The following is a 275,296-nucleotide window of genomic DNA, read 5'->3' as shown; positions in this document are numbered from 1 at the left end:
TCATACCAAATAATTCATGTGTGACTTGCTTTATCGAGACATTTGCTTCACTGTGGTGGTCTCCAACAGAACCTGCAGTATCTCGGAGGTTTGCCTATACTCCCACAGGAGAATGTCATGCTAAGTCTAGGGTTCTGGTAACAGCTCAGTTAGTGAGTGACCTCTGCACTATAAGAGAGGGTGATTGGGCCTCAATTTCCAAGCCTTTGAATCTAGAGCCCAGAAGTGTATTCCCCATGGTCGGTCCTGCAATGCTTGTTAACAATACCTCCAAACCCCCACTTAACGTACATTGTCTCTCTGTATAAAACGTGAAATGCAGCACACAAATGATCTCTAATACGAGGTATTGATTTTCAAGTCAAGAGTGTAGGTGTAAACAGTGGTCTCTGACTTGTTCCTAGTTAAGTTATCCAAAATAAGTGCATCTACATTTACGAATCAGATACAATTGGGATTACAGAAGACTTAGGCCAAAATAGAAAAGCATTAGTGATTTTACGTAGGGGATGGTTCTACAAGATTCAGTTCATTCCTCACGTTCAGGAATGACTCTATTTAAATACCAGTGATATTAAAGTCTTAAACTCATCATCTATTTTGTACTCTCTTGGTACTCAAAATCCCAGGCATTGCATTTTCTTTAGAGGGGTCATAACTGCCTGTCTTTTCCAGTTTTTGTTGTGTTTAGTTGAAGCTAGAGACCTGATGTGGATATTGAATTTCTTTTTCAGCCTTATAGTTTCTGTCTTTTTACATTAACAGACTTCAATTTGTAGTGCCCTAGCATGCCCTCAAAGTTCTTCCCATTTACAAGCATCCGAACCATAACATATAGCTAATTTTCACTCCCCTGGACCTCTTAAATTTATTTCACACATTACAAAGAGAAGCATCCTGACAAAGTTATATATTCACTGGCCAGATATAAGGAAAGAAACACAATAGTGGAAGAAAAATTAAGTCTTATGTATTTTTAAAACCAAACCACTAGGAAAATATATCACAGTCTTGAAACAGCAAACAGACAGGCTATATTATCATTTCAAGTAATAAGTTGGTAAAAACACAAGGTCCTTAATAAAACGATAAGGTGCCAGAACTGGGGCAAGAACAACGCATGTCGCAAAAGTAGTATTTGGTAACGGAGGGCTGTCCCTTTTTTTGCTCTAAAGGAGTCACAGCTTGCCCGAGTTGCTTACTTTTTCTCCTTTGACCTTCGTGTTGCCAAGGGATTGTTTCAACAGAGCTCTGTTATCACAGGGGGCAAAGTAAGCAATACTGGGTGTAGGCTTTCATTCTATTTTGTTTTATGAAAACCAGATTTTTCCAAAGCCAGTACTTCATAACTCTCTTAATTAAGCAGCTAACAATTCCTCTTTCACTGTTCATTCTTGAATACTAGCATATGGCACAATCAAAAGCCCCTTTCCCTTCAAGGGTGAGTGTCACTGCAAGATTGTCTTGTCACTCGGCTGACTCTGCTGCTGACAGCCTCAGGGCTCATCATGGCTGCCAGTCACAGGGAAGGTTTGCTTCCCCTGCCATTGTGATAGCGCTTCTTATATTTTTGCAGGGTCTCCAGGCTGAAAGATGTCAGGTGTGAGAATTTTAAGAAATGCGCATCCACGTCCTGACGGCCAGAAATGAATATCCGCAAGGACCCTTTCAGAGTTTTTATCGAAACTACCTCTCCCAACTCTACATCTTAAAGTAGCTTCATGCCCTTGTATATAAAACAAAACCACGCGAAACAAATCCCCAGAAGCCCCCTTTCCCCTTCTAAATTAGTGACCTCATGGATTTTGTTTTATTTCCAGTTTGTGGGAAACGTTGTAGTGATCCTTCTGGTAAACAGGAGGTTGGCAACAAACAGAAACACCTCTCCTCACACTCCACCAGCTCATAAGCAGGTCAGATGAACCTGCCAGCCTGTTGGTATCTGTGGACTAAGAGAATCTGGTACCTTGGAGGGCTGTGGTTTGGTACAAGGGAGACTCCCTGTTGCCAGGATAAGCACTTGCCACGTGAAATTCAGGATCACAGAAACTCTCCTGTGCTATCTCTGACCCCAATTTTAGCACCAGGTTTTTTCACTTTCTAGGTTTCAAACACAAAGGAACCAGTGTCCAGAGGCAAGTGATATAGGCCTTAAACTTGCTGCCATCCTTAATTTCCTCATTCATAAACTCCTTAGAAAACCCAAATCCCCATTTCTCTTCTTAAATAGACTCCTGCCTTCAGCCCCGATGGCCAATAGCAGACATCTACTTCCCAATGGATGAGAGAGACTCCTTCATCTTCTTGGTCATGGTTGGGATGAGGTTCATGTGGTCATCCACACACGTGGTCACGCAACTCTCCAGCTGCCGCTTCACCTGAAGCTCTTTACTCCCTGCATCAATTGAATCTTTGGCTTTGTCGTTGCAATGCATAGTGCACCGGGCCAGGCGGTCCTGCGGCAAGAGGGAAAAGGGTAGAGGAACTGAAAGGCTGGCCTTTATTTACCAAATGCCTGTCACGTGCCAGGCTCTGTGCTACGTATTTTTCTACGTATTACGTGGGTTATCTTGATCAATTAAGTGACGCTATCGTGCAATTAACCAGGATTGTCCTGATTGAAACAGAGGGTGGCACCACGAGGGCCCAGGGAAAGCGTCACTAGAAAGCAGGTGAATAATAGAATAAATTGTACAGAAGCCCCTTCCAGGAGGTGAGAAGGAACTAGAGGCTAATGTTACTCAACTATAGACTTTCAAACACCTTGATTTTATAAGGTCTGTACTTGCTACAGAAAAATACTCAATTCCACGAATATTTATTGAGCATCTACTATGTGCTAGGGACTCTTCTAATGTTGGGGAATACAGCAATGAGTAAATCAGATAAAGTTCTTGCCTTCATTGAACTGATATTCCAGTGAGGGGAGAGAGACAAACAAAATAAATAAGTGGAGATGCTGGGGGAAACAGTTGGATACATGAATCTGGAGATCGGGAGTAAAGCTGGTCTAAAGATATGAATGTAGGTGTTGTCAGCATATAGATGATATTTGCTATGAGACTAGAGAACTAGATTGAAAAGAAAAAAGATCCAAGGACAGCCCTGGGCACTCCAGTGCTCTTCAGAGGTTGGAGAGGGAAAAAAACAGTAAATGAGAACAAGAAAGGAGAGAGGGAGAGAGGTGGAAAACCAGGAGAGTGAGCCATCCTATCCTGGTGGCCAACTGAGTACAGATTTTTAAGGAGGGGGAGAGTAATCCACTGTGTCAATGATGCAGGTAGGTTGAGTAAGATGAAGAATGAGAAATGACCACTCCCATGGAAGGAGTGGCAAGAGTGGTTCTGGCACAGTGGAAAAGTCAGTCTGATTGGAGCAGTGAAAAGTGAATGGAAGGGGTCCCAGCAGCTCGGGCGGCGGGAGCGGCAGCGGCCAGGCAACCCAGCTTCGCGAAGGCTCTCGGCGCGCGCCCGCCCCGCCGCGAGGATGCCTAAGAGGAAGGTCAGCTCCGCCGAGGGGGCGGCGAAGGAGGAGCCCAAGAGGAGATCGGCGAGGTTGTCAGCTAAATCGGCTCCTGCAAAAGTGGAAACGAAGCCAAAAAAGGCGGCAGGAAAGGATAAATCTTCCGACAAAAAAGTGCAAACAAAAGGGAAAAGGGGAGCAAAGGGAAAACAGGCTGAAGTGGCTAACCAAGAGACTAAAGAAGACTTACCTACAGAAAATGGAGAAACTAAAAATGAGGAGAGCCCAGCTTCTGATGAAGCAGGAGAGAAAGAAGCCAAGTCTGATTAATATCACACACCTGGTCCTATCAGGGGTCCCTGTTTCCCTTCTTGTACAATCCAGAGGAATATTTTTATCAACTATTTTGTAAATGCAAGTTTTTTAGTAGCTCTAGAAACATTTTTAAAAAGGAAGGAATCCCACCTCATCCCATTTTTTAAGTGTAAATGCTTTTTTTTCAGAGGTGAAATCATTTGCTGGTTGTTTGTTTTTTGGTACAACCAGAAAATAGTGGGATATTGAATATGGGAGGCTTTGATTGTCTTGGGTGTAGCTTTTCTATCCTATAATACAAAGCATACTAAATGGCAGTTTGGAGTCACTTGTGCATTTAACGTCTTAAACACTTTAAATTGCTTCTCTTCCCACGTTGTTTTTGGTAGAATTGTTTCCTAAAGCAAACCACTCACCCCTTGATCTTGGCTCTCCTGGGCAGAATTTTGTGCACTCTGTAACATCTTTGGTCATGGTAGTCCAGTTCTAGTAACCGTTAATGTGCTGTGAACGATTGACAATTTGAGTATGTAGTGTATGTGATATTAAATTGTGAATTAGTGGGACTTACGATGTAACAGCATATCAATATTTGAAGATATTGGTACTTGATATCCTGTGAAGGAAAATTTGCCCCCACATTTTAAGCTGGAAAGTCACTGGAATAACTGTTCAGAAAAGAATCACAACTACATGACTTTTTAGGTTTTTGGTATGTATGTTGAGAATTGTGTACAAATTGAAATGTCTGTGTACTGATTCTCAAAACAACCAATAAAATCTCAATTATGAAAGAAAAGAAAAGTGAATGGAAGAAGAAAGTTGTACAGTAATTCAAGAATCAAATTTTGAAAGACCCTATCTGTAAAATAAGGTGTCAAACACAAAGAAACCCCCTGAAGTTCCATGATCTTGGAGAAGTTATTCTTTTATAGTGTCAGTAATTTTGAAGAATTTTATACAGAATGTAAAAATGTACCACATTAGATATAATTTTTCCATTTGAACAGAATCCCAGGCTATGAAAACTGGTTCAGAGGTGGGCCCTGCTTCCCCAAGTTCCAGGAAAGTATATCCAGAGGAAGGGAGTAAAAGGAAGTTGTGGATACCCTTTGCTCCAGAGAGGGATACTGTAGGGGGGCTCTTAGTGACCTCAAAGAGGCTTGTGAGTCAGGCATCGGTGAGTCAACAATAATAATTCTTCATATAAATGGCCGCTCTTTAGTGACACAGGAGCTGCCCCCTGGGTGTAGCAAGTAGGAGCATCCTGGGTGGGTATATCCACAAAATGACAGCAGGATCTCGTTCTAATCTGTACGCTTTAAAGACTGGCCCATTCCACTTTCCTGGGGATTCTGCTGTTGTAAGAATGAATTAATATGTTTTCGAAAGCTTTATACTGTACAGTATACATATGTATTTGATATTTATGGGGGAAAAAAACATAAGGCTCTTGGTCATGAACTCCCTTGGTTAACTCCCTTTTACATTGTTTCTATGGGAAATTTTTACAGCACTCAGTCTCCTGGACTTTTTCCAAAATTTGAAACTGTGTAAAGAGTAGTTGGCCATAGGACTGTCACAAATGTTAACACAGAACCAAGACACTAAAGCTAAGAGTTTTGAACAAATGCTTGTCATCTGCAAAAGAGCAACATCAAGGGCTAGAGTCATCTGTTTGGAATTCCTCACCTGGAACTTCTCCAACTCGCTGGTCACCAGGGCCTGGGCTTGAGCCAGAGGTGCATGGCAGCGCTCAATGCACTGGTGCACTTGCTGCATGGACGCCTGGCTGTCCTCACAACAGCCGGCGCTGCACCGGAACATGAGGCCCTGTGGGGGGAGGGCAGAGGAAGGTTAGGTAGTAAAGCCTCCGGGACAGAGATGACCACGGAGTGCAACAGAGGCTAGGAGAAGCATCATACCCGCACCTCTCCTTAGAATAGACATCAGGACCTTAAAACCACGAACAGGAACATTATCCTCGGTGCCTAGCGCAGTGTTTCACAGCCTCCTTGCCGCTAGCTCATTGGCACTTGTTGAATCGAAGGCTGGGTGGACAGGGAAGGTGGTGGAGGGTCAGATGAAGCCAAGCTCTGAAAACCTGGTGCCTAAACCACAGGGTTCAGAGGTCAGCAATCTAGTAACCTACATTCCACCAGGGAGCAACTGGTCCACTGACTCCTGGGGCACCTTTGCCCTTTACAAGGGAAACCCACAATCCGGTTAGGGAAGCTGGACCAGCAGCCACAAAACATTTAGGAGATGAAAGCGGAACAGCACATAAGCCAGCACTGTGTGGTGCCAGGTTCGGTGCAACAGAACCGGGCATGACCTGGCCATTGAGGAGGCCGAGCGCAGTCCCCTTTCCGGTCTTTCACCCTGGCTGTGCTCTTTCCGGGCCTCTGGCTGCTCACCTGCAGAAGGGGCCGCGCAAGTGGGGAAGGTCGGGGAGGCTGACCATCTTACACCAGGGGCTTCTTAACCCTGCCCCGGGGACACCCCCTCCCCCGGCCTGGCCTTGGGGGCAGACGGCATTGCGCATGGCGAGGGAGCACAGATTTCATCCGCTCAGCCGAAGCTCCAGAAGTTCTGTCTGAGGGTGAGCCGAGTTTCCGAGCACGCCGCGACGACCCCAGGGACACCCCGACCCGGGTCTGCGGGGAAGGAGGCAGTGGCGCTGGGGATCGTGCGACGGCTGCGGGAAGGGGCCAGGAATCCCGGACCGCCTTGGCTCCCCCCGGGTGGGCCCCGACCCGCTACCTGCATCTTCCGGATGTTCTCTCTCTCCAGACACTTCACCATAGAGTCCACCGCCTCCTGCACCCGGAGCTGCTGCAGCTCCGCCATGGCGACACGGCGCTGCTCCGTGCCGCGCCGGCGCCCACATGGACTCCCGGGCACGAGCCCGCCCCCTCGCCGCCTCTTCCCGGGTCACCGCGGCGAGCCCTTTCCGGGCCCACGCCGGCGCCTAGCGTCCTAGAGGAGCAACTGCATGTCCGGCGGCTACCTTCTGCCCGCGCTCTCCGGCCCCCACCCGTAGTCCCCGCCCACCTCTCGGCCGTCTTCACCTGGTCCGCCCACCGCCGCCGGCAGTGCAAGCGCCGAGACTGCATTTTTCCCTCTACCTCCCTCCTTCCCTCTTATGTATTTATTTTTTAAAATTGAAGTATTTACAATGTTGTGCCAATCTCTGCTGAAAAAAAGTGAAAAAATATTTAATATAATTAACATAACAGACAAGTGCGCAGATCTTAGATGTAAATACCTTGGTGTGTTTTAACAAACCTTGCCCTTTCCCAGTCAATCCCTGCCCATTCCCTACCTATCTGCCCACTCCAGACCCCAGGCAACCACTGATCCGCTTTCTATCACGACAGATTACACTTTCTCTTTCTAGAATTTATAAATCATTCCTATGTACTTTTTTGGGGGGTTTGGCTTCTTCACCTAACATAACGCTTTTGAGATTGAACCTTATCTTCAGTTCCTTTTTGCTGCTGAATAGTATTCCATTGAATGGACATACAGAAATTTGTTTTTCCATTCCTCTGTTGATGGACATTTGGGTCTTTCCCAGTTATTAGCTATTCTGAATAAAGTGGTGACTATGAACATCCTTGAGCAAGTCTTTTGTAGACGTAGATGTCCATTTCTCTTGGGTAAATATCTAGAAGTGGAACTGTTGGATTGTTGGTAGATGTATGTTTATGCATTTATTTCTAATGAGAAATTATTAACCTCAAAGGAGCAACGCAGGGGCTACAGATATTCAATCGACAATGAAGCATTTATACGCCAGTAACAGTGGGCTGTTTCTGAGCTCCTGGCAGTTCTATCAGGAATGCCCAACTCCACCTCCAACTTTACTGTCCTATGTATTCATTGATTAAACACATGCAGTCGTCCCTCGGTATCCCTGGGTTCCGCATCCGCAGATATGGAGGGCCGACTATGATACTTGAGTGTCGGTGTCAGGACTTTTAGTGGGTCCTGTAACCAACCCCCCGCGGATACCAAGGGACAACTGTAGCTGGTGCGTGCTAGGCACAAGGCACGGTGGTAGGGGCGAGGGTCCACAGGGGAGCCTTGGTGAGGGTGAAGGGGGCAGACAGGTAGTGTTGGAAGAGATGTGCTAATACGGGGTGACGGCGGCTGGCAAGAAGGAAGTGAGCAGTCCAAGTGTCTCAGGAAAGCTTCCTTAGAGGATATGACAAGTGGGTGTTTTTGCCTGGCACACGAGACGGTGAAGAGAATGTCATACCAGGCACGGGAAGCTGCCTGAACAAAACAGAGTGTGAAACAGCGTGAAGCTTTGGGGAAGCCAAGTGGTTTTGCTGACTTGGAACCTGGAGTAGAGAGTGAGGGACACAAGGAAAGGGACCTTGACTTTGGAATTTAGGCATTTGCTGCCACCGGACACTAGATGGCAGCAGAACTCTGGTTTGAGGGCAGTGGGCCGCTTGACTCAGCCCAAAGACTTCAAGCATCAGGCCCTTCTCTAGCCCAGGGGCTGGTAACTTCCTGGAAACCACTGTTCAGCATCTGAAACATCCCTTACACTTCAAGCCAGTCTAGAGGCGGCTACCAGCAGCCTCTGGAATTAGAATGACCCCGGCTATTACTGAATGTGCCAGCCTTTGTTTTAAGTTCTTTATATGGGTTATCTCATTTAATACCCACAACAATCCTATGAAGTGAGAACTTTATTATCCACTTTTCTCCTGCTTAGGGCAGAAAACTGAGATCTAGGGAGGTGAAGCCATTTGCCAAAGGTTGCATATTTAGAAGCTAGAATCGGTGGAGCTAGACTTCCAACCTGCATAAGCTAACTTTCCTACTGTGAAGTAGGAAATCTCTGTTATGACTGACAATGTTTATACTTATGTTTCCATATTCCATGGAGAGTTCTTACTTTCTTTGTTATAGAACAATCTGAAATATCTCACCTTTCCCCCTTGTTTCTAAAATGTCCGATTGAATCTCTCCAACAAGTCCTACTTTTAGGAGCCCAGTTAATCACACTAAAATGAATTTAAAAGTCCTTGAGTAATGCAGCCTTACTAGTTTGTGTATATGAAATGAATGGTTCTTTAGTATATTTATGAAAAATGATTCCTGACTTCATTTGGCTTTGGAAACCTACATGATGGAAGCAGTTTAATCTCATTTTAGGAAGCTCAGATACCTTCTTTGTGTTATTTTCCTGGTGCTTTGGGAGTAGGAAACGAGGTTTCAGGATTCGAGATCTTGTGTGGCCCAGTCTCGGTTGACTCACTGGAAACAAGTCTGAGCCCTTTCAGGGTCCTGGATGGTCAGTTGTATAATCTTGATTCCCTTTCTACCTCCCCTGCATGTGACGCTCTGCTCTCAGACCCTGGTTGTGGCCCAACAGCGTCCGAAATACTCCCAGCCACTCTGCCAGAGAAAAACAATGGCAATCGATAGGCCAAGACTCTTTCTTACATTCAGATATGGGTGGGATAAAGGGGGCCCTGGGACCTTGGGATGATAGGAGGAAGTGAAATTTGCTCATTGCTGTCACCTTGACTGAACTTCACGTTAGCAATGGGTGACAGCCAGAAACCCCTTTGGCCAACCTAGGTTAAAGAGCTCCGGAGACTTCCCTGGTGGCGCAGTGGTTGAGAGTCCGCCTGCTGCTGCAGGGGACACGGGTTCGTGCCCCGGTCCGGAAAGATCCCACATGCCGCGGAGTGGCTGGTCCCGTGAGTCATGGCCGCCGAGCCTGCGTGTCTGGAGCCTGTGCCCCGCAACAGGAAAGGCCACAACAGTGAGAGGCACACGTACTGCAAAAAAAACAAAAAAACAAAAAAAAGAGCTCTGGATGAACCTCTATGCATCAAACTGATAATTCAAAAAACAATTCTTATGTTATCACTTTCTAGTCATGATATTCTATTCCTTGGTAGGTTAACAAGGCTGCTGAGGAAAAGAAAACTCTCACACAAAGAATACCACCTTCTGTAGAATGAGGAATTTAACTTTTGGGAAGTCACAGAAATTTTTATTAAAATACATTTGAAGCTTTGATTGAACAGTTATATATATATATATAAATAAAATTAAACGTAAAATAAAGCAAATGTTTTATGATTATAAATATTCTACCATGTAAATATCTCTTGAATCTATTCACATCTCTCTAGCCTACTGTTATCACCCTGGATAAAGCCACCATCATTATTAATATTATTATTATTTGCCTAGGCTACTACAATTGACCCCGTTTAAATCTTTTGCACATCTTCCGATTGAGTGGCCTTTTACTTCTTGGTTTGTAGAATATATTTATATATTTTTGTAATGGGCTTTTTGTCAGTTATAGGTGTTATAAATATTTTCTCCTATTTGGTGACTTGCCTTTTCACTTTAAAATTGGAAGAAGTCCTTAACTTGAATTTAGTCTTATTTATAATTTTCCCCTTTATAGTTAATTTCTTTTGTGTCATCTTTAAAAATTTTTTCTCAACTCCAAGATCATGAAGGTATTCTTTTTTTTTTTTTTTTTGGTGTGTTAGTTTCTGCTTTATAACAAAGTGAATCAGTTACACATATACATATGTTCCCATATCTCTTCCCTCTTGCGTCTCCCTCCCTCCCACCTTCCCTATCCCACCCCTCCAGGCGGTCACAAAGCACCGAGCTGATCTCCCTGTGCTATGCGGCTGCTTCCCACTAGCTATCTACCTTACGTTTGGTAGTGTATATATGTCCATGCCTCTCTCTCGCTTTGTCACAGCTTACCCTTCCCCCTCCCCATATCCTCAAGTCCATTCTCTAGTAGGTCTGTGTTTTTATTCCTGTCTTCAGGAATACTCTCCTTTGTGGTGCGCAGACTTTTTATTGCGGTGGCTTCTCTTGTTGAGGAGCACGGACTCTCGGCGCACAGGCTTCAGTAGTTGTGGCACGTGGGCTCAGCAGCTGTGGCTCGCGGGCTCTAGAGCGCAGGCTCAGTAGTTGTGGCGCACGGGCTTAGTTGCTCTGCAGCATGTGGGATCTTCCAGGACCAGGGATCGAACTCATGTCCCCTGCATTAGTAGGCGGATTCTTAACCACTGTGCCACCAGGGAAGTCCCTCAAAGATTTGTTTATTGTAAATAGGCTATCTAGATAACCACTGGCCACGTGTGGTTATTTGAATTTAAATTAAAATAAATTTTAAAAATTCAGCTTCTTGGTCACATTAGCCACAGTTCAAGTGTTCACTAGGCAAATGTGACTAGAGTATATAGGCATAGAGTGTTTCTATCATCGCAGAAAGTTCTATTGGACAGCACAGCTTTAGAACAATGAGGTTGTTTTGCTCAAGGTTATGAATGATATTTCATCCTTATAGCAGTCTCAGCATCCAGTGTGAATTTTGGTTTTGCTTTACTTGTACAGAATCAAGGCAACTTTGATTTTACTAGATGAGTAGTTACACATGGTGGTCCTTTCCAACAGCTCTTTTTTCAAACTCAGGATGGTCTTCCATTAAGGGGAGGAGTCAGGAAAAGCTTTAACTTGAGCCCGGACTAAAGCTAGTTAACCTGGTAGCACAAGATAATGCCCTTGTGATGTCTTGTGGGTTAAAATAGGACATAGAATATACTTGAGCAGGTGTTTTTTTGAAGAATAGCTGAGAAAGTATTTAAACACATTTTAAAAATTAGAATTCTCACACAACATGTGGAACACCAGGGCCTCTCTTTGGAGCCCTAGGCTGCTGTGGGGTACAGTTTGAAAACTCTTGATCCAAACCAAAGCTCTCATGAAACTGGGTCCTCAAAAGACAAAGGGGTTTCACATGGTCACACAGTAGGTGACTGTCAGAAAAGAGTAGAAATAGATTTTTCTGACTCAGTCCAGTGTTTTCCATATACTTTTGAAATGACAGGGTCCAAACATGGCTTCCCTTCATTGTCTGGGCCATGCTCTCCTGAGCCTTAGTGGTGGGAAGGATGGGCTCTGGAGCTGGACCCAAGCTGGGAGCTGAGTGGGGCCTCATCTTTCTCATTTGGGATGTTATCTTCAGTAATAATAATAGCATCTTCCATTTATGGAGCACGTACTGTGCGCCAGACATACTGTTATCCTCATTCAACAAAGGAGTGTCAAGTAAAAAACAAATCCAGACTTAGTAAGGAGAAACCTTAGTTCAAAATGATTATTGTAATGGGGGAGGGGGACTACTTTAAAGATGTGCAAATCTCTCCAGAGTTAGGTAAAAAGAGTTTTCCTTCTACAGAGCAGGAAACAAAGCTAGAGAGAACCAGGTATGAGAAAGTGGGATGAAGGGATGGTGAGATTAGATAGTAGATCAGAGATTGTTTTACCCTGAGGCTAGCTTAATTTCTGGGAGGGATCCTTTAAGGGGGCTGTATGCTGGTTCAAGCTGAGGGTGGATGAAAGTTCAGGGAGCTGGAGACCTCAGAAAAGCTTAACAAAAAGTTTGGTTAACAAGCGTCTTATTCTGACTGATCGGTAGGGACAAACAGTTCAGCTAACGGTTTATAAAGCAAAGAATGGGAATTTGGGGGCTGTGTGTGTCCTGTCATAAGTAAACAAGACATCTGCAACTCTTACAAAAGCCTCATAGGGAAGGGTGGTTCCTTGCAGTGTGCTGTTTTGGAACACAAAGGGTGTGAGGATATCTTTTTTTTTTTTTTTTTTTTTTGCTGTACGCAGGCCTCTCACTATTGTGGCCTCTCCCGTTGTGGAGCACAGGCTCCAGACGCACAGGCTCAGCTGCCATGGCTCACGGGCCCAGCTGCTCCGCGGCATGTGGGATCTTCCCGGACCCGGGCACGAACCCGTGTCCCCTGCAACGGCAGGCAGACTCCCAACCACTGAGCCACCAGGGAAGCCCCTGAGGATATCTTAATCTTCACTGTTTTCTGGGATCACTGGGCTCAGGTTAAAATCCACATTGTCCAGGAAGCAGGTTTAAAAGTCAAGTAAATTGTCTAAGGTCACACAGCTAAAACAGTGGAAAGGAGACTCTAATAAGATCTGATAGACTCCGAAACCTACACATTTTATTCTACTCCTATTGGCCTCTCTAGTCTAAAATTTAAAAGTGGGCTTATTAGTTGTCCCATCTGCCAGGGGTGGTGGGGGAGTGGCGTGACAGCTGCGTTAAGTGTGGACCCACTGCTACTACATCTTTTACAAAATGTGGGGGCTTCCCTGGCGGCGCAGGGGTTAAGAATCCGCCTGCCAGTGCAGGGGACACGGGTTTGAGCCCTGGTCCGGGAAGATTCCACATGCCGTGGAGCAGCTAAGCCCATGCGCCGCAACAACTGAGCCCACGGGCCTAGAGCCTGTGCTCTGCAACAAGAGAAGCCACTGCAATGAGAAGCCCACGCACCACAACGAAGAGTAGCCCCTGCTTGCCGCAACTAGAGAAAGCCCGTGCACAGCAACAAAGACCCAATGCAGCCAAAAATAAATAAATAAATAAATTTATTAAAAAAAACTGTGTACTCAGAAAACTGTAAGACACTAATGAAAGAAATTGAAGACCGCACAAACAGATGGAAAGATATACGGTTTTCTTGGGTTGGAAGAATCAATATTGTTAAAATGACCATAGTACCCAAGGCAATCTACAGATTCGATGCAATTCCTATCAAATCACCAATGGCATTTTTCATAGAACTGGAACAAAAATTTAAAATTTGTATGGAAACATAAAAGACCTGGAGTAGCAAAAACAATCTTGAGAAAGAAGAATGAAGCTGGAGGAATCACGCTCCCTGACTTCAGACTACACGGTAAGTCCCCTACATACGAAACTTCCAGCTGCGAACTTTCAAAGATGCGAACATGCATCTGGTCCAGCAAGGAACCAGAACCTGTGCCATCAACGTCAGGCATGAGTGAAATTGCACCTTGCCCTCCATCTCCTCTTGCTGACGATCCCTCAGCTCTACCATCTCCCACCCCGTCTCCCTCCGCCAGTCAGTAACTCTTCTTCCCTGTTCTCTTGATGCCAGTCCCTGTACTGTACTACTGTATTTTTCAAGGTGCTGTACTGTGAGATTAAAAGTGTTTTCTTGGGGCTTCCCTGGTGGCGCAGTGGTTGAGAGTCCGCTTGCCGATGCAGGGGACACGGGTTCGTGCCCCGGTCCGGGAGGATCCCACATGCCGCGGAGCGGCTGGGCCCGTGAGCCATGGCCGCTGAGCCTGCGCATCCGGAGCTTGTGCTCCGCAACGGGAGAGGCCACAACAGTGAGAGGCCCGCATACTGAAAAAAAAAAAAAAGATTTCTTTATTTTTGTGTTTGTTTTTTTATGTATTATTTGTGTGAAAAGTATTATAAACCTATCATAGATAGTACAGTACTAAATAGACAATTGTGTTAGTTGGGTACCTAGGCTAACTTTGTTGGACTTATGAACAAATTGGAACAGAACTTGTTCATATGTAAGGGACACTGTATTACAAAGCCACAGTAATGAAAACAGTATGATACTGGCACAAAAACAGAAATATAGATCAATAGAACTGGATAGAAAGCCCAAAGATAAACCCACACACCTATGGTCAATTAATCTATGACAAAGGAAGCAAGAATATACAATGGAGAAAAGAGAGTCTCTTTAACAAGTGGCACCGGGAAAACTGGACATAAGCAGAACACTCTTTGACATAAATTGCAGCAATAGTTTTTTGGATCCATCTCCTAGAGTAATGGAAACAAAAGCAAAAATAAATAAAAGGGACCTAATTAAACTTAAAAGCTTTTGCACAGTAAAGGAAACCATAAACGAAACAGAAAGACAACCTACAGAATGGGAGAAAATATTTGCAAATGATGTGACTGACAAGGGCTTAATTTCCAAAATATATAAACAGTTTATACAGCTCAATATCAAAAAAACAAACAACCTAATCAAAAAATGGGCAGAAGATCTAAATAAACTTTTCTCCAAAAAAGACATACAGATGGCCAACAGGCACAGGGAAAGATGCTCAACATCACTAATTATTAGAGAAATGCAAATCAAAGCTACAATGGGGTACCACCACACACTGGTCTGAATGGCCGTCATCCAAAAGTCTCTAAATAATAAATTCTGGAGAGAGTGTGGAGAAAAGAGAACCCTCCTACCCTGTTAGGAATGTAAATTGGTGCAGCCACTATGGAGAACAGTATGAAGGGTCCTTAAAAAACTAAAAATAGTGTTACCATATGATCCAGCAATCCCACTCCTGTGCATATACCCAGAAAAGACAAAAACTCTAATTCAAAAAGATACATGCACCCCAATGTTCATTGCAGCACTGTTTACAATAGCCAAGACATGGAAGCAACCTAAATGTCCATTGACAGATGAATGGATAAAGATGTGGTACATATATGCAATGGAATATTACTCAGCCACAAAAAAGAATGAAATAATGCTATTTGCAGCAACATGGATGGACCTAGAGATTATCATACTAAGTGAAGTAAGTCAGACAAAGATCATATGATATCACTTACATGTGGAATCTAAAGAAATGATACAAATGAACTTATTTAGAAAACATTTCTAAACGTTTTCACAGACATAGAAAAGCAAACTTATGGTTATCAAAAGGGAAATGGGGAGGGATAAATTGGGTATATGGGATTAACATATACACACTACTATATGTAAAATAGATAAACAACAAGGACCTACTGTATAGCACAGGGAACTAAATTCAATACCTTATAATAACTTGTAATGGAAAAGAATCTGAAAAAGAATATACATATGTATACATATATATGTGTGTGTATATATATATACATATACATATGTACATATGTAAAACTGAAGCATTTTGCTGTACACCTGAAACTTTGTAAACCGACTATACCTCAATTAAAAAAAATATAATCACAAAAAAGGTTTATGAAACACCATTTTAATATTCATTGCAACGTTAGAATTTAAATTCTTTTATTAAAGTCTTTATTTCTTTCCCTTTCCCTCTAAAATTTTATTTCCAAAACCTTTTTTTTTTTTTTTTTTTGCGGTACGTGGGCCTCTCACTTTTGTGGCCTCTCCCGTTGCGGAGCACAGGCTCCGGATGCGCAGGCCCAGCGGCCATGGCTCACAGGCCCAGCCGCTCCACGGCATGTGGGATCCTCCCGGACCAGGGCACAAACCTGTGTCCCCTGCATCAGCAGGCGGACTCTCAACCACTGCGCCACCAGGGAAGCCCTTCCAAAACATTTTTAAACAGAATCCAGAGCATCTACAGTACAGCATCTATACTATTCCGTCATAATCCACACTATTCAAGAATTACCAGACATGCAAAAAAAAACCAAAACAAAATAAAACCCACCCCAGAAAAATATGGTCCATATACTAAAAAATGTTAGATTTAGCAAAGACTGTAAAGTAGTTATTATAAATATATTCAAAGGTCAAAGCAAAAACTTTAAAACTTACAGGTAAAGTTGAAAGAATAGTTTGATGAGCACCTACCTATATATCCTTCTCCTAGATTCACTAATTGTTAATATTCCTCTACAATTGCTTTCTCTTTCTCTACACATATTCTGTCTTTCGAAGCATTTGAAGTACATTTCAGAGGATACAATTCTTTCCCCCTTAAATCCTTCAGGATGTACCTCCAAGAACAAGGGCCTTGTCTTACATAACACGATGCCATTATCACACCCAAGACACTTAACGTGACCCAATGGTATCATCTAACATGAGATCACATTCAAATTTCCCTCATTGCCCTCATACTGTACTTTGTGGCTGGGCTGTTGTTGTTTTCCCTTTCTCCAGCCAGAATCCAATTAAGGATCACATATTGCATGTGTCATGTCTCTTTGGTATCCTGTGATCTAAAACAGTCTCTTACCTTTTTTGCTTTTTATGACAATGAGATTTTTGAAGACTTCCAGGTTTGTTGTCTTGTAGAATGTGCAGGATTTGTCTGATTGTGCCTGCCTGATTAGATTCAGGTTAAACATTTTGGGCAAAAATTCTATATAGGTGATGCTGTGTACTTCTGCTATTATACCTTAACACAAACGTCACAAACGTGACTCTATACTCATTTTCTTCTATTTTTATCCTTAACTGCTTTTCTTTCTTCTTTCTTGGAGAAGAGGTTCATCCAGCCCTTCTCCTTTAGGACTGCTCTTTCATCTTCCCTCTGAAGATATATTTTTCAACATGTGGGTCATAACTCACCAGTGTGTAGTGAAATACATTTAGGGGGTTGTAACTAGCACTTTAAAGAACAAAACAGAATAGACTTAGAATGAAAGAGAAAATATCCAAATGCATGGCACGTGGTAAGGGTTAACAGGACTGTTTTATTTATTTACTTAATTTATTTTATTATTTTTTTAACACCTTTATTGGAGTATAATTGCTTTAAAATGGTATGTTAGTTTCTGCTTTATAACAAAGTGAATCAGCTATACATATACATATATCCCCATATCTCCTCCCTCTGTGTCTCCCTCCCTTCCACCCTCCCTATCCCACCCCTCTAGGTGGTCACAAAAGCACTGAGCTGATCTCCCTGTGCTATGCGGCTGCTTCCCACTAGCTATCTATTTTACATTTGGTAGTGTATGTATGTCCATGCCACTCTCTCACTTCGTCCCAGCTTACCCTTCCCCCTCCCCGTGAACAGGACTGTTTATGAACGCTTTTATTTCTGTTATGTACATATATGCATGGGTGTAAAGATAAAAATCATATTATTTACCAGGGTCATGGTCAAAAGAGCTTGGAAACTGCTGCGCTGAGGTGTTGTGTAGGGCACAGATCTAGGTTCTGTTGAAAACACAGGTCTACAGATCCAATCTTGGGCCAAGCATCAATGTCTTCTCCACTTATCTCCGACAATCTATCTTTTGATTAATCCACTGACAGAGCACTCCCCTCTTCTCTTCCTTCCTTCTCCTTTCTAAAAGTTGTGGACAGTACTGCTACCTCTCAGGGGTAGCAGGCCATGGTTTAGTGTCTTTGAGGTATGAGGTAAATAATTATTACTGTTGCTGGGCATCTTGTATTTCCCTCTCTCCCACTCATTACTGCGGTTGTCATAGCAAAAACAACAATAATGATAATTTGTGGAGCCTGCTGTGGGCCAGGCTTTGGAGGCAGAAGTGCTAGGAGCCCCCCTAAGAAGACCTGTTGTGGGGCAGTGTTCGGCATAGCCTGAAGGAGGAGACCTGAGGCCGGTCACACATGTCCTTAACCCAACGAGCTCTGGTTCTCATGACAATGAAGGGAACTTTGGTTGAAAACTTTGGGTCTGTGCCGGTCTTATGCCTTCCGTTCTCTAGGACTCAGTTGCTTGATCTATAAAATGATCAGGATTGGATTAGACCATCTCTATGGTTCTCATCAACTTTACCCCCTGTGATACCCTTTACCAAGCGGCCAAGAGTCTCTTGCTGATTGGGAAACATACCTGGCAGCCAAATTTTGAAGAGTAAGAGTGGAGGAGAGATCCGTTCCGAGGCCTTGTCAGTACCGGGCGGAGACAGGCGGTGCCAACAGTGGGCAGTTAGAGGGCAGAATGATGGCACTAAGCTCCCAAGAAGACCAGGGATAGAAGTTGTGAGAGAGAATTCAGGGAGTTACCAAAGACTGACTTCATCTACTCTAAACACTGAATGCTTTACTACTGTAAACACCATGTAGTGCAAATATTAAAAATATACCTGAGTTCAACAAGAAGAGTGATGCAAGTAGGCTAGATACAGTTTCTCTTGGGGATCTTAGAATGTCGGTGAACCTCACAAAAAAGTCTAGGCATCTCAGGTCAGAGGGCAAGACAAGCACAAGAAGCTCATTCTTCATCTGACCCCGGACCACCGTGAGTCACTGAATCCTGGAGAAATGGAAAGGTTGTGTGGACACATATACACTACCAAACGTAAGGTAGATAGCTACTGGGAAGCAGCCGCAGAGCACAGGGAGATCAGCTCGGTGCTTTGTGACCACCTAGAGGGGTGGGATAAGGAGGGTGGGAGGGAGACACAAGAGGGAGGAGATATGGGGATACATGTATATGTATAGCTGATTCACTTTGTTATAAAGCAGAAACTAACACACCATTGTAAAGCAATTATACTCCAATAAAGATGTTAAAAAAAAAAGAAAGAAAGAAAGGTTGCCTTCAGCTTTTAAAAACAAGATCTGCATGCCTACTTGTGTCATTACATCAACATAACTCAGGGGGTGCAGTAGAGTGACGGGCTGGGAAGGGGGGTTGCCATTCAGGAGGTCAGTGCTGAGGTGGGTGAGAGAGGCTGACGGAAGGAAGGGAGGAGCTGTCATCCTACCAGAGCTCCACTGGGCTTTGGGGCTTCCAGCTGCAGCCTGTGGCTTCTGGCCAGGGACCCAAGGCTGGCAGACAGTACCCTCGGATTCCAGCTAAACTCTTAGCAGACTTGCCCCATCTGAATACCAGAGAGATGGGATACGTTTATTCTCCCGACATGAAGTGATGTTGGTAATAATGAGAAAGATAATCAGCGGGACTTTCTCTCCTCCCTGAAAGAAGCATAGAGAATTGCTTAGCAAGGGGTCAGGTGAGCACATTCTTAACTGGAAGGGCAAGAGATGGGAAGAATGCCCTTGGCTCACCTGTGCTAGCCTGAGAGGACCTCAAGCTACCCAGAGCCGAACTGTGCACCCCTCTCTGGAATGAGGCATGGGGCATGATCAAGACTCTACACAGGGATAAAAAAGCTAAAATGTGTTTGACAGGCAGACTTGAAGGAGATAAGATATTACACCTGGACGACCACACAAGGGTGGGCTGTGTATGTGGGGTGTGCAGTGGGAAAGGGAAAAAGAAGGAACTGGCCAGTAGGTATTCAAAGAGTAACCTGGAATACAGGCAGGTTGTCTGTATATGTGCTTTGAGTGTATTTTAACAACAGATTTCTCATACCTTTTTGTCTCGCATCACTACTCTACTGGAGTAGCCATATCCTGATGGCATCTTGGGCCCCCTGTAACCTGGGGTTGTGGACATCAAGTGGAGTGGTCATCCCTTCTGTGGAAATAAATGAATAACAACTGAATGAGAAAAGCAAAGGCTTAGAAATTGATCAAGTGCTGCTCATTTCGGGCTGATTGTGAGAGAAGTCATTGCTTAGCTTCCACGATTGTCACTAGAGATAGCAATACGGTTTTCCACAAGTCTTACTTCTAGCAGGTTGGTTTCCTGTGTTGTTTATTGGTGATAAGGGGGCTGGTTTCCTGGACAGGTTGCTGCAGGTTGTGGGTCAGAGTCCTATTCTTAGGTCTGACAATTGTCCGTTCATTTTAGATTCTAAATTTTACTTTATTAAAATCTTGGCAATAGTCCATGGATAGGTTCAGTCTCTTAGAACTATTCTGACAGGGCAGAGAAGGAGCTGCAGGGTAGGCCTCTTTCCCCAAGTCAGTTTTTCCCTCTGGAGAAGAGAGTGGTTGAGTTTTCTGGGCCCGTGGCAGCATTCTCTGCTCAGCTTGTGTGATGTGAAGAAGGAGGCTGGGAAGACTGCCTGGAAGGAAGGAGCATAGCAAAATAAAGCCTAATTGGCTTTGTTCCAGCTTTTTAAAGGAGATGGTGCTTTATCCATGCCCTGATGTTCAACAGTGGTAGGAACTTCCTTGTTTTGCTAAACATTAGGTGAAATCAAATGAGACTCCTGAACTTTTGCTTCTGGAAGTGGGGCTCTCGGGCTAATGAAGGGACTATGCCCAGGAGACAGTGGCACAAGTCAACACGGAGCATCTTTCCTCCTATTCAATCCCACCTGTCCTCCAAAGCCCAGACTAAGTCCCACCTCTCCAGAGAGAGGCCTTCCTCGAATACTCCCACTCACAACAAACTCTCCCACTTCTCTGAATTTCTGTAGCCCTTGTCGGAATGATTTCTTCTGGCTTTTCATCCCACTCAGCTTTACATGGTTACCTGACTGTGAACTTGGGGGGCAGAAGTCACATCTTATTTTCAATCTAGATTGGAACCTAGGAAAACCCTGCACATAGTGGGCTTGCTAACTGCGTGGGGGAGTGGTAGTCTTGTGGTAAGAAAATGATGGCTCGGTGACGGCTGGGTGACAGTATGAAGACTTCAGAGCATCATAAACGCACTGCAACCGGAAGTTGCCAGTCTCTGTCGCCTGAACTGAGATGGTCAAATTCACTAGGCAGACATTTAGGAGGAAACACTAAGGTTTCTTGCATTTTCTGAAGAAAGACTCTGCATTGGAGGCTGATGCTGTGGTTTCTTACCACTTCGGCAAAGACACATAAACGTGTGCAATGTCACTGATGGCCATTGAACGTCTGCAAAGTCCTCCTCCCTGCTGGGATCACCTGTCCTTTAGGATTTAAAGAAAATTGTCTTGACCCCTCATCCACATCTGTTGGGAAACTTAAAATCCTTTCCCCGATTTCTCGGAGGATTGTAAGGGGCTTACATTTCTTTCACTTAATCCTAGTTGGATTTCCCTGTTCGGGTGGCATTTTCTCCCCCACGACGTCTCAACTCTCATGTGTGCTACCCGTTTCCGAACCCAGTCGCGCTACACTAGAATCCTCCCTAAATTCCTACACTCCTTCTCAGTAATATGGACACAGTGGAATGTGTGTGGATAGTAGTTTTTGACCAAAAATTTGAGGCCACACCTCCTACACACATCCCATACTTGTGTGGTCATCCAGGTGCAATATCTTATCTCCATATGAAAGACACTGTAAAACAGAGTAAGTGGAGGGAAAATACCTTTGCAAAAGATTTAAGGCATGAAACAAGAGAAGATTATCATCTACACTGTTCTTTAGGGGAAAGTCAAGAAAATGTGTTTTCCAGGAAATGGAAAAAAAAATGAGATAAGAGGATAGTAGACAAATGAAAATGAAGCTGCCTCATGAGTACATAAATAAAAGGAAAGCGAAGAAATGAGGAAAAAAAGTGCTTTGAAACAAAATGAGGGGGATTGTAGACGTTAAGAGTATTTTAGAAGTAGGGACACTGGAGGAAAATCTAGGTTTCAGTTAAGGCAAGAAGATGAAAGAAACATCAGTAGAGACGTTGACAGTATGGGGGGATTTACTTTACACAAAACGAGTTCTGGTGGGCACAGTGGAAAATTTGGGAAAGAGGAATTGAAAGAAACAGAGTCAGGGTGTGGAAACCCTCAGTGATGTGGTGATGAAAATAGATGGCTAGAGAGCTTATATATTCTACAGTTGTGTGGGTGAGGCAAAGTGAGTTTAGCTGGGCACTGAGGGCAGGACACAAGTCAACCAAGGTCCTGGGATCCACATTCACCTTTCACCGGGAGCACTTCCTGGTGTGAGGCCCTTCCAGTGGTGGGCATGAAGCAAAGAGCAGCCGTGGTCAAGAGATGCCCCGAAAACAAAGCAACTCAGAAAGGCTACAAATAAAAAGGCCTCCTGGTGAAGGCAAACAAAAACAAATTCAGGGATTGCAATATTAATACCAGTGAAACTGGATCCAAGATAAAAACATACTAAAGTTCTTTTAGACCTTTGAGGAAATGTTTAATCCCGTGTTTAATAAGCCCAACTCAGCTGAAGTTAACAAAGGAATTTCTCAGTTTATGTCATCAAATCAAAGAAAGAACAGAGACACAGCTGGCTACACCTGAATCTAAGGACTCCCGAGAAGTCCAAGCGCTTTCTGTTTCTTGCTTCTGCGTCTCTCTGTATGTTGGCTCTATTTTATTTGCTGCATGGAGGAGAACGTGGGAGGGCTATGTCCTTCCAGATGTGACCAGAAAAGAAAGGGAGGCAGACCTGCTAGCTCTTATAAGAAAAATCCTGGGAAGGAACTCTGATGGGCTTGGTTTGGGTACCGAGTAAACCCTGGTCCAGTTGCCGTCATGAGGTGACTGAGGCCCTAGGATGGGCTTAGCTTCACACATGTGTCCCCGGTGGTCAAGGCTGCAGGGTCTCTCACCAGAAAAGGGGTGGGGGAGGGGTTGCTGGATAGAGTTTTAAAAAATAACCACTAACATAAATAGACATACAAATTCAACACACTGTTATTAAAAACAAAGCAATAATATACACACCACAGCTAGTCCAATAAAGATAACTAAAATGAGTAATCAAAAAAGGGACCTAACTATAGATATTGTGGAGAACAAGAATTATTAGCTTATTATGCATAGTGCTGTGCTAATGTATTTTAAAACCTTGATGAAATTCCTTTTTAGGCTAATATAAATTATCAATATATGTTCAAGAAGCTTCATGCATAGGTAAGTTCTTTCAAATCTTTGAAGAAAAGAATTCCCATCATATATACATTGTTGGATAGCAGAAAATTTTATTTTATTTTACAAAACTAGCATAATCCTGAGACAAAAATAGAACAAAAGATCCCCCAAACAGGCCAATGAACAAACAAAAAAAACCCCTATAGACTAATGAGTGAACATGAGTGCAAAAATATTAACTTCATAGTTCAAATATAATCAAGTTATGCTCATGTTTGAAACACAGCCATAGCTTCCTAACACGTTTAGTGTGAAGACAGAAACTCCTCAGTACACAAGGTCCTCTCCTCTCTCTGCAGGCTCATCCCGCCCCCACCCCGCCCCTCCCTGGAGTGCTGTGTTCCAGCCCTGCTGGCCTGTTTCGTTCTTCATATGCACCACACGTCTATCACATCACATTTGCACATGCTGTTCCCTCCACTCACATCATTCTTCCCTCCCTTTTAGACTTATTTAATGCCTCTCAGATCTAAGTTAACTCATTGCTTCCTCAAGAAATCTTTCTTACCTCTCTAATCAGTCAAATCCCCCTTACTCCTGCGCTTTTCAAACTGTAGGGTTTGAGATTCTGTTAAAATACAGATTCTGACTGGGGAGGCGTGGAAGGACTGGAGATTCTGTGTTTCTAACAAGCTCCTAGGTAAAGCCCTTGCTGCTGGTCCATGGATCACACATTGAGTTTTGTAAGCCTTTTCTTCCTCGCACCTGCTGTGGTTGTACTTTTACATTCATTATATGATTATCTGATTAATATCTGTGTTCTCTACTAGACCCTAAGTAAGCTTCATGGGGGCAGGGACCCTGTGTGTTTTGCTTACCATGTATCCAGCACACAGCACAGTCCTGTCACATAGCAGGTGTTCAAAAGGTATTTGCTGAATAATGAACCAATGAGAAAAATGATGTCATTATCTAGGGATATATTTATTACAAAGGCATTTGATAAAAATATTTTTTAATAAGATTGCCTAATAAATTAAGGATAGAAAGTTCTCTTTGAGTATGATGAGAATATTTACCTCAAATATTAAATGTATTACAAAGTTATAATAACTTTATACAAAGTTATAGTGCAGTTATTTAAAACTATAAAGTTATAACTTAAGTAATAATAACTTAATAAATATATTATTAAAGACAGGCAGAAAAAATGAACAAAATAAAGAGTTCAGGAATAGATCCAAGTATATATATAAAATTTTAATAAAAGATAAGATGGCTTCAAATCACTGGGGAAAAAGAGGAGTCATTCAATAAACATATTGGAACAATCGACTAGCCATGTGGGGAAAAAAATAACCTAGATCACAAAATAAACTCCAGATTTAAGGGCTTCCCTGGTGGCGCAGTGGATAAGAATCTGCCTGCCAATGTAGGGGACACAGGTTCGATCCCTGGTCCGGGAAGATCCCACATGCCGCAGAGCAAGTAAGCCCGTGTGCCACCACTACTGAGCCTGGGAGCTACAACTACTGAGGCTGCGCGCATAGAGCCTGTTCTCTGCAACAAGAGAAGCCACCGCAATGAGAACTGCGCACTGCAACGAAGAGTAGCCCCCACTCGCCGCAACTAGAGAAAGCCCGCGTGCAGCAACGAAGACCCAAAGCAGCCAAAATAAAACAAAAAACACTCCAGATTTAAATTTTAAAAATAAAACCAAATAGTACTAGAAGAAACACAGGCAAATTATTTTTATAACCTTGAGGTAGAATGTTTCCTCATATGGATATAAGAACAAGAAATAGAAAAAGATGAATACATAAAAAAAGTTTAAACTCTTGTTTCCTATAACCTAGGAAAATATTAGGAACCTATGTGATAGATCAGTGGTCCCCAACCTTTTTGGCACAGAGACAAGTTTCGTGGAAGACAATTTTTCCACGGACGGGGGTGATTGTAGGGGTAGGGGTGGGGAAGGTTCAGGCAGTAATGCGAGTGATGGGGAGCGTCAGATGAAGCTTCCCTTTCTCACCCACCGCTCACCACCTGCTGTGGGGCCGGGTTCCTAACAGGCCGCGGACGGGGGGTTGGGGACCCCTGTGATAGATAATATAAAGTGCTCCTACCAATCAAAGAAAAAGACAAACCACTTAATAGAAAAGTGAACAATTCATCACAAGAAAAAGAAATACGCATGGCTAGTACACATGTTGTTATGATTTGAATTTTGTCTCCCCAAAAAGATACGTTGAAGTCCCAACCCCTAGCACCTTGGAATTCGACCTTACCTGGAAATAGGATCTTTACAGAAGTAATCAAGCTAACACAGGTCATTAGGGTGGGTCCTAATTCAATATGACTGGTATCCTTATATAAAGGAGAAATTTGGACACAGAGACAGACATGCACGGAGGGAAGGTCATGTGAAGAGACACAGGGAGAAGGCACAGAAGGGAGAAGGCCTGGAACAGATCCGCCCCTAGAACCTTCAGAGGGGGCAGCCCCATGGCTACCAACACCTTGACTTTGGGCTTCCAGTCTCCAGAACTGTGAGAGTACATTTCTGTGGTTTTAATCCACCCAGTTTGTCATACTTTGGGACAGTAGCCCTAGGAAACTAATGTACATGTGAAATAATATTAAGCTTCACTAGAAATTTAAGAAATCAAAAAGAAAACAAATCACTATTCTTTATACCACTGTTCGTCTTGTGAGGTAGCAGAATAAAACCAGTTGCAGGTGAAGATGAGAGGAACATTTATACAATGGTGGTGGTTGTAAATGGTACAACTTATCTGTAAGACAAGGAAGGCCATTTGGCAATATATATTAAAAAAATCATAAATACATGAAAATTTCTTGACCCAACAATTCGTCTAAAAGGAAGAACCTAGGGAAATAATCAGACATGTTTGGAAGGATATGTGAATAAGGATGTTTAGTACAGCATTTATAATATTCCATATTTGGAAGCAACTAAATGTGTAACCATAGAAAATTGATTAAATAACTAATGAATGTGCTATATTATGGAGTACCCTGAAGACATAAAGAATGATGCTGTGAGAGTGGTTTTTATTGATGCGGAAAGATGTGTATTTGATTGATTGAGTTACTTGAGAGTCAAGTAACAAAAGATTCTGTGCAAAAGATTTTATATTTATAAGAAACGTATATATGCATAGAGGAAAGTTTGGGGAGTTACATGATAAAATGTTAAGGTTTGTTATGTGTGGGTGATAAGATTATAAATGATTATAATTTTCTTCTGAATGGTTACATGGAATTTCTATGTTTTCTCCAATAAATATATCTCCCTTGGTTATATAAAAATTTTTTCAAGTTGGAACATTCCGTCATAATTAATGAGCGGGGGAGTGAGGATTGATCAACTCATGTAATACTGCAGCTCACTCAACAGCAACACTTTTAAATTATTATTATTTTTTACTATCAGGTGCTTTCCCCACAAAGCCTTAAGGCCATGTCACTGCCCAGATATACTAGGTGGACGAAAAGGCAGCCTGGGAAAGCTCTAGCACATGGCAGGGAGCTGGTGCTGTGGACTGGGTTTCCATCTTCATTTCATCTGTAATCACAGCTCTGCCCAGATTGCCTTAATGACAGCCTCTCCTCACCTGGCTTCCTGAGCGATGCATTCCTTCCCACTTGGTTCACAGAATGCTATTCTGATTCTCGGGGACGTGGCCCATCCTCGCTCAGTGCCTCCTTGCCAAAGATGCCCTAAGTCACTCTATCTTTGGTACCAAAAATCTGATTACTGTAATGAGATTTTGTTTCTTCTCACCTCCTTCAATTCGAAGACAACACTCTCCTACTCACGTCTCCTGCTGTCCTGCCTGTGTAAATCAATCTAAGGGTTAACAGAATTATCTTTCCTCTACCTGTAGCTTTGGGAAAGCAGGTGAGCTTTGTGCAGGTGAATGGAGAACAGAAGACAGATGGCGCATACTGGAGCTTTGACTTCTGTTCTGATGGGACTGGCAGAGTATGCAAACTACTTCCGATAGAAAGGCGTCCTGGAAACTTGTTTACAGTAGTTAATCATGGAGCTCTGTTGTTAACCTCTCCATATATGTGTGTGTGTGTGTGTGTGTGTGTGTGTGTGTGTGTGTGTGTGTGTATGTATACATATTCCCCCCACCGCCGCCACACGCAAACATGTTAAGATCTACAACGTGTCGTACAATTGTTATTTTATTATCAGGGATGCTTTTGGCTGAGTTTTTGCTTCTATTCTTCTGAGCACATCAATGAAGTGGAACAGAAAATATTAAGGACAGATATTGGAGTAGCTTCTCCTCTTAAGGAGAGATTTGTGACCAGAGCTTAATGGGACCTGTCAACGGGACAGGTCCTGCCTTGTATTTTTTGTTGCTTAGAGACCGCTCACATACTGGGGAGAGAAGTGACGCCTGGTATATGCCAGGAACCCTAATAACAACTTTGGTTCCTAAGTGCAATAGTGCCTGCCCTCACTGTGACTTTTAGGACCACAAGACATATTTGATGGAATAACTATGATAATAAAGAAAATTTCCCCAGACTTACAAGTTTTATAACAATTTGAGATATACTAACACATTTGCAGAGTTGTTTTGAAGGTAGAAGTAGGTGAAATTGTGTTTTTCTTTCTACAATTCAGTATTTTGCCATATTTTCTTTAAGAACCATGTACAACTCTTATAAATGGGAACATCATGAGAAAGAAGAGAGCCCTGAACCCAAAACCTCCCTGGGCTGACAGTTGAGGTCCTCAGGTTTGAGCTTCTGCCCCATGTGGAGACCTTTACCACGAGCAGGTTGCCCAGCCCTGGGCCAGGTCACAGCCTAAGAGGTGGCAGGTCACTGACCTCCTCCCTGCTCCCACAGTCCTCCTGAGTTCAGATCTCTGTTTTAAATACTTCACATGTTGAAAATTCCAGCAATGGCTCCAGGTCTTCTGACTCTCCCATGACTCCCAGCAGCCTGCCAGTCCTCGTGGGCCCCAGAATCTCCTCAATATTAGAGACCAGGAGGTACTTAGCCTGTGAATCTTCTCCAAATCTTTTTTCCTCCTGAGATTCTGAAACAAAACCCCTAGCATCTTGGTCAGGTCATTTCCTCTTCTTGGACTCAGTTTAGCAGATTGAAAATGAGGTTAGATCAATGTTTCTAAATTTCTCTTCTGTGAGGTGATTCTAAAAATCCTAAAACCAACCAAACTCTCAAAATAATGCAGACTGTATTTTTTCTTAAATATATTTAAAAACATGTAGTAGAATAGAAACACATATATTGTAATTATTATTGTGTCATAAACTATCTTTAAGAGGTGGTGAGCCAGGCCTAGGCACACGAGGTAGAGGGCGTGCTGCACGGATAGGCAGTGATTACCGATGATGATGGTGGGGTCCAGACCCACCATCTACTTGGTGAACACTGGTCCATGCTAGGCCTCTTGTCTTGTAATTATGGTACAATTTTGTCATAGTTTGTGCTTTTTGTTCTTCCTGCAATAAAAATGATTTAGTTTTTCAAAATATTTTCACTCCAACATATGAATATACTTGGGATCATTTTGTGTACCATTTAACTCCCCTATGAGACCGTTTTGTCTGCTTAGTTGAATGCAAGTGGCCCAACTCACATTCTATCAATGGAAGATGATTAAAAAAAAAGTTATTGTCAAATTTCTTAAGAAAGCACTAGATTGTAGGATCTTTAGATTTCCTTTTACATCAGGGAATCTATACTTATGTGGATATAATTCAGGGAATGAAAGAAGAAAAAACGTTTGGAGGCCCCATCCAGTAGGAACTTAGGGATCGACCAATCAAAGCAAAGTGTGTGTATGTGTGTGTACACCTGGGTGCACAGTGTGTGTGAGGGCAAAACACTCAGATACAAGGAGGCTTGAAGCAAGGAGGCTGAAGGGATAGGGATTGCTCCCAGAGCTTATCAAGAAACACCTTATCTAAGGACTCCTTCCAAGGCCACCCGGATACACGCAGACAGGTAGACAGACAGACAGGCTCACACACACACACAGAAACACACACATACTCAGACACAGAGAGGCGCAGAGACACACACACAAACACTGTTTTGTATTCTTTTACAAGAAGGTTAGTCAGGTGCAGCCACAAGAGGAGACAGAGGAGGGGCTCAGGAAAACAAAGTTTGTTGCACCCATGGGTCCTAGAGACAGGAGGCACGGCACGTCACACAGGACTACGGGGAGAGACACCCTGGTGGCCAGGAAGCAGGAGTGAGGGGAGCCCTCAGTCCACGGAGTTTCTTGGGGTTTCTGTGGAAACAACAAGGCAAGACAGGGTGAGCAGTTTAGGACTGGCCAGTTTGAATAGTTTCACTGGGCTTTAGGGGTGAGTCCTAGTCGCTGGAGCAGGCTGTCACACTCACAGGTCCCAGTTGTCCAGAGGTGAGCGCCAGGGAGCCCTTTGTTGTTTATCAATCTAAATCTGCTCTTACTCAGGGCTGGGGGGACAATTTTGGGGATACCTGACCCTGGGATGATTAAGGCAGAGGAATATTGCTTCCAGGCCAGGTCAAGTAGATGTGACCTGGCTCTGGCTTGCTTAGTTTGTGTCCTGGCTAGATCCTTTGCTATCTCTAAGAAATGGGAGATAGCAGTCTCTGCTCAGCAGGAAAGGTTTTTTAAGATGCAAAAACATAATAATATACAGAAAATTAGGTAATATAATTTATATATACATATAAAACAGACACACGGGCTTCCCTGGTGGCGCAGTGGTTGAGAGTCCTCCTGCCGATGCAGGGGACGCGGGTTCGTGCCTCGGTCCGGGAAGATCCAGCATGCTGTGGGGTGGCTGGGCCCGTGAGCCATGGCCGCTGAGCCTGCGCGTCCGGAGCCTGTGCTCTGCAACAGGGGAGGCCACAGCAGTGAGAGGTCCGCGTACCGAAAAAAAAAAAATCTTGGCTAAGACTAAGCAAGTGTATAGGCAGGGAAAGGAGACAGAGCAAGAGAAACCAGGCTAAAGAGGAGTAATTGGTATATCCTGGCCCAGAGAGGAGTGGGGTCCGAGGTCCAGATGGAGGGCTTAGCCTTGGAAGGTGGCCATTCCTTCTGAGAGAGAGTGCAACTGATGAAACAGGGAAGAGGTCGAGGTTCAGGGAGAAGGGGTGGTCGGCTGAGCTAGTTCAAGTTGCTTCTGTTTCCAGAGTGAGCAGTGAGGAAGGGTAAGTGGCTTGAGAAGAACTCACCAGCCCGCTAGAGAGGAATGAAAAGACTTTAGTTTTAACTCACACATATTTAGGATCTACTCTGTATCAAGTATTTTCATTGAAATTACTTTATTCTTCTAACAATATATGAAATAGAAAGTATCTCCGTTTGCAGGTTCTAACGTTTTCCTTGCTTCATCTAAGCACGAAAAGAGCATGGCTGTGAGGAAAAGAGGGACGTGCTTGTTCCAAGTCCGTCCTGGAGCTCAGAGACCGGACCTTAGTCTTAAGCCTTTTATAGTCTCCTCTTTCCTTGATTTTCCTCCTTTTTTTTTTTCTCCTCACTCCTCACTCTCCAGGTTGCTTTCAGGAACTTCAAAGTCTTCTCTCAGTAGTTTGAAGACCAATTTACTTACGAGAGCATCCTTGATAATAAAATAACTAACGAATGTAGAATACTTTATAGCTATTACTATATATGTACATGTGGGGTGTGTGTGTGTGTGTGTGTGTGTGTGTGTGTGTGTGTGTGTGTGTGTGTGGTGGGGGGAGATTTTGGTGGCCTCTCTTATCTGATCTAGGAACACCAAGCTCAGACGCAGCTCATCTCTTCCTTGCCTTACTCAGGGCAAACAGCTGAAATAGGTTTGTGGGCCAATGAATACAAGCCTGTAGATTTCCCTGTGTGTAAGAAGGACCCAACCAACCCTAGGGCCAAGGGATAGGGGCATGAAATAGAGGACCACTTGGTGATTTCTACTTTGCTTACCCCAATCAACGGGCCTCTGCTTTAAGAAGCAGGGCGCTAAATGCTCAGTGGGACTGCCTGGGCCATAGGGTGGCAGTGGCTGCCTCTCTCTACTGAAGGCCATGCTCTGTTGAATAGTTCTCTTTCATAGCTGTGGGTCTCCCTGGGTTACAGTGACCTTTCCCAGCTTGTCCCCTCCAGGTCTAGAGATAGTAACAGCTCCCCAGATTGCTCGCCTGTGGTACAGTGCAGGATTGTTGCTTTGCCTTAATCCTGTCCTCATTCACTGTAATTGATCTCTTTATCTCACTCTCCTCAATTAGCTGACTGCTGGGCGCACCCTCTCTTTCCAACTCACACTTCCTTTGAGTCCTTTGTGCCCTGGTCCTAGTTTTATAAAAGTCTTGCCCAGCTTGAGGAGTCCCACTGGGCCTTTCAGGGGTTGCTTCCCTGAGGCCCTTCCTGGCCCTGGGGTTGTGAGGGTAGAATAAGGTTTTATAAGCAATCATGCAGCCCCTTCATTCCCCCCAGAGGCCCTAAAATGCTCTGGAATGAAAAGGTGATAAATAGGTTTTGTAGACTGTTTGGAGGGCCCAGGTGCCTTTAGAACAAGAATCAGAATAGGACAATGCCTGGGACCTGTTATTTTGTTACCAAGGCTGTTGCCCCAGAGTCATACCCCAGCCCCTCTCTCAAAAAAAAACCCAGTTACTCTTGGGGACTTCCCTGGTGGTCCGGTGGGTAAGACTCCCCACTCCCAATGCAGGGGCCCTGGCTTCGATCCCTGATCGGGGAACTAGATCCCACATGCATGCCACAACTAAGAGTTCATATGCCGCAACTAAGGAGTCCACATGCCACAACTAAGAAGCCTGCATACTGCCACTGAGAAGCCCACATGCTGCAACGAAGACCTAGCACAGCCAAAAAAAAAAAAAAAAAAAGAAACCAATTACTCTTATCTAAGTTTCAGGAGGGAGCTGCAAAGAGCAAAACAAACCAAGAACTGGTTAGAACAAATTAGACCCAAGGTGGCAGAAGATTTGACTTCAGCTGGACCTTGAGCCTCATTATACGCTCATTGTAATACATTAGCATGCTAAATGACACACCCACCGGTGCCATGACAGTTGACGATTGCCATGACAACAACTGGAAAAGCTCATACAAGGACTGAAAAGGAGAGCTGCATTAGTTCCAGGACCAAACCACACCCCTGTTCTCGGATAACCCATGAATATTCATTCCTCTCAGTCTTTCCAAATCTCTCCCTTTTACCTTGACCCTTCTATATATTTGGTGTCTCCACCCAAATTGGGTTGAGAAGTTGATTTGTGAACTAGGTTCCCAATTCTCCATTCTTTGGCCATTGAATAAAGCTTGTGCTATTCCAGTCATTGGTTTCGTTATTGGCTGCGAATTCGATTGGAAAAAGAACTTCCCTGACTGAGACAAGGGGTCTCAGCCCAGGCTCGGAACCCTGGTTAACCGATTTGGTGACACTTTTACCCACTGCTCACAGCCCCCCTGCTCTCTCCTCCAGAATTCTTATACCACAGGGTATAGGGGCAGTGATCTGGTTGGAAGAGGGTTGAGAAGACTTAGGAAACTTGTCTTGAAACTGCAATTGCAGGGTTTTGCTGGAGATTCAGTGTTTTATGAGGAGGCTTGTGGGGTGTGGTAGTGAGGAGAGGGTGTTGATGAAGGTCTGAGCCTTGCCCACTCACTCCTTAGCGTGGCCACTGGCTCCCCCTTTTGTTAGAAACTGGCCATGCCAGTTCCCAAATAAAAAAATTATAAACGAATGTAATTCAAGTTGTAGGGGAGCCATACTTGCTACCCCAAAATGTCTCTTTGGCGTGCAGACTATTTCGAACTGGAAAACATCAAGGCCCAAAAGATTCAGGAAAAAGCTTTGACCTTCCTCCTAACTGCCTAAAAGAATATAGATAGAGGATGTGTTCCAGCAAAGACGTTATCACCGTAGATAACTACAGAGTGAATTAGGTGTGTAGACGGGGAGGAGCCTAGCAAAGTCCTTTTCTTGGCGGGGATTGGGCGTGCGGTCTCGGTCCGAGTAACGTACGGAGGTAGAGGGAAAGGGCTTCGGTCCCCTCCGCGTCATGTCTTCGGTACCGGCGGCCTCCATTCCGCGGGTTCTATCCTCAAGCGCTGGGACACAGGGGAAAAAAAAAAAAAATTCCACTCTGTGTCCCATTGTCTCTGCATGGCCCAGCAATATTTATTTACCAAACATTTGCTTTTCCATCTCCATGTCAACTGCCTTCCTCCCCTTTGAAGTCCCAAACCACTACCTTCAATATTCTCTTTTGTCTTTAACTGAAGATGGCATTTAAAGTGAGAGTTTCAGCCATTTTGGCTTGTTATTCAGTTTTTCTGGGTTTCTTCCACGTACACGTGTTATTCAACTCTTATGTGATTTTCTTCTGTTAATCTGTCTCATGTCAATTTAATTCTTAGACCAGCCAGAATAACCTAGAAGGGTAGAGAAAAGTGTTTTCCTCCCTGACAAAATCGAACTTTGAGAAGGATTTTCATGGAATTTGACAAAACTAATATTAAAGTGTAAAGGATAAAAGAAAATAAAGTGTAAAGGATCAAGAATTGCTAAGACAATTTTGAAGAAGAATGTGGTGAAGATATTCTTCTTTAAGTTATTAAGACATCATAGGGAATTCCCTGGGAGTCCAGTGTTAAGATTCAGTGCTTTCACTGCCGAGGGGCTGGGCTTGATCCCTGGTTGGAGAGCTAAGATCCCACAAGCTGCGCGGCATGGCCAAAAGAAAAAAAGACATCATAAAATGTAGAACTTAAAACTGAATTTTAAGGGATGAATTTCTGAGGTATCCAATGTATATGGGAGCTTGAATTTAATGGCAGAGGAACTTGAATTTAATGGCAGAAGTGCTACGGAGTATAGGGAATAATTAACTATTCCATAAATGTTCTGGAACCTGTGGCTCTCTATGGAGAATATAAAAATAAATCCCTACCTCACATCACACACAAAATAAATATCACACGGATTAAAGCCCAAATGTGGAAGAAAAGCATAAAACTTTAAAAGGAAGAGTATTTTTGTGGGGCAGAGATAGATTTCTCAAATAAAACAAAAAATTCCCATGAACTATAAAGGAACATTTGACAACATTAAAATTAAAACGCTGCAAATACTAAAACACATCATAACCAAAGGCACAACCTTTGAAAGAATGACATAGCCCGAGGGCATGACATAAACTGATTAGAACCAAATGGGTCCAAGATGGCAGACAAGTCAACTTCCACTAGACCTTGAGCCTCAGTATATGCTCACGTCAGCAAGCTAAATGACACACTCACAGGCGCCATGACAGTTCCAAGCCCAACCATAAGCATCAAAAAGTGGGCGGTGGCCCAGTTCCTGGAAATCCCCGCCCCTTACTAAAATAGCTGGAATACTCCTCCCACTCATTAGCCTAGGAAATTACCCACTCCTATAAAAACTGACAACCCCATACCCTGGTGCTCTTCTCACCTTCTGAGATGGCCCACACTCTGCCTGTGGAGTGTGTTTCTCCCAAGGCCACTCTCGCCTTCTGAGGTGGCCCACACTCTGTGGAGTGTGTTTCTCTCTAAATAAATCCACTTCTTACCTATCACTTTGTCTCTCACTGAATTCTTTCTGTGATGAGACATCAAGAACCTGAGCTTCATTAAGTCCTGAAACCAGGTGTGTGATCTCAGTTGGCAGACTGCTGGTTTTGTCTGGGTTTGAGTCCCAGCTGCATGGGTTTATGTTGGGTTTGAGTCCCGGCACATGGGTTCAAGTCCAATCTGAGGTGCACAGTTTCAAAAAGACAAGCTGTAGACTGAGCAAAGATATCTGCCATATATATAACTGACAAATAATTAGTACCCAGAATACACATCAAGAAATAAAAGACAAATAACCCAGTAAAAGTTGTTGTTTGGATAGGAATGGGTGGTTAGTAGAGAAAGAACCTGAATATTCATAAACGAACGGACAGATGCTCAACTTCACTGGTAGTCAGAGAAATGCCCACTAAAACAGCATTTTATATGCTGAAAAAATATCAAGTCTGGTATCTCAAGGGTTGGTGAGGAGCTGGTAAATGGGAATGCTGGTAGGAAGTAAATTATTTCAACTGTTTTGAAGAATAATTTGTCAATGTCTAGGGGAGTTGAATATATACCTTATGACCCAAGAATTCCGCTCTAGCCCATCCCCTAGAGAAACTCTCACACTAGTGCACAATTCAATGTGAGTAAGAATGGCCACTGTGGTTCCTTTGCTGAGGTGAAAAGTGGAAACAACTTAAATGTCCTTCAGTAGGTCCATGCTATGGTTTTTGTTTTGTTTTTAATCTCTCTCTCTCTGCCTGGAACTGGTGGGGCGAGTGTGGTAGGGGCCCCAGGACTGGGATCAATGTGAGCAAGAAGCACAAGTAGGGCAAATGCCTCTATGAGGAACGTGTACAGAAGCCTCTGAAGCTGGTACTAAAAGGGGAAGGAAACAAGGCCACTGGCAGGTCAGGACACAATTTTTTTTAAACATCTTTATTGGAGTATAATTGCTTTACAATGGTGTATTAGTTTCTGCTTTATAACAAAGTGAATCAGCTATACATATACATATATCCCCATATCTCCTCCCTCTTGCGTCTCCCTCCCACCTTCCCTATCCCACCCCTCTAGGTGGACACAAAGCACCGAGCTGATCTCCCTTTGCTACACGGCTGCTTCCCACTAGCTATCTATTTTACATTTGGTAGTATATATAAGTCCATGCCACTCTCTCACTTCATCCCAGCTTACCCTTCCCCCTCCCCACGTCCTCAAGTCCATTCTCTATAGGACACAATTTAAAAAAAATAACAGCTTTCGAGTTCCCTGGTGGTCCAGTGGTTAAGACTCTGTGCTTCCAATGCAGGGGGCACGGGTTCAATCCCTGGTTGGGGAAGTTCCGCATGCTGTGTGGTGAGGACAAAACAACAAAACAAACAAACAAACACCCCAGCTTTATTGAGATATAATTCACATGCCAAACAATTCACCCAATCTGAAGTATACAATTTGATATTTTTTAGTATGTTTGAATAATTGTACAACCATCACCATCATCAATCACTGTTGACTCTATTTTATTTTTTGGCTTAACACAAAGAAATTAATTCTCTTATGGAGAGGCTAGAAGTCAAAAAACATCATGACAGGGTTGGTTCCCTCTGGAACCCCTGAGGAAGAATCTGTTCCATGCCTCTCTCCTAGCTTCTGCTAGCTGCTGGCAATCCTTAGCATTCCTTGGCTTATGGCTGCAACATGCCAACCCTTGCCTCTATCTTCACATGGTCTCCTTCTCTGTATGTCTTTGTGTGTCTTCTCTTCTTATAAGGACACTAGTCATTGGATTTAGGGTCCTCTCTAATTGAGTATGCAGGTCAAGGCACAATTTAAAACTCTTTGAGGCTGGAAATGATCATTGCAAACAAGAACAGAAAAAGAAAAAAGAGAAAGAAAGTAGAAAAGCAGGTTCTGGGTGAGGAAAGAGAGGTGGGGAGTGGGGAAATGAAAAGAGTAAAGGAGGATAAAAAGAAGCAAGATGAAGACCCATGAAGAATGAAACAAAACACCTCTGGAGTCCGGCTCCCAGAAGTTTGGAATTTCTACCTGTGAGCAGCCTCCTGAAAGAAAGTTCTATAGCTAAGCAAGAAGGACAATAGGGTTTGTCCCTTCCAGGTTTTTTTTTTTCTTTTTTAAGACTATTTTTTTAAGAGTATTTTTAGGTTTACAATAACATTGAGAGGAAGGGAGTCTTCTGAGGAGATTGATTCAAGATGGTGGAGTAGAAGGACGTGTACTCACTCCCTCTTGTGAGAGCACTGGAATCATAACTAACTGCTGAACAATCATGGACAAGAAGACACTGGAACTCACCAAAAAAGATACCCCACATCCTAAGACAAAGGAGAAGCCTCAGTGAGACAGTAGGAGGGGTGCAATCACTATAAAATCAAATCCCATAACTGCTGGGTGGGTGACTCACAAACTGGAGAACAATTATACCACAGAAGGCCACCCACTAGAATGAAGGTTCTGAGCCCCACGTCAGGCTTCCCAACCTGGGAGTCTGGCAACGGGAGGAGGAATTCCTAGAGAATCAGACTTTGAAGCCTAGTGGGAATTGATTGCAGGACTTCAGCAGGACTGGGGGAAACAGAGTCTCAACTCTTGGAGGGCACACACAAAGTAGTGTGCACATCAGGACCCAGGGGAAGGAGCAGTGACCCAAGAGGAGACTGAACCAGAACTATCTGCTAGTGTTGGAGGGTCCCCTGCAGAGGCGGGGGGTGGCTGTGGCTCACCATGAGGACAAGGACACTGGCAGCAGAAGTTCTGGGAAGTACTCCTTGGTGTGAGCCTTCCCGGAGTTGCCACTGGCGCCACCAAAGGGCCTGTAGCCTCCAGTGCTGGGTCACCTCAGGCCAAACAACCAACAGGGAGGGAACTCAGCCCCACCCATCAGCAGACAAGCAGATTAAAGTTTTACTGAGCTCTGCCCACCAGAGCAACACCTAGCTCTACCCACCACTAGTCCTCATCAGGAAGCTTGCACAAGCCTCTGAGATAGCCTTATCCACCAGAGGACAGACAGCAGAAACAAGAAGAACTACAATCCTGCAGCCTGTGGAACAAAAACCACATTCACAGAAAGATAGACAAAATGAAAAGGCAGAGAACTATGTACCAGATGAAGGAACAAGATAAACCCCCAGAAAAACAACTAAATGAAGTGGAGATAGGCAACCTTCCAGAAAAAGAATTCAGAATAATGATAGTGAAGATGATCCAGGACCTTGGAAAAAGAATGGAGGCAAAGATCGAGAAGATGCAAGAAATGTTTAACAAAGACCTAGAAGAATTAAAGAACAAACAAACAGAGATGAACAATACAATAACTGAAATGAAAAGTATACTAGAAGGAATCAACAGCAGAATAACTGAGGCAGAAGAACGGATAAGTGACCTGGAAGACAGAATGGTGGAATTCACTGCTGTGGAACAGAATAAAGAAAAAACAATGACATATATACACTGATATGTATAAAATGGATAACGAATAAGAACCTGCTGTATAAAAAAATAAAATAAAATGAAAAAAAAAAAAGAAAAAAGAATGAAAAGAAATGAAGACAGCTTAAGAGACCTCTGGGGCAATATTAAATGCACAAACATTCATATTATAGGGGTCCCAGAAGGAGAAGAGAGAGAGAAAGGACCCAAGAAAATATTTGAAGAGATTATAGTCGAAAACTTCCCTAACATGAGAAAGGAAATGGCCACCCAAGTCCAGGAAGTGCAGAGAGTCCCAGGCAGGATAAACCCAAGGACAAACATGAGGAGACACATAGTAATCAAATTGACAAAAATTAAAGATGAAGAAAAATTATTAAAAGGAACAAGGTGGGCTTCCCTTGTGGTGCAGTGGTTGAGAGTTTGCCTGCCAATGCAGGGGACGCGGGTTCGTGCCCCAGTCTGGGAGGATCCCACATGCCGTGGAGCAGCTGGGCCCGTGAGCCATGGCCGCTGAACCTGCGCATCCGGAGCCTGTGCTCCGCGGAGGGGGGCGGGGCACAGCGTGAGAGGCCCGCATACCATACACACACACACAAAAAAGCAACAAGGCAAAAATGACAAATAACATACAAGGGAACCCCCATTAAGTTAACAGCTGATTTCTCAGCAGAAACTCTACAAGCCAGAAGGGAGGGGCACGATATATTTAAAGTGATGAAAGGGAAGAACCTACAACCAAGACTACTCTACCCGGCAAGGAACTCATTCAGATTCGACGGAGAAATCAAAAGCTTTACAGACAAGCAAAAGCTAAGAGAATTCAGCACCACCAGACCAACTCTACAACAAATGCTAAAGGAACTTCTCTAAGTGGGAAACACAAGAGTAGAACAGGACCTACAAATAAAATTGAGAGGAAGGTAGAGATTTTGCGTACACCCCCATCCTCACTCATGCATAGCCTCCTTCATTATCCTTATCACTCACCAGGGAATTTCCTGACTGTTCAGTGGTTAGGACTGCCTGCTCTCACTGCTGAGGGCCTGGGTTCAGTCCCTGGTTGGGAAACTAAGATCCCACAAGCTGCATGGTGTGGCAAAAAAAAAAAAAAAGAAAAAAGAAAAAATCACTCATCAAAATGGTACATTTTTTACTAAGGATGAGCCTACTTTGACATATCATAATCATTCAAAGTCCATAGTTTAGGGTTTACTATTGATGTTGTACATTCTATGGGTTCGGACAAATGTATAACGACACATACCCATCATCATAATATCATACGCGGTATTTTCACTGCCCTAAAAATCCTCTGTGCTCTGCGTATTCCTCTCTCCCCCTTCCTCTGCTCTAGCAACCATGGATCTTTTTATTGTTTCCATAATTTTGCCTTTCCTTCCAGAATTTTTGAATCAATGATGAGGCAATCACAGAGAAAGGACCCCAAAGCTTACTTTTCATTTCCTGTGACTCCTGACTACTCTAAAATTATTCAACATTAATGATTTTAGGACCGCAAAAGAGGAGATCTAGAATAATGACCACCAGCCCATAACAGCACTACAGGATAGTTTAGAACTAATGTGTATCAATGCCGTGCTTTACAATAACAGAGACCGTTTGTCGCAAAGCTGCAAAGAGGTTGTTGTGCTCAGGTGTGCAAACTCTAAGCCTGGACCGAACTCAGATTCTGAATCCGTGTATAATCTTCACAGCAGACTCAGGAAAGACCAGAGAGTAAAAAGTGCATCAGATATCTTGCAGAGAGGGGAGGACCATGGCTGCTGGCCAAGGGAGAAAGCAGATCTTGTAGACACTGATGCAGAAGTCTTCAAAATTCCCACTGAGGAAAGTGAAAAGAAAGAGATATGCTTAAAGGTAAGTGTAAAGCAATAGGTCAGAAGGAGAACAAGGGTGGACTGGCCCCATAGTTAAGAGATGTGGAGGAAAGCTGACTGGCAAGTCAACTGAGACGGAAAGACCAGATGGCTAACTACACAGAGACCTCTATTCTGCGGAGCCTGTGGTAGGAGAACCAGGCCATTATCTTGTAAGGCTGAGGCTGACAAGTCAATGGCTTTGGTCTGGAGTGAATATGGATGAGGGGGAAAATCGAATTCCGCGGCATCACTGTTTTGAGACGGTGACTATTGCCCTAGGATCACAATGCAAAAAGATAGGAATTAGTGTTTCCAGTTTGCAGATTGAGAAACTGAAACTAAGGTTAAGGGACTTGCTCCTGGTAAAACTGTCCCAAGTGTTGAAGTTGGGAGGGGCTCCCAGACATGTGTGACTTCAGCCACAGGAGGCCTGAAAAAACAGTCGTGACCTTGGAAGGTATATAGAAATCAGAGGAATCGGGGGGCTGGTGTGAAGGGTTTGTTTCACTAAAAAACGTCTGTCTTCGTTGAATTAGTTAACTCATTCTAGGGAGGAGGCCTCAGTCTAACCCTCCTCTTTATAGAAAGGTCAGCTGGGTGGGTCAGGCAGCTGGGGAATGTGTGCTTTTTCATGAGTTCAGGCTTCCTGATTCATGGGGTGAAATTTAGCTTTCTTATTGCCTCTCTGAGAAGGATGAGCTCATTGGTGGTGACAAGAGCAGCCCTCTGTCCTTCCTTCTTTTCCAAATGCTGGAAGAAGTGGGATGTGAGCTCTCAAATGTCACAGAAGCCTACAAATTGCTGACTCCCAGATGCCAGGCATAGCTGGGGTTGGCTCAAAACGTGGAGACAGGGCAATACCATCATCTGCTAAGAATTCATTGTTCTGCAGCTCGCCTGGGACACAATGGCAAGACTGAAACAGGAGGCATAGATATGGGGCGGGGGGGAGGGCGGGGGGAGTGTAGGCAACCTGGGTGTGTCTTTGCAAATACAGCCTTCGTGGGGGTGGGGAGAGGAGCAGTGCAGGATTAGTCCACCGGCAGACTGCATGTGGGTTTAGGGCACCTAGAAGCAGGGACGCAAAAACCCCTGATGGAACAAAGCAAAACAAAACATATACCCAAACAAAGAAAGGGAGGGGGGATAATTTGTTTGAAAAGATTTTGATATTCACTGCTTAAAAAAGGCATTGAAGTAGTAATGGGAAAATTTAGAACTTTGTTTAGTGTTATGTATTTTGAATCACAAATGGTGTGTGCGCACTATGACGTTTGCAGAGTCTAGGGTACTGTTTAGATTAGGAGGTCTCCTGGGTTGAATGGTGCCAGACTCCCTTGTAGGCAGAAGGGCAGCTGATAGCCTGAGGGACACGCTTTGAGCCCCTGAGTAGACCCCTGACTCTTTCTCAAAGGGCTCTAGAGGGTTAGCTGTTGAGGTGGGATTAGAGATTATGTTAATGTTCTTTGTGTATTCTCCAAATTTTCTTTTGTGTATATGTATATGCATATATATATATAATGTATTTAAAACAATTTTATTAAAATAAAATCACACAATATGTTATTGAGTTCTTCCTGAGCAACATCACGATTTATGATAAGAGTAAACTAAGTCCTTTTTGGTCATCACTGCTTTTTGGGTTTTTTTCCTCTGCATTCACACACATATATAGAAACACACAGATGATAATCAGATTATTTTGTGTGGCTTTTAAAAAACTTAAATGACATTGGACTGTCCATTTCTTTCTTCAACTTGCATTTTTCACTCAACAACACACGTCGATCTTTTTCACTCTTCTAACCGTAGCATGAAAGTCCAAATTTAGTTCAAGGTGTACCTTTCTACCAGTTCTCAAGAGAGATGGCTTAACCAACTAAGAGCTGATATCCAGCAGCCGCTATGAGAAAGAGATTTCCTTGTTGCTAGAGCTCGTTGCTAGGAATGAAGGCGCAGGTGCTGTCAGGCAAGGTGAAATCCGGCACGGCGGGGTATTCACCACTGCCCAGCAGAGTCACCTTGCCCAGGCAGGAGCTAGTGCCTGGAGGTCTTCGGAGAGCTATTTACATCAACAAGGAGTCACTTTGTCCAGACTGTACGTTCTGGGATAGTCTTCACAAACTCTGGGTGTTTATAGTCTAAATGTCCCCTGGCCATAGATGCTTCTTCATACGTTCTTACTGATAAGCCCCCAGCAGCGCCCCTCGGCAGCTGAGCTACTGAGTGCCTAGGGCAACCACAGATGTGGATGATGACCTCCTGACAGAATTTCATTTTCATATCAAAACAATTTTACTTATAAACAACTTTATTTTTGTTAAAAACAAGTGGATTTGAAATCACATCAAACCACCAAACAACAGCTGGTGTAGGAACTGGAATGCTGGCAGGAACAAAGGCCACTCTCTTCCTTTCTGCTTTCTAGGCCCCCCCCCCCCTTTCCTCCCTTTTCATCCTGACCAGGTGCTTCTGCTACATATCTTGTGTGTAGCCTAGGCTGTCCATCTCAACTTATTTAATGTCTTTTCTCCCTAAGTGCCCACCATCTATTTCCTATGATCTCTGGGTTTCTTAGTTTAATTCTTTTTTTTTTTTTTTTTTGGCCACGCTGCAAGGCTTGAAAGATCTTAGCTCCTTGGAACAGGGATGGAACCCCACCCTGGCAGTGAAAGCACAGGAGTCCTAACTACTGGACCTCCAGAGAATTCCCCTAGTTCAATTTCTAAGAAGATAAAAATATGATTGGTTTCTAGCCAACCAATTGACTGGCGATTTGGGGTCATGTGTTCAGACCTGATCCAATGAACTTGTCTGCCTGAGGTGGAGGCTGGCCTGCCCCTCCCAAGGGTCTGCGGGTGTGGCAGTTCCTCCAGGAACTCCAGGGGCAAGTCAGGCAGCGGCATGTGCCTCCTACACAGGTGTGGTCTTCCAAAATCTGGGGAATTTTGCTTTGTTCTAGAGTATGTCAGCATGAGTAAGAATAACATGTTTCCTTTCCCTTCCTCCTACTCCGAGCCCAAAATCTAAGTTCTGGAAATCTAAACTAAGTTATTTTTTGCATAAAAATATTTTATAAGTCCTATATATATATAATAGTGATAACATGAAATGGACAAAATGCTTTGTACTCAAAGGATGGCTAAATAAAATATGTCCATTCTATGACATATTGTGTGTCATTAAAGTGATGTTCATTAAAATTTAAAAAAAAACAAGGGAAATGCATATTATAAAATATAATAATAGTAAGTGAAAAAATAGACTGTTGGTTTGGCCAAAAAGTTCCTTTGGTTTATTTATTTATTTTCTGGGCTGCATTGGGTCTTTTGTTCTGCTCATGGGCTTTCTCTAGTTGCGGCGAGCAGGGGCTACTCTTCGGTGCGGTGCGCGGCTTCTCATTGCCGTGGCTTCTCTTGTTTCGGAGCACAGGCTCTAGGCGCGCAGGCTTCAGTAGTCGTGGCTCGCAGGCTCTAGAGCGCAGGCTCAGTAGTTGTGGTGCACGGGCTTAGTTGCTCTGTGGCATGTGGGATCTTCCCAGACCAGGGCTCGAACCAATGTCCCCTGCATTGGCAGGCGGATTCTTAACCACTGTGCCACCAGGGAAGTCCTCCTGCCTTTTTTTTTTTTTATTATTTTATATTGGACTGTAGTTGGTTTACAATGTTGTGTTAGTTTCAGGTGTACAGCAAAGTGATTCAGTTATACATATACACATATCTATTCTTTTTCAAATTCTTTTCCTATTTAGGTTATTACAGAGTATTGAGCAGAGTTCCCTGTGCTATACAGTAGGTCCTTGTTGGTTATCTATTTTGTGATTCCTGCCTTAATGGAACTCATCTTTTACCAGGGGACTCAGACATCAGCAGATTCAATACATAATGATTGAAGCTCAGTGGTGATAAAAGCCAGGAGGAAGTACGGGGTGCCATGAAAACACTCTGGGACTTGACGAGCCAGGGTGGGTCTGTTAAGGAAGGCTTCAGTGAGAAGCTAAGAGTGATGAGTATGAGTTGGGTAGCTGACATGAGGTGGGTGCAGCAGTCAGGGCTCTGGGCCAGCACTTTAATGTGTGTTCTAATCTCTTGGACATCTTGCTTTGGAGTGGGGTCCAAGATTTCGCATTTCTAACAAGCTTCCACATGATACCAGAGTTGCTGGACTCAGAACCTCATTTTGGGTAGCAAGGTTCTAAGCCAGTGGTTCTCAACCTTGGCTGCATATTGAAATCATCTGGGAGGTTTGAAAAATACTGATGCCTGGTGCCGGCTCCAGAGATTCAGATTTGCTTGGTCTTGGTTGTGGCCTGGGCATTGAGAGTAAACAAAATAAAACAAAACAAAACAAAGAAACAACTCCCTTGGGGGACTCTAATGTGCAGCCAGGGTTGAAAACCCTTGATCTAGGCAGGCTAATAGCATGAGTATTGCTATTACCACCCAGGAATGGCTCACACTGACTTATAAGAGCCTGTTCCTAAATTTTCAGGAATTTTGTGAACTGGTTGTTAAACATAGCCATTATTAAAAATGAATTTATATAAATTTACAATTAAATAAATTATATTTTATAAGGATAATAAGTACAAAAATATTACTTCTTAATTATTTTCCTACATTTTTACAACTATCTATGTTTCTACTTTTGCTCTCTGTATGGTGGAAATACTACGTAAAGGTATACTATTGAAAACCTATCCAACTCGACTTCATGTTGGCAACTTGAAAACTGGCCATGGTGTTAGTATTTATATCACGGAAATTAGCAAGGTCTACAGATCAGGGCTGGCTTTATTTTTTGTTGACTATCTAGACTAAAGTGATGGAGAAAATATTAATAATGAAGATAAAACTTACGTGTGTATCATATCTATGGCTGTTACATTGTGAATAGCACAAAAATAAGGAAATATTCTTCTAGTAGTACAATCAGCAAGTCAACTGTAAATGAAATATCAACCAACACTCACGTCAGAACTATACTCATTTGGCAATTACAACCTTAGGTTGGCTATCCGTGAAAGAGGTTGCCAAAAATCAGTGACAGCCTTCTTTGACTTACTGATTAATTGGTTACATGGAATTTACAATAAAGAGTATTGTATATTTTACTACTCTTTGTAATCGTAAATTGTATTTGTAAATTGTGTACTGCACATCCTTTATATCAGTAAAATTGATATGCAGACAGGCCACCTCATTCAAGCTGGTTGTTAAACGTTTACCAGCACAACATTGAGTTGGTGAAAGATGGGGAAGAGAGCCGGGTCTTGGTGGTACCTTTATGGGTTCCTGGCCGCAGGTAACATGAGGCCTCCAGCACCCAATGAAACAAAGCTGCAGCCTTCCTTTTGGATGCTTGAATTTCCTTAATATCCTCCCACTTCCCATTTAGAACCTTTGAGTTCATCTGGTTCCCGTGGTATCTACCTAGCTGTCTCAAACTCAGTCTCCCCTCTCTGCCCCATGTCTCTGCGCTGCCGAGTCTCTCTGAGAGGCTGCCTGGCAGTGGATTCCTCGGGGGACCCAAAGCTGCACATTTGTTCAGTACCCCCAGCCCCCAGCTTGTCTGGGTGAAAGGATTAAGCATCTGATTTTCCTCAAAAGAGTTTAACTTCCTTGTATGTAATAAACTGTGATTAGTAGTAGCTAATATTTATTATGTTTTTATTATTAATGGTAGCCGATGTTTTTGAGCAGTTACTCTGGGCCAGGTGCTCTGCTAGGAACTTTACATGTGTGATCTCTGATGCTTACCACCACCTGTGAAGTCATTTGACAGAGAGGAAGTTCATGGAAATTAAGTAGCTTAGGGTCCTAAGACTAGTTAAGGTAGTGCCTGGATTTGAACCCAAGGTCTGTGTGACTTCAAAGACAGTTACGTAAAACTACTATTCTATACTGTGCATGGACTCTAGTCTTGTCTATAATGTAAAATAAAAATTATAGTTAACATTGTTTAAAAATTGTATTTATTTATTTTTAGCTGCCTTGGGTCTTCGTTGTTGTGCTCAGGCTTTCTCTAGTTGCGGCGAGCGGGGGCTACTCTTCGTTGCGGTGCATGGGCTTCTCATTGCAGTGGCTTCTCTTGTTGCAGAGCACGGGCTCTAGGCACGCAGGCTTCAGTAGTCGTAGCATGAGGGCTCAGTAGTCGTGGCTCCCGGGCTCTAGAGTGCAGGCTCAGTAGCCGTGGTGCACGGGTTTAGTTGCTCCGCGGCACGTGGGATCTTCCCGGACCAGGGCTTGAACCTGTGTCCCCTGCGTTGGCAGGCAGATTCTTAACCACGGCACCACCAGGGAAACCCAAATTAGCTAACTTTTTTATAGAGCATTACAATCTGACAAATCTTCCCCAAGACAGAAGGCAAATCAGGCTGCTAGAACAGGTCTTAGAAGGTTCACTTAAAATGTAATTAGACTATTTTCTGCGAAATAGTCTCTTTTGACTGAACAGCTTGTTTGATGAAACAGCCAACTTCACTGATCTTTTCCTGTCAGCCTGATTCCCAGGTGCAAACTAACAGTGCTGAGGTCTCCCTCTGAATCTCCCGCTATCAGTTCTGCTCCACCCCTGACCTCACCTTGTCTTATTTCCAAATATTCTGTACTTTAGCCAAGTTACTTTGCACCCAACTTTGCAGGTATGTCCCAGGGCATTGTGAAACCAGAATGCCTAAACTCTTAATCTATTTTAATATAAAAGTTTTTGGGGAGGTGGATGGGGATGAGGATAATGGAAGATCATTGCCCTACTGTACCCTCCCTTCCTTCCTTCCTTCCTTCCTTCCTCCCTCCCTCCCTTCTTCTCTCCTTTCCTTTCATCCATCCATCCATCTTGCCTTCCTGCTTTCATACCTTCCTTCTCCCATACACAAGGAGGTCTTGGAGATTCAAAGATGAATAAGGCCTGGTCCCTGCTCTTGAAAAACTCACAGCTTGGGAGAGAGACAATCTATAATTACATTATAAGTATTTTATCTTCAGGCTCCAGACCAAACCCATCTAGACAGGAAGGAATGACACTGAAAGAAGTTGGGGCTGTGGCCTGACAAAGGCCTGCTTGGATGGGGCAGGCACTGGAGGCCTATCCGCGAGGCTGATGTGTAAATATAGACATGAGGTAAGGTTCCTTGACTGAAGTGGGTGGTGGGCTCCAAGCTGGTTCAGGCAGAAGTTAGCCACTCACAGCAGGGAATCTGGGATGGGTGATCTTGCCACTCCTGGTGATTAATGAAGGGCAGTGGGCGTGTCAAGGGATAGTTTAGTGAGTCTGGTTTCAGGGCCCAAGGAAGGGTCCATGAGACCAAGGCAGGGTCAGTGGAATGGGAATAGCAGGCCAGGCTTGGGGAGTGGGGCTCACTGGGGCAACAAGAAGACTAGGGACGGGCAATTGGGCCTAGCATCTTGGCTCCAGGTGACAGACAGCAAAGGCTTGGGGTGATAAACCACCCCAAGACTGAGTATCTTAAGATAACAGTTTATTATTTCTGATGACTTTGTTGCCAGGCAGTTCTGTTGTGATCTCGCCTGGGCTCGCTAATGCTATGAACAGTCACAGGGCAGCTAGAACAGCAGCTAGAAGGGCCAAGCCGGTCTCATTCCACATCTGACAGTGGGTGCTGGCTGTTGGCTGGGGTGCCTCGGTTCTCCATGTAGCCTCCCATGCAGGAGTAAACTCCACTGACTGGAGGGCACCATTTCATGAGAGCAAAGGTGGAAGCTGTGAGGTCGCTTAAGGCCTAGGCTCTAGAACTTACACAGCATCATGTCCTCCACATTCTGTTGACCAAAGCTTGTCACAAGGACTGCCCAGGTTCAAGGGGATGGAGACATAGACTCTACCTCTTAATGGGAGGAGAGCTAACATCACATTGCAGGGAAGGCTTGGGCCTTTAGTGAAAAGGTTGAACACAGAGATCAAAGCAGGTAATGTGGCAGCCCTGTGGTCGGAAAATGGAGTCTCTGGGCTGGTGACCTCATCTCTGTTTAATCCCTATAGACTTGAACCTGACAGTGGTTTCAGATTGCCTGCTTGAAATCCAAATTCCCTGCTTCCAGCTTTGTGCCTGGTGAGAAGGTGAGACAGAGTAGACCAGATAAAAGGACTGATTTTTCCCCAAGATGGTGGTGCTTCCTGCCTGCCTGTCCCGACGGTGGCAGGCTTAAGCTCACTGCACTCCAGCCTCGAGGCCCTTCCTACACAGAGCTGCTCTCTGGCCAAGAACACAGAAGCAGTGCAAACTTCACAGATGAGACATGTCCCTTTAGCAGTAGGTAGCTGTTGTCCTGGTGGGACTGGAAGGAAAGAGGGGAGACCCTCCTGTGCCCCAGTGCCCACTGGAAAGCCTACCATTGTTAGGGGGTGTCTGAGCTTTCCATCCTTCAGCGGGAATTCGGGTCTGCTGGAGTTAGAGGAAGGGAGAGTAGGATTGGGGACGTGATGGCCACAGACCAGCCTGGAATTTCACAAGTGACCTTGGCCTGCCCTCACACCACACGGTGGGGAAACTGGGCAGAGCTTTCTCCAATCAGGACTGTACTTTTGGCAACTGAGCAGTGACTGGGATGAGGGAAGAGTCTCTACCAGCTGCTGCTGATATAGGTCTGTAAACTCCCACTGTCACCAAGGCAAAGAGAGATGGGTCCCTTCCGCCCCTCCCCGCTCAGAGCTTACTTCTCCCAGGCCGACAGCACTGGCAATGAGCCCATGGCCACTTTTTCAGTTTATTTTGCAGAGGACATTAAATCTATTTTAAACTAGAGATGATAGAGACCAGGACCTGGTCTTTCCCCAGAAAACATGACCCAGTTCTCTCAGTTCTAGCTGCAGAGAAGCTTTAAGTAAACATTACTCCCCTGGCCCGACCCCCTGCTTCCTCGGGGGAATGCCAGATCCCACCCTACAGCCCCTTCAGCCCAAAGAGGGGACAGAGGGAGGCCCCAGGGCCAATCCCGGGTGGCTCTCCTCCGGGGACTAGAAGGGCTACTCCTTTCCGCCTGGGCCAAATGGCACTCCCTGTTTCAAAGAAGAGAGGCTTATTGTGGAGAGGTCTACAGCAGCTTGGCACAAGCCGGTGGAGGAAGTCAATATAAAGTAAGTCACGGAATGCAACTTAACCTTCTCTTGAAATGCAAACTAGGTTTAAGAATCCTAGGGGTGTGTTTCTGGGCACAGCTAGTTTCTTGAGATGGGCTGAACCAGAAGATGCTAGTTTCTTGAGATGGGCTGAACCAGAAGATGCTGGGTGGCTGAGAAGGGCGTGGGTTTGGTGTGGATGGGCCTGCGCATGTGCAGGGGCGCAGGGACGCAGGGAAAACGGATACCTAAGAAGCAAAAAGGTTTTCTAAATCTTTGATGGCCACCCACCGCTCTTTCTTCTGTTCCTGTACTTTTCATCTTCCAAACCTGCCAGTGGAGGCTTACAGGGCTGCCCTGACCTTTTAGGAGCAGAATGATTAGGAATTGAATTCCAAACTTTTCTAAATCAACGTATGGTTTGGTAAGATCTTGCTCCCCAGGCTTTGACTGGGCCAACATAAGATTCAAGTGTTAGCCCCTACTTGAGAAGACTGGTCCTCCTGGCCCTAGTTCAAAGCTCGTCTTGGTTCCTTCTAGCGTATCTGCTCATGTGATCTCCTGCTTTCAACAGCACTCATTTAAATCTGTCCCTTCAAGCAGGGGCAGCTGCAGTGCCCATAGCCTGGATTTCCCTTTGCTGTGGGATGAAGGATGACTGGGTGAAAGAGAGAGGCTGACCATGCCAGTGAGGACTGGGAATTGAGATCAAGGTCTGCTCAGGGTCAGAATGACTTGGCCTCTAGAAGGGACCTTGAGGGAGAAGGGTGGGAAAGGTAGTAGGAGATGGAGAAAAGCAGTCAAAGGAGCACAGGGCTGTCAGCCTCAAATCTCTCTGATGTGAGAATGAGGATATCCACGGGAGAGGAAGGCAGTGTGAGGCCGGGCTGGGGGGAAGTGGAGATGATCGAGGAAAATCTTCACTGAGATGCAAGATGGTGTCAAGCCCACAGCTGGGATGGAGCCCCTGAATCTTTATTGGCAGCAGTCCCAGTGATTATGTGATTCTCCCCAGCAGTGCTTGGGAGCCCAGATCAGGGGTACCACCTCCCAGAGCAGAAGAGTAGGGCAGCTGACTGGACACTGTTTCTGAGAGGTTGCTGACCCTGTGAGAACCTCAGTCCAGAGTTTGCAGGGTCTAAAACATTTTTTTGGCGTAAACAGACCAACTTGTAATACTACCTGGATGTAGCAGTCAGGCTTCTCCAGAGAAACAGAACCAGTACACACACACACGTGCACACACACACACAGATTTATTTTGAGCAATTGGCTCACTCAATTATGAGACTGAGAAGTCCCATGATCTGCCATCTGCAAGTGGGAGACCCAGGGAAGCTGATGGTGTGAAGCCCAGTCCGAGGGCCACAGAAGATGAGATGAGGTACTTAAGCAAGAGGCAGGAAAAAGGGTAAATTCTTCTTTCCTCTGCGTTTTGTTCTTTTGGGTTCTCAATGGACTGGATGGTGCACACCCACTTTCGGGAGTGCGATCTCCTTCACTGAGTTCACCAGTTAATTGCTAATCACATCGAGAAACAATGTTTAATCTGGGTACCCCATGGCCAATTTGACACATAAAATTAACCATCACACTGGAAATGCTGGTAACTTATACAGGTTTATACATTAACAAATCAAAAGGACACTTGCCAAATCGTTCAACAGTGCCCTCCCGTGACTCTTCTTGACAAGGTACTGCAGTTGGCAGTGTGATACAGGGCACTGGCGGGCCTGCTGTGCTCTCCCTCCTAGACTTCACCCTGGCCGTGACCTGGTGATCTGGCTCCTGCCTTTCTTTCCAGCCACACTTCTGGTTATGTGGTCATTCACCTCTTACACTTCAGCCATCTAGAGCTGCCGGGTCCACAATGTTGGTCTTTTTCTCCCATGCAAGTGCTCAAGCTATATCCTTGTCCTGGAAAGTTCTTTTCCTTTTCTCTGAGTGGAAGAACTTTTCGTCTTGATTCAATTTAATTGTCTGCAATTCCAGAAAGGCTTTTGCCAGGTAAAGTCAGGAGTTTCTTCCTCTGCACGCCCCAGCCCCTCCAATACCTCTTAGTCAAGTCATGCCATTCATCATTCTGTTGTGTAATTCTGTGTAATTTCTCACTAGACTATAAGCTCCCTGAGTCAGATGAATTCATTTGATTACCCTGTTTGAGCATTAAACTTCATCTTTATGGGGCATGTCTTTTTGGGTCAGTGACTGACATCTGTTAAGCCCAAGGTTTTGGAATGCTGTTCTGGTTCGTGTAATTCTGGAAAGTTCCGGAATGTGGTTCTGGCAGGTTTCTCAGTTAAAAAAGGGCCCTGGTACTATCTCTGACAGGGACAGGTCATAAGCGTTCACTAAACTACCTAATAAGCATCTTGGTGGAGATTAAGGGCTGGGTAGGTGTTTTTCTAGGCTATACATATAATTTAATTTCAAATCTTTATTTATTTTACACCGATTTGTCTAGAAGTTATTTTCTTAGGAGCAAACACTGAGCCATGCATATTTCCATTGTAAAAAGGAAAAATAAAATACCCAAGAAATGCAAGAGGCCCTTCAGCTTCCTGGCAAGCTGCCAGTCCCGTGTACCCTGGGGGGGCCTTTGGTCACTTATTGTCTTGCAGGTGCTGTTTGTTTCCAAATCCCTGCTCTACCTGTTTCTCCATGTCTTAGGTCTTGTTTTAAGGATAGAACATATTTTATTCTTTCCTCTTCAAAGATTTTTTTTGGACTATAAAAGCAATTCATGTTCACTGTAAAAACGTGCCAAGTGCAGAATGATACAAAGAAGCAGGAACCAAAAAACCCTGCTCATACTCAGCACCTATCGGCAGTCACTATTTTGTCTTATTTCTTTCCATTTGATTTTCTTCATATTTTTGACATAGTTGAATGACACTGCACTTTTCAATATTGTATCTTTTCTTCAGCTGACACTATTTCTTAAGAAGTTTTATTGTCATTTAAGCAGAAAACTCTGTAAACATAATTCTTTTTCTTTATTTTGTTGAGGTATAGTTGATGGATAATATTATATAAATTACAGGTGTACAACATAATGATTTACAATTTTTAAAGGTTATATTCCATTTATATTTATTATAAAATATTGACTATATTTCCTTGTAGTTTGTTAATTTTGTACATAATAGTTTGTACCTCTTAATCCTCTACCCCATCTTGCCCCTCCCCTCTTCCCTCTCTCCACTGGTAACTACCAGTTTGTTCTCCGTATCTGTAAGTCTGCTTCTTTTTTGTTATATTCACTAGTTTGTTTTATTTTTTAGATTCCACATATAAGTGATATCATACAGTATTTTCTTTCTCTGTCTGACTTACTTCACTTAGAAAAATACCCTGAGAGTCCATCTATGTTGTTGCAAATGGCAAAATTTTATTCTTCTTTATGGCTGAGTAATATTCCATTGTGTGTGTGTATATCACATCTTCTTTATCCATTCATCTGTTGATGGACACTTAGGTTGCTTCTATATCTTGGCAATTGTAAATAATGCTGTTATGAATATTGGAGGGCGTGTATCTTTTCAAATTAGTGTTTTTGCTTTTCTTGAATATATACTCAGGAGTGGAATTGCTGGGCCATATAGTAGTTCTATTTTTAGATCTTTGAGAATAAACCTGATTTTTAATGACTGACATTCTATTTTGCAGATAGTTAATGGATAATTTTTCAAAGGCAAACTTAGGACTTTACTACAAATATAAAATTAATATATGTAAAAGATTTTGTTTAAATCACTAATGGGGGCTTCCCTGGTGGCGCAGTGGTTGAGAGTTCGCCTGCCAATGCAGGGGACATGGGTTCGTGCCCCGGTCCGGGAAGATCCCACATGCCGCGGAGCGGCTGGGCCCCGTGAGCCATGGCCACTGAGCCTGCGCGTCCAGAGCCTGTGCTCCGGAAGGGGAGAGACCACAACAGTGAGAGGCCCGTGTACCACAGGAAAAAAAAAAAAGAAACAAAACAAAACAAACAACAATCCAAAACTTTATTATTTTTTTCCTGATTGCAAAAGTAATACTCATTGGAAACAACCTAAAATGTCGATCAACTGATGAATGGATAAGCAAAATAGGGTATATTCATAAAATGAAATATTATTCAGCCGTAAAAAAGGATCAAGTATTGATATATGCTACAACGTGGATGAACCTAGAAAACATGCCAAGTAAAAGAAGCCAGACACAAAAGGTTGCGTATTGTATGATTCCGTTTATATATAATTTAAATCCAGAATAGGCAAAATCACCAAGACAGAAAACAGATGAGTGATTGCCGAGGGCTGGGAACAATGGTGAATGAGAAGTGCCCGCTTAACAAACATGAGGTTTCCTTTAGGGATAATCAAAATGTTTTGGAACTAGATAGTGGTGATGCCCAACACTGTGAATATATTAAATGCCACTAAGTTGTATGATGTGAAATGGTTAAAATCGTAAATTTATGCTATATGTATTTTACCACAATAAAAATTAAAAAATCACCACCTTCAAAGTAATACTTGTTGAAAAATTTAAAAAAATCTGAATTGTAAAAAAGGGAAAATGGAAATAATATTAGCAAATTTTTTTTTCAAATACTGAGTTCCTTAATGATTGGAGCCTGCCACTAACTGTCTACAAATAGGGAACCAATTATCCTGACACTTTACATTGATCATTCTTTTCCATTTCCATTGATTTGGGTTTCAGTTTTGTTTAGTTTTTAGCTTGACAGATGCTCTTCCTTTACCTTAAAAATCTTATGTTTCTTTTATATAAAATTTTTCTAGGCTGTTTTACCTGGCCCATACCTTGAAGAAGCAGATAAATTCTCCCTCTACAGAAAAGAAAAGAAAACAAAACAAATTTAATCTCTGGCAGGGCACCACTCTGCTAGGGCACTCCATCCACATGATACAATATCATTAGTAACTTGCCTTTGTGTGTTCCAGAGAAGCAAGTATCTGGATGGACTGGGTTTTGGTAGTCACATCATGGAGGAAGGGTGTTTGAGTGGTAGTAGGGTTTGGCTTGGAAAAGCAAATAGTGGGAGCCTAGGAGGAATATTCAAAAAATGTGGGACAGGGACTTCCCTGGTGGTCCAGTAGTAAAGAATCTGCCTTCCAATGCAGGGGATTAGGGTTCAATCCCTGGTCGGGGAACTAAGATCCCACATGCCGTGGGACAACTAAGCCCACGCACCACAACTATTGAGCTTGCGTGCCTCAACGGGAGAGCCGCGTGCTGCAAACTCCAGAGACCTTGTGCCCTAGAGCCCACGCACCACAACGAGAGAGAGAAAACCACACACCACAAGTAGAGAGAAGCCCACACACAACAACTAGAGAGAAGCCGACGCGCTGTAACAAAAGTTCCCGCATGCCTCACTGAAGATCCTGTGTGCCACAACTAAGACCCAGTGCAGCCAAAAAATAAGGAAAATAAATAAATAAATATTAAAAAAATACCTTATTAAAAAAAAAAGTAGGACATAGATTTGATGGTGAAAGGAGTAGCCTAAGAACTTGTTTGGGGATCAAGAAAGTTATCAGGTTACTTGCTGCCTTTATTTCTGGATCTGTGAAATGGGTTTTACTTCTCCAACTCCCTCCTGGTGGCATGTGGAAGATTGAGAGAGCATTTGCAATGTGTTCGGAATTCTTTAAAGAGGAGCCAAAAAGGACTACAAGGCAGTTATTCATTAAATACAAAAGCTTTTCATGTCTCACTCTACCCCCAACCTGGAGACCTTGGTGATAAAGAAATAATGTAATAACTGTGTTGCAACATGTTTTTCCTCTGGTCTGTTTCTCATTCCTCTGGAGTAAGAGGCTTGGACATTTAGAGCTCAACTGAAGGCATTGACTGGGAGGGTTTCTCCCAGAGTTGGCCCACTTGGAAACCAGGTAATCTGAGCTGGAGGAAAAAGGCAAACCCCCCCAGCTTGTTAGCAGGCACAACACAAAACTTTTAACTCGGATCAGAGAGTTTGGCTGTTGGCCCTTATGTGTGAGCCGAGAGGCTGGAGGCAGTTGAATTCAGTTGGGAAGGGGATGGCGGGAATGTGCTCACTTTTCCTAGAGTGAAGAGTTTGTTGGGGGTGGGGTGGGGGGAGGGAAGGAAATTGTCGAAAATAGGAAAGGAGGAGCCAGGGAAGGGTGGAGTGAGCTGAGAATGTGCTTGAAAGTTATCAGAAGCTGAGGCCTCTTTCATGGAAACCTGGCTGTTGGGTTGGTTGATGTGTTTTTTCCAAACTCTAAGCTCCCATGATTCAGGACTGTGGCTTTAGTAATTATCCAAGTACTACTTTGCCCTTGTGAGTAAATGGCCAGTTACCTCAAACTGTCAAAAGGGCCCAAATAGAGATCAGTTCACCAAAGTCAGGGAAGGAGCTGACCCAATGTTTAAAAGTTCCAGGCATAGAGCTGGAGAAAGCATGGCTTTGTGTGGGTATGTGAAGTGTGTGGGGAGGAATGGAATCTTTTCTTTTATTAAAAGCAGCTATATAGAGATATAATTCACAGACCATATAATTTACCTATTTACCGGTGTACCTTCACTGGTCTTTATATGCACAGAGCTGTACAACCATCAACACAGTGAATTTTAGAAGATTTTATCACCTCAAAAAGAAACCCATATCCTTTAGCAACCATGTCTTCTCCCCACCCCACCCCAGCCCTAAACAACCACTAACGTACTTTCTGACTCTATAGATCTCCCTATTCTGGACTTTCATATTAATGGAATCTTGTAATACATGGTCTTCATGATGGGCTTCTTTATGGAGCTTAATGTTTTCAAGGTTCATCGGTGTTGTAGCATGTATCAATATTTAATTCTTTTTTATGGTTGAATAATATTCTATTGTAGTATATGCTACTTTTTGTTTATCCATTTATCAGTTTATGGACATTTGGGTTGTTTCTACCTTTTGACTGTTATGAATAATGCTGTCATAAATATCTGTGTATAAGTTTCTATCTGGACATACATTTTTAATTGTCTTGAGTATATATCCAGGAGTGGAATTGATAAGTCATATGGTAATTCTACATTCATCTTTTTGAGGAGCTACCAAATTGTTTTCCACATAGACTGCATCATTTTGTATTCCCATGAGCAATGCACAAGAATTCCAATTTCTCTACATCCCCACCAACACTTGTTATTTTCCATTTTTTTGGATTATAGTCGTCCTGTGTGTATTAAGTGGTATCTCATCGTGATTTTGATTTGCATTTCCTTAATGACAAATTGAGTTAATTTTCTCAGATGGTGTGGGGTAAGAGTCCCTCTTCATTCTTTTGCATGTGGCTATCCAGCATCATTTGTTGAAAAGATTGTTCTTTCCCCATTGAATGGTCTTGGTACCTTTGTTGAAAATCAATTGATCATGAATGACCATATATGTATGAGTTCTTTTCTGAACGCTTAATTTTTATTCCATCAATCTGTATGTCTGTCTTTGTGCCAGTATCACATTGTCTTGGTTACGCCGTTTCATAGTAAATTTTGAAATTGGGAAGTGCGAATCCTTCTTTGTTCTTTTTCAGGATTGTTTTGGCTATTCTTGTCCTTTAAAAATCCATAGGAATTCTACAGTTATCTGGTCAATTTCTTTATAGAAGCCAGTTGGGATTCTGATAGGTTTTTTGTTGAATCTGTAGATCAGTTTGGGGAGTTTTGCCATCTTACCAAAGTTAAGTCTTCCGATCCATAAACATGGGATTTTTTTCCCCATTTATTTAGATTTTCTTTAATTTATTCCAACACCAAAATTTTGTAGTTTTCAGAGTAGAGTATAAGTTTTGCAGTTCTTTTGTTAAATTTATGCTTGTTTTATTCTTTACATGCTTTTGTGAATGGGATTGTTTCCTTTAATTTTCAGAGTATTTATTGCAAGTGTGTAGAAATACAATTGACTTTTGTACATTTTGTATCTTGCAACCTTGCTGAACTTGTTATTAGTTCTAACAGTTTTTAGTGAATTTCTTAGGAATTTCTATACAAGAGATCATGTCATCTGGGAATAGAGATAGTTTACTTCTTCCTGTCTAATCTGGATGCCTTTTATTTCTTTTTCTCACCCAACTGTCATGAGGAATGATGCCTTAAAAGTCTAGAAAGATCAAAATGTACTGGAGCAACTCCTGGAAAAAAGCTCAAAAGTGAACTCACTGTGTGCTCAGATTCATACTGAGTGATCATGCGTGCATCCATTTATCTAAAAGAAATATAATAGTGAAGAAAGAAAGGAAAAAGTATGTAGAGAGAGCATTCACTGTGTGCAAAGTCTAATGAAAACGCCCTTCTCCTTCTCTTGAACATTTCTTTTTCAATGGACACGTATTGAGGGCTTCTTTTTGACATGTTCTTTTCTAGGTGCCAAGGACATGGTGCTGAACAGGAGTGGTCAGTACTGAGCTCAAGGTTTGTAGGGAGATAGACAAGCCAAATCGATAACTATATGCTCATGAAAACAACATGGTCTATGGAAGCGATGTACAGAGAGATATGGGAGCATAGGGGAGGGGAAACTGGGGGAGGAAAAAGGGGAACAAATTCCAGTCCAGGAAGCAGACTGGACTGGGATGTCTTGAAAAGCAGACAGGGAGCCCAAATGTGTTTCAGGCACACGTCAAAGCCCCAACTGGCCCTCTACCACAGACCAATTCCCTAGTGGTTTCTCCTTCCCTATTTGGCTAGTGAGCAAATTAGAGTGTGTAGACCCCTCAGCAGGAGTCCTCAGAGGACCCTGGATAACTGATTCAAAGTCTGGAAACTGAAGCTGGCAGAGCTAAAAGTCTGTCTTAGGTGTTAAAACTTCACTCCAATGTCTTATCTAGTCAACTGTAGACCACAGTATCTCCCATAGGTATTAAAACCTCTGGTTTTAGATGTTTAATGAGACCCCTCTGAAGAGGGCTCCTGTTTAGGGTGTACTGAGCAGGTGATAAACCATTCCAGTTTGCTTGGGACTGAGGGTTTTTCCAGGAGGCAGAAATTTCCATGCTAAAATTGGGATAGTCTCAGACAAACCGGGATGGTTGGTCACCCAACAATCTGACATTTTGATGGTATATTTGGGGCCCATTCAACTGAACGAAGTAAAGTAGACACCTAGGGCTTCCTAAGGCAGCATTTGAACTGAGGTCCCTTGTCCTGAGTCGGGCAGAGCTCCAGAGACCAAAGTCAACATGACAGATAGCCCCAGGGAAGAAGGCTGCTGGGAAGAGAAGGATGACAAAGATGAGTAATTTCTCTCACGAGGCCAAGAGGAAGTCATATTTCTGCTTTCTGGTTGGCCCCAGCTATTCTTTCTCTGTTTCTCCTCTCTTCAGTCTGATAGGTATTAGCTCTGTGACCTTGGGCAGATCACTCAGCTCCTCAGGATTTATCCTCAGGTGTGGCCACCCTTCTGGGACCTACATTTTGAAGCTATGAGACACTTAGGGAAAGAAGTTCTGTGGAAGGTGGGTGAAGGGTGCAGTGGATTCTGGCTTTGATGCCTCATTCTCAAATTCCCAGAGATGATGAGGCACTCTGTTCCTGAGCTGCGCCCTTTACAGTAAGTCCCAGCAGCCTTTAGGAGAGGGCGGGCTGGGACCCACCAGAAAGTCTTGGTCAATGGCTCTGGAGAGGTCAGAGACTGTGTCCTACCTGGCTAGGGAGCCTGGTTTCTGGTGTGAGGAAGAATGAATCATGATTCCCTCCTACCTGATCTACCTGCCTTTGAAGAGTTGTGGAGAGTCACCCTTATTGACTAATGATAATTTTTTTTTTTTTTTTGCGGTATGCAGCCCTCTCACTGTTGTGGCCTCTCCTGCTGCGGAGCACAGGCTCCGGACGCGCAGGCTCAGCGGCCATGGCTCACGGGCCCAGCCGCTCTGCAGCATGTGTGATCTTCCCGGACCGGGGCACAAACCCGTGTCCCCTGCATCGGCAGGCAGACTCTCAACCACTGCGCCACCAGGGAAGCCCTAATGATCATTTTTAAATGACTCTGAGCTCCCTCAAAGGTCTGTCTTTGAGCCCCCTCAAAGGTCTGTCTCTATGCTCCTGAAAGTGCTGATTACAGAATGATGCCTTCTGGTTTCATAACTGGATAAAATCCATGTCAACACGAGAGAGAGAGAGAGAGAGAGAGAGAGAGAGAGAGAGAGAGAGAGAGTCAGGCCTGCATGAGATTTCTATAGTTAATAACCCATGGCATAGAAAACTCCTACCAACTCTTTAGAAGTGACTCCATTTTCCAAAGAAAATCTTTTTCTCCCCAATTTTTCCCCTTCCCCCATTCCAGATGCCCTTACTTGCTGCAGGAAGTCCTTATTTGATCCCTTAAGCATCAAACTTAAGTCTCCTCCTCCTCTGGCTCCCTTGGGCCACCCCATTCCTCCCTTTTCTGCATTTCCGGCCTGGGATACATGGGCCTCTACTCAGTACTTCCTTTCGCACAATCTGAATTGTTTTCTGATAGTTCCACGGATATTAGTCTCCTCTTCCCAGAAGGACTGTCATTTCCACAAGGGCAGGGCTGGGGCTGTGCTGTCTACCTCATCTGTATATCCTGGGAACCTGAGCTGGGTGCAGCAGGAAGTACAGCCCTGGTAGAATGTTCTCCTCACCTGTCTCTGGTCAGTTCCTGTACAGGGCTGGGACTTCCCATCCTCATCTAGGCTGTGGAGGTTACATTTAAACCTCTCCCACATCCTGATCTCTTCTTTGGTTTGTTATCCTGGCAGGTTGGATTGATTCATCCTGCCCTGTTCATTCCTTAAGGCTACAGAGTGTCAAGGGTTGGACCTTTTCCCTAATTAGGATAATAAATCAGAGTTTGGCCAGTGAGTGGCCTTTCCTTGTTGAATTAAAAAGGAGCCGTAAGGTCACACCAAAGATGTTTATCTGCCTTGTTCTCTTTCTGCAGAACAATTAGCATTCTGTTGCTAGGAAAGCTGCCAGTGTCATGGGGATGTCTAATTGCATTTATATATTAGAGTTCCTTTGATTCTCTATTCTGGCGCCAAATTTCATTTTTTTTTTACATCTTTATTGGCGTATAATTGCTTTACAATGGTGTGCTAGTTTCTGCTGTATGACAAAGTGAATCAGTTATACATATACATATGTTCCCATATCTCTTCCCTCTTGCGTCTCCCTCCCTCCCACCCTCCCTATCCCACCCCTCCAGGTGGTCACAAAGCACCGAGCTGATCTCCCTGTGCTATGTGGCTGCTTCCCACCAGCTATCCATTTTACTTTTGGTAGTGTCATTTTGATTATGTGTTTGTGGGGGAACTAACCTTTTTTATTAAACCAATGTGTATATAATTATTATCATTGACATTCCAGCAGAAAAAAACCTCACATTCAAGAAATAGGGAGTTCACTTCCTACCATGAACCTGAGCAGCCTGTGGGGTGGCCTCTGGTAACCCAGCTGCAAGGGGAGGAAGGCCCCATGGGCATCCCTCCTTCCCATGGAGGATGGGGACCAGTGTGGGACTAACTAGTCAGGATTATTCATTCACTCACTTTTTACTGTGCATCTGCTGAGTCCTTACAAATAAAAGCACAACATTTTTTATTTCTGTATTCCGTTTATGGTTTGTTTTCCGCATATGAACTTTGGCTTTTCTAATTTATAAATTCCTATATACTGTGCACCTGGTTAATCAGTCCTCTTTGGGGTTTATGTGTAGGTGGACATTGAGAGGAAAGTTTCACCTTCTACAAAGCAAAACACACCTGAAGTTCCAGGCATGGGGAACCATTTGCTATTCCCTGAACATGTCATGATTTCCATGAAGGCAGTGCTTGGTTCCAGGCTTATAAAAAATCCCAGAGAGGACTTCCCTGCTGGCGCAGTGGTTAAGAATCCGCCTGCCAATGCAGGGGACACAGCTCCGAGCCCTGGTCTGGGAAGATCCCACGTGCTGTGGAGCAACTAAGCCTGTGCCCCACAAATTCTGAGCTCTAGGGCCCACGTGCCGCAACTACTGAAGCCCGCTCGCCTAGAGCCCATGCTCCACAACAAGAGAAGCCACCGCAATGAGAAGCCCGCACACTGCAGCGAAGAGTAGCCCCCGCTCACTGCACCTAAAGAAAGCCCGTGCACAGCAACGAAGACCAAATGAAGCCCCCCCACCAAAAAAAAAAAAAAAAAAAGTCCCGGGGACTGGCTACTGCTGACCCATCAGCGGGAAGCAGGTGGGCATCAGGCTCTGAAGAGACACCTTAACTAATGTGAGGGCATCTTGTGTGATCGGCCTGCCCTACTAACTTTGTTAAGGAAAGCCCTCTAATGGAAAGGCGGTGTGAATATGAAAGGTGTGGGTGGGTTTTGGCATTTTGCTTTGTGTCCAATATTATCTAGTCCCTCTGACAAATGTGGGCCAAGGTACAACAAGTAACCAAAGTTCCATCTTAGTCATAGAGACTTGCACATTTATAGGTAGACAAGTCTCCTTTGCAAACGGTCAGGTGTATCCAGGCAAGGTTAGAGGAGTGTTTTTGATCTTACTTTGAACTTTGTAGTCCCTGTGCCCCACATATGGGGCAAGATTCATAGCATAGCCCCCGCGGCCTGCATTAAAAAAAAAATCACTACACACTTCTCCCTGAGCAATACAGTTTCTGTGCTATCTTTATGGCCAGTTTCTTATAGAATCCGAAGACGAACTATTTTCAAGACTTCAAACGGCATTCCCTACCAATCTGGATGCTGTTTTGATCTTTGCTTTAGTGGCTTTCCAACCATAGGCAACAGATTTGCCTGCAGGAAACGGCTGCAGATGTGGGGAGAATGTGAAGAAAGTGAGAAGCCAGAGGAGGGAGATGTGGCCCCACCCCTGGCATGCCCGCTCCTTGTAGGCTGGCCGGGTTGGCAGCAGCCTGACGAACCACGGGGCACTGTTCGTTTGGGTCCAGGCCAGGGCCACAGCAGAACATTCACCTTATTTGTATTTGCCTCTCACTCTTTAACCCCAAAGTTCTGTTCCACGTGAATGGACTAGAGGCAGGACCCCATTGTTTTTAGAGTCTTCCGTTTATTCTGTATTTGCATGTGGATAGCTGTGGAGATGGGTGAGGAGAATCCGACAAGAGTGTATGGAATGATTCAGAGGAGTAGCTCCTGAAGGGTTGGCGTGTGACTCTTCAGGGAGTCCCTCCGTCCTCCTCTGGTGGCTGGACTGAGGGGCCCCAGCCTCAGTGTAGCTTCTAGGTCAAGGTCCTACCACACTAGTTCAGATCTAGTCTGCAGGAGGAGGAGAATTTGGACAACTGTCCATGAGTATCTTCAGAATAAAATGATAGTGGGCGTTATGGATTTGTGTCCACATTATGGAGTTGTGTCCCCTTCAAATTCACATGTTGAAGTCCTAATCCCCAGTATCTCAGAATGTGACTATATTTGGAGACAGGACCTTTAAAGAGGAGATTAAATTTAGATAAGATCATATGGGTGGGTTCTAATCCAATATGACTGGTGTCCTTATAAGAAGAGATTAGGACAGATGCGCAGAGGAAAGACCACGTGAAGACATAGACGGAAGGCGGCTATCCACAAGCCAAGGAGAGAGGCCTCAGAAGAAACCAACCCTGCTGACACCTCGATATCAGACTTCTAGCCTCCAGAACTGGGAGGAAATACATTTTTATTGTTTAAGCCACCCAGTCGGGGGTATTTGTTATGCGCCCTGGCAAATGAATACACTGGGTCTGGTGCTCCTTATTCTTCTGGCAACTATGAACTGCTCGACCAACTCTAGGTGTTCTGTGGACATTTTTTTCTTTTTTTTTGTTTTGCAGTTCTTAATGAGCACTGAAAGGACATTGTCCCTCTCCCCTATCAAGTTTTACCACAAACTTTGTACCTCACTTTTTTATTCCTTGCAATCTTTTCTTCTTGGTATACTGAGGAAACCTGGACTGGGAGTTAAGAGACTGAAGCACCAGCTCCAGGAACACGGTGATCAAGTGATGTGACCTTGGGGTGGTCATGCCATCTCCTGGGGCCTTGGACTCCTGGCCCATGAAACTGAAGTTGCTCCCAGCTCTGACAGACACTACAGAGAGTCCACCGTTGACCTCATGCTGGCCACCCTGGTGAGTTCTACCTTTTCTCAGGTTGCTTATTTCTCCCATTTGTAAAGTGGCTAGAAAATTAATTCTTGCTAATATCTGCTGGGGAAGCCATCGGAAAAAAATGTCCTCATAGAGTTCGCATGTGGTAGTGAGTGAACATGGAAGCATAGTTCCAATTCTAGGGATTAGACCTGAAATTCGAGAGCTGTAAGTTAAATTCCCAGGGCTACCTCTGACTCACTTTGTTCGATGAGGCAAGTTGATGAACTACCTTTTGTTTCAACATACGCAGTGGTTGAGGTAAAAGCAGATGTTCCTTGAAAATGCGGTGACCACGGAGATGTACAATAGTACAAAATTGGACTAATGGGCTACCAGTCTCGTGAACCTGGCACCTATTCTAGGGACACATTTACCATTTTGGTAGCCTGGCTTGGCTTATGGTTTGGTGTTGAGTCCTGGTGCAAATGAAGTATGGATCTTCCTCCTTTTTCCCCCTCCACGTGCAGGAGCTCAATCCAACCTTGGAACGCTTTGTCAACTTACCTGTTTTTACAGGTACTGGACCCTGTGTGTGTCATTCTGGCACACACCTTGGGCCCATCCTAGGCATTACTCACCTGAAACTGGAGGCCACTAGCCATTTTCCTCATGAGTGCCCAGTGGCTTCATGTTTTCCTGTGCGCCTTCCTTTAATTCTCTTTAGCTCAGACAGCTTCATAAATTAAATACTCCTATGTATTCAGAGCCATGAGGGTACACAGTGGCACATACAAAAGGATTACACGACGCAGTCTGAGACTCCGAGGTGCTTGCAGTTTTCCTGGGAAGATAAGATACTTACATGAAATAATCTGAGAATAGTTAAGATGTAAGAGCTATAGTCTTTCTTGGGCTAAATAGAGGCTCAAATGCTCAAATGGATGATCCAGTCAGTAAGTTCAAAGACTGGTGAGGATGAAGGGAAACTGGAGGTGGCTGCAATGTTCAGGAAAGACTTCAAAGAGATGTGGGACTTGATCTGTTCTTGACACTTTTAAATGGGACAGGTGATACTAGGTTTACATGGGCCTTTCAAGCCCTGGAAGATCAGGAAGAATTCCCTAGACCCTGATAGAAGTGAGACATTGGGTTGAGGGAGACAGCTCTTAGAAGAGGTAAGAATTAGTAGAGAGATGGGGCAGAGATGGAAAGCGGACTTGAAAGAACAGCTTATTTAATTTGGACGTTGTGAGATGGTTTCCAAACAAATGTCCCTCCCCTTTCTCCGTCTCATGCCTTTTTCCGTTTCCAGACCCTGATGTCATGCTTCAGTGCAACCGCAGTTATGTATCTTTTCCTTTCCGCTTGACCTCCCTCAGCTAAAGTACCACTTTCTTGGCACCCAAAATGGAGTGCTCTGCCAGTGGAGCAGATGAGAGATCAATTTTGGACTGTCAGCCCTGATGGAAAGCTTGAGGACTACTGCATGCCTCAGGGAACTGAGGCAGCCACTAGAAAATGGCGTGGGGAGGCTCTTCTGAGGGGGTGGAATTTGGGATGCGTATAAAGCCCTTCTCTAGAAAATGGACCCTGGAAGACCTCGTTCCTTCCTGAATCAGTCGGGACCATGGGACCTCCTAATCTGGAGTCCCAGGCTCATTCCCCTCCAGCGGGACGAGGATGGGGTGGTCTTGGGAGTTTGTGTGACGGGTGACCTGGTGAGGTCTGAGGATCAAATGCCAGAAGCCACAGTACTGTTGTAACTTAAAATATCATCAGGAAGAAATCTGGGTGGGCCTTGGTCCTTCCTGGGTAGAGTAATGGACACATGACCTAATAAGAGTTTCATTAAGATGATTAATGATTATCTCAGGGGACTTAGAAAAGGCACCTTCCCAGAGCTCTGGAACACTCTTGTAAATTATTTCACCTATGCTCATGTCTTCCCAAGACAGGTGAGAGAAGGGAGGGCAGGCCCATAGAGGGAAGAGAACAAGTTGATGAAAAACACAGTTTCCTTTCATTGTGCTGCTTCCACCTGTATTATTCTCGGGTGGTTAAGGGTTGCCGTGGCTGGTCACCACTTTAGTTGTTCTGATCTGATTCTGATAGTACACCAGGAAGAAATGACCTCAGCGACCCCATCAACTCAGAAAGTCAATTTTGCTGTTTACTAACAAATCACTGAATAATTCAGGTCTGACAGGAGAATTTGGGTTAGATGTCTCTCCTGGCAGAGTTTTGACATAGAGAAAAAAAACAGTTCACTTATTTTGTGGCCTTGTGGAGGCAGGATGGCATGGAGGTCAAGAACAGGGGCTTTTGATTCACTTGATTCACGTCTGCGTCCTTTGCTTAACATCTGAATGCCCTAGGCCATACAGCTTCTTCAAGCCGAAGTTTCTTCATCAAGAAAATAAGGATAACAATACAAATCTAATACTTGCTTTAAAAACTTGATGAGGCAATAAATGCATGGCATACGCATGGTGGTCAATCAATAAATGATATGGCCAATAGAAACCGTTATTACTTATAGCTAAGATTTGGATAAAAAATATATTTGGTAGAGTTAATGAGATGGGCCATTTGGCAAAGAAATTCTTTATAATACTTGTTATTAAAAGCAAACAACTAAATATCGAAAACACTGGGTAGAGATATGAGTAGGGTAGATGCCCTTGACCACCCCCTCCCCACGCTGGCCACACCTGGCAATAACCTCTGACCACTGGGCAGCTGACTGAGGCTGGCCACCTGGCTTTCCCCACTCCATGAACAGTAAGAGCACGGTGCCCTTTGTCTTGCTGGTAGCTAATACAGAAGGTCCGAACTAAAGACTATAATACAGGCACTCAAAGAATATTTACTGATTACCTGCCATATGCCAGACACTACTGTAGGAGCTGGGGATCCAGCAGTGAACAATCAATGTCTTTGACCCCATGGAACATACCTGGAAGTACCTACATGCAAACAACTAAATTAACAAGATCATTTCTAGTGGTGATGAGGGCTAAGGGGACATCTCTTCCTCCAGACTCATGTGTTGGAGACTTTGTCATAGCAAAGACTCCTGACAATGTTGAAAGTGGCTTTTAAGGCCACTGGGGCTAATTCCATTGTGCCTACCTATGCACATATGGGACTCCAGGGCAAAACTTCCGACTTCTGAGACACAAAGTCCCCCAGGTCCTCTAAAATACAGAGCACCACTGAGCTGGGAGCGCCTTGGTAAATCCCTTTCCCCGCCTCTGGGGATCATGTTAACAGCACTTATATCCTAAAGGGCCCCTTTGCAATAAAATGTATATGTTTCCACCAAACTCAGTATTTTCCTGTTTCTCCCAGTTGCTCAGGTCTCTGTGCTATTTGAAGTCTTAAAAATGTGTGGAGTCCTTGGGATTACATGTTTCTTAGTCAAATAGAAACATGTTCCCTCTTTTTTTCCTCCAGGCAGAAAAATATCTCTGGAAACATACACCAACCAATGCCAAATGCCTGGGAGTCAGGAAGAGTGATGCCTGCCAAGATTTTAAAGTTGGGTTTTCATCCAAAGTGAAAATTAGGGAGCTGGCTCTCCTGAGATTTGGAGCTGTGACACAGGAAGCTGAGCGGGCCCTGAACTAGATAGAGGTCAGGGGAGCTCAAGTTCTTTGGAAGTTATTAGTCACATGACACTGGGCAAATTTCTGAATATCTCTGGGGCTCCTTATGTGTGAAATAAGACAATTCAAGAGTTGCTATGGGGGCAAAATGAGGTAGTGGCTAGCCTCCAGTGCCTCAGCTGTGAATCAAGCAGCCCAGGAGCAGAGAAGGGGTCAGCTAGAGGGGTGGACAGGTGGGTGCTATTTGGGATGTCAGAATCTTAGAGGCACCTTAGAGTGACCTTCAGAGTGAGCCAGTCTGTGCCAGTATCCATGGGGGGTGACGGAGGTGAGGGCGCTGGGGGGTTCTGAGCAGGGCTCTAGCTCTAGGGCCTAGTTCTAATGTGGGAGGCAAAGCAGGGCGTTAGCCAGCGGGTGAGGGTAAAGGTAGAATGTGCCAGGCTCCCGTGCCAGGGGGCGTGGTTAGTGCATGATAAGCAATGAGTCAGGGCCCAAGCGATATGCGTTGGGGGTCCATTTTAGCCTCCCCAAGGTTATGCTCAGAAACCCAAGGCAGAAGGTGGGTTGTTGGCCTGAGGCCTCCTGTTTGGAACTACAGGGGAGTTTGCAGATTGCAGCTTGTGGCTATGATATTTAAGGCAGTGAGAACAATTTGTCAGCCCACCCTCCTACCTCCTTCACCCACTGCACAGGTGGGCTCCCAAATTGTTCTCACTGCCTTAAATTATTGGGCCACTAATATACTGCCAGGTCTGGTTAAATCAGCTCAGGACCTGGGGCTGTGCTTGCAGGCCCTTAGGAACTGTGGCCAAAGTGGGAACCATGCACATTGATAGGTATGATGTAGAGGACATGACACTAATATGATAATAATAGTTCACATTATTGAGCTCACTCAACGTGCTGAGCACCGTGTTCTGTGCCTTACATGCATCTTCTAATTGAATTGTATTTAATTTTAATCTTCCTAATAATCCTATGGGATATTCCCCATTTTACAGATGGAGAAATGGAGGCAGAGCAAAGTTAAATAACTTGCCCCAGGGTTATGGTGGTGGAGCTGGGATTGCAAACCAACTTTCTCTGACTCCAGAGCCTGTGCTATTCTTATGATTCTACTAACTAATAATAAGAAATAATAACAAAATCACCACAATAATAATAGCAGTGGTGGTTGTAGGGCTCTGCCATGTTTTGTGTAATCCCATCTGGTCCTCACATGACCTGTGACATCGATGTGGTCTCTACTTTACATATGAGAAAAATGGGATCCAAGGAGTGAACTTGCCAAAGGTCACACGGCGGTAAGAGGTACAGCCCAAACTAAAACCCAGGGCAGTCTTACACCGCAGGCTGTCTCCTTAACTCCTGGAGACTGGGCCATGATCTCCTCCTTCCTTGAGAAGCGTGTTCTTGACTTGACAAGCTTGTTTCCAGCAAACTAACAGCACTGGAAGGAAACTAAAGACCTGTGTGTCTAGTCCTGAGACAAGGGTCCTTTTCCTCCCCCTTCTCTCAAGGACCACTGCCTTTGCAACCCTCCTTGCCCCCAACCCAATTAGGGCATTGAAAACCTTTTTGAAAACACACCTGCTCTCTCTCTCTATCTCTCTCTCAGGCTGAAAGTTGGAATTAAAGCAGAAGAGACTTCTGCTGAGAACAAGGAAACCCTTGTCTGTAAGGAGCATAAAATTCTCTGAGTGAGAACTAAGGGAGGGTGTGGAGTGGCTTTCTTGAGGTGTTTGTGAAGAAAGCAGCTAAGGCCAGGGTGACGACAAAGCATCAGTGACTTCAGCCAAGACCTGAGTTCATTTTTCTTCTTAAATATCAAGTTCCCTGATATATTATGGAAAAGGATTGACAAACATCTGACAGGTGTCACCTATCCATTTATTCATTTCTGTGCAAAATCTAGTTTGTGTGTGCATGAGTCAATTTGTTTATTACTCTGTATCTCTTTCAAAGTTTGCCCGCCCAGCCCTCAGGCCACAGTCACAAGGCTGGACAAACTCACCTTCCAAATCCCCATCTAGTCACTAGAACCTTCTCAGGTGGCACCTGTAGATGGGCTGGGTTACACAGAGAAGGACATTCTGTCTTTTTAAAAAAATAATTAATTAATTAATTTTTGGCTGCGTTGGGTCTTCGTGGCTGTGTGCGGGCTTTTTCTAGTCGCGGCGAGCGGGGGCTACTTTCATTGTGGCTCACGGGCTTCAGTAGTTGTGGCGCACGGGCTTCAGTAGTTGTGGTGCATGGGCTTAGATGTTCCGTGGGCATATGGGATCCTCCCAGACCAGGGCTCAAGCTGCTGTCTCCTGCATTGGCAGGTGGATTCTTAACCACTGCGCTACCCATTCTGTCTTTAAAAAGAATGTGGAACAACTTTAGATTGTAACCCAAAGTATAAAATAAATATCTATGAGGCCATCATAACATAAATAATCGATTAAATAAATAAATGGGAGTAAAGAGATAAAAGTCCTGTGCAGAATTCCAAGTAATTTATGTAGATACTCCGCCCTCAGGGACGTAGCTAACAAACATAACGCCTCGTATTAGTTTCCTGTGTCTGTGGTAAAAAAATTACCATAAACTTGGTAACTTAAAACAACAGAAATCTCTTCTCTTCCAGTTGTGGAGGCCAGAAGTCCAAAATCGGGGTCACTGGACCAAAATCAAAGTGTCTGTAGTCTGTGCTTCTTCTGGAGGCTCTAGCGGATAATCCATTCTTTGCATCTTGCAGCTGCTGGTAAACTGCTGGTCGAGTTACTCCAGGCTCTGCTTCTATGGTCACATTGCTTTCTCCACTTCTGTGTCAATCCCCCTCTGCCCCCCTCTTATAAGGACACTTACGATTACAATTAGGATCTATTCAGATAATCCAAGATCATTTCCCCATGTCAATATCTTTAATCACAATTGCAAAATCACTTTTCAATATAAGGTAATAGTCACAAGTTCCGGGGATTAGGATGTGAATATATTGGGTTGGCCAAAAGTTCATTCGGGTTTTTGTACTATCTTACGGAAAAACCCGAACGAACTTTTTGGCCACCCAAATATTTGAGGCCATTATTCAGTCTACTACACTCCCTACTCCTTAAGTGTGAGCCATATATAGGGACTTTCATCCAAAGAGTACAGGATGAAAAGAGGGGAAAAGTATAACTTTACATTGGAGAAAACTGACAAACACTACCTCGGCCAGGTGATCCAGTTCAATATCAACAGTGATAGCTATGTTGATAGTTTGTACCCTTGATAAGATGTGATGAGAATGGCCCTTTATCTCTGTGATCTTCCTTCCCAAATTACATAACCCCAGTCTAATCAAGAGAAAAACATCAGACAAATTCTAATTGAGGCATATTCTATGAAATACCTGGCCTGTATTCTTCAAAACTGTCTAGATCTCCCAAAACCGGGAGAATCTGAGAAACTGTCACAGCTCGGAGCAGCCTAAGGAGACAAGACTTAGAAATGTAATGTGGTATCCTGGAGGGGGTCCTGGAGCAGAAAAATGACATTCAGTAAAAGCTAAGGACATTTAAAGAAAATATGGACTTTAGTTAGTAATAAAATATCAATATTGGTTCTTTAATTGTAACAAATGAACCTTACTAATGTAAGATGTTAATTACAGGGAAAACTGGGCCGGAGGTGTAGGGGAGCTCTGAACTAGCATTGCAATTTTTCTGTAAGGCTACAACTATTCTAAGAAATAAGGTTTGTCTAGGAAAAAAAAGAATGTGGAAGCACAGTAACTGAAAACATGCACAGCCACTGCACAAAAGAGGAAATACACGTATAAGTAATAAGTACATGAACGGAAGCTCAGTATCACCAGCATTGGGGGAAATGCAAAGCCACTCCACCGTGGATTTGCACATCCACTGGATGGGCAAAAATTAGGAAATCTGACAATACCCAGTACTGGAAGACAATTATTTGTCATTCTCTTGTAAAGCTGAATATTTGTGTGTCACACCACAAATTCTGCTCCCAGACATACATCTGAGAGAAACTCTCGTACATGGTCACCGGGAGGTATAAGGCTGTTCACAGCAGCACTAGGTGTAACAGCAAAAAACTGGAAACAACCTGGGCAAACAACCTGAGAAAACGGACAGATAAACTGTGCTGTGTTCACGCAATGGGCTGTCACACAGCAGTGAAAACAGATGGACCTGCATCTATCCCCATGGATACTTACTAGTAAACTACGTCAGGTTAAAAAGCAAGTCCTAGAAGACTTTATATACAATATGATATCTTTTTCTAGAGGTGAAGAGTAAGCAAACTTAGACAATATATTGTTTTGGCCTAAATAGCTATATGATAAAGTATATATATGTAAATAAAGGGATGATAAAACCAATTGAGGCTAGTGCTCACTCCTGGGAGCGGGGTAGGGGAGGAGGGGCATTGGGATGAGAAAGAGCACGTAGGTATATGCAAGTTATTGGTAATGCTTCAGATCTTGGGGTTGGATGGTGTACTCTGGGTGTTCATTGTATAATGTAGTAAATAAAAGAGGGGCATCCATGAACCAATGATAAAGTTATAAATCAATGCTGGACACCACAGATAAACCCCCTCCAAAAAAAATAGAAGATAAATTCTTAAATTTTTTTAATATAATAAAACATAATAAAAGGGGTAAATACAAATTAAATTTTACAAAGTGATAAAAATGAAGCAGGGCGTTACTACTGGTGGAAACACCAGTAAATCAGTAAATGCAGTAGAAAGCCCCTAAACCTACAAATGTATAATATATTCACTTTTCATTGACGACAGACATGGGAAGTCAAATCAGTGGGGATCAGTTGCACTGACGATGCTAGTGTGGCTATGGTTCCCTGCGCTGTGAGAGGGCAAGGTGCCCGTCCCGCCGGATTAGTGTCAGCCGTGAGGGCGGGCTCTGCATGCCAGGGCTGCCACTGTTCCTGCTCTTCAGTGGCACAGATGCCCAGACCATAAACACTCACCCATACACAGAGCTGTCTTCCCAGCGCAAGCTGTCAGTACCAGGCTTGCTGCGGAAGGATGCTAATATCAGCCCGTGTTATTCTCAGCACTTGCCCTCTTCTCGGACGACTAGGCTCTCGTCTTGAGCCCAGGTAATCACTGCACACACCTCTCTCCCTTATGGGGTAGGTGACCATGTTGGTCCTTCTTAGCAGTTGGGACCCTCCAATCAATTAAACTGTTGTAACAGCTTTGAATGTTAAAGGAAAATGGTCAAGGTATTGATATCCCTCTTTCCAGAAAGCTCCTTGAACTTTTGTCAAATTAGCCCCCTTAATCTCTCATAACTTTTAAGTTCCTTTTATTAATGAATGTAGGGGATGGTCAGCCTAATTCTAACTGCTTATAAAACTGAGCCCAGGACTTTGCCAAGCAAAAAATAAAAGTAATCAGATGTACAAATAGATTAAAATCTTCGTCCTTTGTCTCTCCAGAACCATGTGTACCTTCTTGCTTTACAGCTACATAATGGAAAGGGGTCATTCAAGTGATTCTTTCCCAAATGAAAGTCTGCTTACAGATTTCTTGTTATTTCCATTGCTATAAACAGGGAAGATTTTAATATCTTTTAAGTGATCAAACTTCTGGTTAAAAGCAGATACATTAAAGTTTGAAATCACTGGGCACCATCCTACTACAAGGTGAAAGAAGAAAAAAAAAGTCACTATGATAGACTATATTTTCCAAAGACAGCACCACTTTTTTCCACCTTGTAAGTTCCTATTATCACGTGAACTTGAGGGACTTCCCTTGGTGGCGCAGTGGTTAAGAATCCGCCTGCCACTGCAGGGATTGAACATGGGTTCGATCCCTGGTCCGGGAAGATCCCACAAGCCACGGAGCAACTAAGCCCGTGTGCCACAACTACTGAAGCCCACGTGCCTAGAGCCCGAGCTCCACAACAAGAGAAGCCCCCGCTTGCAGCAACTAGAGAAAGCCCACGCGCAGCAATGAAGACCCAACACAGACAAAAATAAATAAATCAATTTACTAATTAAAAAAAATAATGTGAACTTGACACTTCTCCATTGAAAAGTGAGGTCTCTGCTCCATCCCCTTGAGTCTTGGTTGGCCTGTGACTAGGGTGAATGTGAGGCTATGCGATGAGCAAAACTCAGTCACAAAAGCAGACATAGCTTTGGCTGGCTTTCTTCGGGACGCTTACCCTGGGGAGCCAGTCACCATGTTGTAAGGAAACTAAGCCGCCACAAGAAGAGGCCATGGTCGTAAGGTGTTCTGGTCACAGTCCCAGCTAAAGATCCAGCTGGCAACAACAGCCCGACATGTGCGTGAACAAGCCTTCGGATTATGCCAGCCTCCAGCCTTTGAACCATCCCAGCTGACACTGAGTGGAGCAGAGAATTGTCTCTGCTGAACTCTGCCCAAATTGCAGACTTGCAAGCAAAATAAAAGTTTTCCAAAAAAATTTTTTTTATTGAAGTGTTGTGTTATTTTCTGGTGTACAGCAAAGTGATTCAGATATATGTGTATATATATATATTTTATATTCTTTTCCATTATGGCTTATAACAGCATACTGAATATAGCTCCCTGTGCTATAGAGTAGGACTTTGGTGTGTATCTATTTTAAAATAAATATTGTTTCAAGCCACTGAGTTTTAGGGTGGTTAGTTATGCTTCAACAGATCATCAGAACGTGTATCCTTACACAACCATGCTAACATTTTGGACCATTTCCTAGCAGTTTTCCAGGAAATCTTTTCAAGAGGGTGGCTCATATTTTGATAAGCAAGGAGCTAGAGCAGGTGTCCTCCTTACACCAAGTCACTTCTCGCTCCTCCCTAAAATAAACAAAAGTCAATCAGCCAACTAATGAACTACCGAAACGAATCACATGCTTGACAGTTGGTGCCATCTTGCCGCCCCACCTGTTGTCCCTCCTCATAGCTGAGATTCCCTTCCTTTACTGACGACTTCAGCAGCATTTTCCTCTCCATCTCTACCTTTGTCATCATTGGTGACTTTAACACCTACTTGCATGATCCAACCAACACCTTCCTGCAACCCATCTCAGCCTAGATCACACTGTTTACACCCTAGATCACACTGTCGCCGGTAACTTCTGGCGTCTCTAAATTTTGGTTTCGAGGATTCCCTCCTCTGAGAATGCTCTACTCTTCTTCTGGCTCCCTGACTTTGGTACCCACACTGCAGAATTCCCTGATCTCTTTGGGACTGCACATCCATTGACCCTATGCCTCTGTCATTATTCCTCTCTCTCCCTTTGGCCACACTTACTTTCTTGTCTAGTCCAGAATCCATAGTTTATCATAATCACTCCCTCTTTCCCCCGTTACATTTTCTTGGAACAATCACAGCTATAGTTGAACCCAGTTATTCACGTTGTTGCAGCTGAAGGTAGCTGGGAAAAATCACACAACAGGGCTATTTTCTCCCATTTAAATGTCATGATCCCTTATCTTAAATGGGCATTCACCACAGCCCAGATGTTTCCCTAGTAAGTTTGCTTTTCAACTCACCAAAGCTGTTATTTCAGACTATCTTTTCTTAAAGCTACTATATGTCTTCCTCTGCCCCCCTCAGTGATAAACCTTACCTCATAATTCAAAGAGAATTGAAGGATTTGGGCAGACATAGCTACATATTCCCACCATCCGGTCTACAAGCCTCTCCACACCTGTACCCACATTTTCCATCTTCCCTCTTAACAGAGAGGGAAATCTGTCCACTTTTGCCCAGATCCCTCCCCTTCTCAACAACTTCATTCCTGTGGTTAACTCATCTTCCTTCAGGCATCCATCTTCTCTCTCCTGGATCCATTTCCTTACATACAAACATGCTGTAATAGCTCCGATCTTAAAACAAAACAGAATAAATTCATTTTTGACCCTTCCTCCTCCTGCCATCCTGATTCTTTGCTCCCTCTCACTGAAAACCTTGTGGAGAGGTGTCTTCGCCCTGTGCTGTCACTTGGTCACCTTGCATTTGTTCCTCAGCCTGCTCCTCTGTGGATTCTACCTTTACTGCTCCACTGAAGTAGCTCTGCCCAGGTCACTGGTGACTTCCATGCTGCCAATGCAATGGCTACTTCCCTGTCCCTCTCTAACTGGACTGCTTAGCAGCATCCAACAGGTTTATTCTCCCTACTCCTGCTACAAACAGTCGCCCCTTTTAGCTTCCTCAGATCTGCCCTCTTCTGGTTTGCTTTCAGCCTTCCTGGCAACCCCTTCCCAGACCCCTCGGTCTCATCCGCATATTTACCCAGTGTCACCAATAGGCTGATGACTCCCTAATTTATATCTTCAGCTTTGACCTCATCACTGAACTCCGGATTCAAATATACAAACACATACAAGATGTCTTCACCAAGATACCTATAAGCCATTGCAAACGTTAACTTTCCCAAACAGAACTAAGGACTTCTCGCCAGACTGATTCTTCTGCAGTGTTTCCTACCTTGGTAAATAGCATCACCATCCCACGGAGTTGCTCAGATCGAAAATCTAGGCGTCATTCTGGATTCATCCCTTTCCCCTCATCCCTCTATCTCTAAACAACCAGGAAACCCTGTCAGCGTTAACTTCACGGCACGTTTCAGCTATGGCGCCGAGCTCTACCTCTACCGTATCATCCTTGTCTAGCCATCATCTCTTATCTGGACATCTGCAATGGATTTCTAGCAGGACTTTCCAATTTCACTCTTATTTTCCTTCAATCTTTTTTACAATTGTCACAGTGTTTTATAAAAAAGGTAAATCATCACGTCATTCCACTGCCTGAAATCCTTTAATGCTTTCCCATTGACTTAGAAAAAAGATACAAAGTCCAGTAGGGGCTGTAAGGCCTGATACCAACTGGTCCCTGCCTATGAAGCCACTCCCATCCTGTACTAGCGCCCCTACCCGTGCTGCTGCTACTTCCATCTTTTCTTCTCTCAGTTTCTTGAATATTTCATTCCATTGTCATCATGTCAGGGTCTCATCACATTGCTGTCTTCCTGTTTACTTATTTTCACCTTTCTCAAACTGTAATTATCGCATTTATTGCTTTATTTACTTGTTTTTGGTTTATTTCTCTCCTCTGAATATATCCAAGTGGGTAGGGATCTTTACGTTTTGCTCACTTCTGTATTCCCAACGTCCAGGACTATGACCGGAACGTGGAGGGCTCTCAACAAATATTCGTTAAGATTCATTTGAATGAGTGAATAAACGAATGTGCACTGGGGTCTCAAATATAGCTAATAATAATATCAACTCAAATCTATCGATCCCTTTTGTATGCCAGGCTCTGTGCATTCTATCTTGCTGTCACATTTAATCCTCACTACAACTCGATGAGGTGGGAACTGCTATCATATGCATTTGACAGGTGAGGCGATTGACTTAGAGAAGTTACGCGATGTGACCAATCTTTGTAGCTGTTAAGTGGTAGGTCCTGGGTTCAAACTCAGACCCTTCTGACTCCAGAGCTCAAAGGTACTGCCTCTCAGCAGCAACCCTGAGGTTCACACTCTAATCATGGCTGGTAGGGGAAGCACATGGAGCCATTTTCAGAAAATCCACTTCAAAGAGTAGCCAGGGGAACTTCTGGGGGAGCTTAACAACAATAACGGGTATGAAAAAGAACACAAATAAACAAAAACAGACCCTCCTCCCCAACAGCAATTTTTATTTCCCTTTCTGGTGTTCTCTGCTGCTGGTCTGGCTGGGAATGGGAGCAGAGCCGCAGAGAAGGGCAGGAGAGATGGAAGCCTTGGGCAGTTGGTGAGGGCTGTGGGTGGGTGTGGCAGGAACTCTCTGGCCCCATCCATTACATTGATCTCTAAGTTCTAGAGCCTGCATTTCTGAAGTTTTTCTAGGATTTGGCTTCTCTCTGTACTCCATCTACAGCAGTAGTTCAGAAGCTTATCACATCTCATTCTGAACAACTGGCATGCTCCTTGTTCCTGCTGCCTTCCAGAATTCAGCATCACACCCAGCCAGGGCTTTCTTCTGAAGCTCTCCTGAAAAGCTCTGCTGGTTTCCTCTGGTCCTGGTGACCCACCATCCCCAAGCAGCCCCAGCTCCCTTCTCAAGCCTCCACTCCTGCCCCACCCCCCTCTTGGCAGCCCTCTCCCCTGCTACCTCACACCCATCTTATTCTCTTTGCAGCCACCATATCTCTATTAATGCTCTATCCTCCTCACAAAATGCCTTCTTTCAACTGAGAAGGAATTCTCCAAGACCAGCCCAAGCATATCTTCCCCTTTGAGAGACGGTCATTTCCCCGCTCAGAGTCCTGGAGGCCTCCTACGGAGCAGCCCGTCAGCATTGTAGGGCACTGGCTTAATTTGGTTGAATCTTCCCTAGTCTCTGGGCTCCCTTGGGATGCTGACTCATCATCGTATTCTTTCTTTTTAAATTTAACTTTTATTTTATATTGGAGTAGAGTTGATTTACAATGTTGTGTTAGTTTCAGGTGTACAGCTAAATGATTCAGTTATACATGTACGTATATACATTCCTTTTCGGATTCTTTTCCCATACAGGTTATTATAGAATACTGAGTAGAGTTCCCTGTCCTATACAGTAGGCCCTTGTTGAGTATCTGTTTTATATATAGTAGTGTGTTTCTGTTAATCCCAATCTCCTAATTTATCCTCCCTCATCATGTATTCTTAAAGTCTATAGTTTCTGGTAGTGTTGGTGCTTAGTAAGTACATGTTGAGTGAGTGACTGAAGGAAAGAAAGCATGTGGTTTGTTTTCTTCAACTGCATGCCAAGGAGAAGGGACATCTCTGGTGCCGGGGAGGAAAATGCACGTCTACACCGTCCCTGAGTGAGGCAGACATCAGGCTCCTATTTGCAAACTCTCAGGTAAAGGAAAGCAAGCCAGTGTGTGGCAGTCAGGGTGAGACACTGTTTTCTCTGTCAACAGTTGGCATGAGATACAGGAGAGCTCTGGTGATGAGGGTTCCTCCGCCTGGGAAACCTCAGGAACGCACCTGTACACAGGTGAGGTCATTTGACTGTACACCTGTGAAAATGAACGGTAGGGGTTAACCACAGTTGGCTTTTCCACCTCTTCTTGCCCTGCTCCACCCCAGCATGGTGCTCGTGTCCTGTTCCCAAAACACCTGCCTGAGGGTGGGTAATGGTGTTTGCTTAGAGAAAGCTCCAGAAACTAGGCCTGACTTTGGCAAACAAGCCTCTAGCAGGGGTTCTCAAACTTGACTGCACTGGGCAATCACCTGGGAGCTTTTGAAGGACACATATGCCTGGGTCCATCCCCAGAGGTTTTCGTTTAATTGGTCCTGGTGTGGCCCAAGACTGGTATTTTTAAAAAGCTCCTCAGGTGATTCTAATGTGCAACCTGTCTGAGAAACCTGTTCTAAATGGATTAGACAGAATGTTCCTTTCTTGCTCAGATGGGAGGAAGGCCTTTTCTGGAAGTGGACTGAGGTCTGGCTGCTCAGAGGCTCCGGTTTGACCGCCCGATGCCTGGAGGCCTCAGTAGGACTTTTACTGCAAGACAGGGGTCGGCACACTTTAACTGCAAAGGGTCAGATAGTAACTATGTTAGGTTTCACGGGCCATTTGGTCTGTATCGTAGCTACTTTAAGTCTGCTGCTGTAGTGTGAAAGCAGCCACACACAATATGTAAATGAACGAGCACAGCTGTGTTCCAAAAAACTTCATTTATGGACACTGAAATGTGAATTTCATACCTTTTTCTCGTTTAAAATTTTTTCAGCCATTTAAAAATGTAAAAAACATTCTTAACTTGTGTACCAGATACAAAAAGGTGGTCTGTTTCCAAGAGATGAGTGGCAGCCATCCTTCACAGCTTGATAAATGACAAAGGCCTCCCCGCCCCTCCCCCTCCCTGGGCCTTCCTATCTTTCCATTGACAATGGTTGGCAACCAGCTCTCACCACGAGGAGTGTCAGTTAAGATGGGATTGCTACTTTAGTTACTGCCGCACTTAATCTAGAACAAAAGATAAAGTAAGCCTTAGGTTTTTAGCTCTTTGAGTCACAAATTTTCTCCAAGGAGCTGAGCGCTCTGTAGCAAGAACTGTGAACAAACACCATGGCTTATGGCATCCTCGGAAGGAGGAAGGAGGAAGCAGCAAGAGAGAAACTTTAAATACTCTATGAGAGAGTAACTAGGGTTTCGTTGTCTCATTTAGTTAGTCCTACTTCCCTAACCGGATGTAGCGTTTGGAGCAGACGCTGTTGGATGCTGCCCATGTCCTACTTTCTGCTGTTCACCTTCCATGTCCTCAGAGGGGCCCCGTGTCCAGCTCCATAGAGTAAACCATGAATGGTCTAAGTCAAGAAATAGATGCAGAAAAAACAGTTCCTCTTCTCCTTCCGGTCATTATCCCGTGTGCCTGTTGATGCCTGGAACTGTGGGACCATGAGGAGAGTTAGTCTGGCCAGGACACACTGAGGATGGTAGAGCAGAATGGGGGCAGTGACTTGGATCCTTGATGACATTGTTGAGCCATTGGATGAACCGACTCTGGAGCTGCCCTCCTCTGGATCCTTTGCTATGTGCACTAAATTTCCCTATTGTTTAAAGTCATTTTAAATTGGGGTTTCTGTTTCTTACAGCTAAAAACATTAAAACTCATAGAGAGGTCTGGAAAGAAACATCCTTCACAGCATCCAATACTGGGCACGTAATAGGTTCCTAGTTGATTGACTAAGGGAACAATTTAAAATACGTGCATCCAATTAGTATCTAGCAAAGAGGATTTTATAAAGAAGCCCCTATGTAAAAGGGTTGCCTCTTCCAGTGTCTCGGGCAGGGTAGACTTCTCTAGTTTACTTGAAGTCTCATTGACCTGTAACAATAACCAGGAGACTCAAGGCCCCTTTCAGCTGAAGAACATACAGCCCAGGAACTGACTTTTCCCACCCGGGCCGGTAACCAAGGCTTTGATGATGAACCCAGCATCTTCTGCGAATCCCATAACGCTGAGAGAAGGACTAATAAAATCAACAGGGAATGAGTCAATCAGATATTTGCAAAGTCACCTTTGTAACATTGGGCTCTATTTCATAGTTTGAGATGCAAATAATATCCTCCTTTCCTGTTCCAATTACTTTGGCTGCTCAACAAATTACTTCAAAACCTAGTGATGTAAGACAATCATTTATTATGCTCCCACATGCTGTGAGTCAGGGATTCAGACAACACAGCGGGAAAGCCTTACCTCACTGGGGCAGCTTGAAGCCTGGGGCGAGAATTATTTGAAACATCAGTCACTCACAGGTCTGGTGGTTGATGCTGGGTAGATTGAAAGATCTGAGGGTTCAATAACCTCTGTATATCTCTATATGGTCTCTCTATCTGGTCTTTTCAGTAGGGCAGCTTCAGGGTAGCTGGACTAATTACATGTCGGCTCAGGATTCCCCAGGTGCAGGGGGAGAGAGAGCTAGATGGAAATCACATTGACTTTTATGAACCAGCCTCAAAAGTTATGCAGCATCACATCCCCCCCCCCCAACCCCCGCTCTCCATTCTGTCGCTTAAGGAGCACAAAGGTCTGCTCAAGTCCAAGGGGGAGGGAATATAGACTTTACTATTGTTGAAGGAGTGGCAACATTACATTACATTACATTGTAAGAAGAAGATGTGGGGTGGGGTATAACTGGTTCATGCTCCAGCCTAAATGTTTACCATCTCTCGAGGGCCTATAGGGATTCCAGGATGTGAAGGCAAACGGATTTGAAGTGCCCTGTAGCTGAAACCCCTGCCAGCTGGGGCCCAGGGTGTGTAGAATAGTTATAGTGCCTGCCCTTAGGTTGGTCTCTTCCCAAAGGAGCTTGGATGGGTCCTTGATAATTTACTGAGAAAGTTCCTTAGGGTTCCTGCCTCAGAGAAAGAGATGCAGATCTGTGTGGCTCAAGGGAGCTCAGCCTGGAGTCAGGCCTGGAATCAGGAAGCCTTGATGCTTGGTAACTGGAATCTCCTACCTTTGAGTTGTTGCCACAGATTTGAGTGGTTGTTAAGAGACCAAGAAAAATGAATCAACAGGCTGATGCTGTCTGGGCATGGATTTTTTTTTTTTTTTTAATTTATTTATTTATGGCTGTGTTGGGTCTTCGCTTCTGTGCGAGGGCTTTCTCTAGTTGCGGCGAGCGGGGGCCACTCTTCATCGCGGTGCGCGGGCCTCTCACTATCGCGGCCTCTCTTGTTGTGGAACACAGGCTCCAGACACGCAGGCTCAGTAGTTGTGGCTCACGGGCCTAGTTGCTCCGCGGCATGTGGGATCTTCCCAAACCAGGGCTCGAACCCCTGTCCCCTGCATTGGCAGGCAGATTCTCAACCACTGTGCCACCAGGGAAGCCCTGGGCATGGATTTTTACAGTGTATGAAGCACTTCAAGCTACATGTTTTATTGACATAATTTGAAAAAGAATTTGAAGTTCATTTCAGCTCAGTAAGCAAACAAGCAGTTACTAGAAGTATACAGAGATGAGAGGAAGAGACAACTGACAAGTGGAGGATGCTGAGTGCTGGTGGGGATGCTGGGGTGAGGGTGCGGCTGGAACAAGGATGGTAAGGCTGGTGGAGAAGGCGGGGAGCTGTCCCAGCATGCTCTTAGGAGGTGAGTGTGGAAACTGACCCTGCTTCCCCCAGGGAGCGGAGAGCAGAAATGCAAACAGAGTATGCCCAAGTCAAGACTACATGCTGGAGCGAAACAACTGTGTGTCTTTCGAGGAGGAATGTTCTTTCATCAGCATCCCTTAGTTGCAATGAACCCAAACCCTTTTCCTACAACTTAAGCATTGCTGCATGAAACCAGCATCACCAAAAATCAGGGACTGGTAACAAGAAAGTTTTCCATGTTGCTGGGAATTATAATACTGGAAAAAAGAAGCTAGCAGTGTAAATGGAGAGTGAATTCCCAAAGGTAAAAAAGGTAAATAAATTAACTGGATGTGGAAGACCTAATTCGTCTCAAGAGGGAGTGATGCTTGGGCTCAGTTAAACGGGAGAGTAAGCCATGGCTGGACGTTCTGGAAACCAGGCCCAAAGGCACTGTTTACAATGTGTTAAATAGGAAGGTCCCTAAATGAGGGACCTTGAACTGAATACGTTCGGAGAATTTGAAGGAAGGTATCATTTCAAGACTGGCAGAGCTAGTCTCCTGTAAGAGTCAAGGACTAGGCCCCTGGGAATAAAGCCCTGAAACAGGAAGAGCCAGTGAGCCTACGAGGGTTCCAGCCAGAGCAGCCATAGTCTGGGGTCCGAGGTCACCCAGAGACTCTGACCCAGAGGACAGGAGGGTGTGTCTCTGGATTTTGGTACCTCAGGTTGGGGTGCAGTCCCTCGCGCACTTGAGTATCATCAAAATCCTCTTCAGTCAGGATGGCTGATCCCAAGGAACTCAAAAGAACAGGACTGATGCCCCCTCATGACAGCGAGGGTCCCTGGGAGGTAAGTGATCACTGAGAGCTCTGTAGGAGGAAAAAAGATTGCCTGGAACCAGAAAGGCAGCTGAGGAGGGTTAAGTGATTGTCTAGTTAGGGAGAGTTCATCTCCATTATTGTGATCTCAAGCTGGGATGGCTTGAAAAACATGGACCAAGTTATACATACATACTATTCATTGACTTGTGTAAATGCACATATAGTTACTGATATGTGTAATTCTAGGTAATTTCTTTCTGAATTCAGAGAAAAGTCCTGCGTGACAGTGTGCTAACTACACCCTGTGCTGTAGCGGCAGGAGTCCAGAAGGGAGTGAGACGTCTTGTGTGTGCCCTGCCTTTCGTCCTGAACATCCTATTAGAAAGTTTCAGGTTTTTAATCTTTAAGGTCTTGCCTGATGAAACTCAGGGTCAGTGTGAGAAATCCGAAGTTTCCAAGTGTATCCCTGCCATCTTCAACTTTGAAGACCTCCACTATAAAAATTATAAAAATCTTCTCTCTTAAATATTCTAATTTGGTTTATTTCATTTGAGTGTTTGTAATTGCCTTTCTATTTAAATGATCCATATTTGCTTTTTAAATGTGAAAGAGACTTTTGATACCTGAGAAAACTTCTAAGACCCTATTCCCATAGAATACTCCAGAGAAGGCATCAGCAAGGGTAAAGAACCGCCGGTGTGTGGGTTTTCATTTAGCTTGGATCCAGTGGGAAACGCCAACTGTCCCTAGAAAGCAGCCCTGGGTTCTGGGCCAAACTCCAGGTACAGGAGGAGAAGATGCTCTGTCCATTGGAGTTGGCCAGTGCCTGGTTCTGGGCCCTGAAAGATGATTCTGTGAGGTTCTGTCTTGAAGGCTGTGAAAAATAAAGGTCATCTTGACACTGGGGGGAGCTTAGAGAGAGGACACAGGGCTGAGGAATAAGCAAAGGAGGTATCAGTAGGTTTCTCAGTGGTCAAGTGTAGGGAAGCTCTTTTTTTTTTTTTTTTTTTTGCGGTATGCGGGCCTCTCACTGTTGTGGCCTCTCCCGTTGCGGAGCACAGGCTCCGGACGCGCAGGCTCAGCGGCCATGGCTCACGGGCCCAGCCGCTCCGCAGCATGTGGGATCTTCCCGGACCGGGGCACGAACCCGTGTCCCTTGCATCGGCAGGCGGACTCCCAACCACTGCACCACCAGGGAAGCCCGGAAGCCCTTTTTTTAAAAAAAGATTTTTTATAAATTCCCATGAAAAGGTAATACCCAGTTACATCTGTGTATGTATATAAATATTTTACAGAATTCCAACAATATAAAAGAATGGAGTGCTTCATATGTCCCAGCTGTTTTTCTCGGTGCATCACATGTTAACTCTCCACCACGTAAAAGCTGTGTGACCTTGAGCAAGTTACTTCATCTCCTGGTGCCTGTTTCCATACCTGTAAAATGGGAGTAGTAATAGTAGGTCCCTTATAGGGTGGATGCAAGGATTAAAAAGTAATGGCTACCATTTATTGACTTTATTGACTTCTTACCACATGGCAGTTATGATTCTAAGTGCTCCATATGGATAAGCTCATTTAAAAATTTTGTGTGTAAATAAATATTTATTTTATGAACGTAGAATTGTACAGTATGTACTATTTTGTAATCTGCTTGAATTACACTGAATAAAACAACTGCATTCAATAAAACAGTTGAGGTATTTTGGCTGTGTCCTTACATATCCTTATCGCTTATCATTTTAATGACTTCACAGAATACCATAATATTGATACTATAATTTACTCAACCAGTTCTCTTTTGATGGACATATATGTAGTTTCCAGCTTTCATCTATTAAAAACATTTTGATGAACAATGCTATAGTTAAAATTTCTCCCATATTCATGATGATTTCTTCAGAATAACTTTCTAGAAGTGGAATAGCTGAATATGCATTTAAACAATGTCTATGCCTTTCAGGCAAGCTGTGTCCATTTGCGTTTCTACCAGCAGTTTGGGGGAGAACCTGGTGCTCCCCACTCTCCACTCTCACACCATGGGTGGCCTTCTGCCTAAAATCCTCAATTTGATGGTGGAACATGAGTGTCTCCCTGTCATATCGATACACACTTCTTCAGTTTTTGGAGACGTTGCTCTTCACTTGAGTTGATCTTCACTCTGTAGTTATATTTTCATGTGCCTCCTATACCATTTTCTCAGGATAAATTCCTAGAAGTGAAATTGCCGAGTCAAAGGAAATAGCTTTTTTTTTTTTTTTTTTTTTTGCGTACGCGGGCCTCTCACTGCCGTGGCCTCTCCCGTTACGGAGCACAGGCTCCGAATGCGCAGGCTCAGCGGCCATGGCTCACGGGCGCAGCCGCTCCGCGGCATGTGGGATCTTCCCAGAACAGGGCACGAACCCGTGTCCCCTGCATCGGCAGGCGGACTCTCAACCACTGCGCCACCAGGGAAGCCCGGAAATAGCTATTTTTTATGGCTTTTATTATGGTGCCCAATTGCTCACCAACAAGATTGTGCCAAATTACTTTGTCCTGTAGAGTAGGGGGCTACTAATTTCCCCACAGCCTATTTCCTTGAGATGATTTACTCTCACATCTAATTTTTGTATGTACCTGGGTCTGTTTCTGGACGTTTCTACCCTGTTTTGCTGATTTGTTTCTCTACCATCCACGTTGTTTTCAATCTTTTAGTTTTGTAGGCTATTTTAATACCTGATAGGGCCAGGACTAAATGAATCTCATTTTCAAATATTTCATTGTTATTTATCTCTGTTATTTTCCAGCTGAACTTCCAAATCATGACGTCAAGTTTCAAGAACTGGTATCAAAACAAACTTACAAATTATTTTGAAGGAATTGACATCCTTCCAAAAATGCATCTTCCCGTCCTGAGCAGCACTTCCAGTATGCTGTATTTTCTTGATTATAAGACACCACCAAGTAGGAGCCGCATCATTAATTTGATAACAGATTTTTGAAAACCAAAACATTATGTTCCATTCAGAATTTAATGATTCTTCTAAATCGCTCTTATCCAGGGACAGTAATCACAGTGACGGGCTCCCTCCCTCTCCCCACTCCCCAGCTTAAGCAATCAGGAAATTTATTATCTTACATATTTGGAAGTTCTGAGGTCAAACAAGCTTCAGGGCTGGTTGATTCAGCTAGTCAACAACATCATCAAGGTCGCAGCTTGTGTCCAGTTTTCTGCTCTGCCTTTCTGACTGGACTGGCGCCCCCTTCGGGCTGCTGGATGGAGCAGTTCCAGCATTGCATCCAGAAATAGCAATGTCCAGAAAGAAAGGGGCTGTCTCAGTCTTTTTCTTAGGAAGGAGGAATCTTCCTAGAAGCCCCACAGCTTTTTTCCTTTCTCATTGCAAGAACAGGGTCACCAGCCCATGCTGAAACCAATCTCTGTCTAGGGATGGGGCACCATAATTGTTTAAGGCCAAACAGAATGTACCCTCGAGGCGCTGGTGGTGGTTGTTCTTCATGATTGGAGATCTTGGACCTTGAGGACTAAGAAAATAAATGTGAAGGGCAACAAAGAATACCTGCCTGTGAGTTAACTTGCGTAATCGAGTTAAACTCTGTTTTGTTGAGTTAATATTATTGGAAATTAAAAATGTCTTTTGAAAATCAGCTGGGAGCGTTTGACAGATACATGTTCAGCACAGATAATTCTCCACAACAGGCATGACTTGACCCCTCCAATCTCTCCTAGCTTTGAAAATTCTAGAATCGATTCTGAGGGACTCTTTAACTGAGCTGCTCTGTATGTGACAGGAAAAGTTCTGTGTAACACAGCTTTCTGCTTCAGAGCTTCATCATAATGTGATCTTCTTTTCAAAGGGATTTAAATTGGTAATTAGGGATAGCAATTTAAGTTAAAAGAGTGAATGGCACTAAAAATGTAAATATTCAACTGACACAAGAATCAGATGAACAAATACTTCTATGCGTGGATTATTTCCCACGTGGAAGGCTAAGCATTTTAATTTATTTCTGTGCCTGGTGGCTGGTTAAGTTTCTTTTGACATTGATTTTAAGATATATCTTGATTTCCATAATAGTAAAATGTGAAAAATTCTGCTTCTTAGAAAAGAGGCAGTAGAAGAGAATGGTGGTTTATAGACCATAATATGTTGGGTCACAGAACTAAGCTTAAAGTCTGTCTTAATAGTAATTGACTGAAAGTAATAGGATGCAATTTACTAGGGTAAAATGTTAAGCTATTCACTTCATTAAAAAAAATCAGAATGATGTAGGGGATAACTCTTAGCAACAGTGCAGTGGGAAAAGATCTGAGGGATTTTGATAACATCAGGTTCAATATAAGCTATCTAACGTAGTGGATAGTAGTAGGACAATATTTTCAGATATTGATATATTTTCTTCACACTGCGCATTCCCCTTTCCCTTATCTACATTTAGGCAAGCAATTTTCCAGAGAACCTAATCCTTTAGGAGAACTCAGTCTAAGGAATTCAAAGGAAGAAGGAGGATTCAGGGCAGAGTCATGGGAAATTGCTCTCCTCTCCCAAGCTGGAGATTTTTCCGAACTGACGGGGGGCAGAAGACGGAGAGAGTCAATCAGGAAATGTCCGGATCCTAGAGAATGACTGTGTGGGGACTCCAGGCACACGGGCCTTTAGGTAGCCTCAAAAAAAGGATCTCTTGTCTTGTGTGTGGCACGGTCCCAGCAGGCAGTCCCTGGATCCAAAGGACCCTGGGAACAGGGGACAGTGAACCTTTCAGGGGAAACCTGTGGGGACAGATGGCTGATGACCAATGGGACCCTCCACTCCTACCTCAGAGATACCATGGCACTGACTGCATAAAATCCTGAAACTCTGACATAATCCTGGGGAAGAATGCACCAGGGATAACCAAGCTAAATTTTCTGCCATCCTGTTGGGAAGGAGGCAAGGAATCAGTTACAAAGTTATAGTATATGTATAACTGGATCTCTTACCGAATGCCTGAAACTAACACAACATTGTAAATCAACTCTTCTCCAATAAAACTAAAATGTAAATAAATAAAGAAAATAAAGAAAGGGATATTTCTTGCACATTCGAGTTTGGCAACTGAGATACCTACAGTTCCTAATCTTGGGCTGAACTGACAGCAGCAGCTATGATGTAACCCATTGTCCTCTGCACCCGGACACTGTATTTTGTTCCAGGGGCCTGGGTTTTAAGTAAGTGAGACAAGGGAATGCCTCCGTCCTCCAGGGCGTGCTCAAGTTTCCCTCTCCCACCGCAGGCGTTCCCCCTGGGATGTGGATCAAGGGCAAGGAACTTACAGGGCCTTCCTGCTAGGACCTTGGCCTCTCTTTAGATGAAGCTTGTTCTTCTCTTGTGGGATCTGCGTGCAAAGATGCTCCAGCAGCTGCTGCCAGCGTGGGAAGCTGGGAAGCCTGAGGTGGATCAGTTCTACTTTGACCTTAAGAGAGAGCCCTCTGTTTTCCTCTCTTTCTCTCTGGAAGGGACTGAGTTTAAGAGGCAGGTCTTGGGAGTCACCTCCATTTTGTTTTAAAACTGGGCCTTAGGCTCATAGCTGGAGCCTTACAGCTGTACACAGTCCTGTCCAGCTCACAAGGAGACCAGCTGGAGCTTGGGGAAAAGTCTTATTAAATAAGGTGATTTGAGGAAGGCTGACAGAATGGTGCATTCCTGGTAAGTGGGAAGACCACCATTCCCCACCGCCTAACAAGCCCGCTTGCCTACTGCAAAGTCTGTGGGAAACCAGTCCCAGGACAGAGGCTCACCTTCCCTCAGAGCTATCAGGTTCGGTCCCATCAACCTGCCTTCCTATGTATGGCAGTCCCCACAGAAGTCCAAGACTCGCAGGGTATCCTCACCCAGAAACCCTGCTTCCACAAGGCGGCTCTGTATGCTCCCAATCTGATCCACCTCCCACCCGTCTCTGCCCCCAGTCCTCCCTTCTGGAACTCAGTCCGTCACCACAAAAATTGCCTGGGTTTTCAAACTCCGCTTTGACTGATCTTGCTTAACGGAAACCTGGCTGTGTTTCACAGTGTTCTTTTTGTGTCTTTCTCAAGGTACAAAAGGCCGGGTAGTATGGTCTTTGCTCCTCGTGGCACTCCAGGCAGTTTCTCCCTCTTCCTTCCTCAAAACCCCCAGTTTCTGCGAAGCACGTGCCATCAGACTCTACCACAGGCTATCTCTCCTTCTTAAAGTCACCTTCACATCTTCTTCACTAGGATTTTAGCAGCTTGTTCACTGTCTTCCTCTCCAGCACTGCTCCCATCAGCATTCTGGGTGACTTCAACGTCTACATAGATGATTCATCTCACCCCTGGCCTCTCAATTTCTTTCCATGGCCCTACCTGAAACCTCATCACCAGTAACTGGACCATCTCCTAAAATCTAGACGTCAGCATCCTACTCTCTGGTTTCCATGGCCACCTACCTTTCCAGATCTTTCACCTGATTACCCCAGTGTCAACGATTCTTCAATTCCATAGAAACCTCCCATCTGTTGACTTTTATGCTATCAATCTTCCTCTTCATAGTCTCATTTACTTCCTTATCCAAGATAACATTCCAATGTCCATACCCTTGCAAACACAATTCCTTGGTTTTCACTCACTCCCTAGTATTTTCCAGGCAAAACACAACCCTGGATAAACTCATCTCTCTGCCTACTCTATTTCCGAGTAGCAGATATGGCTGAAGAAAAGTCCCACTGCCATACTGAATGTTCTTGCTTTACACGACCAGAAATCTCAAGAGGTCTCTTAGTGCTCACTACCCAGACGTCCTACCACAGTTTTCTTTTCAATTCATTCGTTTGATCTCCAAGAGGACTTTTGCACACCTCACTGTCTCCATAAAGTACGACATCCCTCCCTCCCCCTTTCTTATCCTCAGCTGGCAACCTCATCTCTATTTCTGTGATGAAAAAGAGCAGTAGTTCATCTTCCCATCGTCATATCAACCAGTCTACCTGCACCTGACCCCATATACTCTGCTTTGCTTCTGGTGCAGTAGAGGAATTATCTCCTATCTAAGGCCAGCTTCACTCATGTTCTGGAGCCCATCCCCTCTGGCCTGCTGTGATTGTCCCTTCTCTCTCCGCTGTCATTAAAATGTTACCCTCTCTGCTGGATTATTCTTATCAGAAAATAAACATACCAGAGTATCTCCCAAATGAAACAAAACCTTCCATAGTCTTTAAATCCCCTCTTGCTGTTACCCCCCTCCACCTTTTTTTTGTTTAATTTTTAAAAATTTATTTATTTTATTTTTGGCTGCATTTGGTGTTCATTGCTGCGCGTGGACTTTCCCTAGTTGCGGTGCGTGGGCTTCTCATTGCTGTGGCTTCTCTTGCTGTGGATCATGGGCTCTAGGTACGTGGGCTTCAGTAGTTGTGGCACACGGGCTTAGTTGCTCTGCGGCATGTGGGATCTTCCCGGACCAGGGCTTGAACCCGTGTCTCCTGCATTAGCAGGCGGATTCTTAACCACTGCACCACCAGGGAAGCCCCCATCCTCCTTTTTTTTTTTTTTTTTTTTTTTTGTGGTACGCGGGCTGTGAGAGGTCACTGTTGTGGCCTCTCCCGCTGCAGAGCACAGGCTCCGGATGCACAGGCTCAGCGGCCATGGCTAAGGGCCCAGCCGCTCTGCGGCATGTGGGAATCTTCCCGGACCGGGGCACGAACCCGCATCCCCTGCATCGGCAGGCGGACTCTCAACCACTGCGCCACCACGGAAGCCCCGCCCCATCCTCCTTTTTGACAATGTCTCAAAGCTGTTTATACTGTCTACTTTCTCACCTCCCTTTTTCACCCCAGTCCACTTTAATCCAACTTTTACCCTCATAACTCGACTGAAAAGACTCTTTTCAACATCACTTCCATTCTGCCAAAACCTAATTAATTTTTTAGTCCACCTTTGACTAGCTCCTTGGCATCTTTGGACATAGTTAATCACTCTTTCCTTCTTGAAGCAGTTTTGTGCTACCTTCTCCTGGCTTTCCTCCTTCCTTGCTGGAAGCTTCTTTTCAGCCTCCTTTGCTGGTTCACCATCTTTCAGACCTCTGGATGTTGGAGATCTTGGGATTCAGTTCTTGGCCTATTTATTTACTTCCGGGGTGATTTTACTAGTCTCATGGTGTTAAATACCATCTTTGTGTTGATGACTTACAAATTTATATTTCCAGTCTGACCTTGCTCCTGAACAACAGACTCATATATACAATTATCTACTCAACAGCTAAGGACGTCCCAAGCTTAACAAGTCTAAAACTGTTCCCCCAGCCCATTCCTTCCCTAGTCATCTCCATCTCAGGAAACGACTGTGCTAGTCATTATTCACTATTCTACTATTCACTGGCTCAGGCAAGTTAACCATCCCACATTCCTCTCTTTTCCTCATATCACACAATCCAAACTATTGGCAAATTCTGCTGACCCTAAAATATTCATCCCCAATCTGACCACTTCCCACCGCTTCCACCAATCCCATCTTGGTCCAAGGCAACACGATTCTTGCTTAGACAATTGCAATAGCCTCTCTACATGTCTCTCTTCTTGCATTCTTGCTCCTCTGTGGTCCACGTATTAACTAAGAATTATCTTTTAAAATGTAACTTCTACTTTAAAATATACCACATTCCTGTGCTCAAAATTCTCCAGTGCCTTCTCATCACACTTGAAGTAAAATCCAGACTCCTTACCTCATTTCACCGACCTTACCTAATCCGACCCCCAAGTCTCTCTGATCTTTTCTAATTAATTAATTTTGGGACTGCTTCAGGTCTTAGTTGCGGCACGAGGGATCTTTCGTTGCAGTGCGCAGGCTCTCTAGTTGTGGCTTGTGGGCTCCAGAGTGCATGGGCTCTGTAGTTGCGGCACACGGGCTCTCACGTTGTGGCACGTGGGCTTAGTTGCCCTGCGGCATGTGGGATCTTAGTTCCCCAAGCAGGGATCGAACTGGCGTCCCCTGCATTGCAAAACAGATTCTTAACCGCTGGACCACCAGGAAAGTCCCAAGTCTCTCTGATCTTATCTCCTTCCCCTCTCCACCCTCTGACCCACTGGCCTCATTGTTCTCTTCAAACCCAGGCCTTCCTTCTGTGGGGTCTTTGCATGGGCTGTGTTTTCTATCTGGAATACACTTGCCCCATATTGTCTCATGTCTGTTGCCCTCACTTCATTCAGGTCTTAAGAATTAACTTATCCGTGGAACCTTCCCTGACCTTCCTATCTAAGATAGTCACCCATCTCCATGGCTCACCGTCCCCTGATCCTGCATTATTTTTTCTCATAGCACTTACACTGTATAAACATTATCTTGTATGTTTATGGCTTATTGCCCGTTTCCTCTACTAGAATGTAAGCTCATGAGAGCAAAGACTTTTTCTGTCTTCTCTTAATCATTGTACCTCCAGTGCTAAAACAGTGACTGTATATGGTAGGTACTCAGTAGACATGTTTGAATGAATTCTTAAAGAGCATGATTGTTCCTGGCACGCTGCTCTGCAGAGTTTCTTTAAGAGCTTGTGATGGAGGTGAGTTGCCGTGGATCTTAGCCATATACTATCTAAGAAACACAGCCAGGGCTAGTGAAGGGTCTTGCAGCCGGCCTGACTGAAATACCCGAGGGTGCTTCTCCTGAAGAAAAGATGACTTAGGAAGACCAGACTAGCTGTCTTGAAATGTTAAGAAGTACCACGTGAAAGAGGGATTAGTTTCATTTATTATTGCTCTAAAGCTCTACTCTCCAAATTTTTTTTTTTTTTTTTTTTTTTTTGTGGTACACGGGCCTCTCACTGTTGTGGCCTCTCCCGTTGCGGAGCACAGGCTCCGGACGCGCAGGCTCAGCGGCCATGGCTCATGGGCCCAGCCGCTCCGCGGCACGTGGGATCCTCCTGGACTGGGGCACGAACCCGTGTCCTCTGCATCGGCAGGCAGACTCTCAACCACTGCGCCACCAGGGAAGCCCTACTCTCCAAATTTTAAAAGTTGTTCATGTGTATCAGTAAACTATTTCCAGCATCCTTCCAAAAAATGCACACGTATTTTTGAATTATATGCATTTTAGTAATGGATGATGATAAATTAACCCGTTTTCTCTTTTGGGAAGAACCAATGTCCGCTTTTGCGGGTAGACAACCCATTGGATCTCTGGGAGTGCTTATTGGACCTGAAAGACAATTGGCCCTTATTTCAGTTCCCCATGATGGACCCCTGCAATCTGGGCCCCAAGTCCTGTCTTGGAAGCCCTGCCTCCTCTCTTCTGCATGTGGCCTTACACTACACCTTCATCACCTAGGCTCACCTGAGCACATGTCTTCTCAGGACCTGAAAGCACTTCCCTGAAGCACTGTTACATTAAGGAAGAACTTTCTAATGCTAAGAGCCATCCAGCAGTGAAATTTGCTGCCCTCTCAGGAAGTGTGTATTGTCTTATCACTGGGCTTGCTTCAACTCAGGTGGCATGGCTCCCTGGAAATTTGACATTTACTGGACATTTGGACTTGACCAATGACCGATGCCATTTGCATCAGAATCGGCTGTGCGTGTGTGGGGCGGTGGGTATGGTTGAGGAAGGCTGTTTAAAATGAAGGTCCCTGGGCCTTCTCTAGACCCCCTGCAGCCGCATATCTTGGGGAAGGAGCCAGGATTCAGCAAACTTAAGTTGCAGTCCAGCTGGATGAAACATACTAGAGGCCCCTCCTCACTCTGAGAGATTGGGTTCCAATTTCTAATGCTATTTATTAACTGGGACTTGCTGGAGGTCCCTGGGCATATTAGTAAACCTTTTGGTTTTACAAAAGAAAACCTATTTTGTCATCTTTAGAACAGAAGTTAAGCTACAGTCTCTTCTGGCTCTGGAGTCCCAGGCTGTTCTTTTCTTAATTTTAAAAATTTTATTAAAATTTTAAAATCGAAAACATTGAGATGTAATTGACATAGAACATCGTATTAGTGTACAACATAATGATTTGTTATATGTGTCTATTGTGAGATGACCCTTACCTGCAGTTTTGCTTTCCACAGAAAGATACCTGGTCTCAGTTACCCTTTGTCAACCATAGTCCGAAAGTATTAAATAGAAAATTCCAGAAATAAACAGTTCATAACGTTAAAATTGTGCACTGTTCTGAGTAGTGTGATGAAATCTTGTGCCATCCTGGGACGTGGGTTATCCTTTTGGCCAGCATATCCTGCCTGTTAGTCACCTAGTAGCCGTCTCGGTCACCAGATCAGATTGGCTGTCACAGTATTTCAATGCTTGTGTTAAAGTAACCCTTATTTTATTTAATAATGGCCCCAAAGGGCAAGAGTAGTGATGCTGGCAATCTGGAAATGCCAAAGAGAAGGTGTAAAGTGCTTCATTTAAGTGAAAAGGTGAAAGTTCTCAACTTAATCAGGAAAGAAAAAAAAATCGTCCACTGAGGTTGCTAAGATCTATGGTAAGAATGGATCTTCTATCTGTGAAATTGTGAAGAAGGAAAAACAAATTCATGCTGGTTTTTTTGTTGCACCTCAAACTGCAAATGTTACAGCCATAGTGGGCAAGTGCTTAGTTAAGATGGATAAGGCATTACATTTGTACAAGATATTTTAAGAGAGAGAGAGGGACCACATTCACATAATTTTTATTACAGTATATTGTTATAACTGTTCTATTTTGTTATTAGTTATTATTGTTAATCTCTTACTGTGCCTAATTTGCAAAGTAATCTTTATCACAGGTATGTATGTACAGCAAAAAAACATAAGTACATATTGGGTTCGGTACTATCCGTGGTTTCAGCATCCACTGGGGTTTTGGAGTGTGTCTTCCATGGATAAAAGGGGCCTGCGTAAGTTTAGTTAACATCCAACACCACACATAGTTACAATGTTTTTTCTGTTGTGATGAGAACTTTCAAGACCTAGCTCTTAGCAACTTTCAACTATCCAGTACTGTTAGCCATATTCACCATGCTGTACATTACATCCCCAGGACCAGGCCTCTATTTTCCACCTCGTCTCTCTTTATTTGAAGCTTCTCTTGTAGCTGGGTACAAGTGAGCATGTTAAAAAAAATGTTCGTTGCAGTGAAATGAAAAGTAGCAAGTGCTCAATGATTTTTTGTTGATTGATAGCTTGGTTTAGGGTTAGTCAAAGGAGCCCATTCAAAACAGGAGGAAAGCCACATCGTAAAAGCCAGGAGCTTCCCAACCTTGGCTCACTTCAGACCTTAACATGAAAGCCGTTATTTAAGTTGTGCTTCTGAAGTGGGTTGGTGGGAGGGCAGTGACTTACCATCACAGGACTGCTACAGGCCAGTAAATGCGCTGCCAGCCATGCTTGCTGCGCAAGAGGCTTTCCCTGTGTGGCTTTGTCAAAGGCCATGGGCTGGCAGCTGGACACACAGAGCTGCTCCTGTGTGGGCACAGAGACTCCTTGTCACGCTGCCCATCGGAGGAGCCACAGGGCTGGTTTCCAGCTCCTCTGTAGGGAGGAGGATGCAGTTTGAGAAGGAGGCCTGTGGGGTTTGTCCAGATCCCAGAAGCAGCAGGCAAGACGAGCAGTATTCATGGTCACATCTAGGGATGCAGAAGCCTCAGGCTGGTGACTGTGGCCGCAGTCTCCATCTACATTGTTTCTAAGAGAACACTTAGAAAAGAGAAGAGCTGCATTTCAAAGTCAGGGACATTGTCTGCTGCTGGGAATCTTATAGAGGCGCCTGTCTGCAGGGACCTCTGTGGCTCCTGTCAGCTAAAAGCAGCTGTTCAGCGGGCCAGGCGGCCTGGGCGAGACCTGGGCTCTCTCATCAGCGTCTTCCCTCCGTTTCTGGAGAGTCTGCCTTCAAGACATCTGGGTGAGCTCTTTCTGCTGAGGGCCATCCCCACGATCATGGCCTTGGTGAGGACCCCAACGTGGTGACTCAGTGACTCTCGTCCCTTAACCTCAGGCTCTGGTCTCATGCAAGCCGTGCCCGGGCTCAGGAGTGAGTCTTCAGGAGACCCCTTCACTTGATCCCCTGCCTTGTTTTTCCCTGAGTCCTGCCTATAGAGATAAACCTCCAAAATTCATCAGAGAGCTGAGGATGGGAAGACATCCCAAGTGTCTTTTTCCAAGCATGTTCCCCCAGGGAAGAGAATTTGCATCAACTAGGAACCCACTGTGTGCGAGGCACCCATTACGTGTTTTACCCTAATGTTTTCCAAGGTAGGGTGTGAGACCCTCAAGGATGACCCACTGGGGAGCAGGAAGAACATACTAAGACATCTGTTTATATTTATTTTCTAATCCAAGGAATAAGAAAGAAATTAAGTATACTTGTATTTAATGGAAACTAGCACCTGCATGTCTGGCACGGGAGGTATCTTAAGGGTGGAATGGGGGTTACAGTCACACAGAGGCTGATGTGACACCCCCAGGCTTTCATTTGCTCATTTTTAGCATATTGAAACAAACTGCAATGAACATGAATGGATTTATGGATTTTAAAATGATCCTAACAAAGTGGACAAATGGCTTAAAAATGAGGCCACAGGTTGAAAATAATACTAGAATTTAAACATAAGCAAAGAACCAAAAAATAGTAGGGAAACACTTCTACTTCCAGAATGAACTATATCATGTTACAAAACAAAAACAATGGTAATCCAACGAGATCTGATAAGAAGTCGGTAACAAAGGAAAAAATTGGTAAAGAAGACTATTTGAACTACGAATTTACATCCACAATCTTTAAGGGGACCTTCCCTCTAAGTTTACGGCATGTTTTTCAGGGCCTCTCACTGTTGTGGCCTCCCCCGTTGCCGAGCACAGGCCCCGGACGCGCAGGCTCAGCGGCCACGGCTCACGGGCCCAGCCACTCCGCGGCATGTGGGATCTTCCCTGACCGGGGCACGAACCCGTGTCCCCTACATCAGCAGGCGGACTCTCAACCACTGTGCCACCAGGGAAGCCCTTATGGCATGTTTTGAGGTAATAGCTAAGGGTGATATAAAGCCATCACATTTAGCAATGTATTCAAAACTAAGCACAGAAAACATGAAGGCAGGTATCTACAGTTTTTCAGAAATGTTTAAAGTCAAGAAAAATCAGTCCTATTTGTAAGGAAATTTTATTAAATGTAATAATACAGTTTAAAGTCTCTTGAGGTTTCTTAGGCAATAGCAAAAGACAAAAAGCCATACACTATTGGAGAAATACATCCTGACTTCCTGGCTGAAACACACAGAAAGCAATACGGCAAAAAACTAAGATGCATTCATCTTTCACAAAAAGAATATTGAAAATTGTTGAATGATGTTTAGAAAACACTGCTTAAGGTTTGAAGCAAGAAGTATTAGAACAAAGTACTAGATTTCTCAGCAAGAGATAGAAGTGGAACATTTGGATGGAAGCAGTGTTGTGTCTTACGTGTTTCACCTTATGGTAATACCTAAATTCTATTTCAATGAAGACGTTACATAAAAATTTCGCTTTGTTTTAGAACATAAAAAGCCACAAGAGCTTGTTGTGCACACACTAGTAATGAGAAAAAGCTGGATAAAGATTTTAGAAAGTCATTAATTGTTTTTGCATCCATTAAAGAACTGAGGTCTTAAATAAACCAAGTTAACTAAATTCTAAGGTGGTGAGAAGCTATTCTGAGGAGAGACAGGACAGATGAACTATTTCACCTTTGCCAGAGTATGGAGGAAAGAAGTCGCCACAAGAGCCGACAGGTAAGAAGAAAACAGCTGAAATTTTAATGAATTCTTAAGAGCCAGCTCTGGCTCTAGTATGACAATTTAGAATCCCTGGAAAGCCCCAGACCCAAGGGGAGCCCACACTTCCTTGCCAACTGTTTTGCCCTAGCTTCTACCAAGTTCTCATGGAGAAGACTGGGGGTGGGGCAGGAGACCTGAAAGAGCCCTCCTCTCTGCATTGCAGAGGCATAGGACCCCACTTGTTCCCCAGATTCTTCTTTCATATGATGCAAAAGCCACACGCTTCTGGAGTGAGGAGAGGAAGGAAACTCTGCAGTGCCCCAGTTGTAGGCAAAATCTGCTAGTGCTGGACTAGAGGTAGAAGTCAAAGCCATCTGTTGCCAGGCGAGGGAAAGGAAATCTGCTTGGGGGGTTAGAACATATGTAGAAGCAAAGTATTAGTCAAAAATAGCATGAAGAATGAGCGGTAGAAATGACAGTATACTGTTGCAACGTTCTACTACTATACTTGAAGTGGTATAATAATATTTGATGGTAAACTGTATATTGTAAACCGTAGTACAATCACTAAAAAGCAAAATAAAGAGGTATAATTATTAAGCCAGTAGTAGAGCTAAAATAGAATTATATTAAAGGTTCTCATTAATACAGAAGAAGGCAGGAAAAGAGGAAAATAAACGAAGATGGGACAAATGATCAAATGGCAGATTAAAATCCAATCATATTTATAGTTATATAGTTATATGTCTAAATACTCCAAATAAAAGGCAGAGATAGTCAGATTGGGGAAAAAAAGGCAGGCCTGATTATATTTTCCATAAAAAACCTATTTTGGATACAAAGACATAGATAGGTTAAAAGTAAAAAGATGGAAAGAGATATCTCATGTAAGCAGTGATTTTTAAAAAGGTAGAATGGCTATGTGAATATTAGACAAAGTAGACTTCAGAACAAAGATTATTACCAGTTAAAAAGAGGGATAAAAAAATTAAAATAAATAAAATAAAAAGAGGGATGATACATAGTGATAAAGAGGTCAATTCATTAAGAAAACATAACATCCCTAAACATATATGCACCTAATAAAAGAACTTCAAAATACATAAAGCAAATGATGATGGAATGGAAAGAAGGAAGAGACAAATCCACAATTATAGTTGGAAACATCAAAAAACTTCACCCCCAGCTCACCCAACATTGTGGGTTCAGATCCTGAAACTCTTTCAAGCTATTTCCTCTCTTTCTAAAAATCACTTACAGGGAAGATGCAGATACCTTGGCCTGGTTTCCTCATTTCTGTCCTGAGTCGGTAGGCATGGTCAAGTCTTACTTAGACTTTAAGGCCAAAGTCTGTTATGGATGTCCATAATGGAGAAGAGACAAATCAGAGGTTAGAGGAAATACAGAGCGATGTCTATTCGGACCTCTTCATTTTACTGATGGGGACAGTGAGGCCAGAATCCTGAAATAACTGACCTGAGATCACACCACTGGTTGGCTGTAGAGCCAGGACTAGAACGAGGATACCCGCCCTCAGTTCAGTGCTGTTTCTGGCAGAGGGGGGATCAGAGTGGAGGGAAGAAGAATGAAATGGAGAGGAGGGGAGGAGAGAAGAGCAAGTTTGTAGGGACTTAGTGGTTTGCAGACTTGAATTACACTCTTTGTTATGTTTCCAAACTTCAGGCCCTACAGTGCTGTTGGGGGAAGGAAGTTGGGAACGGCATACACATTGGAAACAGGGACACATTTTAAGACTTTTGAAGGGGCTTTAGAGCCACTTTGAGAAGTGTCAGTGTTCTGGGGAACATTGCATGGGAAAAGTCAGTGATGGCTCAAGAAGTAGCAAGCCAAGGGAAAAGGTTTCCTTTTGGAAATCGAGTGAAGAAGTCTTGTCTTTATAATTTTCCTTATGTCCCCAGTATCAAATAGAGTTTCTGGAACACAGGGGATCAATCCTTCCACAGCCAGCACCCTGACACCCATCTCTACCTGGTTTATTTCAGCATAGGAACGTTGTCTCTGAAGGAACTCTTGTTGGGGCGGAGACACTGCTCAGAGCAGAGTTCCTCTAGTCCAAGTGGGGCACAGCTACACCCAAGGTCCTGCCGGCTGGGTCTCGATGCTCCTCTCCCCTACACATACACAGGAAAATGGTTAGATATGTACTAAAGATGCTGCTCATTGTGGAGTATCTAAAATGTCAGGAGCTAGCGTGAGGACCACCAGCTGGGAAGAGAGCTCTGAACCAAGGCTTATGAATAACAATGTTAGCTTTAGCTGATTCTTTACGGAAGTGCCCATCGCTTTCCCGTACCTGGTCCCTTTCAACCCAGTTACTCTTTGCCGTAATTATGCTTTTCATTTTACAGCTGAGGAAACAGTTTCAAATGCTTAAGTCAGTTTCCCAGGGACATGGGCTGGTAAGTGGCAAAGCTTGGAGTGGGACCCAGTTGACTAGATCCCTACTCACCTTTGGAGGGTGAGAGAGACGTGTCAAGGGAATATTCGGTCTCACGTTGGCCTGGGCTCCCTTAGGCTGCCTGTGTGAAGAATGGGGAGAAGGCCAGGGTGGGTGGTAAGACCAGTTCTGCCTGGAGAGTCAGGGTTTCACAGACGGGGAAAACATTTTAGAAGGCACTAAAACAGCTTCCTAAATTTGGCTGTCCATCAGAAACAACCAGAGAAGTTAAAAAAAAGGCTGATTCCTGGACTCTTCCCCAGACCTATCAATTCAGTATCTCAGTGGGGAAAACTGAGAATATACCTGTATTTGTCCCAACAGCTTCCTTGTGGCCAGATGGAGACCCTTGAAGGGCTGGGAGTTGGGGCCAGTCTCAGGGACCTCCCATCTCATGCAGCTGTGGGCAGCCCCCTGCACCCCTCCTCCCTGGGGAGGGGGGAGGGGCTTCTGAACGGAAGACCAGAGTCCTGCCTGCTACTCTGGTACCTACCTGGGTCCAGAGACCAGGGTCCCATGGACAGGGCAGGAGCCTCCCAGTTACCTGATCTGTGCCGCACAGACTAGTTTACCACCACTTACTGCGGACTGTGCTTACGGAAATGATTTCTTTGTCAAAACACACAACAGTGAGTCTGTTTTGGCCCCAGGCTTCTGTTTCATAACTCCTTCTATTGGAGCAGAAAGAAGCAGCACATTATTTTTCTTCTGCTCCCTGCTTTCTCATGGCTCAAGACAGCAACAAGCACTTTGTGCAAACAGAAAAGCCGGCTTTGTTGTCTGAGGACAGGGAAGTGAGAGAGACAAGAAGAAGGCCTTTCACGGACCATAAAAGAGACACACAACACAAAGCAGGCTTGGGGCGGGTGGGCGGGAGGGCTTGAGAATGGCAGAAAGAAAGCATTTGCACGCATTCACTGGCTCATGCAAGTTTCACAGGTTTCAGTAGTAAAAGTGATCTGGGCAGGTATGTGTCAAGGCTGTCTGGCAGAACGCTTTCTACTAGGAGGACTATTCTGGGATGATTTTATGCAACGTTGATGTTTCTGTAAAACCAAGTGAGTCGATCAAGTCGTTGAGGGCATTTTGACGTTTAAGAAACCTTGATACTAATATATGACAATAAGCAGCGGGCTTTCCATGTGTCACCTGCTCCTCCCTGTGACCTGTGAGGAGACAAGGTGGCCATTGTCATCCTTAGTCACAGAGGAGAAACCAAGGCTCAGAGACTGAGTTCCCTTTCCTCAGCTCACACAGCAGAGCCAAGTTCAGTTCCTGATGTGTGTGTTCATTTTGCTTTACTCTGGTGATGTCGGAAACCATTCAGTAATATAAGTATTTCCCTATGTTATTGGCGTCATGAATCTGAATTTAATAAAAAATTTTATTGAAGTATAGTCGATTCACAATGTTGTGTTTATTTCTGCTGTACAGATGAATCTGAATTTTTACGCGTTTTATTTTCTTCACGTAGAGCACAGAAGTCGATTCAACTGATAAGTTAGCACAGCCTAGTAAGATGTGTACGTGACTTTGAGAAGCGTTCCTCACTAACAAAATTAAATTTTCTCAACAGTCCAGAAATGAATAAACAAGCAGAAATTTCCCCCTAAGCTAGGTCTTTTCTCTTTCCACCTCCAGATAAATGCTCTTTCTAGAACAGTGATTCTCAAATTGTAGTGAGCAGCAGAATGACCTAGAGGGCTTATAAGCCAGATTGAGGGCCTCAGCCCTAGACAGTCTGATTCAGCTGGTTTGGGGTTGGGCCTGAGAACTTGCATGTCTTGTAAATTCCCTAGTGATGCTGAGGCTGCTGTTGTGTGGAACCCATTTTAAAAACCACTGTTTTATAGTGTTCTTTTCTATGTGTACACAAGTGTATATCTCTATAGCTCTGCATATATACACACAGAGATTATTAAAATTGGACCCCTGCTTTACTTATAATTAAAAATTTTGTTTGTTTTCATTTAACAAAATAAGACATCATTCCAACTCTGTAGATTAGAACCTGCATCATTCCTTCTTTAAAAAAATTATCTTATTGAAGTTGATTTACAGTGTTGTGCTAATTTCTGCTGTACAGCGAAGTGATTCAGTTATACATATATATGCACTCTTTTTCATATTCTTTTCCTTTATGGTTTATCACAGGATACTGAAAATAGTTTCCTGTGCTACACAGTAGGACCTATTGTTTATGCATTCTATATATAATAGTTTGCATGTGCTAATCTCAAACTCCCAATCCAACCCAGCATCATTCTTTTTAATGGCTACATAGGAATCCATTGTATGTCTGTACTGTTATTTATTTAACCAGTCTCTATTACTGGATGTTTAGATTGTTTCTATTCTGTTCCTACTATGAACAATACTACTGCTCTTTTCATATATCTTTATACATTAGTGCTAACATTTCTGAAGGATAAATTTAGAGAAGTAGAATTCAGATGGGGGACAGTGATTATGTCTTAAATTACATACTGCCAAGTTATGCCCTACCCTCATAAAGTTTATTCCAAATTATATTCCTAACAGTAGAATTTGAAAAATCCCTCAACACTGAAGGTTAAGAATCATTTTTATCTTTGCTTATCAGATAGGTGAAAAATGCTCTCTTGTTATTTTGATTTGCATGTCTTTTATTAGTGAAGTTGGGCATATGTTATTGACCACTTATATTTCCTCTCTTGTGGTGTGCGTGCTTATGTCCTTTACCTGTTTTCATGGGAAAGAAATTCAGAACGGCAGAAAAATGCATGGCAGTTTCCTCCCTGTATTGGGCGTGGCTTGGGCTCCTGATACCCTGTTGAAGCAATTTGGAGGTGCCACAGAAGAGGAACAGGAAACAAGCCACAGAAATGAGCAAAAATTATTAAAGGAATGAGTTTAGAAAAGCAGAATGAATAAAGATTGTTTAGGCCAGAGAATAGAAAAGGGAAGGGGCAATAGGAAGGACTCACCACTTCTGAATGGTAGGCGTTTTAAGAAGGGTGACTGATATGTACTCCTTCTACCAGGAACCAGCTTCGGTTCCCATAGAGGGCTTTATTCAGTGTGAGGAAGGCCTTTCTGATGATACGTGCTGGTTCTAGTCTATGTTTCTACTCTTAGAGACATTTCAACTCAGCTGGAGATACACTTCAAATCATGGCACATAATCTTCCAAATAGCTCTGTGTTCCTTTCTTTTTTAACTTAGAGGAATTTAAGATACAGTGGTCAGGTCAATCTGACTTCATTTAATTAAAAATATGGGGCTCTTTCCTACCCACCTTCTGCCGCAGTGTTTGGAACTGTCCCTTCCTCCTTCCCAGCAGCATGTGCCTTTAGCACTTACGGCAGCTCATTTACAAGTTATGTCCTCTGCCTGGATGCTGACTGGGGTGCCAGGGTTAATATGGCAGCAACCTAGCTCAGCAGCTGAGAGGTCCCCTCTTTCCACAGGACCTGAGCAAGTGTTTTGCGTTCAGGGAGTTTTCAGTGATGGGTACAATTCAGGTGGCAGCCCTCACCTGTGCTCTCTCTCTGTCACTGCCCCTCTGTGACGATCTTGACTCCAATCTCATTACTGGGCTCTTTTCCCTGTTCTCCAGAAGGTACCCTCTTGAACCAAAAGCATTAGTGAGCACTGCAGTAAGAGGAAGGTACAGTCAAGGACCCGGGACCCCCTGACTTCCCTCTTCTATAAATAGAATTAGAGAGTCCGAACTAGAAAACTGAGGCATCACCAACTCCTCCCAAACCCTCCGCTCCCCCATTCCACTGGTGACTGGATCTTATCAAATTTCTCTAAAATGTGATCTATTTTTGCATCCTTATTATCCCTGGTTTGGTCTAAACCCTTTCTCCCTTTCCTGAATGAATGCTTTGGCCTGCTGGCTCCCTCTAGTCACATCACCCTCCAGACCACTTAATCATATAACTATTCATTCATTCATTCACTCATCTGCCATTCTGTGAGAATTGGCTCGTCTTTGTGCCAAACACATCCAATAAATGCTGTAAGACTGAGTTATCAATTACAAAGAAGACCTCCAGGCAATCAGCCCTCTTGGTTCAAAGGGCTGGGGGGGGCTTTCTTGGGTGGGGTTCCAGAGGCAGATGAACTTGAGGTGAGCCTTGAAGTGTGCATAGGTAGAAAATACCATGAGTTGTCCATCCAGCAGTCATTCCCCATTCTTCCTTGCTGCAGTGGTTCACATTCTCATATGCTCAGGGAAGATGCTTTTGACTCCAGCCATAGATGGGGGATCTTGATTGGTTCAAACAAATCACGGTGGTTCCCCTTTCAGTGATTAGCTTAGGCCAATGGGACCTTAGGGGAAGGCTTCTGGGAGGCTGAGGGGAATGCTTCTGGTAAAGGTTTTCTTCCCTCACGAAAACAAATGTATGGGAAGAAAAGCTCTTCTTCACAGATGTTACCATATACGCATGTGATTCCTGAAATCACAGTCACCTACTTGCAACTGTGAGGAGAGATATTGCCAACATGTTGAGGCTGGCGGAAAGGTGGAAAGCATTTGGGTTCTTTAAGGTCACAAACCTGCGAATTAAGCAACTCTGGAACTACCCACCCGCAAACTCCCATAACAAACTTATTATTTAAGTCTCTTTTAGTTGGGTCTTCAGTTGCTTGCAGCCCAAAGTACTGTGCAGGTGAGATGCAGCCCAATGGGATGACTATTTCCTGGCTTGCTGTCCTGGGGTCACAGTGGCACTGTTCTCTTTCTGACTTTCCCAAGGTCAGGTTTGCATGCTACAGGGTGTATTATTGAATACCAACTCTGCAGCCTGGCCTGATGGAGAAGCGGAGGATCAGGGGCTAGAACATGGGTCAGAGAGCCTGTCTTTTTTTTTTTTTTTTGTACTCAAGCATTGTTATTTATTCAGCAAATATTCTTAAGCACTTACTACGTGTCTGGCACTATTCTAGGTGCTGTAGTGACCAAAGAAAAAGGCACAATTTCTGGGTTCAAGGAGGTGCATCCACTACAGAGGTGACCATGTAGACTGATGTAATACAGGAACATCGTGATATGCTTTCCAAAAGCATAAAGAGATGGCCAGTGAGTGAACTGTGTACAAATTAGTAATTATAAGGCTTTAGTTTCTTTCCTTTTTTGTGTGTGTTTCTCTGTTCTTTTTTTAAATTGAAGTATAGGTGATTTACAACGTTGTGTTAATTTCTGCTGTACAGCAAAGTGATTCAGTTATATATATGTGTATATATATATATATATATATATATATATATGCGTTCTTTTTTAAAAAAAAATATTTATTCAATTATTTGGCTGCACCAGGTCTTAGTTGCGGCACGTGGGATCTTTTATTTGTGGCCTGTGGGATCTAGTTCCCTGATCATGGATTGAACCCAGGCGCCCTGCATTGGGAGCGTGGGTGGAGTCTCAACCCCTGGACCACAGGGAAGTACCTATACATTCTTTTTTCTTTTATTATTTAAAATTTTTACACCACCATCATGTAAAATGACTTTCAAGGCATCTACTAATGAAAAAAAACTTGAAAAAATACACAGAAAAGAATTTAAACACAAACACAAAAAGGTATAAAGTGAAACATAAGCCGCCCTCCCATCTCTCTCCTGTTTCCTTCCCCAGAGGCAACTATTGGTATCAATTTCTTTTACATAATTCCAGAGATATTCTGTACATATACATGCATGTATAGCTGTCCCCTTTGTTATACAAACGGCAGCACAGTGCTCACACTGGTATGCACTTTGCTTTCTTCACATATTTTGAAAATCATTTACCATCAATATGTGTAGATTTTTAAAATGCCTGTATAGTATACCATTATATTTACCTTTATACATTTGGGAATATACTCTATCTATAAATTGTATTCTGTCTTTTCCTCCACCTACCATTATAGCTTAAGTATTTCTCACAATAGTGAAAATGCTTTTCATCCATTTGTGATGTCTGCACACTGTTGCAGTGGTCAAATTGGATGAGAATAGCACTTTCATTCATATTTGATGAGCACATAAATTAATGTAGCATTTCTGGAAAGCAGCTTGGCAATATGTTTCAAAAGCCTTAAAATATCCATATCATTTGTTTGACCCATTAATTCCATTTATTAAGAGTCTGTTCTAATTTCTAATGTAATAAGCAGATATGAGAACAAACATATCATTGTAGTACTATTTGTAATAGTGAAAATCTGAAAGCTGACTATTCAGCAAGAGGAAAGTAATAAAATAAATTATGGTACATTCGTATAATGAAATAGCGTATAACAATTAAGATAATATCCAAAGTTCATTTTAAAAAATGTGGTAAAATGTTCATCATATAATAAATGAAAAAATAAGAATGAAAATTATATGTGTGATCCCGATTTTGTTTGTAAAAAAGTAGAAAAATTTATACCTATTGCCTATATAGGGGGGAAAAAAGAGAAACCCACTGAAATGTAATTTAGATAATGAGATTGAAATTGGTTTTGATTTTCTTTATAATTTTCCAGATTTTCTTGATTTTTTTCTCCAAGGAACGTGTATTACTTTTATAATCAGAAAAATAGAAGAAACATTTTTAACAATCTTTTGGCTCATATTTTATTGCAACAATTACAAATAAGACAATAACTAAGACAATGCTGCCTTCTTCAGATATAAGAGCAAGATTTTTCAATTGTGATCAAAATCTTCCCTTCTTTTGAATCCCCAAAGGAAAATAGGAAGAAGAGGGGAGATTTGGGTTTGCATTTGCAATTCTCAGCTGAGGCTGCAGCAGCAAAGGTTTTACCAGCACGGAAGGGTTCAGGTCAGGGGGAAAGAGCTTGAGAAAATAATTGAAAAATAAGATAATTGCATAGGTACAGGCACTTGCTGTGTGGGGTTGGGTCACAAAGCTGCCTGCCAAAAGGAGAAGCCAGTGTCTTTGCAACTGGGTTTCAACCCTACAAAACTGTCTCCTCCTCCCTGTGATTTTTAATCCCACTGGTGGTCACAGGGAGGCAAGTATGTTTGGCTTAAATTATCACCCTGTGTAACTGAAGTAATTATAATAGCTACCATTTAATGAGGGCCTATGAGATACTGTTTGCTTTGGGAACATTTTTTCTAACATCCTTATTGGAGTATAATTGCTTTACAACGTTGTGTTAGTTTCTGCTATATAACAAAGTGAATCAGCTATACACATACATATATCCCCATATCTCCTCCCTCTGTGTCTCCCTCCCACACTCCCTATCCCACCCCTCTAGGTGGTCAAAAAGCACTGAGCTGATCTCCCTGTGCGATGCGGCTGCTTCCCACTAGCTATCGATTTTACATTTGGTATGTGTATATGTCAATGCTACTCTCTCACTTCCTTCCAGCTTACCCTTCCCTCTCCCCGTGTCCTCAAGTCCATTCTCTATGTCTGCATCTTTATTCCTGTCCTGCCCCTAGGTTCATCAGAACCTCTTTTTTTTTTTAGATTCCATATGTATGTGTTAGCATACGGTATTTGTTTTTCTCTTTTTGACTTAACTTCACTCTGTATGACAGACTCTAGCTCCATCCACCTCACTACAAATAACTCAGTTTCACTTCTTTTTATGGCTGAGTAATATTCCATTGTATATTTGTGCCACATCTTCTTTATCCATTCATCTGTCGATGGACACTTAGGTTGCTTCCATGTCCTGTCTATTGTAAACAGTGTTGCAATGAACATTGTAGTACATGACTCTTTTTGAATTATGGTTTTCTCAGGGTATATGCCCAGTAGTGGGATTGCTGGGTCATATGGTAGTTCTATTTTTAGTTTTTTAAGAAACCTCCATACTGTTCTCCATAGTGGCTGTATGAATTTGGGTCACAAGCCTGCGAATTAAGCAACTCTGGAAACTACCCACCCGCAAACTCCCATAACAAACTTATTATTTAAGTCTCTTTTACTTGGGTCTTCAGTTGCTTGCAGCCCAAAGTATCGTGCAGGTGAGATGCAGCCCAATGGGATGACTTTTATGGTTTTCTTTCTTCTACTTTCTTTAGGCATTTTGTTGGTTCTTTCGTAAATTATTGAATTGAACATCTAGTTATTTTGTTTGTTCTTTGGTTAATTTAATTAAATAATAAAGGTGATTTTACTTCTGAATCAACTGGCTACAGATTATAAATTTTGATATGTAATCTGTTTTTGTTATTTTGTAGTCAGTTTTCAGTTTTATATTTATCTGTCTCCTGGCCAAAATTATTTGAGTTTTTTCTTAATGAAAACATTAAGTTGTTGTTATTGTTGTAGCTGTTTAAATTCATATGATTTATTTATAGCTTTAGTATATTGTCTTTAGAGAGAGTGAATTGTACACTTTCTGGTCAACCTTAAAGTTTGTTGTTTCAAGGTGGATGGCCTGGGCTTCCCTTGTGGCGCAGTGGTTAAGAATCCTCCTGCCAATGCAGGGGACATAGGTTCGATCCCTGGTTGGGGAAGATCCCACATGCTGTGGAGTAACTAAGCCCCTGCGCCACAACTACTGAGTCTGCGCTCTAGAGCCCACGAGCCACAACTACTGAAGCCTGTGCGCCTAGAGCCCGTGCTCCGCAACAAGGGAAGCCACTGCAATGAGAAGCCAGTGCACTGTAACGCATAGTAGCCCCCGCTCGCCGCAACTAGAGAAAGCACGTGCGCAGCAACGAAGACCCAATGCAGCCAAAAATAAATAAATAAATAAATAAGTAAGTAATAAATGAAAGAAAAAAGTGAATGGCTTTGTGAGAAAAAGATTGCTTCCGGTGTTTGATATATGCCCTTTATTCCATGTCAGTATTTCAAATATTCATTCAAGGAAACATCCCAGTCACAGGTTGAATGCTTTTGAGAGTGTTTATGACCGCTCAGAGTTCAACTCAAAGAGCATAGCATTGGAATTGGGTTCTCAATATGCCTTTACTAGAGTTACATCATCTGTACTTTCTTTTCCAGAATGGAAATAACCTAGTGTTCACCTGTATGTATATATTCAGAGAGTAAGGCTTGGATATGGCCATAATTAAACCCTATATGGATCAACCAATCATATTCAATTGAGAGATATTTATGTCCACAGATCCTTAAGTGGGCAGAGGGTCACAGAATGTTTGGAATGTATTTCTGATCCAGTTGAAGATTGCAGTCCATCAAAGTGTAGAGGATGAAGCAGATGAAAACGACAGCCTATACTGTGTGCCAGATACAGTTCTAAGCTTTATAAAGTTTACATATTTAATCTCTGCAGTCACTTCTGAGGGTATCCCCATTTTATGGTGAAGGAAACTGAGGTGCACAGATATTAAATAAATTACCCAAGTTCACACAGCTAATAAGCGACAGATCTGGGATTTGAACTTAGGCAAAATGACTTTCAAGCTGTGCTCATAACATTAAGCTACACTGTAGCAAAGATCAGCAGCAGAAGAGTGGTCAGAAGACTACTTGGCTTTGGGAGATCCACAGAGAGTTTTGGTGTCTTTTCCTGCATCCCTACTTTCTCCCCCACATAATCTAGAGGGAAATAGGAAGGTTTTCAGATTGGGTATGGAAGGAGGACAGGGGAGAATATCTGGGTTAGAGTGGTCATAGAGTCTTTAACTTTTCTTCTTTTGCTTCAAAGATTGGGAAAAAAACCATGGTAGCTCAGTCTGTATACATACTGTATACATTTTTTCTGAGTATAACACACTTGTGTTTACGCTTCAGGGTGTGCCCAAGAAGTTGGTTCTTCTCATCTTCCTCCCAATTTTAAATTAAATAAATGTCCATGGGTATAAATGTTTCTTTCTAGAAAGTGCCTTACCTGTTAGGAGCAGTATATACTCTGTGTTCATTTTTGCCTTATGTATTTTTGAAACAATGCCATTTGGCACACACATGGCACATTTTAAGTTTTTATATCTTCCTGGTAAATGTAACTTTTAGCATTGTGAAATGCCTTGTGGTACACTTTATCTTATGTGAGTATAGCCACACCAGCTTTCTTTTACTTGGCATTTTTATAGTCTATATTTTTCTACTCTTTTATATTCAATTTTTCTGTACCGTTATTTTTAAGATACATTTCTTATAAGCAGTATACAGTTAGGTTTTTTAAAAATTGAAGTATAGTTGATTTACAATGTTGTGTTAGATTCAGGTGTACAGCAAAGTGATTCAGATATATATATATATATTCTTTTTCAGATTCTTTTCCACTATAGGTTATTACAAGGTATTGAATGTAGTTCCTTGTGCTATACAGTAGGTCCTTGTTGTAGGTTTTTTTAAAGATTGAAGTATAGTTGGTTTACAATATGATATTAGTTTCAGGTATACAGAATAGTGACACGATATTTTTACATATTATATTTTTATAGATTATAGCCATTACAAAATAAAATAATAGCTGTATTTCCTGTGCTGCACAAAATATCCTTGTTGCTTATTTATTTTATACATAGTAGTTTTATCTCTTAATCCCCTACTCCTATCTTGCCCCTCCCCACTTGTAACCACTAGTTTGTTCTCTATATTTATGAGTGTGTTTCTGTTTTCTCATATATATTTGTTTTATATTTTAGATTCCACATATAAGTGATAACATGGAGAATTTGTCTTTCTCTGTCTGACTTTCTTCACTAAGCATGATACTCTCTAGGTCCACCCATGTTGTTGCAAATGGCAGAATTTCATTCTGTTTTATGGCTGGGTAGTATTCCATTATATATATATATATCACATCTTCTTTATCCATTCATATGTTGATGGACACATAGGTTGCTTCCATATCTTGGTTATTGTAAATAATGTTGCTATGAACGTTGGGGTGCATGTATCTTTTTGAATTAGTGTTTTTATTTTCTTTGGACATACACCCAGCAGTGGCATTGCTGGATCATATTTAGTTTTTAGTTTTTTGAAAATTCTCCATACTGTTTTCCATAATGACCGCACCAATTTACAACTCCACCAACAATGTACTAGGGTTCCATTTTCTCCACATCCTTGACAACATTTGTTATTTGCAGGTTGTTTTTTTGCGGTACGCGGGCCTCTCACTGTTGCGGCTTATTCCGTTGCAGAGCACAGGCTCTGGACGCGCAGGCTCAGCAGCCATGGCTCATGGGCCCAGCCGCTCCGCCGCATGTGGGATCTTCCCGGACCGGGGCACGAACCCGTGTCCCCTGCATCGGCAGGCGGACTCTCAATCACTGTGCCACCAGGGAAGCCCATTTGTAGGTTTTTTGATGTAACCATTTTGACAAGTGTGAGGTGATATTGTGGCTTTGAATTGCATTTCTCAGATGATTAGTGATGTTGAGCATGTTTTCATTTGCCTGTTAGTCATCTGTATATCTTCTTTAGAAAAATATTCAGAGGGTTTCCCTGGTGGCGCAGTGGTTGAGAGTCTGCCTGCCGATGCAGGGGACACGGGTTCGTGCCCGGATCCGGGAAGATCCCATGTGCCGTGGAGCGGCTGGGCCCGTGAGCCATGGCCGCTGAGCCTGTGCGTCTGGAGCCTGTGCTCTGCAACTGGAGAGGCCACGACAGTGAGAGGCCCGCGTACCGCAAAAAAAAAAAAAAAAAAAAAAAAAAAAAAAGTATTCAGATCCACTGCCCATTTTTTAATCAGGTTGTTTGTTTTTTTAAGTATTGTGCTGTATGAGCTATTTATGTATTTTGGGTATTAACCCCTTATCAGTCATATCATTTGCAAGTATTTTCTCCCATTTAGTAGGTTGTCATTTCATTTTGTCAATGGTTTTCTTTGTTATGCAAAAGCTTTGAAGTTTAATTATGTCCCTTTCATTTATTTTTGCTTTTGTTTCTTTTGCCTTAGGAGGCAGGTTCAAAAAAATATTGCTGCGATTTATGTCAGAGTGTTCCACCTACGTTCTCTTTTAGGGGTTTTATGGTTTCAGATCTTACATTTAGGTCCTTAATCCATTTTGAGTTTATTTTTTTGTGTATGTTGTGAGAAAATGTTCTAATTTCATTCTTTACATGTAGCTGTCCAGTATTCCCAGCACCACGTATTGAAGAGACTGTCTTTTCTGTACAGTATATTCTTGCCTCCTTTGTTGTAGATTAATTGACCATAAGGGCATTGGTTTATTTCTGAACTCTCTATTCTGTTTCATTGATCTATATATGTGTTTTTGTGCTAGTACCATGCTCTCTTGATTACTGTAGCTTTGCAGTATAGTGTGAAGTTTGGGAGGTATAACCCCCAGTCTTTGTTCTTTTTCTCAAGATTGCTTTGGCAATTAGAGGTCTTTTGTGATTCCATATAAATTTTAGGATAATTTGCTCTGGTTCTGTGAAAAATGTCCTGGGCATTTTGATAGGGATTGCATTAAATCTGTAGATTGCTTTGGGTAGTGTGACCATTTTAACAATATTAATTCTTCCACTCCAAGAACATGGGATATCTTTCCATTTCTTTGTACCATCTTCAATTTCCTTTGTCAGTTTTTGTAGTTTTCAGAGTATAGATCTTTCACCTCCTTAGTTAAGTTTATTCTTAGATATTTTATTCTTTTTGATGCTATTTTAAATGGGATTGTTTTCTTGCTTTCTCTTTCTGATAGTTCATTATTAGTGTATAGAAAAGCGACAGATTTCTGTATATTAATCTTGTATCCTGCAACTTTAATGAATTCATTTATAAATTCTAATAGATTTTTTTTTTGGAGATTTTAGAGTTTTTATGTATAGTATCATGTCGTCTGCAATTAGTGGCCTTTTTACTTCATCCCTTCCAATTTGTATGCCTTTTATTTCTTTTTCTTATCTGATTGCTGTGGCTAGAACCTCTAATACTATGTTAAATATAAGTGGCTAGAGTGGGCACCCTTGTCCATGATTTTAAAGGGAAAGCTTTCAGTTTTTCACCATTGAGTATGATGTTAGCTGTGGACTTGTCATAAATGGTATTTATTATGTTGAAATATATTCCCTCTATACCAACTTTAAGGAGAGTGTTTATTGTGAATGGATGTTGAGTTTTGTCAAATGCTTTTTCTGCATCTGTTAGGATAATCATGTGATTTTTATCCTTCCTTTTGTTAAAGGGGTGTATCACAGTGATTGATTTGCAAATATTGAACCATCTTTGCATCCCTGGAATAAATTCCACTTGATCATGGTATATGATCCTTTTTATATATTGCTGAATTTGATTTGCTAATATCTTGTTGAGGATTTTTGCATCTATATTCATCAGACATAATGTCCTGTAATTTTCCTTTTTTGTAGTGTCCTTGTCTGGTTTTGGTATCAGGGTAATGATGGCCTCTTAGAATGAATTTGGGAGTGTTCCATCCTCTTCAGTTTTGTGGAATAGTTTGAGAAGGACAGGTACTAACAATTCTTGGTATGTTTGGTAGAATTCCCCTTTGAAGCAGTATGGTCATGGACTTTTGTTTGCTGGGAGTCTTTTTTAAATTACAAATTTAATTTCATTACTTGTGATCAGCCTGTTTAGACTGTCAATATCTTCCTGATACAGTCTTGGAAGCTGTATTGGGTGGGCCAAAATTTCGTTTGGTTTTTTCCATAAGATGGCTCTAGTAGCACTTAGTTGTCTTTTTTTGTTAGATTGTATGTGACAGCTGTTATATCAGCGTGCATTTAAAAAAAGACATCAAAATTGGTGAATTTTTGTGTAGCCACTTTAATATTGAAGATGGAAGAAAAAAGCAACATTTTTCACATATTATGCTTTATTATTTCAAGAAAGGTAAAAATGCAACTGAAATGCACAAAAAGTTTTGTGCAGTATATGGAGAAGGAGTTGTGATGGATCGAACATGTCAAAAGTGGTTTGCGAAGTTTCATGCTGGAGGCTTCTCTCTGGATGATGCTCCACGGTCAGGTAGATCAGCTGAAGTTGATAGTGATCAAAGCGAAACAATAATTGAGAACAAATCAACGTTCTACCACGTGGGAGATAGCCGACATACTCAAAATATCCAAATCAAGCGTTGAAAATCATTTGCACCGGCTTAGTTATATCCATCGCTTTGATGTTTGGGTTCCACATAAGTGAACGAAACCTTCTTGACCGTATTTCCGCATGCAATTCTCTGCTGAAACGTAATGAAAATATTCTGTTTTTAAAACAAATTATGATGGGCGATGAAAAGTGGATACTGTACCACAATGTGGAACAGAAGAGATCGTGGGGCAAGTGAAATGAACCACCACCAACCACACCAAAGGCCGGTCTTCATCCAAAGGTGATGTTGTGTATATGGTGGCATTGGAAAGGAGTCCTCTATTATGAGCTCCTTCCAGAAAACCAAACGATTAATTCCAACAAGTACTGCTCCCAATTAGACCAACTGGAAGCAGCGTTCGACGAAAAGTGTCCGGAATTAGTCAATAGAAAACGCATAGGCTTCCATCAGGATAACGCAAGACCATGTGTTTGTTTGATGACCAGGCAAAAACTGTTACAGCTTGGCTGGGAAGTTCTGATTCATCTGCTGTATTCACCAGACATTGCACCTTCAGATTTCCATTTATTTCAGTCTTTACAAAATTCTCTTAATGGAAGACTGTAAAAGGCACCTGGAACAGTTCTTTGCTCAAAAAGATAAAAAGTTTTGGGAAGATGGAATTAGGAAGTTGCCTGAAAAATGGCAGAAGGTAGTGGAACAAGAGGGTGAAAACGTTGTTGAATAAAGTTCTTGGTGAAAATGAAAAATCTGTCTTTTATTTTTACTTAGAAAACTGAAGGCACTTTTTGGCCCACCCAGTATATTTAGGTGCTCTTGTATTGGGTGCTGAAAAGAAAAGACCAGCAACCTAGACACTGATATTGATATTTGATAAAATTATGGCTGAAAACTTCCCAAACCTGAAGAAGGAAACAGATATCCAGGTACAGGAGGCACAAAAGGTCCCAAACGAAATGAACCCAAACAGGCTCACATGAAAACATGACATAATTAAAATGATACAAGTTAAAGAGAGAATTCTTAGGGCATGCCACTTCCTTTTGCAGAAAAGGAAAAAGTTTCTGCAGAAAAATCAGCCTTTTGGGGTTCCCTTGTATATAGCTTTTTGTTTTTCTCTTGCTGTCTTAAGAATTCTGTTTCATTAGTTGTTTTTTTCAGGGTTTTTCTCTTGTCCTTTCAACTGAAACAAATTCCTCTGTCTTCTCATTTTGCTTAACTTTCTCTATCTCTACGAAATTAGGTGAAATGGTTACCTATTGTGGTCTTAAAGGGGTGTCCTTGTGTGGGAGCGTCCTTATACAGTCTGCGTGTGCCCAGTGGCTTTGGTGGGAGAGCTGGATCTGACATGAACACCAGTCATCTTTCCTCAGAGTGTGCTGGGAGCTATTACCTTGGTAGGAGGTGGGGCTGGACATGGAAGGGCTAGAGCCAAAACCAGGTGCTGGCGAGGACGTGAAGTAAAGGGAACTCCTGTGCACTGCTGCAGTGAATGTAAATTGGTGCAGCTATTATGGAAAACAGTATGGAGGTTTCTAAAAAAAATTAAAAACAGAACACAATATGGTTCAGCGATCCCACTTCTTGGTATGTAACCAAAGAAAATGGAATCTGGTTCTCAAAGAGATATCTGCACCTCCTTGTGCATTGCAGCGTTAGTCACAATAGTTGAGATACGGAGACAAACTAAGTGTCCACCAGTGAATGAATGGATAAAGGTGTGCCATATATACACAATGGAATGTTGCCCAGCCACGAGAAAGAAAAATATGTATTATATGTTAAAATATGTTATAAATATGTATTGTTAAATATATGTTAAAATATGTTATAAATATGTATTATATGTTAAAAATATGTATTATACACTTGAAAGTTGCTAAGAGATTAGATATTGAGTGTCCTCACTACACACACAAAAATGGTAACTATGTGAGGGAGTGGAAGCGTTAATTTCCCTACTGTGGTAGTTATTTTGCAATAGATACATGCATCAATTCATTGCACTGTACACCTTAAACTTACACAATGTTATATGTCATTTCTTTCTCAATAAATCTGGGGGGAAAAATATTCCTGTTAAATTCACCTAGGCTGTGACGAAGTTCTTGGTAAGATACTGGTCAGAACATGTAATGTGTTTTTGCCTAGAAGCAAAGCTCTCATGATAGGTCTTTGGGACTCTCCCTGGTTTCCTATTTGACCTGTGAGGTGTCCAACCGTAGCATCCAACACCAAGTCCAGATAACGCAGCTCCACAGGACCCAGTGATCCCACATGACGTTGCTCTCCTGCCTCCAGAGACAGACATTGGTCCAATCAAAGCCCCGTATATCTGAGGATTTTGTTCAACAAAAAGTTATTGTATCACCTTGCATCCTTCAGCCATCAAATGCTGGGCTACAAAGATGCATAGGACAGAGGTTTTTGACCTTGAGAAGCTCATGACCTGGGGCACAAGATGATCCTGGGCACAGGGCAACTTGTGGAGGAGTTTGTCAACCGTGTCAGCCAATGAGATGAGTGTCTTAACATAAGGATGTACAAAGTGCTCTGGGTGCGTTGGGAAGGCTCTGCCTGGGGGCTCCAAGAAGGCTCCAGAGAGAAAGTGAGGTGTGAGTCCCTTCTTGAAGGACCAGAAGTTTGCTCAGGCCAAGAAGCAGCAAAAGCCATTCCTAGTAAAGAGAACTGTGAAGGCAGAGAGGCGTGAAAGGGCCTGGCAGAGGTGGAGACAAGTGAACAGCTTGAGAGTGAAGGCTGCCAACGGATGGTGACCTGCAGACAGATTTCGGTGTGGCCACAGAGCGGTTGATGAATTTTAGTCACATTTAGAAACGGAGATATCATGAAAAAGTCCAGATTTTCTGCTTCTCTTGGAAAAATGGAAAATCGGGCCACCTTGCTGGTTATCAATTATGGGCTGGAACTGAGACAGGATCGCCCCCTTCAGAAGAGGTCTGTGCACCCCAGTTTATCCCAATGTCCACCTCCCATGCCAGATGCAATCTACTCGTGGGCATTTACGCTCCCATCCAGCAGTTGCACTAATTCCCATTAACAGCTTCACTCCTGATAGCATTTGAATTTTTAGCCTCCGGTTAAGTATCCCTGGAAATTAAAGGGCAAGGTGGAGGTTGGGGGGGCAAGATTGGCAGACTTAAAACTGGCAACTGTGGGGAGCCATTACCACCCCAGAGCAGAAGGGACAAGGGGAGGGAGTGGCGTAAATGAAGTGTGGTGAGAGCTGGAAGGAGGAGGGGCCCTGAGAGCCTAGTGCTGGGGTGTAATTATTGGAGACACAGCACTGGAGCAGGAAGGGAGGGGGGTTAAAAATACCTCCGTCTCAGAGAAGTAACAAGAATTTATTGTACAGCACAGGGAAATATAGCCATTATCTTGCAGTCATTTTAAACGGAGTATAATGACTTTATAAAATTTCATATAATCTATGAAAATATTGAGTCACTATGCTGTACACCTGTCACTAATATAACATTGTAAATCAAATATAGGTAAATTTAAAAAACAGAAAAGAGGGCTTCCCTGGTGGTGCAGTGGTTGAGAGTCTGCCTGCCGATGCAGGGGACACGGGTTCATGCCCCGGTCCAGGAGGATCCCACGTGCCGCGGAGCGGCTGGGCCCGTGAGCCATGGCCGCTGAGCCTGCGCGTCCGGAGCCTGTGCTCCGCAACGGGAGAGGCCACAACAGTGAGAGGTCCACACACCGAAAAAAAAAAAAAAAAACAGAAAAGAATTGCACCATAAAAACAAACAAACAAACGACCCCGCTCTCCTCCAGGGCCTCCCACTAGCTGAACCAGAAGCCATTGGGCAAGAGAGCCCTACAGAAGCTGTCCATAGTGGGGCACTGGGCAGAGGACGGTGGAGAGTGGATCTGGGAGGGCACTAGTACATCTCGGCACGTGGGGATGGAGGGAGCCAGAGAAGGCCCTCTCGTGAGAGTTACTGGACCTGTGGCCCCTGTATAGGGACCCTCCTGAGTATGGTTAAGCCACAGGGGCTCTAAAGACAGCAGGTGGGAGGGAAGGGGGCTGGGCAGGGCCTGAGATGCCCCTCCATCACCGAGAAGCTCTGGGAGACCACAAGACCCACAGCAGGACAAGGGGAGGATAGAGGCTGAAGTCTGGGCTCAGAAAGACTATTGCGGAAGGGTGCTGTGGTAGGTGGAGGTTTGGAGGGCTGGGGTAGCCCGTGGACTCATGGGCAGGAGATGGTGGTCAGGATACTTAGAGGAAGACTGGCCCCAAGGTCTTCCGGCTCCTGTTCTAGTTCACCAGGCACCCACTGTGTCCCTGGTGGCCACCCAGTCTCTGCTTGATCACTTTGGTGTTAGGGAGAACAGTAGGTGGCTCTGGAACAGGAGGTGGCTCTAATGATGAGAAAGACCCTCTGATGAGCTGAGGTCAACCTCTTTGTCTCTGGCCCTGCAACTTGAGGCCACAGTGAACACCTTCCTCCGTCTAAGGAGAGTTTTCCTCACCCTTCTAGGTCCTTAAGCACTTGTAAAGGTGGTGTCCTGGGACCATGACCCTCTGGATGTGGCCCGTTTTGCCACTGGCTCTCTGGAAATAGTTCTCATACAATCTCCCCTCCTCATGCCTTTTTTCACCTTGGATTGAATGTCACTGGAGGATGGAGGAGTGAGGCCTCCCTTGAGGTGGGCAACATGTCAACGGCATTTAGGACAGCACTAGATTTTTTTTTTTTTTTTTTGTGGTACGCGGGCCTCTCACTCTTGTGGCCTCTCCCATTGCGGAGCACAGGCTCCGGACGCGCAGGCTCAGCGGCCATGGCTCATGGGCCCAGCTGCTCTGCGGCACGTGGGATCCTCCTGGACCGGGGCACGAACCCGTGTCCCCTGCATCGGCAGGCGGACTCTCCACCACTGTGCCACTAGGGAAGCCCCCAGCACTAGGTTTTTTTATTGCAAGAATCAGGCTGAGCAAGTGGGAGTTTATACGTTTTACCTTAACAGCTCCATGAGCTAAACGGGCAGGAGCTAAATAGGCAGGGACTGGAGGTTCAGAAAGAATTAGTACCGCCCTAGGGTGACACAGCCAAAAGCAGGGCTGCAGCCAGCCCAGGTCTTCACCTCCAGGCTTCCTTCCACCACGGGGACCCGGAGCCCCTGTGCTCTGTTTTGGGGGCTTCTTTTACAAAGGCAGGTGGGAGCGCCATGCTGCAGGGGAGGGTGCCGCTGCGTGCTCTGCCCTGGTGGGACAAGGTTTAAATGATGCCAGCTCTTTACAGCACAGTCCTTCTGGGATGTCACATTTCTAGACCCGAGGAATCCTTCCCTGGAACAGGCAGGGCAGACCAGCCCAGGGAGTGGAGCTGTTCCCTTGCCCAGTTCTCAACTCCACTCCCCTGACCCCCCTGAGAGGGGCTCCCCTGCCAGACTTGGACTTGCCCTGGAGGACTTCATGGCAGCAGGGGCTCCTCCCGTCCTAGGGCACCTGTTCAGCTGCACATCAGGGCCTGAAGCTTCCATTGAGGTAAATGCCCCTGGAGAGAGGATTTTTTTCCTCTCCTGTTTACTTTTCACTATCAATATCACATTTTCATTCCCAATTGCAAAATTTGGCTCCTGAAAAGCCATTGCCCAGTTGTGCATACCCTCAAGCATCATGGTACTCCTCGGGGGGCCCTGTTCCCACAGGTGTTATCTCACTTCTTTGCTTTAGATGATCCCACTTGAAAGGAGGTCCAAGCCTCCCTGTTTCCCCAGGGCTAACATCTGCTGGATATTAAGGGATACTTAAGCATGGACTAGGGTGGGACGCCTTGGATGGGTATCTCAGCTCCAGGCATGAAACCTCTCCTGTGCCACGTGCTCCCTGGGGCTTGGCATATTCCAGAGGGCAGTAGGGATTGGATTAGAATCACGGGGAGAGATTTTTAAAAGATGTTCAAGCTCCACCCCTACAGATTCTAGAATTCAATTGATCTGGGGTGAGAGACACTAGCTTAGTGGAAAAGGCATGGCTCGACCCAGGGGTGTGTGACCACGGGCACTTCCTGTTTCTGGAGGTGAAAGGCAGAGGCAGAAAGCTCAGGGCCTGCAGAGCAAGTCCTGTGGATGGCCAGTGTGGAAGAGGGAGTTTCAGGAGACGGGGAAAGAGCGCTGGGGCTAGAATTCCAGGCTGCTGCTGGGCAAGGAGCTCCGAGCTAGAGGGGAGGCAAGGCTAGGTCACACCCCAAGGCCGGGCCAGGCAGGAGTCAGGGCATACAGCAGCCAGGCAAAACAGGGGTCTGAAGTGTGGGCCGACAGCATCCCCAAAGGCTGGGCGCGAACGATCCAGACCATGGATTCAAGCTGGCAGCTGCAAGTCACCTGGATAAATGAGGGAAGGTCTGGCTGATTCCAAGTTCACGGGGGCTTTTTCCTGGATGGGTCCTCTGAGTCCTATAGCACAGTGGTTCTCGAACTTGAGCATGTATCAGAATCATCTGGAAGGTGGAGGGGGCACGGGGCATCTCGAGAGTTTAACAGGTTCGGGGTGGGGCCTGAAAATTTGCGTTCCTAAGAAGTTCCCAGGTGATGCTGATACTGCTGGTCTGGGGACCACACTTGGAGAATCATAGCTGTTAACACATCCTCTCTACCTTAGAATTTCGGGCGTTATTTGTATTTTGGCTGGAATTAGTCTGGAATTATTTTCTGCATGTCAGTCAGTCTCAGCCAGATTTTGATTCCTTTGGGGCAGGGACTGTATGTTTCATCTTTTCTTTCACACTAGTTAGTGTATTGTTGGACACATAGTAAATGAAATACTCATATATTGAGAAGAACTTCAGGGAATTTGGTTTTTCCAAGCAGACAGGGATCAACTAAAGTTAATTTTAGGATTCCCACATTTGCAAAAGAGCATCTAGTTTTTTCTCATCATTCACATTTGCAGAGAAAAATCTTAAATGTGCTTCGGCCATCTCCCAATCTCATGAAAGAAAAGCTCTAGTCTTGATTTAGGAAAAAAAAAGAGTTCATTCCTTCATCCTTCCAAACAAGGTACAGTACAACTGAACAACAATACACATTACTGAAAAACACAACTGCATTTTACATTGCTCACTACTCTTTAAATAAGTACAATTCAGACATTAAGGAAAAGAACTGCTAATCTCATTAACGCATTACAGAAATCAAAATTAACTTACCACACAAAATAAATTAAAACATTAAATATTAACCTTCAGTGCAACATATACAGAAGTCAGAGTAACAAGTTCTAAAAAAAAAAAAAGCATCAGGTTTGTTATAATAAGATAATGAGAAGTTGAACACTTCAGTAAATTACTACACTAGGAAGAGGGGTTGTGTTCAGTACTATGTGTGTGTTTGCCGTGAGATCTTTTAGAAAGCCTGGTAAGATCAGTAGCTCCAGAGAACAGGTCTTATGTTAGAACATTAAGAACAAACATATGTGTTCATCTTGTTTCTGTGATGTCCCCCTTGGTCCTGGGCTTTTGAATCATCCCCTGCCCCTTCCTCAGCAGAGCAGGTTGGCAGGAATCAAAGCCCAGATCCTACTAAGGGGTTGGGGTCTCCTGAGCACTGTTCCTGCCAAACCTGCCTGGAAGAGTAGCCATAGCCAGCGGTTCTTGTGCCCCGAGGCAGCCCAGACCCGGGAAACCTGAAGATGCCAGACACTTTCTCCACCTGCACAGACCAGGCTCCCAAGAAGCTCTGGAAGCACACCTCCTCCCTCGTCAATATGGATGGGGGAACGTCAATCCCGCCGGCTCCTTTCATGGCAGATAGACTCTGGGGACATTCTGCCCCCCTTCTCTGCTGGCACACAATAGCAAACTCATATCTTGCTTGGTTACATGTGTATCCAGATGTGTCTTCCAGATCAGGATTGGCCGCTGTCTCTCCTTTCATTAGCAGACGTTTCCCGCCAGTATGCTTAAAGAAGTCACAGCCTGTAGAGCAGTGGGAAAATCCAGGCCCCACAAAAGATTTGGAAGCACCCCCTCCCTTTTTTTTTAAATGGGGGCTTTACATTTCTCCTGAGCCAGACATTGGAAACGGCTGTGTTCCCCGCCCCCAGGTGTGTGTGGCCGCTTACCATGTCAGATCTTGGGAATGATTCCCTGATGGTAATGAACTTGGCTTTCTAAAAAGCAAGGAAACATGGGGAACCTATGGAGATGGATTAGGAGATGATTTTTAACCCGAAAAGGGGGCGTTTTTACAGCTAACCAATGCCAAAGAAGTACCAATGCCATTAATGGCATAGGAATCCAATGCTTGCTGGCCATCTGATTTCTAAGAGAGAAATCACTAAAGAAGCAAGGTTCTCCTAGCCTGGAGCATGGACAGAGGTCCAACCAGGCCTGCCTTGACCCCACCTCTGCTTCCAACTCCCTTCAGACCTGCTGGTTTACAGAGGACTGTTTTGAGAGGCACTTCTAGGATGGCACACATTTGAGCCCATTCTCTGCATGGTTGTACAGGTACAAGGAATGGGGCACCGGCAGCTGTGACTTGCTGGACTGGGGCATTCACAGACCCTAAATATGAGGTCCCCACAGGGAACAAAGAAGGTTCCCTCCGCTTCCATCCTTATATTCTCACCTCTGCGAAGGCTCTTGGACACCTGAAGACTGGACACTGATCCTTCCACTCAGTAGGTGAACATAGCCCCACGAGACATTCTCAACATCAGTTCATACACTTTAAAGGCAACCAGACCTCAAATAGCCTCTAAAAGACTGAGTCAAGATTGTCCTAAAGTAAAAATGTGATCTCAAGTTAAACACAAGTGATGCTACTCCACTTTCATTAGTCTCTCCGAACCGGGATCAGACTTTCAGTAGAGCCTGATGAGAAAAGTGAGTGCACACTGGGGTCCACAAACTAGTGTCAACTGCATTGGTCTCCTATGGTCAAGCCTCAGCCCACAGATCTGCTGCTGTAGGACCAGCCTAAGGAATGCGAACTTAGGCGTATTTTCTTTTATGACTAAAACCCGGGAGCTGTGGTCAGTTACACTGCTGGCGAACGGACCCCATTTCTGCTACGGGCGCTTTGGGTGCTGCATCATTCAATAAAAGTACCAGAGTTAAGACACGTGTCATATAATTGTCTCAACTGTAAGAAATACAGAGAAAATTCACTGAAGTAGACATACTGGGGTAGAAGAATTCGAGGAGGACAAAATGACCTGGTAGGAATTTCAAGCCAACTTGACATATTTTAAAGGTCCCGTTCACGATGTGAGGCGCTACAGGCACTGAAGGGTTAATAGGTAGAAATCTTCCATTTTTCAAATATTAGGGAATAAGAGTTCCCTCACATATGGAGTCTACATATTATTTCATTGTTTCCCGTTTCCAAATTTTAGTGACAATTCCTAGGGATGAGCTCCCACCGTGCAGTTGGAGGGAACTGGAATTTCCCACAGGCAGACCCACTGGGTTGGAAAGCACCCAGGAGAACAATTTCTCCTTCCCTGAGGGAAAAGTGAGACCCACACGGTGGAGATGGCTTGTTAGAGTTTTTGTTAAAAAAAAAAAAAAAAAAAGGCATCCTGGATGGAAAAGAAAAAAAACGTCACTGGAATATTTCTCCTAATGCTTAAAAATAAATAGGAAAGTTCAATTTCTCCCTTTCAAAATAGAACATCAACTGAGTAGCAACATGGAAAATAAGTGACTGGTCCCCCTTCACGGATGCAGCCCCAAATGCCCGCGGCCCTCTGTTAATGCTCTATTTCTAAACAGATTCTCAGAGGGCCCACTAGACGGTTAGCGTGTTTAATAACAGAGCGGGGTAGTCTGTGTTTCCCCCATGTGGAGGCACACACAGGCATTCTTCCTCTGCCTTGACAAGATGCCAGATCTCCCCTGCTAGATTTGCTAACTTTTCAACAGGACTGTATCCTGGGGCGTTTACTAGTTTTGTGTATTAAACGGCATGACCTCTGAACCCCAATCTTTGCTCCCATCAGCAACTCATCCTCTGCTTCCATCTCCATCTATCCTGGTGGTTTTTCCCAAGCTTTAGCTGTTCCAAAGAGACCGGACATTTCTAATGAGTCTAACTTTCTGGCCAGCAACACATACATCATTAATGCAGACGTCTGAAAGGGTTTTGTGCTTTTTACACTGACTTAAGAGATTAAAAATAACACCATCATCCATCTAATAAATAAGAAGTTATCTCTGAGGGTGGCAACAGCTCGGGAAGGTCTTCAACATCATGTGTCTGTGGAAGATATCGGGCTGGTTGCGGGTTTTGTGGACAGAGGACAGACATGGCTCCTCTTACACTGGTGTCTTCACGTAGCAAAAAGCAGTTATGCCTTTTTCCACCTTCTTCCCCCATAAGCGGTAAGAAAAAAACTGTAACAACTAAAGGCATCTCCAGTGTCAAGCAGGATGGAGACTGTTGTGGGGAGATGGGCCCATTAAAAAAAGCACAGCCTGGCATCCGCGACTCGCAGAACACACCTACACACACCTGGACACAGATGCCAACGCGCACAGCTCATTAGGTAAACAGGAGGTCCACCCCGTGCCGTTCATTTCTGACCAGTCTTTAGACTGTGGTCCACTTATTTCTTCTCCAGGTCACACTGGATAACCCCAAGCAGACAGAGTTGTGGACAGAGTTTTGAATGAAGGCCCACAAAAGACAAAAAGCCCACACAGGCGAGGGCAGGCAGAGTAGGAAAGGTCTGCTGGCCCGTCCCAGGCAGCCCTCACCGTGCGGTCCTCAAGAAGTCCTTTCTTTCTCAGGCTGCCGCAGGCCATTTGGAAGAACTCCTCCTCTGGGCTCTTCAGACCACTGGAAGGAAGGAAAAACAGGTTAAGCTCTGCGGGCCAGACCCCAGCCAGGCTGGGAAAACTGGCTTGGGACAGAAACTTGGGGATGCACCAGTCAAAGTCACTAGGCTCTTTTGGGCGGACAAGTCCACCTTCTGCTGGTTAAACCGCAGGGGCAAAAGCTCCTGAAACTGTGCTTTCAGCGCCAAAGGAAACAAGAGGATGGGGAGGCGCGCTGTCATGAGGGCCTTCGTTCAACTGGAGGTGATTCAACCCCGTCTGCGGCCAGTTCCCTCATCAGGGGTGGCTTAGTGGGCAGCTCATGAGCTGGTCAGGGCTCTGGCAGCAGAATGGCTTCCCCCGAGGCTATTTAAGAATGGAACCCCTGGGCTTCCCTGGTGGCGCAGTGGTTGAGAGTCCGCCTGTCGATGCAGGGGACACGGGTTCGTGCCCCGGTCCGGGAAGATCCCACATGCCGCGGAGCGGCCGGGCCCGTGAGCCACGGCCGCTGAGCCTGCGTGTCCGGAGGCTGTGCTCCGCACCGAGAGAGGCCACAGCAGTGAGAGGCCCGTGTACCGCAAAAAAAAAAGAATGGACCCCCTTGTTGCTCAATGGGTGGGCCCTGATGGTGTCATCTGTGCCTGTTACGGGGAGGCAGTGTGTACCCATTCCCCAGCAGCTCCTGAGTCCAGCCCAGCCTGGACATCTTCCTGCTCTGGTCCCTCCCATGGTTCCTCTGGAGGTGGGAAGGTACCTGTCAACTCAAGGAGAGGGGCGTCAGCCTTGGTGGCCATCTCTGGAAGGTCAGATCCATCCCCAGGTTCAAAGCTAACATTCTCTCAAATGTGGGTAGGGAAGAAGTGACATTAACAAGAAATTTACTCTATCCTAAATGACTCTGCCAAGGTGCAGACCGATGGCACAAAACCTAGTATAAATTTTCTTAAAAAGGCATATGCAGTTTTCCTATTGGTGCTAAAAGACAAAACAAAAATATTTATCTTCATTAGCTCAATGGATGGTCCCCTGAGGTAGTGGAGGAGATGTAAGTGGGGCCTTCAGAGGACGTGGGTCTCATCCTAGCTCCCCTAGGGACTCAGGGAGGCACCCACGCAGGCCTTTAGCAGACTCAGTTTACCCACACCCTCCTCCTTAAGGCTATGGTGAGGATTAATGAATCAGCACCTTCCTAAATCAGAAGGGCTGCTCATGCACAATTACGATGGCGCTTGAAATGAAGACCAAGTGAAGGGCGCTCCAGGGCTTTCAGTTCCCTCCAGGTCAGATCACCAGGAGGCCTCATGAACACCGCAGCGTTCCAGCTTCCCAGGCGCTTTTCTTCCTGTCTTCTCCATGCAACCGTGAGCTTCTGGAATGCTGACTGTGCTATGGCTATACCACTCTGAACGCGCCCGATCTCGTCTGGAATGCTGCCTGTTTACTAGAGAAGGACACCCCCAGGTGGACGAGTATGGGGTGATTGTCTCCTGATCCACTACTTCCTAAAAAGGAACTCTAAGTTTCTGACAGGCTTTGTGGGTCAACCCAGTGGTCCAGAAACTTGTTCATGTGAGACTTTTGAGAGCCTGTCTGGATATATTTGCTATTTGACTCAAGGAGCCCTGAGCAAGGGATGCGCGGATGAGGGTTCCTGAGATGTGAGTTTGGCCTCATATCCAGATGTCCAATCGTTTTCGTGGATGTTGGAGAAAATATTCAAGCAACAATGGTAAACTGAAGGAAGATCACAGGATTCTAAGAGTTTAGAGTCCTTCAAGACCTTCTATAGGCCAAATCTCTCATTTCACAGATGGGAAAGGGGAGATGATTTCTCAAGGGAAAGAGAATGAACATCTGCTGAATGTCTACAGTCTGTGACACACCAGGTACTTTATACCGGTACTTATTCAATTTGCACAACATCTTTTTAACAAGAAAACGAAGGCTCAGAGAGGTTAAGTTACTTGTTAAAGGTCACACGGTCACCAGTAAGGATAAAAGAGCTCCCTTCTGAGTAAAACACACATTAGAATAAACTAAACCTGACTTGGTAGGATGAATATCCTCTTCTTTTTCTCCCTTCTTTCTGCTTCATCCTCCAAGAACTTCTGCCCTGACCTGGAGAAGGTGGTCCTTTTCTCTACCCAATAGTGCCTCCCGAGGGAAAAAGGCCTTTCCTTGCGGCAGCCCTCTTACCTGTTTCTGAGTGGCAGCAAGCAGTCCTTCCCTTCAGGAGGGCACTGGGCTTCTCGTGCCGGCAGATGAGGGCCCGGCACCATTCACAGTGTTTTCGGACCTGGCAGCAGCTGCAAAGGGGCAGAGAACACGGTCTTGGCAGGAGCCTGGCAGGGGTGCCCAGCTGGTGCAGCGTCTGCCCGAGGGGCCTGCTGGGCAGCTCTGGGCTCTAGCCCAGCCTTCCCATGGGGCCTCCGGAGGGAGAGACACAGCAGGGGGCTGAGGGCTTTGCAGGGTGGTGGCCTTTGGGGAAGGAGCTGGCCACCTGTGAGAGGGCCTGCTGGCCACCCCAGAGGACCAGCTCCATTCGGCTGCTCTGCTCTGGGTTGGCAGGGTAACCTGGCAGGCAGGTACCTGGCTCCAGCTGAGAGAGGGGACCGGTCCCCCACCGGCTGCTTGCTCCATAAAGCAGCAGTTGGGTAACTCCAGAAATGCGGGAGCAGCCTCAGAACCGCTGTCAGGACTGGGCCAGAGCCACCACTTCAGGCTAGCCAGGGCTGGGAGGGCTAGGGACGGGGTCATCCATGAGGAATTGCCAGCCGAAAAGCTGGGACTGTGCGTGGGCTGCAATGGACCCACGGAAGGAATGGAAGAATAAATCATGCACCTCGTGGCTTCGAATCTTTTTCTGAGGACTAACATTCTCTAGTCGTGGCAAACTCATCCTCTCAGTGAACCCAAAACCCGGAGTCCTAAAGCATCAGGACCATGAACGCTCCGGCCTCCCTCTGTGGGCAGGAATGAACGGTCTGCAGAGTTAGCACAAAAAAGGAACCAGAGAACCCAAGAGAAGGGCAGAAAAGGAAGCACTAAGACGTTAAGTACCTACAGACACTGATGGTTGTTTCCCTTGGGATAGCATGGAGGACTGTTTCCACTCATTCTAACCCTCAGGTATATGTAATCTATACAACCAGTGTCTGGGGCTGGGAGGGGTCTCGTGGCTGACATGAGCCTGGAAACAGATGAGGAAACAAGCCTGTTGCTGTGCTTCCCTGTTGGAGCCTGGTGACATTTCACGATCCCCACCCCAGCCCCTCTCTCTCGGCATTGCCCCAGGAAGGTTACTAGAGCCCCTGAATCTCTGGGCAGCAGAGCTGAGAAGGGACCCTGGGACATTTCTGCCCAAGCTGCTTCTGCCAGGGGTGGCCAGAGCAGTCTCCCGGGCCCGGGTCCTTCCTGAGCCACAGAGTCCGGGTTGGGACCAGCTCGGCCCATGCGGGAGGGACCTAGGCCTTGACTCCAGATCTATCAGTGACTGCTGTCTTGCTGTCACCTAGCCAGGAGGGCTTGCCCGGTCACTACCCAGACAGGAATGGCCCAGGGAAGTGAGATCAAGGCCTCTAGGTCCCTCTGGCATGGGATGAGCTGGTCCCAACCAACTCTGCCACTCAGGAGGGACCCCGTGCCCTGGCAACCAGCAGTCTGGCGGGGGCTTGGTCTCTCAGGGACTCTGAACTTGATTTCTGGCAAGGACGGGCTTGGAAACGACAGAGGAGAGATGGAATGGCTGCCTCCCTGGGGACTCCTCCCTGGGAATCAGAGAGGCCGCCCAGGTACCCTGGGTTGTTTCTGTCTTTAGAGAACATGGAAAAATGAGCTTTTCACTCCTCCTGGGGGGGCGCACATGGGCACCGAGTCTTGTTCCTACGGCTCTGGGACCCTCCTGGCCACAGAAACAGGACTGTGGGAGTGACGGGCGCCCCCACATAGCCAGCCGGCCATGAGAATCGAGGCTAGTGGTCAATAGGTTGCTCCTGCTTCCCCAGGGGGTCTTCACGAGTAGCAGAACCTGAGCTATGCCCCAGCCTGCAAACATGTTTTCCCAAGACACATGGGAGTAGAACAGCCCAGCTGAGACCTCATCCCTCGCCCTTAACACTGGCTGGATCCAGGAGGAGGATGTGAGTGCGCTGCGGCTACTGTCAACAAGCTGGGGCTCTAGGGGCACCCCGTTCATTCCCAGAACCAGGAGCGTGTGCTTTAGACGCTCCAACAGCAACAGTCAATAAACAAACGGGACGGAGACTCTTATTTATCTGTCCCAAACCCAGGCAACCCCAGAGGGCTCGAGTCTGGCTTCCTGCGGGAACACGCACTGCCTCCTCCAGGCCTGGCTAGAGGGGCCTGTCTACTTACCGTTTCCACCACGAGCTACTCTACGCTGAGCTAACCGCAGCCTTTGGCCGCTATGTCCCTTTCTTGTGCGTGTCCAATTAGGTAGCATACCCTGAGGGCTTGCTCTGTGACTTAGAGGTCTCCAGATACTTCCAGGGAATAAATCTGGCCAGATGCTGGAAATACAGCCCTAGGGCCTCTCCCGTTGCAGAGCAGTCCAATCGGGAGATATGGGCAAGCGAAGGAGGCTAAGAAACACCGGGAAAAGGGCTCAGTTGGTCTAGGGCTCAGGAAGGTTTCCTGGAAGATGTCAGGCAGAGGCTGGGTTCTGGAGGAGGAGGAATAGGGCAGAGAAGTAGAGAAAGAGGGAGGCCTGTCATAACAGTGACAGTGGCTTTAGGATTCGCCAAGTGCCTTCTGTGGAGAGGAAGCGAGGCCGCTACTGCCCACGGGAGGCTGGGAGCCGTGTCTAGTTCCCTCTGGAACCCCTGCACATCCCCATGACAATGGTGAGGGCTCCAAGCCCACGGCAGAGAGAGAGCACCTTTGGCTCTGCTTCCAATGGGGCACCTCCCAGGATGCGTGCCTTTCACACAACGTGGCTGTCACCAAAGTTCCTCTTTGCTTTGCTAACACTCATCAGACATCACAGCAGTAAGCTGTCGTGGTGGCCCTGTTATGGCCCCGGGAGGGCCTGCAGGTGGGGGTCCCGGCCTCGGGGGTAGCAAAGACTCACTGTATCAGCACACACGTGATGATGAGGATGGTCAGGGCCACGATGGAGACCACCACCAAGGCAGTAATGGCCTGCTTCTTCTGGCTGGCGGCCACCACGGCCAGGAGGTCCGCGTGCTCACAGCGTGCACCGACGTACCCAGAGTGGCAGCTGAGGAAGACAGGAACATCAGCGTGCTCTCCAGGCAGAAGTCTCATTCTCCCCACTGCCCAGGAAGGCTGGGCCGGAGGGGAAAAGCCCAAAAGGGCCCCTCCAGCCTTTGCTATTGGAGGCAAAGGCATCAGCAAAATGTCTCCTACTCCCCTGCACAGGCTCCTCTTGTTTGGAGAACAAGGGATAACTCACCAGCTTATCATCTGAGGGGAAGGTGCTGCTGAGGCACTTCGCTATTACGGTAACCGTGCCAGGTCCCGGGGGAGTGAGGAGGGCGGCAAGTGTGTCCAAGACACGGAGCTCATTTTGGCAGTTCATAAAAATCCAGGTTATTTTTAAACTAAGTGTGTGTATTCAGAATTCCTAGTGATGAGAGAAAGACAATATGCTAAACCAGCAGAAGACAAAGACTGTGGTTTGCTTTTTTATCTTCTTCATCAAGTTTAATTAGTTCTGCAGACATCTACCAGGTGGGGCGTGTACTGAACTAGAGGTCAGCACCACTATCTGGTAATAACAGCTGGCCTCTCTCCGCTAGAGGATTAGTAACGGCACAAAACGCTGCATGTTGATGACCATGCATGTAGCCTGTAAAGGGCAATACCAACGCAAGGTGATAGTATTGCTTGTATTGCTACTATTCAGAGACTCTTTGGCATCAATCATTTCAGTAGCAGCCTCCTCCTAAGAGCTGAGGGCTGAAGCTGCTTCTTCCACGTAGCCCTCACCTATGCTAAACTCCCCCCACCCAGATTCTGGCTGGGGCCACAAGGGGTTCGTGCATGCATGGTGATTCCTCAGGACATGTTCTAGGCATAAGGAAGCGATGGTCATTTTCTGATGCAAGCCCTTTTTTTTCCTACCAAGCATATGATTCTTCTCAGTAGAAGATACTTAGCTTACACACAGGTCCCTTTGTCTGGGGTGACTTTTTTATGGTAATGAAAATGTTTGATCACCACTGCCTTCTCAGGTGGGATAGCTTCCTTCCCACAGGGGACTTCCTTGAGGGGCAGTCTTGCACCAAACATCACACTGGATTTAAAGGTTTTTGTCCCTCCCCACCGCCCTTCGGACACGACAATGATAGTTAAATTTTTTTTTTTTTTAAGAGTCTACCTTTTGATGAAATAGCCAGACTGTCACCTTCACTTTTAGATTAAAAGGCTTTGGAAGGGCAAGGAAAATGAAGGGGGATTAAGGATCCTGGTACGCCTGCTCTTGTGCAGGACCAGCCCCAGGGGCGTTGCATTTGTGATTCCCTTAAACCTGGGCTCCCGGGCTGCCAGACCCCACATGCCAGAAGGAGTCACAGGACAAATATAGTGCATTTTCCTGGAGTACAGGTTTTGCTCAATGCTAGCACAAATTGAATCATTTTCAGTTACTGTATGGGTTTAAGGTTATGGCAAACAGGAGATACTGCAAAAATGGCTGCTTAAGGCTACAACCTGGGATACCAGAACATGTAGCTTCTGTCTTTAACGCTGCTTAATGGAAAAGTCTCTCACTGGTGCTCTTTATCCCAAAGCCCAACTGTTATGTACCTCCTTTAAAGGTATTCTTTAGTTTGAATTCTTTTGTCTGAACTTGCTTTTCTGTTAGAGGTTAGTTTACATTTGACACATGTTTTCTCACTTAGTCTTTGCACAGAAAAGTCAAGTCACTTGCCTGTGCCCACCCTGCCAGGGAAGAGAGAGAAATCCATTCCCAGGTCTGCTGACCACAGGGTCTGGGTTCTCGCCCACTCAGCAGGGCTGCTGCCCCTGCACGCTATCTGGGGATTGCGATGAGAATGCCGCAGATTCAGCTCTTGATTAAATCTGGCTTTTGGTTTAGCCTCCAATCTTGAAAGTGTAAAGGAGATTTGAGCTTTTAGGTTCAACAGGGGTGCAAAGGGTTTGCAGTCTTCAGTTAGTAAGGAAGCTGGGGAGGGCCAACCGGGATGGAAAATGCCATCTACAGACCCGAGGAGGAGAGAGAGGCTCCAGAGAGGAAGAAGATGCAGGAGCTCTGGCAAGAAGACCTTGTCTGAAAAAGGACCTGGACCACAGAAGTGTGAATAAGAACACAGACTCTCACAGACTTTGGCTAGGATGGCGAAGACTGGGGGCTAGGAAACAGGGGCAAGTTTGCTTTTGTTTGGTCTTAATAACAAAATCATTTTGAGGGCAAATTCAGAAACAGCTCACCCTGTAGGCTGGGGAGAAAACAAGGCGCTGGCCCCTTCCCCGTAGGGGAAAGCTGACGGTGGACTGAACTTGAGACTGAGAGGCGATATGCAACAGGCACAGGTGATGCACAAATTGAAGCTGTGGGTGTCTATAGCGAATCCTGCAAAGGGTCCCTCCTCCAACCCATCCTGAATATTCACCCTGCACCCAGATGGCTCCCACCTGGGTTGTGGGCTTCCTCCATTTGGTCTCCAACACCCCTTATCTGCAGGACCCTAACCCACCCCCTCTACTTTATCTCCAGTCACCTAGGTTTCAGCCAACCCAAGAAGTCCCCCCACCCCTAATGTCAACTAAACTAGTGCCCAGCACATAGGCACTCAGGACACGTCGGCCTGTGAATGAATGAATGAATGAATGAATGACTACCTTCCCCTTGCCCATCTCAGCTCCTGCCACCTTCTCTGCCTGGAATATTATTCCTCACTTTCTTCCTCAAACTCCATCTCAAAGACCACATTCGCCAAGAAGATATAATTTAAAGACTCACTCATTCATTCGCCCAGTCATCCATCCATCCATTTTCCATAGCTCTTTCTATGGATCTCCCTATAGCCTCTCCTTCTCTGAAGGCCCTTAGGACTATGCCCACCTCTCTGGCTGCCTCTCCCACCAGCCTCACTTTAGGCCAGCCTCCAGGCTCCCGCAGGCAAGACCTAGCTCTACAAAAACTCTGGTGAGCCACAGAGCAGAAGAGGGTTGGGGAGCCTGGGCTTTGGGATGGATAGTTAGATGTCTAACCAGGAGTTGCAGTCAAGCCAGTGAGACTTCTCTGTAGCTGGGTGTCAGTCTGCTTCCTCCCAGGGAAGGGTAGTGTGATGAGGGTTTGCACAGCTATTCGTGAAAGGTCCAGGCTATAGGAAGAGCACCTCAGGAGGCAATTTCACCCAGCTAGAGACGTTCCTACTCTAATCTGCAGGCCCTGGGAGAGGAGGATTCTAACACCTCCTCAACTGCTTGGTTCTGGAAACCCTATGAATTAACAAATCAATGCTGGGAACTCTAAGAAATCCCGTTTAAATAAAATAGTGGGAGCTTAGTGCTAATTACATTATCTTATCAACGAAGGCTACGCTAAACTCCTACATGAACTATCTCTGTTAATCCCAACAATGACTACTGCATGGGAGGTCTGGGCTGCTGTTTACCTTGTTTCACAGATGGGGCGGGCAGATTCTGGAGTTAAAAACCTAAGGATCTCAACTGTGAAGGAGACCTTTCCGGGGTAATGCAAATTAATCCAGAAGATACTACTCTGGGATAGTGATTCAATGGCAAACTCACAAACTGCACAGCAAAAAGGAAGAGAGGTGGCTGATTGCCCCATAAAGAGGTCTTCCTGCTGTGGGTGTAGCAAGTTGCAAAGATGCCCCCAAACAGTGCCGTCTTAACTCACTAGGGAAGATAACCCTCTAGGCTGGGTCACATTTTGCTGACTTTCCATCCTCTTCCTGCCATGTGTGTGCTGGGCCCTTTCCAACCAACCTGGCCTCAGTACTGCCCCGGGCAGAGGTCTTTCCCATTAGGAAAGTCTTCATGCCAAAAAGAATGCCTCTGTCCACTTAGTGTCACAGCAGTAAACATTCAAACCCCAGTCTCATTGAGTTAGGGAGCTCAGCTTGCTTCTGAATGAAAACTTCCCCAGTGAGGCATGGGGAGCACCTGAGTTGCTGCCCAATACATGAGACTCCAGGTCATGGCCCAGGTGAGCTCCAAGAAGAGCAAGTCTTAGCACCAAGCAGCCCAGCTGCAGCTGGGAGGCAGAACAGCCAGTGGTCCAGATACTTGAGCTTCTCCCAGGACCTCCCAGGTCAAAATCTCTCTGAAAATGGGGCCCGGGTGTCTTAAAGAAAAGGCCGAGGGTATTCTGATGAAGCCTGAGTTGAAAGCCACCGTGAAGGTTTACCAGCGAAATCAACTCTGGCTGGCCATTGGAATGGCCTGGGGAGCTTGAAAAAATCCTGAGGTCCAGGCCACAGCCCAGACCAACTAAATCAGAATTCCTGGGAGTAAGGCCTGGGCATCAGCATTTTAGAGCTCCCAGATGATTCCAATGGGCAGCCAAAGTTGAGAACACAATTTAGACTTTCTGGCCTTGGGGTGGAGGGAGGTCCTTTCTTCTCCCCAGTCGACTGTAATACACGGATGCTTCTCAGTTGCTCTTTACTAGCGGGGGAGCAAGAAAAGGTTTGGTGACATACATTTAAAAAAAAGTTTCCCAAGCTTCTACTAATATTAGACTTAATTACGCAATTAAGCATAAGTCACACAATGAGAGGAAAGTCCCCTCATTGTCACACAATTTTAGCATAAGTCACACAATGAGGGGAAAAGTCACCTCACCTGGTCACAAATGAATCACGCTGCTGTCTCTACCTCAGGTAGGCACTGCTTCCCACCTGGCTGTACATTGGAATCACCTTGGAAGCTCTGGAGAATGCCAGAGCCATGGTCATACCCTTGGAGATGCCCATCCAATTGGTCTGGGCACCCAAGTGACTCTAATGTTGAGGCCTGAGAACCACTGAGGTAGAAGGTCATTTAAGGACACAGAATCAAGACCCAACAATTCAAAATCTGCCCCTCCCCCTTCTCCTTCCTCTCTTCCCCCGTCTCTCCCTGGGCATTTCCCCAGGTTGGGAGCTGTACAGTGGGCCCTCTCATTCAGGTGCAGGAGAAATGGGAGATGCAGCACCTCTGTTTAAGAAAGGAATCTGAGGGCTTCCCTGGTGGCACAGTGGTTGAGAGTCCGCCTGCCGATGCAGGGGACACGGGTTCGTGTCCCGGTCCGGGAAGATCCCACATGCCGCGTAGCTGCTGGGCCCGTGAGCCATGGCCGCTGAGCCTGCACGTCCGGAGCCTGTGCTCCGCAACGGGAGAGGCCACAACAGTGAGAGGCCCGCGTACCGCAAAAAAAAAAGAGAAAGGAATCTGAGCAAAATAGGAATTTTTCTGTCACGAAGGGGAATGGCACATGTGTAAGGCTGAACATTTTCTTATAACATTTGACCATTCAATTTTATCTGTCGAGAGTGGATGTCGTCAAACACAAGACTCTGGAATGCTGATTCTGTCTTCATAATTCTGAAAATGAGGCTCTGGAATCACATGTAGGCTGTTTCCCCCAGATAAGAATAAAAAAGAAGTACATAAGAAAGAAAGGAAAGAGTGTAGCACAGGAGGGGCAAGGAGCTTGTCTGAGCTGCAGGGGCCACCGTGGCTGAAGACGAAAGGCAACGGGCTCCAGCCAGGCGAGTCCCTGAGACCTTCTCATTTTTGTTACTGATTCAGTTTGGAGGTTGCTTTGGTGCTTTTCTTAGGAGCAGACTTTGTGGCTTAGGCCTCCTCATTTTAATAAGAATTACATGATCAATGATATGCCTTTCTTTCTCCTCTGCTGAGGGTTTTCAGACCTTCTAGTCCTGTCCAGTTGCTCAGTGTTTCCCCTAAGTCCCTTTTGTACCTGGTTCACAGTGCCTTTTAAAATTTTAAAGAAATAGGATAATGCATGTAGAGCTGTGCTCTTATAAGTGTGTTTGTTTGTTTTTTTTCCTTAAGGAAAATGTTCTCCAACTAGAGAAAGAATGTTTCTAAGCAAATTGGAAAGAACATACATCACAATATAATAGAACAGAAAGACAAAGAAAAATCCACCCTACCACCTTAAATGGCAGTCTGATTGACAAGGAGTTCTTCTGGACTACTTCTATGTAGTTTTTAACATAGTTAAGATTTTTAAAAAATACGATTTTTTATCAATTTCTCAGTTAACATCTCTTCACCATTTTACTATGTCATTAGGAAACTGCAGAAGTTGTTTAAAATGGTTGTAAAGTAAATTATACACGATTTGCTTCACTGAACCCTTACCGTTTAGGCTGTATCCAATTTTGATATCATAAACAATGCCAGGGGATTATCTCTGTGTACACATTTTGTTTGCATTTGAGATTACTTCCTCGGGACAGGATCCCGCAAGTGGGCACAACGTGGTACAGACTTTGGAGCCAAACTGTCATTCGTTTGAATCCCATTCCCCGCGTAATGCCTGTGTGATCTTGAGCCAGTTACTCCACCTCTCTGTGGCACTCATTCTGCGTCCTTAAAACATGATAGTAATAAAACTTACCTCATAGAGTTATGAGCATTAAATGAGTTAACATCTTGTGAAGTGCCTGACACAAAGGAAGGGCTGTACGAGTGCCAAAAATGTAAATAAAAGAACGGGAGCATTTTCCAGGCTCTTGAGAGACACTGTCTTCATAAACAATGGCGTACCCTCTGGCAGGAGGCGAGTGCTCTGATTTGTAGCCACGCCTTTTGGCACAGGCTCCGAGATAAAGTTTTTAACATGGGGGCCAAGAACCAAGGTGACCAAGGGCCAGGGACCATGGTTTTAGAAAAACGTTTATACCAACTTGCCTTTAACATGGAGAAAATCCATCGGGCCGTGGTGGGAGTGGGGACATGAGTCGCAGGACACCTGTACTGGGTTTGCCCATTTTTGGCTTCAAGAACTGGATTTACCAAGTCCTAGAACCTCTCTGCTTGGGGCGCTCGGGAGGAGTGGGCTGGAGGGAGTAGGGGCTTCCTCATTGTACAGCCCTGGGTTCCATGGTCTACCCAACTTTCACTGCTTCTTCAGCAGGACTTGGATCCTTCAGCTGTGGTGATGGCAACAATGTGCTGTTCACGATGGTGATCGTGCTGATGACGGCTGTTCTTATGCTCTGCTAGGAACTGGGCTTCAATATTCTCTAATGTGCTAACAGAACTTTCTGTGATGATTCGACAGATGAATGGATAAAGATGTGGTACATATATACAATGGGATACTACTCAGCCACAAAAAAGAACGAAAGAAGCCATTTGCAGCAACGTGGATGCAACTAGAGATTATCACACCAAGTGAAGTAAGTTAGAAAGAGAAGGCAATATCTTATGATATCACTTATATGTGGAATCTAAAATACGGCACGAACGAACCTATCTATGAAACAGAAACAGACTCACAGACATAGAGAACAGATTTGTCTATTGCCAAGGGGGAGGGGGAGTGGGGGACAGATGGATTGGGAGTTTGGGGTTAGTAGATGCAAACTATCACACAGAGAATAAACAACAAAGTCCTACTGTATAGCACAGGGAACTATAGTCAGTATCTGGGGATAAACCATAATGGGAAAGAATATAAAAAAGAATGTATATATATGTAGAACTGAGTCACCTTGCTGTACAGCAGAAATGAACACAACATTGTAAACCAACTACACTTCAATAAAAAAATACATTTAAGAAGAACCTTCTGTGATGATGGAAAGAGTGTCTGTATGTGTGCTGTCTAATACCGTAGCCGCTAGCTGCCTAGAGGTACTGAGTACTTGAAATGCGGCTGGTGAGACTGAAAAACAAATTTTATTGGAGTATCGTTGATTTACAATGATGTGTTCGTTTCAGGTGTACAGCAAAGTGAATCAGTTACACATATACACATATCCACTCTTTTTTTAGGTTCTTTTCCCATAGAGGCCATTACAGAGTATTGAGTAGAGTTCCCTGTGCTATACAGCAGGTTCTTATTAGTTATCTATCTTATATATCGAGTAGTGCGTATATGTCAATCCCAAGCTACCAATGTATCCCTCTTCCCCGTATCCCCTGGTAACCATAAGTGTGTTTCCTACATCCGTGGCTCTACTTCTGTGAAAAACTACATTTTAATTAATTAAATAAGTTAAATAGCCACACGTGGCTAGTGGCTCCTGTCTTGGACAGCAAAAGCTCTGCTTGCATTATGGTCCCTGGGTCCTCATTACCATCCTGAGAAGTACTAATCTCTCCATTTTATACACAAAGAAACTGAGGCTTAACGGGGCTAAGTCACTCAGATCTGTCTGATGTCCAAATCCATGCCTTTAACTGCTGCGTTATCCTGCCTGGTGCATGACCCTCAGTACCTGCTTCCGCTGGGGGTAGAGAGAGGGCGTGCACTTTCTCCAGACCTGTGGGTGGGTGATGTCTTAACGTCTTAGCCCTACACCCCACCACCTGCTGGTTATTGAGATGACAGTAGATCTACATAAAGTGGCTCACGCACCAACAAGAAAACCACTCCCAATCCTGATGGCGTGATCTTGGTCACACAGGCAGTCTGCTTGCGCACTGAAGGTGGTCACCCCGCTCTGGGTGTTTGACTCTGTTCAGATCCCACTGGGATGTGCTGTGGCCAGAGCCAGGTGGAATGTTTTCCTTGGCTGACAGCAATGTGCTTTCACACTTTGCTGTGGGAAAGTCAGGGTGTTTAGTCACCGAGGGGCATTTTTTGGATAGGTGAGACACTTCGATGAGTTGTCACTGGCTGCCAACACTGGAACCCTGAAAACCTGTCACCCGGGTGGCTTCCTTCAACTGTTTTCCTTTGTTTGAAGGTTTCTGCAGGCAGCAGACCAACGGTTTGCAGAATCTGCCTCAGGGAAAAAAACCGTGTTTGAGCCCTAACCTTGCATTTCTAGGGTTTTACTTACTACCTTTGGAAATTCTTTCCCTATTTGTTTTCTGAAGTGGTTGGCTCCCAGAAGGGATTTATTAAAGGGAGACCAAAGATACAATCTAGGGTTCATCTGAAGCATAAATGTTTCAGGATAATGTTCACTACCTTGGGTGATTTCTGACTAGTTATTTGTTGTAACTTTTTTTCCTTATCTCATATTTTAGTGTGAGATGTCATTTTAGTTCTCTGGAAACCTAAGGACTATTGTTCTTATGGAAAACAAAGCTTAAGAATGACAGTAGTTTAGAAAGAGCTCCCTCTTTTCGGACTATAATCTTGGGCCCCTGTGGGTTTTCCTGTAAGGCCGTGACTGACACGGCCTTAACTTCAAGGTATGTCAGTTTTATTGACAAGGACGAGTGTGTCAGCTCCCTAAAGCTGGGGTAGTTCTAAGAGCGGGGACAGCAGGTTTTGCTTTCTCTGCGTGGACTCACAGTTTTTGGTCTGGTGGGAATGAATGAATTAGAACATTCTTCTACGTACTGTAAATACAAAAAGGTATAAGGCGTGGTCCTGCCCTCACTGAGCTTACAAGCTCATGTGGCGGCAGAAGTGAGCAAAGCAGGCTGGCGTGAGCGGAACAGAGCGGGCAACAGGAATGACTGGGGACCGACTTTGGCTTCAGTGTTGGGGACCAGCAGGAAGAGGTGGAAACTGGGGAACTTGTGGGGGGAGGCAGGCTGTGTTCCAGAGAAGCTGGGCGTCTGCCTGGAGATGTAAAACTGACTTCCAAAATGTGGACAGCTAATTACAACCACCAAAGCACGAGGCAGACTCATCTACCGTGGTATGAAACACGTCTGTGGGCTGAATACCACCCCTGGGCTGCCAAGATCCAGCGGGGAAACTGAGGTAAAGAGGCGGTAAAGGTTCACGTGGCCACGCCTCCCCACAGACGGTCAGCTTTCCCACACTGCAGCAGGGGCTCCGCTGATTCTGTAGACCCTGCCCTCGGCCCACAGGAAGGATTCATTGAGAGTCTGTGCTGAGGGTAACGAGTGTAGGAATGACCCTGACCTTCCTCTGGAGGAAGGTTTACCTGCAGGGGGAAGGTGCCAACACCTTTCCTGGAAATAAGAGCTATTTGAGGGGAACTCTGTGAGGCTGAGACAGAGTGCCCTCAGGGGCAACAGCTGAGAACATGGGTTTCGGGGTTGGAATTGATGGGACTGAACCCCAGCTCCACCATTTATGGGCTCTGGGGCTCCGGGCAAGTCCCTAACTTCTCTGAGCCTCTGTTTTCTCATTCATACAATAAGGGCAAGAATCTCTACTTGAGAGGGAAGCTGGGAGAATGGGAGGACTCCATGAGTCACTGTATGTGGAGTGCTGGGAGCCGGCCCGGCACACAGTCACAGCTTTTACAGAGAGCTTACTACTATTATTAACAGTCATAGTTACAGGGTGAGTGGGGAGAGAGACAGCCGGTCTTCCTGACCACCAGCACGTAATGGTGTGTAAATGTGAGGGACAGTGATCTCCCCGAGCCACGAGCGGGGCTTGGGATCTGGACCGAACAGAACAAGGGAGCCACCACCCCCTGCTCTCAGAAGGCGTCCGCCAGCCGAAGGGGGCTCGGCCACAGGCAAGGTTACCTGCCGACCCAGGCTCAAGGCTGCCAGCTCTCAGAGTTTACAACAGTCCCTGATCTGGGGGAAAAACTGAACTTCTGACACACTTTTGATCAGAACTCCCCTCTCTCTCTCCCATCACACAGCCCGGGGCAGCCTGAGGGTCCCGGCACCGGGCACCGCTGGAGGGGAGAGGGCCTTCCGCCTGCTGCACTGGTAGGCTTCCTGAGATCTAGGCCAAGGAGCCACCCTTCCTTCAGGGCCAGTGTTTTTCCATAATGACCAGCCTACGATCAAAAATAATCCCATCGCCTCCCAGAGGCTCCTATGTGTATTTTAATAAGAATGATCATCATGAGTGACGAAGACTATTGTCATCATCGTGCTTTGTATTTAGGGGTGGGGAGGGCTCTTGGCTCTGCAGACGTGGCCTGGGGGCCTCACCCAGGCCTCCCAGGAGGAAGGTGGCCAGCGTGCCTCTCCAGGCTTCAGAGGCACCCCGAGGGGCCCGCCCGGGCTCACACAGCTGCACGTCAGGAAGAGGAAAGCCCTACCCACCACCACTTACTGTGGCAGGCTTTCCCGGTCCCCAGTCTCTCCTGGGCTACTCATCCGATACCCTTAAGCATCACGGTTAAGAATGCAGTTTTAGGAGCCAGACAGGCTGGGTCTGGATGTGAGCTCTGCTATGCGATCTGGGCACAGCTTCTCTGGGCCCACCTCGCGGGATCATTCTGACGGTTACACGAATTAACACATGGATCATGCTTAGAACGATGTCTGGCATGAAGCAAAGCCCAATAAATGCTGGCTTTTATTAACATCTAGTATTATTTACTGGTATTATTAGTATGGATCATATGAAATTGCTGACTTTTAACCGTTTTTGACCTATAAAAATGGCAACTTCATAGACATGGGTGGTTCTTAATGGGGTAGAGGGCAATTCTTCCTCTGCCCCCAACCCCCCCACCCCCATCCTGGGGGACATCTGGCAATGTCTGGAGACATTTTTGGTTGTCACGACTGTTGGGGGGAGGTGGTGCTACTGGCACCTAGTGGGTAGAGGCCAGGGTTGCTAACACCCTTCAGTGCACAGGCGAGCTCTCACAGCAAGGGGTTACCCAGCCCCAAAAGTCAACAGTGCCAAGGCTGACTATAGGGCCACCTAACCGTACTCCACCACGCACAGATTTACTTCCCTAAAACACCCCTTGCCACGAGTGGCACGGCTCCCACTGCCTAGAGAATAAAGGCTCACTTCCAACAGGCTCTGGCTTCCAATTCATCTCCAATCTTGTCTCCTCCCTACTGTGGCCTCACTGACTGTAATGGCAGGTCACCCAACACTCCAGGCCTGGAGCAACCTCTCTGCTCTCCACACCAGCCAATCCCCGACACCTGCTCCGGGAAGCTTTCCTTATGGGCCTTCCTTGCCCAGTCGGGCTGACCGTGGCAATCACTGGTGGCTCCTAACTAAAGTGACTCCTGGGTCCCATTCCTGGAGATTCTGATTCCGGGGACTGGGGTGGGGCTCAGCTATGTTTTCAGAAGCAGCCCCCGGGGGCCCATGCTCAGCCTGCAGTGGCAAATGCCACGCCCTGGCCTGCATCTTTATTTCCAAATTGCTTTGCTCTGTTACCACTCATGCACACCAACCCTCTGTGTGCACTTCTGGCTTATTTTATTAGCTGGATGAGGGCAGAGACCTCATCTTAAGAGACTCCAGCTGTTCAAAGGGATCCAAACAAGTGCCTTGCCCTCCAGAAATTCTAAGTAGTGAATTCAACTTGAACCAAAATTAGGAGTTTGGGATTAACAGATATGCACTACTATATAAAAAATAAACAACAAGGTCCTACTGTAGAGCATAGGGAACTATATTCACTATCTGGTCATAACCTATAATGTAAAAGGATCTGAAAAAGAATATATTCTTTATATAAAAAAATATATAGGAATAACTGAATCGCTTTGCTGTACACGTGAAACTAGCACAACATTGTAAATCAGCTATACTTCAATTAAAAAAAAAAGAAAAAAAAGTGAATCCAGATATTTTCAGACTTTGTTGAACCCAGGAGTCACCCAAGGTGCTTGTTAAAAATGCAGATCCCCGGGCTCTAAACTCTAGGAGTTCTGCCTCAGTGGCTCTGGGCCAGGGCTCTGGAACCTGGATTTTTCACCAACTGGGTTTGAAGCAGGTGTCCCTCAGCCCGCTGTTCTGATTCTCTAACACGTCGGCTGCAAGGCTCTCAGGGGCCTCGGGCATGGCTTCTGGAGGGAAGTGCTCTTTTAGTGGGTTGCTGGCGCGTGGGCAGCCCCAGCACCCCAGAACCCCAGGGGACACTTACACACATGCTGGCTTGTCCTCCTGCACCAAAAACCTGCAGGTTCCATGGAAGCAGAACTGACTGTGGGAAGCAGGGCAGTCATTAAAATGGGACACCACAGCTGCGGCCACGGGTGGGTCTGCTGGGGAGAGAAAAGACATTCGGCTCAGATCCAAGGCATAGCCAGACATCCCATGGGTCCACCCCACCGGAGAGGGAGTCTGGATGGCTGGGTTTTCTGGTCTCTACCAGTACCTCCTCTTCAGCTCTAACTTTCTAACAGCCAGTACAGGACCAGAGATGCCTGCAGTGTGAGCCTTCCAGTGGGGCTTTACTTATTTACTTAACTTTGTAGAAAACAAAACAATCTTTCCAAAAGACTCAGTGTAATTCAGAGACACCAGAGCAATTTTACTTTTAAAGCCTGTTCCCCAAGAATGACCTAATTTTACTTTTGCAAGGTGATAGTGATGATTTTTTAAAAGAGAGCCTTCATAAAAATCTGTTTTAAAGGTAGGAAACCGAAGAAAGGCACAAAAGAGTACTCGAAAGCCATTAAATTGATGCTGAGGAAGAATAATGATGCAAAAAGATGTTCATGACATATGACTGTAAGTGAACTAGTGCATTTCCAATGTGGTCTGTATAGTATGATTCTATTTAAACAAACAAACAAACAGAAATTTAGATGTGAGGAAGTCTGGGAAGGATTTACATGAACATGGTGGTAGGGCCTTTCTGGGGTGGTAGAATTAGGCGTGATCGTGCCATGAAGATGACTTAATGCATAGAAGTCCACCCAGGAGCGGCACAGGCAGTACTGGGAAAGGCTTGATGCAGAGGGAGAGGCAGCAGAGTTGGGTCCACTCGGAGCCCTGGCACCTGTAACTCTCAAGGGTTTGGGGCATCACCAAACCTCTCAGGCCAGCTGGAAGCACGGTAAGGAACCACACATGACCTAATGGCCAGCCCAAAGGGTATCACTTTGGATTTATTTTATTAGACTCCAATAGCCTTGTTTTGTCCAAATAACCCTTGAGACATAGTAGATAGCAATTTCAAGATGGCATGATACATGTTTCTGTTGCGTCTTTCAGGGGGCCCTCTTATATTTTGTGTTTCAGGCATTCGGGGAGTGGGTCTTTCTCAAGTATTTTTTGGGGAAAAAAATATGTGCTTGGAGTTCTTGCTCTTTGAGTGAATTAAGCCCCAATTTCATACTGTGGGATTTTTGACCACCACGAAATAGTAAACTCATGTTGCTGTCTATTACTTCCAGAAGAATCATAATTTTGGAAACCTCATAATTCCAGTGGAAAAAGCAGAGGCTAAAAATATAGCAGAGTCCGTGATGCAGAAGGCGAGAGGGCACTCAGAGGTTATGAGTGTGGGCTTAGGAGGCAGAGAGACACGGGTCTGGGTCCTGCCTCTGCTGCCTGGATGTGGTGCTGAGCTTCCGCCCCTGTGAGATGGGGAGTCCACTGCCTCAACGTGGCTCTGAGGCTGAGCGAGGCCAAGCGGGTTAAATACTGTGCTCAGCAAATTGTCTGGTACGTATCGCTCAGCCGTTAGCTCTTCTGTTATCATAGCTGACAATCCCACTATGCTAATGAGTCCCCACACGTGACAAGACCACTCTAGTATATAATCTCCCCCTCCCTCCATAAGTTCAGTACAGCATAACTAAAAGTCAAGGTGGGCCCTTCAGCTACTAAGACAGTGACTTTCACATGTGAGGACAAGCTGGGAAGCCCAGAGCCAGGTGCAGATGGCGACGCAGGGCTGTTGGACGGCCCTGCTCTTGACGGCAGCACATCCCTGTCCAGCAGGGGCCTCTGGGACACGGGTTCCGACTGCCTTGGCTGGTAACAGCCACCTGTGAGTCCCAGGCCCAGGTGGCCGATGAGTGACTTGGCCACTTGCTGACAGCGGACACTGGGATGGTAAGTTGAAGCTGGAAGGGTCTGCGGTAGTTCATATAACTGGTGTCTCTGTGCTGACTAAACTCATCAAGGGGCAAATATGGAGAGATGAAGTGGCTGGAGATTAATTTGGATCTAATTTGGATCTAATTCGGATCTAATTTGATTCAGACATTAAAAAAGGCTTTTGATAAGCTCTACAAAAGGCCATTTAGACAACCACCTCCAAGGGGCTAGTGGGAGTCCCCTGTCAGGGCTTAGAGCCGGGCTTCTTAACATGTGGTCTAGGGACCAGCAGCTTCACACCCCCGAGAACCTGTCAGAAGGCCAAGTTCATGGACCCCACCTCACACTATGGAATTAGGGTCCTTGGGGTGGGGCCCAGTAATCCGTGTGACAAACTCTCCAGGTGGTTTTTTTAGAAGTTGGGTTTACTGAGGTAGAATTGATATACAGTACCATTTGCCCTGCAGGGGATTCTGACGTGCACGAATGTTTGAGAGACAGGCTTGTATCAGAGGAAACAAAGGATAGAGACAAAAGGCCTCTCAGAGAAGTAAAATGACAGGGATCCTGAAAGAGATCCTTGTTGGAACTGATCACCTTCCAGCTCTTCAAACTCCTGTGTGATACTAAAGCCCGGAATCTGCTGAGGTTCTCCGTGGTCAAGTGTCAGGTCAATAGAAATACATTAAAAGGAAAACTCAGGATCTGTCTTTGGGAGCTGACAGGGGAGGGGCAGACTCAATGCCGCGATCTCGTTTAACCTGTATTTACGGCTATTTGGCCTCATCTCATAAACGACTTGAGGAGGCTTTATAAAAATAGGTACCATAAAAAGGAGACACAAATGGGAAATACGTGTGTGTGTGTGTGTGTGTGTGTGTGTGTGTGTGTGTGTGTCTGTGTGAGAGAGAGAGAGAGAGAGAAACAGAGAGGAAGGGACGGAGGGAGAATTAGGTGGGGGGAGGAGGCAGAGGAGACACACAGACAGGAAGGGAAAGAGGGAAGGAGGGAGAGACAGAGATGGAGAGAAAGGGCCAGAGAAGGGGAGTGGGGCAGAGAGGAAGAAACAGAGAGGCAGTGAGAAAGGGAAGGACAGAGCAGAGCAAAGGACTATAAGGGCAGGGGTTGAAAAGAGCAAAGAGCTCAGGTATCAGGTTACATATGAAGACACGCGTCAGACAGTCCCGCGCATGTGCTGAAGCGCCATGTCTCCTAGCCACCTAAGCAAGGGTGTTCACAGTCCATTAAGTAGAAATGCACCTATTTTGCATTTGCAGGACAGACTCGGCTTTGCCCAAGTCTAAGGTCAGAGAGCAACTTCTCTTCTGCAGCTGCTTTTGAAAGGGACTTCACGTGTTATGGTGGACGACATCCTCCACGAAGACAACAGAGAGGCATCTGCCAACGTAAACCGTCTGTCGTTCAACAGCTCACTAAGAGCCGAAGAGCCCAGGCAGTGAGGAAACTCCCTGCCCTGGTCACAGTGGTGGCAGCAAATGCCTGCTGGATTTGCTCCCTGCAGTCAGAGACCAGGGTGAGGAGGGGAGTCTGATGCTTAGAGCTTGGGGTCCCACTCCTCCACAATCCCACCTTTCCCACTCAAGCCCAGGTGCTGAGGGGACCAAGGGAGCTTGATGCTAGTCAATGATCATGATTACTAAAAGGCTATTTATTTTAAACACCTTTTTCCTGATTACAAAAGTGATACATCACCGTGGAAACCTTTTGTAAATGCCAACATAGAATTAAAAAAAATCTTAGGGAATAAAATCCATCTTCAATCCACCATTTAGGGAGAACCATGTAACTACACGCTGCCTGTGTCCCTGCACGCACGCACGCACGCACATACGCACTCATGTAAACTTCCTGTTTCTATTCCGTTACACAAGCTTGTCCTCCTAATATAATCCCAAACATCTTAAAAGTGAGCATTTAGTTCAAGACTGCATTGGGAGCCATCGTGATCCGTAACCCCGAGCGGTCCATCGCGCATAGTGAGGGGGGGTCCTGTTTCCAACAGCACATTCAGCGGCTTTGGGGGGATGTGGTTTGCACTGGGGAAGTGGACGGGGAGGAGGGAACCAAATACAGTCCGCAGGTGGGCCACATCGAGAACTTCCAGCATCTTCCCAGAGAATGAGTCTCGAAGCCTCTCTCTGTCTCTCTCCTTTCCTCTCCCTCTCCCTATTCTTCCTTTACCCTCCTCTACTTTCTTCCCCTTCTAATTTTTCTTTCTCTCCTTTCTGAAAACTCAAGGAAATATCAAAGTGAAGGAAGGAGAGGCCTAGACACTTAAAATGGAAAAAACCCACCTCATTTAGAAAAGGAAGGCAGTAAAGGCCAACGGGGAAACTCCAAGGGGGGGCGGGGCGGAAGTCCAGGCAAGGGAGGATAGGGCTGCCCCTTCCCCCGGGCCCAGGACCCTGCCCTCCTCTCCTCCAGGCACCAGGTCTGATTAGCACGCAGGCTGACTGGAAAATCAAATGCTCTGGTTTGAGGAACAGACATACCAAGCCCATCCGCCGCGGGAGTTTCAAAGCCGCTCAGTTCCTGTTGCTCTGAAATTTACGAGAGGCCTCTCGGGCTTGTTAACTAAACGCATGTCTCGCAGACACCCCTGTTCTCCCGAGAAGCTGTGAAAGCTTTGCCCAGAGACCACAGACCCACTCATAGGGCCTGGAGCCCCGGCCCCACTCACAGGAAGAGGGTCTGGAATAGCAATCGAGGGGCACGGAAGCCACAGATTCGATTCACAGCAGGGGTCTCTCCAGTTCAGAAGGGCTGGGAGGCAGCCATCTGGACAGCGCCTTCTGACAGCCCTGCTCCCCTGGGAGCGGCGCCCACACCGCTGAGGTGATCACCCCCTTTAAAAGCGGCCCTAATTGGACTTTCTGCTGGGCTGGTCGCTGGGAGCGGATACCTCACTCTCTTCTCCAGGTGTTAGAAGTTGCAAACACGTTTGCCTGTTGAAAAGCTTACATCATTTATAGCCGTTTCATTACTTCCTCAAATGTCATCGCTAACTTTCTGACAATTTAAGAGTGACACCTGGCTTTTTAGTAGGAACTTTCAGCCACGTTTTTGACCTGGGATGAAGTATTTTCTCTTCAGATGCTATAGTGGGAAAGCCAACTAATGCTTCTGGAATGTCTAAGAGAAAAGGCAGTAGATGAATTTAAGGAAGATGGGAACTGGTCAGCAGCCCCGGTGAGGCTAGGGGAGCATATGGACCTGAGTGCATCTGAGACCCACACGCTGATGCCCCCAGGGCCAGGCTAGAGTCACAAAGTCGTCTGGGCTCAGTTCTGGGATGGAGAAGGCTCGCTTTAGGCTGTCAGTGGGCCCAGTTTACAGGGATGGAATTCTAGGCTTACATGAGGCAATGCATGAACCTGCAAAATTAGCCAGCGTGTGAAGGAAAGGCTAGTACAGAGCCTTCACACCTGGGTGGCGGAAGTGCTAAGCCAGGGCTTAGAGAAATGGATGGTACAGAGCACAGGCAGGGACTGGTAGGCAGGGACCCTGGTCTCTCTGGGCATTTGGGGAGTGAGAAAAAGAACTATTAGAAGTTTTATAAATGATCCCAAGGAGGAAGAGCATTGTCAGGATCAAGCATGGCAACACTGCTGACCTTTACCACAGAGAGGAACATCCCACAAAGGAAGACAATTAATAAGGGCATTTCCTGAGGCTGTGTGAGGGGGGCAGATGAACAAGGGGGCAATTTCAAGCGAGCAGTGGAAGTCAGCAGAGTACAGAAGAGTAAGCCCAGCTACATTCACAGAAGTAGGAAAACACATGTTATTCTTAAGGCCTACTGGCCAATCAAGGGGAATTCGATTTTGCTGTATTTGGGATGTGTGTGGCGGTGGTATGACATAAATACAATCACTCAACTCATTCACTATTAAAACTAAGGACAGTGGATACTTTAAAAATAATAGATATAAAGCAATTTGAAAGCAGTTTGGCTTCACAGTACCATCATTTTTTTTTTTTTTTTTTTTTTTTTTTGCAGTACACGGGCCTCTCACTCTTGTGGCCTCTCCCGTTGCGGAGCACAGGCTCTGGACGCGCAGGCTCAGCGGCCATGGCTCACGGGCCCAGCCGCTCCGCAGCATGTGGGATCTTCCTGGATCGGGGCTGAACCTGTGTCCCCTGCATTGGCAGGCGGACTCCCAACCACTGCGCCACCAGGGAAGCCCCACAGTACCATCATTTAAGAGGGAGCGGTCATTTGTTTCAGTTAAGTGATGAGAGAAAAATAAGTAGCCCTGCAATTCCTCTTGCCATTCCATGGATGGGGGAGTGTAGCACTATTGTTTTTACTACCATCCCCCACCGCAAGATGCTCAATTTCCTGAGAGTAAATCTTATACTTAAAACATATATATTTTTCCTATTACATGATCTCTGACTACAGATTTACTACTTTTTAAGCAATCTTTTCCAACACCGGCTACTTTTGACCCTATTTGATCTTCACATTTTCCCTGGTCTTAAACTGACTTTAGACCCTACCCATACCTTCATCCCCACTTAAGAACACGGATACCATTTTATCTCCTAAAACCTCAAACCACCCTGTGGGGTAAGCATTACTATTCTCTGTTTTTCAGATGAGAACAGGAGACTAAAGATTAGATAAACTTGCCAGTGGACACGTAGCTAGAAAGTACTAGAGTTGGGATTTTATCTCAGGTCTCTCTGATTCTAAGAGAGTAAAGAGCTGTAGAAAATTAGGACACTATTCAAGTCCAAGAAGACAAATGCTGGGAAGGCACATAATCAAAATCTACAAATCAGGTGGCAATGAGGAAGGGGAATTCTCAGCTTGTTAGGTAGTTAGGAAACTAGATTACTTTCTAGTAATCAGAAAGGCACACTTTTAGGAGAAGCAACGGGAAGTATTACTTTATCTGGGGGAGGAGTGGGGAACTATACATATGGGACTTATTATTCCCACAAGGGAGTAGTAGCTGAAAAACAAAGATGCAAAAGAGATTTCTATCTGTCCACAGATGATGCTTAACTGAGGAGTAGCTGGAAGTAGGGTGGGGGGCTGGTCCATAGGATGGTACTAAGTGGTCTCACAAAGCATGCTCTCCCCAGAGCCCCAATCTCTGGGCTACATGGTGCTCATGCCCTAGAAATCGGGAGCTTCTGGCTTAGAGCACAGCTAAAATGGACTCTGAATTGCTTTTACAGCTTTAAACAAGATGCTGGGGGAACCTAAGGGAGCATCTGAGCTAATTTAATTCCCTCTGAGCATTTCTCTCTTTGGGTAAAACCCAAGGGGAATCAGACGTGATGGAACCAAATTCAAAGAAAGGTATCGGTGAAGAAGCAGACACCATAGACAACATACTTCCTATTTTCCTACAAATATACTGTTTTTAATAACACAACACCTGTGTGTGTGTGTGTGCGCGCGCGCTCATGTGTGTGTGTGTGTGTGTGTGTGTGTGTGTGTGTGGTGGGGTGGGCGGAGAGAGAGAGAGAGGAAAACAGACACACATTCAGAGAGAAAGTCACCAGTGGTATTTGACTCCAATGGGGTTCATCCTGCTTGTGCTTATTTCTAAGGCAAAGGCAGAATTTGCATCACTTTTGGTATCCTTTTCTAATCCAAGAGAAGAACAGAATCACATAGCATGAACATAAAAACAATTTGCTAGGTTCATATCCCACCTAAAGTGGGCTTAGAGATTTTAACTGGGCTTAGAGTTTTTAACCCAGTGTGGATTTTCTGCGGTTGGACTACGATGATGCGAACGATGATGATGACGACCATTATTATGAATAGTAGCTCCCATTAATACATTGTCTACTAAGTGCAAACACTATGCCCAGCATTTTATACAGAGAATTCTGTTTAATCCTCACAAAAGTCCTGAGAGGTACTCATTACTACCCCAGACTACAGATGAGGAAAGTAAAGCCGGGGGAGGTTAAGGATGTTCAATGTTGCTAAGTTTGCAAATGGCAGAGCTGAAACCAGAACTCATGGCTGGCAGTCTCTAAAGTTCCTGCTCTTCCTAATATGCCCCACTGTCGCTTCAGGGTGTGTGTGTGGGGGGCCGCGTGGAGAGAAAGAGAGTGGGGAGAGGGAGAAAGAGAGAAAGAATGAGTTGAGGGTTAAATCCTTATGGGCACCTTTAGGCAGTTAAGACAACTCTTTCATTTGAAGAGTAAACAAATCAGGAATTACCATGAAATTCTCAGGGCTGTTTTTAGAATTAAACCAGCTAAAAGTCCCAAGGCAAAATGGTTTTAATTAGCAAAGAGGCTTTAGGAATCGAAAATAAAATCTCAGTGACATCATGTGAAGTATGGGCTAAAACCAGACTCTGGGCGTACTCATCTAAAGATGCTCAGAATACAGATTTCAACTTGGCCTCTTACCTGCGTCCAGCTTTCACCAGTAACACCACCTCCTCCCCCAAAGCGCATGAGGAAGGGAGAGGCATGCCTGAGATGCCCCGAGTAGCCCCCAAACTGCATTTTAAGTCCGTGAAGGATTAAAATGAGATGGAAATAGAAGGGAAATGCACCACACATGGAAGATTACCCGCCCCCCCACAGCTCTTCCTTCTTCTCCTCACCACCCTGCTCTCCAGCCCCCTGGCTGCCCCTTCTCTCTCTACCTTGGCCTTAGTGATTTAAAGCAAAAAACCAATTAAGAAAATTGCCAGTCGTGATTTTGCTTTGAAGACTGCAAGTCAAACCTCCCCTCTCTCTTACAATTTAATAATTTGATTTCAATGAGACAGATCATCTCTTTCTTTCACATCATCAAACCAGAAAGCCCCTTATTCTAATTACATCCTCTTGGGTGTCAACCAGCATTTTGAAAATACTTCATTTCAAATTTCCACTTACAAAGTAAACAAGGATATCTTCGTTTGGCTCTCATCAGCCAGCTTTGAATCAAAATGTGAACGGCTCTGGGAACTGGAGCTGAGTCCTGCTGGACGGGGAATTCTCTTTTGGCTTTGTTGGAAGAACAGCCCCGCTGGAGCCTGGGGCCACCTAGGTTTGCAGTCGCTGTGTGTCTCTGTTCTCCTCTTTGTTAATATCAAAATTGTTAGGTAAAGTGGTTGGCAGGAAACCCTCAATCCACCCTTAGGAAAAAAATGCTTCCTCCTGTTGAGTCTTTGAACCATAATCCCTTCAAACCCTCCACACTGAGTACATGTAAATACTACTAGGACAACTGTTTCTCTAGAACACTCTATGCCCTCAGAACTTTTTGACAGATGCCTTGTTCATTTACAGTCTGCAGATGCGGTCTGGGTAGATGAAGGACACTCCTCATTTTAAAGTGAGGAAATGGAGGCATCCGGAGGTAAATTTTAGGCAAAGCTCAACAGCCTTAAAATCATAGATGTGATTTTTGCAGCTGGGACTTTGTCCCCTGACAAATACGTGGCCTCTTCCTTTTCAACCTGGCAGTTATACTGATGATTTTTGGTTGACCTTAGATAAAAGCCCTTTAATTAAGATTATATTCCAAAAGGAAATCACCGAGACGTTGAGAGGGTGGTGGGATTATGGGCAATCGTTTTCTCTTTCATAATTTTCCCAATTTTATAAAATGAACATTTAGAGTTTGAAAATAAACATTATTTAAAATTAAAACTGTACAACGTTAAAAAGATAAAGTTTAAACCATTTTTATTTTTCATTGTTTTACTCACAGATAAAACTGTAGTTTTATAGAAACTGGCCTTTATGAATCTAGATTTGAATCTGCATAACATAAATCATGTTACTGCCTTGTGTTTTATCATTAAAGGGGCCATGAGGAGGAGGGATACACAAAATAAATGTTTAGAGAAGATAGAGGATGCTAAGATGAAAGATGTTTAGTAAAAGCTGCCCTCAGGCTTGGCCTCTAGGTGCAGAAACCTCACATGCTCCCACTATAAACAACGAACCCCAGAAAGAACATGGCCTGTGTGATCCACTCCACTTCCAACTCCTATACTCATGTCTTTGTTTGTTTGTTTTGTTTTGTTTTTTAATTGAAAGAGGACATTTGGGAAACCATTCTATGAAGGAGGCAGGGAATGAGAAGAAGTAAAAAATCTGGGGCAGAAACTCCCATGAGTTCCTCTAAACCTCTCTTACTTTCCCTCCTGGACACACAGACTACATTTCCCAGACTCCCTTGCAGGTAAGTGTGACCATGTTACCAGGTTATGGCCAATGGATGTGAGCATAAGTTATATGCACCACTTTGGTCCATATAAACCTCTCCAGTGAGATCTCCCTTTTTCTTTCCCTAGCTGCTGGCTAAATGGAGAGAACTCCTCCAAAGGCATGGAGGAGGGAGGAGACACAAGATGGAAGGAGCCTGGGTCCTTGGATAACTGCAAGGAAAGAAGTCTGTAAGGCCAGGAACACCTGCACAGGCTTTGAAATATGCAGGAAATAAACAGCATTCAGGGCTTGTCTGTTACAGCAGGGAGTGTTACTCAAGTGCTAAGTCTGAACAGTGTTTGGGGGTTAGTGAATTTCTGATGAGGGAGAAATCCTCTTAATAAATCATTTCCTTTTCTCCTCTTCTCCCATAGTCCCTTCTGGGAAACTCACCCAAAATACCAACATGTCTTACACTTAGAATCTCAAGTCCATTTGACCCTTACTGGAAGCCTCCAGTTTGAAACCCTTGCTCCTCAGCTTATGGTATGTCCTGTCCACTCTCTGGTCAGGTCAACCCTCACCTACCTCTACAGGGTTGGTAATAATCTTTTGTGGGCCAGGAGTGACTTGTCCTTGCTCAATGTTTATGCGACCAGCATTTGTAACTGAGCAAAGGCTACCTCTTCAAGTGTAAGTCTGAGAACACAACAAAATATAAAGCACTGTGGCCACAACTGAGAGCAGGCAGGGTCCAGCTGTCTTGTTTGAAATGACACAGCTGATGTGAGTTTACTAGATTATCAAAACTCTCTAGACAAAAAATTCACCAAGGCAGGATAGCAACGTGTCTACCACATCTTCAGTCTTCCTGATACAGAAGGTGGTGCCCTATAATTTCTCCAAATTGCCACAACTTGTATCTCACCAGTTACAAAATCTTCAATCATCTGCCTCAGAGTATCTTGATAATATCTCATCAATATCACTGGGGGCTTTCCATCCAGGCTTTAGTTTTTACTGGTGGTGTGTTACATATAAAACAACTTTTTATAACAGCCCCAGAAAGAGTTTTATAATTTGTTATTTAAAACGTAATACATTTTCATTGTAGAAATTTTAGAAAATAGAAAAATCCTAAGAAAATTACTTGCCATTGCTGAGAAATAACCACTGCTTTCACAGAACATTTTATAAATGCTTATGATTTCTAGTTGTTTTCCCTTTTTTGTTGTTGTCCTTTGCATAAGGGACTATGTTTCTTTGACTTCTTTTCCCTTGTAATGATTTAGATATATCTATTTATGGTTATCTTTAAATTAAAAATATTTAACTTATTTTCTCTAATTATCAATATTAAGAATGAAAGGGCTTCCCTGGTGGCGCAGTGGTTGAGAGCCCGCCTGCTGATGCAGGGGACACGGGTTCGTGCCCCGGTCCGGGAAGATCCCACATGCCGCGGAGCAGCTGGGCCCGTGAGCCATGGCCGCTGAGCCTGCGCATCTGGAACCTGTGCTCCGCAATGGGAGAGGCCACAACAGTGAGAGGCCCGTGTACCAAACACACACCAAAAAAAAAAAAAAAAAAAAAAATGAAATTGGATGTTCCATTCGATATGGAATTCAGTGTACTTTTACTTCCTCCTTCCTCTTGTCCCCAGTTACCAGTTACTACAGCCTGATTTCATATCCCTTTTGCATTATTTCTATATGTAACTTTTATTTTACTAATTAATTTTGACACTTGTACTAAATATAACTAAATCAACAACAGTTACTTGGACACACATCATCACTTTTTTCTACACCATATCTTTCCCATTTTTGGGGCTTTTGACCTTGATACAGCTGCTATCTAGCTGTGTAGGATCTTTGGACATTTTTCCAGGAAGGGCATGCGAGGGGTATGTCTACATCATGAACTATTACGTGTCTGAGAATATCTTTCTATGTTCTCGTCCACATTCATGGCTTTGCATGTGAATGACAACTTGGGTCACAATCTGTAGACCCCGTTAGGTCTCCTACCACTGACTTGTGGCTTGTAGTTGATGAGAAGCCCAAGGTTAGCTTTACTGTATTCTTTTGTAAGAAACCTGTTTTTTGTTTTCACCTGGATGCTTATGAGATTTTTTTCTTTGCAATGAAAACTTGTCAAGTCACGTTGGAAGTTAATGCTTTCAATCTTAAGGACACATCTTTTTTCAGCTTCAGAAAGTTCTCTTGAATTACTTCATCGATGACTGCGTCAACCTTAGTCTGCTTTCTTCTTTTGCAATTATTATTATCTGTGTATTGGACCACTTAATTCTGTTTTTCAGATTTTTCTCCTCTGTATTTTTATCTTTGCATCCTTTTGAGCTCTACGAGGTATTTCCCAGGTCATTAAAAAAAAAAATCACTGATTTGACTTACTTTTACATCTAATCTGTTACTCATTGGTCCATTATGAATTCAAAATTAGGCGCCATATTTTTCATGTCCTTGCAGTTGTTTTTTTACTAATAGCTCCCTGATGTGGTTTCACAGATGCAATGTCAGCTTCAGTCTCAAAGACACGAATTAGAGATAATTCTACATCTTCTCCCATTTCTTAGAAGTAGAGACAGTCATTGAAATTCCTCACAAATATTCTTCTCATATGATATTGGGTTGGCCAAAAAGTTCATTCCGGTTTTTCTGTAACATCTTACAGAAAACCCCGAACTAACTTTTTGGCCAACCCAATAGATCTTTCATGTGGCCAGTAATTTCTTGCATCATCATCTTTACAGACGAAGATCTACTTTGTAGAGTATGATGGAGAGTTAAGATAGGCTCCGTCAGAGACCGTGTGGCCCTGTTCAATATTTTTGGCCCAGATAAAGATAGAAAGGGTAAAGTTTAAATATTGGCTTTAAATATCTGAGGAATCTGTTCGGTAGAAGCCGGAGACAGAGCAAGTACAGCAAAGGGTTTTATCTCTGGGACAGAAGCTTTTTCTTTTCTTCCCTTGTTTGCGAGGCACCCATGCCATGCCAGGAGTAAGAGCTGACGGAGTTCATCATTCAGTGTGGCCCTGACTGGTGTCCTTTCTTGAGGTGTCGACAGGATCCTGATGGACCTTCCCTAACCCTACTGCCACATGGCCAGCTCTCACCTACGTACCCTGGCCTTCCAAGGTGTGATTCTGCTGCTGACAATCCCCTCACCTCCTGGAGGGTGGATGCTGTTCTGGGGGGGATGGGTCCCATCTGAACATTCACTGGCAGAAATTCTTCAGAGCCTCTAGTACTGATACAAGTTTAGAAATAGTTTCATGTTCCACTGATCACTCATCTCAATGAGCAACCACGGGCAGATGGGAGAAAGGAGGAGTGAAAGTGGTATGCGCACGTCTCCCTTCATTTTCCTATTGACATTTTCTACATTACGGGTGACCCGTGTAACACTCCCTCACCACCCCCCACCAACGCCCTTAAGTTTCTCCAGGAACTGCATTCTCAGTTCTCCCTATGGAATCCCCAGTGAAGTGTCAGCAAGTACCTTTGCATGCTCAGAGTGGACTGGTTTCCCCCGGTAGATGTCTGAGCCTTACCTAGCCAGTATGCCCCAGAACTGCATACTCAACCCTCTCTCCAAGGTCTGCTGGGATTCCCAAAGAGAAAACTCAGTGCCAGTGTTCCTGTCCCTTCCATGATTTTAAAGGCTTTGTCTCATAAAAAGTTGGGAATTCCTGGTTTTAACTCCACAGGCTAGATGTAAACCAACGACATCAGAACTCTGTTCTTAAAAGGAGAAATGTAAGGGGATTCCAGAAACACCACGGTCATTTTACCTCTTAATAGCTTCTCCAAGCCACACTGGTTCAGAAACAAAGATCTTATATTTTGATGAAACATTTCTTTTCTATCGAAAGTAAAATAAAAAAGAGAAAAAAGCCCTATAGGGTCCCATCTCCCCAGATTCCTCCCTAACCAAGGAATGAAATATTACAGAGATGGAGGTGCTCAAATCTAACTTTCTAGCTAGCCCAGAGACCATCCTTCCATATGGTGTCCCTGAGGGGGGCACCCCACCTGTGCTTGACTTTTCTTTTTTTTTTTGCGGTACGCGGGCCTCTCACTGTTGTGGCCTCTCCCGTCGCGGAGCACAGACTCCGTACGCGCATGCTCAGCGGCCATGGCTCACGGGCCCAGCCGCTCCACGGCATGTGGGATCTTCCCGGACCGGGGCACGAACCCGTGTCCCCTGCATCGGCAGGCGGACTCTCAACCACTGCGCCACCAGGGAAGCCCTTGACTTTTCTTATACACAGGGCTCACTACTCCCTAAGGCAACTCCACACGGCCAGCTCTCTTTGGAGCAGTTTATTGCAAGGAGGTCCCTCCTTAAACCAAGTTGACATATGCCTGCCTGAAACCCCTCTGTTTATTGGTTTGACTGTTGGAAGCCACACAGAATAAGTCTCCCTCTTCTAGACAACAGTCCTTTCATGTATCTGCAGTCGGTTTCCAAATCTCTGAGACTTTGTGGTGATAAACCCAAAGATGGCTCCTCCAAGATGGCTCGTAACGATCCCCAGCTCCTGGTACCCATGGCCTTGTGAATTCGCCTCCCACTGTCTCAGGATTGGCCTGTGTGACTGACGGAATGTAGGTGGTATGAGACTTCAGAGGCTAGGTCACAAAAGGCACTGTAACTTCTGCTTTCTTCTACTCTCATCATTTACCCTGGGGGGGAAGCTAGTTGCCAGGTCATCAGGAGAGGTCCATGTGGCAAGAAACTTGAGGTCTCCAGACAAGAATTATGGGAGTGAGCCCTTATCCAGCCCCCAGTCAAGCCTTCAGATGACAGTGCAGCCTTAGTTGATATCCTGACAGCAACCTCTATAAGAGACCCTGAACCAAAACCTCCCAGCTGAGCTGCTTTGGAATTCCTGACTCTCAGAACCTGTGTGAGACAAATGTTTACTGCTTTAAGCTGCTAAATTTTGGGGTAAGTTGTTACACAGCAAGAGATTACTAATATACACTCCAATTCCTATAAATGTTCTTTAAGTGAGAAAGTCTGTTGACTTTTTGTCTGACATTTTTTTTAGTGCCATTCTTACAATTGTCCACTACAGGGTAACACTGACAACAACGACTATTGCAAAGACATTTACCAAATGCTTTAGGTTTCCATGCATCATCTAAGTTAATTCTTATAAAAGCCCTGTGACATAGCTCTGTGACTCTAACCATTTTACAGATGAGGAATACAGGTTTAGAAAGGGTTAGGGCCTTGCCCAAAGGCACAGAACTAGGAATGGGCAGAGGGGAAATCCAAAAACAGGTGGTGTGACCCCAGAGCCCACACCCGAAAGCTCTGGGCTATGGGAACAGAGGACAGCAGGAATCAATCTCCTATGATCTGATTTCTACAATAATATAACTCAATTCTCCATCAATTTGCTAGCAGTTCTAGAGCTTATATAAGCTTGTGGTCAACTAAAGCCTCTAGCTTTTCTCCACGTATATGATTGTCAGAATTGGCCTCATATCCTTCCTAATTAAAGAGCTATTCTTAACCTAGATACTGTTAAATGTGTCACTGTTCAATTTAACCTGGTTGGTTGGCTTTGATCCATTGTTCTAGCTCAATACTTCTTTTTTTCCCCCTTTTGAGTCTTTATTCTATCATCCAACGCTTCAGCTATCCTTCTGGGCTTTTGTCACCTCTAAAGTTGGTAAATTTGACTTATATGTCTTTTTTCAAGTTGCTCATAAAAATCTCAACAGAAAAGGTGGACAAATCTTGCTGGCCAACCCTTGAGGCCCCCTCCCAGGTCATATGAATACATCAGCGACCACTTTTGGGGGATGTTCTGATTACAAACTTCCTGTCCTTCCCAAAAGTTCACTGGTGAATCTGTGTAGGGTATGCCTGGGGATTCACTCATTTAAGGGGGTCTCTACCATTGTTCCATCTTATTGATCAGCCACCTTTTTTTTTTTTTTTTTTTTTTGCGGTACGCGGGCCTCTCACTGCTGTGGGCTCCCCCGTTGTGGAGCACAGGCTCCGGACGCGCAGGCCCAGTGGTCATGGCTCACGGGCCCAGCCGCTCCGTGGCATGTGGGATCCTCCTGGACCGGGCATGAACCCATGTCCCCTGCATCGGCAGGCGGACTCTCAACCACTGCGCCACCAGGGAAGCCCGATCAGCCACCTTTTTAACTCCCGTTTCTCCATTTTGTACTACTGAATACTTTGATCTGGTCCTGTGCCTTGCTGAAATCAAACTGCGTTACCTTGATAACATTGTCCTAGCTGCATTTTCCTCATCAATCTATAACACTAAAAAGGAAATAAAGTTAGTCTGCTATAACTCATTTTTGATGGATTCATTGAGAGGCCCAAGAATTCATTCTCTATCCCCTGTAATAGTTAGATCTGGAGTTTTTCTGAGAGTATCATCAAGTTTTCCCATCTATAGTCTAAAGAATCTTAAGGTGTTTACTTATTTAAAGTCAGAAACATCTTTGTCTTTTTTCTTTCACTGAGCAATTTTTACATTTCCTACTACTTCTTAAAAATTCCCAACAGGGATGGAAAGATTTTTGCTACAAGAGTCCTCAGTATAGAGAAGTGTAATTCATCTGTACCCCTGAAAATAAATTCATTTATGGCCTTAGGTGGTCTTACTAGGATCCTCATTTGCCTTTCTATTTCTTATTTGCTATGTTTTATCTTCTATAGTTAAAATTTTAGCCAGCAGTAGTCTTTTCTTGGTTCTGCACTAACCTCATTCCAGCTGCCCCAAGGAACGGACATATTTCTTCCTTCTTTACCTGTCTGTTCCCAAGTATAGGGTTAAAAAGTCATTTTCTTGTGTGGCCAATAGCCATGTGGGCAAGCCTCTGTTTCTCATGTCCTTCAGTTTTCCTGACATTCTCGTGAACACCTGCCAGTGCCCAGAGTAACACCTGGCACCCAGAAGGCACCAACGTGCTTGTTCACTTAACAAAGTGTCATTCAGTACTGTTCTTTGCATCTCTTGGGGCATGTCTCTCTTTTGATCTTCTCTGCACCACTTATTAAATGGTACCGCAGAGACCTCCCTCTGCAGATGCACTCGGGTCTTCTTCAAATGTTTACCCTTCGTCTTTATCATGCACCCTCTGACTATAAACTCGGAACCATTATGAGCCTTCCAACCTCCCCAGGCCATATTCCCTTTTAGAATCCTACTCATGGAGTCACATTTGGTTTTCCTCTGAATTTTTGGAGACTCTGCTTTTCTGAAGTTGAACTATGCCTAGTGTTTCCTTCTTTCATGTTAGAAACTTTAAAATGACACAGAGACACACCAGCCTGTTATCCTTTCTGGTCAAGGCTGCATTCAAAGAAGCAGGTGTCCCTGTCTTCTCTACTTTCTGAGTGATATGACAGCCAACAGGTGTGTAAAGAAATTTTCAGCTGTCCAATCTGTGGCACACTGAGACTTCCAGAAAATGTACCAATCTGACATTTGCTGTTAAACCACATTCTATCCTTATGACTACTTTGGAATCAGGATCCATGCAGTGTTAATTACTTGGATAAACCATCTACCCATAGAATTGACCCATGATGATATTACTTTTGGTATTCCCTTTTTTTTTTTTGCGGTACGCGGGCCTCTCACTGTTTTGGCCTCTCCCGTTGCGGAGCACAGGCTCGGGACGCGCAGGCTCAGCGGCCATGGCTCACGGGCCCAGCCACTCCACGGCATGTGGGATCTTCCCGGACCGGGGCACGAACCCGTGTCCCCTGCATCGGCAGGCGGACTCTCAATCACTGTACCACCAGGGAAGCCTGGTATTCCCTTTTTTTTTAACCTTGAATTAAACATCCATGTCTCTGTTGAGCTCATGCTCAACAATTTAGGGCTGCGTGGCAAATATTTCTCCACTTCCAAAGAGCACCCAGATTTTATTTTGCGGAATTACTTTTTCCACCATGGGTTTATACTGGTTTATGGCCACAGTCAGACACCTACCGTCCCTCACAGAATTTGAACCTTGAGAAGACACAGAGATAATGAGGGTGGAGTTCATGCATTACAATGGCAGTGTGTTGAACACAGTTCTGTCCTGAGATGCCTGGCTCCCTGGAGGCACCTTTCCAAGCATGATTCTCTAGCTTTCTTGCAGATTTTGTGGGCTGTCAACAGCCTTCCAACAAGGCTGCTTTTGTTTAAGGTAGCCAGAATTGATTGCTGCAACCCCAAAAGCCTAGCTGATATACTCCAGGACAAGGCATATTCTCCAACCACTTATTCCAATGACGTTCTTCCCACCAAGTCTCCAATGCCCACAGCATCATGGAATCACCCATTCAATTCACTAGACTCATCCAGTTATTTGTTTTTCAGAAACAGTTCCCTAACAAGCCCACATGGCATAAACCGGATTAAAATTTCAAGTTGAATTTATTCGTTGCCCCCAAAGAGAGCTCTGAGATTACAGTTACCAGAAGTTTTAAGTATTGTTGATAGTAATGCTGTATTCTGCATTATTCTTGTTCTTTGCTAAGTTCTCCCTTCCTAAATTGTTATAACTTCATGGCCTCCTTTAAGGTTTTGAGAAATTTAAAAATAAATTCAATATTGTAACTGAGAATTAAAAATCAGCTCAAAGGGGCTTAGTGCTGCTTAATTTTCAAACTACACTTGCCACCCTCTCCGCAGCATCTGGCTTTATATTTTTACTGGAATCTTTATCTTTCTCACCCCCAAATTTCTGTTTAAGGACATACTGATTAGCTGGGGGGCTCTTTTGCCAAACACGTGCTTACTCCCCTGTTTACACGTGCTATAGTCCATCTCTTGATGAAATCTTTATAGGCGATGGTCATATATATATATATATATATATATATATATATACACACACATACACACACACACACACACACACACACACACACACACACACAAGTATATATGAGAAAGACCAGACACCTGCTAATTAGCTACACCAGGATCAACACTGTACCCTTCAACAGGATGTAACAGTTCACAACTGTGTTGCTTCCTCCTGGAATTGAGGACTCTTAGGGTCTTCTACTCTTCAGGTGGTATCACGGTGATGCTATTTGAAAGGCAAAAGCTCACATAACTAGTCTCTTAATTAACCTGTCCTGAATATATTTTTCCTAGCCTTCCAAGTCAGAAGTCATTGCTTTCTACTACCCACTGGAGTGTAGCTGTCCTGCATGTACCCACTTGTGAGATGCTTTTTGTGAATGGGGAAGGTCTATATTTGCCTCTGGGCAACGCAGCAGAAATGTCCTCTGTAGACCTAGACAGTGAAACCACGAACACTCTGATCTATTGCTCCTTATGGGAAGGAGGGCCTGGGGAACAGGGCAGGGTGTTTTACCTCCTTTGATCCTGGTTTGGGCACCTCTAGGGTGCACTCCTCCTAGTGGTACCAGGCCCCGACCACAAGCCACTTATATAGTCTCTCAAAGACAGCTGAGCAAATCCCACCCAGATTCTTACAACTACACCTCCTGCCTTTCTTTTGTCTTCCTTGTTTTAATAACTTTTGAAATTTCCAAAAGCAACATATGTTCAAGGCAGAAAACTTGAGAGAATAGAAAAGCACAAAGAAAGAAAAAAAAAAACTAAGTCACTTGCAAGCCCACCACTTATAGATAACCACTGCTGGCCCATCACTCAGGGATCACCAGTATAAGCACTTTGGAGTATAACCTTTGTCTTTATTCTGGGCCCCCACTCTGTCCCCAACAGGAATAAAATGATGCTATCATGAACACTTCCCCAACTCAGTAACATTATAGTACAAGGTAATCTTCAATGGCTGAAGTTTTCCACTGATACACATTTTCTTTAACCAATCTCCTCTTGTTGGACACTGATAGCTTCCCAATAACTCACTACTGTAAATAATACAGAACTGAAGACTCTTCCACACAGACCTTTGTTCAAGCACATTTATGATTATTTTCCTGGGAGCAGAATTGGTGTGACAAAGGAATGCTCATTTCTAAGACTTCTGAGGCATATTGTCAATCTGCATTCCAGGACATTTGTAACAATTTATGCTCCAGTGAGGAGATGAACGCTCCTAACCTTCCCACCACTGATATTACCTTCCCTTTCCCTCCTTGCCAATTTCATGGAGGCTTATGGAAACCTCTCATATAAATTTGCATTTCCTTGATTACATATGATGTTGCATGTTTTTTTCATATTATTATTAGCATTTGTGTTTCAGCTTTGGTGAATTAGCTGCTTATATCTTTTGTCCATTTTTGTACTGATATGTTCTTTCCTGTTTGTTTGTAAGAGCTCCTTAAAATGATAGGAATGATAACTTGGTATCCTGTTATATACAAATATATATATATATATATATATATATATATATATGTATAGACAATAATCTGTGGTTTGCGTCTTCATTTTGCTTGTGCAGAAATCACCTCAGTGTTATGATTAGAGGCCTTCCCTTCCTTAAGATTATGCAAAGATTTACCTATATTTCCTTCTACTATTTCATCGTCTACATTTAACCCCAAACAATCTATCATTTATTTTACATTTATTTATAGTGTGTACTTTATTGTTTTCTAAACAGCCAACCAATTTTCCCAACACCATTTATTGAATAGCTCATCATTTCCCTATTGATTTGAAATGTTATCTCTATCATAACTATACTTATTTTTTGGTCTTTCTGTTTAGTTCCACTGAGATTCTATTTCTATATCAGTACCAAACCACCTTATTTACTGTAACCCCGTAACATGGTTTCATACCTGGCAGTACAAATTTGTTGTTCTCCTTGCCCCCATGACACATTATTAAAAAAGAAAACTGTTAGATATTCTCACCTGATTATTTTTTCCAGTTGAACTTTAGAATCATTGTCAAGTTCCCTCCCTGATACCCAAATATTTTGGAGACTGACATTAGAAATTAACTTAGAGATAACTGGATAATATGACGTTTTCCTAGTCACAAACATACTATGTTTTTCCATTTATTCAAATCTCCTTTGTGTGTCTTGCAGTCTAGTTCTATGGAACTCTGCACACAACAACCACCGCTGCTGTGTAATGCCCTTGGCTTGGTGTGAACCGTCCCTGATAGGATCTGCAAAGGCCTCCAGCCTCGCTGGCCTGCTGTAGCCCTGTGCGCAGGAAGATGCAAGGGTGCGCCAAGGCTGGAAGGATGGCATCATGAAACACTGAGGTGGCAGCCTGGGTCCTAGTGGTGGCTTGGACACCCACTCTTCATGACTTTGGCCAAGTCACTCCCTTCCCTGGGTCTCAGTTTATTCCTCTGTAAAATCGGTTCCCAAGGTTCCCTTCATGTTAAAATTCTGATTCTATCAAAAGTGAGATGGTGGATGAGAGAGCCCTTTGAGGAGGATGGAGTCTCACAGAAATGAAAAGGTAATGTCTGTTAATAATGGTATGCTTAGATGCTGAAAGAGTAAGGAAGAAAAGGTGATTATTTAAATGCAGCTAGTTTGGTCTGAGGAAGCTTGCTGGAGAAAGTGAGCTTGAACGTGGGATCTTCAGAAGGGCAGAGCAAATATGTGCAATCAGTCCCCTGATGCAGAACACATGTGCAGAGGCGCAGAGGCGAGAGGCAGGCGAGCGGGTGGGGGAGGCACATTCGATCTGCTCGGGTGGGTCTGGGGAGCGAAACCACAGTGGCCAGAATTTGAGCAAGGTTTCATACGTCTGTTTCTTTTAGCTCAGTCTTGGGTGGCCGTTCTACAGAATTCACCCACTCTCTACATAGAGGGGCCTAGTCCAGAAAGTCCAGCCCAGTCCTAAGACTTCCTTGGTCCAAAGATGGTCAAAGAATCCAGGTAAATTAAGTTAGGGGTCTTGGCCTTGAATCAGACCTTTCCAGGCATTGAGAGGGCGTGGGGAACACAGAGCGAGATGATCTTTCCCAGCCTGGGGGACAGGACGGGGCCTGGAGATCGTTTGTGGGGTCCCCAGACGGGGAGGCGTGGGCAGGAGCTGCCCCTCCAGTCCACACCCAGGCCCCAGAGCGAGGCTCAGACAGGCCGTGCCCCAGAGCTCTGCCAGGGCACCTGCGTCCTGTGCTCGGCACCGCCGGCCTCTCTGGACAGGTGAGCTGCTGGAGAGGCGGGCGTTGGAATGCTGCTTCCAGGCACCCTGGCATCGCTCAACCTGGTGTTTCACACACCCATTCCTTAACCTCATTCTCAGCCCATTTCACTCCTTTTCCCACGCAGTGTTTACCGAGGTCTCTCATCCCCACCAGACGAAGCACGAGATCAGCGTTCCCGGGGCACGTTCCCTCAACCAGGCGAGCCGCCAGAGCACAGAGCACAGGTCGCCACCCTATCGACTGCAATACCCAGCCACCCACTCAGGGGTGACAGACCCCAATCTCCACCTCGGGGGTGACTCATGTTCTCAAGGACACACCGTCAAGTGAGGTCTGAGAAGGAGGGGTTTTTCCTTTGGGGTTTGCAAATAATAATTTTAAAAACCTCATAGGAAAAGGAAGATGAATTGTGGTGGCTTTGCTGTCTGTTTACACAGCAGGGGACAGCAGTCAGGGGACACGCGGGAACCTGAGCAGCATATTATCATCACTGTGTCTGCCATGTGGCATCTAGCTGTAAGTTCTCTTCTGTAGTCTAGGACCTCACTGCTCAGTGTGGTTGGTCCACAGACCAGCAGCACCGACACCACCCAGGGGCTTGTCAGAATGCAGAGTGTCAGGCCCCACCCCGGAGCTGCCGAATCAGAATCTGCATTTTAACCCGACCTCCCCGTCCCCCACAGAGGGCTGTGTACACACTGCAGTTTGCTAAGTGCTGCTTTGGTCCAGCACTTCTCAATCTTGGCCACACATTGGAACCACCTTGCAAAAGTACCTAAGCCTGGGTCCAGCCCCAGAGATGACAACTTAATTGTTCTAGGGTGCAGCTGGGACAATGGGATTTTTTTTTAAGATTCCCCAAGTGATTCTAATATGCAGTAAACTTTGGGAACCACTGGTCTAGTATACATAAATATATTAAAAGAAGAAAACTAAGAAATTCCTTCTGGAATTCCTGGACTATAAACAGAACCACAGAAAACTTTGCAAACAGCTAAGCAAAACTCACTGAGAAGAAACTGGACATATAACCACTGATGTGATGGGCCTTTGCTATATGGTGTCAATAAACGATGTCCTTAAGAAAGAGAAAAATAAAAACAAGGTTGAATCACATTCTTTGGTGAGGTTAAAAGGTAACACTTCCTCTCTCCCATCTTCTGACTAATAAAAGAAAACCCTCCTCATACAACAATTTCCAAACCATGGCAAGTGGGAATATTTTTATGCTCCTGTCTTATTAGAACATTTTTACTTTTGCGTTGCAAATTTCGGGTCTGATAACGCACTCTGCACTACGGTCCCATAAGCACAGTGGAAGTTCTTGTGTTCACTGGCAGAATACAGAGTATCCTTTTACTCACATACTCCTTTAATGTAGTTGGACATCAATCTTTCTAGCCTAGAAAGGAGGTTTTATTTCATTGCCAGGGAACAGAACTTCCAAAAAACACAAATGTCTTTCAGCATCATGTTGGGTAAATAATCAAGGGGGTATGAATTGGTCTCTCTCTGACTTCCTGCCTTATTTTGCTTTAAACTCATAGGTGAGCTATGAAAAGACATCTGCCCTCGTGTTCCAGCCACCTAGGCAGGAAGGACATCAGCCCCAAAGCCAAGTCTCGGCTTACAGGGCTTCCTGCACTTTGCACATTTATCTGGCCCTGGAGCCAGCACAACAAGGTGTAGACATATCTGTGGACCACTCAGCGTCTTTCCTTTCAATTCAAGCCATTCATAAAAGTGACTCAGGAAAATATAAAGTGACTCCTGGCTTGGGTTTCCCAAATCACATCAGGTTTGACATACAACATGACCACATTCAGTGGGAACTGACAGTGGAAAAAACGGTCAGTATTCAGTATTTCAAGCCCAGGGGCAGCACAGAGTTCACCCACCTACCCACCCACTTTTTAAATTTTTTTTTGCGGTACGCGGGCCTCTCACTGTTGTGGCCTCTCCCGTTGTGGAGCACAGGCTCCGGACGCGCAGGCTCAGCGGCCATGGCTCACGGGCCCAGCTGCTCCACGGCATGTGGGATCCTCCCGGACCAGGGCACGAACCTGCGTCCCCTGCATCGGCAGGCGGACTCTCAACCACTGCGCCACCAGGGAAGCCCCACCCACCCACTTTTAACTCCTAAAGAAGGCACTGTTAGCTCCCATGCCCCACCAGAAACCCAGCACGTTCTCTGAGAGCCGGGCTGAGGACCAGGACCTGAGCTGCTGGCTGGTGCTTCCCTCAGGCTATTCAGCCCCAGGTGTGCAGTGTCAGCAATGGTGCTGGAATGGGGTCCCCCAGGACAAACCCACGTTGAGGAAGGCGACAATTAGGTGTCAGGAGGTTGGCCAGGACCAGCAGCTTACAGTGTTCAGGGGACCCACAACCTTCCAGACCAGACCAAACTTTCCAGTGTGGCACGGTCTAGAAGTCACTCCACCACGCATGTGCAGAGGAGAACTGCTCCAGTCTAGAGGGCCCCGCCAAAGCCCGCCTGTGCTTCTGGGAGTTTCCTCGGCCTGCGAAATGGCCTTTATGAAAGCTGGTTTTTAAAGACATTCATTCCCTTCATCTTCTCGAGAATTCACAAGAACACAAGTGTATACTGCGAGAAGTCTCCCTCTCACCCTGCCCCAAGACAGCCAGGCCCCCTTCCTGAAGACAGTGGCCTAACAAGGTCTTATGCCCATTACTGTTGGTACCACTTTTCTTCTCAGAAGCGCTCCGCTCTGATGAGTGAAAGGGTTTCTTTGCTCTCCTCTGACCCCCTAAGAAAAGGCTCGTATACATCTTCTGCGCCATGTGGAAGAGACCACGACTCTGTCAGTTTCCTACCCTCATCCCTTGGGAACTCCCAGGGCGCCAGTCCGCACAGCACGGACTACGAGTTCACACAGCCCAGGAAATGAGTTGCACAAGGTACATCTCCAGTGTCTCGGAGGTGAGATCTTCAATTGTACAATTTTTTAAAAGCAAATATTAACTGAGCTCTTTACCTGTACAGGAAAACTTAGTACGGAAGAGAAAAACCACAAGCAAGTCACGCCCTACCTTCAAGGATCTTATATTCGGGTGAGGTTACTACTCACACTCCAGTTTGTGCTGATACAAAGGAGAGACAAACAAAGGTATCAAGAGGGATGAGAGGAAAGGAGGCAAGACTACAGACAAAACCTGGGTCTCAACACAATAAGGGATAGAGAAGGGGAAGAAGGGCAACAGAGCTTGTCTCCTACTGATGGGAGCCTTCCACAGCCACCATGGGCCATGACAGGTACTGGAATGTGGCACTTCCTTCTCCACACCTGGCCAAGATGGGGAGAGGGGAGAGGATTCTAGAGCAGTAATTAATGAGCTCCATCTAGGATCGTGGTCAGTTGAGCACTGAGCTGGCATCTTGTCAGCTGGGCTGTGCATCTGTTGAGGTCAGTCATCATGGACAAGATGAGGGGCTGCAGGTGTCAGCCATCACCCGTATTTCTCACCACCACCAGACAAGAAGGTATTTTTTTCCCATTTAATAGACAACGAAACAGACTCAAGAGGTTAAGTGATTTGCCCAAGGTTGCTCTGCTGGTTGGCAGCACAGCCATGACTGGTTAATCAAGCCTGGGATTTTTTCCCCTTTTTTTTTTTTTTACTGTGCTAGCCTGTTTTGGTCACCTTCATGTTCCTTGATATCCCTTTTGATGACTGAAATGATATCCCATGTTTAACTTCAAAACCCCAGTTCCATTTCACAACGTTTCCACGTGTTGGGATAACAAGTTAGAATGGCACCCCCCGGCATGGTTCTCAATCACCAACTGTGCTTCCAATTGCTCTGAAAAACAAAGATGTCTATCAAGTTATTCCCTGATAAACACAGCTTTACTTTTGGCGTGCATGCTAAATTCTACAGTAGTTCATTCCCAATGGTGAGAAGACGAATTCATTCTCATTTTAAAATGTAGCTTGGATCCCTCATAGGAACAAACTTCAGTTTGAAAACTACGTGTATGTATTTATCTTTAATATAGTCAAACTCAAACAGTAATGGATACTGATTGTGGTTGTTGTGCTTATATGCAGAGGAAAGAATGTACGTGATAAAACCACGAAATGCCCGTGTACCAATTAAACATGCATACACTCTAGTATCAAGTGACAACTCTCACTGCTAATGTTCTGAACAGTTTTCTTCAGCAATGTTTACTGTGCTCCTTCTGTGCTCCTTCTGTGAGCCAGAGAGCAGACCACATGTGAGGAGAGAAGATGAATAAGGCCCACTCTCTCTCCTGGGCAGGTCCTCTGGGTCTGCTGGGCAAGTGACTATGGACACCTGAGCTGCTCCACGGCAGGGCCGTGGTGTGACATTATAGTCTCAAACTTCTCACTCTGCATCTGCAAAACTCTGCAGTGATTTGGAGTAGGGGTCTGAGTAGGCGAGATCTAGAAAATCCTCCTAGAAAGATCTCGGATCACCATGGGAGAGTCTGTCAGGCTTGCATGCCCAATCTCAGGTCACTTTGTAATCCATTTGTTGTAGTTCTAACGGCTTCTGACCTCTGTGTGTGTCTTCACTTGACTCCACAGCACTCACTGTGATATTCCAAGATCCTCCATATGAGGACACACCACACACCCCAAAAAGGATAATGCTAACAATACTGTAGTCAGCTTCCAAAACAAATCAACTAAAATGTATTCACCAGCCTCACACACTTATCAGTGTCACCATAATGATGTATTTAACGACGGTAAACAAATGCTGAGGAAGACCACAGCTTTATAGCAAGAAGTGAACCTTAAGGATGAAGACAATGAGATCTAGAGAGGTGACTTCCCAAAGTCATGAGCAGAATCTAGGTCTCTGAACTTCTCATCCGGGACCAACTAATGTATAACTACGGCTCAAGTATAAGTTTGATTTTTCCTCCTTTTCCAAATGTATTTGTTTTCTATTGCGCTATGCCAAATTACCACAAACCTAGTGACTTTTAAAACAACACAAATTTATCATTTTATTGTTCTGGAGGTCCGAAGTCTGAAATGAGTCTTATGGGGCTAAAATCAAGGTGTCATCAGGGCTGGTTCCTTCTAAAAACTCTAGGGGGGAATCGTTTCCTTGCCTTTCCCAGCCTTAGAATCAGCCAGAACTAGTCTTTGACTAGACGCAGCATCACTTCAATCTCTGCTTCCCGCATCTCCTCTCCTGTTCTGACTTTGGGCCTCATGCCTTCCTCTTATAAGGGCCCTTTTGATTACATTGGGTCTGCCCAGATAATCCAAGACAAGCTCCCCATTTCAAGGCCCTTAATTTAATCAACCTGCAAAGTTCCTTTTTCCATGCAAGGTCACATATGCACAAGTTCTGGGGCTCAGGATGTGGACATCCTTGGGGGACCATTATTTAGCTACTATACCTAACAAAAATAATTCTATTTGTCCAGTAATCTGTTGTCTGCAGAAAAATATTTGCAAGTTTGATGGCCCTTCTAAAATGCAAAAATTGGTAGAGTGGGAGGAAAAGGAAACCTGTACATATACATATTTTTTCTTAATAAATTTTAAAAAATTTATTTATGGCTGCGTTGGGTCTTCGTTGCTGCATGCGGGCTTTCTCTAGTTGCAGAGAGCAGGGGCTACTCTTCATTGCCGTGTGCAGGCTTCTCATTGAGGTGGCTTCTCTTGTTGCAGAGCATGGGTTCTAGGCGCATGGGCTTCAGTAGTTGTGGCACGCGGGCTCAGCAGTTGTGGCTCGTGGGCTCCAGAGGGCAGGCTCAGTAGTTGTGGTGCACACGCTTAGTTGCTCCGCAGCATGTGGGGTCTTCCCAGACAAGGGCTCGAACCCGTGTCCCCTGCATTGGCAGGCGGATTCTTAACCACTGCGCCACCAGGGAAGTCCAAACCTACATTTTTTGCTTGTACAATTATAATCCGAGGGCCAACACAGTTATAAGTTCAATCAAATGACTATGTCCACAGGTACTATACAAACCTAAGCAAGTGTTCAATAGTTCAAAACTATAAATGAGAAATGTGGACCCCAATTCATAGTAACCTGAAAGACACAAACCTGAAAAACTTCCATCAAAATGAAAAAACAAAGCCCTAAAAACAGGCCATCAAATGCATCACTGCCATTTACTTGTACACTTCTTTGGCCCCTCAGATGGTGACCTGAGCGCTAAAGGTTCTGTGTGGTCCAGTAATATGGACACAGGCTCTGCCCACCAGAGCAATCCTAAACCTTCCCCAGCACCTCTTACCATCTCAATACTTGGAGCTTTCCTGAAAAATATCTTGCTGCCATGAACATCATCGTAGCTAAGTCATACAAATCTACCCATGCTTATTTCCTTAGGATAAATTCTTAGAAGTATTATTTCTGGGTCATTGGGTAAGCAGGGCATTTTAAAGACTTACGATGAGCATTATGAAATTGCTCTCATACACGTGAGACTTACAACTTACACACTCAACGGTATGAGTCTCCAACCTTACCTATTTTGTACACCAATTTTTACCTTAGCTAATTTGATCAATGAAAATGATATCTTGAGTTAATCTGCATTTCTTTGATGACTAGCAAGGCTGGATATCTTTTCTATGTTTATTGCCCACAGGTACTTATTATTTTGTGACTTATCCAAATAATTTGCTTGTTCTCTTACTGGTATATTAAAATTTTTGTTATTGGTTTGTAAGAGTACTTTATGTTTTAACGATTGGCAAATATTATCTATGACTTTTCTTTATAGTGTTCTTTCTGTGATATTCAGAAAATTATGATTTCTATATATCTATTTTCCTTTATGGTTTCTGTCTTCAGTGTTCTGATTAGTTCTCCTTTTGTGTAAGTCATAAACATTCACCTATATTTTCTTAGATAAACTTTTTGCTTCCATTTAAACAATTACTCTAGTCAGCTAGAACTTATTTTAGAATGTCATTAGGTTTTCCTATCTTTGTCTCTTTTTCAATGTTTAGCCTGTGACCCCAGAATCATTTATGACATCATCCCCTCTTTCCCTAGGGATGTGAAATGCCACTTTGTATTATGTCAACCTGTTACATGTAATTGGCTCTCTTCTGGAACCTTCCACACTGGCTCATGAATATATCTATTCTTTTTTTTAAAAAAAAACATCTAATGCCTTTAAAAAAATTATTTGTTTATTTTATTTTTATTTTTGGCTGCGTCGGGTCTTATTGTGGTCCGTGGGATCTTTGTTGAGGCATGCAGGATCTTTTGTGGGGGTGCATGAGCTTCTCTCTAGTTGTGGCATGCGGGGTTTCTCTTCTCTAGCTGTGGTGCGCAGGCTCCAGGGCACGTGGGCTCTGTAGTTGTGGCATGTGGGTTCCAGAGCACGTGGGCTCTGTAGTTTGAGGCACGCAGGCTCTCTAGTTGAGGCGCGGGAGCTCAGCAGTCGTGGCGCACGGGCTTAGTTGCCCCACGGCATGTGGGATCTTAGTTCCCTGACAAGGGATTGAACCTGCATCCTCTGCACTGGAAGGTGGATTCTTTACCACTGGACCACCAGGGAAGTCCCGAATGTATCTATTCTTGTGTCAGTGTCATAATGTTTTAATTAGTGCAGCTTTATATTAATTGTTAATACTTGATGGCACAAATCCCTCCACCTTTTAAATCAACATTTTCTTGTGCCTTATTCTTAAAGGTAAACTTTAGAATCATTTAGTCAAGTTGCCCCTTCCCCATTCCGATCCTGTGTAAAGACTGTCTAGGACTGCCTTGGGTTTACGAAGTAATAATAGGCAGGACTAACAGTTCATATCATCGTGCTTTGCTCTGGAGGCATGGCTCTCTTTATTTAGTCAAATCAGTTACCTCAAAAGGAAAACTTTATGGTATCCTTCAAACAGATGCTGAGCACATCTTTTAAAGTTTATCCCTACGGAGTCTATAGTCTATGTTTCATAACTATTTTGAAGGTGACCTTCCCCAGCACACTTTTAATTGATTTTTAGGAAACCACTGATTATTTTCTTACTTGCACCCTACTAGATACTCTTAATATTTCTAACAGGCATTCTGGTGATTTGTGTGTTTTCCAGGTATATGACAATATAGTTTTTAAAGACAGCAATTTATCTCCTTTCCAACCAGTTTACTGGGCCCCCTCTGTCAGTCTTCTAGTCTAAGAGGTCTGGCTCTGACAGATCTCAGTGCTGCTGCTACAGCACACAGGAACCTCAGAAGCTCCCGCTGCTGGGGAAGTGTTGTTACCAAGCATCATCAGTGTTGCCTGGAGCTTAGCCCTGCTTTCCATTTGCTGCCATAATTATTTTTATTTTCCAAAACCTAGACTTTAAGACATGCATTACTTCTCGAATCATCCATAACCCTCAGGCTCAAGCAAACGTCTATAGCTCCCTCCAAAATATGCTTCTGCTGGAACATTTCCTTGTTTCCACCAGGTTCTTTTGCACAAAACTGTGGGAAATGACCTGTTGCAAGGGCCACGGACAAGAATTTTTGAGTCACAGGAATAAACCAAATACTTGCTATTAACAAATCCATGAAGGTACAGAATAAGGCAAAAATCTGAACCCTAACCTCAGACCTGACTCTGGTACAAATGTTTGCAGACGGGCAGACTGAGATCAAATCTTAGCCCTTTGTTGCTAATTCTGAACTTGGGCGAGTCCCTGAAACCCTCTGGGCCTCAGTTTCCCCATGTGTCCATAGTGAGTGTTGTAAAGATGCAGGGGTAACGTAAAGCACAAATTCATTCATTTCTCCATTCGCTTACACAAATATCAAGTGCCTTCTACGTGGCCAGCATTGCGCTGGGCACAGGGAGCCGTTACTGAACTAGCCAGACAAGATCCCTGCACTCAAGGAACTTAGGGCGACTGGGGAAGGCAGGCAGATGATAAGTCAATAAACACATGAAATCATTACAGACAGCAGTGAGTGCTACGAAGGAAAGGAAGAGAGGTGTGATGGAGAGCTGCCGTCGGAGGTCACCATCCAGGGAAGAGCGCTCTGAGAAGGGGAAGCAGATCTGAGACCCTCAGGACACAGACAAGTCAGTTATGGAAAAACTGCTGAGAGAGCATCCCAGGCAGAAGGGAGAGCAAGTGCAAAAGCCCCGAGATGGAGAAGGGTCTGACACCTCTGAGGAAAACAAAGGAGGCCAGAGACTTGGAGCACGGAGAGGAGAGAGGAAAGAGGCGTTTGCTGAAGACGGAGGTTGGAGCTGCACGCGGCGGGGCCTCGTGGGGCAGGAGCACCTTGGGTCTCTGGCTGCTTCTACTGCGGCGGCCAGTTCTTATAGCCGATGGTGACGTGGGAGATGCTGCATTGGGCTGAGGTTCAAACCAGAGCTCAAATACGTATTCAACTATCTTCATTTGCAAGAAAGCATACCAAGGAGATCTGGCCTAAGCAGGCTCATTTTCAGATTGCTAAGCATTTCTGTTTAATTCAACGAATCTCTGATGTCTGTACGAGACCTGACACCATGCACAAATAAAGGAAAAACATCAATTGCACCTGCCATGTGGGAGGCACTGGAAATAAGGAAAAGCTGCACCTGCCGTCCCTGCAGACAAGGAGCTGAGCCCTGGAGCTCTTTTCCTTTGGGCACATGGCACTTCAGCCCTGCTGACTTCTGAGAAAGAGCTCAGGTGGAGAGGACGTTCTGGCTGATGGGCAGGAAGGAAGTGGGCTCCAGCTTTGGAAAGGTCAGTGTGGCCTGTAATCTGATGCTTGACATACAACCTCCACTGACAAGGTCCTCAGCCGTATTAGCTGGACCGGTAAGAATCATTTCAGAGGATCTGTATCACAGCTGTCTAGGCTGCTGGATGCTTTTGATCCTTCTACAAAGTCAACAGTTCGCATCAAATGCACAAAATGGGTTATTTTCATAAGTGGTACTGCATTTATTTCCTGAGAGGTACCCTTGCATTGTTCTGCCTTGGAAATTGTTAGACATGAGAGGAAAAATAATTAAAAACAGCTTATTCCAGCATAAACTCTCAGCTCTGTCAATGGAAGAAAGCCAATGTGGTATTGTTAAAACTAAAGACAACTGACTTCGGAGGCCGTTCCCAGGTTACAGAACGGCAGCATTTCAAGAAGTTGTTGCAAATCAGTTGGTTAGATCTCAGGATCTAACCTGAAATAAAATATTAAACCACAGGAAACAAGATATTATAAAGAGTGGGTAAGAGTGCTAAACCAGCTGGCCTTACCTATTGCACAACTCATCTCTCCAGTTCTGCGGAGTCTGCCAGTCCTAATGATACTGCTATGGGACAACGCCTTGGATTCCAATTTTCTGAGAATATGGATTTCCTATGCTGCTCAAACCCATCAGAAAGCAGGAAGGGGCCTCCTCCAGGGCCAGGGTGCTTGCTGTCTGCCCTGGCATGGGACTGGGGTGTCAGTGGGAAATGAGCTTTAGGGAGAGGTTGGCAACATGGTTGTAGGGGCTTAGAGCTATAAGGCACAGGTCTCAGAGTGAAGGGAGGGGCCTGGGAAAGGAGACGGCACAATGAGAGCCCTAGGCTAAGGGTTCTGGAACAGATGAGGGAGAGGAAAATAGAAGTGGGGAAGGGTTTTTTTCCCCCTCTTTCGCTTCCTTTTATCATGAAGATAAGCAGAGGGGAGGGAGGAGGGACCCCACCACCCCCAATTAACTGACTGTAAAAAGGAGGCAGACGCAAAGGTGGGGAGGATGCTTTGCTTCCCCTCCTGGCTTTGGGTGGGGGAGGGAGAGGACTGGCATGTGTGCATATAAGAATGTACATGAGTCCAGTTTATAAAAAGTCCACACCTGCCAGTGTATAATTATAGCCAATATTTGTTCAATATTGTAGCTGACAAATACTTTCACATGTGTTTGATCTTCACTGCTACCGACAGGTATGCAAACCAAGGTTTAGTCTGTATTGGAGTCAGGATTCAAAGGCCCTCGCTCTTTTTCCGGCACCTGTGGTTTTCTACTCTGGCCTTATACTAGAATCTCCTGGGAAGACTGAACAAATACTAATGCTTGGACCTCACCCTCAGCCTCTGTGAATTAGGGTCTATGGGGGATAGGGCCAGGACATCAGTGTCATTAAAACTCCCCAGGTAATTCTAATGTGCAGCCAATGGGCCCCAAATGTTAGTGTGAATATGGACCAGCAAGGAGTTAAAAATGTGGATTCCCCAGCTCCACCTCAAAGATTCGCGTTTGGCTTGTGTATCAATACATGCATCCCTCGACTTCTAGGCACACAGGCTTGGTCTCCTCAGGCCATTGTATAGGTACGGCCATAGGCGTTACTTCAGGCAACGAAATGTGAGCACTGAAAAGTGACCCATAACTTGGTGAGAACGTTCAGCTGTGGACACTTGACCTTACATCCCACAGGAGGTTTAACCTGAACCATCCGTTTCCCTGCAGAGTCACCCAGGGCCCACGGTGAACTTTTTATTTATTTATTTGGCTGTGTCAGGTCTTAGTTGCAGTGCGCGGGCTCTTTGTTTCGGTGCACAGGCTTCTCTCTAGTTGTGGCGTGCAGGCTCCATAGCACGTGGGCTCTGTAGTTGTGGCACGTGCGCTCTCTAGTTGTGGTGCACGGGATTAGTTGCCCCGTGGCACGTGGGATCTTAGTTCCCCGACCAGGGATCGAACCGGTGTCCCCTGCACTGCAACCACTGGACCACCAGGGAAGTCTCCCACAAGACTTTAAATGGGTGAGAAAATTCTGCTGTTAAGGCAATGAAATTTTGTTACTACAGCATGACTTAACTTCTCCTGACTGAACCTGTTAGTCTAGCAGCCTGTGGCCTCCACTTTTAGAAGTAAACCCAATGCTATGTTAACTTGCTGTATCTCGTGTCTTTATACAGAACTTGGTGTTACAGAGAGCTAGTGTTCATTTACTCATTCAACTTTTACTGTGCGCCCGCTGTGTCAGGCGTGGAGTTAAGCATTCACCTTATATAGAGAAGAACAAGACACTCCCTCGTCCTCAAGCATTACCACAGGAGAGAAGGCAGCAGGGGGGAAAAACCAAATATTTCCAATATTTCAAAACAAGAGGATGCGACAGAGGAGGGACGAATTAATCTTGCCCAAAGATGGTCAGAGAAGCTTTCTAAAGGAATAGATGTATGACTTTAGATCTTAAAGGCCAAGTCCACATTCCCTAAGCAGAACGTTGTTACAGGTACAGGTACACGAGAAGGCACTAGACACATGCGTTGGAGCAAGATACTGGGATAAGGCTGATGAGAGAGGAACCAAGGGGCTGGCTTTTAGGGGAAGACCCAGGATGGAGGGAAGTGATGTGAATGGGAACAGATGTGCTGCAAGGCCCTGGGGCTGTGTTGTCTAGTAGCAATTAACCTCAGCCACTTGGGTGACTTGGCATTTTCTGAAGGTCACCTTTCGGGAAAAAAAGTGAAATGGATTTGAATATTTTATTTAACCCAATATGGTCAATTTGGTGTCATTTCAACAGATGACAGGTATTAACAGATATTAATAAGATAATACATAAAAAGAATAAGAAGTCTTCAAAACCTGGTGTTTATTGTATATTTTAACGTATGTCAACTGGCTCCGTAGCCACTGGCGGCTGCTGTATCAGACAGCGCAGTTCTAGACAGCTGCCAGAGGTTTCTAAAGACATTCTCTCTTCAAGGAGGATACACTGAGCATTGAGCGCTCATCCTCTTAAAGGCAAACCATGAACTGAGCATGCTCCAGATTTTTAATTATATAAGCCTTTGGAGACCAATACAAATATACTGATATTTAAAAATATTGACATTGTCAAAGCCTCTCCCCAAACAACATCCTGGTTCAGGGGATTCTATTTACTCATAAAGCTACACTATTTAAGCCAAGTTAAAAAAAAAAAAGTCAGCCTGCAGCATTAATGGGCAAAAACATACCTCTGAAGAATTACTTTGACTTAATTAGCCAACAGGAGTTTTTATAAGAATGACTATTTGCATAGCTCTGTAATACCAACACTCTACCAAGGTTGATCATTTTCACTTGAAATGTGACCAGTAGGAAGCAAGGCCCGCTCAGTGGACCTCCTTCCCTCAAGCACAGTGAAAACGGGCTGTCTGTGCCTCCCCCGCTGTGCCCTAATCACAGGTGCCCCTTGTCCTTCTAGAGGAGCCAACTGAGGGCATGAGTGGCACAAGGCACACCAAGGTGTACACGGGGAACGGGGGGCCTAGACTTCCCCTTGTTTCAGAATCCTCAACAAATATGACATTTCATTTGTTGAAAATGCTCTGGAGGCCGTATCCTTTTCCGTGGTTCACAGATGAGAGATCCTGGACCCTGAACCACTCAGGATCCTCCAAACACCCGTTTTCAAGCCTCCTATTGTTGCTGAAGCTGATTTCAAGCTGAGAAGACTGTCCCTGGAGCAGAACACAGATTATTCACAGAATTCACTTCTCTAAGGAGCCTTCTTCAGGCCCTCGGGCAGAGGACGGCCTGCACCTGGCCCTTCCTGACAAGGATTTATTTATAATTCCGGTGGGCAGTCATTTACAAATTTTTGAAAAATTTTATATTGGAGTAGAGTTGATTAACAGTGTTGTGTTAGTTTCAGCGTACAGCAAAGTGATTTAGCTATACATATACATGTATCTATTCTTTTTCAAATTCTTTTCCCATTTAGGTTATTACAGAGTTTGGTGGGCATTTAACTCAAGTAAGGTTCGAAGTTTTACTCCTCACTTTTCCCAGTTAAAGGGCCCTGAGCGTGGGGACTTGTCCCATCCCATCTCTGATGCCCAGCACAGCTGTCTGTAGTAAGCCCTCACAGTCATATGAATTTTTTTTTTAAATGTTTAAAAAAGAAAGTCAAGTCAAATTCGGCCAAAGATCCCTTCAGTATAATATCCTCTTTCTCAAGCTAAAAGCTATTTAATCCCAATAGCTCACAATCCTCAATTAGGTATGTTCTCAGTTTCACTAGCTAATTATTTCTCCATCTTTATACATTTCTAACCTGTGCTTCCACTTAGATTCTGAAATCATTAGAATCAAAAGGGGAATTAGGACTGAACTCTTCTCTTCTAATAGCTATAAATAGTCCTCACACAGGATCACCAGCCTCTCCCTGAAGCCTTCACAGGAGGGAGAGCAACCCATTTGCACTTTATTTTAAACAACGGTGTCAAAGGCCTTCCATGTAGCGGGACTGTGAATCCCTCAAGCATGTGACTGTGCGGCCTGTGCCAGGTACCCCGTACAGGGAGCTGAGACCTTCGCCTTGCTCGTCTGCCCTCCGGTGCCTTGGCTTCTCATGGTGGTTCAGTTTCTCCAGCTTCTCTACGTCCCTCCTAAATCTCACTACTCAGAATAGAGCACAACATCCCACGTCTCCCATCACTGCCACCGAAGGGCCAGGCTGTGTTTCCTCTACGTTGGGTACCACAGTTCTAAACGGAGAGCTTAATTTTGGGATCTTCTAAGTGGCAGGTTCTATAACACCACTTCCCAACAGGCTGAGTGGGGCTTCCTCTGACCTTTCCTTTAAGTTTCAAGGGCAAGCCCCTGAGCGTGGAGTTATATGGCTTACCCCGGCTCAGTCCTTTACAACTTTAAACTCAACTCGTGTCCTGGCTACCAACTGCTTCAGGCCATCTCCGTATTTCGAATACCATTTCTCACATGTATATCACTGCTTTCACTATCTTTGAAAAGATTTATGTGACCAATACACAGATCTTACTCTGCACCTTGCCCTGTTTGAGCACTTTACAAGGTCATCTCTTTAAACCTCACAATGACCCTATGAAGGACGCTCTGTTGTTACCTCTACTTTACAGATGGGGAAACTGAGGCACAGAAAAGTTAACTTGCCCGGGATCACCGTCCCCAAAGGGCACAGTTAAGACCTGAATCCAGGCTGACTCTAGATTCTACTGTAACTACTGTGCTATCAGCCTTATGATTTTTATTTTTAGGCACCTTTTCATCAAGCCACACTTAAGTAGGTGAAAAGGCATAATTCCCTCACCTGCTAATGAGAAGCTGAAATCAAGTGAAACTGAAGCTCTAAGAATAACTGAGAATTTCTAACTACTTCCACTGGATATACACCCAAGGCAGCTAGCAAATGGGGCCATCACACATGACAAAGCTAAAGAGTGGGAGGGCTGTGTTATCACCCACATGGACTTTGTGACCTTGGAGTTCTCTAGATTTAACCCCTTGTGTTTCAAAAGCCGAGTTACAACCACCTTAGGTAAATCTAGGAAAAGGTTCCCTCAGGAAGCACCTTTCTGTGACTAGATCTATGCAAACATTCACAATGATAATAATCTGTACACCTCAGAACAAAGTCCACGCACGGTCTTCCTCAGCTGGCTACCGCTTTCTGCCAGCCTCACCTCCACACACCTGCAAGCACGTCCTCTCCCCAAAAGTCTGCCTGCCTAACTCCATCTCAGCCTCCAAAACTCAGTTCAAAAGTCACTTCCTGTGAGACGCCTTCCCTGATGCCTCCCAAAGAACAACTTCAGGTTCCCTCTCTCCCTCGGCACCTCGTGCAGCCACCCAACAGCACGTGTGCCACCCGCGGGTGTGATTATCTGTTAGCCAGACAGTTCTGCCCTGAGATGCTGAGATTCTCAAGGGCAGGAACGATGTCTTAGTTGTTCCCCTGGGACTCAGCATATCCTAGGATTGAGTCAGTCTTCGCTGAATGGAAGAATAAGTGTATAAAGGAAGAGTCCACAGTTTTGTGTTAAGAAGAATATAAAATTAAACAGAAGCTTATATACGTATACATACATGCTTACACATGAGCACTCACATGTGCACATGCATATATATACATATACATGCCCATGCTTTGCTTTAAGATGTAGGTCTAATTTTTAGTGGAAAAGAGGATTAAAAACCCAAGAAAGTTGGTCCTAATTTGTCTTGTGGAAGGTAGAAAAAAAGAGAATTAGAGTTATTTAATGCTAGGTGTTGGTAAATCTTCCCTCAAGTAATATCTGTGGTTTGAATGAGATACACGTGTATCTCTGTGTGTGTATTTCTCAAGCCTAGTGATGAAGTGCTTCCAACAATGCTGTTATCTGGGTTCAAAGCCCAGTTCTGCCGCTTTCTATGTGATCTTGGGCAAGTTACTTAACTTCTCTGTGCCTCAGTTTTGCCAACTGTAAAATGGGGCTAATAATAGTACCTTCTTCCTAGAGTTCTAGGAATTAAATGCGGATATATAGAAAAGTATCCAGCATACAGTGAGAGTTCTATAAGTGTTAGGTCACATTACTACGTGAACTCTGTTGTGACCGATAAAATACAAATTTACTTCGAAGTGTTCCTGAGTTCTCACTGCAACTTTCATATATTAATTAATTTAATATTAAAGGCACAACTGGGCTTCCCTGGTGGCGCAGCGGTTGAGAGTCCGCCTGCCGATGCAGGGGACACGGGTTCGTGCCCCGGTCCAGGAAGATCCCACATGCCGTAGAGCAGCTGGGCCCGTGAGCCATGGCCGCTGAGCCTGCGCGTCCGGAGCCTGTGCTCCACAACGGGAGAGGTCACAACAGTGAAAGGCCCGCGTACCGCAAAAAAAAAAAAGGCACAACTACTAACTATGAAGTGTCACATACTTTTGACGTTCAAATTAGGTTTTTATTCTGAAAAAGGTTGGGAAGCACCGACCTAGGGTTAAATCCTTAGGAAATTGCCTACAACGACAACTATGATGTGGTTATCATCTGGTTAGATGTGCATCTAGGTTTCTAGAACCTTTCGCTGTGCTGGGCTGTGGTTATTTAACAGGATATCAGGTGGAAAGCCTGCTAGACTCAGACTTTTATAGAGGCTCCTGTGGGTGGCTACATGATTCATGATTGTATTTCCATTTGTCAGGCCCCAGAGCACCAGGAAGATTCATTAGTGCCAGATTTCCTAGTAAGAGCTAACATTTTTCACTTTCAAGATTCAAAAAATGCCTTCCTAGACCTACTGTGTAAGGCAGGGAGAGATGTTTATTATATCCCAAGCCCCCTGGACAAAAAGGGCCAGAAAGAGAGCTTCCTAGGCAGGCTGCTAAACTACCACTGAGAAGAAAAGCAGCCTTCTTCTGAACCTAGCTCCATGGCACGAGTCAAACTGAGCCCTCCCTTCTATTTCATCTTACCCATTTTCCCCCTTGTTTAGTGCTAGCATGTTTTGGTATTTCAGAAACATTTTAGCCAGTGCAGCCTAGTGATTAAATGGTCAAACATATGAAATCACCTTCTGTTACACATTCTGATAAGAAAGTTGCACAATAACTTTCTAGACAGGAAACGAAGAAGAGAGATTCAGAATGAAACTGTAAGTCAAAGTTACTGAGGCTGCTAGGAGGACATCTGAACCCGGCCCCGTCAAAACAGCTAAAGGTCCCTTCATTAGTAAATAACCAGACACCCAGGCTGTTCCCCAAACTCAGAGGCAGGAGGTTTGGGTCAGGCTCTCAGAAAACAAAGCTGATGCCTTACCCAAAAGCTTCCGTGTTCATCATTTCGTCATAGCAAGGCTAACAAGAAAGAGGATGTTTTGAGGTGATGGCCCAAGTTCTGAGGTTTTGGGTTGTCTTTACCAAGCTTCCAGGTGAATGCTAGAAAGTCAGTCCTGGAACACCAACAATTTCACAGACTCCCAGAAACCGGTTCTGTCCAGCGAAGAAGCAAGAACTCCAGAGACGGAGAGGGGCTGTTGTCTTACGGAGAAAACCCCTCAGCCTACAAGGGTGTGTACCACTCAACTTCTTCCCATCGGGCCTTAGCGAAATGTGGTTGAGGACCAGAAGTGCTGATCTGGGCCACATGATGACGGGGGCCCAGAAATCTGCATTTTAACACAGTCAGCGGGATGACTATTCTGCACATTGAAACACGAGAACCACTGCCTTAGAACTGAACTGCAGGGGATAAAAGCACCCATAAAGATACAGGTCTGGCGTCATGACTGTGCATCACCAATAATACAGTAAGAGGCGTAGCAGCAGAGTACCTACGTGTGTGTGCACACAGCTCCAAGTGCTTCACGTGTAATCTTTGCACCCTCACAACAACCCTAAGAGCAGGTCCTATTACTCCTATTTCGTAGATAAGGAAGCTGAGGTACAGAGAGGTTAGGTGATTTGCTTAAGGTCCCACAGCTAGTAAGAGGCAGAGGGAGAATCTGAACTCTGTCCAGTTCCAGAGTTTTCACATTCTAGAGACTGACTCTAGGGCTGGGGGCCTGGAAAAGCCCAGCCTCTCTGTTGAAAACCAGAGATAAAACTGGATCAGGGGCTTCCCTGGTGGCGCAGTGGTTAAGAATCTGCCTGCCAATGCAGGAGATCGGCAGCCCTGGTCTGGGAAGATCCCATATGCCACGGAGCAGCTAAGCCCGTGTGCCACAGCTACTGAGCCTGCGCTCTAGAGCCCGTGAGCCACAACTGCTGAGCCTGCGTGCTCTAGGGCTCCCGCGCCTAGAGCCCATGCTCCGCAACAAGAGAAGCCACTGCGATGAGAAGCCCGTGCGCAGCTGCAAAGACCCAATGAAGCCAAAAATTAAAAAAAAAAAAAAAAAAAAAAAAAAGTGGATCAGGATTTAGGAGCCAAAGGGTCACCCAAGAAGAGTTTGGATGAGCATCCCCAGAACTTGGAGGTGAACTGGCAATTATCCTGTTGGGGTCAACATCTCCAGACAGCGAGGTCCCTGGGGGTGGGTACCAAGCTGCAGGGACTGAGGCAGCCCTCATGCAGGCCAGTATGGCAGGTCCCTGTGCTCCAGAAACAGCGGCGCTGCCCGAGCCTCAGTGACAGCTGCAGCCCTGGCAGCAAGACCGAGGCAGCCTGCATTCAACCTGTGCTGGCCAACAGACCTGCAGGGCAGGATGTCAGCCACAGCCTTTTCTTTCTTTTTAAAAATGTAGCTCCTTTCGGGACTTCCCTGGTGGCGCAATGGTTAAGAATCCGCCTGCCAATACAGGGGACACAGGTTCGACCCCTGGCCCAGGAAGATCCCAGATGCCGCGGGGCAACTAAGCCAGTGAGCCACAACTACTGAGCCTGCGCTCTAGAGGCCACGAGCCACAACTACTGAAGCCCGCGCACCTAGAGCCCATGCTCTGCAACAAGAGAAGCCACCGCAGTGAGAAGCCCACGCACCACAACGAAGAGTAGCCCCCGCTGCCACAACTAGAGAAAGCCCGCGTGCAGCAACAAAGACCCAACACAACCAAATAAATAAGTAAATTTATTTTAAAAAATGTAGCTCCTTTTATTTCTGACTATAGTATTAAAACATGCTTGCTGTAGACAGGGTAGAAAGACAGGAAAGTACAAAGGAAATGAAAATCACCTACATTCCCATTAGCCAGAGATAATTAATGTTAATACCGTATGATGTTTGCCCTTTATTTTTGCATCTCTCTGTACAATTTTGATATATTATATTCAATTTTATATACTACTTTTTCTGTTTATTTACACATGCATTCTCCCATATTGTTAAATATTCTTCAGCATGATTTTAAAGGGCTTTCATTTAAAATCTATCCACCTGTCCCATCACTATTTCCCTCTTGCTGACATTTAACTTGGCTATATTTTACTATAATGGAGAATAACCTAACATCGCTGGTTATTTTTGTAACATAGATGGCTAAAAGTGTAACTGTTCAGTCACAGGGCATGGACCATTTTAAGGTTCTTACTAATACTAAGGAAGCAAGTTCCCCATTAATACTAAGCTCTTTCCTAGAAAGTCAATATGGACACCCATAAGCAATATATGTAGCTGTCTCACCTCACACACACCAGCACTCAGTGTTGCCATTCTCAAAAATGCGCCGATTTGATAGATAAAAATTTAATAGTATGTCTATCTTTCCCAGCAGAGTATAAGGTTCTTAAAAACATAGACTTTATTTTGATCAGGGCCTGGCACATAATAAGTGCTCAATAAATCTTTGTTGATCTTTGGCACCTTGTTACCTGCAGCTTCCCCTTCCCAGTCCTGCCACAGCTGTTGGGTTACCACTTGACCAAAGGGGGCAAACCGATCCAATTCTCTCTCTTGAGACTCTGAGCTAAGTGGCGCAGAGATGGAATGAACTGGTATTAGAATGATCTTCACGGTAGGTACAGAGTAAAAGGCCACAATCTGTGGGGCCTCACTGCTCAGCAATTCTGGGATTTTGCCGGCTCCACAGATGCCAACCACAGCCCAGACGGGTGATCAATCAGATGGAAAACCAGCTCGGCACCACGGGCCAAACTGAGCACGAAGCAATTTATCAAAGAAAATAAAAAGTATACAGTTTGGCACTTGGATTAAAAATGGGGGGCTTCCCTGGTGGCGCAGTGGTTGAGAGTCCGCCTGCCGATGCAGGGGGCACGGGTTTGTGCCCCGGTCCGGGAGGATCCCACGTGCCGCGGAGCGGCTGGGCCCGTGAGCCATGGCCGCTGAGCCTGCGCGTCCGGAGCCTGTGCTCCGCAACGGGAGAGGCCACAGCAGTGAGAGGCCTGCGTACTGCATTAAAAAAAAAAAAAAAAAAAAAGGGAAGTCTGCATATAGTGGAAGCAGGTGTTTTCTTCAAAGAAATCCATATGGTAGATCACATGGTCTATGTTTATGATTTACTTTGAGATGTAAAAATCATCATCATCATCTGCCTGACCCTATGCTCTCTGATGCCAGGGCTCATAGTGACTTCTCATGTGTATCTCCAGGGCCTAGCACAACGCCTGGCATAAGGTAGTACCTAATAAGTGTGTGCTAAGTAAAAGTTGAAAACTAAAAAGTGGGAGAACAGTAGGCTTCTATAGGCCTTGATTTTTAGAAATCCAGGAGTTGTGTCACTTGCTTTGCTTTTTTCAAAGCTGGTAGATGCTCTCTTATCTGAGCTCAACTTAAACCAGGGCCTTGATTTCCCAATCCATCCTCTCCACGCCTTTGTTAAAACAACTAGACCAATGTCCTCAGAGTGCAAAAGCTCAATTAGTTGGCTACTCTAGCTTACCAGCCCGTTTCTGTTTTTACCAGTGAAGCTATATATTTACCAAGAGGACATGTGTGTTTGTTCCCAAACCTATTTATGTCAGTTGCACTCTTTATTGTATTTACATAATTTAATTACATATTACATAAACTAATGACATATCTATGCATAAGGAAAGAGCTGTTGTTTCTATCGTAAGTGGAGTGTTCTGGAAAGACTTGATAAAGGTGAGTAGATAAAAAGAACTGCTGTCATATACACACTACCAAATGTAAAATAGATAGCTAGTGGGAAGCAGCCGCATAGCACAGGGAGATCAGCTCGGTGCTTTGTGACCACCTAGAGGGGTGGGTAGGGAGGGTGGGAGGGAGACGCAAGAGGGAGGAGATATGGGGATATACGTGTATGTATAGCTGATTCACTTTGTTATAAAGCAGAAACTCACACACAATTGTAAAGCAATTTTACTCCAATAAAGATGTTAAAAAAAAAAAGAACTGCTGTCAAATTAGGGGTGAACAAGACAACTAAAAAGGACTAGGTGTACGGGGGGAAAAGTATACGTAAATCTACAAAGATTTACAGCCCTTACTTTGCAAGCGTCTAAGTTCTTACGCGGAAGAAATCAAATATGGAAATTACAGAGGATGCAGTAAGGGTGCAGCTTACACAAGTAAACGAATGCAGAATGCCAATATATAAATCCATGGATAACCCCAACAACAGTATCATGAAACATTACCTGACTTTCCTTCATGTAATGCCCTCTGAAATTCTCTAGTCTAAACTATTCGATCTCCTTTTAAAACATGTTGGTTGTGACCCACTAAAGTGATTTTGTGACTCACAGTTTGAAAAGACTGCCTTCATCCAACTCCTTAATTTTATGAGGGGCAGCTGGGGTTCAGGGAGATTTAAGAGCACTACAGATGTCACACAGCTAGCGAGTCAGAATTACAATCCTGGATTCCACATCCTGTGGCCTGTCTACTACCCCAAGCAAACATCCCTCTGATCCAGCACAGTTCCCTCTGCAGAAAGTCAAAGGTAAAATGAGGAAAGGAGAAAGAGTCCCTCTCTCTCTCCTGAGGCTCCACGGTCCACTAAGTGTCCTCTGAAGTGAGCTAGTTCCAGCACCTATGGCTGTCTGTGCCTTTAGCCCCTAACAAAGTCATACCAAGTCTCTTGTGCTCCAGACACATATTTGGAACAGTGAACCACGTACCTGGGTAGAACACGTGAGCTTTCTAATTTTAGAATGACTTCAGCTCCACGTGGGAAAACTCCAGACAATGGAACGGGGAAGTGGTTTGCAGTTCTGAAAAGCTTTTGTTAGGTGAGATGAGCAATAAACAGATCCCTTGCTTGCTGGCTGACCCATGTTCTACCTGTTTTCCAAACAAGTAACGCCTTCCAAGACTGCTCCCTATAATCAGATTTGCCCTCCCTCTGCACTCCCAGCCCAAACTTGCCCTTCTCAACAGAGTTAAGCCCAAAGTCCCCACCAAAATCTGACCACCATCTCCCCAAGCTAGTCGATAAGAGTGACCTTCCCCATGAATAACAGCACTGTGGATTTTCCATGGTCTTTTATCAGCGCCCCTGAAGTCTCCCAGATGCTGAAATAGGTAAGGCTTCCAACACTGCCCGGTTCCCGGTGGGGGTCACTAGACACAGGCTAGAGGAAGGAGCCGAATTCAGAGGTTTAAAGAGCCACCCGAGGACCCAGATCGTGCAAGGAAGACAGCCAGGTGCCCGAGCAAGGCCCTCACCACACCCCTCGGTCACTACAGCAAGTCTCACGAAAACACGAGAACCTCATGGGCAGCCTGGGAACTACGCAACATTTCCGAGGGTTAAGCAAGCAGCCACCCAACAACTTACCCAGGATGCATTCTGTCCCTTGTCAGGGGCATGAAAAGGTGCCGTTGAAGATAGGCTGTAACTCTTTGTGAAGGATGCGAAGCTCTAAGCTGTAGGTGCTGCCTGCCACCCTCACCTTGCCTCCAGCTAACGTTTCTCTGCACGCTTTACACACTGACAACCAACCGGAGACAGATTTTCTGTCCTGACTCCCAGACGACTGACTTCACTTTTGTAGCAATTATTTTCTAAATCATACACTAAGCAGTCAGCTGTGGTTGCCTTCTGTCACTATGAGGCTCTCATTACGGGTTCACCTGTGTAGTGCGGACGAGGACACAGAAGTTGTCCAGTAACTATAATGTTAGAACCTGAATGTACAATAGCACCTAGCTCCAAGAGAATGAGATACGTGGCGGTCACACTACCACCAGCCTATCTGAGGCCTGTGGCAGGCACCGCCAGTTGACCACTGCCATATTTCCCGACAGTCTGAAGGCAGCCATATAATCCTCAGCAAAGCTTTCCAGGTAGTCTCTATCTATCCATCAGAGGGATCACGTGAAAAACGTCACAGGTGATTTCTGATTCAAGGCCAACAGAGGAGGAAACTACGATCCAAACAGGAACCAGATGCATAACTTGCCCAGGAACTCGGCAAAACTCAGACCAGATGGGCCCAATGCCCAGGATGCCTAAACTTCAGCCTAAGGCATGTATCCCTCCAATGGCCCACCCAAAGCAGATGTCTGAGAAGCATCTACTGATGACAGTAATGCCAGTTTCCCATGCCTCTGGCATCATCTACCCTCCACATATGGGGCTTTATAAAAAGGAAGATCGGAAGAAACCAATGAAACCTCAACAAGAAAGTCAGGAGCAACCATGAAGTCATGAGAACATGGAACTTTTCTGGGGGAAAAGCACAAGAAAGCCACGTGGGATCAGCCCCTGTTCCTTCAAGCTCATATTCTACTCCTGATTGGCACATGGAGTTTGCAATGTTCTCTCTGTGCTTCTCCATCAAAACGTTAGAGCTGAATTCTGAGTGTGCCTGAACTCCTTTGCTCCAGCGCCATCGATCAGGGATGTACCAAAACCTTCTTATGTCCATTACTGCTTCTCATTCCAATCATCTCTGAGAGTGGAGAGACCTGCATATTTATGCCATGGGTGAAGCTCTCATAGCTTCTGTCCTAAAACAACCCATCTTCACACCTAAATGGACAGTTTGACGATTTAGTAAATGAACCCACCAACAACCAGAGCATGAGGGTTGTAGGAGGGACTCAGATGTGGAAGTCAGTCACCCAGTATATACACGAGCACATTTTCCAAAAGCACTGTTGACCTGAAAGGAAATATAACTAGAAAGAAAACTATGAAAACATCAAAGGGAATGAAAATTGGGGACCTCCCTGGCGTTCCAGTGGTTAAGATTCCTCGGTTCCACTGCGGGGGGGCACGGGTTCGATCCCTGATTGCGGAACTGAGATCCTGCATAACACGTGAGGAAAAAAAAAAAATCTAGAACAACAACAACAAATCTAAAACGTCTCATCGTGTGACAAAGGGAATGCAAATTAAAGGAAGCCCACGGATTTGAAGTCGGCATCATCCACCCTCCATATTTAAGGATCTAACAAAAAAGGAATTCTCGTTGCTTTTGTGGGTGTAACTGAACTAGGGTTTTGTTTTTAAAGTTCCTACCTGTTAGATATAAGCAGTGTTCACAAGTGAAATGGACTTTGTTTTAAACTATCCCAACAAAGATAAAACTCACAAAGGTGAGAGAACATATGAAAGAAAAAATTGCAGAGTGTCCTAACTGCTGAAGCTGGGTATATGGGGATTGATTTCACTATTATTTCTTCTTTTCTATGTATGAAGATTTCTATTATAAACAGTAACAAATAGTTTTACTTCCTGAATTAGTCAAGAATTAAATACACACATACCCCAGTGCTGGGGTAGTGAGTATGGCTGGCAGGGGTTGTCCCCAGTTTGAGCTGCACCCACAGCAGGATTTTAGCCATGTCTGGAGAGGACAGCGTCGGGGTGGCATGGGATGGTCAAGGCCTACCAGGGCCTGGGGAGTCTTCTAGGAGATAGGAAGGTCACCCTAAAGGAAGAGGAAGTTGAGCAGACAAGGCTGATTTAGTCACAAAGTCCTAGTCCTTGGAGGGGTGGCTATGACACGGCCATCACCATTTGGACTTGTCTACTAACTAGCCCAGCCCTCTCTGGACTCATGGCTCGGTCCAATGGAGTAGGGTAGAGAGTAAGCAAACATGGAAAGAACTAGTCCATTAACCTCTCCGGGGCACAAGTCCCATAGCTAAGTAACCCATCAAACAGAGAGCAATGCAGAGGCCAGATGGGCAGCCCACCTCCCTTCTCCACATATCGCCAACCAACTCCAAGATCTCAAGGCCCCCTGGACACTAGAAGGCGTGGCACCGCCTCTGCTCTCACCCACCACACTGGGCTACAGAGGGGCACTCAGCCAGTTACAGGGTCATGTGCAAAAGGGCAGGACACAACTACTGTTTTCTGAACATACATCATCATGAGGGAGAGTATGTCTCTGATATCAACAAGGACCTGAGACTATCTCACAGAAGCAAGTCCAGAAAGGAAAGATGGAAGAGAGGTTGGTCACTACTGCAGCAAGGACAGTCATTCTCTGGATAAATGTCCCAGGTTTTCCCATTTCTACCCGGAAGAGCCTGTGAAACCACAAAGGGCCTCAGCAGGAGCCACGCCAGGCCCCTGAGGGGATTGGCTGAGGTACGACATCCCCTAGGCCTTTCTTGTACAAATGGATGCAATGGGAGGAGGGGATAAAATAACCAGGAGTACCCGTCCCCATGGAGGTAGCATCAACATTTGCCATCACCACAAACTGTCACCTGCAAGTGACTTAGAGGAGACCCCGGCTCTTGGCCAGCCAGGTCCTACAGTGAGCACCAGGAGAGGCTGGAGATGCACCTGGGGGGTACATGCATCCCAGAAGGGGGGGTGGGGCAGTTCTGAAAACAGCATGGGGGAGTCACAAAGCTATCTCCCCCTCCCTATATACCATATCTGAGCCCTTTGTGACGGGGGAAGTAATTAAAAAGTGAAAGAACTACTTCATGGAAACTCTGGCAGACCCTGGACTCTAAAAGCACCGCTTTGGGAGGGACAGATCCTTCTACCCCGAGTCCCAGAAAAGAATACCACAGAGGAAGAAAGGCATCTGTGGCAACATGGGCCACCAAGTGGCTTGGACACCTTAATGGTTCAAGTGCATCAAGAATAACAGCTCCAAGAGGAGACTGGTACTCAGTGGGAGTGGCAGCATCACCTCCACTGTGTTTGGATGGAAAGGTCTGGAAGAAGAGAACAGCCAAGTACCAGGGACACTGTGTGGTTGGTTAGAGAATTTATGAATGCATAGGACCACCTCCTGCCCAGGCACCTCCCTGAGATAACTAGGGAAACACAGCAGGGGCCACTGCAACAACAGATGGGAGCATACTCCATGTCAACGAGGGAACAGTGAAACTGGCAGAATCATGCATTGCTGGCATAGAGATCAGCTCAATTCACTTGGAAAGCTATCTGGCAATTTGTTAAAAGGTTCATAAATATATTTATCCTTGCTCCTGGAGATACGTCCTAAGGAAAGAATCCAAAAGAAGGAAACACCTTCTAGGCATCAAGATGTAGCATTATAATTTAAATTGGAGGCAACAAAAATATCCCATGGGAAATGCCTAATTAAACCACATAGGTCCGTTTTCATGGAACATCATGACATTTTAAAAGGATAAATTTCAAGACTTTCTAGCAACATGGAAAAACGCACAACGCCAAATCTTGAATTTAAAAAGCAGGAATCCAAATAGTTTCCTCATCATGACTAACTGTATAAAAATATTAGCGCACATGGACAAATGCTAAAGGCCGATGCTTTCTGTGATCCTCTGCCCGTGGAGGGTTTGCCTCCCACGTTTCCCAACTAACTGGATAAAAATATTAGCGCACATGGACAAATGCTAGAAACCGATGCTTTCTGTGATCCTCTGCCCGTGAATGGTTTTCCTCCCACGTTTCCCAACTTTCCAATCTGTTGATCGAGGATCTTGCAAACGAAACCAGGGAAATATGACTACAAATGTCAAAAGATAAACTGGAAAAAAAACTGAACAAAATCACCAGGCAGAAGGAGACAAAAGGGTTTAGGAATCTGGGTTCTTCTTTAGATGGTTTATAACGTGACGGTTCCCAGTTTATGGGTCGTGCGGGCTCTGCTTTCCGGCACCCCTGCCCATAGTGATTGTCTGATCAGAGAAGGGAGAGGGCAAGCCCTGAGGCCAGCAGTTAAGACCTCCCAGGGGCACTCCCTGGGCCCCTGGCACAGAGGACAGAGAGGGTGCAAGGGACAGCCGTGCAGGAGCTCAGCGGCCAGGAGCCCCAGGAGGAAGCTTAGAGCTCAGGCTCCACAAGGCAGCCAGGGTCTGCCGCCATGCAATGCTCTGCACACCACCCCACACCAAGGGGATGGGACTCACCACTCAGAGCGGACGTACTGTTCGCCAGGGCCTGGCACACAGCCAACAGAAGACCTGTGAGGGGAAGCAGAGAGGACAGGTGAGAGTCTGGCCAGCAGCCCATGAACTCAGGCTTCGAGAGTGGGCCCTCACAAGGGAGAGTTGGTAGTTTCACAAGGTGGCCAACGGCAGGCTTGGTGACATACTTCGGGGAGCTCAGTGCAAAGTGAAGACGTGGGACCCTCTGTCCAAAATGCAGGGAAAAAAGTGCCTATCTAATGGGCACTCTAAGTTACTAAAATATCAAGCTTTTCCCTTCCTTTCCTGGTCTCTCTGTCAACACTTGTCATGATGTTTCTTGTTTCTGTCTTTTTAAAAACACCTTATAAATATTTTTCTTGTGGTCAAACATACACAGAAGTTACTATCTTAACCGTCTTGAAGTGTACAGTTCGGTGGCTTTAAGTACTAACACACTGTTGAGCATGTCGTGATGTTTTTTATTTGCTCTTTCTGGTCTTGGAGACTTGCAGGGTGAGCACAGCTCCTCAGAGGCACCCTGGGCCCCTGCGACAGTGCACAGGTGCGCACGTGACCCCGGTCTGCCGCGTTTCCCCTCCCCCAGCGGCGGGATGGATGTGTGCAACCCAGCTGGGGGCAGGGGAGCCTAGTCAGGGGTTTCTTCTTCCCAGAAACCAGTCGCCCCAACCCAAGGTGGGCAGGTGACCCGCGAAGGTGTTGCAATATCCACCCTGGCAACCTGGATGGGGGGAGGGGAGTCAGTCATCCACAGAAACGCAGTGGGGCTGCCAGCCCAGGATGGGGCAGCTACCAGCATGCCCTGCTCAGGATGCCGTGGGGTGTGCACACCTCACCCCAGCCTTTCTTGTGTCCAGGCCCCAGGTGGCAGGGGTGAGAACCCACCCAGGGGAGGCAGGGAGGTGACGGTAGGTGGGACCACAGGAGGCAAAAGGCCCAAGTCCTCCCCGGTGCACACCCCAAGGCCCCATTGAACTTCATTTACAAGATACAAATGCAAAGAGAAAACTGTTAAGAATTTCAAGACTGCAGCTGCACAGCGGCAGCGGCGTTAGCCCCCCAAGCCCAGGGCCCACCTGAGCAGGAGATCCTGTGACCACCTGGGAAACTGCCCCTGCCAGCAGATGACCTTATATGCCAGCATGTTACAGTACCAGAGGTTTCAGGAAACAGAGCAGCAAAATTCTGATGAAAAAGGAACCTCTCTGAGTTGTGCAATCAGCATGAATTAAGTTAGAATGACTTCCTAAAACCAAACTGCAAAAAGACGCCGTGGTGGCCATGCTAACAGGCTGGGCCGCCTGCAGGTTAGCCCAGAGGCGGCAGAGAAAACAGGCAAACACTTCTGCGCTGTGACCCCTACCCCAATGCTCAGGACCAGCTCGCCCCCTGCCGTGCAGGCTGTGAGGGCTCCTTTCTCCTACCCCTCAGAGTGTCGACGCACCAGCCCTTGACTCTCAAGGGAGAAACACGCTTGGAACAGATATGGCAATCTGCTCACGACTTTCCTTGAGGCCTTTGACATGAGAAACATCTCAAAAACTTCAGACCGCTTTTACTGCAGGCTTGGCATGGATTTCCCAAATACTCCTACAGAGTGTTGAACCAGACGTTTGTGCTGGAGTTGGGTTGGGGGAGACCAGTTGACAGTGGGCGACAAAGAGAGAAAGTTAGTAAAATCACACATCTGCCCCGTGCAATTCTTTCTTGCTGCTCAACAGACACTAACTTTGGAAGCATGGTCTTAGGGTTCCCCTGGACACATCTAAAAAGCCCAGTTTGTAATCCGCACACCAAGCGTCAAAACGAGGCTTTCCTACCAAAGCCAGAAAAAGTCTTAGAGGTTTCTCACTGTCAGCTGCGGACCTGTCACAATCTGATTTTGCTGACCACCGCAAACCACTCTGGGCCAAAGGTGGCCCGTGACCTGTGGTACCAAAAGGAACGACTCGGGGATGCTTTGCACACCTCTCGACAGAAAGTGCCCATGGCCTGTCACAAACGGTCCCTGAACGAGTGAATGACCTTCCCATCTCCCTCCCCGGCCCTATATCCTGTCAGTCAGTATAGTTCCTGGGCTCCACGGTGACCTCTGCTTCAGCAAAACCAGAACAAGAAAGCGAATACTGTCCAACTCCAGCCGGGACAGAGATGCTTACCAGTCGGCAGGGTGTGTGGAGGGGGGCTCCCGCAGACTCGGGGTGAGTCCCCTTGCCCCCTCTGCTCCTCACTGGGAGTCCGCAGCTGCCAACTTGCAAAGATGTCTTGGGAACTAATTAGAGTTTACAAAACCACCATGTCCCACAGATGAAAGACACTGGGTTTTTATTCATAATTTGAGCAATAGGAGAAGAATCGTTCCTTTCTATACCCTCACGTTCCCATGGAAAAACGTTTCAGCGCCCTGGCCTCTCTCTGCAGTCTCCATTCGGGCACAACTGCAGTTGAGGCCCTGGGATGGGAGGCGAGGCCTCTGCTTTCCCTTCACTAGAGGGTCCCAGACCAAAACGACAGGGTCAGGCCTTTTTCAGTTCTCACGTGGGCGGATACCCCTTATTGGACAGGTGCCACTCTCAGGCCCACCACTCGGCTTTTACATGCATTATCTTACTTAGTCCTCACGATAACCCATGATACAGGGCACCTCCTGGCCTCCCTGCCGTCTGGTCCAGCCCATGGAAACATCCGGTTTTACAGATGAGGAAACTGAAGCTTGGAGAGGTCGAGAAGTTTGCCCAAGCTCCTGCAGCCAAATTCAAATTCAAGTCTGTTCAACTCCTGTGCCCAAGACAGTGTTTAATTACCACCCCAAACACCAGTCCTTCTGACCACAGCCTGTCATGACACACTGGAAGGTGTGTGTTTACCAGTGACAACCCCCAAATGAGTCCAGACAACAGATTCAGCAGGCTTAGCCTCCAGGTTGATCCATCTTTTCCAGAAGCTACATCAGTTACCTCTTGGGATACTCCCACTGCCTCCAATTCCCCCACTACGAGTGAGGTCTGCCGAGAAGGGTCAAGGGTGTGACTGTCCAGACTCCCTGTAGCCTAGTATTCGTAAGCCCAGCTGCCCAGACTGCCAGCCCCCACCCCCGGGCTGTGCACAGGCCTTCCAGAAACGTGGACTTGGCAGGCTCCGAGGCTCATCAGAAGGACAGGAAATCCTTCCCTGGAGCACCTGGATGGGGACAGTACAGGCCCGGGGACAGCGCCACAGTCAGCAGCTCCGGGGAGACGACACACACTCCAGACGGAGGCTTGGCAGCCACAGGTGTCTCTCGCCTGAGGTTCAAAGCCGGACCTCGCCTGCCGCAGGGCCACCCAGCCAGCCTCCCTCTGGGCCAGGAATCCCTTCTGGGCTGCTCCTGCCAGCACCCTGTTTCTGTTTAAATAGCTCCAAAGAGGGGAATCCCTGCATCGTGAACTTTAAAAAGGAAAGGGGGTGGTGGTGAGGGGAAAACCACATGCAACGGAATAAAGACCTTATGAAAGGCGGACCCCGCTCCTTGAGGTAGAGTGGGAACCCAGGCTGCCCTCCAGGAAGGACAAGGGCTGCAGTGCTTATAATTCAGCTGTTTGGAATGCAGACAGACGTTTCCAACAGGAAGAATGTCAAGAGAAAGGCTAGCCTACTTATCTGGTAAGCTCACAGGACCGGGCCATTGTGAAGCCCACCCACCTCTGGGCCAATGGGAACAGCTGCTGATGGACGCTGGGCACTCCTCACCCCCAGGCCACAGAGCAGGGTGCCCCCTCCATGCACGCCTTCACTCAGGCACGGGACTGGGACCCGGCTGCACCTTCAGCACGGGACACCCTCCACCCATCACCTGTTGGCCTACTGACTGCCTCGCCTCCTCTGCGGACATTCAGCTCTAGGGCCCCAGCCTGGAAGAAGCATCCTCAGGGCCCCAGTCACCCCAGCAGAGCTGACCATGCCCTCCCTGCTCTGGCCTCTGCTACAGCCAGCATTTGCTCCTACCTACTCCACTGTATAAATCAGCTGTTCTGGTGATAGCCATTCTGACTGGTGTACCTCATTGTAGTTTTGATTTGCATTTCTCCAATGATTAATGATGCTGAGGATTCTTTCATGTGTTTGTTGGCAATCTGTATATCTTCTTTGGAGAAATGTCTATTTAGGTCTTCTGCCCATTTTTGGATTGGGTTGTTTGTTTTTTTGATATTGAGCTGCATGAGCTGCTTGTAAATTTTGGAGATTAATCCTTTGTCAGTTGCTTCATTTGCAAATATTTCCTCCCATTCTGAGGGTTGTCTTTTCATCTTGTTTATGGTTTCCTTTGCTGTGCAAAAGCTTTTAAGTTTCATTAGGTCCCATTTGTTTATTTTTGTTTTTATTTTCATTTCTCTAGGAGGTGGGTCAAAAAGGATCTTGCTGTGATTTATGTCATAAAGTATTCTGCCTATGTTTTCCTCTAAGAGTTTTATAGTGTCTGGCCTTACATTTACGTCTTTAATCCTAATCATTAGAGAAATGCAAATCAAAATCACAATGAGGTATCACCTCATACCAGTCAGAATGGCCATGATGAAAATGTCTACAAACAATAAATGCTGGAGTGGGTGTGGAGAAGAGGGAACGCTCTTGCACTGTTGGTGGGAATGTAAACTGATACAGCCACTATGAAGAACAGTATGGAAGTTCCTTAAAAAACTAAAAATAGAACTACCATACGACCCAGTGCCCTGGGCTCTCTCTGCAATCTCCATTCGGGCACACCCTGAGAAAACCATAATTCAAAAATTCATAATTCAAAACCATAATTCAAAAATTCGTAATTCAAAAAGAGACATGTACCCCAATGTTCATTGCAGCTCTATTTACAATAGCCAAGACATGGAAGCAACTTAAGTGTCCATCGACAGATGAATGGATAAAGAAGATGTGGCACATATATACAATGGAATATTACTCAGCCATAAAAAGAAACGAAATTGAGTTATTTGTAGTGAGGTGGATGGACCTAGAGTCTGTCTTACGGAGTGAAGTAAGTCAGAAAGTGAAAAACAAATACTGTATGCTAACACATATATATGGAATCTAAAAAAAAAAAATGGTCATGAAGAACCTAGGGGCAGAATGGGAATAAAGACGCAGACCTACTAGAGAATGGACTTGAGGGCACGGGGAGGGGGAAGGGTAAGCTGGGACGAAGTGAGAGAGTGGCATGGACATATATACACTACCAAATGTAAAACAGATAGCTAGGGAAGCAGCCGCAGAGCACAGGGAGATCAGCTCAGTGCTTTGTGACCACCTAGAGGGGTGGGATAGGGAGAGTGGGAGGGAGGGAGACGCAAGAGGGAAGAGATATGAGGATATATGTGTATGCATACCTGATTCACTTTGTTATAAAGCAGAAACTAACACACCATTGTAAAGCAATTATACTCCAATAAAGATGTTAAAAAAAAAAAAGGATGCCTTGGATTTAGAGATGGTGAGCAAAGGCCTATGGAGAAAGCGCTAATGCAGACGAGAGGGGCAGGAATCAGGTGAGAGAGGCAGAAGGGAGTGTGGGTGTTTGGAGGGTAGCCAGGATCCCCCCTTCCTCTCCTGCCATGCTTGGGGTCGCAGGGTCATAAGGGACAGAACAGGAGCTCAGGAAGTGAGGGTGGTGCCTAGAAGGTGAGAATCCTGCATCTCAGCATGAGGTCTTCAGGTGACACTCACGGACAGCCATATAGGGCGCAAAAGTATATGGAAATGGGTCACGGGGAACCCAGGGCCTGCTGGTATCTTCTGGTACCAGGTTCTAAGGTATCTTTTCTTATGAATTATACTCCAACATCTGAATTTCATCTGCAAACATGGCAGGATTTTTAACTGCATAGCAAAAACTGCAATATTTGTGACTTTATCAGTATTTTTAAATGCAAGAGGTTTAGGGCTTCCCTGGTGGCGCAGTGGTTGAGAGTCCGCCTGCCGATGCAGGGGACACGGGTTCGTGCCCCGGTCCGGGAAGATCCCACATGCGGCGGAGCGGCTGGGCCCGTGAGCCATGGCCGCTGAGCCTGCGCCTCTGGAGCCTGTGCTCCGCAACGGGAGAGGCCACAACAGTGAAAGGCCCACATATTGCAAATAAATAAATAAATAAATAAAAGTAAATGCAAGAGGTTTGATAGCCAAGTGAAGATGCTGGCTTCAGGGTCAGAACTGATTTGGAAGAAAGAAAAAGGGAACACACTGCAGGCAGGGACAAGGAGGGAAGCTGGTAGGACCAGGACACCCGGGCCTGCCCTGCCTTCGAGAATATCCATAAATGCCATGGTCGAAAGCAGCCACGAGGCATCCCCATCGCCCCAGTGCAGCATTTCTCTCCAAGGAAGAGCTGGCAGTTCACAAGTGCTCCTACTTACAGAGACACCAGTTACACTGGCTTCAGAGGATGGCAGGCAAAGCAGCAGAGGAATTTGTGGAGGAACTGGCCAGACGGGATTAGGACAGCTCAGGGGAAGGCAAGGAGGGTTTAGAAATATGTGACACGGGAATGAATCACCTTAGGCCAATGGGCTCATGGGACAGAGGGCTCTTTCTTTCACCATCCCAGCATCTGGAACTCTGCTTTCAAAACACAGATTGGATTCTGCTACCCAAGGAGAATCTTATCGAGAAATTATTTGAAATGGTTAGTGCTGTGTTTCAGGTGGCGAGTCCAGACACACAGAGCAAAGAAACCAACTCTGCAGGGAGAGGGCAGCTCTCAGTTACAAACCCACCCAAGTGAGGTTCTGACCCTGTGCCCAAACAGCCCCACATTGGATACATGAACTGAGAAGACACTTGTATGTCAGTGGCGGGTGGTAGAGGGAAGACCACCAGCGCCTGATTGGTCTTCTGAGCTCCCTCCTCACACCGTCCAGCCATAATTATTATTGTGGCTGACAGCGTTATTAACAATAATAGCAGCAACATTTGAGCACTTATGACATGCCCTGCATCATCTCATTCAATACTCAAAGCCAGTCCTAGGAAGTAGGTACTATTTGTGCTCCCATTTCAGAGGTGAGAAAGTGGAGGTACACAAGATGAAGTCACCTGCCCAAGGTCATCCAGCTTGTGAGTGACAGACACTGCAGGCTCATGTTACAGGGCCCAGCTGGCCCCCCTTTGCTTCCCCTTACCCTATGAAGTACAGCCAAAGAACACAGACATGCTAGAAAAGTCCACCTCCTCCTCTTCTGGATCTAAGCCAGATGTACTGGGATATGCAGGCTACCAAGGGGTCCAGGGACTAGGGTCATTCGTGAATGGTGTCACCTTTAGCAAGTCCCTTCACCTCTCAATCTTGGGCTCCTTACGTTTAAATGACAGAGCTGGGCCAGAAGATCAGCCCAGTCCTTAACTTCTGGGACAATATGGGGCTGTGCATCTTCTTCAACCAGCTATCTGGGGAAGGGGGGTGGGGACATACTTGGCCTCATTCCAATGCTTTGTAGGTGGATCCCTCGCCTTGAAGAAGGATCAGGCAAGATGCAGGCTGCGTGTGCTTATCTCAGTGATGTGCTCGGTTTACAGTAATTTTGTCTTTCCATTTAGCTTGGCACTTCCATCAAATATCAGAAGATGGGAGAGATCCGAAAACCGCAACCTAAAAGGGCACTTTTCATTTCTACATTTTCAATGCAGTCTTTTCTCTTTTTTTTTTTTTTAATTTATTTTTGGCTGCGTTGGGTCTTTGTTGTTGTGCGTGGGCTTTCTCTAGTTGCAGAGAGCGGGGGCTACTCCTCGATGCGGTGTGCAGGCTTCTCATTGTGGTGGCTTCTCTTGTCGCGGAACACGGGCTCCAGGTATGCGGGCTTCAGTAGTTGTGGCTCGCGGGCTCTAGAGCGCAGGCTCAGTAGTTGTGGTGCATGGGCTTAGTTGCTCCGTGGCATGTGGGATCCTCCCAGACCAGGGCTCGAACCCGTGTCTCCAGCATTCAGGTGGATTCTTAACCACTGCGCCACCAGGGAAGCCCTTCAGTGCAGTCTTGACACTGGCTTGATAATATATTCCGAGTTTATAGTCCATGAGGAATGTTCTTGGGTCAGTGAGCTTGGGACCCTTCCTAATGACCCCTGGGTGGCCACAAGCAGCAAAGCCCAACTTGATGCGTCTAAGGCAATACCTCATAACTATGACATTGTGGAAAATAAGCCAGTGTTACCTGAATGCTCATGGGTATTGTGGATGGGGAAACCTCAAGTATTCAGAATGAACCTGCAGGATGGGGAGGTGAAAGAGTCAGGCGGATGGGTGCCTGCATTGCAAGCCTGTACCACTTTCTATTCCTGACTCAGGGTCTATTATGGCAGAGCAGAAAGGAGCCTTGCCGTCAGGCCTTTGTTCAGATCCCGGCTCTGCCACTCAGCTGTGGGACCTTGGCTAAGTTATCGAACCTCGCTGAGCCTCTGTGTCCTCATCCATAAATAAGGATAACACTTCCTCACGTGACTACTGCAAGGACTAAATAAAATAAAATGGTGTACGCAGAGTCGGAGGAAAATGGACTCTTCCATACTACATCGAAGGCAGATGAGTATGGGCTGCGGAAGCCAACACAGAAACCCCATGTTCCCATAGACACCCGCCCACTTCCTGGTCCCACGCACCACCTCCGATCCGGACCCCTCTCCAGAGGCGTGCGCCTCAAATGTCGTGTTCCAAAGTAGGCTCACCTGTCTCCTGACCGTTCCACTCCTCCTCCTTCGTTCTAGGTGGGGCTGAAGACCCGACAGCTGTCATCGAGCCCTGCCTCTCCTTTACCCGGTATCCAAGCCAAGGTCTCCTACACGTCCTGCCTCCACCTCAGTCATCCCCCTGCATCCCCACTGCCCCAGTTCAGCCTCGTCATCTCTCCTGGGCTATCACAAGAGTTGCCTGACTGGTTTTCCTGACAACAGCTTTTTCACCTTTGCTCCTGCTGCCAGAAGTGAGCTTCCAGAGCACTTCTGGGCCATCAGACTCCTTCCCTCTAAACCCCGCTCACAGAGCCCCCTCCCCCAGTCACGAAGTCCCAAGCAGAGATTTCAGGGGCATAACCCGGTCCCCAACCCCATTTCCATCTGGCTCCTCCCACCCGCTCCTGTTAGGCACCAGCCTCCTGGCACTGTCCCCCTTCCCTGCACACGACCTGTCTTCACTCAGCTTGGTGCCTTGGGGCTCACGCCACTAGGGTCCTGACTCGAGTCCTTGCAGCTGTGTGACCTTTGCTTAGTTGCCTGAGTCTCGGATTCCTCCGCTATGAAAAAGAGATAACGATAGTGGTCTCCCACTTTATAGGGTTACCGTAAAGACTGAGTGAGGGGACTCAGGAGAAACGTGTAATACATGGAGTGGCCCGTCACAACCATGCAACATGTGGTCGCTGCTATGACCGAGAGCGTCCATTTCGATGCTGCTCTCTGAGTCAGCCAGCCCCTTCCTCTACCTGTAAACAAATTTGCCTCTGAAAGCCTCGCTCAAGTGTCAGAACCAATCATTTCTTCCTCAGTGCCGTCCTTATTACATCCCACCTTGTAGTTAAGAAGTTCTCACGTCTCACCCCTCCCCGCCAGCGAGGTCGGCAGCCGTGTCCTGCTCATCTCTACCCTCACACCTGGTGCAATGCCTGGCACCTACTTAGGGTTTAGATACATGTATGTTGAACTGGATTTCTCTAAGAGGTCACCAGCTTGAAAACAGAGTTGGAGGGGGGTGAGTACTGACAGTGTACAGGTGGGGAGTGGGAAAACCCACCGACCCCCTGGAATTCCCCCCTCACTTCTCCCCCAGCTACACCTCTCTCAGTGTCGGTTCTTTTTCTGATTTCAGTGGAGTTGGAGAACACGGAAACCTGGCATTCACTCATTCAACAGTGTTTACTGAGCACCCACTACGTGGCAGAGACTGCTCTAGAGGTTGCAGAGATAGGGGAGGGACTCAAAGGCCCCTCTCTCACAACCTCTGCAATGTACTCGTCTTGGGAGGAATAATTCTTCCAACCCTTAGAAACGATCACACCGAACTCCATTATAGAAGTCAGGCTGCACCATCATTCAGTCGGGTGCTGAGTTAAGGTGCCTCTTCTCTTTCAATCCTAGTTAACGAGTCTCACTAGAATATAGAGAAGACCACGCAGGATGGGGAAGCATCGCCCTTCTCCTGAGCCTGGAGTAAGCCTGCTGAACCAAGATCATGCCAAGATGATCCTGAGTCGTTTGGTCACCTGATGAGATGACCCCCGAAATGTTTTACACCCTTAACTTATTTTGTCAGTTTTTCCTGAAATCTTTATGAGAAAGCAAGAAGATACGGTTGAAGCAAACACACTCACCTGTGTCCTGGGAGCCTCTCCCACGCTCGCTATTCAAGTCCTTTGCTCCACCCAAATGTGTCCACCTGGCCCAGGCCTCTTAAATATTCTCACTCGCTCTCTCCTGCCTGGAAAACCCTCAGGCTGCCCTGACCTCACTTCTTTGCAGCCCCCAGGCCCAGACCTCTTTTCCCACCATCTCTGACTTAGGAGAACAGATGACTATCTTGCTTTCCACACTTCAAAGGCCAAATGAGAAGATTTGCAAACTGCTTTGGGCTCTTGAGAGTCCAGGTCCTAATAAATGCCCAAGACTTAAACCACATGCACAGGCATCAGAGAAGCAATGCAGCTATAAAAGGAGGTGGCACGCTCATCCTGACTTCTGGAAAACACGCAAAAAAGAAATGACTAAATAAAAAATCCACAGAGACCCTTGCAGGAGGGGGTGGGTGCTGCCCTGTTGAGAAACCTTTGTTTCTGAGGCCTGGCAGGTGTGATGCAACCCCTCACACTGCTACGTACATGTCTTCCTCTCTGCTCTCCCCAGCACCCACCCACGTCCAAGCCTTACAGAACAGTGCTGCCTACTGATCCGGTGGTCTGAGCGGACCCCCTCCTACAAAGCAAACAGCACGCAGGAGCAAAATATCTTCGCCAAACAGTAAGTTAACCAGGATGCACAAAGCATCTCCTCTGGGCGAGGCGGGCCCTGTGCTCGCTCCCATCTGTGCCCCGCCCTTTCTCGTTAGGAGGAAGCAGAGCTGAGGGTTTATCAGAGATCTGGACCAGGGCTGGCGACTGAGTCAAACTTCCTCTTCTACAGGCCCCGCTCCCATGCTGGCTGGCCGAGGGCCCCCGCCAGGCATTGCAGGGCAGCAGGGCGAGTATCGCCGAGCCCTCCTGGAGTTTCCCGGCTGCTGAATCACCAACAGGCTCTACCAGGGCTGAGCTCCGAGGCCACAGGAAGCTGTGCGGAGGTGCTCGCGACCCCGTTGCAGCCGACTGACACTGACTTGAGGAGTAAAGGTGTCAGCGCCGAGGGCCACGCTCGACTTTCCCAGAGTCCCAGAGGAAAGGAGGGGCGGGAGAGTGGACCTGAGACGGGCCGGGATCAAGTGGTAGATGCAAGGACACCACCTGCAGGGCCCGGGCTCCTCGGCTGCCGGGAATTGCAGAAATCAAACACCAAGCCCCCTCCCGCTTCGTGGAGGCCCACTGGCCCCATGCCAGCTCCCCCTGGCCTTGTGGTGTCCCCATAATTACCACCCTCCGGGCCCAGGGTCAGCAGTGGCTCTGCCTGTGTGGACCTCAGCCCAGCAGAGTTAGCCTCTTGGCAGCCCCAACAAAGCCAGGCCCATCCCTCAGCTCTGTCAAGGCCCTATGTATACATCACTCACCGCTAGTGGCTTGGAAGTAGGCTACGAGCGGGGAGGTAAAAAAAAATAAGCAATCCTTGAACTCTGCCCCATTTCCTCCATGTGAATAGCTGGGTGATGACAAACTCATCCCTTCCCTGGGACCCCTCTGTAGAAGGCATGACGAGGCGTGGGGTTTGGGCCAAGATAAATACCAGTATGACTTGGCCGAATTTCAGATCAATGCAGCGTCAGCCTTAGGGGGCTGGGGGAGGGTTGGACGGAGGGGACAGCGCCGCGCCAATGCTAATCGCCACCGTCAGGCTTCCATCATGTTCTGTGTTCTCGGGGCTGACCACAGAACACCACTTAGGAGAACTCACTTGACTGCGTGAGGACCACTGAGTGAGAAGCAGGGTTCAAATGGAGAAAACAAATCCTCAGAAGCCCAGATTTTCAAGAGTTAAGGGAAAACACCCTGAAGTTCTTGAAACCCCACATCACACTGCAGGCTGGAAAAATGTCTACGTTCTTCTCCTTGGGCCCTGGAAGTGAGGGCAGGAGGAGGAAGAGGGGAGAGTAGATGAAAAAGGGTGTGGGTGAAAACAGCAGGTACCAGCTGCCGAGAAGGGTCCGGATGAGGAGTGGGCAAGAGGCACTGAGAGTGACCCCTTTTAACTAGGAGACCCTGACCAAACCACCCCTAGCCCAGGGGTTCTCATTGCTGGCAGGGCCTCCTGGGGGCATATGGTAACAGGTGGGGTAGCTTTGATTGTCACAATGACGTGAGGGGCTCTCTTGGTATTTAATGGGTGAGAGCAGGGAGGCTAAACTGCTGCGATGCACAGGGCTTTGTCCTGCCTAAGACGCTAACAGTGCACCTTGTTGAGAAATTCCAGACCCCAGCAGGGAAAGTCCCTTCAGCCACAGGTCATTCAGCCTCCAAAGGCACGCGGGCAGAAGCACCCTAAACTCAGGGGAGATGGAACAAGCCGGCAGTCACAGGAATGGACAGGGTGGCTCAGGAGAGCAGGACTGTGGGGCCAGCCTGCCCTCAGGAAACTGGGAAGCTCCCTTCCCCATTCAGCGATTCCCTCCATTCTCTGTTCATCTGTCCGCCTCTCTATAATAACCTGAAGCATCTGGGTTGCACAATAGGAAGCCTACCTATAAAGTAACAAGATCGACAAGCCATCAGCAAACCTGCTCCCGGGGATTTGTAGTCATGGGGCTCCAAGCAGACCCCTGGGAGCCCGGAGTGGGAGGGAACTGCAGGAGGGGTGAGGCAGGCAACTGTCTCTTGGTGCACTGATTTTAGGGCCCCTGACGTATTTCCCTTTGGCCAGTGTATGTTCTTCTGGCCACATATGGCAAAGCTGTTCAGCGAATGTCCCAAAAGCACTTAGTCGTATGGGAAGAGTCTCATGTACTGACTGGAGACAAACCAGTGAGGAATAAGGTACACCTGACCCCACAGTTTTGGGTGAAGAGCAACACGTACCTTTTAGTAGTATCAACTTAAATCATTTTAAAGGAAGACACAAAAACCCTGGGGAAGCACGGTAATTCTCCCCTACCAACCCTGCTTCTGCCCTTCCCCTACTCCCCTCATTGACTTTTGGCAGGGAGGGTAGAGGTGCGAAGCAAAAGAAAAGAGGGAGGGAAGAGGACGTTTTCTGCTAGGATGGTTTAGCTCGCGCAAGAGGAAGATGACGGAAAGAAGAATGTGTGCGGCATCCCTGGAACATTCGGCGTATTTCTGAAGCACTGCCCAGGAAAATCAGCCTCCTCTAAAAGAAAGTGGTGCAGGAACCAGAACAAGCCGATGAAATGGTACAGCCACTCTGGAGGACAGTTTGGCGGTTTCTTACAAAACCAGACATAGTCTTACCATAGGGTCCAGCAATCGAGCATCTTGGTATTTACCCGAATGATTGAAAACGTATGTCCACACACACGCACAGAAAGCTGCATACAAATGCTTAGAGCAGCTTTATTCACAATTACCCAAACTCGGAAGTAACCAAGACATCCTTCAGCAGGTGAACGGATAAGCTGTGGGACGTTCAGACAATGGAATATTATGCAGCAATAAAAAACGAGCTCTCAAGCCACAAAAAGACACGAAGGAAACTTAAATGCATGTTCCTAAGTGAAAGAAGCCAATTGGAAAAGGCTATGTACTGTGACTGTGTGATTCCGACTATATGACATTCTGGAAAAGGCTAAACTATGGAGACAGTGAAAAGATCACTGGTTGCCAGGGGGTTGGGACCATGGAGAGAGGGATGAACAGGGGAAGCAAAGAGCATTTTTAGGGCAGTGAAACTATTCTGTGTGATACTACAATGGTGGACACATGTCATCACACGTTTGTCAAAATTCATGGAATGCACAAAGAATAAGCCCTAATGTAAACTAGGGACTTTTGTTTACATTTAACCTTAGTTAAAAATCATTAACTTTCATTAATAATAATGTACCAATATTGGCTCATCAATTAGAGTGAATGTACCACACTAAAGCAAGATGTTAATAACAGGGGAAGCATATGGGAACTCTCTGTACTTTCTGCTCAATTTTTCTATAAGCCTGAAACTGCTCTAAAAAAACTACAGTCTGGGGCTTCCCTGGTGGCGCAGTGGTTGAGAGTCCACCTGCCGATGCAGGGGACACGGGTTCATGACCCGGTCCGGGAAGATCCCACATGCCACGGAGCAGCCGGGCCCGTGAGCCATGGCCGCTGAGCCTGCGCGTCCAGAGCCTGTGCTCTGCAACGGGATAGGCCACAACAGTGAGAGGCCTGTGTACCACAAAAAAAGAAAACAAAAAAACCCTACAGTCTAGAGGGGGGCAGTGCTCAGCCCACCTGGACCCTCGTGGCCAGAGGAGGCACTGTTATGGAAGCAACCTAAATGTCCATTGACAGACAAATGGATAAAGAAGATGTGGTACCTATATACAATGGAATATTACTCAGCCATAAAAAAGGAACGAAATTGGGTCATTTGTAGAGACGTGGATGGACCCAGAGTCTGTCATACAGAGTGAAGTAAATCAGAATGAGAAAAACAAATACCGTATATTAACGCATATATGTGGAATCTAGAAAAATGGTACAGATGAACCTATGTGCAGGGCAGGAATAAAGACGCAGACGTAGAGAATGGACGTGTGGACGCGGGGGTGGGGGGATGAACTGGGATACTGAGATTGACGTATGTGCACTGCCATGTGTAGCTGGTGGGAGCTTGCTGTATAGCGCGGGGAGCTCAGCTCGGTGTTCTGTGGTGATCTAGATGGGTGGGATGGGAGTAAGGGGTGCCAGGGAGGTCCAAGAGGGAGGAGATATATGTATACATATAGCTGATTCACTCTTTTGTACAGCAGAAACTAACACAACATTGTAAAGCAATTATAGCCCAATAAAAACAAACCAAAAACTACAGTCTATTACAGACAACTGTATACTGATGGTGGCTGCCAGGGAGAAGCTTTGATCAGTGGCTGATCTGACTGGACTGAGCCACCATGGACCCTGAGCCTCACTCTCAAACTGGGAGTGTGTCAGAGTGCGAGGAAGCCGAGGAGAACCCTCTGGACATGGGCCCCGGATAAGGCAGGCGGGAGCCTGGAGGGGAGGAAGGGGAGGAACAATGGGTGAGGGGTCTCCCAGAGAAGTCTTCCTGTAGAGAGGCTGATAGGCACCACCGGGAATCTGAGCAGCTTTCGCAACAGCCAAGGAAATCCAGTGCCCTGGTTTCAGGCAACTGGCCTTGCTTCTGTGGTTTCTGACGTAAAACAGATGATGTATCCTAGATGTTCCCTCAGCTGAGGACAAGTGATCAATACAATTTTCAATCTGTAGCCAGCCAGCTGTCACCTCTGAGACCGAGGGAGCAGAATTCAAGAGTTGCTAGAAGGATGGTTTCATCCTGCTTCTGGACCCTCCTGCTATATCTAAGAGGGGGGCTCCTATGCGGGTAACAAGCACAGCCTTTGGCATAACAAAATGCAGCTACCGTTACAGAGAACTCTTCCACCCTCCTCTTCCTGTCCTTTCTTACACTTCAGGTAGGAAAGGAACAGAAATTGGTGTCAAAATCACGAGATTCTGCAATTTGTTTAGCATCAGTGACAGATGTTTGATAAACGTAATCGCTGGTTTTCCTCAAACATTTAATTCCTTTGATGCTGTCAAGAGCATTACGCACATTGAATGTGATGCAGGCATCATTTGGCTTGTATCATTAATTTTACTTAATCTATCACCTAAAATTAATACTGAGTAAATCAGATTTAAAGTTGATATTTTCAGATGTGTACCTTTGACTTGCATTCTTTACCAATTACCTTTATCAATAAAATCAACAGTTTTTTAAAAAAAGAATATTAAAAAAAAGAAGAGAGAGAACTAGATGGCTTTCAACTGCCCGAAAGTATCCTTCTGTGAAGACCGATTTGCAAGGTAATGAAGCTAGTGGCTCATCCCCATCCCCAGCACTGTCAAAACCTGACATTTTATTGTAGGTTTATTTGTTTATTTTCTGTCTCCTTGGCACCAAGTGGGGGACACCCTCTAGGGAACAGCGCCTGACGCATCGACAGCTCTGAACAAATACCTCCTGAATGAATTCAGTTCCTTTTAAAGCCAAACCTGGGAGACAGTTCCACAGAGATGTCTAGGAAGTGTGAACTAAAGAAGGTGACACTTAAACTCCTATTTGAGCAGGAGCCTTTTATACAGACTTTGTGGAATATAGGTTCTTTCCTTCTGGAATAAGAAGACACCATTAAAACTTTTCTGTGATGACAGTTCTCCAAGAAATAATGCAGACACTGGAGCATTTTCTTCATCATGGGTGTGTGCATAGATAGATAAAGTCATCACAGATGTCCTTTCTGAACAGGTGACATTTAACAAAGACCTGAATAAAATGAGGGAAGCAGTCCTGCAAAAATGTGGAAGAAGAGCAGTCAAAACTGAAGGAACAGCAGGTGCAAAGGTCCTGAGGTGGGAATGAACTTAGCATGTTCAAGAAAGAGCAGGAAGGCTGGTGCAGCTGGAGGACAGTGGTGGGAAATGAGGGTGGGAGGATGCCAGGCAGGTGTCTGTCACAGGGAGCAGTAGGACTCCGAACTTTTCCAAGCTGGGCAGCCACTGGAAGGTTTTGAGAAGACAAGCCACAGCATCCGATTAGATGGATGAGAACAGAAGAGGCCTTATAGAGGCAAGACTGGAAACCAGAGGAACGGATGAGGCTACGGCAGTCCAGGCGGAAGATGAGAGGGGCATCTGGGAGGACATGAGGAGTGGTCGGGTATAGAACAGAATCAGAGCCAGCAGGACGCGGGAACTCGGGAGGGCTGAGCGTGGGACCTCCTCTCCTCACCCCATCTCTACCTCTACTATTTCCTTGCCTTCAAGACCAGCTCAAACATCAATGTCTTCAGAAACCTTTCCTGACCACCTCAGATGGAGGACCCCCTCTCCCTCAAAAAATTAAAATAGCAAGCAAATGAGTCAACAGGGACACAGGTCTGAAGAAACCCATTCGCAAGTGCCAACAAGCACCAAAGCCACAGAAGTCAATCTCTTCTTGGTCCTGATGTTCTCACAGTTCTCTAAAGAGTGTTCATTAACAGGGCCCAGCCAGGGTCTGTCCACTACCCCCAAGATCCTCCAGGATGCTACAAGTTGGAATGAAGGCTCTGGCCCTGCTCATCCCCAGACAGGTGCTAGGAATCTCAGTCCAAGGGCAGCCCAGGCTTACCTGTGAGACTCACATTCAACATCCAGGATACGTTAGGGTCCAGACAACAATGGCTGTGCCCAAGGCTTTCTGGAGGCTCACACAGTATCTAACCCTGCTCACCATACACCCCTCTGCTACCACCCCTGGGGTGCTGAAGCAACCCAGACTCAGAAGTGAAGGGCCCACGAGGAGCAAAGCGCACAGGCTCCGAGCCAACCTGTGACCAGAGCACAAGCAGCTGCAAACGTACAGACCCAGACACCATTCTCTGCTCCGGGTTTCTCTGCCCTACAAGTCCTGCCTCTGCCGCAACCTCTATGCCCCATGTGGACACAGCCCTTCTCTCTACTTTCTTTCTTATCCCCTCACAGTGCCTGTGCGGGACGATTAAACAGGGATGGTCACCCCCACTGATGCGGGTGTAAGGATGTTGATGACTGCTGGGGCGGGAGTGCCACGACACGCTACATATCCTCTAGGGAAAGGAGTCCCTCCCTGTAAGAAAGTGAGATATCAGTGTTCCCTTCTGACTAGCAGGCAAGTCAGAACACTCCTGCTAATAACCCAATGAGGGCCCAAGATCGGCAGACATGAACATCAACACAGAGCTTTGTCATCCAGCGTTACCTGTGGTTTTCTGCTTCTTACTTTGAAGGTAGGCAAACACCTCCGTGTCCTGAACGGCGACAGGATGTACCAGTCCATACCCTCACAGGCTCTCTGCCTTGCTGGATGCTAACCCTGCCTAGCAGAACTCAGTGGCACTTATACATGGTTACGGTATTAGGTTTATGGAACACATTTTAAAAATTAGAGTACTGTATTTTTTAAAAGGCAGGAAATGTAAGCAACACCAGTGGGAACAACTTCAAATAATTCCTTGGAGAAACATATGACCTTTTCTCATTCTTAAGAAAAATGGCCCACCATCTCAAGCAGGAATGCAAGTATATGTGACACCACCCCCACACTGGGTCCATAACAGACATTATTAATTGATCACAGCATTATCTCCCACTGAACTCAGATGCAGCCTCCAAATCCTTAGAAACAGCCATTTCCAAGGGATCAAAGTTGGCCTAGAAAATGGAACTATTTCCCACTTCTGCTCAAAAAATACCTGCTGCTATGTTAGTGATGTTTTGAAAGTTAGAGGTGGGGAGAGGAAGGAAAGAAAAGAGAAGTGAAGAGAGACTCTGTGGGTAAATTATTTGTCATCAATAAAAACATAAGGATCAACCATTAAATGTTAGGTATTGTGTGAAGCACTGCAGAAGTTGAGGATGGGGGCAAGAGGAAATCTGAAATAAAAAGCCCATGAAGTAGCAAACGAAACCTCTAGATGAAACACATGCACACATTCCCACACCCTTGCACACAATTATTGTCAATGGAGCAAGATGCCATCTGTTGGTATGGCTACAAATGAAAGTGGATTCTTCTTTTCTCCGCCAGGATAAGGGAGGCAGTACCAGAGAATACCAATAACTCTTCACACCAATTTGTCCACCTCCTCAAAGCAAAAGGTTTTTATATACATCAAGGCCCTAGATTTTCAGAAAATTTCTGCCTGTGTAGCCTCTGAAAATATCTCAGGTGATAAACAGCCCAGGTGAAAACAATGACTGAACCGATGATAAAAGAGGCTAAAGTGGAAACGACCCAGAGCAGCACAGAGATAGGTAGTTAGAACGATGCAGATTTCTTTAATGCTTTCTAATTAACTTACTGGGAACCTAAACATGCTCATTCACAAAAGGTGATGACTTTATCTTCAAGGCCAAACAGTGAGGCCACGTGCCCACTTTGGCTCTGCTTACAGTAGAATCAGACGACATCACAGTCCCCAGAGAACATTCTTGGCTGGGCCAGGACCGGCTTCTGGGGTCACAGCACGCTCAGGGATGAAGACCACACACCTAGAAGGGGGTCTCACCTTGCAGGCTGGTACCTGCCTTGTTTAAGGAAGTATTTTTAAGGGAAGGTGCATATCATATCCTATTTCTTTAGGATAAAAAACATACCTCCCCCCCCCATAGCCCTGTGGTTCACTTTGCAAGGCTGAGAGCTCAGATAAGCTCTCCATCCGCAGGGCGGGCTTGTGAGGCTCTCAGCAGTGGGGGCTGCCTCTCCATCCCTGGCCCGTGAACAGTCACCCACTGGAGCAGAACCCTCTCCCTGCTTCACATGGTTCTTCCCACAGGAGCACAGAAAATGGCCGGAAGGCGTTGTTCCCTGATTAGTAGGTAAAACACATGAGTGAATGCTGAAGCACGTTTATTTTCTTCCTGCTGGAAAACAGCTAGGCTTATTTCCCTAGTCTTTTCCTCATTATCACACACCAGCCCTGTGCAATTTGGGTTCCTTGGGTTCTGAGGCACAAGCTGAAAAGATGAAGACATTGTGTCCCCAGAGGATTACTCTGTTCCAAAATGTTAAACCTTTCTTTTTTTCTCTCCTGTTGAGTGTCACAACTAAAGAGCATCAATCAGAGGAAGAAACGTTAGAGAGCGGGTCACTAAGACATTAGAAGATGCAAACAAAGATCAAGGAAGCCTGCAGCCCAGTGTGGAGAAGACCGTGGAAAACGCAAGCAGGCCCTCTGCTCTGAGAATATCAGGAGTTTCATAAGCAGCTACTATCTGTGTGGGTAACTCTCGGGGGAGAGTTTAGGTTCTTGGCTCCCTTAAAACATCAACTTCTTCTCCCCCATGGCCAACTGGATGGGCTCTACCACAGTTCCCAACTAGTTAACCTTTTCTTGAGAGGAGTCGCCACAGTAGAGGCAACCTACTTCAGGCAAACCAGAGATGTGAATGCTCTAGATTTACAAACCAATTAAGGAGAGATTGTTCTAGAAAAGGATTATCAAATAAGGTCCTTTAAACAAGATACAGATTTTTTTAAATCCCACATTTTTTTTCAGAAGCTCACTCACTGCAAAAGAGGTCTGTCCCACTGGCTGCTTTGTGTGTGAGTAACACACTGATTGCCAGTGCATCTGACCCCATTACCTTTACCTACAGGGGAAAAAAATCACCTTGAATCAACCTTTGTCGACTGTCCACGCTGCGGCACTGTCCTAACACCTGGGCATCCGATACTCAACTGTCTATTCAGAGGTACAAAGGCCATCAAAAATGCCGCCTGCTGAATGAATGAAGTTCCTACACACAAGTGAAACAGTAAATGCTCTTTCTGTTCTGACCCGAGATTCTATCAAGTCTCAAATTTATTATTAGAGGCTCCCTGGTCACAACAGAATATATTTTAAGTCACACACACCTCATGTGATTATCTGTCTTCTGAACATCTGAACTTTTGATTGAAGAAGGGGGGATAAAACCTCTACCACTCTTGTTTCTTTACATTTCATGGCATTGTGAAGTAGTAATATTTCTTTTTAGCCAGCATGACAATTACCTTCATGGCAATTACTCTCAATATGGTAAATATTATTTAGGGGAGCAGCAGTCTGAAAGCCTGATTACACTTAATGTCTACTCCAAAACGGCACTCTCACACATGACTGATGCCAGGAACTTCAGTATCCACAGCCTTCCATGGATGACCTGGAGAAGCAGAACAGTGGCAAGGCTAGGACAGCAGGAAAGGGTCCTGGGTTCAAATCCTTGTTCTGCCACTTGCTGGCTGTAGGAACTTCGGCAAGTTACTTGACATTTTTGTGCGTCAGTTTCCTCACCTATAAAATGCGGCTCATCACTGTATGTCACAGGATCGCTAGATGGGTTAAAGGAATGTGTGCGATATGTAAGGCACTTCAAGAAATTACCATGTGCCAGGCACTGTTCTAAGTACTGGCCATTATCTCCTCAAAGAGTGCCTTGCCCCGTCATACCAAGAACGCTCATCTTTTCTTTTATCATTTTGGCCGCGCCACAAAGCTTGTGGGATTTTAGTTCCCCAGCCCGGGTCCTCAGCAGTGAGAGTGCAGAGTCCTAAACACTGGACCACCAGGGAATTCCCTCAAGGACCCTCCTCTTGAGCCCAAGGTATTCAATGTGTACCTCATGTCATACTGCGAAAAACTGTGTGTTTTCTTCTGCTACAATCTACAAAGAGTTCAGGGGCTGGGGGCAAGGGCTAGGTCATGGCTCTCTTTGCTTTAGTATCATCAAACCCAGCAGACGGTCTGATACACAGTTAAGTGTTTGCTGAAGTGAACAATCCATGTATAAAATAACCTAAACAAACAAACAAACAGCATCCCTCGCTTTGAGCTGACAGATCTTAGTTTTGTGATTCATCCCTTGGGCTCTAGAAGTGAATAAAGTAGCTATAGCTTGGGTGAATTAAGAATAAAGGGTTAGGCCCAGTTCACAAAAATCACAACTACTGTTTCATCACTTGGATCTATTCTACATGGGATGACAGCTGAGATACTCCAAATGCCTCTGTTATTACTGTTAAGAGAAAAATGTCCTGCCTTTTATCTGAAATCCAAAAAAATCCAATTTAGTTGAAAGGACTTTTTATTTTTCCCTCTGTTCCACAGTAGGGGAAAAGGGCACTTCACAAGAAAGTAAATCAATACTACATGGTGAGTTGATGTTTTTCTAAGCGTAAATCTCTCTCAAGTGATTCACTGGGGCATAATCCATTCACCAAAACCTTCTACAATCTACAGAGGGTTCAAAATAAGAACTGATTTGAAAGGATGGCTTCAGTCAATGAAGGTATGAAGGTCCCACCACCTTGATCCTAACAGAGCACTAGTCCAGGAACCTGGAGTAATGCCTTTTATATATTTTTCTCTCTCCACAAGGAAAGTTAAAATAGAGTTCTGCTTAACTAAGGAAGAAAGCTCTCCTCGTTCGCAGGTAGTAACGGAAGTTTTGCATTAACTACAGGTACCACGTGTGGATAAAGGATTTACTAGTGATGATCTTCAGGCACTGGGAGACCCTGAATCATTAAAGAATGATGAAATTACATAACAATTTTTAACCTATATGCACCTAACAATAAAACATCACAATACATGAGGCAAAAATGAATAGAACTACAAGGAGAGATAGATGAAACCACAATTACAGCTGAAGATTTCAACACCCCTCTTTCAGAAATGGACAAATCCAGCAGGCAGAAAACAAGAACACAGTTGAACTCAACGACACCATCAACCAACTGGATATAATGGATATCTATAGACTCCTTCACCCAACGACAGCAGAATATGCATTCTTCTCAAGTTCACATGAACATCCACTGAGACAGACCACATTCTGGGCTATAAAACACATCTTGACACATTTAAAAGAAGAGAAATCATACAATGTCTGCTCTCAGACAATAAAGGAGTTAAACTAGAAATTGACAACAGAAATATAGCCAGAAAATCCCCACATACTGAAGATTAATCTAAATAACACATGGGTCAAAGAAGAAATCTCAAGAGAAGTCAAAAAGTATTTTGAAGTAAATAAAAATGGAAACACAACTCATCAGAATTTGTGGAATGAAGTGAAAGCAGTGTCTAGAGGGAAATTTATAGCACTGAATGAATATATTGGAAAAGAAGAAAAATCTAAAATCAATAATTAACTTTTTGCCTTAGGAAAACTTAGAAAAAGGCAAATTATATCCAAAGGAAGCAGAAGAATGATGAAGATATTCATTTTAGTTACTATTCTGCTCTAAGTATCTGAAAATTAGTCATCCACATGGGACAGTACTTCTCAAACTTTTCCATTAAAACCCCCAAAATGGCAAAGAGAAGGAACTCATACCCGCTCCTCTAGAGTCTGGGGGCACAGCCTGAAACAATCGAAGTGAAAAAAAAATCATAATTTATTTGAGTCTTGTATCCGAAAAATTAATTATGACATTTCAATCTTGCATTCTATTTGCTAATATATCTGAGTTTGTTTTAGTATATAAAACAATGTTATGACTTTCCAGTGAAGTTCCTTTCCTTTACTATATCCTTTCCTTTACTATATCCTGGGAGATGTGCCAGGTTTGGTCTGTGGCTCCAGGTATGCCATGGCAGACTCCACCGTCCTCCCACTTGAGAAGGCGACATGAAAATATACAGTGTCAGTTAACCAGAATGTCACATGGAGTGAGGACTGCAGGCCTGCCTCATGTCCCCCAACTCCTGCAAGGCACAAAGTTCCAGAAAAGATAGGAGGGCAGAGGCAGGTTCACCATGCCTTTCAGGACAGTGAGACTCAATGCCCACCCAATGCCTGCCTACTTCTCAAGAGTTTTCTGCCCCAGCTTCCTGGGGCAATAACACATTACCAGCCCCAAAGAATGGTTCATTAAAGGGTGAGCCTCAGATTAATGGAACAGAACAGAAACTCCAAAAAGACTCGAGTACGTCTAAGAAAGTCTCAAGTGACAAAAGTGGGATTTGAAATCAGTAAGTAGAGAATAAATCCAACCAATGGTGTTTGAGGAACCGGATCATTTCGACAAAAAGGCAAGTTAGAGTTTTGTCTCACATCTTACAGCAAAAAGTGAAATTTAAGTCCAAAAAAGTAACAACATAAAAATACAAGGGGAAATGAGAGATCAGAGAGTCATAGCAAATCCCTTCCTACCACAAAACAAAAGTAGAAAGCACAAAGAAATAATGAACAGATTTTAAGTCCTTAAAAGTTAAAAACAAAACCATACTTCTGTAAACCCAAACATACACATACACGTAAATTTAAATGACAAAATAAAGAAAATATTTAATATATCTTTTATAAAACTGTTTACAAATCAATGAGAAGATAATTCACCCACCCAAAACGTGACCTGAGGACAGAAATGGGTAAGTCCCAAGAAAAGAAATTCAAATACACAAACATGAAAAAGCACTCAATTGCAGCAAACTTTGGTGTTAGCCAAAGAAACACAAATTAAAACAAGGAGATACAATTTGGCCAACGTCATTAGCAAAGTCTAGAAAATGATAATATTCATCCTAGGTAAGTCTGCTGCTGATAAACAGGCAGTCACACATAGGACAGAAGTATAAATTTGTCTACCTTTTCTGGAAGGCAGATAGTCAAAACACACTGAGGGGTGAAAGAGTGTGTACCTTTTGACCTAGTAATCCATTTCTGGGGATTTGACCATAGAAGATAATTCAAAGATGCTGGTAACGTTTAGCTGTAAACATTTTCATTTCAGGTTTGAATATTTAAAAGTTTGAAACAACCTACATCTCTATCAATAAGGGGTGGATAAATGAATAATGACAGAGCTGTGTAACGGAATGCGTTAGTCATTAAGAATAGATTGATAGATACATTTGTATCTTTGCCACAGAAATATTTTCTCCATACACTGTAAGTGAAAAGCAGATTTAAAAATACCAAATGCCATTTTTGAAGGAAGAAGAGTGAATATACAAATATATCTGTAACCACACACAGAAACGGATCTGGTGAGATCCCTGACAGTTCAACCTCATTAAGCAGATGTCTCTGATGAGCTGAATGTGCGGGTGTTTTCTAGATACTTTTGTTTGTAGATTCTGATTTCTATTTTGCTGTGGAAAAACAATGATTAGGATTTAGCGAGGCTGGCAGAAAAGGAGGGTACCGAGTGGCCCACATGGGAGGTGGCGACCACAGGGTGTGTGTTCTGGTAACACTAAGTGGCCCGCACTGGGGCCAGTACAAAAGATGTGTTTGTTTGTTTGTTTGTTTGTTTTGTGGGGGTCGGGGGGGCCTTGGGAGTCTTTGATGAGGTTTAAGGAGAGTCCAGATCCAGAAGGATTCCCCATCAATGTGATCTATGAGTTTACCTCACCTCCCTAAAAAAATGCTCAGGCCCCGGGCTTGCTTTCATTCTAGCTCAGGGACCTATGATTCATCCCCTGAAACTCTAATTATAACACCCAAGGTCTGCTATGTGCAAAAACATCTGTCATTGTTCAAATGTGCTAGCAGAGAGTGTGTACGGCATGCAAACCGGCCTGTTGATGTGCTCCTTCAATGCCAAAGTGGTAACCCAGAAACCAGTCCAAGGTGAGAAGTGCCCAAGCCCAGAGTTTCCAGCTGAGCTCAGTGACAAATAAAGTGACCAGGTTATGTCCCTCGGCAGCTCACATGCCAATTCCTCAAAGCCACCGCCACGGTGAAAGTTACAAGTCTTACGTGCTTTCTTTCAACCAAGAAAAGTCTCCTAAGTTTGTGTTTTCCCTGCTGCCAAGGCCTGGCAGAGGGAGGGGAGCAGAGTGTGTAATTGCAAACCGCTCGTTTATCAGCTTTGGCTGCTTTTCTGTCACCACTTTACGTGTACCATTTAGCCAGTTAATCTCCCGTACCTCTTGGAAGTATAGTAGTTACCCAGAGAGTGCCTCAGCCCTGGAAAGAGAGGACGGAAGAGCCATCAAGGTATATCTATTCTCTAAGCACCCAGGAGAATTGTTTACTAACCTCATTCAAACTCAGATTAGAGGCCTAAAATCCAAGAGGAAGACATGGTCTCTTTGTCAGAACCCAACATTTTTTTACCTAGAAGTACTGATCTTAAAAACAAATGAAAAAAATAAACAAAAAGCAAATGAACAAACAACAGAAATGCCCCATTTGCTCCAAACACTACAGTAACATCTAATGGACACAATAGTGTATCTGGAGGTTTTTAAACTTTTGAAAGCTTAAGAAACCATTAGGAAGCTACTTAGCAGCCTCTGCTAGAAATCACAGTGCCATGCGTCATCCACATCAGAAATGGCATTATTACGATGACTCTGGCACATGCATTTATGCAAACAGACCAGCAAATATGAAGCTTTGACTTGAATTTGGTTGATGATTAAAAAGAGGTTTTTCTTCAAAATATCATTATCAAGAAAAACAAATTAAAAATATATTTTATTTGGGGGGGCCTAAGTGTTTGCTTTGCTTCATATTTGGTAAAGTCATATTAACTGAGGTTGCGGGTGCAAAAGAAAAATTTTTAATTAAAAGGAGATCATTATAAATCTGTGCTAAAGCTTTAGAAATCTGAATTGAATAGATTGTGAGGAAAATAAATAATTACCAAAAACACCTCAAGAAGTAGAAAACTTGAACTGATCACTAAAAAGGGACCAAGCTCAGAAGTTTCATAAGCAATTTCTTTCAAGCTGACACAGAACCATTTGATTTCCATGATATTTCAGCTACTCCAGAGTGTAAAGCAGATGGAACATTTTAATATTTATTTTAGAAAGCTGACATAACACTGATATCAAAACCAGAAAAAGAAAAAAGGCCCCAAATACTTCAGAACAGATCAAGTCTAGCAGTAGATACAGAGGATAATACCACACAACCAAGAAGGTTCATTCCAGGAATTTAAGAATGGCTTTAATTTTTTTTTTTTTTTTGGCGGTACGCGGGCCTCTCACTGCTGTGGCCTCTTCCATCGCGGAGCACAGGCTCCAGACGCGCAGGCTCAGCGGCCATGGCTCACGGGCCCAGCCGCCCCACAGCATGCGGGATCTTCCCGGACTGGGGCACGAACCCGTGTCCCCTGCATCGGCAGGCGGACTCTCAACCACTGCGCCACCAGGGAAGCCCCAAGAATGGCTTTAATTTAACTGAGTCAATAAATATCCTCAAAACATTTGGAAAAACAACAACACATTATCTCCCCTGCTTCAAAAAACAAAGCAAAATACCAAATCTTTTAGTAAGTTATGAAGAGAAGTATATTTTACTAACATGATAAAGTTTATATGCATATATAAATATACAAATATACAGTCACATATATATGTATATTATATATAAATAACTGAAAAGTCAGCCTCTTGTGTGACTTAGTTAAATGTTACAAACATTAGCAGTACATCAAGAAAAATACAAGGATATCTACTGCCTTTAAAAAAATGTTGTTCTTAAAGTTCTAGTCAGCATGATAAGAAAAAGTAATGAGATGAAAATATAAAAGGAAAGAGGCAAAGTTATCACTATTCAAAATTACATGATCATCTACATAAGAAACCTGAATCAACTGAAAGACTATTAAAATTAACAAAACCCATCACAAAATACAGTTGATCCTTGAACAACAGAGGTTTGAACTGTGTGGGTCCATTTATATGTGAGGTTTTGTTTTGATAGTAAATACTACACTACTACACGATCCACGTAATTGAGTCTGCCCATGGGGAACCTTGGAAATGGAGAAACCGGTGATGTGAGGGCCGACCATAAATTAAAGGTGTATTTTTGGAGGGTTGGCCCCCTAATCCTTGTGTTGTTCAGGGGTCAACTGTAAATATTCTTAAAAAGCTTTTAGAGAGAGAAATGCAAATCAAAACTACAATGAGGTATCACCTCACACGAGTCAGAATGGCCATCATCAAAAAATCTACAAACAGGGGCTTCCCTCGTGGCGCAGTGGTTGAGAGTCCCCCTGCCGATGCAGGGGACGCGGGTTCGTGCCCCGGTCTGGGAGGATCCCGCATGCCGCGGAGCGGCTGGGCCCGTGAGCCATGGCCGCTGAGCCTGCGCGTCCGGAGCCTGTGCTCCGCAGTGCGAGAGGCCACAACGGTGAGAGGCCCGCGTACCACAAAAAAAAAAAAAAAAAAAAAAAAAAAATCTACAAACAATAAATGCTGGAGAGGGTGTGGAGAAAAGGGAACCCTCCTGCACTGTTGGTGGGAATGTAAACTGACACCACTATGGAGAACAGTATGGAGGGTCCTTAAAAAACTAAAAATAGAACTACCATACGACCCAGCAATCCCACTGCTGGGCATATACCCTGAGAAAACCATAATTCAAAAAGAGTGACGTATCACAACGTTCACTGCAGCTCTATTTACAATAGCCAAGACATGGAAGCAACCTAAGGGTCCATCGACAGATGAATGGATAAAGAAGATGTGGCACATATATACAATGGAATATTACTCAGCCATAAAAAGAAACGAAATTGAGTTATTTGTAGTGAGGTAGATGGACCCAGAGTCTGTCATACAGAGTGAAGTAAGTCAGAAAGAGAAAAATACTGTATGCTAACACATATATACGGAATCTAAAAAAAAAAAAAAAAATGGTTATGAAGAACCTAGGGGCAGAATGGGAAAAAAGACGCAGACCTACTAGAGAATGGACTTGAGGACATGGGGAGGGGGGAGGGTAAGCTGGGACAAAGTGAGAGAGTGGCATGGACATATATACACTACCAAACGTAAAATAGATAGCTAGTGGGAAGCAGCCGCATAGCACAGGAAGATCCGCTTGGTGCTTTGCGACCACCTAGAGGGGTGGGATAGGGAGGGTGGGAGACGCAAGAGGGAAGAGATATGGGGATATATGTATAGCAGATTCACTTTGTTATAAAGCAGAAACTAACACACCATTGTAAAGCAATTATACTCCAATAAAGATGTTAAAAACAAACAAATAAATAATTTTTAAAAAAAGCTTTTAGATATCAATAACCAATTAGAATACAAAGCAGCGGAAAAGGTCTCACCCACTAGAATACAAGATCCATGAGAACAGGGATCAGTCTTGGCTGATTCCCTAGCACCTAGAAGCAGTTGCAGCACAGAATAGGTGCTCAATAAATATTTGTAGACTACCTGAATGAACAAGTTCACAACAAGGGCAAAAATACAAAATAAAAGAACCAAACTGAAATCCCACGAACAGATTCAAGTTTAGAAGAATTTAGCATACGATAAAAAAATGGAATTTCAAACCACAGTAGGAAGGATAGATTATTCCACAAGTGACAATTGACAATATTAACTGGTTGGCTGTTTTAAAAAAAAATGAAACGTGAGTTGTACTGATACCTCACACCATACATTAGAATAAATTACAGGTAGATTAGTTCAATATAATGAGACCACTAAAGAATTAGAAAAAAAAAAAAAGTAAATGTTTGCCTCAACTTAGGACAGGGAAGGTTTCCCTAATTATACAAGCAAAGGTAGAAAGCTTAAGGGGAAAGATTTACAGTTTCTCTTACATAAAAACAAAAACCTTAGGCGTGTCAAAAATATCATAAACAAAACAGTAAAAGACAAACAATAAATGAACACTTGCCAAGTATTAACAACCTTTTTACATAAAGTGTGTTATAAAGTTCTAAGAAAAGGATGATCCGTCAGTAAGAAGAAATTTTGAAAGGTTAAGATGCAAATAACAAGATGATAAATGACGCACAAACTTACTCACCCTAACAAATATTAAATATGAAATTGGGCTAAGATTTCTTTTCTCCAATCAACTTGGTAAATGTTAAAACTAACTTTTGGTTATAGAAGAATCTAGAAAGTAAGCATTCATATACTGCTGGTGGGAGAAAAAGCCAATTTCTAGAAACTTATCCTAAGTAATCAAAGATGAGCCAAACATTTATATACAAGAATGTCTGTTGTGTCATTTATGTTCCTTGACTTTAGCATTATAAATTTAATATATGCTTACTATAAAAGACTAATCAGGGCTTCTCTGGTGGCGCAGTGGTTGAGAGTCCGCCTGCCGATGCAGGGAACACGGGTTCGTGCCCCGGTCCGGGAAGATCCCACGTGCCGCGGAGCGGCTGGGCCCGTGAGCCATGGCCGCTGAGCCTGCGCGTCCGGAGCCTGTGCTCCGCAAAGGGAGAGGTCACAACAGTGAGAGGCCCGCATACCGCAAAAAAAATAAATAAATAAAAAATAAACTATAACAGTGTGGTACTGGCAACTTGTTTACTGGCAACTTGTTTACTATTATAAACAAGTCAACAATCATCACCCTTTACATTTTTCTTCACACTTTTAGACAAGTATTTTTGTAGCATATATATCAAAAAGTGAAACTGATGACCCAAATTATACCCACGTAAAATTGATAGCTATTGTCACGTTGACTTCCGAGAGAAGTTGTATCAATTTATATTCCCAACAACACTGTGTGGATTATTCATAACAGTGAGAAATAAGAAAAATCTGTATGTCCAAAGGGCTTCAAAATTATAGTAAACATAATCAAGGGATTATTTCCCAGCCACTAAGAATGATGTTATGGATGAATGTTAAATGATATAAAAATGTTTATCATGAAAGATGGTTAAGTTACAAAAATAAGTTAAACAGTGTGAGCCTCTTGGAATTCATACAAGTTTTTAAAGAATATCTATTGACCTATACATTAATCCATCGGGCTGTGCAATGGAATGTTAATCATAGTTATCTTTGGGTGGTGGAATTACAGGCCACTAAAATAACTTTTCTCTTATGCTTTCCTGAATTTTCTATGTTCTAGAGAAAAAAAATATGTTTTTGCAATCAAAACAAATCATAATCTATTTTTAAAAAACAATAAAACACTCTCTGAAAACTAGTTGTATAGAAGAATTTATATGCAACCACTCTTGATTATCATAATGAAGAGTTTTTCAGGATAAATGTTACCTACCCAGCCAAGTGTTTGCCAACTGAGTCCACACTTGGAGTATTCAGTATGGGGCACCCCAAGGAGTCATCAAGTGCTCACTGGTCTCCCCTGAAGGTCGGCCTGTGCTCAGGGTGCCAAAGGCAAAGATGAAGACCAAGGGGCTCTGCCCTCAAGAAGCCCTCAAACTAGAAGGGAAGAGGGGGCAAGTACCAGCCAATGTTAGTTGAAGGCAGGACTTGGAGGGGTCAGGACACGCTGTTGAGGTTCCCAGCCAGAAAAGTTAACACATTCAAAAATTAAAACCAAAAGAGGAAAGGCAACAGCAGGCTGGAGTTATACAAAGTTATACAAGCTTGTTATAGAAGGGAGTTATTTGTCAAATCTCTCCTAGAGGAAGCCCTAACCATCTGCAAGTACTTGAGAAGTATAAACTCTAAGGTGGGGAAAACTAAAAGCTTTTCAAGGTAAGAGGACAGCAGAATATTAAGGACAAAACTACTGGGCATATAATACACTAGACTAGGGAAGTGAAAGAAAATTTTGTTTCCTCTGACTTAAAAGAGAAAGAAAAATACTAGCAAAATACATAAAATTCCATTTCAATAAACTTCCTACTTTTTCTAAGCCCAAGTAACAACTATTCAAGTCATATTTAATACAACGAATTCCTAATGCCTCAAAAGAATTTACCCCAATTTTTAGAGAGGGTCTAAAGGGAATGTGCCTTGTGCTTAAAATGAAGAGCTCCTAAGAGATGGTTCTGGTAGCCTAGATTTCTGGCTTTCCTGATACTACAAAAGACTTTTATACTTGACATTTCACAGGAAAAAAAAAACAAACAAAACAAAAGTCACCATAAAAGTGCCCCAATCCTCTATCTAGATGCCATCTAACACATACTAGCTTGAGCATTGAATTAAGTTCATACTTTAAAATGAGGGGATGAAAAATATTTGAAATGACAGCAACACAACAGTCAATTTTTGGTGATCCACACAAAAGAAAGCGTGACATGATTAGCTTTGGTCAGCTGGAGTTTAATAACATGGGATTATTACATTTTCCATAGGTAGAGTACAAGAACATTTAGAACAGGTAAGAGTTCTCAGCACGACTTCTAACTCTGCTCTGGTAAACAAGACAGGCCGTAGAAGTGCCTTTAATAATGCTCAGAAACCCACGGCAGCATTTAAAACATCAAACGCCAAATGCAACTCGTTAGACAAAATGCAACTCATTAAGCTGGAAGCTTCCCTAACAGCACCAACTGTAGAGCGATGGGTCTCAGAGTGTCCCTTTACTCTCCTCCCCACCAGCAGCACAAGCCACACTGGGGAACTCTTTACACAGGCAAACTCTCCCACCTCCTGCCCAGCCATCTGGTTTACCAAGCTCTCCAAGTGGTTGTAATTTGAGGATACTGCTGTGGAACACACTACAGAGGTTGTGAGTGTGAAACCAGGCACAAGATGCCCAATTCAGTGTGCCAGGCCAGTTCCATTTTGTTTGACCCAACCTCCACTTCCCATCCCCTGTCCCTTTTAGTGGGCAGCCCAAAGAGCAGGGCCTTGTTCAAAACATACTTTCAAAAGGCCTTTAGAGATAGGTCTAATGGAAAAACCATCTATTTTTCGTATGTTACCACAGGAACATGAAGCATCATTTACTCCTATAAGAAAGGTCTCCTTTGCAGGGGACACTGAGTATTTACAGAAACATCACTTTATCCTAGGAAATCAGATTTTGGAAAAGTAAATACAGGAAACTCAGGCTCTAAGCCTTCCATATACACCTTTACAGCCCTTGTTCAAAGTGAACTTTCCCTAATTTCAGCTGCCCAATAATGAAAACATGTGTCCTGGGCAAACCTCCACTGTTCACTCTGAAAGACAACATTACCAAGTAATGGAGAAGAGAACTGTCTTACTTCATGCCCCCTGCTGGTCCCTCAGCCCCGAATCCACAGGGAAGCTGACCTGTTTCCTTTCTACCCATCCTTCATGGCATTTCGTGTCCTAGGACATCCTTCTTTAGCCTACATTTAGTCCTACTTCTGGGAGCTGCCATAAAAATAATGCTTTTTTTCTGGATGATAAGACCCATTATAAAATCAATGTCATTTTGTGTGTAGTGTTAAGATTTATTTTTATTTATTTTTAAAGTTTATAAATAGCTTCCACATTTACCATCTCATTTTATTCTCATAACAACCTGTGAAGTGGGTAGTTTTATTATTCTCACTTTATAGATAAGAAAACTGGCACTTAGTGCTGACTTCAATAAACAACTGACCACTGAACAGTAAGGAGGAAATACAAATGTTCTGCATCAAAAATTAAAGAATTCACAAGGTCCAAAAGAACTCCCAAACTTTCTTGAAGTTGTCATCTGCCAAACGATATTCGCTAAAATCTCTGAGTAGGTTTTTAGTTTAGGTGGTATTTTCTGTCTTAGGAAGGGTGGGGAGATGGAAAATGAGATAAGTAAGACAAACTCTCAGTTACAGAATGGACATAACCTGCAATGATACCTGGAATTCTATGAGGTTCAAAGTGACAATGACGATGATTGATTAAACTCTTACTACGTGCTAGGCACCATTCTAGGTTCATTAACTATATTCAGTGATCCTATTAATATCACCATTTTACAGATGAGGAAAACAAGGCACAAGGAAGCTAAGTAACTTGCCCAAGATTACACATCTTGCTCCCTTGACACAGGGAGGACCTGGGACCGGAGAAGCCAAGCCCCTGTGAGGTTTGCTCCGCCAAGGACGGAAACCTGACATGGGAGCGCAGCCACCACAGGAACCTAGATTATGTTCCCAATGTTGCCACTTAAGCAACAGTCTCCACATTCTCTTGGCCAAAACATCAATCAAGTAATCAGAAGAATCAGCTGAGACTCCTAACAGTTCCTTCTCAGACTGTTCCCATGGAGGTGGGGAAGGAGGGAAAAGATCCCGGTTTTCTAGATCTTGATTACTGATGGAACACTGGCTGATTTGCCTGGAACTGCCTTTAACTAATTTAAGAAAAATTAGCGAGGAAAGCAGCTCTGGAGGAAATGTGCAGAATAAAGATGCACATGGCACTGACAGGTATTTAGTAATCTAGCAGAAAGGGAGGTGGGAGGCAGAAGCGGTCGTCAATGTACAGAACGACATTGGCTACTTTTGGCCAAGTTCAATGGCTTTTTTTTTTTTAAGCAATATAAATAAAAAGGAATCCTCACTGGTGTAAGTTCCTCCTGCCTTCTTTTCCTCTACTTTTTTCAACTGCTCATAGTTTGGACCTGTATGAGCCAGATTTCACATATTGATCAACCTCTGCAAATTTATACATCTTTTTCTTAAGGGAGGAAACAAAGATCAAGTTGAACTCAGGCAGAAGAGAAAAATTCCATGATGAATGAATGCAGTCTTCATGGGCAAGTATAGTATGATGGCGGGGGGGTGGGGGGGGGAGGCAGGGGCAACTTTACAAAGCTTCCTCAAATTTGCTTACCTTCATTGTTTCTTGCCTCTGATTTTCACTGAATAACCTAAGACCGCCTTGAGATCCTGAGAGTCCAAAAGAAAACCCAATTAAAACAATCTCCAGGGTATTCCACCCATCTCGACTCGAGGAAAAGTCCCAAACCTAGGAGATGGAACTACAGTGACCACAGTTAGGTGACTTTTAATATCCACATTCCTTCCACACTCTCGTAATTCTGGCCCAACTACCTACTAACTGTGGGACCATGTGCTTCACTTTCCTCCTCCATAAAATGGGAACGATAATACTTTCTTCATCAGGTTGGTGTGAAAATTAAATGAGTTAATACATGCACAGCACTTAGAACAGTATCTGGTACAGAGTAAGTGCTCAAAGAGTGTTAGCTATTAATATTATTACTATTAGCATTTGCAAAAAACATTACATAGGGACCCAAATACAGGAGGCTTCTACTGTATTGGTAATGTTTTACTGCTTTAACAAAAAATCTAAAATTAGAACCATCAATACAAAAATATAAAATGGTCTTGGGAAAAGAAAAAAAAAGCCACTCAGAGTCATGCCACCTGTTGGGGAGTTTCAGGTGAGGGTACACCTCGGAGCAGCTGTGGAATCCCGTTCCACGGCTGCTCTGTATTTCCCTTATATGATGCCTCCACTTCTGCTGCGGTTCTTAATCAGCGTTTCATGGGCAGGATTACGGGCGGGTCCGTGAACCCCCTGAAACTGTACACGGAACTGGGTGGGGCTGCGGCTCTGGGCATTTTGCAGGCAAGGGTTCTATAGCTTTTCTCACGCTCTAATAAATGATCTTGTAGGGAGCAACTTGCTTTACAGGGTTAAACACAGGAGATAGGGACTGAACAATTCATTTCACGGAAGCTACGGCAGTAACCAGGACACCCGGGCTGTCAATCTGCTATCTCAACACGAGACCCGGCGCCGCGAGGGGCAAGAGCCGGCCGGGCAGTGACCTTCACCGTCGAAAATCTCACCGGCTCCCCAGACCCGACTCGGGTTTGCCGGGTTTAACTTCCCCTCCCTTCCCCCATCCCTCGTTCTCTTCCAAGAATAAACTCAAAGGAAATCAGCAGCGCTTCGTCTAGGGTTTCACTCCTGCCCTCGGCTGACACTTAAACCACTTCTCCAAGGGAAGTTAATTAAAACAACAATTAATCCGCACAAAAATCCACCCCCAAAGCTCGAGAACTCTCAAAGTTAGAAGACTGAGGCGCCGCTGCTGATGGTGAACATCTGCCGGTCGCTGGGGCTCACGGGTAGGCGGCGGGTACGAAAGGGAAGCAGCCAAGGTCCGGCCGGAGGGTCGGACGCTGGCCACCCTCCGCGAGTCTACGCGCTACCGACGCCGGTGAAGACTGGCTTGGAGGCAGCCAGGTAAGCAGGTAGGTGTGGGCAAGTGTACGAGCACACAGAGAAGGCGGATTAAAGCTCAAGCCCGTTCACCCACCGCTCCTCCTTCCCCGGCGGGTGTTCTCACGCACCGCCCGGCGGCCACTTACCGGGGAAAGCCTGAGCGCTCGACGGTCCCCCTCTTTGGAATAGGGTCCCCCAATTCCTAGTAAGCCCGAGTAGCTCCCCTTGCCTCCCAGCCTTCAAGCCTCGAAAAGAATTCGCCGCCCTCTCCTCTTAGGCGGGCGCAGAACACCCCCGGGAGAGAGAAGTGGAGGGGACAGGGGAAAGCGGGGTGTCGCGGAGGGCAGGTGCCACCGGGCGCGCAGTAGGCAGCGTACGTACCCAGCACGAAGAGGGCGAGCTGTCCAGCCGAGGTAACCATTTTACGGGCGGCAGGCGGCAGGCACTCCAGCCTCCTGCCCTACCTGAGGTGCCCAAGTGGCGAAGCGGCGCCGCGGTGCGGGGGAAAAAGGCGCCGGCTAGGCAGGGCCAGCCCCCGGCGCGGGCGGGCGGAGGGAGGACCGCGCGCCTCTGCTGGCACTCGCCCCGCCGCGCCGGCGGCCGGGCGGAAACGGGAAGACGGTTACCGTCACCTCCGCCACTCGGCTACTGGGCCTGGCGGACCACCTTCGCGCCCCGGTTGGGGGAGCCCCTCTAGGGGCAGGGGGGTGGGGGTGGAGCGGGGGTGGGGTTGGAGCAGGGGCGGGGAGACTGCGCGCACCGTGCCGTGCCGGGCCGGGCGGGGCGGGGCGGCGCGGCGCGACCCGGGAATCTCCGAGTCCGCGGCGCGGGCCGGGCACCCAGGCCGAGGGAAAGGCAGGAAGCGCCTGATTTCAGACACCACCCTCAGACTAGCAGCTCAGTGCGGAGCCCGAGCGGCCGGGCGCAGTGGCCGCTTCTAGCCAGGCAGGGGAGCGGAGCGGCCCTGGCGTCTGTCACTTGCGCCAACGGCAGCTGCCGGGGGCTCTCCCGGGCAAGGCACTGAGACTCGACCCGGAACGGGACCTGCGAGCTTCACCTGCCCCTGTCAAGACTTGGCCCAAGGAAAGTGCTCCCCAGAATCCAGCGAAGAATTTGTTCAACCAGATTTCCCACCTGCGCCCCCATCCGAGAGAACGCTGGATTGTCGGGACGCCTGCCGCGGGAGCACAGCCACCCCACGTTCTCAGGCGGCACGTTGTTAAGATCAGCGGGCTTTCGTGCATCTGGTCTGATGCTGACAGTGAAGATGGGTCTTTGCTGTGGGGCACCTGGTTATCTATCACCACCAGTACCCCCAGACCACTCCACCCCATCCCGCCACAGGCCGTTGAGGCCGAGAACAAGGTAGCATGCAGCCATATGTCCCTGAGAGAGGATGTGTATGGGCAGGAGCTACCTGAGTGGTTCTTTCAAGGATTTGTAGCCTTGAGCTGGCCCCTGGTGCTGAAATTTGGGGAAGTAGAGGGGACAGAGGGAAGACATTCTGGACAGAGAATGGAAGAATTATATGTTCCCTAGGGGCCATCCATAGGGGACAGTGTGCCCTTGAGAGGCTGTGACTGGTGTATTCTCCAGATGCCCCGAGCTCAAGGATTAAGTCTTCTCCTGGTCCCTCTAGCCTACCTGCTCAGGGTAGACCCACTCTCCTTGAAGGGGCAGGGAGCAAAATCTCTTTCTGTTTCCTTGGTGCAATGCTCAGACTCTCAGAGTTGATGTTTGTTAAGTTTATTTCATAGGAGCTGAGTTTCAAAAAGGAAGCACCAGGCCACTGGCCTCAACATTTGAGCAGGAAACACCGTGTAGAAAGGGATTTTGAAAACAGTGTAAATTTACTCTGAGAAACCATTCTTTGCAATACATTTGTCAGAGGATATTTTGCTGCTCTTTCAACCGTTAATGATTGGTGGTGAGGGTTTCATGATAAGTCCTTGGGTACATCTTTTCCTAAGTCCACACGTATGCATGTACAGAGCACACACACACTCTCTTTAGTGAGTGGTCCCTGACTCCCTTCAGCATCTGTGTCTTCATCCTTCAGACTGGTCTTGACCTGTTCCAGTGGCTCTTCTGTCTCCTTCCTAGACTAGCCTGCCTTTTCGATAGGAGGAAAGAAATCAGGAGTTCTCCACACCCTTCTCCTATTCTCCAGGACCCCCAGCTAAGAGTGGAGAATTGACCTGTCAGCTTGTTTCCTGCTGGGACACACACATCAAGTTCACTGTGGCTGAGGGCTGACTGTCCAAACTGGCAAGAGTCAGGTTCAGCAGTTTCCCCTCCTCTGCCCCCTGCCTGCACACAAAGTCTTGGGTGGAGGGAAGTAGCAGCAGAATCAAAACAACGAGCTTGTCCCCTTCAGCGTTGTAAAATCTTTGTAATCAGAATATAATTTGATATCTTGCAGGCTAAAGAGTACTCACATCAAAGGACATTCTAATGCTTGGAAATCATTAATTCTTCCCTCAAATTGTCAATAGCCAGTCCACATCTGTAGTTTTATCAACCTTCCAAATCATTCAAGTCAAAGAGACAACCAGGCGTTGAAGTTTTTTTCTAAACATCTACAACATTTTTTTGTAAACTGAAAAATAATTTTTGGACATTTATAGAACTAGGAGGAAACCCAATATCCTAAAATGTTAACACTCTGACTCTGGCATCTTGTATATCTGATTGAATCCTCACAACAACCCTATGAGGTAGACTCCATCCTCCTTTTATATGAAAACAATCGAGACCTAGAGAATTTAGTAACTTACCCAGAGAAACAAAGCCTGCAATTGGCAGAGCCCGATTTTGAAAGCAAAATGAGCCGGTTCGAAAGCCTCTGTATTGGCTTCTATACCATGCTGCCTCAGTTCCCATGGTTTTCATAAGGATAATACTGAACTCACTGGGTTGACGTGAGGACTAAATGGAAGAATTTATTTGTATGCTTAGCACATTATTTAATATCAACAAATATAACTATTGCTTAAAGAAAAACTCTCTCAGTGGACATAAATTTCCCACTCTCAATTTCCTACCAGTGTCTTTTTTTTTAAAATTATCATTTCCATATCAGTTCTTTGCTTGTGCATGTGTACACCTTCCTACGGGGGATAGTTTCACAGGTAAGTCAGGAGCTATGAATTTGTTTCTCAGCCTGTGGTATAAGAAGTATGAGAAAAAAAATGACAGAATGCGATTTAGAGGGAAGAAATCATTTTTCCTAGAGGAAGCTGTGATGTTTTTGTATTTTAACAGTATGGAATAATGGCACCCCAAGCTGAGTGAAATTCCAGCTGTAGCCCCTGGATGCTGCATAGAGAACGCCACTGCGTTCCTTTACTTACAGACACAGTAGCTGTCTCACGTGGCCACTGAAAGTCCTGTTTCTGTGTGCGTGGAGACTGACCAGCGTGTGGCCTTCCTCCTAAGAATATGCCTGGGCTACTGCTGCACATGCTTGATTCAGCTGGCCTTGAGCTCAAGGATAATACCTTCTGTAAAGCCAAGCACAGCCTTTTCTCCCCGTGCAAACAGGAGAACTGCTCTATCTTCTGCTCAGAGGCCAGCAAAGTCCCACTGTCAGTTTTCCCTTTCCTTTCTTCCACATACTTATCACAGAGTGTATGTTTAAAGAGTCTCCTTCTTCACTGTAATCAGCCGCCCCCTCGTTCCTGATTCATTTGTGGAAGTGATTGTGGGACCACTAGCCTCAGAGTCTTCCCTGAATGATTCAGGCCAGCAGAATTCGCTGTTTAGATCGGCAATTAACCCAGATATTAGTGAGTAAACAGCCCAGACATTCTTAGGGAGGAAGCACTGCCATGGGCCACTGCATTGAAGGAATTACAATTCCTGCAGACAAGCCTTGGAGGGCAGTGAGCAGAGAAGTCTTCTGGTGGCTGCAGGACCTTCCTCGATGGCAGCAGTAGACAGGGGGACTCAGAGGAAAAACAGGAAAGGGTGCCTGACTCAGTAGGATGTCAAAGGTCAGATGTCATCTGTGTATGAGAGAGAGAGAGAGAGAGAGTTTTTTTTTTGTTGTTTGTTTGTTTGTTTTTTGAGGTACGCGGGCCTCTCACTATTGTGGCCTCTCCTGTTGCAGAGCACAGGCTCCGGACGCCCAGGCTCAGCGGCCATGGCTCACGGGCCCAGCCGCTCCGTGGCATGTGGGATCTTCCCGGACCGGGGCACGAACCCGTGTCCCCTGCATCGGCAGGCAGACTCTCAACCACTGCGCCACCAGGGAAGCCCGAGAGAGAGGTTTTATAAAGGACTCTGGAGAACTGTGTTCAGGCAGAGTGAGGTTTTAATGTGTTAAGGGATTTAGGAAAAGAAATCTAATCCAAAGTAAGGTATTGTTCGAGTATCAGCCCCCTGCAAAGCCTCAGCTATTAGTGTATTCCTTATCTCTAGCCAAAAGAAAAAGTAGGAAACCTTATGCGGAGTCCACTTTTACAGTTTTCATCACCAGCATAATGGGTGAGGTAAGAAGCCATCAGAGGCGTTTGCTTTGTTCTCAGCTTCCTAGGTGGTTTTCATGCCAGTATTGTCGGAAGACTGGTCTGACCTTCTGCTAACATCTTCCATCTATCTCCCAGCTCTCAGGTCTACCTTGGGAATGCACATTCAAGTTGTGTATTCAGCTTGAATCCTTCCTTCGCAAGGGATATTGCAGGATGGCTCTAAAGCCCAGTATTGAAGTCTGGAGGTTGATGGTTCCACAGGTGGTCCAAGCGGCTCCAAGATGTCAAGGTATTAGTCAGAGTCTCTAAGACTCAGAGTTACCAGGCGGCTGCTACAACTAAAATCCTTATCTTCTCATATAGCTCGTGAACTGCCTAGTTGACCAGCATGCAGGAGAGGTACCCAGAGGATTCAGCACAGCTGATGCCAAACCATTCCATTAAGCACACTTGGAGACAGAAGAGCTATGCATTCAATTCTGTCCTTGCTGCTGTCCCCCGACCTCCTGCAGCCTCAGCCGTACAGCCAGAGCTTTCTGAAGACTGGGAAGATTGCCCTCCAAATTCTCAGGAGTGCCGGGGGAAAGTCCTAAATCAAATGCCTAGCTATCCTTACGCAGGTGAAACTAATGGTATTGATGGGAAGGAGGAGTGATGATCAAGAGAAGCAAAAGAGAGACAGGAAAAAATATATAAAGAATTGAGGAAGGAAAAATCAAAGAAAGATAGAGAGCTGCAAAATGGACTTAAATATTTTTTAGTGATGGGTCAATCTGCCTGATAAGCTCAAAAAATTCTCCCCAAACTCAGAGGAAAAGGAAAAAAATTATGAGAGATAAGATATGAGACAGAGGGACTTCCCTGGTGGACCACTGGTTAAGAAGCCACCTTCCAATGCAGGGGACATGGGTTCTATCGCTGGTCGGGCAACTAAGATCCCACATACCACGGGGCAACTAAGCCTGCACACCACAACTACTGAGCTGGTGCGCCCTAGAGCCATGTGCCACAACTAGAGAGAAACCCACATGCTGCAACTAGAGAAGACCACGTGCCGCAGCTAAGACGGGACGCAGCCAAATAAATAAATAAATAATTTTTAAAATATATGAGACAGAGAAGGACAAAGCCAGGATATCCAAAATATTTTTAACAGAGAGCCAAAAAGGGAGCATATTGCTGACAGAGGAGAAACTGTTCTTGTGTCCCAAGACAGGAGGGGTCCTCAATAAGGGGAGGGGGATATACATCCCACAGATCTATAAGGGGGAGGGGATTTTGAGATAATAAAAAGTGCAAGGACAGACTTCTATTCTGTGACATACATTTAAACCATCACATTGAACTTCTCCTCCTGCCTCTCTTTCAAACTCCCATTGCAACAGGCAAAGGGAAATAATGACGGGGGGAAATCTGCCATTGTTCAAAACTGAAAAAGGATTCCACCCACATAACAGACATTTTAAGGAATTTCTCTAAGACAACGCAGATGAGACCAGTTTGAGAGAAGGCTTTGACAACCTTCAATTTACCTCACAGAAAAGAAAGGTATCTCTAGGGAGCCACCCCCATCAGAACCCAGCAATGCTCCTGAGGTTGGTTGTAACAAAGGCTGTAGGCAGAAATGAACCACAGAAAAGGGAGGAGGGGCAAATCTCCATCCTCTTGAAGAATCCAGGGAATGTCCAGGTACTGGGGTGCACACAGGGCAGGGATCCCTTGGAGGGGGCTCTCACGTTTGATGCCTGGCACAGAGAGCACATTGCCAAGGAGGCCGTGGTGAGGGCAGCCGCACTGGCTCCCAGCTAGCGTTATGTGGTTACACGTGCAGGGGAGAGAAACTCTTCGACGTGCAGGTGAAATGCAGGGGCTCTTTCGGGAGTCTCCCACAGACACCTGGCTCTTTTTTCTTTCATCCATTCATTCCACACATGTCCATGACAAGCCTGTTATGTTCCAGGCGCTAGGGATTCAACAATGGACAAGTAAAGTGCTCTCTTCTTTGTGAAGCCACACAGGCAGAAGAATCAGGTAACCTCTGAAGGAAACACATCATCTTCGTGTTTGCTGCATAAATGCCCAAACCAACAAAGCAATATGTATGGAAAATGCATTTTGGGGGGAAATGATTGTAACACAAAATTCTGTTTCTTACCAAGCTATTTCAGACAAGCAGCTATAAAAAATGTAAATCACTCATGTACCACCCCAATGGAAAAATAAATAAATAAAAAGACTCCATCGAAAATATTCCAGCCAAGCAAATAAACTCAGTAATGTAAAAGAAATAGTGTAACGGAAATGGCAGTGAATGATAAAGCAGTAACACTGTTGAGCCTTACTCCCGATTTTTAATATATTGTGGCACTCACTGTTGGATGCCAATAGAGTGGACATTTTCCTTTTCTTCCTGCTAACAGAATCCCAGTTTTGTGTGATTGACAGCATGCGCTGACCCAGGGGACGAAGCAAGAGGATTCCTTGCCCATTGTTGATGATTGGCTTAGGGCTGGACATGTGACTAAGTTCTGGCCAATAAAATGTCAGGAAAGTCTCCTGTTAGGCTTCTTGGGTAGAAATTTGCTTCTTCTTCTTCTTTTTCCTTTTAATTGAAGTATAGTTGATTTATAATATTATATTAGTTTCAGGTGTACAGCATAGTGATTCAGTATTTTTGCAGATTATACTCCACTATAGGTTATTACAAGATAAAGGCTATAATTCCCTGTGCTGTACAGTATATCCTCGTTGCTTGTCTATTTTATACATAGTAGTTTGTATTTGTTAATCTCATACCCCTAATTTGTCCCTCCCCCTTCCCTCTCCCCTTTGGTAACCACGTTTGTTTCTGTATCTGTGAATCTATTTCTGTTTTGCGTATACATTCATTTGTATTTTTTCAAGATTCCACATATAAGTGATATCACACAGTATTTGTCTTTCTCTGTCTGACTTTTTTCACTAAGTATAATATTCTCTAGGTCCATCCATGTTGCTGCAAACAGAATTTTGTTCTTTTTATAGATGAATAATATTACATATTTTGTGTGTGTGTGTGTGTGTGTGTGTGTATACCACATCTTGTATACACACACACCCCCCACATCTTCTTAACCCAATTTGAGCATTGGGGTGCAGATTATCTTTTCAAATTAGTGTTTTAGTTTTTTTGCAGATATATACCCAGGAGTGAAATTGCTGGATCATTTTAGTTTTCTGGGAACCTCCATACTGTTTTTCATAATGGCTGCACAAATTTACATTTCAACCAACAGAGTACAAGGATAGCCTTATGAGAGTTCCCTTGTATGTCATTTGTTGTAGCTTTCAGACTTAGTAGCGTCTGAAGTCTGGGAGGTATAACCTCCAGACTTTGCTCTTTTTGTCAAGATTTCTTGGGCAATTTGGGGCCTTTTGTGGTTCCATATGAGTTTTAAGATTATTTGTTCTAGTTCTGTGAAAAATGTCATGGATGTTTTGATAGGGATTGCATTAAATCTGTGGATCGCTTTGGGTAGTATGGCCATTTTAACAGTATTAATTCTTCTAATCCGAGAACATGGGATATCTTTCCATTTCTTTGTATCAGCTTCAATTTCCTTCATCAGTGTTGTATAGTTTTCAGAGTATAGGCCTTTCACCTCCTTGGTTAAGTTTATTAGGAATTTTCTTTTTGAAGCCAGGCAATGAGGTAGCCTGATCTTTCTTCCTGTCTTGAAGATGGTTGTCTAAGGATGAAGTATCTGGAGTGTGACATCCATCCTGTGACCATGAGGAAAAGGCCAAGAGAATCTGAGAGCACCTCGGCATTTTAGAGCTGCTGAACGAAACATAGACCTGCTGAACCAACCATAGACCTGCTTCCATTCACTCTCCTTTCTATGTGGTGTAATTAAATGTCCTTAATGTCTGAGCCACTGTTAGGTGAAGCTGAAGGTATGGTTGGAAATTTAATAAAACTATTGAAGATAATTCTTGAAAGAAAACATATACACGTGGATTAGTAGTCAGGATTAAATCATAGTAATAATCTAAATCTAAAGGCCCAGACTATCGTTATAGAAACTGGAGGGACAGGGTGGCATAGAAGGGAAAATAAAAATGTGCTTATTTTGTTATCACTCACTGAAGAGAATTAATAACTACTATAAAATTATTTTCTTTGATAGATATATAAATTCATTCAAAGATTTAAAGGTCACTAGTAATAGAATAATACAACATTTAACATAATACAACATTTAACATCCAAATTTCTAGAGGAAAAAAGGGAGCAGAGAGAGATATATTGAGTTAGCGGGAAAAGGGAATGAGGAAAAAGTCCAAGAAATGTAAAAAATTATACATATGATCAGATGGTAGAAGTAAGCACAAATGTATCTGTATTCCAATTAAACATGAATCGTTTTAATTCCCCTTTTAAAATACAAAATCCAACTAGAGCCTTTTAAAAAAACTCACCTGTCGGTGATATAAAATCAAAAACTGTAAATACAAACCAGAAGGAATGTGGTAGGGTAACATAATTATGAGAAAACTAAAATTTGTAGCACAAAAATGAATTCATATATAAACAAGATTATTTTGGTCAAAACTATTAGAAATGCAAGGAGAACCACAGGAACAAATTTTCATCCTTTTGTGTGCTAGACTCTCACGTCGATGGTCCCCAATGACGCATACTTCCCTGATACCCATGCTCTTGGATTGCCCCCTCCCACGCTGAGTCTGGGTTTGACCATGTGTCTTTCTTAGTCCAATGGGACTTCAGTTAATGGGAGGATACAAGCAGAGACTTGAAAAACTCCTGTGCATTAGAGCTTGCTGTCTTAGAATGGTTCCACCACCACGTGCAGAAGCTCAGTCTGGTCTACTGGAGGATGACAGGCCATGTGGAGCAGAGACAAGCCACCAGTCCTGAACACAGCCCCTGTCTGATCCACCAGTTGAATTCAGCTGTAAGAGTGAACCCAGCCCACTCAGAATCCTGAGAAATAATAAAATGTCGCTGTTTTAAACCACTAAATTTTGGGGTGGTTTGTTATGCAACAATAGATAAGGGATACCCTTTTTGAAACTGGAGCATCTCTGTGGCACCTCAAAAGGAAAAAGAAACTTAGTAAATTTACAATGAATTTGGATAATTTATCTAATGTAATTAATTTAATATGTACAAATTAAGATTTTGTATTCTACAAATATACATACATTCCTTTCAAAAATCCTTAAAGATTTTTAAGAAATGAACATATGCTGACCTTCAAATGAAACCTTAAATTTCAGGAAGAAAAAACTTCTTTCTTAGGCTACAGTCATTAACTATATAATTCAATTAGATTAGAATTTAATAACAAAGGACAACTTAAACATACAATAAAAACATTTTTTCCTAAATTACTATTGGATCTAAGAGAAAATTAAAATTATACTTCAAAATAGTGATGAGAACAAAGTCAAAATATTTGGGATTCGGCTAAAGCTGAAATTTGTAGCCACAGATTTTCTTTTATTATAAAAAAATAATTAAACTAAATAAAGTAACAACTTTACTGAAATAGAAAATAAAATAAATCTAAGGAAAACCGAAATGTGGGGTCACAATTAAAGCAAAAATTAGTGAATTAGAAAAGGCAAAAATCAAGGAGTTCCTTGGCGGTCCAGTGGTTAGGACTTGATGCTTTCACTGCTGTTGCCCGGGTTCAATCTCTGGTCGGGGAACTATGATCCACCTGGCACAGCCAAAAAAAAAAAAAAAAAAGGCAAAATAATAAAAGCATGGCAAGATTAATCATGAGTGAAGAGAAAATACAAAATTATAGTGTTGGGAATGAGATGTGAAATAGAACATATGTAGAAAAGATTTTTTAATTATAAGAAAATAGTAATGTATAACTCAATGTTAATGAATTTGAATAATTTCATTAAAATAAATAAATTTTTTAGGAAAAATATAATTGCCATATCAACTCAAGAAGAAGTAGAAACTAGAAACAACTAATAATCAGAAAAGAAATGGAAAAGTTGTTAAAAAAATTACTCCATAAAAGATGCTGTTTCCACAGAGTTATAAAGTATATTTCTTTTAGCCTTCAAGGAATTTAATGTCTTTGCTGTTTAAGTAAGTGTTCCAGAACATAAAAGAGGCTGGAAAGTGTCACAGTTCAGTTTTTCAAACTAAAGCAACCCTGATATACCAAACTAACAGAAGTAGCAAAAACAAACAAAAAAGAAAAAAAAAGCTGTAACGACCAATCTGACTTAAGAGGAAAGATGAAAAAAAGTAAATAAAATGCTAGCAAATCAAATCCAAAATGTCACTGAAAGCAATATACTAGGACCAAGTAGAGTTTGTTCTGGTAATTCAGGTAATATTTTATTAATAAATAATTACATTTAACAATTGACATATAATTGACATTATATTAGTTGCTGGTGTACAACATAATGATCAGATATTTGCATATATTTTGAATTATCACCTCAATAAATCTAGTTAACATCCATTCTACACATAGTTACAAATTCTTTTTTTTTACATTTTAGCATCAAAGATAAAATGTAATTATCCCTATAGTTACAGGAAAAATATCTTAGCTATAGACTACCTCATTAACATTAGAAATACCTACATCAAATCAGCATGTGTAAAATTCTTCATGTGAAAACATTAGAGGCAGGAACCAAACAAGGATGCTAATCTAACCACTATTCTATAACATTCTCCATACAATTTGATTTGGTGAAGAATCTTAAGGTTTTTGATACCCATTAACTTTATCCATTCTTTCCCTACTGATCTGAAATAATACCTCTATCATACCACAGATCTGTTATATTCTTGATCCTGCCCATCCCCCAAGCTTTGTATTCTGTATTAATAATTTGTCTATCTCTGCTCTCCAATTTACACTACTTTGCACTATTTTAACTTCATAATATGTTCTTATGGATATTTTAAATCATACACACACACACACACACACACACACACACACACACACACAGAGGATTACCCAAATTGCCCTACAGAAATGTTTTAACCAATTCACGTTCCTACCAGCTGTGTGGTAGGTGGTCTCCTACATTGGGAATTTTCCCCCAAGCCAAGTTAATATAAGTCATTGGTTTTTGGAGTCACATATATCTTGGAGAATCTGGTGAAAACTATGAACTATCTTCCCTGCTGCCCCCGTATAGCTAAGTCTTTATCTATGTCCTTATCTTTATCTATATTTGTGTACCAACTTGTGCATATGATTACATGCATTTATAGACTCTCTGAAGCTTATGCATGGGCCCCAGGTTAACAACTGAAATAAATATTCATCTGTATTTATTCCACCACCTTTTACAATTAATTATTCCAATTGACATTTTTTTGGGTGATGATTTACAATACATCCCTAAGCAATGTACAGTATGATCCAAATGTTGCTCCTCCCCCCATAAATATGTTACTATACATGCGTCAGGAAACAGATAAAGGCTATAGATACACCAAAATGGTTAGCACTTATGTCTGGACATTTAAGTTGAGTGATTCTTTGTCTATTCTTCTCTCTTCGTCTTCTGATTTAAATATTCCACAATGAATTTGTTTCACTTTTGCAATAAGAAACAAACTGCTTTCTCTCAGCAAGAAAAGCAGTGAGCACAGTTGCATGGGTTTCAGTGTCCCCGAGAGTGAGCGATGAGAGGGTTTCTCTTTTTTCATTGAGGTAGAGATGATCACGGGGGTCGGGGAGAGATGAAGCTTGAACACCAACTGTGTGCACTGCTTCACAGCATGGGGGAATCAGGGCCCGTACCACTGGCCCAGACACAGGGCCTCAGTGTGCACTGGGGCCTGTGATGGGCAGACACTGCTCCTGGAACAAGGGCCCTGTGTCTACCACCATCCAACACAAAGGACAGAGGTCCCCTGTTTACTTTGGATTCGAAACGTTCAAATGAGGGAGAGCAGAAACATTTGAGTTTTCCCTCTTTTCAGTTTCTTACAAAAAAACAAATTGTAGTGAGTCGGGGATTTTTTGGCATCTTCCCTGAATAAAAATCAAGCAGACTAGATTGCTGAGGGAGTCTTAAAGAGCTTCCCTTGTTTATTATTTGTTTTAGATTTATGGCTTAAAGGCTGAGAAGTAGCAGTGACTGACTAGGCCCCGAATTGTCCATTCATTTCCCAGGAAATGGGGCATACTCAGTGCCTCGGTCAGCTGGAAAAAATGACCTCTGACCTTTGGCAATAAACTCATTCTAGGCTGGAAGCACCCATGTCTTCATGGCTGTGCCTCGTCCTCCCTCCCTTCCACCCAACCTCTCACACACTGGAACACTCTTTTCCTTTCAGGTACTCATTCAAACCCCCACCTGTTAGAAAATCAGACCTATAAAAGGATAGAAGTTTTATCATACAAAGGAGTCTTTTTTATTTTTTTTGCCGTTGCGGAGCACAGGCTCCGGATGCGCAGGCTCAGCGGCCATGGCTCACGGGCCCAGCCGCTCCGCGGCATGTGGGATCTTCCCGGACCGGGGCACGAACTCTTGTCCCCTGCATCGGCAGGCGGACTCTCAACCACTGTGCCACCAGGGAAGCCCCATACAAAGGAGTCTTTAAATCATAAAAGTCAAGGTGGTTCTACAGGGAAAGACCGTGCCTGGGACTATGTGGAACGGGCTCTCAAGTTTCTGAGTTCAAATCCTAGCTCTGGCACTAATGACCCAAGGACAACTTTCTGAACCTTTCCAGTTGGCAATTTTCTTACCTATAAAGTGGGGCTAGTCATAACACTCAGCACACAGCGTCAATAAGGAAGACTAAATTAGATGACGCGTGTTAAGGGTGTAATCAGAGCCGGATGCATGGAAGCCATTCAGTGCACGGTGGATGTCACTGCTGTGACTCGCAACTGTTGTCACCTCATGGGGATAGGCAGGTGCAGTGTCTGCCCCATTTGGGAAGATGAGGCTAAAATGGTACAACCGCAGGACTGACAAAGCACAGTTTGTGGCGACAGTGACTTTCTGTCTGATGCTGGCTTGTTCTCGAGCATAATATCGGTACTAGTGAAGGGGGTGGACACAGAAACCTTGGGGAGGGGCTTTTATATTTCATGTCTGACCTGCCCTCAGAGTCTGATGTGCTCTTCTAGCAGTGAGAGATCGAGAACGGCCGCCTGTGATGAGAGATGTCCCCAGCAGGGGTGTGGTGTGCAGATGAATGGTATGGAAAGGAGAAAGGTGAGACCACTAATTTATAGCCATGTTATCATCCTCCGGCCTGTTAAATCCAACCTGTTACCAGCATCATCAGGGGCAGCTACCTGAACTGACATGTACTTGGCACATTTCAGAGCCTAAGGATTCTTCAGTCAGATCTTCTAGGGATGCTATTCCAAGTCGAATCTCTGGGGATCTGACACAAAGCAGTGGAATAGCTGTCCAGTAAGGCAGGGCACGCCCACTTCTTTCTCTCTGCTCACTTTTATTGACCACCAGCAGGAACATAGGAAAAAAAAGTAAACCAACAGATCTGAAGCTACAACTAAGATCACACAAAGAAAATTCCTAAAACTTAAGCCATTCCTTCACAACAAGCATTTCTTCCTAAAACAGGTAGATGAGCCATTTCTAGGCTCTGAGAAATAATCAGAAAACCAGTCAGTAATAACTTACTTTGGGGTCCGTGCTTCAAGTGACAAGAGCAGTTTCTTTGGCTCTATTTCAGCTTGCCCTCCTTGCTGCCTCCCGGGACCACTTACCCTGCCTTGCTCTCCGGTCAGCTTTTCCTGTTCTTTTCCTTACTCTGCCCATCTCTCATTTTTTCCTTCTCTTTACCAGCAGTATAAGATACTGAACATTCAAATGACTTTTTAAAATTATTTTATGGAAGTATAGTTGATGTACAATGTTGTGTTCGTTTCTGCTGTACACAAAGTGATTCAGTTACACACACACACACACACACACACACACACACATATATATATACAGTCTTTTTCATATTCTTTTCCATTATGGTTTATCACAGGATATAGAATGTAGTTCCCTGTGCTATACAGTAGGACCTTGTTGTTTATCCATCCTGTATATAATAGTTGGCATCTGCTAATCCCAAACTCCCAATCCATCCCTCCCCCACCTCCCCTCCCCCTTGGCAACCAGTCTGTTCTCTATGTCTGTGAGTCTGTTTCTGTTTCATTAAGTTCATTTGTGTCATATTTTAGAAAAATATGTAAGTGATATCATATGGTATCAAATGATTTTTTATTTAATTTTAATGAGTGAGAGTTTATATTTTACCCTTAGTTTTAAGAGTGTGTTGACCTTTTATCTTTTTTTAATTAAAAAACCCTGAGTTTAGTGGCCTTTATTCAGTGAGTCACGATTCACTTAATTTTTTGCCCTTTTAGTATGTATATAATTCTAAATTAACAACAGCAACAAAAAAACTTTGACTTCTATCCTGGTCTGAAAGATACTTGATGTTGTCATTTTATTTCTTACTCTTGTATGACTGGACCTCTGGTATTTTTTAATTTATTTTTCCCTGTGAGCAATCGTATAAACCTTCAGGTGCACGTTTGCAAATACAGCAATAAACAGTTCAGCATAATCTGGTTGCTGCCCACAACCCAGCCTTTGCCTATGCCTGAGGTGGCACCCCAGATCTAAGAGCAGATGTGCCTGCCCCCAGTATCTCTCGCCTGGTCCTTTTCTTACATATCACTAGAGATCTGGCCTGCCAGTTCTCATGGGTCTCCGGATGCCAGACAGGGATATGCCAGTTGACCTGCTTCTCCAGTTGGGCAAGACCTTGGAATTCCCCCAGACTGGACCTCCAGGTGGGGCAGGTTCTATGATATTGTGGTTGGATCACACTGAGTAAGGTAACCGGCAATTCCTTCTCATGGCTCCAACTTACAAACAGCTACGGATTAATTATCTCATGTGATCCTTATATCTACCACGTGCGATGAAGCTACCAATGTATCCCCATTTTACAGATGTGTAAGCTGAGGCTCAGAGAAATTAAATGATTCTTCTGGGGTCACACAGCCAGGAAACGTCAGAGCAGGAATCTGAGCTCTGGCCTGCGAACTTCAAATCCAGGGCCTGGCACAGAGTGGGCTCAGTAAACACTCATCCCCCTCATTATACCTGCCACAAGCTAAACAAAGGTCATTGCTTCTCTCTTGCAGGGTCATCTCTCCGAGAAAGGACATTATCACCACCAGGACCCTTGGCAAAGAGGCACTGAAGACACAGTCCTGCCGTGATGGTAACTATTCAGATCTCAGAGCTCTCTTGGACTCTTTGGATTCTCCCTGACAGCTCAGCTGATGAGATCGCTGTTTTATGTACTAGCTGCCTCAAAAGAAAGGAATTCCGCCTACTATTTCTCTCAGAAAATAACAGTCAGTAGTCATTGTTACAATATAATAGAAATGTTAACAACCAGATTCACGGAAGAACTAAGTGACCCTGGTGAATCGCCTCTGACTCTGTCCTGCCCACCTTCCACTCCATCCTGTCTGTAGTTTCCTGGGTGCTGGTGGGGGTAAGCTATACAGCAGTTTCTGACAATAACCAAGAAGGCTTTTTCCTTTTAAATAACAATAGAATTGGCATAATTGAAAGTGAGGATAGAACTTGGAGCCAAGTCAGAGAAGACAGATTATATGTAGAAGGGCTGTTGAAAATATAAAAGTTGGCTGCATTACTCCTGGGGTCTCAAACTTGGGAAGGTTAAATACCATCATTTTCTCATTTGTTCTGCATTTTGATTCTGAAAAGAGAGCTTGCTTCGCCCCTTTCTTTTTAAAACTTGTGAAAAAAAAAAAGAGAGAGAGAATGATTGAAAACATTACAGCCGAAAGAAGCTACAAAGGCTCTAGATAGTAAACCCAGTGACTAAGAGAATGAGGAATGATGAGTATGCCTCCCTTTGGGAGGGGTTCTCCCTGTGCAGATCTTCACATACAGGAATCTTAACACCAAACGTGTTCTTACATGTGTGGTGGTGGTGAACAATTTGAAAGAAATCAAAATCAGAACAAAGGAGAGTCTGGTACATGTTTAATGATTTACCTCTATAGATCATTCTACACAACCTAAAATTTGGGAGACATATCCAAATTCCCTGGCTCTTACAGAATTCAGCTGGGAAGTAAGAACCAATACCTGTTCCTCTGGGAATGTCTCCAAAAGTCCCAAGAAGGTAAGAAATACCTAAATGTGAGATTTAGTTGAAGTAGCCCTACTCACCAAGCTATACTCACAATCAAAATGTCATCCTTCTAATTCTAGTAATAAACTTCTCTCCCTTACTAACATTCTCAGGAAACACACACACACACACACGCACACACACAAAACCTTCCACACCACCAAGACTAAAACTTTCCTAGTTCACTCCTACTCTCCTTCACGGCTCAGCTTAAATATCACTTCTTCCAGGCAGCCTCCTCTGATTCCTCAGATGTGGTCAGGGCCACCCATGAAGTCTGATAGTATCCTGCAGGCTTCTCAAGGGCACTCAGAAGGATGTAAAGACCATGGGCCTCCTGGGTGGGAGTGGGTGGCAGGGTGAGCGTTGGAACCATGAGGGATCGGGGCTGGAGGAGAAGGTTGCTGATTCTGTGAGCCTGACCACACAGCACTATCTTCTCTGGAGTGGCAAGGCTTCTAGTAGATCACTGCTAAGGTGCCTATGGAATCCAGGCACTAAGTCTGTACACTTGAACCCTTGGTGGCGGCTCTCATTGGTCAAGCTTGGATAGAGAGAATGGAGCCTCCAGAAGAATGGGCTACCACTGCAGGGCAACATGGGCCAGGATAAGAGTCAGCCAAAGTGGGAGCCACTGAGCTTGAGGAGTGGTCCCTATGCTATTTTCCTGCATGACATCAGCCCAAGGGTAACAGGGGTCACCAGGGTGAACTTCATCAACCTGGGCAATCTCTCCAGAGAGATTTAATTTGACTTAGGAGAAGTAAAAGATCTCTTCCTTCATCTAAATTCATAACTATTATACCCATACCACAATTATACTACATGAGGACTTCCGAAATTGTTGGTTTTTGTCTATCTTTCCCCATTAGAAGTTTATGTACCTAGTGCAGTCTAGAACATAGTCGATTCTCAATAAATATTTATTCAATGAATGTGTGAATTAATCTTTGAAAATTCTTTAAATCTTTCAATAAGCCCCAACCCCTCTTTCGGAAACGTTTACCAAAATGAAATTGTAAAATTATCACCATCCAATATGTTTTTGAGAAATCTATGTTAACGCTGCAAGTTTGAAATCACAATTTTTGAAAAACAAGTTTTTTTTTTTAAAGTAAGAATGAAGTTAAGACTAACTTTCACCAGGAGTGGGCCTCAAGCCTCTGTGGATGACACACCTTAATTACGTGCTCACCCTCTACCTCTGGTGGATCCTACTGGACCACCCTGTTCTCTCGCATTTCTCCAGCCTTAACTGCCTGATCAAACGTTTTGAAAGAATAAACCCAGGAAGGAGACTTGAGAAATAAGCAGCTGAGACTGGAGTTTTCACTTTGCAGAGAACACATTGAGTGGAGGTTTCAACTGATGGGAAAGACAGTGGCCCAGTGGTTAGAAAATGTGACTTGTCGAGAGGGGTTCAGGGGAGGAGAGACAGGAAAGAGGGTCTCTTTGTGCTGAAGTCAGTACAGTAACATCTGATGTTTATACAGAAGAACAGGTCCTGTGTAAATAGCTCACTACAAGTGACAAAATAATAGCATTCTCTGAGGTCTGGCCCCTGCAGTGTATTACTTTACACCATTCATGCACAACCCAAACCAGGCAGTCCTATTTCACAGATTGCTGACACTTCGCCTCTCTCCCTAGTGAGAGATCTAAACACATATATAAAAAAATGGTAGCCACAAGGAAATGACTTCTGGCTTTAACATCATTTGACTAGAAGTGTATGAGGCAGCCTCTCCCAACTTGCCTTATGTTATTCATGAAAACAAAGAAAACAACAAGAACTCAGAAGAACACTGGAAATGTCAACCCAATCAATGGCTTGACCAGATCCTGGTAGGCATTTTCATTAATCATAAAATGGGACACAGTGGACTGGTACAAACTTATCCAGGTTATGGCTCATGTAATTGAGCTCAGTGGGAAACCAGCTGCCCCTACTTTTTGTTACAGACCCAGAGACCCAAGGTCTGTACCTTTCTGCATTTCTGACCCACAGGAACCAAGGGAGATAATGAAATGATTGTTGTTCTTCTAAGTCACTACATTGTTTTAAAATTTTTTACTGAGTTCTGATTGACTTGTAAAAAGCTATACATATTTAATGTACACAATTCGAGTTTGAGGATTAGTATACACCTATGAAACCATCCCAACATCAAGGCCATAAACATATTCACCACCTCCCAAAGTTTCCTCCCACACCCTTTATTATTATCTTGTGTGTGTGTGTGTGTGTGTGTGTGTGTGTGGTAAGAACACTTAACATAGATCTACTCTTTTAGCAAATTTTAAGTATACAAAACTTAGCTATAGGCACAATGCTGTGCAGTAAATCTCCAGAACTTATTTGTCTTGTGTTGACTGAAAAAATGCACAATCTAAAAGTTGAGAATTATTTTTGTTTGGGGCATTACTGAGGACTTAAGTCCAGGATACAGCCTCTCATATAGCTCTGAGGGACTGTTCTGAAGAGGTAAGGAAGGAGACAGGATATATTGGAGTTTTTGCAAAAAAATGTACCAGGTAGTCGGACAGCAAAATATTACTGCCGGGCTTCCCTGGTGGCGCAGTGGTTGAGAGTCCGCCTACCGATGCAGGGGACACAGGTTCGTGCCCCGGTCCGGGAGGATCTCACATGCCGCGGAGTGGCTGGGCCCGTGAGCCGTGGCCGCCGAGCCTGCACGTCCGGAGCCTGTGCTCCGCAACGGAGAGGCCACAACAGTGAGAGGCCCGCGTACCGCAAAAAAAAAAAAAAAAAAAAAAAAAAAAAAAAAAATTACTGCTAATTAAGGAAAACCCAGACATCTCAGGTTAATAAATTTAGTGCTTTTCTATGTATGGTATGATGCAAGAGTCTGGGCTCATTAAAATTATTCCTTTGATATGCACCTTAACTATCTAGGGCCAGTATCCTGTTTATTGTCATCCTGAGTTCCCCTTAGAGTATACCATTGGGGGTGGCTGCAGTAGCTGAAGGTTTGATGGCCACAACATCCTTTATTTACTGAAATAGCAGGTGACATTCTTTGACCACACTTGCACAACTGAAGCTTCGTACCCTTTGACCCTCAACTCCCCATTCCTCTACCCCACGTCCCTGGAAACCACCATTCTATTTTCTGCTTTTATGAGGTTGATTATTCCACATATAAGTGAGATTTTTCCACATATAAGTGAGATTTTGTCTTTCTGTGTCTGGCTTATTTCACTTAGCATAATGTCCTCCAGGTCCATCCATGTTGTCACAAATGGCAAGATTTCCTTTTTTTTTTTTGAAGACTGAATAATACTCCATTGTATGTATCTTAGTCTATTTAGGCTGCTATAATAAAATACCAGAGACTGGTAGCTTATAAACAACAGAAATTTATTTCTCACACTGTGGAGCCTGGAAAGTCCACAATCAAGATGCTGACAGATCCAGTGTCTTGTTAGGATCCACTTCTTGTCATAGATGGCATATTTTTACTGTGTCCTCACATGGTGGAGGGGGAAAGGGAGCTTTCTTGGGTCTCTTTCATAAGAACACTAATCCCACCTATGAGGGCTCTGCTCTCATAACCTAATCACCTCCCAAAGTCTGTTTCCTAATACCATCACCTTGGGTGTTAGAATTTCATTAGATGGGTGCGCGGTGGGTGGGAGGAGCACAAACATTCAATCTGTAGCAGTATGTATATACCACATTTTCTTTACTATTCATCTGTCAATGGACATTTAGGTAGTTTCCATATCTTGGCTATTGTAAATTGTGCTGTAATGAACATGGGAGTGCAGGTATCTCTGCAAGATCTTGATTTCAATTCCTTCAGATAAATACCCAGAACTGAGATTGTTGGATCATCTGATAGTTCTACTTTTAATTTTTTCAGGAACCTCCAAATGTTTTCCATAATGGCTCTACCAATTTTCAGTCCCACCCTCAGTGTATAAGTGTTCCCTTTCTCCATATCCTTGACAACATTTACCTTTAAAAAAAATAAAGACGTCATAGCAGAGTGAAGTGATATCTCATTATGGTCTTGATTTGCATTTCTCTGATGATTAGTGATGTTGAGCACCTTTTTATATACTCGTTGACCATTTGTATGTCTTCTTTGGAAATGTCTATTCAGGTCCTTTGCCCATTTTAAAATCTGGGTATTTTGTTGTTGTTAAGGAGATAAAGGAGTCTGTTATACATTTTGAATATCAGATATATGGTTTGAAAATATTTTGTTCCATTGTGTTACCTTTTCATTTTGTTGATGGCTTCCTTTGCTCTGCAGAAACATTTTAGTTTCATGTATCCCACATGTTTATTTTTGCTTTTGTTTCCTATGCTTCTGGTGTCATATCCAAAAAAATCATTGTAAATTGTCAACTGAAAAAAAATCACAACCTAAAAGTTGAGAATTATGTTTTTTTTGGGGCATTACTGAGGACTAGAGTCTGGGATACCACCTCTCAGATAGCTCTGAGGGACTGTTCCAAAGAGGTAAGGGAGGAGCCAGGACATATAGGAGTTTTTGTAAAAAACAAATCAAAACAAAACAGGTAGTTGAACATCAGAAGATTACTGCTAATTAAAGAAAAAACAGACATCTCAAGTTAATGAATTTAGTGTGGGAAGATGGGAATTTAGTATGGGAAGATGAGAGTCTGGGCTCATTGAAATCATTCCTTTGATATGCACCTTAACTATCTGGGGCCAGTATTCTGTTTTTCTCCATCCTGAATCCCCTCGGTGTGCACCATTTAGGGTAGCTGCAGTGGCTGATGGCTTGATGGCCACAACATCCTTTGTTTATGGATATGGCAGGCAACACTTTTGTCCACACAAGAAATATGTCAAGGAGCTTCCTCCTGAAGGTTCCAGTCCAAGATGGTGACATAGAGGGCTCCTGAATTCACTTCCTCCCATGGACACACGAAATCTATATGTACACGTGGATCAATTCCCTCTGAAAGAAATCTAAAAACTACCTGAGTGACTTCTACACATTTGGCAAATGAGAAAATGCTCACATCAAAACAGATAGAAAAGGCTGAGATATACTCTTGCCATAAACCTTATATCCAGCTACAGCAACATACAGTTGGGAGGGAAACCCTGAGGAGCAAAAGGTTTTGACTCAGAATCTAGCACCACAACTTTTAAGACTTCCACCTGAGGAATGGACTGCCAAAACAACTATTTCTAAAGGCCCCTGGGGCTTGTGTCTACAAAACCCACTAGACGATAGCAAACAAGAAACAGTTCTTAATGGGCTCATGAGGACTCACTGTGGCTCTCCCCTCCAGGGATCAGCACAGAGGGAGCAAACAGAAATGCCCATCTCCCAGTCTTTCTCAAAAGAGGTCTATTTGCAAAAGTTGCTGTCTGGGGGCCAGGATTCTAATTTAGCATACATTTGTGATTCTACCCAGAGACAGGGAGGCTGGCAGGTGTTGTCTCCACATACGCCCGCTGGCCTGCTCTGGGTCATTGGTGTCTCCCTGGAAGGAGCTTGTGCATATATCTGATGCATTGGCTTTTGTATCTGATGCATTGGATTTTGTTGGCTTTTGTTGCTGCTGCTGCATTGGCTTTTGTTGTGCATATATCTGATGCATTGGCTTTTGTTGCTGCTGTTGTTTTGACACCCCTCTTGACCACCTGGCTCTGGTGTCCAATTTAGCTTGCATTTCTGGTTCCTACAGGACTGTAACAAACAAAACAAACAGTTTTTAACCAGCTAGCACCCCAAGGTTCAGCACAGGAAGACCAGATAGAAAAGCCCATCTCCCAGCCTTTCCCTGAAAAAGACCTATTTGCATACTTTAGAGGCTGCTCCCTGAGAGTCAGGCTTCTAGTTTAGCACACATCTAGAGGCTGACCGCAAACCTCTCCCAAGACCAGAGAAGCCAGCAGACATCATATCTGCATTCTCCCTGAAGCCCATTCCAAATCACTAGTATCTCCCTGGAAGGAGTTTGTACACACAACTGATGTCCCTGTTTTGTGGCTGCTGCCCAGGGAAAGCAACTCTTGATTGCCTGGCTCTGGTGCCACGTTACACTGTGTTAGACCACATGAACTTAACAGATAGTTACAGAACATTCCATCCCAAAGCAGCTGAACACACATTCTTCTCAAGTGCACATGGAACATTCTCCAGGATAGATCATAAGTTAGGCCACAAAAGAAGTCTTAATAAATTTAAGAAGATTGGATTCAGATCAAGCAGCTTTTCCAACCACAATGGTATGAAATCAGAAATCAATTACAAGAAGGAACTGGAAAATTCACAAATGTGAGTAGATTAAACAATATGGTACTGAAAAACCAATGGGTCAAAGAAGAAATCACAAATAAAATTAAAAAAATCTTGAGACAAATGAAAATGGAAATGCAACATACCAAAACTTATGGGATGCAGCAAAAGCAGTTCTAAGAGGAAAGTTCATTGCAATAAATGCCTACATTAAGAAAAAAGAAAGATCTCCAATAAACAACCTAACTTTATAGCAACTAAAAACAGAATAAATAAATCCCAACATTAATAAAAGGAAGGCGATAACAGAGATCAGAGTAAAAATTAATGGAATAGAGACTAGAAAGACAATAGAAAAGAACAATGAAACTAAGAGCAAGTTTTTAAAAAAGAAACAAAATACATGAAACTTTAGGTAGACTTAGAGAGAGAGAGAGAGGAAAGGAAGGAGAGAGAGAGAGAGAGAGGTATCTCAAATAAATAAAATTAGATACTAAAGAGAAGACATTATAGTTGATACCACAGAAATGCAAAGGATAAAAAGAGACTACTATGAACAATTATATGCCAACAAATTGGACAACCTAGAAGAAATGGGTAAATTCCTAGAAACATACAACCTACCAAGACTGAATCATGAATCAATAGAAAATCTGAACAGACCAATTACCAGTAAGTGAAACTGAGTTCCCTTAATATTGTTCCTCTGCAGACTTTATGATTAACCTCTCTATCCAAAACATTATTCCCTTTCTTATCTCAAACCTCTTTCTCTGAATATTGAGGAGTGTCAAAAAAAAGGAAGGATTGAAACTGAGCAGGACCCTGCAGGGCCCCTCCGTGTCCCCTGTTTCTTGCTTGTAGGAAAAAAAACAGGTTTTAGTCTCCTAGGCCTTCCCCTAATTCCAAAGAGTAGGCTCAAGCAGTTAAGAGGACAATAGAGTTTCAGGATTCCTAGTTCCTCCTGAAGGAATATAAATAACAATCTGATGCATATCTTTGAGTTGTTCTACAGAAACTAAGGCCCTCACCCAGTTGGAGGATGATGACTATGTGCTGACCACAAACCCATAGACCCCAGATTGGTTGGAATCAGAAGGTTGAGATTCCAGAAACATCACCCTGTTACCACCAACCAATCAGAAGAAAGTCACACACTCTGTAGCCCTCACCCCAAGTTTTGTCTTTAAAAACTCTTCCTTGAAAACCATAGGGGAGTTCAGACCTTTTGAGCACAGATGCCTGTTCTCCTTTCTTGACCCTTGCAATAGGCTCTTCTCTACTCCAGACTGATGTTTCAGTTTGTTTGGCCTCACTGTACATCGGGCACATGAAGTTGGGTTTGACAACATAAGGAAATTAATCAGTAATTAAAAACCTCCCAACAAAGTCCAGGACCAGATGGCCTCACAGGTGAATTCTACCTAACATAGAAAGAAGAATTAATACCAATCCTTCTCAAACTCTTTCTTAAAGAAATCAGAGGAGGGAGCACTTCCCAACTCATATTATGAGGCCAGCATTACCCCGATATGAAAGCCAAACAAAGACACTACAAAAAAAGAAATTACAGGCCAATATCCCAAGTGAACATAGATGTAAAAATCTCCACAAACTATTAGCAAACTGACTCAACGATACATTAAAAGAAGTGTACATCAAGATCAAGCACAACTTATTCCAGGATGGTTCAACATTTGTAAATCAAACAATGTGATATAACATGTTAACAAAATGAAAGATAAAAATCACATGATTATCTCAATAGGTACAGAAAAAGCATATGACAAAATTCAATATCCATTCATGATTAAAAACTCTCAATGAACTGGTTATAGAGGGAACATACCTCAACATAATAAAAGCCATGTATTACACACCTACAGCAAACATCATACTCAATGATGAAAAGCTGAAAGCATTTCCTCTAAGATGAGGAGCAAAATAACGATGCTTACTCTCAGTATTCAACACAGTATTAAAAGTCCTAGCCACAGTAATCAGACAAGAAAAAGAAATAAAAGGAATTCAAATTGGAAAGGAAGAAGTAATACTGTCATTATCAACACAGATGACATGATACTATATATAGAAAATTCTAAAGACACCACCAAAAAGCTGTTAGAACTCATCAATGAATTCAGTAAAGTTGCAAGATACAAAGTTAATATACAGAAATCTCTTGTGTTTCTATATACCATAACAACAAACTATCAGATACAGAAATTAAGAAAACAATTTCATTTACAATAGCATAAAATGAATAAAATACTTAGGAATAAATTTAACCAAGGAGATGAAGTATGTATACATTGAAAACTACTAGACATTGATGAACAAAATTGAAAAAGACACAAATAAATGGAAAGATATTCTGTGTTCATGGACTGGAAGAATTAATATTGTTAAAATGTCCATATGACCCAAAGTAATCTACAGTCAATGCAACCCCTATCAAAATTCCAATGGCATTTTTGACAGAAATAGAAAAAACAATCTTAAAACTTGTATGAAACCACAAAAGGCCCTGAATAGCCAAAGCAATCTTGAGAAAGAACAAACTGGAGGCATCAAACATCCTGATTTCAAACTATACTACAAAGTTATAGTAAGTAGGGTATTAGAATAAAAACAGACACATGGAACAGAATAGAGCCTGTAAGTAAATCTATGTGTATATGGTCAACTGATTTTCAACAAAGGAGATAAGATTACACACGGGGGAAAAGACAGTCTCTTCAATACATGGTGCAGGGAAAACTAGACAGCCACACGGAGAATGAAACTGGACCCATATCTTACACCGTATACAAAAATCACCTCAAAATTGATTAAAGACTTGAATGTAAGACCTGGAACCATAAAACTCCTAGAAGAAAACATAGCAGGTGAGCTCTTCAACATTGATTTTGGCAATGATTTTTTGGATTTGACATCAAAAGCAAAAATAAACAAGTGGGACATCAAACTCAAAAGCTTCTGCTCAGCAAAGGAAACCATCAACAAAATGAAAAAGCAACCTATGGAATGGCAGAAAATAAAAGTAATAACAATATGTTAATATTCAAAATATGTGAGGACCTTGTACAACTCAATAGCAAAAATCAAATAACCCAATTAAAAATGGGCACAGTATCTGAATAGACATTTTTCCAAAGAAGACATACAAATGGTCAACAGGTACACAAAAGAGGTGCTCAACGTCACTAATCATTAGGGAAATGATAAACTATAATGAGATATCACTTCATACCTGTTAGGATGGCTATTATCAAAAAGACAAGAAGTAACAAATGGTGATGTTGAGAAAAGAAAACCCTGTACCCTGCTGTGGGAATGTAAACTGGGAAAACAGTATGGAGGTTCCTCACAAAAAATGAAAATGTAACTACCATATGATCCAACAATCCCACTTCTGGGTATATATCTAAAGGAAATGAAACCATTATCTTGAAGAAATAACTGTACTCCCATGTTCATTCACTATAGTCAGGATATGGAAACAACCTAAGTATCCATCAACAAACGAATGAGTGGATCAAGAAAATATAAAACACACACACACACACACACAAACACAGAGAGAGAGAGAAGGAAAAGTTTATTGAGCATTAAGAAAGAAAGAAATCCTGTCAGTTGCAACAACATAAATGACCCTGGAGGTCATTATGCTAAGTGAAACAAGTCAGACAGAGAAAGAAAAATACTGCATGGTATCACTTAAATATGGAATAAAAAATAATGTTGACCTCATAGAAAAGAGAGTAGAAAAGTGGTTGCCAGGGGCTGGGTGGTAGGGGGAGTATGGTAAGGGAAATAAGAAGAGGTTGTTACAAAGGTAAACTTTCAGTTATAAGATGAGGTCTGAGGATCTGATGAAAACATGGTGACTATAGTTGATAACACTGAATTGTATAGTATTGAAATTTGCTAAGCCAGTAGAACTTAAATGTTTTCACCAAAAACAAACAAACAAACAAAGATGAAGAAGATAAGTATGTGAGGTGATGGGTATGTTAATTAACTCAATTGAGAGGGAATCATTTTACATATACACACACACACACACACACACACACACACACACACACACGCACACACACAGAACAAGAAAAGACAAAATGTTTCCCAATGCATTTCTCAAAGCTGGCATAAGCCTTTTACCAAACCTGACAAAGACTGCACAATACTAAATAAACAAAAAAAGTGCCTCAAGTTTGTCCCATCTCTGAATATAGATTTTTTTAAAAATGATAAATAAAATACTAGCAAATTGAAATCTGCTGTAAACTGACCAAGTAGACCTTGTTGAAGTAATATAAGAATGATATAATTATGAAGGATAAAAGCTTAATTTATCATGTTCTTAGGTCAGAGAGAAAAAAAGAACAATGATATTAATAGAGGTCAAAAGTAATTTGATGAGGGCTTCCCTGGTGGCGCAGTGGTTGAGAGTCTGCCTGCCAATACAGGGGACACGGGTTCGTGCCCCGGTCTGGGAAGATCCCACATGCCGTGGAGCGGCTGGGCCCGTGAGTCGTGGACGCTGAGCCTGTGTGTCCGGAGCCTGTGCTCCGCAGTGGGAGAGGCCGCAACTGTGAGAGGCCTGCGTACCGAAAAAAAAAAAAAAAATAATAATAATAATTTGATGGGATTTCCCTGGCGGTCCAGTGGTTAAGACTCTGCACTCCCAATGCAGAGGGCAAGGGTTCGATCCCTGGTCAGGAACTAAGATCCCACATACTGCACAGCGCAGGAAAAAGAAATTTCGATAAAAGTCAATATCTATTTTTGATTAATCCTCTAGTTAATTCGGAATAAGAGATTCTTTTATAATATGATGGAATATGTTTAAATAAAACCAACTGCCAATGTTACTTTTAATGATGAACACTAGAGCTATTCCATTAAAAGCAGGAAAAAGACAATGCCCACTCTATCACCCACTTTTACCATTTTTCTGGAAGTTCTAATGAATGAATTAGATTTTTCATAAAATAAGAAGCGTGAATTGGAAAGGAAGAGGGGAAATGATCATTTTTAATATAAGAGCAAGTTTTCTAACTGGAAAAGTATTAGACTGATGGGGTGAGAATTCCTCCCTGTGTGTAGGCAATAAGAGGGTATATTGCTTATTTATAATTTAAAAATGATAATAAATTGACTAAAAGACTATATCCTTTTTATTACCACTTTACACTGGAAACTCTAAACAATGTCAGTGATAAAATATTCTTCTGTACAATGAAGTGAATCAGCTATATGTACACATATGTCTCCTCCCCCTTGGACATTTCTCCCCCCGCATCCCACCCATCTAGGTCATCACAGAGCACCGAGCTGAGCTTCCTGTGCTTTATAGCATGTTCCCACTAACTATCTACTTTATGCATGGTAGTGTATATATGTCATTCCTAATCTCCCAATTCGTCCCACCCTCTCCTTGCCACTGTGTCCTGCCCTGCAAATAGGTTCATCTGTATCTAGATTCCACATAAATGTGCATCGTATAACAAATATACGATATTTGTTTTTCTCTTTCTGGCTTACTTCAATCTGTGTGAGTCTCTAGGTCCATCCACATCTCAACAAATGACCCAATTTTGCTCTTTTTATGGCTGAGTAATATTCCATTGTATATATGTGCCACATTTTCTTTATCCATTCACCACTGGAAATTTAGGTTGTTTCCATGTCCTGGTTATTGTAAATAGTGCTGCAATGAACACTGGGGTACATGTGTCCTTTTGAATTATGGTTTTCTCAGGGTATATGCCCAGTAGTGGGATTGCTGGGTTGTATGGTAGTTCTATTTTTAGTTTTTTAAGGAAACTCCATACTGTTCTCCATAGTGGCTGTATCAATTTACATTCCCACCAACAGTACAAGAGGGTTCCCTTTTCTCCACACCATCTCCAGCATTTATTGTTTGTAGATTTTTTGATGATGGCCATTCTGACCACTGTGAAGTGGTACCTCATTGTAGTTTTGATTTGCATTTCTCTAATAATTAGTGATGTTGAGCATCCTTTCATGTATCCCTTGGCCATCTGTATGTCCTCCTTGGGGAGATGTATATTTAGGTCTTCTGCCCATTTTTGGATTGGGTTGTTTGTTTTTTTGATATTGAGCTCCATGAACTATTTGTATATTTTGGAGATTGATCCTTTGTCTGTTGCTTCATTTGCAAATATTTTCTCCCATTCGGAGTGTTGTCTTTTCGTGTTGTTTATGGTTTCCTTTGCTGTGCAAAAGCTTTGAAGTTTCATTAGGTCCCATTTGTTTATTTTTGTTTTTATTTCCATTTCTCTAGGAGGTGGGTCAAAAAAGATCTTGCTGTGGTTTATGTCAAAGAGTGTTCTTCCTATGTTTTCCTCCAAGAGTTTTATAGTGTCTGGTCTTACATTTAGGTCTTTAATCCATTTTGAGTTTATTTTTGTGTATGGTGTTAGGCAGTGTTCTAATTTCATTCTTTTAGATGTAGCCATCCAGTTTTCCCAGCACTACTTATTGAAGAGGCTCTCTTTTCTCCATTGTATGTTCTTGCCTTCTTTATCATAAATTAGGTGACCACATGTGCATGGGTTTATCTCTGGGCTTTGTATCCTCTATCATTGATCTATATTTCTGTTTTTGTGTCAGTACCATACTATCTTGATTACTGTAGCTTTGTAGAATAGTTTGAAGTCTGGTCCTAGCTCAGCTCAGTGCTCTGTGATCACCTAGATGGGTGGGATGGGGGTGGGGTGGGAGGGAAGTCCAAGAGGTAGGGGATATAGGTATACATATAGCTGATTCACTTCATTGTACAGCAGAAACTAACACAACATTGTAAAGCAATTTATCTCCTTTTTATTACCACTTTACACTGGAAACTCTAAACAATGTCAGTGATAAAATATTCTTCTCTGAAGAAAATACTCTGTTAAGTTCTAAACAATTGTTGCAGTTATTGTTGAGTGTGTATATATATATATATATATATATAATTATGCATATGCATTATATGTCATATATAGTAAGTATACATAGATACAAATATGCTTCAAACTAGCTGAAAATGAGCAGGAAAAGACAAATTATCACCTCTGTAATTAAAGCTTTTAGGATTAGTTTGATTTCAACCACACAGCTGTAAATAACAGATTGCATCCATCTGGGGCTCCACCCATGCTTCCGACCACAATTGTGTTAACCTCAGCAACCATAGGAATTGGTCTATTGCTCTGCAGTATATTGAAATGTGATCTAGAGACACATCAGTTTTTAACTAATGTGATATCAGTGAGTTAAGTCAAAGTGATGCAGCTGAAGCTAAAAAATATCCCAAGACCAATGTATTCCTAAAAGTCACCTGTAGATGCTAGAGGCCTTTGTTATAGGACCTGGGCTCGACAAATAAACAAACTGAAAAAATTTTAATATTAGTCATCCATTCTAAAATTATTTCTGTGCCTTTCTCAGACTTTTTCCTTTTTAAGAAAAAAAGGTGAAGATCAAGGTCAAGGTCAGAAGCTTTCCAGCAGTCTGCAGTGGTTATGATGCATAGGCATGTGGGTGTCTCCAATCTCAGCCTGGCTGTCTCTGGCTTCTAAAGCCTGGTTTGGATACCAAGGGCAATACTGGGGTTTCCTAAACATGATTGTAGCTTATTATTAAGGCAATGACAGTTTTGACAGCCATGGAGGCTGTGCTGCCACCAGAAACATATGAATAATCATTTTTCACATTCTTAGCAGCACTCTGCAGACAACTTTTTCACCATCTTTTTTCACCTTTGCTGACTTTTAATTTGCATTTCTTTGTATACTGGTGTAGTTGATCATTTTTTCAATATATTCATCATCTCTTCTTATTACCTCTTTATATCCTGTCACTTTCAACCAAGGCACCCTGAAGCCATAATTTAGGTAGTGCCATAAATGAATTAATGGATACATGTAGCTTTCTTTATAAGCTCTCTGGGATGTTGTTGATAGCTTGCTGATGGCATGCAAGGGGGCAACAGAACAATAAAGAAATCCAGCTTTGGTCACCACAGTGGAATGGATGGAGTATTAGAATCTCTAACTGAGAATAGTTCTGCATTAAACTGTCAGTCTGACTACCTGGTGCTAAGAGAGAAAAAAAAAGTGGTTGACAATTTAAATTTATGAAGCCAGTTTTCAGTTTGAGAGCTGATGCTTAGAGATGCCCTGATAGGACATCAAGGCATCCAGGGAAGCTCTCCAGACCAGTGAGTCCTATGAAGAAGTCTCTCCCAATATCCCCTCATTCTGTTGCTTAAAGCTACTTAATTCAACTGCATAAAGTTGATCTTTATCCTAATGTGCATATTGAAAACAAGTCTCCTGCTACTTGTCTCTGCATTCCTTCCAACAAAAGTAAATATATATATACACATATATATTTGTAAATATATGTATATGCTTACAATATTATGCTTGTAATAATATATAAATATATATAAATTATATATAAATACATAATATATATAAATTATATATAAATATATATATATAAATATATATATATAATATATAAATATATATAAATTATATATAAATACATAATATATAAAACATAATATGCATAAATATATAATATGTTATATATGTTATATATATTTATATATAAACATAAATTCCCCCTTAACCAGCTTATAGAATAATAAAAATATGTTTCCTGCTAAACTTTAAGCCAGTGTTTAAAATCTCAGGATAGTTTTATCTCCAAACATCACCCAAGCATTGCAGTCCAATGGGAAGCATAAAACTCATAATTTCCCCTTCCTGTGATCAAACCTGACCTGACAATGCTGGATGTAGAGCTCTCGCTGAAGAGAGGAGAATATGAAAACTTCAAGTCAGAAGATAGAGCTAGAGCTTCTTAAAAGCTCCCTGGGTTTGTGTGCATCTCTAGATATCTTTGGCCACAAACCTAACATTTTAAACCCTGGGATGTCGTAAGTGGTTTGATCTTTTTTGAGTGGGCTATGGTGTCATGGAGACTTGTCATATGGCAAGTCTATGAATTATATTTTCTGTCAACACTTTAGATGTTCCATTCCACTCTTTTCTTGCTTGCTTGGTTTCTGAAGAGAAGTTTTTCTATAGCCAAGTTTTTTTTCCCCTCTGGCTTCTTTCAGGACGTTTTCTTCATCTTTGATTTTCTGTAGTTTGCAAATGATATGCCTAGGTGTAGGGTTTTGTTGTTGTTGTTATTTGGGTTTTTTTGCATTTATTCTGCTTGGTGTTCTCTGAGCTGTCTGGATCTGTGGATTAATCTGACATTAATTTGGGGAAATTCTCAGTCATTATTATTTTAAATGTTTCCTCTGTTCCTTTCTCTCTCTCTTTTCCTTCTGGTATTCCCATTATGTGTATGTTATACTTTCTGTAATTGTCCCACAGTCCTTGGATATTCTGTTTTGTTTTTTTTCAGCCTTTATTCTCTTTGCTTTTCAGTTTTGGAGGTTTCTATTGAGATATCCTCAAGCTCAGTGATTCTTTCCTCTACTGTGTCCAGTCTGCTAATAAGCCTGTCAAAGGCATTCTTCGTTTCTGTTACAGTGGTTTTGATATCTAGCATTTCTTTTTGGTTCTTTTGTAGGATTCCCATTTCTCTTCTTACATTGCCCATCTGTTCTTGCATGCTGTCTACTTTATCCATTAGAGTCCTTAGCATATTAAACATAGTTTTTTTAAATTCCTGCTCGGATAACAACATCCTTGCCATGTCTGATTCTGATGCTTGCTCTGTCTCTTCCAATTGTGTTTTTTGCCTTTTGGTATGCCTTATTGCACACCAGTTTTTCCAGATAGCTGGACATAAGGTATCAGGTAAATGAAACAGCTGTAAATAATCTTTTAATGATGTGGTAATGAGATGTGGGGAAAGGAGAAGCGTTCTGTGCTAGGATTAGTTCTCGGTCTTTTAGTGAGCCTGTGCCTCTTTACTGTGTTTTTAAAAGCTAGTGTTTTTAAAATTTTTACTCCTCCCTTAGATGGGAAAGGATGGCTAGAGTGTGCTGGAGTTGGATAATTCTCTTCCTCCAGGTTAATTTTGCTCTAATGATACCCTGGGCTCTGATTAACTAGTTTCCCCTGAGGGCAGGCCTTGTTAGGGAAAACAGAGGGCTCTGGCCATTTCAGAATAAGTCCTGTTGTCCTAAACGCCCACCCCCACCTCCCACCAGAAACACAAGAGGATTTTTCTCCAATATTCACTCCAGGAGCCTGGGAGAGCTCTTGGAGGTAAATCTCCAAAGGGCTCCCCCTATGACTGGATGCTCCTGGAGTTTTTAAATCTCAGAGTTGTCTGCACTGAGCCTCCAGAAATTCACCAACTATAGTTCAGATTTCCCTACTGGGCACTGGTTCCCGTGGTGGTTCCCACTTGTGGGTCTCTGCTCCAGGCAGCTCAGACTCCCTGTATGGCTGGTCTGTCTCTCCAATCTGGGGGCAGCAATTTGCCTTGTGTCCTCCCCTTTCTTACGGATCCAAGAAGAGCTGTTGATGTTTTCATTCTGTTCAGCTTTTTAAAATTTATTTATTTTTGGCTGTGTTGGGTCTTTGTTTCTGTGCGAGGGCTTTCTCTAGTTGCAGCAAGTGGGGGCTACTCTTCATCGCGGTGCGCGGGACGCTCACTATCGCAGCCTCTCTTGTTGCGGAGCATAGGCTCCAGACGCGCAGGCTCAGTAGTTGTGGCTACGGGCCTAGTTGCTCCGTGGCATGTGGGATCTTCCCAGACCAGGGCTCGAACCCGTGTGCGCTGCATTGGCAGGCAGATTCTCAACAACTGCGCCACCAGGGAAGCCCTCTGTTCAACTTTTTACTTGTTTGGGGGGAGTGGCTATTTCTCAGCTTCCTACATGTGCAACTGAAAACTGCAAGTCCCCCTGCTTCATTCTTATAAAACTGTACAATGGCCTCACCCCTGCAGCCATGTGAGGTTGCTGCAAAAAGACGGCCATCCATGAATGAGGAAGTGGGCCTTCACCAGAGCCCAACCAAGCTGGCACCTTGATCTTGGACTTCCCAGCCTCCAGAACGATGATAGAACTGAAGCATCAAACGATTAAGTGTCAGGGGTGGGATTTGAACCCAAGTAAATTGACCCACTATTAACTAATATGTTAAAATTCTTGTGACACTGAAGTCCCAAAATCTCTCAAGGAGGAGATGGGGGTCCAAGAGCTAACATTCACCAAATAAAACAATCAGCAGCAAGTTAAAAAAAAAAAAAAACAAAAAAAAAACTGTACAATGAAGAAGCTACAGCAGGAGATACATATGGACACGTGGGGAGTGTGGGGTAGGTGCTGTTGCATGTTCACCTCTGTGTGGGTGTGTGTGCACATGCACGTGTGTGCTGGGGCACCTACCAGGGATGGCCCAACTGGGTAAGACCTTGCAGTAGGATTCTAATGGTTTAAAAATCCTTGAGGGGGACTAGTAAAATTGCCCTTATTTCTAATTTTCTGAGCAATTAAAAAAAAATCGGAATCCGTGGTTTCACATTAGGAGTGTGAAATGGTTTTCTCATCTCTTTGGGAAAAAGTGATGGCCCTGAGGGGTGTACATGGGAGGGGCTGGTGCAGAAAGTGAAGGAGTGCTGAGTCTGAGTGTTTACACTTCGTTTGGAAATCGGTTTCACGTTTGGTGTCCCATGTTTTCTGAGAGTTGTGATCCACCATTTCCTATTTTTCAAGTCGATTAGAAGTCCCTTTATTTTATTTTTGTAAAAAAAAAAAAAAGAAAAGTCCTCGAACAGCTGAGAGAGAGACAGGAAGGGAAGGTGGTTTGAGGCTGGTGGAACTTTAGATTCAGATGTAAACCCTGGAGGAATTTCAAACCTTTTCCTGAGCTTTATTTTCACTTTCCGGAGGGTTTCCTCAACGCTCACCTCCACTATACCCCCAGAAATAGTCATTTTAGACTGGGGGAGGGGTTGAAGCATTTTCTCAGAAATAGATTGGGTAATGGCAGTTTTTCGTAAAAATCTTTCAACATGTGAGGAAGGTAAGATACCTTAGACATCTTGGTTTAATTTAAACGTTATGGCTGCAGGCTTATTTGTGGAAACAGGATTAACAAACATAACCAAGGGCTTCCCTGGTTGCGCAGTGGTTGAGAGTCTGCCTGCCGATGCAGGGGACGCGGATTCGTGCCCCGGTCCGGGAAGATCCCACATGCCGTGGAGCGGCTGGGCCCGTGAGCCATGGCCGCTGAGCCTGCGCGTCCGGAGCCTGTGCTCCGCCACGGGAGAGGCCACAACAGTGAGAGGCCCGCGTACCGCAAAAAAAAAAAAAAAAAGAATCATAACCAAAAGACATGTGTGGAGGTGGGGTGAAGTAGGTGGCTGATTACAGGAGTAGTTTGATGGCATTAACATGGAAGTTGGTGGGAGGGACGACAAAATTAATTCACAACATATAGCCGGTGTAGTATTTTCACAGTTTAAGACTTCTGGTCCTGGTTAAAGACTCAGCGTGAAAATAACTTCTCAGGATGTAGTCATTCCTTCTGAGGCTCCATGTTTGTTGTGCAAACAGAATGAAAGCCTCATTCCCTGAAAGGCTGTGAGGGAAAGTGAGCATTGGCCATGCTACGCACCTCCATTTCAGGACCCACCCAAACAGCTGCATCTTTACAAAATTCTCCTGCTTCCACCACTTCCCCAGGTGCCCTGGATATGGATTTGGGAAAGCTTTCGCTGGCCTCCAATCGCTGCACGAAGGGCTTCTGCCTAAGACACCCAGCATCCCTTACAATTCAGTGTGATCTGGGGCTGACATTATTCTTGAGTCATCCTCGCTTACCACAGTGAGGTGAGCAAGAGGGAGGGGCTTCTTTTTAAAAAACAAAATCTATCTGCAGTGTTCGCAGGTGGATCATAGATTCCACCCTCTCCTATGCATTGATGATGCCCGGTAAACTGAACTATATAAAGCACATCAAATGCTCATTCAGGAGCACATTGGATAGCTTATTCAAAAGATGCTTGCAAAGTGTGTGGTTGGAGATGGGCCTAGCACAGAAACATCCAGTGTAATGAGGGCATGTTCATCTCTTTGACCTTCAGCCCTCTGCAGTCTCTAAACCTAGGTTAGCCTGGATTCTTCAGAATTGGGCCCAAAGGAACAGGGAACGCTATTTTAAACAGTTAAAAAAAAAAGTATGGGGGCAATGTTAGCCTCAAAAATGGTCAAGAGACTCACCTTAGCTGTAGGCCCCTGGATAAAACAGAAATTTAGGGAGTGGGTAGGAAGGGGAGAGAGGGGGTGAGTCACTGCAAAAGGATGCAGGATTTCTTTTTGCAGGTGATGGGAATGCTCTAAAATTAGATTGTGGTAATGGTTGCACAACTTTTTGCACTTACTAAAAATCATTGAGTTCTACCCTTACAGAATGTAAATTTTACCCCAGTAAAGCTTTTAAATTAAAAAAAGAAAGAAAAAAAGCAGATTATGGAGAGCTATTATAGATGCAAAGAGTGATCACTCTCATTTCTCCTGCAGGATGAACAACTGCTGATAACCCAGCAGAACCCAGAGCCCATCAGAACAGCTCAAGAAATTCCACTTTCTCTAAACAAGACGAGTGAGTGGAAATTCCAAAGATGCAGATTCTGTCTTGATATCAGGAAAGGACTTTTGACTGTTACAAAGGCCCCTAAAAGCAAAAAGGATGCTGTATATGAGGGCACTCCCTGGCCCTGTGTTCAAGCACAGGGCTCTACCAGGGACTCTCTATTTCCAGCTCAGAGGTTCAGGGATTCCACTATTGGGATGGGGAGAACACCTTTACCTTCTGAGGCTGTCTTTGTCCATCCAGAAGCCGGATGGTCTTTGCCACATTTCAGATTCACCCGGAATGGGATGTTTGTGTGCTGCTCTGAGATTTGCTGATGAAAGACGCCAGAGAGGCACAAAGACTCCCTGAAGACTTAGACTCAGGTAATAACAGGAACTCGGCAGCCCACAGACTGCAATTGTGCCTCCATGATAATAGTAATTAATGCAAGAATAATAATTTCATTTTCCATTTCCTATTGCCACTTCTGTCCTGGGGGGCAGCTCAGAAGCCCAACAGAAAGAACTTTAGCCACTTCTGGGGTGTGGCCTCATAGCAGAATTTTTATGTTTGTTTGTTTTAGCATTTATTGATTTTCCTAAATTACAAAAGTACTATGTTGCCTGTAAGAAATTGAGAAAAGGCAGAAAGCAATGAAAGATAATATAAATTAAATGGGAATCCCACAAGCTAGTGCTAACCACTATGACATATATCTTTTTATATATTGTTTTGCAAAAATAAAAATGTGGTATGTGTTTAGTAAACTGATTTCTAATTTAACAATATATTTCAGTCTTTCCAAGCCACTAAATAAAATAAATATAACAAATAAATAAATAAAATAAAACATTATTTTTAATGATTGCATAGGATTGTATTATACAAAATATATGTACATATTAATATACTTAATCCATTCTCTATTTTTGTAGATTTAGATTGCTTCTAATTATTTTTGCTATTGGCAAGGAATTCTTTTAAGTCAAAGCATTTTTCTGAGGCCAAAGTGCTTATTGGTAACAGATGCTCTGGACATGGACCCTATGTGTAGAATTTCTGGTTCAAAAATACATAATTCAGGCTTTTTATATTTGTTTCCAAATTATCCTTCAAAGAATTTCTGTCTGGTTATGCTCAAACCAGCAGGGTATGAGTGAACTTATTTCCACATATCTTCTTTAATTCTAGGTATTATTGTCATTAGTAAATATTTGTCAAATGGGTAGGTTTACAGTGGTATCTCATTCTTTAAAATTTGCATTTTCCTAGTCATTGTTGACCTTGACCACCCTTTTGTTTGTACTTCTTCTTTTACGGGTTGCCTGCTCATTACTTTTGTTCATTTTTCTGTCGGACTATTCATCTATTTTATAAATATCAAGCTTTTGTTTTCCTTACAACCTGCAAAAATTCCGCCCAATTTGTTGTTTGCCTGTTAATCTTATTAAAGATTTGTTTTGATATACAGATTTTTAAAATATTGTCAAAATTTAATAATCTAGTTCCAATATGATTTGTGTCTTTGGTATTATTCTTAGAAAGTACTTCCTCCACCCAAAATATATATATGTGTGTATATATATATAATAGTTTTATACATATATATATATATATATATATGTAACTATTTCTTTATTTTTCTTGAGGGTTTTTATAATTTCTCTTTTTACATTCGCATCTTTAATCTGTCTGGTGGTGATGTTAATTTATTGTGTGAAGTAGGAACTTCTTTTTTTTCCAAATTGTTAGTCATTGGGCCAATTATTGAAAATTTTATCTTTTATTTAACTGCTCTTGAAGAGTCAACTGTATCATGTATTAAAATTTTATGTATATTTTTTTCTGCTCCTGGACTTCATAATTTTTTTCATCAATCTGTCAGTCTTAGCTTTTGTTGCTCCCAGACTATCTCAACTAATATTTTTATTGTAATATATATTGTTTTGTTGTATATTGTATTATGTAGCTGGGAAAATTGTTGCATATTTCATATGAAGTTTATGCTTGGATATTTTATAATTTCTGTAACTATGGTCATTGGGAACTTTTTCCATGAGATATTTTGAAGTAGATATTGCTGATATATGGTAAAATCCTTGACTTTTTAATATATGTTTTAGAACATCACGCTAACTACTCTCTTATTAGTTCAGGTATTCTTTCACAGAAAGCAGAAAAATAATTTATTCCAAAAGATGAAAGGGACCTCCCTGGTGGCGCAGTGGTTAAGAATCTGCCTGCCAATGCAGGGGACACAGGTTCGAGCCCTGGTCTGGGAAGATCCCACATGCTGCAGAGCAACTAAGCCCGTGTGCCACAACTGCTGAGCCTGTGCTCTAGAACCCGTAAGCCACAACTTCTGAGCCTGCATGCCACATCTATTGAAGCCCGTGTGCCTAGAGCCCGTGCTCTGCAACAGGAGAAGCCACCACAATGAGAAGCCCGCACACCGAAGGGGTGCCCCTGCTCGCTGCAACTAGAGAAAGCCTACGTGCAACAACGAAGACCCAATGCAGCCAAAACAAAAAGAACAAAAGATGACAGATCAATCCTGAAGACGGAGTTTAGTATGATTCCATCACATTGGGATGGATTTTCCCTCTGAATGTATTCTCTTTCTGATTGTCCCACTGGAGTCTGGAACAAAACCTTATCTGAACACTGTGTGGTATATTTAAATATATATACTGTTCAAAAAGTTTACTACTATTTTATTTAGAAAACTTCCCCTTGTGTTGATAAAAGAAGTCTGTAATTTTTTTTGTCATTTTTGCCTACAGGGCTATTTTCGCTTTATTTTATAAATTGAGCTTTATTTTATAAGTCAGAAAGACTTACTGTTTTGTATTCTCTGGAGCAATTTTTTTAAACTTCAAAAAAATTTTTTTTCTTAAAGGCTTGTAATAACTCTCCAGTAAGTTGTTTGAATCTGTCCTTTCAGAATGTTACATCCAAGTCACTGTGAATGTCCCTCACCAATGTATTCTCTCTCCCATCCTTATAATTTGCATCCCCAGTTCTAATATATTCTAATATATTTTGCATCCCCAGTTCTAATATCTGAGACAGTGAGGAGGGTTGATACTACAAGGTACCCGCCTCAGGTGAAGTCCTTGCAGGGTCTTCAGGCAAGAGGAGACTGCTCTCCCTGCTAAGGGGGAGGCAACCCTTCTCCTGGTGCAGACAATTCAGTGGAAACTAGGGGTTCAAGATTATTAGAGTCATACATACAAATGTCCTCATTCTGTGTCTCACAGATTCACTCTTTTTGTACAAGGGCCCTGACTCAAACACATGACACCTACTGTGGGTACAAGTTGTCTCTTTCTCTATTTTGCTACCTTTACAATTAGATCCTGGGCCTGATTTTTGACATGGTCTGCCCTGTAGCTCCTGGAAATGAGGGATCTCACTAACTGCTACTATAGAAGCGATCTACCTTACACAGCATGCTTTATGTGTTGAGAGTTGTCTCTGCTGATTCCATCATTTTCTTTTTTAAGACTTTTAATGTAGTTAACAAAAGCTAGACAAAGAATTGACAAAAAAACAAACAAACAAACGCACACAAACAACAACAAAAAACCCCACCCCTCCTGGAAATAATAAGTGATTATAGCAAGGTTGAAGGATACAAAGTTAATATACAAAAGTCAAGCACTTTCCTATATACCAGCAATAAATATGTGGAATTTGAAACAAAGAGCACAATAGCATTTACATTAGGACCCCCCAAAATGAAATACTTAGGTATAAATCTAAGAAAATATGTACATGGTCTGTATGAGGAAAACGATAAGACTCTAATGAATAAAATCAAAGAATTAAATAAATGGAGAGATATTCCATATTCATGGATAGGAAGACTCAATATTGTCAAGACGTCAGTTCTTCCCAACTTTGTCTATACATTCAATGCAATCCTAATCAAAATCCCAGCAAGTTATTTTGCACAAACTGATTCTAAACTGATTTTAAAGTTTAGAATATATGGAAAGGCAAAATACCCAGAATAGCCAGCACAATATTGAAGGAGAAGAACAAAGTTGGAGGACTAATACCATCTGACATTAAGAATTACTATAAATTAAGTAATTAAGTAATTAAGACAAGGTGTTGGCAAAAGAATAGGCAAATAGATCAATAAAACAGAATGAGAGTGCAAAAATAGGTCCACAAAAATATAGTCAACTGATCTTCCACAAAGGAACAAAGGCAATACAAAGATAATCTTTCAGCAAATTGTGCTGCAACAACTGGACAGCCATATAAGAAAAAATAAATTTGGACACAGAAGTTACACCTTTCACAAATATTAACTCAAAATGGATCACAGACCTAAATGTAAAATGCAAAGCTATGAAACACCTAGGAAATAACATAGGAGAAAACCCGGGTGACCTTGGGTATGGTGATGACTTTTTGTATACAACACCAAAGGCATGATTCATGAAATAAATTCTTGATAAACTGGATTTCCTTAAAATTAAAACCTTCTCCAAACAACAATGTCAAGAGACTGAGAAGACAGCCACAGACTGAGAGAAAACATTTGCAAAGACACATCTGATTAGGGACTCTGCTATCCAAAATATACAAAGAACTCTTAACACTCAACAATGAGAAAACAAACAACCCAATTAAAAAATGAGCCAAAGATCTTAACAGACACCTCACCAAAGAAGATATACAGATGGCAAATAAGCATATGAAGAGATGCTCCACATCATACGACATCGGGGAAATGCAAATTAAAACAACAGTGAGATACCAGTACACACCTTTAGAATGGCTACAGTATGGAACACTGACACCACCAAATGCTGACAAGGATGTGGAAGCAATAGGAACTCTCATTCATTGTTGGTAGGAATGCAAAAATGTACAGCCACTTTGGAAGATGGTTTGGCAGTTTCTTACAAAATATACATGTTCTTACCATATGATTCAGCAATTGCACTCCTTGGTATTTACCCAAAGGAGTTGAAAACATATGTCCACACAAAAACCTGCACACAGATATGTATGTCAGCTACATTCATAATTGCCAAAATTGGAAGCAACCAAGATGACTTTCAGTAGGTGAATGGATAAACTATGGTACGTCTAGGCAATGGAATATTAGTCAGCTCTAAAAATAAATGCAATATCAAGCCATGAAAAGACATGGAGGAAACTTAAATGCATATTACTAAGTGGAAGAAGCCAATTGGTAATGGCTACACACTCTATGATTCCAACTATATGACATTCTGGAAAAGGCAAAATTATGGATACAGTAAAAACATCAGTGGTTGGCGGGGGTGGGAGTTAGGGGAAGGAAGAATAGGCAGAGCACAGAAAATTTTCAGAGTACTGAAATATCATACTCTGTAGAATATTGTTATGATGAATCCATGTCATTATACATTTGTTCAAACCCATAAAATGTACAATACCAAGAGTGAACCTTAAGATAAACCATGGGCTTTGAGTGATTATGATGTGTCAATATAGGTTAATCATTTGTAAAAACTGTACCGCGCTGGTGATTGATGTTGATAATAGGGGAGGCTATGCATGTGTTGAGGCAGAGGCTATATGGGAAATACCTATACCTTCCTCTTGATTTTGCTGTGAACTTAAAACTACTGTATAAAAAATAAAATCAAATCTTTAACTAAACCCCCACCAAAATAGGTGGGACAAATATTAAGTTGATATAAACCCAAATACATTAGTAATTGCATTAAACATAAATGAATTAAATACTCCAATGTAAAAACTGAGATTTTCAGAGTGAAAGTAAAATCCAAAGCCAACTGGGGGCAAAAAAGCAGAGCCTGAGACTAAGGCTTAGGTATGATTGTTAAGGAATGTAGCTCTAGGGGTTGGGATAGGAATGAGGGAAGGATAGGGAAAAGACACAGGGAAAGAGGAAGAGTCAAAACAAGGATGTTTTAACAAGTTGACTAACTGCTACAGAGTTCTCCATCCCAATGGATGATCTAAGAAGCTTTGCAACATGCAGCTCAGGTCCTTGCTCCTGGGGAGAGAAACAGGGAAGCATTTATCCACTGGGTGCCCCCACACTTTGTTGAGGTTGCTCCAAATGACATTAACTACTTCTTACCCAGATTGAGCAAGCAGGGTCCCACTGGCATCCTACACTGAGGGAAGAGCTAAGGCCCAGAAGATTCCAAGTAACGTCCAATAGACCATCCAAACACCGTGACTGGAAGTTTTCTTCCAAAACTTTAAAATTTTCTTTAAGTATTAGTAATCAGATTTCTACCCCGCATTTCATTCATTTTGGTAATTTACATGTTTGAGAATCATCCCATTTCATCGAGATCCTCAAATAGGCTAGCATAGATTTTTTCCCTCTTTTTTTTTTACTGTACTTTTAGGAGGGTGTCTAATTTGTTATTTTTGTTTTTATTTTACAGAAAGGAGCTTGGATTGAATTATTAATGCTACTTTTCTGCTTTTCAAATAATTAATTTCTGCTTTCATTATGTTAATACCTTTTAACAGCTTTACTTTATATTTATTTTACATTAAAAAACTTTCCTTCTTAGTCTAAAATAGTCACCATAGAAACAAAGAATAGAATGGGGGTTGGGTGGGGGGAGAGGGAAATTGGGAGATGTTGGTCAAAGGGTACAAAGTATTAGTTACGCAAGACGAATAAGTTCTGGAGATCTAATGTACGGCATTAGGTAATAATACCACATTGTATACTTGAAATTTGCTAAGAGCGTAGCTCTTGTGTCCTCACCCTCCCCCCCCCCACACACACACAAAAGAAAAAGAAAATGGGAACTATGTGAAGCGATGGATATGTTAACTAGCTTGATTGTACTGACCATTTCACAACGTATACATATATCAAAATATCAAGTTGTACACCTTAAATGTGTGCAATTATTATTTGTTAATTATACTTCAGTAAAGCTGGGAAAAAAAGAATATACAGACACTGAAGGCTGTTGGATAGAGGCAGGTGAATAAAAGAGATGAAATCACCCTAATACACAGTAAACAAACCAAAACTTTCCTTCTTGAAATAAATGCTTAATTCATGTATTTTCAATATTCCTTTAAAAAATAATAATACAGTAATAGCATTTTAGAATATGATTTCTTTTCTGAGTACAGCTTTGTCACATGCCAGAAGTTTTGAAACCTGGTATTATTATTACTGTTATTTTCAAAACAGTATTTAATTACATGTTTTATTTCCTTTGTTACCCAAGAGTTATTCACAAGAATATTGCTTAATTTCCTGGCATTTAATATTTTTCTTACTAATTCGTTGTTTTGCTGGATTATGGTCAAAGAGAGTTTAAATCTAAGAATTTATTGAAATTTCTTTTATGACCTATATATGACCTTATAACCCATGGCTATTCTAAAGGAATATGAACTAGGTATTTGTGGACTATAAATTTTGAAAAGCTCATTGATTATATTATTTAATTCCTTTGTTTGTGTGTCCACCTGATTCATCAAAGGGCATAAAGAAATGGTAAAGTTTACCATTACAATTATAGCCCTAATAGTTTCTTCTTGATTTCTCAGTTTTCATTTTTAATATTAGACACTATTTTATGCAGAACATAAACATTCATGAGTCATATCTTTGTGATTTACATCACATATTGGTAGAATATTCTACATAATGTTTTTCTTGAATTCTTCTTTGTTTGATATTAATATTACCATCTGTATTTTAGTTTTGGCTTTGTTTTCATTAATGCACTATGTCTTTGTCATCTTTTTAAAAAAGAGCTTAATGGGTCACTTTATTTTAGGCTTGCCCTTTCTCAACCACATATATTACTCAGATTTCTGTGGAGAAAATAGAAACCACCTTATGTGTTTCAAGTGGAAAAGGACTTAATACAAGGAAGTTTGTGCTTATGGAGGCCTTCGGGGCATCTGGAGGAGTGGAGGCTGGCGGCATCCACTGGCTTATTGATTCCAAGTTACTTCATGGGGATCAGGAAGCTATTGCTGCTGCTGTCAGCACAACTGTCTCTCATCCCTCCAAGTTAGTGACCAGCTGCTGGAACATGGTCCAATCCGGCTGCTTAACTGTGTTTCTTGTTACCCAGCAGCAGGAAAATGGCCTCCACCTCACCTCCACCTATCACAGCAGCACGTCTTTGTCGAGGGCATCTTATTGGCCCAACCGACTTAGACCCAGTGCCCTCATTCTGAAGGCCTTCGAAAAAGGTAATTTTTAGTTTTACAACTTCTCCAAATGGAAAGAGGCTGGAAGGGAAGTTAGGAGAGCCAATCCAAGAATCTGCCACTCAATAACAGAGTGTTGGATTTATCTTTTGGAATTATGAGAGCCCTTTTGTCTCAAATGGGGAGTAGGGTAGCCCAGTCACATTTATTATAATTGATAATATCGCTCTAATCTCCTTATTCTTATGCTAACTTGCATTTCTGCTCTTCTTCTTTGCCTACCTTTTGTTTTTCTTACTCAACAGTAATTTTGAAGTTTTATATTCTACTTCATTCTACTACTGATTATCTTCAGATTAAATATACATGAAGGAATATATATTTAGATTATATATATATTTAGGTTAAATATATATCTATATACCCACACACACATATGTATATAGATATCTTTTTTCAAGATCAAGCATAAATTAGCATCTATTGACAAGTGTACTAGTCAGGACCCTTACCGGCAAATAAGAGAAGCCTTCTGCTAAGTTTTAGGATTTTAGTGGAAGGCTCTTTGGTAGATTACAGAATTGGTGGGAGGCCTGGAGAGTGAGGCTGGGCGAGTAGGCAGGAGGCCAGGGACCTAGAACCGGGTCATACCCAGGACCAGCCTGTTTAGCGTGCTGCCCCTGCCACCACAGCCCCAGGGCACAAGCCTCCTGACTCCTCCTCTAGGTTAAATCCTGGGGGGCTTCCTGTCTGCTGAATTTAGGCCGCCCACCTGGGGTCTGGAAGAACTGTATTTGGCTTTTTTAACGCCAGTGGAGAAAGGCTGGTCTTTGGACCTAGGAAGGTGTGAGACACTGGCATTCCCCCAGAATGACTGCACACACCCTCATTGTGAAAGATGAGAGATGTAGTCTGTTTCCCTTCTTCTCTTCCATCTCATCAATAAGCACTTATTGACTGTCTTCTATGAATCAGAAGCTGTTGCAGGCACAACATATAGAATCAAGAAACCTATTTCTGGGAATTTGCTGGCGGTCTAGTGGTTAGAACTCCGCACTTCCACTACAGGGGGCCCGGGTTCTATCCCTGATCAGGGAAGTAAGATCCCACAAACCTCGTGGTGCGGCAAAACAAAAACACAAACAAAACCTCCCCCCGCCCATTTCTGTCTTCAAGGAACGTATAGTGCAGCATGGGAGAGTTAGATACTTAAAGGTATGTTTTAATATCATGAGATACAAGCTAGAAACATATATTTTCAAAGAGTGGGAGTGGAGCAGGGGAAAGGGATGCTTAGTCCAGTCTGAGAGAAGATTAACTGATTTCTAAAGAAGAGCATTTGCTGGTGTCCAGGGAGCAGAAAGACACGGGACCCAGAAACATGGGACCCCACGGTGCACAGAAAATAGGCATGCTTTTCTGTGACCGGGATTGAAATGCAAGGGCAGCTGAGGCAGGAGAGGTAGACGGAGCACCTCACGCCAGAGGAAGGAGACCCAAGGGAACATGGATCGTCCCCACCTCCACCAAGTTGGGGCCTGGTGACTCTCTGTCTCTGAGATTTGCTGCATCTTTGGACCCACAGAGGTTCTAACCCTGCTGGAGCCTGGAGAAAGATGTGCCTGAGAGATGGCAGAGCTGCTAGAAGGGTACCCGCAGGACACCGCACCTCTGCCGTTTGCCTCAGCAAAAATGTGAGGGTTCCCCACAGCTCAGCAGACCCCAGAGAGGGTGGCTGGGGTTGAGCATCTTTCAGATGAGGGGACCCCAGTGACAGTTTCTCAGGGGGGGACCACCTGAGTCAGGGAACTTGCCTGGGTGGAGGACTTGCCCAAGAGAGGACAGCATTTGGGTGTCTGACCCTCAGAAGCCACCAGGGGCCCATCGGTTGCTACCTTTCTAGTAGCAACATCCACAGAGGGACCACAGGAGGGACTCTCCCCTGCGTCTCCTCAGAGCTTGGGCTCAGAATAGGAGGGGTTGGGAGGTCCTGGAGAGGTGACCCCCACTGGATGGTCAGGCCACTCAAGATGGCTGTTCTCTTGCTCTCTGTACATCCCCAGTTAGACCAGTGCCTATTCACCTACACCCTACTTACATGACTGACCTTCCTACTTAGCTGTCCTGGTCCCAGCTAGTGATGTGATTGTTCTTTTTTTTTTTTTTTTTTTGCGGTACGCGGGCCTCTCACTGCTGTGGCCTCTCCCATTGCGGAGCACAGGCTCCAGACGCGCAGGCTCAGCGGCCATGGCTCACGGGCCCAGCCGCTCCGCGGCATGTGGGATCTTCCCGGACTGGGGCACGAACGCGCGTCCCCTGCATCGGCAGGCGGACTCTCAACCACTGCGCCACCAGGGAAGCCCTAGTGATTGTTTTTATCAAAGGGGTGGTGAGGGTGCACCCCTCTGTTAGCTTCCCTGGTAATCCATGAGCCAACCTGACGTCTACTCCCCCTAGAACTGGCAATCTCCCCCCTCCCCTGGGAATGAAGACTGCCGCCATGTCCTGACTGCTGCACACGATGGGGTGTCACTCCAGGACCTTGCTTCAAACATGTAAGCTCCCCCGTCCATTAAACCACTGATGTCTCTGTTGCTGACTCCAGGGCTCTTTCTTCTGTCTTCAAGCTGGGTGAGCACAGGGCTTGCAGGTGTGTGGGGTGCAGCCCAACAACACCCAGCCCCACCTCAGCCCACCCTCATCTCCAAGCTGCTGCGGCCACAACTTTAGTTTGCCCTGGAGTTTTCAGTACTGGAGTGAGACTGTTTCAGTCACGAAAAGTGGTGGATAAAAGAGGGTCTGGAGTCTTGACAAGCTGTTGATAGGAGAGCTGGCTTCCCTTCCCCAGTGGGGAAGGGAAGTGTGACAGTACACGTTTAGAGAGCAGTTACTGAGAAAAATACTGAGCTGCGCCTTCTAAATAAACGAGCTTGGTGGGCGTTTGCTGGTGGCTAATGGAGGATGATGATGAAAGAGCTGGTTACACTGCATGGACCCTGCAGTGCTTCCTAAAAGTCCTCCCAAGAACCTTTTCTCTCAGGAGCCTCTCAAACACCCCATCCTCTTCCACCACTCCCTAAATCTTTTTCCTCCCTGTGTTTTCTCATGTAAAGCAATCTACCTCGGCCATTGGCTCATCCCCACCCACCAAACCTGTCTTGTGGGGACCTGACCTCAGCAGGCTGAGTCACACCTGCATCATTGCTGGCGCCCAGGTCTGCATCCCACTTCCGGCCGCAACCCCACGGTGAGCTCCATCACATTCCCGGAGTGGAAGCTGCTTTCTCTTCCGCCTTCTGAATTAGTTTCCCCAACAGCAAGAAATCAGGCTTCCTGGGGAAACTGAAGTTTGCTCATGAACTTGACCATTAATTGTTGCTCGGTTATTTGGGCCAGCTGCCTTTGCAAACAGCAA

General features: G+C 44.2%; 3 protein-coding genes and 2 long non-coding RNA genes across 9 annotated transcripts; 3 read left to right on the top strand and 2 right to left on the bottom strand.

The window, feature by feature from the left end:
• Nucleotides 1-852: 852 nt before the first annotated feature.
• Nucleotides 853-6,744, bottom strand: FAM136A (family with sequence similarity 136 member A). The gene is made up of 3 exons (XM_079940128.1): nt 6,541-6,744; nt 5,470-5,610; nt 853-2,456 (listed from the first exon to the last, which is right to left on the bottom strand). Exons 1-3 carry the CDS (start codon nt 6,625-6,627, stop codon nt 2,268-2,270), a joined length of 417 nt encoding a protein of 138 aa, XP_079796254.1. The 5' UTR covers nt 6,628-6,744; the 3' UTR covers nt 853-2,267.
• Nucleotides 3,487-4,241, top strand: LOC307196106 (non-histone chromosomal protein HMG-14-like; the record flags this gene model as incomplete). The annotated part of the gene is made up of 1 exon (XM_079940839.1): nt 3,487-4,241. The coding sequence occupies one exon, from the start codon at nt 3,487-3,489 to the stop codon at nt 3,790-3,792; it is 306 nt and encodes a 101-aa protein (XP_079796965.1). The 3' UTR covers nt 3,793-4,241.
• Nucleotides 6,745-60,701: 53,957 nt separating the features above from the next.
• Nucleotides 60,702-87,226, top strand: LOC307196486. Its single transcript, XR_013831156.1, has 3 exons — nt 60,702-63,102; nt 84,876-85,652; nt 86,527-87,226. It is a non-coding gene; the product is annotated as an uncharacterized lncRNA (long non-coding RNA).
• Nucleotides 87,227-120,181: 32,955 nt separating this feature from the next.
• On the bottom strand, nt 120,182-227,861 carry TGFA (transforming growth factor alpha). Of its 5 annotated transcripts, none has more exons than XM_079941522.1 (5): nt 191,514-191,653; nt 141,929-142,049; nt 129,067-129,216; nt 126,174-126,283; nt 120,182-123,999 (listed from the first exon to the last, which is right to left on the bottom strand). In XM_079941522.1, exons 1-5 carry the CDS (start codon nt 191,614-191,616, stop codon nt 123,992-123,994), a joined length of 492 nt encoding a protein of 163 aa, XP_079797648.1. In that variant the 5' UTR covers nt 191,617-191,653; the 3' UTR covers nt 120,182-123,991. The 5 variants fall into 5 exon arrangements, with proteins under 5 accessions (XP_079797648.1, XP_079797646.1, XP_079797647.1 ...); XM_079941520.1 differs by lacking the exon at nt 120,182-123,999 and adding an exon at nt 227,559-227,861 and having other exon boundaries at nt 125,967-126,283; nt 191,514-191,567; XM_079941521.1 differs by lacking the exon at nt 120,182-123,999 and adding an exon at nt 227,559-227,861 and having other exon boundaries at nt 125,967-126,283; nt 141,929-142,046; nt 191,514-191,567.
• LOC307196522 lies at nt 227,076-243,013 on the top strand. Its single transcript, XR_013831164.1, has 3 exons — nt 227,076-227,206; nt 235,370-235,537; nt 242,848-243,013. It is a non-coding gene; the product is annotated as an uncharacterized lncRNA (long non-coding RNA).
• The last annotated feature ends 32,283 nt before the right edge of the window (nt 243,014-275,296 follow it).

Source organism: Stenella coeruleoalba, assembly GCF_951394435.1.
Source record: "Stenella coeruleoalba genome assembly, chromosome: 13".
NCBI classification, from domain to species: Eukaryota; Metazoa; Chordata; class Mammalia; order Artiodactyla; family Delphinidae; genus Stenella; species Stenella coeruleoalba.
This window is presented reverse-complemented; position numbering and strand designations above follow the sequence as displayed.

Coding starts and splice junctions, on each gene's coding strand:
- FAM136A (XM_079940128.1), bottom strand. CDS start 6,627: ATGGCGGAGCTGCAGCAGCTCCGGGTGCAGGAGGCGGTGGACTCTATG. Junction 5,611..6,540: donor AGAACATCCGGAAGATGCAG/GTAGCGGGTCGG, acceptor CTCCCCCCACAG/GGCCTCATGTTCCGGTGCAG. Junction 2,457..5,469: donor GCGAGTTGGAGAAGTTCCAG/GTGAGGAATTCC, acceptor CTCTTGCCGCAG/GACCGCCTGGCCCGGTGCAC.
- TGFA (XM_079941518.1), bottom strand. CDS start 191,616: ATGGGCTGCTGGCCAGACTCTCACCTGTCCTCTCTGCTTCCCCTCACA. Junction 142,050..191,513: donor CAGTACGTCCGCTCTGAGTG/GTGAGTCCCATC, acceptor TTCTCTCCCCAG/CAGACCCACCCGTGGCCGCA. Junction 129,217..141,928: donor GAGGACAAGCCAGCATGTGT/GTAAGTGTCCCC, acceptor TGTCTTCCTCAG/CTGCCACTCTGGGTACGTCG.